A 288,358-nucleotide genomic window follows, 5' to 3' on the forward strand; every position below is an offset into this window, starting at 1 on the left:
CAGCACATTAAGTACTATGTCACCTTATATAATGTGCATATGTATAATGTATATGCATGTTATGTAACGCCAGTCTGGAGGCTCTTCCAGGTTCTGCCAAGTATTTCCTAATTTATTTGGCAATTTTAACGTATCTTTTCCATCTGTGGAAAGAACTCTCTTGAGAGGAGCTGGTCTCTGACCTGAATATAATCATCCTACTAGGTCTATCTCCACTCTCAACTCACTGGGGAAAACCCACAAAGACTAAGCCATAATGAGACACAATTCCTAGCCCATCAGTTTAGGGACAACACAATGTACTAGAGAGTTCCTGCTTTACAGTTTTTATTGCTGTTGGGGTAGAAGCATGGGGGGCAGGTGAGAACATGTTTGTAGCATGGCCAGAATCAGAATAAGATAAGAAATAAGGGATTAGGTTCTCCCCTGACTAACCATGTGGCTTTGAGAAGTCACTAAACCTCATTAAGCCTTGTTCTCCTCATTGAGATCGAGATAATAATACCTTCTCTGCTAACCTCAGAGGTTGCTATGAGGGTCACTATGATGAGGGACTCCACCACAAGAAACCACAGTCATAGTGTTTAAAGGATGATTTGCAAGGCACGATTAAACAACAACACAAGATTTACTAAGGTTACCAAACTGGAAGTGCAATTCCACTGAAGTTGTTATACTCCATGCCTCTAAGAAGGACTTGGGATATGTCTCTCAAGCAACATTGCAAGTCCTGTGCACTAGGGTGCAGCAGGTAAGGGCCATTTTCTGCACTGCCCCTTCATGAGACCTGTGAGTCTCTGAGAATCAATTTCACCTGTTGATAGTGCCATGTCTCAATAGCCTCAATCTTGGGGATCATGGCTGAAACACATGCACGAACTTCTGTAAATGTCTTAGAATCAGTGACCCCAAACCTGAACCTGCCTCAGTTTCAGAAACAAGTGGCTTCCAAGATAGTACCTGTAGTAATTCTGGAGCTTGTTGGTCCCATCACCAAGAATACCATCATTAAAGATATTCTTCAGGTGGCCTGGTTTTCCCCTTACTTAGCATTCTGCACTGTTAGGTTGAGCAGAATGGTCCAAGATCTTGCTCCTAGGTGGTCCTTCACAGTTAAGTGCCATTTGTACACACAATCTTAATATTCCCTTCTTTGTCCAAAGCTCCTGTCCAATGCAAGATTAGAGGCAGCTCAGTGGAACGATATCAAGTGGGTCCAAGTTTCCACTGATAAATCTCAGAGAGGGATGGAGGCCCAATGAAGCTCTGCATGGCCTTGCCCTTGGGAAAGGATGGTAATGCTGGCACTTGCTGAATGAAGCCCACTGAGCTCTGCTGAGACCCCTCTGTCCTGGCTGGCAGTATCTTGCAGAAGACGCCTCAGTCCTTCTTGTGACTCTCCACTGAGGTCATCCCTGCAGCCAAGGTTGTTTCCAAACTAAGAGACTATGATGACCATGATGAGGTGACATGTGGAGAGTTCAGTCTGATGATCTGTTTAGTACCTTCGATCTCAGACCAACTTCTTTTCCATTCAGGTCAGAGAGAACCTCTGGGAAGCAGCATGAGGCGCTCGTTTTCTTGTGTGGGGATATCCCATCCACGCATGTGCTGTACGTTTGTTCCTCCCTGGCAACCTGGATCCAAGTGGACTCACTTTTCAGTGACCAGAAATGACCCTACTCTGAGATGTGTGGGTTCTTTTCTCCATTAAATATCTTTGTAACGGCACCTACTCTCAAGCTGCATTAGCCAAGACACCATGGAAAAGTCTCTGAACTTTTCTGAGACTCAATTTTCTTATCTGACAAATGGGAGAGTAAATCCAGCCCAGCAGGTCTTTCATGCTTGTTTTGAGGATCCAGAATAGGAGTTCTCGGTCTCTTCGTTCATAATAGGGAGCTACTTTCATTCCCCTTAACCCTTGTGATCACCACAGGGAGATGCGTCCTGACAATGAAACGGTGGAGTGGGGGAGTGAGAACCTTCTTTTTCCTTACCACTTTCTGTCTCATACTACCTATGTTTTTTTTTTCCAATGAGGAAAAGTCCATCAGTAAATAAATATTTATATATATATATATATAAATATATAGGCTAAATATATATATATACACGCACACACACACACACACGCGCGCACACACGTTAAGACCATCAGAAGGTCCTTCAGGTCATACTCTGGGAGTGGTGAGTGCAAAGAAGCAGGAGGGAACCGTCTCCTGGTTTCCCCAGCAAAGTTCCTTCCTTCCCATCTTTTCTGCCTTCAGGAATAGTCTGCCACCAGGGCTTGGAACTCAAACAGGAAACACGCTTTGGCTTGAAAAAGAAAGAAGCTGGGGGTGGTTTTTTTTTTCCTTCCCTTTTTACACAATATTATGACACCAATTTGAAAAATAAATCCCAGTTTCTCCGCTCTCCCTCCCAGGTGTTCACAGAACTAAGAAAATAAATACCACATCTAAGGTGTGCTATGCAGGCAGCTCTGGGGGCTCTTGGAGCCGCCTCTAAGCAAACATGTAGACACCAGGAGAAGGTTCCTGGAAAATAACAAGTGCCCACCGACGGCGCAGAAACCCAAGAATGGAAATACAGCTTTCCACAGCCTTTCTGCCTCTTCAGCAGGTTCACGGAGAAGTTGTCACTCAAAGGACGACCAAGAAACCAACGTGCGCCTGCTGAGCCCTGCCAAGGATTATGCTCTGAGAGCCGGAGGCCGTTTTGTCTCTGTACAGAGGGAACTTTGTGCAAATTCTCTGGAACCAGAGCTCCTTCCCTTGGCCACATCTGATCTCACCATAGGCAGGAAACCTGCAGCCTGCTCCTCGCGAGCGTCCATGAGGAAACTTGCAGGGCTGGTAGAAAGAAAGGGGGATTTCCCTTCAGTCTCAGAAAATTCTGCTCAAGGCCTGTGGGAATGTGGAGGTTGCTGCCTAAGCCAGCCACAACCTCATGGGCCCTAAGTCCATTCAAAATGTTTTGTTGGCACTGGCTCTGTTAGGGGTGTACCCACTGTTGAAACAGAATGTATGGCAAGGTGACGTTTTCTTCCCGAAGGGTGGCTTTGCTTCCACTGGTTAGAGAAGAGTGTGTATGTGTGTGTGTGTGTGCATGTGTGAGTGTGCACATAAATTGTGTGTGAGTGTGCATTATAGTTTCTTGCTTTCTCTCTTGGTTTAGCTGGTGTTTGGCACACTGTTTAGTCTTTTGAACGGCTCTTCCTTCTCAACGAGAAGAAGCTGCTCTTCTGGGGAGGCCCCATCATCATGGGCGCTTGGTTCTTGTGAGTAATTTTAATCTAAAAGCAAAGAGGCAGAAATGAATTAGTGGCATGCAAATCTCAGTAGCCTAAGGGAGAGTGAGTCGCAGAGAAAGGAAAGGCCAGCTTCAGGATGGAAGGAGCCCCATGCAGAAGGACAACTGTCCTTGAACGGCTTCAAAATTGGCAACTTGACCCTGACTGGGCCTGGAGTTTGGCACGGCTGGAAGTGAGGGGCGGAAGCACTGGGGAGAGACAGGTGTGAGCTTCCCACGTGGTGATCAGCTCACACCTGTCTTGTGTTCTTGGTATTCACAGACTCTCAGAATGTCACAGCCAGAGGAGACCTCAGGGACTCAATCGACCCCTCTGCAGGAGCCCATTAGAGTAGCCTAAGTTCACAAACAGAGCAGCAGCACAATTAGAGCCCAGTTCTTCAGATTCCCAGCCTCCATTGCTCCTGGTCATTCCTGCCAAGGCAGTGCTGAGATGTCAATCAAGTGACCGAGGCTTTGGTCTGACCTCTGACCAAGCACCATTATGTGGAGAGTTCCCAATTGAGTGCCTTATGTATTTCCTCTTTTCTTGGCCTTCGAGGGAAGACCCCAAATTCTTTTTAAAACTTTTTTTTCTTTAAATTTTAGGGTTTATAAGTGTTTCCTCCTGTAAACTTTAAGTCAATCAGAAGTGAAAGACACTGATGTATTCTCATTTTTGCCTTTATTCCCAACCTTATCCTCAGGTCATGGCTTTGAAATAGTTAATTCCTACCTGAGTGTGGCCTTGCCACCTTAATAATCTACATTATCCATCCACAATATTTATTAAGTATGATAATGCTCAGAGTAGGACGATGAAGTGGGAACAGGAAGCAATTAGAATTCAAAGACCTGGGTTTGAGTCCAGACACTTCCACTTCTTTGCTGTGAACATTTAGATGAATCATTGACTCTTCAGAGCCAGTGCTTACTGAACTGTAAATGAGGAGGATAACATTTGTCTTATTTTCCTCACAAAGATCAAAGAATAGATTGTCAATGAAAGCCCACTGTAAACTGTAAAATGGAAAGTAACAGTTAGTAAAATCCTTGTCTTATGGAGAAAGAGAAGGAGAAAGATGGATGTCAAAAGAAACAGAACCTATGAACTCATTCTTGTGGTTTTTACCACATTATAGGAAATGACAGTGTGACCGCAGGGAACAACAGAACTCTTGAACACAGAACCATCAACGAGTTTAAATCAATGTCGGCTAAACCAAGTGGTGTCCAAAACAAGGTGGGCATGGAATGAGAAAAGTCTGATGGGAACAAGGAGGAAAGAATTTTAAAATCTGAAGGAAGGAAAGGAAATGTGTTGATGAAAAGGGAGTGGGTAGAGAAGTCACAGATGAGCAGGTTGAGTTCAGGGCAAACTATGAGAAATGTGGTCATGGACACAGGTGGGGCAGCTGGTGTGGGGTTTTAAAGGGAGGCAGAAAGACTGGGTTCACATGAAGAAATGAGGAAGCATGAGAGATGGCATTCTGTGCTGGAGAATAACATGACACAAAAGAAAAGAGTTTGAGGGAAATTATTTAACAGCTGTTGTCAAGGTGAGCTGGGGTAGTGAGTGCCTGGCTAAGAGGGCACTACTGTAAGCCAGGTTTACATTGAAAGGGCTCCAGGAACTGTAATCCCAGCACTTCGGGAGGCTGAGATGGGCGGATCACTTGAGCCCAGGAGTTTGAGACCAGCCTGGCCAACATGGTGAAACCCCGTTTGTACTAAAAATACAGAAATTAGTTGGAGGTGGTGGCAGGCACCTGTAATCCCAGCTACGTGGGAGGCTGAGGTAGGAGAATCACTTGAACCCGGGAGGCGGAGGTTGTGGTGAGCCAAGATTGCACCACTGCACTCCAGCCTGTGCGACAGAGAGAGACTCCATCTCAAAAAAATAAAATAAAAATAAAGGGCTCCAGGAAATGGAAGGGAAGGATAGAACCAGAAGACACTGTGGACAATTAGCATAACCTGGTGCTAAAAGCTGAAAATGATCCTTATGTTGGCTTCCACCAGCCCAGAGACCTAAAAGGGGAGAGAGTCTCTGTTTTTTGATAGTCACCAGAGGAGAAAACCGAGAATGCATCAACATCATTTTGTGCTGTGTGTCTTATTGTGGGCATTATGTTTATCCCAGGACGCACGGAAGCGAGGCATAGGCTGGAGACTGGAGACTCGGACAGCACTTATCTGTGGCATGCAATGTAGCATTCTTTGTTCCCCTGTGGAACACGTTTGTGGCATGTTCCCCTGTGGTCAGCCTTCTCTCACTCCTGATCTCCCATGCCCATGAGGGGAAGGACTTCAGCTTATTCACCACGGCACTCTCTGAGCCAGTGCAGTGCCTGTTCAGGGTACAACACACTGTGGAAGTACTGACTGATAAGCCCTACGTGCTGGCAGTGGAGATGGCTCTGTTGGAAGCAGAGGATGGTAGCTGGTGCCTACATTTCCCGCTGGTAGAGCCCCTCCCCCACATTTTTTTATTTTTGAGACAGAGTCTCGCTCTATCACCCAGGCTGGAGTGCAGTGATGCAATCTCGGCTCACTGCAACCTCCACCTCCCAGGTTCAAGCGATTCTTCTGCCTCAGCCTCCTGAGTAGCTGGGACTACAGGTGCTTATCACCATGCCTGGCTAATTTTTTTATTTTTAGTAGAGACGGGGTTTCACCATGTTGGCCAGGATGGTCTCGATCTCCTGACCTCATGATCCGCCCGTGTCGGCCTCCCAAAGTGCTGGGATTACAGGCACCAGCTGCCGCGCCCGGCCTTTTTTTTTTTTTTTTTTTTATTTAGATGACACAAGACCCTTGCTTCTCTTTTTTATCCCTTTAGCTGAGCTATTTATTTGCTAGTTAGTACCTCCAGGGCACGGAAGAGGAAGTAAAACTCAAATCTCTCCTGCTTGTTTTTCAGCGGTTCTGACAAAGGTCTTGACAGGGTAGGAGTCTGGGGCTCCTGGGTAACATAATATTTTGGTCAGCTTTGTGGATTCTATTACTATAGAACCGAAAGAAGTATGAAATCATATCCTCATTTCCAGTCAAAGAGATATCAGTCCCTTACCCTCAAATTAGGGGCTAGCAGGTAAAATAGTTATGATCCTATTTTAGGAGGTAGTTGGATGTGGCTAAGCCTGCCTTTTCAAACCCTGATAGAAAGAGGTCATCCCACGTTTCTGTAGTTAGCACCCAAGCTTCTTTGGTAATTGGGCGAGTCAGGCCATTAACTAAAGTCTCCATGATTTTCTTAAAAACTATTCACATCACTGACAGCACCTGGCCAAGTGCTAAGATCAGCAGCTTAGTGCATAGTTTTCTGTTTGATCACAGAGAGAATTGATACACTAGACTCTTGCATGATAGTTCGAAGTTCACAAAACTATTACAGCATGTAATTTCCCCTTTAAAATAGAATAAAAATGTGAACTTCACTAGTGCTGGGGATTGACTTTGTTGGGGGCTGTTTTCTGCAAACCAACACATTCTTATTACTTCAAGAGAAGCAAGAGATTGAGGGACTTCTTCCTGAATGTTGCCTTCTCAGGGTGTGTAATTCAGATAATGCCTAGTAAAATGGCCAATAACCTGAAGTGTGAACCCTTCCCAAACCATTTGAAAGGTGTCTGAGGGGCCAGGCGCGGTGGCTCACGCCTGTAATCCCAGCACTTTGAGAAGCCCAGAGGGGCAGATCGCATGAGCGCAGGAGTTCAAGACCAGCCTGGGGAACATGGTGAAACTTCGTCTCTACAAAAAATACAAAAATTAGCTAGACGTGGAGGCGCGCCCTTAGCTACTTGGAAGGCTGAGGTGAGAGGATCGCTTGAGCCTGGGAGGTCGAGGCGGCAGTGAGCCGTGTTCTCGCCACTGTACTCCAGCCTGGGTGACAAAGTGAGACCTTGTCTCAACAACAACAAAACAACAAAAAAGAAAAGTGTCTGAGGTCTGCTGTAATTTGAACTGGAGATGCATAGAAAGGCACAAATCTGGAAGGTCTCAAATAGTCTCTGCGATATTTTAAAAGTTAAAGAAATATGGTGAGCCTAAGGGAGGAGGAAGGTTTGCATGGCTTTCCGGTCTTAGTTGTTTCCGGGCTCTCCAAGATCCTAGAATGTGCTGCTTCCTGACAGTGTTTCCTGCCATCAGAGGCCTTCGAATGTAAATGGACAAGGCCAGGCGCAGTGGCTCACACCTGTAATCCTGGCACTTTGGGAGGCCGAGGTGGGGCAGATCACCTGAGGTCAGGAGTTTGAGACCAGCCTCGCCAACATGGTGAAATCCCGTCTCTACTAAAAAATACAAAAATTAGCCAGGTGTGGTAGTGGGCGCCTGGAATTCCAGCTACTTGGGAGGCCAAGGCAGGAGAATCACTTGAACCTGGGAGGCACAGGTTGCAGTGAGCCGAGATCGTGCCATTGCACTCCAGCCTAGACAACAGAGCGAGACTCTGTCTCAAAAAAAAAAAAAAAAAAAGAAAAGAAAAAGAAAAAAAAAAGAATGTAACTGGACAATCAGGTTTTGCAGAGGGTGGGGAAGAAGTGTGGGATTTATTGATGAGTTGGGAAGTTCAACTACGTCATTAGTTCTCAAAGTGTGGCTCATAGGCCAGCAGCATCAGCATCACCTTGGAACTTGTTAGAAATGAAAACTCTCTGGCATCCAGACTTACTGAACCAGAAAATCTGGGATGTGGCCCAGCAATCTGTGTTTCAGAACCCCTGTAGGTTATGTAGATGCATACTCAAGTCTGAGAATCACCAGACTAGATAAGTAGGATCATCTTTGACTTTGAGATTCTGCTATCGTCTAACTCTGGGAGAAGATTCTGAATTTTGAGGCTCAGATTATGCCACCTAACTGTGATGGTGAAGCACGAGAGATCATCTTACAGTGTAATAATAATGAGACAAGTTTCCCGAATAAATATATATATATGTTTGTATATACATATATAAACAAATATGGGCTTCTGTTTTTGTTTTATTTTGGTTTTGTTTTGTTTTTGTTTTTGTTTGGTTTTGAGATGGAGTCTCGCACTGTCGCCTGGGCTGGAGTGCAACGGCGTGATCTCGGCTCACTGCAACCTCCGCCTCCCGGGTTCAAGTGATTCTCCCGCCTCAGTCTCCTGAATAGCTGGGATTACAGGCACCCACCACCATGCTCGGCTAATTTTTTATATTTTCAGTACAGACGAGGTTTCACTATGTTGGCCAGGCTGGTCTTGAACTCCTGACCTCGTGATCTGCCTGCCTCAGCCTCCCAAAGTGCTGGGATTACAGGCATGAGCCACTGTGCCCAGCTGAAACCTTTCCCTAAATGTTGGGCATTTTAAGGAAATTTTTAGGAAATTTCCAACTTTTTGCAATGATAAGTAATGTAGACGTGACATTCTTATATATCAATCTCTCTGTATTTCTGGTAATCTGTATTTTACTTAGAATAAATTCCTAGAAGTATATGAACAATTTTTAAAAGTGAAAGTAAATGAACTAGATCAACGTATATTAATATTTATAACAGTTCTTGACACATGGGTCTACATGCTTTTCAGAATGGCTGTAACTGTTGATACTCTTGCCTCACTGTATGAGTGTCCTGGTCTCCCCATACCCTTGACAGCAATGAATATAAAGACAAAACAGCTGTGCTAATTGGTCAGTGAAACATGGCATGCCTTTCTCACTGTTTTAATTTGAAAATCTTTTCTTCCTTTTTTAAAAACTTGTGATATTAAATATTATTTCATAGATTTATTAGCCCATGACACTTCTTCTATGAATTCTCTGTTCACTATTGCATTGTTAGTATTTTTTTTTTCCGCTGGATTCTAATAGCTGGTTTCTTTATACCTTGTGAGAATTAACCTGATCTTTGGGATAGCGATTGCAAACATCTTGTCCTTAGTCTTTCGAAGATTCTATATTGATTTTTGACTTGTAGAAATTAAAATTGGTTAACAGTCAAATATGTCCCTTTTTCCTTAGAAAATCCCTGCCCCCAGTGTAATTATGATCATCTATTTTTTTTCTGGTAGCTAAGAACATTTAATACTGTAATTGAACTGGGGGGCTTTTTTTTGCTTTGGTTTTGTTTTTGGAATATAGTTTGAGGTGAGAGGTTCTATATAAAGACATTTTCTGAAACGCAATTTCTTGGATATCATATGCTAAACAGTTCATGCCTACCTAATTAGTTTATAATCTTTCTCTTTCCTTCATTAGTTTTTATGTATACTAGGGTTTCTCAAGGCTTGCTTCTGTACTATTGATTTATCTATCCATTATCATGCCAATAGCATGTTATTCAAATTATTGTGGCTTTATAATTATTTTAATATCTTGCGAGAAGTTATTTCTCAGCGTTCTTTTATAAAACATCCTAGAAATTGCATTGTTTGTAGAGTTAAAGAAACAATTGCATTGGGATTTTGGGATCCCTGTTCAGGAACATGGGATGTTCTGTGTTCAAATCCTTTTTTTTTTTCTTTATTGGTTAAATCTTATAGTCATCTTCATGCATTTTACACAGTTCAGTTTAGTATTTTATGTCTTTTATTGCTTATATAATGATATTTTAAGCTTTAATTATATCCTTTGAATTGATTATTGCTGGTATACTATTAATATTAATGCCGGAAAACTTAATATTTGTCCATTTTTTCTATAGGGTTTTATTGAAGTAATTTATCCTTTGAGGTTTTCAGTTTATTCTATTAGCTTTTTATGTTCATAATCATACCACCTACAAATAATGACAGTTTTGACTCTTTTCCAAATAATTATATTTCTTTTTCTAATTATATTTTCTAATTACATTTCTTTTCTGCTTCAAGTATATATTGCATTGGCTAAAATTTCCAATGTTAAAAATACATGTCTTGTTCATGATTTTAGTGAGAATTCCTCTAGTGTTTTACTATTAAGTAAAATATTGGTTATGGTTTAACATATATTTAACAAAGGTATTCATTAGTAGGGGAGAAGCTTTCTGATCTTAGTTTTCAGGAGTTTTTATCTTTAAAAATCAGAAATGTTGAATGTAATTGAATACTTTTGGGTCATCTATTTTATCATGTAGTTTTTCTATTTAAACTAATAGTAGAAGACTTTCCTTTGTTCCTTTAATATGCTCATAGGGGTGAATGATTCTTTTAATACATTGTTCAATTCTACCTACCAATACTTTTAACTAGAATTCTTATGTCATATTTATATATAGTCTATAGTCTATAGTCTTCTATTTTTAAATGTAATTTTTGTTAGGTTATTGCATGTCTTCATTTCATAAAATGGATTGAGTAGCCTTCCATCTTTGTCTGTACTATGAAACAGTTCACCTAAATACGTATTTCCTAGTAGTATGGAAGATCTCACCAATAAGGCCATCTGTTTTAAGATCATTTAGTATGTAATTCTTTGAAATAATTTAGTTTCATTAATGGTTACCAGGATTTTCATTCATCTTCTTAAGATGTTCAAGTTCATTAGAATCAAGATGATTGTATATTTTGTTTTACAATTTTTTTTCTTTTGAGACAGAGTCTCACTCCATCGCCCAGGCTGGAGTGCAGTAGTGTGATCTTGGCTCACTGCAACCTCTGCCTCTGAGTTCAAGCGATTCTCATGCCTCAGCCTCCCGAGGAGCTGGAATTACAGGCATGGGCCACCATGCCTGGCTAATTTTTGTATTTTTGGTACAGATGGGGTTTAGCCATGCTGGTCAGGCTGGTCTCAAACTCCTGACCTCAAGTAATCCTCGTGCCTCAGCCTCCCAAAGTGCTGGGATTATAAGCATGAGCCACCACGCCCGGCCTTGTTTTATATTTAAATAAAGCCACGGACACAGTTATATTTATATTTTTATATTACATTTATATTTTTTACCTTTTAATATGTTTGATTCCTTTCTCTTTTAAAAATTAGGTTTTCAAACATTTGACATATTTTAAGAACTAGTTCTAGAGTTTCCTGTTTTTAGTTATTTTCTTCTTTTATCTTTATTATTTTCTTCCTTCTGCTTCTCCTAAGATTGTTTTATTATTGCTCTTCTAATTTTAGTATTATTCATTACATTTTACTTCTTTTTTATATGATGGAAGATTATGAGGCTTTTAATTTACTTCCAAATATAGTTTAGGCTATATTCTATAATTTTTAAACTGGAGCCTTCTTATTTTTGTAATTTTTTGAGTAATCTACCATGGTGGCTTTGATCTCCTCATAAATCTCTTGTTGTTTAGGAGAATTTTTAAGTCTCCAAGTGACTAAATTTTGTTTATTCACTTAATCTTCTATTAGTAATTTCTAGCTTTATTACTTTGTGGTCAAAGAAAATGACCTTTATAATTTCTGCAACTGGATTTTATGGAGCTTTTTGCCTTGTAAACTAGTTTATGATCTAGTTTAATAAATATGAATGCCTGAACAAATATGATATTTAATTTCTTTATGAGTTATAGAGTTATTTCATCCAAGCATTTATTTTTTTGCTACTTAACCTCAAAGATGGAAACAAATATTTTCAAGCTTCTCAATATCTGTCTGTCAATTCTATATCAACCTTTTCTCAGAATATGTATTGATAGTTTTTTATATATTTTGATTCTGTTATTAAATATCTAACATTTTATGACCACTATATCTCATAATTGAATGTACTTTTTATCAAATAAAAAATGTGTTTACTTATTCTGCTTTATGCTTTAGGCACATGGAAAGGTTAGTTTGCCTAAAATTAGCATAATTAACATTACTATGTCTTCCTTTTAATTTCTTTATACCTGATAAAGGATAAAATAAGATATATATTATATATACGTATGTATAACCTTTCATTTTAGATGTATCTTTTGTAAGAAGCATATATTTGGATTTTCATTTTTAACTCAATATGAGAGTATTGATCTTTTAATAGGGAATTTTAACTCATCTATTTTTCTTTTATATATATATTATATATATACAGTCTTAACATCATTCAACTTGCTTCAAAAAATTTTTAAATGTTGGCTTATTTTTTGCTTTCTATCCTGTGCTACATTAATAGGGTTTATATATTTTAAATTCTTCCAGATTTGAAAGGTGTGCACCCTATTTTTAGTTTCGCTAGTGATTGTCTACCTATTAAAATTATCTTCTGATTTATACGTTTTGTCATCAAAGTGAAGAGAGACAATGAGAAACTTCACATATCTTTACTATTCCTTCAGCAGTGTCTCCTGCATGTTTTTGGCCTTTGTTAATATAATCTCAGGTTTGGGATACAGGTTATTAATATTTACATGATATGTCTTCTCTTTCAAAGAATGATTTTTTGCCATTTGCATTTATTGCATAAACATATTTAGCAGGTTTTTGGAAACTTCATTCTAATTTCACTGGTTTCCATTTTTACCAAAAGTTCTTTTGGGCTGTGATAGTCCATTCTTAAGGCTTTAATTTTGAATCACTTCTTAGTTGGTGTATACCTTCAAGAAGATGTTTCAACAAGGGGTACATGGGTTTTAACCCTTGCAAGTTTAAGAATGATTTTCTGTTACCTTCTGTTATGGAATAAATTGTGTCCCCCCCAAATTCATATGTTGAATTCCTAACCCCCAGTGTGACTATATTTGTAGGTAGGGCCTTTAAGGAGGTAATAACGGATAAATGAGGTCACAAGGGGCGGGGGGGCCATAATCCCTTAGAACTGGTGTCCTTATAAGAAGAGAAAAGAGTGTACAAACACAGAGGAAAAGCCATGTGAGGATACAACAAGAAGGCAGCCGTTGGAAGTTAGGAAGAGAGGCCTCCCCAGAAACCAGCCCTTCCGGCACCTTGGTCTTGTGTTGTCAGCCTCCAGAACTGTGAGAAAATAAATTTCTGTTGTTTAAGCTGTCAGTCTGTGGTATTCTATTATGGCACTCAAAGCAGACGAATATACCTTTACATACGGATTTCTGGGCCTCACACTATGAAATCATTGGTTCACAAATTTTTTCATAGTGAGTTGTAATCTCTAAAGGGTGGTATGGAGGAAGGGTGGGTGTGGGCATAGGGAGAAGCATTTGGCTATTTCAAAATCCAGTGCTTGAATTTATAGGAATAGCAATCCAGTTTTCAGCTAGGACTGAACCAGGTAGGAGAGGGTTTGATTTCTTCCACCTTTTTTTTTGTAGGGGGGTTGGAGATAAAAGGAACTTGGATAGATTCTTCTCAACTCAGTTCCATCAAATGATAAATAGTAGAAATTCCCTCTATGCGTCCTAACTCCAGCAAGGTGGAAAGCTATTATTTGATATAGTGTGTTTTCATTTTTTTCTTGGTCTTCATAAGATTGAGGTAAGATTTTTGCAGAGAAATTTCTGTTTTTGATAACCTTTATAGAAGATGCTACCTTTTCTCAGCAGGTTCATGGAAACCTTCCTTTAGTAGAAGACAATTTGATGTTCTGGAGGGCTCAAAATAGCAGGTGATCAAAGTATCTGAATACTCCACTAGAGTGAGGAAGCTTAGAAACTCCACTTTTGTCTTTTGAAATTTGCATAGCTGCAATCTTATTGAGGGTATTACGCATGTAGTATCCCAGCAGAGGCCCTGAAAACCAGGACGACGATTGCTCTTCACCACGAGATTCTAGCTGCATTTCTAACTGAGGACAAACTAAGAAGGAAGGATGCATGGCTCCTGTCCTAGTGCTAAAGGGAGAGCTAACGGATATGGTAAGTCTGGGAATGGAGATAGTCTATTTTTGTTAGTTCATTTGTTCAGTCTTTTATTCATCATTTGACATGTATTATTGTGCAACTATTACAAACCAGGCACTGTTCTACGTTCTGGGTGACAGTGCCATAAACAAAATAGATAACCTGCGTGGTGACTCATTCAGTGGAATTTTCAAGTAGGTTATCAGGGCTTTGGGTGCACCGACTGGGAGGCATGTCTGTGCTCTGCGAGGAATTTTCTCCCGGGAGCTCCAGCAGTCAAAGGCGCTACCCTACCAAATTCTAGGTAAGGTAAGTGTGTAGATTTGGCTTCCACGTAAGGAAGCAATTTGACTTGTTCATCAGCAGAACAGTCTTCCTTTTGAGGTAGTAAATTCCTTGCCATTGACATGATTCAAGCTGAGGCTGTCCAGGATACAGTAGATGAAGTCTCAGAATTCACTGACTAGAACTGTGAACTCCTCGAAGTTGGTTCTATGTCTCATTCAATTTTGTGACCGGCGCTTCACAGTGTCTGGCATATAGCAGGTTTTCATTAAGAGTTGCCAGGTAAATGAGTGGATGGATAATAAAGTGGAAGAGGGGTTGCACTAGATAATCTTCCACAGTCCCTGTGACTCTGAGATTCAGTGATTTCATATTAAGTCAGTGCCCAAAAGGGCTCAAAAATAAGGCTTCTCATCCCCATCTCAAAGATTGGCAAGACTCACCGTGCAACATGGCTGCATCCAGGGTTCTCCATCCACTTGCATTGGCAGCAGCTTGTTTGTCCTGGAACCCAGAACACCAAGAGAACACAGTGAGCTTTTTCAAGTGGGAGAATCAAGGTTATTCCCACCAGGAAAACAGAAGTAGGAAAACCTTATCTGCCTACCTAAGTGTGGTTCTCTAAGACTCTTTTGGAGAACTTGTTAAAAATAGATTTCTGAGACCACCTCAGGGAGTCTAACTTGGCAGGTCTGGGGGCCAGGCCCAGTGGTCTGTGTTTCTGTGTCTGTGTGTGTGTGTGTGTGTGTTTTGAGATGGAGTTCCGCTCTTGTTGCCCAGGCTGGAGTGCAATGGCATGATCTTGGCTCACTGCAACCTCTGCCTCCCGGATTCAAGCAATTCTCCTTCCTCAGCCTCCCGAGTAGATGGGATTACAGGCATGTGCCACCACACCCAGTTAATTTTTTGTATTTTTAGTAGAGACGGGGTTTCTCCATGTTGGTCAAGCTGGTCTCAAACTCCCGACCTCAGGTGATCCGCCTGCCTTGGCCTCCCAAAGTGCTGGGATTACAGGCATGAGCCACTGCGCTCGGCCGGGTCTGTGTTTTAATAAGCACTACAGGGGATTCTACTGCCTCGGTCCTCAGACCCCACTTTGAGAAATACTGCTGTGGATGAGCAGTGAAGTCCACAGAAGTCTGGGATACAGTGGCCAGTGAGCGTGGCAGCGCCACCACTGAGCAGGTGCTCCTCAAACAGTCAGCTAGAAGGCCCAGAGTACGTGCCAAAAACTCCACTCTGAAAGGGGAATTGGCCTGGTCTCTATGTTGAGTGAGAGGTTGCATCATGTCAATGAGGTAATGTCTCCAATTTATACAACATACAGCTCAGGTCTGAGTGTGTCTTGCCTTGCAATCTATTCTAACCTCAGTCCTGGTTTTTGTTTTGTTTTGTTTTTGAGACAGAGTCTTGCTCTGCGCCCAGGCTGGAGTGCAGTGGCACCATCTCGGCTCACTGCAAGCTCTGCCTCCTAGGTTCACACCATTCTCCTGCCTCAGCCTCCCGAGTAACTGGGACTATAGGTGCCTGCCACCATGTCCAGCTAATTTTTTTTTGTATTTTTAGTAGAGACAGGGTTTCACCATGTTGGCCAGGATGGTCTCGATCTCCTGACCTCGTGATCTGCCTGCCTTGGCCTCCCAAAGTGCTGGGATTACAGGCGTGAGCCACCGCGCCTGGCCCAACCTCAATCCTTTTTAAAAATCTCCTGAATAAGCACACTCTGGGGTTGCATGGACTGTGGGCCTGGCTTACCTGGGAAAGGGGGTCATCTAGGAATACTCTCCCCAGAGGAGAGGTGAAAGTGTTGCCTTCTTGCTTGAGGCAAGGCTTTTCTGACCTTGGCATATGAATTTTTTAAAAAGAGACAGGGTGTCACTCTGTTTCGCAGGCTGGAGTACAGTCACATGATTATAGCTCACTGCAGCCTCGACCTCCTGGGCTCAAGCGATCCTCCTACCTCAACCTCCTGAGTAGCTAGGACTACAGGTGCACATCACCACACCTGGCTAATTTTAAAATCTTTTGTAGAAGGGGGTCTTGCTATGTTGCCCCTACTGGTCTTGAACTCCTGGCCTCAAGCAATTTTCCCTCCTCAAGCTTCCCAAAGTGTTGGGATTACAGACGTGAGCCACCACAGCCCGCCATAGGTTTTAAAAGGAGAGAGATGAAGTCTTCTGACTTCCCTCTGCAGAAGAGTTATGAATTCATAATACATTGCTTTTGGAAGAAAAGGCAGGCTCTTTTGGAGGCCTCTGGTCTGGGTGAGCAGGGAACAGTTATCACCCATTGACATAGAAGCCCTCACCTGGGTATGGCAACTGTTCTGTTCTTGAAATTATAAAATGGGAGGGAAAAGCTATCTTCTGATGTGATGATTCTCTGATTGACCCTGAGGGTATTTAATAATAAAAACAATAAATCTACTAACAAAAACAAGAGTAAAGAGTGGCATTTTGGCTCTTGAGGCTGGGGATAGTATTCAGGAAATGGCCAGGAGGATGGGGCTCCTGGCTCACCCCCTCTGTTTCTATCTGGAAATAGAGCTACTGAATGTGAAGAAAAAGTCCTCCTCCTTATACATGGCTTTCAGATTCCTCAAGGATCAGGATGTTCTGTTCTCTGTGGTCTTCATAAGTTATGGCTTAGATGTGTTAACAGACTGGACCTCCTCAGTATTAGAGTCCTGGAGAATAGACAGGCCTCAAGAATTAATCTGGAAAACAGGGACCCCATCATGACAACAGCTCAGAAAGAAAGGAGAGCAAAGCTTTGGGGAATAGAAAAGACAGAAAACAAAGAGGGGAAATGAAGAAAAGGGGTCAGTGGAGCAGACCTTCAGCTAAGAGACCTCAGGGAATCCGCTCTGGGGACCTTTCTGAGGAATGCAGTGTGGTGCCAAGGGCAGAGTTTCTTCCAATGTGCTCTGATGACACTTGCCCAGGAGGTTCTGGGAGAAAAGAGTTCTGTGGTCAAATACCTTTGGGAAACCCAGTATCCTGTGGACTCCTCTCGGAGATCCCCAAGGCATGTTAATAGATTTGGTCCATAGTAATTCAGTGAAAAAGGAAAGGAATAAAGACTTCTGAAATAATCAGGTGGGAGAAGAATCTCAGACAAAATGTGATGAGCTGCATTGATTAATCAGAGGCAACTGAAATCAGAGGATCCTCTCGATTAGACTTCATCTCTTCCAGGAGCCTACAGTGGCTAACCTGTGTGGTCCATCCCCTAGAGTTGTCATCCTGTCTGTCAATTATGCCAGTTTTGCTGATGTTGATGGCTTAGCATACAAAGGTGTATAGGAAATAGTGTTTCTCAGGTCACTGTCTGAGAAGGAGTAGAGCAGAGAAGAGACATCTTTTTTTTATCAGAGTGTGCCCTCTGGCATCCCTCTGCCATCTATCTAACATTTTAATTTGCAAATATAAAAACACCAAGGAGTTGGACCTTTGGTTCTCTGGACCATTTAATCTTATACTCCTGTTTAGAGAACTTCACCAGCTCAGTTTAACAGAACAGCAAACTGGTTGTGGTGTGTCCTCCAGTTGATGTTTTAGATGGGCGCATTATATCCTGTTTGGGAAATGGTCTACAAAGACGTTCTTTACAAACATTATCAAGCTTTTGTGCTGCACTCTCCCTGCCCTAAAATCCAAAGATGGCTTCTCAGTTGTCTGCATGAATGTGTACGCAGGCGGGGAGATGCAGAGGCTGTTGGGTGACAAAGAGGCATACCTGATGGTGACAGAGGCGCACTGGGCCAGCCTCCTGCCTGCACTCTTCAGGCCGGTGTAGATCTGCCCCATCTCCATGGCTCCTTCTAGCCCCACCACTTCAAGGAGCTGGTCACTGAGGTCTGCAGAGCGAGACAGCAAAAGTAGTGCATACACATCTCTGTGTTCCTCAGACAAGTTCTGGCCAGAAAGTCTGGTCCCCAGATGGCCAATGTCTGTATCCCTTCATCTCCCACCAAACACCTTTTTCATATTCACTCTGAATAGGGTGTTTCCCCAAAGATCAATAAATGTACCTTTTCATGAGGAGATGGTCAGTTTTAGTGAAAAAAGATTTTGATTCAGACATCATATATATCCAATAAATAGGTTACCATATCAAGAAGTCTCTTCAAATGTAGAGTGACATAAATGATGAACCAGCTATTTCTGATTATTTTCAACCCCTATGCAGCTAAAGACATATTGGTTTGGAACTAGGATAGGAAGGAATGTTAATGAGGGCCATTACCCAAAGCTGGACCAAGTCTCTCTTCTCTGAATGTCTGAATAACATTTGGCCCCACTGACAATGACTGATGGTTAATTAACCTCAAATTTGGCCTGTGGTAAGCCACTGGTGAGCCAGCCTCCTTGGACGTCCTCAGGAAAACCAATGACCTCTTTCAGGACACCAGGTGCCTAATCCAAGCCAAGGAAAAGAACATTTCACCAACATCAGAGTCTGTGAGCCCACAGTAGAAAAGGAGGGGCAGGAAGTAGGAGGCTCAGGCTCAGAGTCACTCAGGACCAGTGGTCTCCCACAGTGGGATTTGCTTCTCATTCACAACCTAGATGAGGTCCTTTTCTTCAGCATTGCTGAGGCTTGGATGGTGCTTCCCCAGTTTCTTGTGAAAGCAGTAGCAGGATTAATGTTTGATGTTGGGCTCAAAACTCACTTTTCCAGCACAACTTTCATTTATTTAAAACAGAAGCAAAATAAAACGGCAGATTTTAAAAAAGCTTTCCATTCCTTTGCCTACCAAGGCAAGAGTAGCTTTCTCATAAGTTGTGGCTAATCACTAACATCCTCTTAATATCCACAAACTAGAAAACTGTGTCTATGTTAATGCTATTGCTTATATAACAGGTGGCTTCTGTCTTCTAAAGTGCCTCCTGGTATAGTATAACAGTGTTAAGATTGGCAAGGAGATATTTGAGTTTGTCTTTACTCTTGTTTAGAAGGCTAACTATTGTTTAAAAAACAATCTCTTGACGGATGTATTCCTAGTGAAGACAGTTAAACAAACCATTGGGCTGACCACAAATGTGTCAACATTGCTAGTCTAAATTACTGACGATCACTAATGGACATCACTAATGGACATCAGCTGCCAACAGATACACGGCTTGCATCAGTCTTTCTGTGACAGGCACATAGCTTTCCCCCTCTACATCTACTGACAATCACATTCTGCCCTAGTACTCCTTTCTTCATGTTTGTGAAAAGATACTGTCTCCTTAAACACTCCATCTCATTTGGACTTGGAAAAAGAAGCCAGGAAAGGGTAATGTTTGTTTAGGAGAATGCTCCAGGCTCTCTGAAGGAGTTTGGACCTAATAAACAATGAATGTCTAAACCTCTAGTCACTTAATTAGCCTCCTTCTTACCAAAGAGGGTTGAATAACGTTGGATGGTCTAGCTCACTGTGTCATTCCAATAGTGTCTGTGAAAACAACATGGGCTATAAATGTGTGTGTGTGTGTGTGTGTGTGTAAGATAAAGACAGAGAGAAGGAGGAGGGAGAGGAAAAGGGTGAGGAGGAGGAGAGAAAGGTATAGAGTATGTCTAGGGGTGAGGGGGTTTGAGGGTTGATGTTGGGATAGGAGAGAGGGGGAGAAAAGAGAAGCAGAACTTTGCAGAAGTCTCTTGAGTGGCAGAGACAGATGTCTTGGAAACTGTTGTTCTTTGTACCAGGCTTTGGTGTCTGATGGTGCTGTGATAGTCCAATGTTTTCCCTCCTTAAAACATTCCCTGGTAACAAAATGTTCTAAGAAGCAGGGGACTTAATAGACTCAAGTGTTTCAGCTTTACAATGTCTTGGTCTTTTAACAAATTTTCCCGTTGAATGGCTTTAACTCCGAAGTTGTTATCACTTCCCACACATTACCTTGCAGCTATCACTTCCCACACATTACCTTGCTTCCTGGCTCTAGAAGAGAAGTAATGAAGGCTGATCTCATCAGCATGGTGGGTGGGTGGGGGCAGGGGCTTACACAGATGTGGGACTGAGGAGATTTGTAGGGAAAGGGGCTAGGATCTTGGCATACTGTTTGCCATCCTGCCTTTGAGTTTTCCCTGGTGTAGAGAGGCTGAGATGACTACCACTGAGGCAGGACCTGGTTGCTCTTTTACTTCTCTACCATTGCCGAACTCATCTTTCCTTCTACTTCCTAGAATGCCTACAGAGGTCTTGAGGTAAAGAAATCTATGTAACATTGTTTCCCAAAGTTATAAGACCACAAGACCCTTTTCTTGTGTGTGATGCCTATAAACAACCCACCGCTTCCATTTTTTAGGAACGCATTTTGGGAAATTCTGGCATCACTTAATCCCCTTTACTTCCTCTATCACAGAGATACTCAGGTACAACTTAAATTTGGAGTTAAAATGAAAAAGAACAGAATGCAAGTCAGTGTCTAGGCACACAGAGGAATTAATGTTTAGATTGAGACATCTGGTATACCAGGTGTCTGTTTTACCTTAAGCATCAATGATTCAGGGTGTGATTTTGGCAATTCATGTCATCTCCATATTGTCTTTACACTCTTCAACTGACTAGTATTTAAGATGGAATGTGTATGCACCTTAGTAAAACAGGAATTCACTCACTCACTCACTCACTCACTCACTCACTCACTCACTCATTCAACAGTTACTGAGTAACAACTCAGTGCCAGACACTGTCTTGTAAGAGTTGGGATGCAAAATGTTCTATTCTTGAAGGGCTCTTAGCCAAGAGGGAGAAACCAAGTTAGGTGTAGAAAATGCTGCAATTGAACTGCAGGATCAAGGAAGCCTGAGTGACTGATTCTGCTGGGGCAAAGTACAGAAGGCAGGTGTCCCAGACCTCTAAAAGAGGTCTTCAAGGATGAATGAGCGCCAAGGTAATTTTTGGGTTGAAAAGAGGAAGGAAGAAGGACATTCCAGGCACAGGGATGATCATGTGTGGGGCTGGAAAGTCACAGGATGAAGAAAAAAATAATTAAGCAATAAACCTACTTGGCAATTTCATTGGAAAATATAAAAAGTATTTTTTCCTAAGGAGAATTACTGTCCAGAGACTCTTTTTGGCCAGAGCTAGAGGAAGAGGGTCTCTGGGCCAGCATGAGCTTGTCACATCCATAGAGCTAGGACTTTCAATACTGCTCTTATTTATTCCTTGGTAGCAAAGCCTTGTACAGTGTTTTGTGTGTAGTGAACATATAATATAAGCACTCCAAGAAAAGAGGATGATAACAAATGGGAAAATAGAAAAAGGAGAATGTGGAGGCAAGGGAGGAAAAGCAAGGACAACAGTGGGGGTTCCAATCTGGCCCATCCAGTTCAGCCTCCAGGAAATGCAAATCTGATTATGTCATCCCCATATGAAAAATCCTCAGTGGCACTCATCATAATACCAAGTGCTGGCCAGGCATGGTGGCTCACGCCTGTAATCCCAGCACTTTGGGAGGCTGAGGCAGGCGGATCATCTGAGATCAGGAGTTCAAGACCAGCCTGGCCAACACGGTGAAACCCCCTCTCTACCAAAAATACAAAAAACATTAGCCAGGTGTGGTGGTGGGTGCCTGTAATCCCAGCTATTTGGGAGGCTGAGACAGGACAATTGCTTGAACCCGGGAGGCAGAAATTGCAGTGAGCCAAGATTGTGCCACTGCACTCCAGCCTGGGTGACAGAGTGAGACTCTGTCTTAAAACAAACAAACAAACAAAACACCAAGTGCTGGGGAACGGAATATGCAGTGTGCATACTTTCACACTGAAAACGTAAACTGATAGGAAGGAAACAATTTGGCCAATTTTACTAAGTATAAAACTTCCTTGCTGCTTGATCCATTAATTTCTTTCTTGGTATTGATCATGAAAATCACTGATAGAAACTAAGTTCATACAAATATGTACATTGTGGCATCATTTGCAACAGGAAATCTCCCTACCCCCATTTCTTCCTGTATGGGAATAGTTAAATAAGTGAAATAAGTGATATGGTATCTATATGATGAAATTTTTTTGCTGACATTAAAATATTTACAAAGTTTCAATAACATTAAATATTGTTTATGTTAAAATGTTAAGTGTGAAGGCAGGATATAAACTTACTTGTATAGCATTCTCTCAACTAGGTAAGAATATGCATAAAAGAAAAGGACAAATCCCAACAAAATCTTAACAGTGGTGAGTTCTAGGTAATTAAATTAAAGGTAATTGTTATTTTCTTCTTTACGCTTTTTGGTATTTCTTATTTTTTATAAGTGTGCATTAATGTTATAACAAAAGTCATGTATAAAAACATATCAACTGCTCTTCACAGTTATAAAAATAATGCTCACATTCCCTGGTTTGATGCCCAAGGTCCAATTCCCATCTGGCAAGGGGCTGCCTCTGCAGTTTTACTTCCTGTCTTTGTGGGGCTAGATGCCTGCCGCAGACATACACAACATGTCATTCCCCAGGCAAACCCTACTGTTTCCTCCTCTGTGCTTTTACATGTACTCTACATATACTTTCTCCCACTTTCACTTGTCTATCAAAACTCAGGTCAAGTGTCATCAACTTCCACAAGTTCAAAATGAACTTCAAACTTCTGTGCCTGCAGTTTGACTTAGATGCTCCTCCTCAAACCCTCCCAGGTAGATATAGTCAAAGAAAGAACAAGGAAGATAAGGGCATTGATGATATTGGCTGTGGGCAGGAGATGGCTGCAGTAATTACTGTGCCACAGGGTCTGGGTTGAATAGGAAAGGAGATGGACTGAATGAAAAGGGAGAAGGTGAGTAAGAGACTTAAGGAGTTCTAGAAAAAGCTGTTCTGAGACAGTGAAAGAGAGGGTTGGGGAGAGGTGCTGTGAAAAGCACTAGCCGATGCACAAATTCCACCTGTAGTCCCAGTGGTGGGCAGCTGAAGTGGATGTTGGAGGGTGGGATTAGAGTCTAGGAGAAATGAGGCTAGGCCAGTGGTTCCTAAACTTTGCTGAGCGTTAGAATGACCTGGGGAGCTTTTAAAAACAACAATGCCAGGTTGCACCCTATACCAATTAAATCAGAATGTGTGAGCATAGGAGCTAGGCATCGGTCTTTGTTTTTAAAGATTTCCAGATGATGAAAAAATGAGCACAGTTTGGGAACCACTGGGCTAAGTTATTGGGTGGATCATTCCCATTGGTCAGTGGTTCTCAAAGTCTGGTCCTGGACCGGCAGCCTCAGCATCACCTGGGAACTTGTTAGAAATGCAAATTCTTAGGCCACACCCCAGACCTACCCAATCAGACAGTCTGGAGTTTGGGCCCAGCAGTCTGTGTTCTGACAAGCCCTCTGGAAGATTCTGAGGCGTACTTAAGTTTGAGAACTTGGGCCTTAGGCAAGAAAACTGCCCAAAATATATACAGAAGTTGGAGTGAAGAAGAATGTCAACAAGTTATTTCATGACTGCTTTGATCTATTGCTATTTCAATGGAAAATTTGAAATAATAATATTGACCTCAAAGTGGGGTTATGAGATTTAAATGGCAGACCTGAATGTGAAAGTGGCTGGCACAGAGTGGGCACCCAAAATACATTAGTTTCACTTTCCTTTTTCTCCACATTCACCCGGACAACTCCCAATGGTCAGTCTATCTACCTTCTTAGAGCTGTGTACAAGAGTCCCTAGGCCGTAATATTAAGGCTAAAACCATTTTCTTAAATCTTCAATATTCCTCATAGTTTTACACTTCCTGTAAAAGTCAGAACTCCAGATGAGCTTGACACTGATGAGTAAATGCTAGCAGAACACTCTGGGAAACATCTGACATGTCCAGTCTTTCTTTGGGAACATCTGGAAGCCAAAACAAACAAACAATAAAAACAAAAAACAAAAACAATGTTCAAGTTCCTTAGCTAGGTGTGCAAACATCCCTCTGCTTGGACAACTCCTGTTTAGCCTCCTGGGATGCCCCAAGCACCATGCTAGTTCCTTCTTCTGTGCTTAGATAGTGGATCTCACCCAACAACTGTCTCTGTACATATCACTCTCTCAACTCCATTGCGAGTTGAAGGCAGGACTGTGTTCTTGTTTTGTTTATCTTTGTATCTCTAGCAACTAGACCAGCCTTTGGCATATAAAAGGTTCTTGATATATGTTTGTTGAATAAACTGAATAATATAGATGCTTTAGAGCCAAAGACTTTGACAGGTTTGGCCAGAAGAAGGAAAGAGATAATAATCAATAATAATAATAATAACTATAGTTGTCTGCAGTTATCAATGGGGGATTGGTTTTAGGACCCCTGCAAATACCAAAACAGATGCTCAAGTCCCTGATATAAAATAGTGTGGAATTTGCATATAACCAGTGCACATGCTCCTGTTACTTTAAATCATCTCTAGCTTACTTATAATACCTAACACAATGCAAATGCTCTGTAAACAGCTGTTATGCTGTATTGTTTAAAGAATAGAGACAAGAAAAAATGTCTACATGTGTTCAGTACAGGCATAACCATCCATTTAGAAAAAAATCTTTGATCTGCTCTTGGTTGAAGCTACAAATGCAGAACCCATGAATATAGAAACCTGACTGTACTTGCCCAGATTGTACTGGGTAACAGGCTTTCCATGAATTCACTCATGTAATCTGCATATGACAGTCAATTTCTACCCAGCCTGGTTTTTGCCTCTCTCCTTTATTGCATAATTTTTCTGTCCATTCTCATCCCAGTTGCTTTTTTTTTTTCCCCCGATATTTGGAGTCTTGCTTTGTCTCCCAGGCTGGAGTGCAATCGCATGATCTTGGCTCACTGCAACCTCTGCCTCCCAGGTTCAAGAGATTCTCCCACCTCAGCCTCCCAATTTTCTGGGATTACAGGCACCCACCATCATGCCCAGTTAATTTTTGTAGAGATGGGGTTTCACCATGTTGGCCAGGCTGGTCTTGAACTCCTGATCTCAGGTGATCTGCCAGCCTTGGCTTCCCAAAGTGCTGGGATTACAGGTGTGAGCCACCGCGCCCAGTGCCCGCTTGCTTTTTTGCATTAGTGAAAATTCAATCAATCATTTAAGAGGCAGGGGAATCTCTGGGTGTCCTGATTTGGACTCGCCTTTTGCAATGCCTTTGGGAAGTGTGGGATATCCTTAGCTTAAGAGGATGCTTTGCTACCCTCAATCCCACCCCCACTCCACTTCCCCTTCCATCAGCACACCAGGGTTCAGGTCTTGGGGCTGCCATGGAGCAGCCCAGGGAATCAAACAACCCTGAATGGAGGGGCAGGGCCCCTGACTATGTATGGAGCCAACAGAATTTCTAAACCACACCACCATGGTGGCAAGGAAGCCTGCCCCATACCTTAGAGCATCTGTGTCATGTGATAAAACCTGTGGGCCCTGTCTGTTTACCTGGGTTACAGCAGCACTGGCGTGCTGAGATGTTAGGTGCTATTGTTTGGGCTGGAATCCTGTCAGTTCAGTGGGTAATGCTAGTTAGCCAATGCTCATGTTGAGCTCTTACCGGGAGGGGTATGCATCTGATTCATTAGAAATGCAAACAGGAATTTGTCACTACTTAATAAATAGCCACTGATAGAAAAACTGTAGTCACAGAGGTAAAGAAAAAAGCTGGGAAACTCTACACTAAGTTCTTGAGGATGGGACTAATATCTTAATTGCTGTGTCATTTAGGGTAGGTCATTTGTTCTCTCTGAGCCTGTTTTCACATCTTGAAAATAGGGGCTGTATTAGTCAGACCAGGCTTCCACAAACAAGCAGCCACAGGCTGGGGGCCTTAAACAACAGAAATGTATTTTCTCACGGTTCTGGAGGCTGGAAGTCCAAGGTCAAAGTGCCAGCAGGGTGGGTTTCCTCTGAGACCCCTCCCTTTGGCTGGCAGCTGGCTGCCCTCTGGCTGCCTCTTCACAGGGCCATTCCTCCATGCATATGGACCTTGGTGTTTCTCTGTGTTTCCAAATCTCTTCTTATAAGGACACCAGTTGGACTGGATTAGGGCCCACCCAAATAACCTCATTTTAACTTGATCACCTCATTAAGGCTCTGTCTCCAAATACAGTCACAGTCTGAGGTGCTGGGGGTTAGGGCTTCTTTGACGCACGAATTTTTGGGGGACACAATTCGGCCCATACAGGGATAATCATAAACCCTACTTCACTGTGTTATTTTGAGAACAAAAGAGATAAAGAATATGAAAGTGATCTGTAAAAAGCCATGTCCCTTATCATTGTGCTACTGAGAAGCTGACAAGCGCTGGGTGTGTGTGGGAACCTCTTAACCTCCTCAGAAAGAAAAGACACAAGCCCAGCTCTGCTTACAGTGGGGCCAGATTCAGTCCCCACAGTCTAGACAGGTGAGTGGGAGCTGTCAGGCCTCTTTGCAGACTTAGCCCACTAAGGCGCCGGCAGGCATGTCCTCGGGCTCCTCTCCTGCCTCCAAATTTCCATGGAGATGGGCATGTGTCCTTGGTGGCTTGGGCACTCAAAGCCCAACAAGGCTGGGCACTGCTCAGCTCCTCTGAGCCTCCCAGTTGGACTGGTCTGCACAGATGAAACACTGCTCCTGGCGAAAGAGCTTCAAAGTGCAGCTCAAAGGCAATGTAGCCTGAAAAAAGCCTAGGGGTGGGGAAACGGAAAGAATCCCTAAAGACTGTTTCCTGATCTTCCACAGGGCAAGGGGACTGGGGTTCCCCAGGAACAAACGAGTAAAGAAGGAAAGCTCTAACTGGTCCATCTTCATCCCCCATGTTCCTGCCTGGCCTCTCAAAGCACCAGGCCTTCAGGCATCCCAACCATAACTAAGCTGAAGAATACTCTGTGATTAATGCTTTCCCCAGAGAAACTGACCCTGTCATGAGGAGAGAGGCAGAGGGCTTATTCCTTGGTCTTCCATGAACCCAGCACAGAGAATGTACCCCTGTGACAGGTTGTGAAACAGCACGAGCTTCGGACAGAGTTGGGTCTGATCCTGTCACTTGGGAGAAGACTCTTAACTTTTCCGAGTCTGCCTTTTATCTGGAAAATGTATTAATAGATACAATAAGTCACTGGCAGGGTTGTCTCGAAGTTTAGAAGGGATGCCCTCAAGTACCTTGTATGAATAGGATGGGATCAGAGCAGCACACAGAGGGCCCTCAAGAAACACTTGCTCTTACTGCGATTTTATGTTTCTTTAAAAAGGGATGTACTCAAGAAGTTCCGACTTTGCTACACAGTAAGTGCATGGCCTTCTGTAGATGGTAATTAATGTAACTTAGAGAAGGTTATGGAGGAAGAGGAAGGCAATGAAAGGGAGGGAGGGGAAGGATAAGTGAAAAAAAGGAGAAGGTTGGGGGAGGATTCTGAAAAAGAGAAAGGCAGAGAGACGGTAAAGAGCAGAGAGATTATGACCTTGAGAATTTAGGGTGACTTGCCCCTCTGGCAAGTGAAGCATCTTTATTCCTTTTTTTTCTTTTTACTCCAAAACAGGGAGGAGCTCACCCTTTTATCTGAAAATGAACTCCCCTCCTTTCCCTGCGGCTGTGTGTGTGTGTGTGTGTGTGTGTGTGTGTGTGTGTGTGTGTGTGTTGCAATCCCACAACCATCCAGGTTGCCTTCTCTTGTTCCTGGGCTGAGCAAGGTGGGAGCAGAGCAGGTTCTAGACATCTTTAAGGCATGGGTTGGATACTCTTAGGCCAGTTGGGTACCCCGCTCCTTTGTGCCATGCCCTTGCCACACTGGCTTGTGGGTTTCTGCTACTCTCAGGGCTCTGTAAAGCCCCATCAAAGCATGTAAGTGGCCAGAGGGCATTGAGTGGCCTTTGAGTCTGGATAATCCCATTGGGAAGAGTTAGGAAGGAGAAGCAGGGAGAACCACTGCTTTTGGAGGAGGAGAGGCCTGCAGAGCCTGAGGGAGAAGCGACATGTGGGCCCAGCGGGCAGGACTGGAATTGTGGTGTCTGTTCTGGCTCTGTCTAATTGTGTGACCTGGAAAAATCATTTCCCTCCTCAGGGCCTCAGTTTCCTCCAGTTGAGGATGGAGGCATCCTATCCCTAAGGTCTATTTATGCTTTTCCAGCCAAGATGGAGGCTGGATTTCCTAATGGGCTGAGTCAAGGGCAGATGGGTAGGAGACCTCACCTGTTCTCACACTGTGCAGAAGACAGAACATTCAGTACAGCCCTACACTGAGGCAAGAGAAAGTGTGAGGCCCTGCACACAATGGCCATTGTTGTTGGTTCCTGAAAACCTGCTCGTGTGGTGGGTGGGACGGGAAAAATGTGTCCTCCATTCTGTGTGGCTTTATCTTCTGGGATTCTCCAGGGCTCCGATGAAGGCGCTGTATGTTGTGGGAGGTGGACTTTGAAAGCTCTGTGCATGAGGGTCAGGTGCTTCAGAGGGGGAGGCAGTGCCCCGGCAGAGCTGTGTGGTGGGGAATGTCCCAGTGGCTCTGAAGCAAGGGTCTGACAGGAGCCTGCCTCTAAGAGAAGCCAAGGGTGGGGATGTCCTTTAAGGCCTGGGAGCCAGCAGAGCTATGGAATCTTGATCTGGTGGTCCCGGTGAGGTCCAGTGCTGGGCACAGACTCCGCAGCCTAGAGCTTTACAAAGGACAGAAGCAAGAATCGACACATGGGATCTAATTAAACTAAAGAGCTTCTGCACAGCAAAAGAAATGATCAAGAGAGTTAACCGACAGCTTACAGAATGGGAGAAAAATGTTGGAAACTATGCATCCAACAAAGGTTTTTCTTTCAATCCTTGTGGCAACTCCATTAAAAACTACTATCCCAACTTAACAACAACAACAAACCCTTCAGGCTCAGAGGCTAAGAAACTTGCCTAATATCAGATAGCTGGCATACCCTAAAGCTGGAATTCAAACCAAGGCCCGATTCAAAAAATAAGCTCATTTGAAAGGACGCAAGGCAGAGACAAAGTACCTTGCAGTGACAGGGTACCCGAAGGCAGGGAGGTGAGCTTGGGTGGGGGTGAGCCTCTTCTCATCTCCTCTCAGGGAAGCCTTGGCTACATGATCTTATTAAATGGAATGCTGAATTCTTTGGCTCGAAGGTAAAATACTAGTTGGTATATTATCTGGCATTACTTTACCCACTGAGCTCAGGAATCTTATTCTGGGTACACTGTATGTAATAAAATAAATCAATTAGTGGTAAGATTTTCCACCTTAACTCAATCCTGATTCTCAGGCGTGGCATATACAAGGTACATTCCAGAGATCTGCACTGGCCAAACTTATCACAGCTCAACAGGCTGCCTACAGCACCTACTATTGAGAGATCATCTCAGAAAGATCTTATAAGGGAACTAATCACATTCACTAATATCATCTCAGATTCTCCAGAAAGACAAAGTTGGAGGAGAGTCACGACAGGGAGGGCCTTATTCTGGTGGTTGGGTCAGGGTTGGCCAGAATGGGGGAGGTGTGGGAGGGTGTTGGGTGTGTGTGGAAAGAATCCTATGTTTGGAATACTAGGATTTGGGCTCTAGTCCCAGATCCACCAGCTAACGCAGTCTTGGATAGGTCAATTAACCCTCCCTGGGCCTTGTTTTTCTAATCTATAAAATATTCCTCGGGGGTGCTGTAGAGGATTAAAATGAGACGATGAATGTAAAATATTTCTGGCATCTAGTGCTAGATCCAAGTAAGTGATTAACACATGCTGGATAAATAGACCTGAGGATGAAAAGAGATGGGCGCTGGCCTCATGCTGGAGGTGCAAAGGGGCAAAGGTCCCTGCTGATGCCTCTGCTCTGCTAACAGAAGCCCCTGGTGATGGGGAGAGGTTTGGGCGTGGAGGCAGGCAGGAAGAGGCTGAGCTTGTTGGGAGAAGGAGCAGGGGTCCTGCTGGGTGGTTTTTGGGGAGGGAGGAATCACCTGTGTGGCAGTGTCCTCTGTCCATCCCTTGCTTACTGTTGGCTTTGTCCATTCTTCCCCTTTGGGTTGTTGACTCTCAATTTGAGGCCTTGGAGCCATAAGCCCGCATTCTGCATTAGTCTCCTCACTGGCCTTGTTACTGCCAGGTTCTTCCCCTTCCTTCTCATCCAAACTGCACATGACTCTCAGATCCTATTGCTCCCGGCTGAAAAAGCTTCATCTCTTCTTATTATTCAAAGGATCATGTTCAAACTCCATGAACAGTCTCCATCTTCCGGTCTTTGCTTTGCTACTTCTGGGTTTCAGTGCCCAGCCCATGTTGCCTTTCTTTTACTCCCTGTCTTTTCAAATCTTTTTGAGCTCCCAGGACTAACACACATGCATTTCATCTTGTTCATTCATTTGTTCGTCAAACATTTGTTGATCACCTACTAGCTGCATTGCATGGTGCTGGGCAGCTGGGGCACATGTGCTGAAGGGAAGACCTCCTTGCCTCCCACACTCTTATAAACTCATCTCTTCCACTCCATGGTGCTTGCTCATTATGCCAATATTAACACGATTGTTCTAAAGATATTTCTTACATGTAGATAGTAGATTGCCAACTACTTGAGGCCTGGACCATATTGTTTTCTTGTCTCCTCCTCTGCAGACTTGGAGCACCTTAGATACTTGAAGACAGGTTTGAGTCCAGGCTCTATCGTGTGTTATCTGTGTGATTTTGGCCCAGTCACTTAATCCTACTGAGCTTCAGTGTCCTGAGACATAAAGTGGATTAAATAATTATGCAATGGTTTTGTCCCATAAGTAGGTATTCAATAAATAATAGCCCAACACATATTTGCTGATTAAGAAGATTAAACCCTGCTATGGACTGAATGTTTGTGTTCCCCTCCCCCCATATTCATATGTTGAAGCCCTAATTTCCAATATGATGGTATTTGGAGGTAGGCCCTTAGGAACATAATCATATTATGAGGGTGGAGTCCTTGTGAATGTGATTAGTTCCTTTATAAGAAGAGACCAAGAGAGATGATCTCTCCACATGAGGATACAGCAAGAAGCATCCATCCGCAAACCAGGAAGAAGACTCTCACCAGGAACCAAGAGTGCTTGTGGCTTGATCTTGGACTTCCCAGCCTCCAGAACTGTGAGAGATCGATTTCTGTTGTTTACGCCACACAGTCCATGGTATTCTGTTACGGAAGCCCAACTCACTAAGAAAAACACTTCTTGCACCAAATAGAAACAGATCACAGAGAATACCAACATTCAGGCTGTGCAGAGCATGTGGCCAGGACGGAGTTTTGCTGTGGGATGGAGCTTAGGTGGTGCCCAATATGAAATGGTCTATGAATTCTGCAGGGGAACAGAGACTAGTTTGGGGGTCAAGATGGGCAAGTGCAAGAGGGAAAAACTAAGGTGTCTAGTCCTGCCAAAGAGCCTAGCCTAGAATTTTCTTCTGTATGTGAAAAGTGAAAGGTTCCTTGGCTCTGTGGTTCTATTTTGAGCAGCAAACCTCCTGAGGCAGGAATTAAGTTGGAGTTCAACTCCAGCTCAAACCTGTGTGAGCAAGTTTTTCCTCTGCAGATGCTGAGCAGCCTCCTGAGGCACATTTCCACCTCGCCAGGCCCTCCCAGGTCTTGCAGAAGGGAGTGGGAGAGGGGAGGAGACACAGCTGGAGTCAGAGTCTTCTTCATTCAGACGTCAGCTGAGAAAGAGTGAATGATTGCTTCACTTGAATTTCCAGTGAATTTGAGTTGGGTCAGGACCAGCCAGAAACTGCGAAGCTGGGGTCGGGTTGGGGTGGTTACTCTGGGGTTTGTAGAAAGAATTGTACGTTTGGAATACTAGGACTTGGGTCCAGTACCAGATGCACCAATTAGTGTGACCTTTGATAGGTCAATTAACCTCCCTTGGCTTCCTTTTTCTAATTTATAAAATTTATTCTTGATATTCTTTGGAGGAGAAACCAGACCTACCAGTGCAGTTCTTCTCAAAAACTTCAGCGTATGTGCGATCACCAGCAGATCTTGTTGAAATACAGACTCTGCTTCAGTAGGCCTGCAGTGGGACTTGAGAGTCTGCACTTCTGACACACACCCATGCAAGGCCAAGGCTCCTGGTTCATGGACCACACGGCGTTCTAGTGCAGGGATTGACTAACCATGGTTTGAGGATCAAATCCAGCCTGCTGTTTGCTTTTGTAAATAAAGTTTTATCAGAACACAGCCGTGCCCGTTCATTTAAATATTGCCTATGGTGGTTTTCATGCTAAGTGGACAGAGCTGAGTCGTTGCATCAGAGACTGTATAATGCACCTAGCCTAATTATTTTAATAGTTACTACATGGCCCTTTGCAGAGAAGGTTTGCCAGCCCCTACTGTAAAGGACTGAGGATTGGTCTGTGTGAGCCAAAAGATCTGCATTTCTATCTGGGTTTGGCTAAGGGCAAGCCACTTCACCTTGCTGGTACTCACTTTCCTTATCCAGGGAACAAAATAATATCTACATTTCCTTATCCAGGGAACAAAATCATATCTACATTCCTAGGCAGCCTGTGATTCTGGGATTTCAGTATTATGTAGAAAACATCACAGTTTCTATAGAAATAGGCATCTGAGAACCACGTTGAATGGCCTGCATTTGGAAGCTGCAAAAACATACCTGCCCTAACCTGGCAGAGTCTAGCAAGTCAGATCCCGCCAGATGCCATGAGAGGTCTGCGGAAACAGACCACAGCTACTTTCTGATGTAGAGTCAGTTGGGAATAGAAAAGGGCTTGAGAGGAGAGAAGAGTGAGAATTGGAGGCCGACCTCCTGAGCTCCAGTACAGGTGGATGCTGGCAGAGGGGCCCTGGCACAGCGCACGCCAGCATCACTCACACAAATTCACTCTTGCTGAGAGACCAATTCAAAAACAATCCCCTAACTCACTGCTCCATGTGCCCCTGACTGGGTGCATTTGGTCAACCAATATTGACAAGCCCTTTTGAGGCCTCTGAGACTCTGCCAGGCACAGGGATACAGAAGGGATTATGACATCTGGGGCCTCCTGAGGGCCTCACAGTCTGATGGGAGAAACACCATGTAAATAAATAATTATATGAGAGTTCCTCAAGCCAGTCGTGAAGGGAAACATGTGACTCTGGGTCTCCAGCTTGGGCAACAGGTGAGACATCAATAAGGCAGGGAACATGGGTACGGGGAGGAGGCAGTGTTTTTAGGAGGGGGAAGGATGTGTAAAGATGGGGAAGATAATGACTAGTTTGGGGCATGTTGATTTCAACGTGGGCTGCTTGAAGGACTAAATGACAAAGCTGTGATTTCCTGTGAAAAGCAAAACAGCGTCTCCGTAGGCCTGCAAATGTTGAACGGGAATGACATGTATGTTGCCATGGTTACTCCCCAGAGCTAAGAAGAGTCCCAGTGCACACACCCATAGTACTTCTGGGGCTCCCTAGGGGTCACCTGTCTTGCTCTGTCTCAGCCCACAGGAGAGACCTGGGCCAGAGAGGATCTCTGTTAAATGCAAACTTTTTAGGAACATTTTTATTTTCTCTCAACTCGGAAGAGTGGTGGCTGATCATTTCTCACTATGACTGTCAAATCTCCACTGAATGGGAAAATTGGGAATCTACAGACCTGGACAGCTCCTGAACCCCTGAGGCCACATTCTGGTATGGCTTCATAAAGGTGAAAAGAAAGCCATGAGAAACAGTGAACTCGTGCTCACAATTATTTTGGCGTCTCAGCTGATCTCTAGTTCCTCACCTGGGAGTATGAATCTGAGATGGCTGAATGGCATCCCATTCCCTTGCTTTGGGATTCAGGGCATAGTCCATACAATTAGTGAGAATCCACATGGGCACAGTGCACAGACAGATTGAACCATACGTGCTTGCAAAGTAGCAGAGCCAAGGTATTGCCCTTCCCAGGTAAAGTGTTCACATCTAGGAGGGCAGATCTGATGACTACACGTATTTGCCTGAAGAGTGCTTGTGCCTGCTCTGCTCAGTTGGTTTGAGTGCTAGGCTAGTGAGGCCACGGGCATGCCTATGAGCTACACACTGGCTTGCTGGCCTTGCCTGGGCTCTGGGTAGCTAAGCAATTCTTAGTACTTAGCATAGTTCCTAATTATATGCCTGTCTGTGGGGTTATTTTATTGAGGCCTGGCTCCCCCACACCCAGTGGCTATAAAGACTATGTTTGTTTTTGGTTTTGTTCACCGTTGTACCATGGTGCCTGGCACGTGGTGGGGGCTTTGTAAGTATGTGTTAAATAAACTGACAGGAAGCCTGTCCCCACTGCTGGGAAAATGACTCAGAGTGAACACTACCGAGGGTATCTGTCTCCCTGTCTTTGTTTACCAAGAATTGCAAAAAGTATTATCTAGTGAGATCCTGGGGAGATTTTGTGCTACCCATTTATAACCTTCTCTAGTGGCTGGGTGTGGTGGCTCACACCTGTAATCCCAGCACTTTTGGAGGCCGAGGTGGGCGAATCACCTGAGGTCAGGAGTTCGAAGCTAGTCTGGCCAGCATGGCGAAACCTAGTCTTTACTAAAAATACAAAAATTAGCCAGGCACAGTGGCAGGCACCTGTAATCCCAGCTACCTCGGAGGCTGAGGCAGGAGAATCACTTGAACCTTGGAGGCAGAGGTTGCAGTGAGCCGAGACTGCACCATTGCACTCCAGCCTGGGCAAAAAGAGAGAAACTACATCTCAAAAAAATAAAATAAAACATTTTCTAGGACACACCATTTGCAGTTCAAATAGGATTGACCAAGAAATCACTGAGAGGAAAGTTGCTTTAATATCAGACAGCCAGAGGGGCCAGGTGTGGATAACACAGGCTCGAGACCACTGCTGGCTTGAGACTGAAGGCTGGATAGGAGCAGGCATGAGGATCAGTGAAGAGTCTGAGGAAATATGCAGGAAGCCTCTGCATTTATATTTTAGGCTGGGGCCAGAGAGAAACAATGGCATAGCTCCCCAGGACTTTGCTCCTCAACCCCAGGGGGACCGACCCAGCCTTGTGCCATGCCCTTGGTGCTTCCTCAGGATCCAAGACTGGGCACCCTCCCCCTCCCCTTGCTTCACTGGACAGCCAGCTCAGGTGGAACTCCACATGGGCAGCAATAGCCAAACATGTGTAGGCACAGAGCCAATACATAACCCTAGAATTACAGGTTGTTAGAGCCACAGGCAATTTAAAGATAATAGATGAAATCCTGAAGCCGTAGTCAAGAGAGTGAAATTCTAAATTTGGCCCCTTTCTTATATTATAAATACCTTCCCCCACACCTAACAATAATTCTGATTACTGCTGACCAAGGGCTCACCAGGTTCCAGGCACTCTGCTCAGTCCCTACATGGATGATCTCATTTAACCCTCAAAACAAGGCTGAGGGAGGGAGACCATACTTGTTTCCATCTTGTAAGTGTTGAAATGGAGGCTGGAGATGTCCAGGGACTCATCTAATCCATGACTGGTGCTGAGAAGCTCTGGGTCTTCTGAATTCTAGTTCAATGGTGAGTCCCTACTCTACCCTCTCTCAATTGCAAGTCCTCTAAGCTATATTTGAATTACCTATTTGAAAATGGCCAGCACATCTTACTTATCAAATGAGTTTATAATAGCTCCATGAAATTAAATTCTCAGCCTCACAAATACTCACATGTAACTCTAAGATTTTTTTTTTTCTAAAGATTTTTCACTAAGTACCTGTTCCTGTCCTACTCCAGAATCTACTGCCCACTGGCAAACTGGAGGCAAGATTCTTTCCCCTCTCTCCCCTCTTCCAACAAACGTTTCTGTAGAACACATGTGAGCCAGGCAGGGTGGGAGGCTTTGAAGGGGACACAAAGATAAAGAACATGTGATCCTCATTTTCCAGGTAATGGCAGGGAAAACATATGATGAGAACACACATGCCCGTGACACAGGCAGACTTCTGATCAGTGTACTGATGAGATAGAAGGCAAAATTAAGTGCTCAGGGAATTCACAGGCTGGGCTCGCTTCCAGCAGCCATTAGGTAGGCCTTGCAGAGGGAGCAGAATTTCAACAAGGAGTTGTGGAGCCTTTCCTCGGACTGGGTCTAAATACTTCCTATTTCCTGAGTGCGTGGCTGATGCAAGACACACAGTAGACTCCCTAACGCATTTTCTAAACACTAGCCACTTGGGCTAGGCTAGGAGTCATGGGCTTGAATCTTGGTTCTGATGCCACCACTGGACGTAAATTATATAAATCCTACCCTTTCTCTGGGCCTTGATTTTCCTCAACTATGAAATAGGGATATGGAGGAGGCTGGGTATAACCTTGCTCATGGGTTTCGGGTTAGGATTACACTAAGTTAATACATGCAAAATTATTTGCAAGCCAAAATGAAATAGAAATACAAGAGACTGTTTCTCACTATTCTTATTGTTGTTACAAAAACTAAAAAATAGCAAATTCCATATGCTTCTCATGTAGCTAAGAACCTTTCTTGGGGGGGGGCGGGGTAACTACTTGAGGCCAGGCACTGGGGATACAAAGATTAATAACAACCAGCCTCCATCCTTGGAATCTGAAAGGTCTAGGAAAGGAGATAGTAGGTACAATTGGTAATATAAGTTTAATGTGCTACGACAAAGGCTGGGCTAGAGTTTGGCAGGAGCTCTAGTCTTTCTTTTTTTTTCTTTCTTTCTTTCTTTTTTTTTTTCTTGAGATGAAGTTTCGCTCTTGTTGCCCAGGCTGGAGTGCAGTGGTGCAATCTCAGCTCACTGCAACCTCCGCCTTCCAGGTTCAAGCGATTGTCCTGCCTCAGCCTCCTGAGTAGCTGGGATTACTGGCATGCGCCACCACACCCGGCTAATTTTGTATTTTTAGTAGAGATGGGGTTTCTCCATGTTGGTCAGGCTGGTCTCGAACTCCCAACTTCAGGTGATCCACCTGCCTCGGCTTCCCAAAGTGCTGGGATTACAGGCGTGAGCCACCATGCCCGGCTGAGCTCTGCTCTTTCTTAGTGGTAGTGCAGGTGGATAGTAATGCTTAGGACAAGAACTTCAAATGTGAATCAACTGGCATTCTCCAACACAAAATAGAATTATAGGCGTAGGGACTTTTTTTTTTTTTAGGTTTGAGCTTATTATACTATGTTCCAGGCACTTTCACATCCATCATCTTCCTAATAAGCCATGTATTATTATGCCAGTTTTACAGATGAGGAAGCTGAGACTTAGGGTGGTTGGGTAATTTCCCAAGATCTATAAAACTAGAAGCATAAAGGCAAAATTTAAACCCAGATTATCTAACTGTAAGCATGGGGCTTTTCCCAATACCCCTTATTGCTTTCTTATCAGCCAATGTTTCTATAGAACCCATTCCATGCTAATCTTGAATGACCTTCTTACTCGGATTGTTTTTCCCAGGAGAAAGACTAATCTTTGATGGAGTGCAGTGGTGTGATCTCAGCTCACTGCAACCTCCGCCCCTTGGGTTCAAGCAATTCTCCTGCCTCAGCCTCCCTTGTAGCTGGGATTACAGGCATGTGCTACCATGCCTGGCTAATTTTTGTATTTTTAGTAGAGATGGGGTTTCATCATTTTGGCCAGGCTGGTCTCAAACTCCTGACCTCAAGTGATTCGCCTGCCTCGGCCTCCCAAAGTGCTGGGATTACAGGTGTGAGCCACTGCGCCCGGCCTGATGAGAGATTTGAGAGCAACCCCTCCCATCATCATTTCCTCTTCCATTTCCTATGATAAGCTCATTCCCTCCTACTGTGTCCTGATTTCTCCCTCTCCTCCAACTCCAATGAAACTGCCAAGGAGTTAAGAATCGCAACACATGAAGAGGCTGCAGAGAGAGCTCTCTGCCTCCTCAGCCAGTAGCCTATAAATCCCGGGACAAAATACACTGAGAGAAGGTAGAAATTTGAATATAATTCTGTCCAAGAAAGAGTCCACATAGACCAAAATCTGACTATGCCTTAATTTTGCGGAACTGTAAGGAATCTTAAAATATAATTGTCAGACTTGCTTATTTTACAGATACAGAAAACTGAGACCCAAGAAGGGGAAAGGACTTGCCTCAAGTCACACACTAGCGACAGGCAGAGTCTGGACTGGAACTCCAGTCTTCTGACTCCCAGGCGAATGCTTTTTCACTAAAATACGTTGCCTCTTTAGCTTTTCCCATTAACAACTCAACTTACATGAGATCATAGCCCTTTCAAGAAGAAAGCTCAGTGCTGGCATCTCTGCAAAGCCCAGAAGTCAGTGCCCCACTCTGATCAGCTGATGTCCTCATCTAAAGAACAGGAAGTGGTTTCACTTCTAGCTCTGAAAGCACATTGTAGGGGTGAGAAAGGGGGATTTGGGGAAGAGAGTTCCTGTACATGATAGTCAAAAGCAATCAGCAGACACTTTGGTCTTGCTTGAAGAAGGGGAAGATGTAAGGTCAGACATGTAAGAGGAAGATGAAGGTTGTCCTTGATCAGCACATGATCTCATCAAGAGCTTCCCCCAGCCCTAGGGTGGTGGAGAGTCGAAGTGGGGAGCAGGGAGGGTGGTGGTGGGGATTCAGCTCTGCTCATTCCCTTCTCTGCTCTGAGGGAGCTAGATACCAGAGCGGGGGTTGAGATAGGAGCACCAGGGTAGGAAAATTTGCAGGAACTTGATACAACCTTCAATGCTTCCCCTACCCTCTGTTAGCACCCACAACTTCCCCTGCCAAGGGAGGAAGGAGGAACACATTATTCAGCTTTATACACTGAAAAGTTTACTGTGTGAAATAAAGGGGACTTAAGGGGTCAACAGAGGCCGGGCATGGTTCTTCACACCTGTAATCCCAGCACTTTGGGAGGCTGAGGCGGGTGGATCACCTGAGGGCAGGAGTTTGAGACCAGCCTGGTCAACATGGAGAAACCCCATCTCTATTAAAAATAGAAAAAAGTAGCCGGGCGTGATGGTGCACGCCTGTAATCCCAGCTACTCGGGAGGCTGAGGCATGAGAATCACTTGAACCTGGGAGGAGGAGGTTGCAGTGAGCCAACATGTGCCACTGCACTCTAGCCTGGGTGACAGAGTGAGACTCTGCCTCAAAAAAAAAAAAAAAAAAAAAGAGGTCAACAATTCCTGAATCCTCTCTTAAAGGACAGAGGTGTGGAGATGATGTTTCCTGATGACCTGGCCTGGAATATAACAATCTGATTGTCAAATAGACGGGTGTGAAACAAGAGAATAACTTCCCCAACCCCCGCCTTGATGTCAGCGGAGTTTTGTTTTCTTCTAGTGGTGGGATCACATCCCACCTTAGCACTAACAGCCTGGAACATCAAAGCACACAGACGCAGAGCCATGGAATGCCAGGCATGGGAGAGACTGAGGGCATTTGCCTGTAGCAATGGTGTTCAAACCTGGCAGCCCATCAGAGTCATCTGGGGAGCTCATTAAAATTGAGATTCCCAGGAACCAGCACAGAGATTGATTAGGTAGATCTAGGCTGGGGTCCACAAATCTTCATTTTCAACAAGCAGCTGGTTTAAGAACCAAGGTTCTGGTTCAACCCCATCCATCCACCTATCAAAACTTTGATACAAGATATTGTTTTTACAGTAAAGAAAACTGGGGTGCCAAAAATAGGTTAGTAGCAGGTCTTGGACTAGAATTTTGTCTCCTGCCTGCTGGTATGGTGTTTCTGCCAGCGCTTTTACACCTGGCTTTCTCCTCCAGCTCACCTGTCCATTGAGGACCTGTGAGGACCCGTGAGCCCACAGGGGAATCAGCTGCCAGGAGCTTTGATTGAATCTCTCCATTTGGATCACTGGTGGAAAATGGCTACTTTTGGGGCTGGGGTAGAGGTGGTTTTAAGGACATTCTCAGAAAGCTGTGTTTGTATTCTGGTGAGTTAAAAGTGGAAGGCCCAGCTGGTGGCCTCTAAAGCATACTACCCAGTTGTTCCAGACAGAAAGAATAGTTGGTTCATGGGAGCAGCCTGCTGTGTTGGAGGAACCAGAGTGGAGGAGGCAGAGTGAGCGATGGAGAGAGTGGCAGAAGAGGAGGTCTGGGAGGTAATGAGAGGCCAAAACATACGGGGCCCTCTAGGCCACGTGATCTTTGGCTTTTTCTCCAAGCCACTGCAGGATTTTGAGAAGAGGAGTGTCATAACCTGACTGCTCTGATGTGGTGGTGAGAACAGGCTACCTAGGGCAGTGAGATAGAAGCAAGGAACCCAGTGAGGAAGCTTTGCAGTAATCCAGGGGACAGAGGATGGTGGCTCAGATCAAGATGGCAGGAATGCAGGTGGTGAGACGTGGTTGAATCCTGGATGTTTTTTAAAAGTAGCTAACAGATTTTCTGATGGACTGGCTGTGAGCCGTGAGATAAAAAGGGGAGTCAAGGATGATGCCAAGCGTTTTGGCTCTTGTGATGGGAAGGCTGGAGTTACCAATGGAGAGAAATAAGGCTGTGAGTGGAGAAGGTTTGGGGGAGGGACAGCAGAGCTCTGCATTGGACATACCAAGTTTGAGGTGTCTGCTAAACACATAAGGGAAGTATGACACAGGCTGCTGGACATAGGAGCCTGGAGCTCAGGGAAAGCTGGAGACAGGCTGGAGGCATCATGAGTAAGCACATGGTATTTAAATAAAGTCTTATGACTGGATGGGGTGATCAAGGGCTTAAGTACAGACAGTGAAGAGAAGAGGGTCAAGGACCCTGCCTGGGGATCCTCCAGCATCAAGAGGTCAGAGAGAAATGAGACCGAGAAGGAGTGACAAGTGAGCGGGGAGGAAAACCATGAGCAAATCAAGTCCTAGAAGCCAAGTGGACCAAGCGTTTCCAGGAAGAGGGAGTGATCAGCTGGGTCACATGCCACTGACAGCTGTGGCAAGATGAGGGTTAGGAACTGACTATTGGATTTAGCTATTGGAGAACCCTGGTAACCTTGACATTGGCAGCATTTGACTCTGAACCTCATGGAGCCCCACAGCTTGACAACTGACTGTCATTGAGGACACCCTTATTGTGAATTTTTGTCTTCTGGATTAAGTTGTAAACTTTGCAACATCGGATGACGAGTCAGCATATCCGCAGAGCATGGAGTCCTTGCTGGGCTGTGGGGCCTTACGAGGCCTGCTGACATCCACCTGAGGGCACCTACTACTGGGCATTGACCTAAAACAATTATCCTCATTCCTGGCTTACCTTGAACGCAGAATTTCAGTTCTTTGGGGTCAGTGACACCCTTCCTGCTTTCCCGGATCACAGCCCGGTTCTTCTTGTTTTCTCCCCAGAGATTGGTGCCTCCGTACATGCTGGGAATGTTGAGAATGGCAATGCCTTCCAGGAAGATGTTGCTCAGGTCCACCCCAACCCCATCACACTGGAGGACGGAGAGAAAAGGCCATCTGTTAGTGTCCTCAGTGTGTCACAACCCAAGGTGCTCTGTGTGTGTGCGTGCGTGTGTGTGTGTGTACTCTCTTAAAGGATGTGACAGGTCCTCAGCCACCACCCTGCCACTGTCAGAAGAGAAATCATGGGCAAAGTCGCTCAGACTTAATGCTTTGACTGCTGTGGTGAGATGACAGATCCAGTCCTGGTCAGCTCCGGGGAATACAGTACAGGCTCCAGGGTCATCTTTAGGTCTAGAAGTGCTTTAGGGCTGGTTCTTAAGTCAATTGTCAAACTGTTCTCCAGTCTAATCTCATTATCATCAATCTTGCCCCTTCCTAACCATTAGAAGATTTAGTGGAACTGAATTCAGAACCTAACAAATGACAGAAAATTCAGAACATAACAAATGACAGAAAATTTTCATATATATATATATTTTTTTGAGATGGAGTCTTGCTCTGTCACCCAGGCTGGAGTGCAGTGGCACAATCTCGGCTCACTGCAACCTCCACTTTCCGGTTTCAAGCGATTCTCCTGCCTCAGCCTCCCGAGTAGCTGGGATTACAGGCACCTGCCACCATGCCTGGCTAGTTTTTGTATTTTTAGTAGAGACGGGGTTTCACTACGTTGGCCAGGATGGTCTCGATCTCCTGACCTGTTGATCCGCCCGCCTCAGCCTCCCAAAGTGCTGGGATTACAGGAGTGAGCCACCACGCCTGGCCAGAAAATTTTCATTTTGCCCCCTCCTATTTTATCTCTCTGTGAGAAGCACAAGACTTTAAGCTTTGGAAGGCTTTCAGAATCTGCCTGTCTCCTGTATCTGTATCATAAATGCAATTTTGGCATATGTGTTTGCTGAAGGAGCAGAGTTTCTTTATCCAATCTCCACAACTTGCAGTCCCCACCAGGTACAAAAAGCCAGAAGGCTTGAATTTTCATCTCACATGTCTATAAAGTCAGCCCACTTTGGCATCGTGCTTACCAACACAGCAAGAAATATCAGCTCTGATCCTTGTTCCTCAGGATAGTAGGTAGTTTATTTCACTTACAGAAGCAAACACTGGACCCAGAGACTTGAGCTAAGTTATCCAAGCTTGCACAGCTAATAAATAACAGAGCAGGGATTCAAAGTTGGGGGATTTGAGTACAAAGTACATGGTCTTTATGTTGTTTATTGGGAGAAAGAAAAAATCAAAGGCATACAATAAAAACCCACTATCTCTGAGGTTACGTACAAACCCAAACTTCCAGAGACTTATCAACAGAGCAGGACTAGAAGACTTGTTGCCATTCATAGTGACTCACCTCCTGATTTCTTTGCAGTTCTTACATTATGTTATCTTGTTTCCCCAACTACAAGATGGCATACAGTGAGCAACTCTGGTAACTGCGAACTCATTTTTTCACTGGGAAGTTCTGATAATTTGAGAGGTCTCTTTATGTTGATCTGGATTCTCTCTCACTCTTGTTTCCACCAGTTGGTCCTGTTCTCCCTTCTGAACCCATACAGAATGACCCTCCTTCCTCCTCCATAGGCCACCCCCTAGATAGATGATGATGATGATGAAGATCACCATTGTGCACATGTATTCAGCACTGCCATCTACCACACACAATTTTATACACATCTCATTTATTATCTTCCTAATAATCCTATAAGTTAGTTACTATGACTATCCTCTTTTTACACTGGGGAAACTGAGGCACAGAGGAGGTTAAGTAACTTGCCCAAAGTTCACAACTTACAAGTGGAAGTACACAGATTTAAGGGCAGGTAGTCAGAGCCCAAGTTTTTTATTTCTCCTCCCTCTCACACTACTACCAGGTTGTGCCACCTCTGGACTGTCAACTCTCTTCATCTTCTCCCATGAGACTTGGTTTTCAGATCTTTTCCCATCCCGGCTTCCCTGTTTTGCACACACTCTAGTTTGTTACCCTGCTATTTGGCAAGACCCCCAACATTGAAAACTACATCAACGACGGGATCTAATGGGGGCAGGTGGCTACCACACCAGTACTTCTTGTGGCTGAAATTTTATGATACTATCATGCCCCAGAAATGAGATGACGTGCAAAGCTCATGTAAGAGTTCAGCACGTTATCCATTATCATTATCCTTATCCTTATTATCCAATTGATAAAGATTGCACTGGCCATTTTGTTAGTGGCTAGATGACAACATCACTTCAGCTTAAATGGGTGGTCATCTTCATTGCCCAGATCATCTCATGATCTATTTTTCATCCAGTTCTTCGCCATTCTGAACCTGTGTAGATTTTAAAAAATAACATAGACATAAAACTTTACATTTATGTTAATTAATTTCATCTGGCTCTCAGCCCGTGTTTCCTCTAGTCTACCCAGCTTACTTCCAATCTTCATTCTGTGACCTTTTGTCATCGCGTTCCCATCATTTGGGGATTAAGTCATTAATATGTGCGCATAAAAGGAAAAAACAGTGACCGAGCACTCTCCTTGGTCAGTTTAACACCAAACATTATGCGTTAACATCCTTTGGGGTATGGCTGCTCTATCGGAGCTGCATCTTCTGGACTGGACTGTCACCCAGCCTACTTTTTGTTATTAGACAGATGATGGAATTTAGAGATGAGAGGCACATAAGGGAAGATGCCTCTCATCTTTCATGCCTCATCTTTCATAAATGAGCCCCAGTGAGGTTAAGAAACTTCTCTGTGGTCATCTGACTTATTAGTGGTGGAGCTAGATATGTATCCAGGTCTCCAGACCTCAATCCTGCGTTCTTTCCATGAAAACATAAAACATTGTGCCGAGATCAAACAGCATTTCCTAAGTGACCACCCTACAACCTCTATTAGAAAAGCAATAAGATAACTCAACTAAGTCACCAATATCTGTGTGCAAAGCCTAAATACTTTGTTAATAATCTATTCTAGAATCTTGCCAGGGATCAGAATAAAGTGTATCAGTCTGTGGTTTCCAAAATGTACCCTATTCTTATTTTTTGAACACTGGAGCCATATTTGTCTGCCTCTTATTGGCTAGAACCTACTCTGTTTTCTGGATTTGTCAAAGTGGCCCCTGAATGACACCTACAGGCTTGTCCAGCAACTTGGATTCAAATGTGTGTGTGTGTTTCAAAGCCAGTTAGTTCTCCATTGATTTACCTTGGGTTCTAGTATCCACCTTTGGCATCTTTTCTTCCATTTTTAGTTTAAGGCCACTCTCTTTGGAAAAGATGAAAACTCTTCCAGAATGGCACAGTCCTGTTGAGCTATGCTTTCTATGTTCTTTTTCACTTCAAACGTTGTCTAGCATTCAGCTGGGCCTTCAGTTAGCCTGAAGCCAGGCTCACAGGTCTGAATTGCTTTTGTGTATTCCTACCTGGTTGCATGCCCAGGCTCTGCCTTTGCGTGTATGTGTACAGTTTCCTGAAAGCATAGGCTCAACCAACACTCTCTGTTGCTGTCACATTGATTGAAAAACAAAAACTGACTCCTTTTTCTTTTCTTTTCAGTGTGATTCATGACTTCTTAGAAACTTATTTTGGAATGTCTTCTACCCTCCTATCCTTCATACACATATTCCTAATTAGAGATTTAGGCTAGAGTCCCATTGGATCACACTTTCTTTTTTCTTCCTTTATTTATTTTTTGAGACAGAGTTTCGCTCTTGTCGCCCAGGCTGGAGTGCGGTAGTGTGATCTTGGCTCACTGCAACCTCTGCCTCCCGGGTTCAAGTCATTCTCCTGCCTTGGACTCCTGAAGTAGCTGGGATTACAGGTGCCTGTCACCACGCCCAGCTAATTTTTTTTCTATTTTTAGTTGAGATGGGGTTTTACCATGTTGGCCAGCCGGGTCTTGAACTGACCTCAGGTGATCCACCTGCCTTGACCTCCGGAAGTGCTGGGATCACAGGGGTGAGCCACCGGGCCTGGCCCACATTTTCTTTTATCCTTATCACCCTCTAGATGAAGCAGCCACTTCCCCATCTTGGCTGTAGTTGCTTCTACATCATCTCAATTTATTCACTGTTGGTCAAAACATCCCTTTCCCTTCTGAGCAGTAATAAGAATAATATTAGCAACTCATGCTTGGTGAGAGCTTTCTAGGGCACTGTGCTGGGATTCACCCATAGTATCTCTTGCGATCTTCACATGAACATGATGAGGGAGGCAGCATTGCTACCCCCAACTGACAGGGCCTCTTAGGGGTTAAGATGCTTGCTCAAGGCTCCACAGCTTCCTACTCTACAAGATGGCAGAGCCAGGATGCAAACCTAGGAAGGCAGATGCCAGATCCTACGCTGGAGATGAGTCAGTGAGGCAAATCGGGATTTTTGCTGATGCTAGGCTTATAGCAAAATTAAACTTCCAGCTGTTTGAATAATTGAGATCTCCCACTACTGCTCTATCTTATAGAGTGCTTAGAGCAATGCCTGGCACATCAATGTTGGATATTAATATTATTATATCTTGCCTCCGCACCAGGTTTGTTTTTTAAAAAAGTACATCACCAGCACAGTCCTTGACAAATAGTATTCCACAAAGTCACCTTTCTTCCGTACTACAGTTTTAACTGTACCCTGTCCCCTCCATCTCTATCCATAGCCAGCTAAGTGTGTTTGCTATTAACTTGGTAAACGTTTACCTCTTCCTGGAAGAGCAGGCAATCCTCACTCTGCTTTCTAGGTTGTCCCCTTCCCCTATTACCGCAGTGGGTCCCATGTAGATAGGGCAAGTAGAGGAGATGGGAGAAGCCTGGGGTCTGCTGGACGCTGATGTCCTCCCTCCCTCTTGGAATGCACCTACTTGGAAAGTGAGAGCCAATGTAGTGTCTTGGAAAGAACGTGCCTGCCTGGGCTTGAAGGCAGAGAGACATGGGTTTAAATCTTGGCTCTGTCACTTGCCAGCGGTGTGATTCCAGGTTGTTTCCTTACCCCTCTGAGGTTTAATTTGTCATCTGTAAAATGGAGGATAGGGGAATAACATCTGCCTTAAGGGGTGGGTTGATGGGTGTCTGGAATGCAGTAGCACTGTGTAACTGTCTGCGTTATCATCACAGGTTCCCCAACCTCTGTGCCATGAGGCATTTATCTTCCTGAATTCACTCCCCCTACCTGAGGCTTTGCTGGAGGCATCTTAACGGCCTCTTGGCCCGACCCAGGCTGGTAAGAGCCTTGGCAAGCGCACGCCTGCGTGCCCATTCTCCAGAGTTCCTGGCCTCGCGATCGTGCACTGATTTCCTTCAGAACCCCAGGCCCGCTCTGGACGTGGAAGGCAGCCGTGCCGTCTGGGAAAGTGGAGCCGAGCCCGGGACGCTGTCGGCCTAAATGGAACGCCGGCCCCGGGGCCCGCTCCCCGGCGGGTTCCCGAGCTAAATCCTCCAACTGTTCCATGACGTCATCGGGCCCCCTCCCCCTGCTCCGGCCCGCGCGGCCCCAGCGTGGCGCTAAGGAGTGTGGCGGTCCCCGCGCGCACCGTGGGCCATCCCTAACCCAGGACCTGGCTAGCAGGCTGCCCTCCGAGCCGAGGCTGCGCTGGGCGGAACCAGGGATTTATAGCCCGGAGTGGGGCTGAAACAGAGCTCCTGGCCCGAGCAGAGAGCGTGCACACGCATGAAATCGTGCTCCTGGGTGCGCCGGCGGCCAGGTGCCCGATGTCGGTCTTGGAAGCAGCGCCGGAGTCCGTCTGAACCCAGGCCCGGGAGGCCAGAGGCTGCCGGCCACGTTCAACTGTGTCCCCCTTGGGAAGACAATCCCCCCAGTTCTGGTTTCTTCCTGAGCCACGGGTGGTTGGTTGGTTTGGTGGAAGGCAGGTGCACAGGTAACAGAGACAAGGTTAGGAGGCAAAGCACATTTATGTGCAAATGAGACGCGCTAGGGAACTTGTAATCCTCTGCACCCCCGCCCTTGATGTCTCGATCCCTACAATCACAGAATTCTAGGCAGAGGCCGCCGACTTCTCCGCCCTCGCCAAGAGGGACCCGGAGCACCGAAGCTTCCCAGCCGGTGCCGGCGTTTCCGCGCCCTCCTTCTCTCCTGCGCCGTGACCTCAAAAGGGCGGCGGGCGGGGGCCCCTCCACTCCAGCCCTGTCGATCCTATTTCTGAAGGGCCTTAGGGAAGGAGATTCCACAATTTATTTGATGACCTGTTTCAGTTTTTAGCAACTAGGAAATTCCCCCTTCTTCTAACCTCGATTCACCGTGCCACAGATTTGGTTTGGACGCAGACGGTTCTGTTTATAGGCCTGCCACTCGGCTTTGTCTGCTCTCAGGAATGACCTCCACCAGGCCAGATCGGAGGTGGAAGCCAGGACTCGGTAGCTCCGGGAGGCATGTGTCCCCTTTCTGCTGGGAATTTTCTCTTTCTTGGGTACCCTGTCACTGAGTTATTGTCCCTCCCATCTTCCACGACTCTTTCTTGGTCTTTCTTTAAAAAAAAAAAAAAAAAAAGCCGGGCAAGGTGGCTCATGCCTGTAATCGCAGCATTTTGGGAGGCCGAGGCAGTTGGATTACCTGAGGTCAGGAGTTCGAAACCAGCCTGGCCAACATGGCGAAACCCTGTCTCTACTAAAAATACAAAAAATTAGCCGGGCGTGGTGGGGGACGCCTGTAATCTCAGCTACTCTGGAGGCTGAGGCAGGAGAATCGCTTGAACCCGGGAGGCGGAGGTTGCAGTGAGCTGAGATCGCGCCACTGGACTCCAGCCTGGGCGATAGAGCGAGACTCTGTATAAAAAAAAAATTATGGGTATTTTCAAACATATAGGGAAAGCAGAGAGTATAATAAACCCCCGTGTACCCCAAAACCCAGTCTGGGTAATTAGCACCTCTAGCAACAGGCAGCTAATCTTGTTTTAACTCTACCCCAGTTCACTTTATCACCACCAGACTGAACTAGTTTATAGCAAAACAAAAAAAAACAAAACAAAAAAACAAACAAAAAAAAGAATTACCTTAATACTATTGTTACTCTTTAAAAAATTCTTTAATAAGTATCCAGTAGTTGTTCAAATTTCCTTGATAGTATCATTTTTTTAAATTGTTAGCTTGCCTGAAAAGTCTTTACATTGCATTTGTTGATATATATCTGTTAGGTCTCTTTTGATCTATAGACTCCTGTTCTTTTTTCTCCTTGTCTTTTATTTATTGAAGAAATGGGTCATTTGTCCTTAGAGCAGTGCTTCTCAAACTTGAATGTGCATGCAGATCACTCCAGGGTCTTATTAAAATGCAGATTCTGATTCAAGAGGTCTGGGTGCGGCCCGAGACTGCATTTCTGACCCCCTTCTTGGTGATGCTGATGTTGCAGGTCCGTGGACCACACTTTGAGTAGTAAGGCTGTAGTGTTGCGCAGATTCTGGATTTTGCCAACTGCATCTCTGGGGTGTCTTTTAAACATAGTCTATCCCTTGTATTTTCACTAAATTGGTATTTTTAGATCTACAGGCTTGACTAGATTTAGGGTTGGCTTTTTGGCAAGATTACTTTATTAGTGGGGCTGTATATTTCCTATTGCATCTCATTAGGAAGCACATAATTTGGTTGTCTCTTTTTTGTGATTTTTAGACTGATCAGTGGATTCAGGTGTTATCAGCCTATACCTTCTATTATACAGTTCTTGTCTTGACCCATTAATATAGTCCCCTAATGGTAGGATACCCTAGCACCTTCCCTGTACCTTTCTTCTAAATCTCTACAGATGCTATTTTCTCCATAAATTATTTCTCGTATAGTCTCTTAAAAGGATCTCTCTCTCTTTTTCTTTCTTTTTTTTTTTTTTTTTTAAGACTGAGTCTCACTCTGTTGCCCAGGCTAGAGTGCAGTGGCGTGATCTTGGCTCACTGCAACCTCCACCTCCCAGGTTCAAGTGATTCTCCTGCCTCAGCCTCCCAAGTAGCTGGGACTACAGGTGCCCACCACCACGCCCAGCTAATTTTTTGTATTTTTAGTACAGACAGGGTTTCACCATGTTGGTCAGGCTGGTCTCGAACTCCTGACTGCAGGTGTTCCACCTGCCTTGGCCTCCCAAAGTTCTGGGATTACAGGCATGAGCCACTGCGCCCAGCCTTTTTCTCTTCTCTGCATCTGTAATCTCATGGAATCAAAGACCTGAAGGGCTTGAAAGGTGAACCAGTCCAAATATCTCATTTTATAGAAGAGAAAACTGAGGCTAAAGATGTTAAGGGAATGGCCCAATGTTACTTAGCTAATTAGAGTGAGCTGATCCAGAATTAGACCTGTGATTGTTTGGACCGACAACCAAGAAGCCATGAGTAACTTTATAAAGAGGAATTTTGGCTATTGGATAAGGGCTGAAGCACAGAATCTTAGAATGGGAAAGCAACATGGGACATTAGAGATCATTCCTAATTACCAAAATGAGAACAGTGAGGTCTAAAGTTGGTAAGTTGACCTTCCTAGATGACACAGCTCTCTCCTGGGAGAGATAGGGCTTAACCAGGGACTCTGGGGTGAGTCGGGTGGTGGTAGTGAGGGAACAGAGTCAGAGTCACCGTGTGGTTTGGTGGCACACAGGCTGGAGAGGGAAGATGGGATCTAAAAGGATAATGTGATTGAGGAAAAGGTTTTTTTGTGGATGTTTGAGGCAGAGAAGATACTCAATACATCTTGTTGGATGAATGGATGAGAAGAGGAAGTTGGGATGCCTAGGATGGGAAGTAGATAGAGGGAAAGAGAAGATGCTGAACAGAGTGCTGGGACATTGATCTGGGGACGATACCAGGGTCCTTCCTTTCTCAGCGAGTGAGAGAGTTGGCCGGGGGGTAGCTCTTTTGAAGATGGAAGTAGTAAATGCTGGGCCATGTCTGGGGAAAATAGCACTTCAGTTACAGTGAGAAGGAAGAGAGAGGGCTGAGGAAGAGGCGGACAATATCCTGACACACTTGAATAGGGGTTCTGATGGGCTGAGAGGGGCATGGGCAGGAGATGACGGTGGCCTCCTTTGATGCCTGGGCTCCAGATCAGAGCCGCAGATAGACCCTAAAAGGCAGAGGGGTGGCTGACCTAGACCTGAGTGAAATCCCCCACCACCCCGCACACTGCCTCTTTTTTGAGGGAACAGGACACTGGCAGGAAATAGGGAAAGAGAAAGCACCAATAAGCCACCCTGTGCAGCCCCCGGGGCCTGTGGGACTTAGGTAAGAACGAGGCAGTGGTGCTCATTTACAGCGAGAGCATTTCTGATACCGTGGGCGGGGAGCAGCCTCTCTCTGTGAATTAGCTTGGCAGGTTGGAATGTAAGTCAGACTACGGTGAAGGCTGGATGCCGTAGGGTCTCATTTGGTTTGGACATAGGAGAGTAGCTGAGGGAGAGGGTTAGCTGAGCCTTAGTAAATGTCAGTTATAGTAGCCTGAATTCTGCATAGAGGCCACAGAGTTGCGGACTACTTACATTGTTTTCTGCTGTACACGCTGCCTAAACTGCCCATCAACTCTTTTATGCCCGTTAACATACCCTTCCAGCTCAAAAGCTTTCTCCTCTATGAGGCTTTCCTCAATGCTCTTGCTAGAAATGAATCTTCCCCTTCTCTGAATTTTCACTGCCTTGTTTTCTCCTCTTAAAGGGAATGTATATTCTGCCATGCATTTTGCATAGTTGTCTGTCCCCTAGGAGACTTTAAACTCATAGAAGGCGGGGACCATATCTGACAGCTCTGTGTTCTTCACAGTTCCTGGCATGTCTTACCCATATCAGGTGTCCAATATAACTATTTGTGAGTTGAAAGAAATAATGTGTGCAAAAATCCTAAAATGGAAACCCAGGTGTTCTTTGAAGAAACGTGATAAGGTTTCTTTGCTTCCGTATGAGTTCCCCCAACCTCTCTGGATGAATATAGTGAACAAATAAAGTGGACCAAATTTCCAGGATAGGGAGAGACATGGAAGGTTAATCCAAGTCTCCATCAAGTGGTCCTCTGATCACAGCTGAAGGAAATCCATACCTGAACACCTGAATAGGTAACAAGAGTAGGGCACATGGGGCATGTTTTATATGAGAGAGACATTAAGAGGCAGAAGACAGGAGTACTCACTGATCTATCAAGAATGATGAGAACCTACTTATTCTGTGCTAGACTCTAGGGATGGAGCAGAAATGGGACACAGTCCCTGTCCTCAAGGTACTTCCAGTGGGTCAATACTAGAGGCAGTGGTGTGCTGTCAGTGCTTAACAGCAGACTCCCTTGGAGGAAAAAAAGCCTTTGTTATTGTGTTCCATGGTGGTGTCAATATTCCTACTATGGCCAATTTCAAGTGACCATGATGACATCACCAAAAGGCAAGTTGGGAAGAGATACACCAGCAAGCAAGCTTGCTCTAGCACACTGCTGGCTGGAGGCAACGGGGAAGAAAAGGAAGTAGTTACCTGCATGTCTGCAGGGCCTATGGCCATAATAGAGAAAGTACTGGGAGTCAAAGAAAAACAGGGCAAACAACAATATCTGTTTTCCGCAGAGAAAAACTAGAGAGAATGTTTCTAGTGTCAATAACCTGATGTGGCTCAGAAAGGAAGAAAAGGTGATGTATTGAGTGGCGACAACATTATTGGAAAGACAGTCCAGTATTTTTTTTTTTAAGACGGAGTTTTGCTCTTGTTACCCAGGCTGGAGTGCAATGGTGCGATCTTGGCTCACTACAACCTCTGCCTCCTGGGTTCAAGGGATTCTCCTGCCTCAGCCTCCCGAGTAGCTGGGACTACAGGCGCATGCCACCAAGCCCAGCTAATTTATGTATTTTTTTTAGTAGAGACAGGGTTTCACCATGTTGGCCAGGATTATCTGGATCTCTTGACCTCGTGATCTGCCCACCTCAGCCTCCCAAAGTGCTGGGATTACAGGCATGAGCCACCACGCCTGGCTTTCAGGACAGTCCAGTATTATCCACATACACAAACTGGCCTGGCCTGTAGCAACTCTTACAGAACAGTGGCTTCTCCTGCATTCAGAGGTGCTGGTTTATATCATTTTAGGAGCTGATGTCTATTGTGGGCAGTTAGATAATGATATTAATCCACACGTATGTTATATATTATTAATATATATCATTTATTGAGTAACTATTGTGAACCAGCACTTTATATATTTTATGTCTAATCTTCACAACCCTACAATGTCAGTATTTGTATTCCCATTTATTTTTTTGAGACAGAGTCTTGCTCTGTAGCCCAGGCTGGAGTGCAGTGGCATGATCTCGCCTCACTGCAACCTCCGCCTCCTGGGTTCAAGAGATTCTCCCGCCTCAGCCTCCTGAGTAGCTGTGATTACAGGTGCACACCACCACATCCGGCTAATTTTTGTATTCTTAGTAGGGATGGGGTTTCACCATTTTGGCCAGGCTGGTCTTGAACACCTGACCTCAGACAATCGGCCTGCCTCAGCCTCCCACAGTGCTGGAATTACAGGGTGTGAGCCACTGCGCCCGGCCTTGTATTTCCATTTTTACAGATGAGGAAACATTGACTCGGTGACACTAAGGAAGGAATGTCTTTCCAAATTTGTCAAGGTTCATGATAGTCCTCATGAACCTGCGGGTTTCATGCATGAGATGCAAGTGACGAGATCAAGAAGTCAGCCCAACTTACAGAGTGCATGCTCCCGATGCCTCTTACTCTTGTGCTTTGTTACCTATGAGATCGCATTTAGAGTATTATAGAACAGGAATTTGATTTTTCATTTTAAGGCGGACCATGAAAAAAATGGAGTGTATCAAGAGAAGAGTGGTCCAGGATATTTGTGGGTCTATAAATCAAGTCCTCTAAGGAACTGAGGCTGTTTAGCTCAGTGAAGATGAAAAGGAGACACCATGAAGATACATCTCCAGCCCTATGAAAGGCAGCCATGTGGAGGAGTGTGGAGGATGCTCTGTGTGCCCCTAGAGGGTGAAAATGGGCCCAGTGGATGAAGACTTCAGTCATGCACCCCGTAAACACTTATTGTGCACTGATTTTGTTCCAAGTATTGTTCTAAGTGCTGTCTAGGGAAGAAGATGACAAGGAATGGGACACACAATCCTTGTTCAACATCAGGAAGAACTTTCTGAAGATCAGAGCTGTCCAGTAACGCAGCAGGCTTCTTGAAAAGTAGTGAGCTTCCTATCTTTGGAGTATTCAGGAGGAGGCTGGGTGCCCACTTATCAGAATGTGCTAGGATGAGTCTTTTGTGGAGTGGTAAGTGGAACTAAATCCCCTTCCAGTTCCAAAATTCCACATCTACATTCAGCTTTGTTTTGGCAGGCTAGTGTGCGCTGTGCTGAAAGAGTGCCATCCTGACCCCCCACTTCCACCTAGCCTTGTCCGCCCTGGTGTGTGCTCCGAGTTCTCTGACAGTGAGCTGAGGTGGGCCAGTTAGACTGGAAAGTGGCTGCATCTGTGACAGGGATGATGGAGTTCTGGCGGGTTTGTGTGGGCTCAAGGAATGCGGCATTGAAGCCATGTACACACAACCTGCTTAAGAACATCCCATGGGCAGAAAATGTTTTCTTCCTCTTTAGCCCTCCTCTGTTGCTGTGCCAGGCGGGCACAATGGTGCCTTTGAGAGGGGCAGCTGGAAGGGGGTGTTGGCAGGCAGACTGGAAGTAGAATATTGCAGCTGGGGGTGGGGGTGCCCAAATTCATTTCCAGGAGTGAGCCGGCACTGGGTGCCAGTTTCCAAAACAAAACTGCTGTTTCTCAGAGTTCACAGTGATGGGTTGCTTCAGAGTTGGACAGAAGGCAAAGCTGTTTCCTATCCACTGCTCCACCCTCCCCAGGTGTTTTTTTCTCTTTCTTTCTTTTTTTTTTTTTAAACTAGTGTGTTAAGGGATTCTTGCTCTGGATGCAGATTAATAGGCTTTGCTGTCTGTCTGGGAAGCTGAGGCCAACCTGGAGTGGATGGGGCTTTTTGAGGGATCACACTTTCCTGCAGACAAAGCAGGGCCTGATGGCCTGGGGGCCAGCAGGGATCATGGGCAGGTAGGCTTCTGAGCCATGAGAGAGGGCTCAGAATGGAGACCCTTTCTGCCCTGCAGGGTGACTTCCACCCTACAGCCACCTGGCACCCTCACTGCCACATGAGCTCTGCCCACTCACTGTCTTAATTCTGTTGGGTGGGAAAGAGGTGGGAGAATGTTGGCATTTCCTGTCCTGGTTCACAGTTGTCCCGGACCCTCTGCTACTATCAAAGATACCACCAATAGCTTCCTAGAGATGGGCGTGGGAGGCCTTCTCACTCACTGCGCAGTTAGGAGAAGGCATGAGTGCCAGCCATCTTCCCCTTTGTGTTACAAATGCAGCAAGGTGGGCCCCTTTTTCTGGTAGCTTCCAAGAAAAAGGCGGGACTTGAGGCTGGCCAAGTGATCATTGCTAATGTTCACACCAATTGTGGAATTCCCTATACTTGGTTCAATTTTATAATCAACAAACAACTATTGAGGAATTAGTTCATTTTAGGCATTGTGCTAAGTCCAGGGGTATAGAATGAATAAGATAAAGTCCTTGCTTCAGAAAGCTGACTGCCTGATAGATATGCCAAGTCCTGAATGGGAGCCCCTTTATCAACTAAATGGACACATGACTTTTCTAAAAGCAGGAAGGTAATGCAGAGGTCATCTCCTACTGCAGGTCCCGTGGCATTGTGAAGGGCATATGGGCTGGGGATCACAGATTGAGGCTTGAAACTCATCTGATCTTGGGAGTACTTACTTGTTTTATGAGATGCAGTTTCCTTGGGTAAATAATGGGAATAATACACAACCATGCAGAGCTGTTATAAAGATGAAATAAGACAGAGCTTGCCACGTGGTAAGTACTCAGTAAGTTGCTGCTATTGTTATTCATTTGTTGAGCCTAATGGGCTTGAGATATAACACGTGTGTGTGCACAGTGGTATTTATCCAACCCCTTGTAGATTCTATGACCTTCTTTAAAGATTCAGTTCTTCTACCTTCTTAATTCCTCTTCTAGTGAAGACTAAGATTAGTAAGTTTATGACTTCACAGGATAAGTTAGAAAAACAAAGACATATCCACTATAGCCAACAAGACATATTTGTATATAATATTCTCTGTTTAATAACCTGTGATTGTAGAGGAAGAAAAGGATTGTAATGTTTCTCTTCCCTGAGGTTCCCAAATCTCCCATGTGTGGTGATGAAGATCATGAATTCCTCTGAATATTCTAAAAAGTCTAGGTCATTTCCCACTGATGGGGCCTCGCAGTTTATTATTACTTAAAAGATGCATTTGTTTGGTAGACATTGCTTGGGGAAAGTTATTCTTTTAGTAAGGGACCTTGGTGGTAGAAGACATATGCTTCCTGGGGCTGGGACAGAAGTTGGCTGAGAGGATCTTCCAGAAAGAAATGTATTGTGGGAGAGCATTCTGACCCAACATGCTGAATCACTTGACCCCCAACTTTGGTCTTCTGAGACTTTCTTGGGCCCCATCTATTAAACATGCTGCATATCCCTCAACAACTACTTTGTGAAAATGTAGGCATAAAACATAATCTTTAAAAGTTACTTCTAAGTCCACGGAAGACACAAAGTAGATAGAGCCAGGAGTCTGAAGACAAAAGAAAATCAAAGTAATTCACAAAGAACAAAAGAAATGGAAAAGAACCGGAAAATAAAAGCATATGAATGAATAGAGGCTTGAAGTGAACTACAGGGTGCACATTAGTAAGAAATAAAAAAGAGGGTCATTTAAGAAAAAGAAAAAGTTTTATGTGCCAGAAACTGCAAGCAAACAATGGAATTTTGTAAGGGAAAGTTGACAGAAACAGTTTTTCTTTAGTAAGCTGAACGATTCTAAGCATTAGTGAAGGAAACTCGTAGTCAGTGCACGACTGAAAGAGACAGAGATGGGGATGATGGAGCTGCATTTAAAAATGAATAAAGATTTAATAAGCCAAAGAATCACAGAGGTCCTCAGGAGGCCTGATGATAAAGAAACAAGGGCTAACATTACCCTAAGATTGAAACGAGGCCAATGTTGTAGCAGTGCTGATTCCTGGTTGGTGGGATTGGGGGTTATTTTCTTTTTTGCCCCTCTGTATTTTAAAATGTTCTGCCATGAATTTGGATTACCTTTGTAATCGGGAAAAGAGGTTAGCCCACATATTAGGAGTAGCGGAAAGAAACCGATTAGGAGGAAGCAGAAAGAAACCAAGTGGTGAGAACCGGTGAATGGGCAAGAAGAAGCAACCAGAAGTGGCAGGAGCTGCCTTGGATGGTCTCACAGTGAAGGTGATGCTGGAATGAGGGAGCTGCTGGACTGGATTGAGGAAGGGGAATAAACTAGAAGGAGGAGCTCTCTCAGGACCATTCTAGCCTTACTTTTGACTCCATGGTTTGATATGTAATCAGGTTGGCCCTCTTATTTTCCACGAACTCAAAATCCCTTCTAATGCTCTTCTCAACTTTCCCTTCCCCATGCGTGTTTCCATTTCTTCCACTGTGGCGGCATGGACAGGCTGTACGTCAGCCAATTCCTACTTTCCTTACTCCAGGGAAAGGCTCTACCTGTGGTAGCTGAGAAGAAGGTTCAGATCATATCAGGAGAGACCAAGACTTGAAGACCTCTTTCCCTCTAGTTTAAGAGTGTGCAGCACTGCAGGTGGATGCTAAGACAGAGTAGAGAATGCCCACAGCTGGAGCTTAAGAGCCGTGAGTTCTCTTCTGCACATACTGGTTTGGGTGAAGTTAGTCAAGGTACTTAACCTGTGAAGTCCTTGATGTCTCTTTTTTAAAAATAATAGCACTGGCCAGGTGTGGTGGCTGATGCCTGTAATCCCAGCACTTTGGGAGGCCAAGGCAGGTAGATCTATTGAGGTCAGGAGTTTGAGATCAGCCTGGCCAACATGGTGAAACCCCATCTCTACAAATACAAACATTAGCCAGGCATTGTGGTGTGTGCCTGTAATCCCAGCTACTTGGGAGGCTGAAGTAGGAGAGTCACTTGAACTTGGGAGGCAGAGGTTGCAGTAAGCTGAGATCGCGCCACTGCACTCCATCCTGGGTGACAGAGCGAGGCCCTGCTTCAAAATAATAATAATAATAATGGCGCTGGTTTAGATTGGAATAGCTAAAGGTATCTGCCCAATCTTAAAGGACAGTAATCTGACTCATTATTTGTGCTAAATGTTAGTTTTAGAATATGGATTCTCATAGGTGAGACCCATATCCTGATATGGTGATATGGATTAAATATCACCAGCATAGTACCCAGCACGTCCTTTTTTTTAAATTAAATTTTTTAAAATTTAACCATTTTAAAGTGTCAGTGGCATTTAGTCACACTGTCTTTTTAAAGTGTTAGAATAACATAGTCATTTGGGTTGGTTCCATTTTGTTGCAATAAAAAAATGTTGCATTGCACCTCTATGCTCATGTGCGAGAAACTCTCTAGATCGATGTTGAGAAGAACTTGCTGGGTCATATAGGCTATAAATGCATTTTCGGATTGGCGTGTATTGCTGAACCGCTCTCCAAAGTGGCTTACCACTGATGTTCCCACCAGCAGTGTCTGAGAGTTCCCATTTCTGCTCCTCGTCACGGATAGTGGCTGGGTTTTCATGGAACTCCATAGGGCAGTTAAAAGTGACGAACCAGGCCAGGTGCAGTGGCTCATGCATGTAATCCCAGCACTTTGGGAGGCCAAAGTGGGCTGATCACTTGAGGTCAGGAGTTCAAGACCAGCCTGGCCAACATGGCGAAACCCCGTCTCTACTAAAAATATAAAAATTAACTGGACATGGTGGTGGGTGCCTGTAATCGCAGCTACTTGGGAGACTGAGGCGGGAGAATCACTTGAACCTGGAAGGCAGAGGTTGCAGTGAGCCGAGATTGTGCCATTGCACTCCAGCCTGGGCGACAAGAGCAAAACTCCTTCTCAAAAAAAAAAAAAAAAAAAAAAAAGTGACCAACCTGCTCTATCAGCACTAACATGGAGTGATCTCAAGAACATAAAGGTGAGTGAAAAGGTAAGTTTGGAGCATAAAGAGGCTGGGGCCTTCAGCTTTATCTGTAATATTTTATTTCTTCTGTTGAAAAATAGTTGAAGGCGCCAGGCGCGGTGGCTCACGCCTGTAATCTCAGCACTTTGGGAGGCCAAGGTGGGTGGGTCACCTGAGGTTAGGAGTTCAATACCAGCCTGGCAAACATGGCAAAGCCCTGTGTCTACTAAAAATACAAAAATTAACTAGGTGTGGTGGCGGGCACCTATAATCCCAGCTACTCAGGAGGCTGAGGCAGGAGGATCACTTGAACCCAGGAGGAAGGGGTTTCAGTGGGCTGAGATTGCACCACCGCACTCCAGCCTGGGTGACAGCAAGAGCTCCATCTCAAAAAAAAACCAAAACAACAACCACAACAACAAAAAATGGAAAAATAGTTGAAGTAAATAAGACAAAATAATGACAATATCAATTCTGAGTGAGGGGGAGTTGGGAGTATTTGATATACTATTCTCAAGACTTTTCTGTATTAAAAAAATCCTCAAACACTCAAGAATGATCAATAAATACTAAAAAAAAAATTAAAAAAATCCTCAATTAAAAGGAGTAATTGATGTGCAGAGATTCCCAAAATATACTGGATAACCAGATATTTTTTTTGAGCAGCTTCCAGATTTGGACTTACTTCCCCTCCATCAAAGTTTATATTAGTTCATATTAGTGGAGCTGGCTGACCTTCCCTTGTGAATATGTTTTAAAGATTGGATTAAATATCAAGGAATTGGGCCAGGCACAGTGGCTTATGCCTGTAATCCCAGCACTTTGGGACGCCGAGGCAGGTGGATCATGAGGTCAGGAGTTCGAGACCATCCTGCCCTACGTGGTGAAATCCCGTCTCTACTAAAAATGCAAAAATTAGCTGGGCGTGGTGGTGCACGCCTGTAGTCTCAGGTACTTGGGAGGCTGAGGGAGGAGAATCACTTGAACCTGGGAGGCGGAGGTTGCAGTAAGCCAAGATCACACTACTGCACTCCAGCCTGGCAACAGAGCAAGACTCTGTCAAAAAAACAAAACAAAACAAAACAAAAAAACAAGGAATTTTGTAAGTTCTTATTTTTAGCCAGTGAAATGAAACATCTCTACAAAATGTAAAATAAGTGCTTGAGTTGAAGCCTGTCTGGTTTGCTCTACCTATGATCCCATCCAGAAACCTCTACAAGGTTATTCTGGGCCTGGGGTGGGGGAGGTGACTCACTGTGTGCCTCCCTCGCCCCACCCCCCACCTGCTTAATCAGGTGAAATCAGGTTAGAATGAATATTAAGAGCCTCTGGAAGGGAAGAGATGTCAGAGAGGAGTACCCTGAGAGACTGCCTTAGACCAGGGATGGTGAGGGTGAGGGTGGGGGTGTGGGGACATGCTGGCTTCTTTTTTGTTTTTTTGTTTTTTTTGAGAGAGTTTTGCTTTTGTCACCCAGGCTGTAATGCAATGGCCTGGTCTCCACTCACTGCAACCTCTGCCTCATGAGTTCAAGAGATTCTCCTGCCTCAGCCCCCCGAGTAGCTGGGATTGTAGGCATGTGCCACCACACCCAGCTAATTTTGTGTTTTTAGTAGAGATGAGGTTTTACCATGTTGGCCAGGCTGGTCTCGAACTCCTGACCTCAGGTGATCTGCTCACCTCAGCCTCCCAGAGTGCTGGGATTGTAGGCATGAGCCACCGCACCCAGCTGACATGCTGGCTTCTTAATTAGGGCCCACAATGATTTATGGAGCACCCAGTTTCCAGGTACAGCACTCACGTTCACAGGCCTTCCTTTGTGGTCTCATAGAAGAAGCATCTAGGGTGAACGTTTGCAATATTTTTTTATGCTCCCATTTTGACAAATGGAAAAAATTATTTCCTGCTTTTGACGTTATCTGAAATGTCAAAATAAAGACTGGGAATAAGGACATTGGATATGCCCAAACCTGGTTGAGAGTCTCTGCTCTAGACTGAGCTTCTCAAGTGCCAGTACTGCCCCGAAACTCTCGGGTGTCTGGCAAATCTGGATTTGAAGGCTGATCTGATCACTTGTAGGTTATGGACCTCAGGTGAGCTTCTTACCTTCTCTCAGCCTGTGTCCCCCTTCTCTGGAAAGGTGATTATGACACCTGCCACTTAGGGCTGCTTTGCAGATTCCATGAGGCACTTAGCACCACTGCCAGTTACATAAAAAAACAAAAACAAAAAGCCCTGAAAACTTCAATCCTAATAATGGCCTTGGGAGGTAGACTAACCCCTATGCCCCCCATTTTATAGATGAGAATACTGAGGCTCAGATATACAGTTCAATAAGTGGCTTAACCTAAGCACAGACCAGGGCTCACTGCCAGGCCTTGTGACTCCAAGTCAGGGCCCTGGCCATGTGTCTACAGGTGAGCAGGAGATTTAGAGTCACCTTCTCCCCTGCCTGAGTCACAGGCAGGGCCAGGAGTGATTTGACTCACGTGGCTCTGCAGGACTCCTTGCATCTAGTTTCCTTAGCGCTAGGTAAGCAAGCGCCATATTGAACAGCTTTTGTGTGTTCTGTGGACTCCCTTCAGTTTCTCTTTTGTCCAGTTGGCCCAGTTGGCCACAAGCTTCGTTTCAGAGATGAGACCAAGTCTCCTATTCCTTCTCAAACAGCCACTAGCCTCAGAGAAATCGCCTGTATATCGCCTGAATGGCTTTTTTTCTTTCTTTCTTTTTTTTCTTTTTTTTGAGACAGAGTCTTGCTCTGTTCCCCAGGCTGGAGTGCAGTGGTGCAATCTTGGCCCACTGCAACCTCTGCCTCCCAGGCTGAAGCCATCCTCCTGCCTCAGCCTCCCAAGTAGCTGGTATGACAGGCCTGCACCACCACACCCGGCTAATTTTTGTATTTTTAGTAGAGACGGGGTTCCACCATGTTGGCCAGGCTGGTCTCAAACTCCTGACCTCAGGTGATCCACCCACCTTGGCTTCTCAATGTGCTGGGATTACAAGCGTGAGCCACCGCGCCTCGCCACGCGAATGGCTTTTAATGGAAACCTTCCCTGCAGTCTCTCATTTGAGCTTTAAGTTTCACCATCCAACTTTTTACCAGATTGGCAAAAAAAAAAAAGAAGAAAAAAAAAAGGAAGAACCTAAATAGACTTCACTGTTTCCCTAAGTTCCTTACAGCTGTGCCCTTCCTCTGGTCACTGAACCTGTCAACCTAAGTTCCCTCAACCGTAAAGTGAGGACATTAATATTGGCCCTGCCTGTTCTGTGCATCAAAATAAATGAGATGCTGTGTGGGAAGACCTTTTGCAAACTTTAACGCAGTTTTCCTCCTCTCTGACTCTCTCTCCTATGATCCAGCCTGAATCTATTCCTTCCTCAAATGAGAAGTAGGACTGAGTCTTCTGTTCTTTGCAAAGCATTTCTCAGCACACCTGCCCAGCTGCATGAGCTGAGAGGAAATCAGCATATTAAGGAAGAAGAAACAGTGCCTCCTGCTGAAGACTTTACTGCTTCTAGCACCTGTTAGGTAAATCTCTGTTTATTGGGTTCCAAGCTAAATTCACTCTAAAAGACCTGGAATCTTCTCTCTTATCAGTTTTCAGCAATGAAGTTTTGGTTGAGACACTGAATGTACCTAAGCCTCATTTTTAAAATGTGATAATAGTTGCCTTGCTGCGTTGTCATAGCATATTAGGACATGTTATGGTCGGCAGTCAAAGCACGTGACTTTTTCCTGTCCCACTGGACTTTTCTCTCCCTTCAGTTTACTCTTCTTTTTTTTTTTTTTTTTTTTTTTAAGACGGCGTCTTTCTCTGTCTTGCGCAGGCTGGAGTGCAGTGGCACCATCTCAGCTCACTGCAGCCTCTGCCTCCTGGGTTCAAGCGATTCTCCTGTCTCAGCCTCCGGAGTAGCTGGGACTACAGGCGCCCACCACCCACACCTGGCTAATTTTTGTACTTTTAGTAGAAACAGTGTTTCACCATGTTGGCCAAGCTGGTCTCGAACTCCTGACCGCTGGTGATCCACCCGCCTCGGCTTCCCAAAGTGCTGGGATTACAAGTGTGAGCCACTGCACCTGGCCTAGTTTACCCTTCTAAATCTCTGTGCCTCAGCTTGCTTCCCCATAAAATGGGGATAATAATCTCTGGACTACTTAGCTCACAGGGTTGGTTGTGTGACTTTGAAATAAAGGCTATGGTGGGGAACTGAAGATGGCGAAATGTAGTAGCAATGCCTCAGTGGGGTTATTTGCTGGCCTGGGGCTGGTGGGTCGTGTGCTGGTTCTCAAAGGCCTGGCCTGTTGTCTGCAGCAACCACGTTTAGAAGGTCCCTTAGCATAGCTGCTCTTACCAGCTCTTCCTGAGGCCCCTGACACTCTCCCATCTCCCTGCAAGGCTCTGCGGTCTCCTTACACCTGTTACCCCCATGCCTCGCCCTGTCCGTCTCTCTTAGTCCCCCTCTAGATCACAAGGCACAGGACCATTCACCGCTATTCTCTGGATACAGAAATGGTGCCTGCCCCAATCCTGAGGGCTGTCAGAAGCTGCCCATCACATGACACGCTCAGCCCCACTCCCCCAGCTAATCCTCATGAATAAATACTAAAAAGACTCATTATGGAGAGATAAGGAAAACAGGAAGTGCTTCTGAAAGCTCCCAACAACACCCTCCCTCCAGACCAGTGAACAACCCCACCCCCTCCAGAGGCCACCAGTGTCTTTAGCAACGAGGCCCCCTCTGCGGTTGAGGAAGAGCCTCTGTCTCTCAAACCCAGAGGGGACTGTGGGGCCTGGAGCCGGGAGGGCAGGCCAGAGGCAGGGGAGCTGAGTTGCTGTATTCTGGGCACAATTTCAAGGCCAGCTGCAGGGAGAACAAGCAGTCGCTGTGCGCCTGCAGCTGGCTGTGGTTAGGCCAGGGCTGTCCCTCACTTGTGGTATATTTAAAGAGACCTCACCAGACGGCTGTGCCAAGGGGAAAAAATGCACACATATCCCTGTTAGCCACACTCGGTTCCCCTGCCAAGGCCTCTCCTCCTTCCTCAGCTCCCAGCACTGCGTTCACACGTCAAGAGAGGAGGACCGGCTTCTCAGACTCCCTGTGTGCCACCTGGGGACACACAACCTGGCGCCTGGCCTCTCTGCCCTCTTACCAAGCTGGCCAAAAGTTCAGGGGATTAGCCAGATCGGCGCCTCCCACCCTGGCGTTGGTAACCCAGCAACCGAAGAGGAGAGGCAGGCAGATGAGTCAAATGCAGCCGCACAGAACCTCTGGCTTCGTGTTTTGTTTGTGAAAACTCCCTGTGAGTGAGGAGCACAGGGGCCCTTCCGGCAGGGAGGGGCAGGGCTTTCCTACACCACTCCAGGCCACAGGTGCCTCCTCCAGGGAGGCCCAGGCCCCACTGGACTGCAGTGCGGGCTTAGAGGCCAAGCTGGTGGGCCAAGAGGAGCCCACCCTGGCTGAACTCTCTGGCTGCCTCTTCCACTTATTTTCCTCAAGTGAAAAGAAGACTACGGGCCTAAATCCCACGGGAAGGTAGGCCTGGTAGCAAGAACTCTGGGCAAGAGAACCAATGGGCGTAAAGTCCCACGGAGCAGGTGTGCATAGAAGTTTGGGCTTTCAGGTGGCCAGACACCAAGGAGCTGTCCTCATGGCAATCAATGAGAGGGCTTCCGGAGCGAAGCCCAGCCAACGTGGGGTGAGAGGGTGGGAAGTGGGCAGCTTATCAACCAGGGGAGGGGAGCCAGCAGGCAGACTGTCTGAGGCAGGCCCCTACAAGTGCCGGAAGAGTTAGTGAAACACAAGTGCACCAACAGGATTGGCTACATAATTTGCGGGGCCTAGTTCAAAATGAAAATGCCAGCTTCTTTGTTAGAAAATTATCAAGGATTTCAAGACAGTGACAGCATAGGATGAAATCAAGGGCCCTTCTAAGCACAAGGACATTTTGTGACCACACAGGTTGCACACCCACAAAACTGACCCTGGGTACCTGTGAGTCAGCTCGCTGAAGCAGATGTGAAAATCAAGGCAGGTCAGCTGGGGGATGTCTGGCTGCAGCCCCTATACTCCCCACCCCTGCTGCCCTGTAACACCAGTTCCCAGACTTTTACCAGGCTTGGGACATTGTCTCTCCAACAGCAGCCCCTCTCCCTGTGCTGACGGCAATGGAGACTTTATCTCTCAGAAAAGAGGGAATCGCAAGGCCACGGTGGAAGGAGGGCTGAGGGCTGGAATGAAGTGTGGCTCTGGGCTCTCGGGGCCTCTGAGTCCCAAAGCCCCCCAGGGATTCTCTAGACAGGCCACTGGAGCCTTCTGAGTGAGCGTATGGAGGTGTTTTGGAACAGGATGGAGAAACAACAGAGACTACGCTCTGGGTCACCTCTTAAGGTCCCAAGAGGATACATCCTGTGCATGTGTGACAGTCCAGGAGCAGAACCAAGATCCAGGAAGCCTTCTCCCCACTTGGGAACTTACCTCCAACTCAATGTGGTCGTGGAGTTTCTTGCAGGTCGCTGCAAAAGTCTCCGAGGTGCCAAATTCAAAGTACCACAGCTTGTTCTTCATCCTGGACCACAAAGCAGAGAGATGTCTCAATATTCCATACTTGAAATGCTCATGTAAAATAGCTATGTTCTTTGGATTGGGAGGCCCAAGCCTTCAGCAATTTCCCCAATCTTACATTTTCAGCACTTGTTAATCAGATGATCAAGGAATAGAAATTTTTTACCAACTGTTCTTGCTCGGAACTTAGAGAAAATCCACTTATTTCTTAGACATCACGGCAACCCTGGGTGAACTACCAACTGCTCCCCGAGTTTCCTGGTCAGAACAGGAAGAAGGTCTCTGTAGCTGCATTAAGGAAAGAGCTCTACGAGAAGTCAAGCCAGAGGTGGCAAATATCAATACAGTGCTCTGGCCACTGTCCTTTCCATTACTCAGGCAGAACTCTCTTTTGGGTATGTTTGGGGTGTAAAGGGAAGATCCTTCTAAGACTTGAGGGATGTGCAGTCTTAGGACAGAGGAGGGATAGCCCCACACTAACCCAGCTAAAATGTGTGCTGCATTGCCCAGGCTCTGACTGGGGGAAGCAGAGTGGCAAGAATTAGATACAGACTTGCAGGCAAGTTGGAAAAAAAGAAGAGTTGATTGGTAGCAATAATCACCTCCCCTCTTCCTCAAATGTATTTGCTTAGGCCATGGCAATCCTTCAGTTAAGGGCAAGACTTGTCATATTTGCTTCAAAGTAAGAGTTCACTACTTTGAGCTTTAAAAATTTTCAGCATTTTCCTTGAGAGAAAAAAAAAATCAATCAATGGGGTTCCCGTGTAGCTGGGGGCTTTGCAAAGTCAGATGGTGTGTCCTGACACTTGGTGCTTTTGATCAGATGGTCTCACTGGGAAGTGTTTCTGAAGGTATTCCATTCCTTCCACCCCAACTGTCACCCCATTATCAGGGGTTGGCTAAGAGAAGGGACACCTGTCCAGTTTACGAGCTGACAGATTTTGCTAAGGAAGGATTAAACAAAATCACATTCTTCTTGGCACTCAGAAGAGAGGATGCCACCTTGCATGGCGCTAATCCTCTCTCCTCAGGTTTGCAGATGAAGGGGAAAGGAGCAGTCTTCAGAGGGAAGAGGGCTCTTATTTTTTCCTCATGTTCCTTAGGTTGTAGCAGATGACTCTCCAGAATAATAGACACAACTCTTTTCTGCAGATTTCCCCAAGAGTCTACCTAGAACTTGAAGATGAAACTGTGTTCTTCCATTGTATGAAGACTTCTGAGATCTAGTTGGTTGGGAAATAGCTTCTCTGACTCTTAGTATGCATGAAAAGAACTAATAAATGATGAAGAAAGTAAGAGTAAGCAAGCTCTGGGAATTATGCCTCATGAACAAAATTAGAAGAGCTGGGTGTACTGTAAGCAGACCGGTGCTTCTCAACCCATGTGCTGTGGCACAGGCGTACCTGGGATGTCAGTCTCCTCAGCCTGCAGAGCAGCCAGGTGGGATCTGGGACAGGCTGAGCCCCAATGCCATGGCAAACATTCTCATTTGTATTCCCAGTGTGCCACACATAGATTTTCATTTTCTATGCATGCCATGATGATGTAAAATAATTGGGGGAAACATTGTTCTAGATGACTGGTTCTCTGCATGCACAGTCATGTGCATATCTAATCACTTGGGGATTTTATGAAGATGCACATTCTGATTCAGTGATTTAGGGTTAGGGCCCAAGATTCCTCATCTTCAGTGCTGCTGGTCCAGGGGATACTGTGAGTCATGTGGATCTGGAGACTATGCCTGTGGTTCTCAAACATTGGTATTTATAAGAATTACCTGGGGAATGTGATTAAAGTGCTGCTTCCAGGGCTCCAATCTGTAGAGATTCTATGAGAGAGTTGTGGAACGGGGCCCAGGATTGTGCATTTTTATGTGTGTCCAAGTGATCATTATGCAGATGGTCAGTGGACAGGACATTGCTGTAGATCCCAGTGAAATGAAAACATGGAAAAGGACAGAACCAGTTAAACCTGAAGGAGAGAATTCTCCAGGGAGGACAGAACGAGGGTCAGTGCCTTTCCACAGTCAATGATGGCAAAAGACTAAGTAACAGGAAAAACACAGATTGTCATAAATGTCAAAGCTGAGCATTCCTTTTTGGCAGCAAGAGCATCTTTGTAGCCAGGAGACTTGCTTGTGATTCCATTTTCAAATATCACTGCTGGCCTGAATCATGACTTTTGAAAGTTATTGCCAGGAGATTTAGAGTTTCAATAAAAGTTTCCGGAAGCCACAGCTATTTTTGCCCAGTAGTAGCTCTTCTGATGAGCTAATAAAGGTTAAGAGGTCACGGTTAGGTCAGCATCGCAGAATAACTGAGAAGATCAAACGGACTACTCATTCATTGCTGGCTGTGTAACCTTTGACAAGTGATTTAATGTTTTTAAGCCTCAGTTTCCTCATCTCTAAAATAGAGATAAGAAAAATATCTGCTTCAAGAGGTAGTTGAAAAGTTAAATGAGATAACAGCAAAGCACTTCACATAGGATTGCTGTATAGCAGGCTCATCAAGAATGCCAGCTACTTACTTATTAGCTATTATTATTTCAGTGTCTTGAGCTGGCATATTTGGATAATATAGTGAGGCAAAAATGACAGATAAGGATGTGTAGCTATAGATATTATATATTAATATTTTTCTGGGCAAGAAAAAATGTGATCATATTTATTAAATTATGTGTCTTGATTTTTGGTGAAAAAAATATGCTCCCCATATGTCCTTAATAGATTTTTCCAGAGTCATACCATGCCCTAATCCTTGATTAATTATCTTGACTGGTCACACAATTGGCCAAAGCGATGCTAATTGCTAATATACTTCGGAGAAAGTGCATGTTTGGTGTGAGACAAAGTATTCATCAATTCAACAGACATTCATTGTGCCAGGGACTAGAGAAGGTGTGCCTGGTACAACAAAGAACAAAATAGCATTCCTGGACATCTGGAAAAGACAGACAGGAAGCAGACCACAGTGTGGTTGGCCAAGAACCAGGCACCAGAGTTCATAGCTGGAGGGACACCCAATTCTTAGAAGGATGTAGAAGGCAAACAGGGAAGGTGGAGAAAGAGCATTTCAGGCAAAGAAAGAAGCTAGGCCATGGGACAGGCAAGAGAGAGAATAGTCTTGCTGGAGGGGACACAGAACTCAAGGTAGGGCTTGGCTAGGTAAGGCTGGAGGCAGACAGGAGCAAGACTGTGAAGGGTGGGCACGCCACACTCAGGGGTTTGTGCTTTATCTTAAAATCTGGTGGGGCGCGACGGCTCACGCCTGTCATCCCAGCGCTTTGGGAGGCAGAGGCAGGAGGATCACCTGAGGTCAGGAGTTCGAGACCCGCCTGGCCAACATGGTGAAACCCCATCTCTACTAAAAATGCAAAAATGAGCCAGGTATGGTGGCGGGCACTGGTAATCCCAGCGGCTTGGGAAGCTGAGGTGGGAGAATTGCTTGAACCCGGGAGGCGGAGGATGCAGTGAGCTGAGAATGCACCACTGCACTCCAGCCTGGGTGATAGAGTGAGACCCCCATCTCCAAAAAAAAAAAAAAAAAAAAATTCTATAGGGAGTCATGGACCATCCTCAAGTGGCTGGGGAGGGGGATGGGGTGATGGTAGTGACCTAATCAGACTTAGGTTTTTTAAAGATCATTCTGTTCCATGTGTGGAGAAGGGACTGGAAAGAGAGGTACAGACTGGAAGTTTGGAAAATAGATTGGAGGTGGTGTAGAAATCCAGGAGATAACTGGGAAGGGCCTGGACAAGGGTCATGACAATAGCATTAGAAGAGAAGAGTGGGGGAGACTCACAAGCTAAAATTTAGGAGTTATTTTAGCTTACGGAACAAAAAAGAGGGGTCACAGTGATAGCCAAGTTTTTGTCTTAGACAGCGTGATAGATGACAGGTGCCATTTCCTGAGAGAGGGGCACAGGATATTGATTTCCCAGTGGCAGTCGTCTTTGTAACTGAAAGACAGCACTTTTGTTTTTGGTTAATCTTTTCATTCATCCATCCATCCATCCATTAAACATTTATGGACCCCTACTATGGGCCAGGTGCTGTGTAGGGCTTGGAGATAAGTGATGAATAAGACAAGCAAGACCCCTGCCCCACCCCCCAAACCCCCATTATTTGGGGGGTGGGGCAGAGTCTCATTCTGCCTCCCAGGCTGGAGTACAGTGGTACAATCTTGGCTCACTGCAACCTCCGCCTCCCCGGTTCAAGCGATTCTCATGCCTCAGCCTCCTGAGTAGCTGGGATTACAGGCATGCGCCACCACTCCCGGCTAGTATTTTGTATTTTTAGTAGAGATGGGGTTTCACCATGTTGGCCGGGCTGGTCTTGAACTCCTGGCCTTATGTAATCCATCCACCTTGGCCTCTCAAAGTATTGGGATTGCAGGCCACCGCACCCGGCCGAGCTTATACACTTTTAATAGCATCACCAAGACCTAAGATTGAACCTCTGACCCACAAGGGACGTGGCTTTTAGATATGTTCAAAATGGAAATGCTTCTATTTCTCCTCTTTTAACTCAGGCACTTTTTGGCTAGAAGTGAATGCATTCTATTCCCATGGCCCTTTGGTTTTGCACTCTGCTAAACATTTTACACACACCATCTCCTTCAGTTCTCAGAAGAAGCTTACAGGTAGGTTACTCTAAGATTTCCTTATTGCTACAAATAAGGACATTCACAGATGGAAGTGAATTCTCCTCTGCCTCGTCTTCCTTTTCCTTTGTCAACACCAGCACACCACCACCACCACCCATTTCCAAAGCCTTCAGGAAAAGCCTATAGGCACGTGGTACCCTACAATTTGAGCTGGGAGATGCAGCCCCCACTCTCCCTGACTACCAGAGAGCCTGAGTGCAATGTTCCTTCTTCTCTTTTGAAGCTATCTCCCCTCCTACTTTACTCTTAGCCCTTGTTGGAGGACCGTTGCTGCAGAATGTGGCACTGAGCTTTTGTCTGTTTCATCTTCTATTGTACAAGAATATGGCATCTGAGAGCTGAGAGGCTAGGGTTCATGACTGGCTTTGCCACTCACTGGCTGGGCAAGTTATTTAAATTATTTGAACCTTCACTTCTTCTACAAAATGGGAACATTATTTTCTACTCACAAAGTTGTGAGGCTTATGTGGCAAATGCAAAGTACCAAGCAGGTGTTTAATGCATAGTAAGTGCTCAGTAGCTGTTCTTCCTTGTTGCTAGGAGACACAATCACTGGAAGAAGACGCATTCCCCACAGGCTGCAGGGGTAAGGGTGGGTCTACTGTGGGGAGTCTATCGTAGGTGGCCCATATTTTTTGAAGAAAATAAAACTAACGATGTTTTCATGGCTGCTGGAATGCTTTTTCTGCATCTCTCTTCCTGAGTAGTCTTTGGCCCACCATTTTTTTTTCCCCTCTTACAATCACCTTTCAGCTGGAGATGACTAATCCTTAACCAGCTGTTCTGAGGCTGATTTCCAGTTCCATGAAACTCCTAGGTTCATTGTCAGGCTCTGAACTATCCAGATGAACCCATTCTTGAGGCAGAAGATCCTCCTGTGTGCTCCAAGGGACTCTCAGCCACATGGAGAAATGGCAAATACAAACAGTGACACCATGGCTCAACTCTATTTCTGGGTTTTCTTAATTGCCCCCTGGCTTATAAGAAAATAACATCAATTGCACACTAGCTAGTTGAATCTTTTCATTAGACAGATGAGAGAAAAAATGAGACTAACTAAAAATGTTCTTTTATGTTTGTCAGCAATTTAGGGCTGAAATCCATCATCCTGACAGCTATGAATAGCCTGTTTTCAAGGATGTCCACAGTGAAACCCAGCTAGCTGCTGGCCATTCACTTTACCAGCAGAGGCTACGCACTCAGCTTCCTATGCCACCCTGAGCTTCTGGGGACCCTTTCCTGAGAATCAAGGAAGTTTTAAGGGCATTGGGCTTTTGAAGTTGTCAAAACATGAAAACATTTATTTGGGCTTAGAAGTCTACACAGAGAACACTACAGTTATTTCTAGAAATAGAAGCCCTTGAAGTGAAGGTATTCCTCTTTGTGGTTTGGACTTTGATAATCAGGTTCTCTGAGTGACTCATAACTCACATAGTTAGTTAGGCCTTGGGTGTCAGCATTAGATTGGGAGGCCTGGTGAAACAGATGCTACCCACAAGATGGTGTTCTGTATGGCATGGGGGGAGGGCAGAATGATTTAGTGGAGACTGTGCTGCACCAGCGGGCAGAGCTGCCTCCCAGACCCCATTATCAAACACACCAGCATGTGACTTCATGAGAGTCACTCAGCAACACCAGGCCTCAGATTCCTCATCTTAAAAATGAAGGGCTTGGGGCCGGGCACAGTGGCTCACACCTGTAATCCCAGCACTTTGGGAGGCTGAGGCGGGTGGATCATGAGGTCAGGAGATCGAGACCATCCTGGCTAACATGGTGAAACCCTGTCTCTACTAAAAATACAAAAAATTAGCTGGGCGTGGTGGTGCATGACTGTAATCCCAGCTACTCGGGAAGCTGAGGCAGGAGAATCTCTTGAACCAGGGAGTTGGAGGTTGCAATGAGCCGAGATCGCGCCACTGCACTCCAGCCTGGCGACAGAGCGAGACTCCGTCTGAAAAAAAAAAAAAAAAAAAAAAAATGAAAGACTCGGACCAACTGCTTTCCAAGGTTTCTCCAAGCTCCCCAGACAACTTGAGATGACACAATTCAGAACAGGATGGGAGGACTCACGTGTTCTACAACTGCTGCTGTGTAGGAGTGTGGGCCCAAGTATTGTCAGAACTGACATTTTTGAAAGAGAATCCAGAAATATATTTTCATGTAAAATCTCCTGATTATTGGAATTGGCAACTAATTCAAGTTTTTAAGAACCTAAGCCAAAAAACTACACATTTGGGAAAACTGTAGCTAGCCAACAGGACATTTCTGTATATGAATTATAAATTTTCATCAGGTTCATCTCAATTAAAATATAAAACAAATGATCTCAATCCCATTTGGGATTTGCTGGGTTATTAGCGGTGTTATTGCTACCACTACTGAAGATAATAGACTAGCATTGGATTACTAAGGTAAATAATAATTTAGCAAATCAGGTATAACAGAAATGCAGAACGGCCAAATGCAACAAGAGTTGAATTATAATTGATAAATATTAGTAATAATATTGACAGTACTTTACCTGTTAACATTTTACATTACTTGAATCTCAAATACCTTTGGAAGCTTAGTGATTATGTTAACCGAAGTTTACATCAAGAGTTAAAAAAAAAAAAAAAAAAAAGAAAAGCAAAGGCAGGTGGGGTCTGCTCTGAGGCCAGGATGTCAAGTCCTATAAGGGGCCCCTGACTGTTACCTCACAGGTGCTGCAGAGGCCATCTGTGTCACCCGCACACCCAGCTGCCTTGGCCCATCAGAGAGTGTGTCACCACATCTAATCCACGCTGCATGCTGTCCCCAGCTCTCACTGCTCATCAGAACAGGCACGCAGTGATCCTCAGGCACCGAGCTGTGCATGGAATCATCTTTTCCAAGAGGGGGCAGTGGCCCCTTTGGTTCAAGGGAAAGTGAACACCCAAAAATCAGGAAGGAGGCTTTATAAATAGCTGTTTTTGTACTCTGAATGTGACTCTTGTGCCTGCTGTTCCTGCCAACAGATTTGTGTTGGCTCGATGTGTTTCAGCTTCAAGGCGCGAGGTATTCCCTGGCTTGTTTCCATACTTGGGACAAGACTGGTGTTCATGGCACTCAGAAAAATCTAGGGTGGTGAATGATGGGAAGACTGGAGGCCAGAGACCAGGAAGAGTGGGCAGAAAGATGGAGAACAGGAAAGGGGAGATCTCAAGAAGGGGCTCAGAAAAAAAAAGGCTGAGGAAGGAGGGAGAAACTTGAGTAGGATGTATTTTATTGTATAACTATGGAATCCTCTTAATAACCTCTGAAGACACTTCTTGAGTCATTTCCATGTGTGAGAAATTAACTGTAAAATCACAGATGACATACTGTTTGCAACTAAGAGGTCTTCAGGGTTCAGGGACTTATTATAGCCAGGGGATCACAGGTTCCAAAGAGTTCTTCCAAAGTGTAAATGGAGTCCAGGAGCTGCTGTCAATATGTCTTAATGTAAAATAGTATTTGTGCATTTAATCATAATAAAGACAGCATAGGCTAACTAGTGGGTTAAACTATAATTTTTTTGATGTGCAATGGAATTAAATCAGTTATATCAGTTACTGCTTGGTAACCAGAGACACGGATTGAATGGCAATTGAATCCTGAATAATCAAAATGGGGAAACAAATGATTACTTAGAAGAGCTTTATGGCTGAAAAAAGTCTTACTCAATATGGCACCCATGGTGGGAGGCAGTGGGAGAATGAATAAAAATAGTGCACTATTCCATAGTAAAAGGGTACATGTAAAATTACTACTCTATACCAGGGCTCCATGGTGGTTCTCTTCTAAGCCATGGCAGCCTTCTCACGGTACAGCTTAGGAAACCGAGATCAGTTCTTGGTGATGCAGCTGGGAGGTATGGAGCTGGAATACAAACCCCGTCTTCCAGCCCATACTCCTTACTGGTTTACTCTCCCTGGCTCCTGTTGCTATGCCCCAGAGGCACCTGAGAGAAATGGAAAAGTCAACCGAAGTCACCAGAGCTAGTGACTGCAAAGCTGTGAGTCATTCTCATTCATGCCTGTGAGCTGGGTTTACTCACATCTACCACATGCGCCACCGGTATGGCTGTAGGATCCCAGCTTGAGGTTGGCTGGGACCCTGACACTCTTTAGCAGAGTCCATGATCTGGGCCTCCCCATTGGTCTCCAGTCTCCACTCTTGTCCCAGAGTAACAAAGGGCCAAACCCATAAGCCTCATATTTAGAGCAGCCTCTGTACCCCTTCAAGGGTAATTCTGGGCCCCTAAGAATCTACTGCCTCTGAACAGTGACCCTTCTCTTCCATATAAGACAGTGTGTTTCTGCGGACCAAGGACACATTCTCCATTGATAGGATCTCCGAATTCTGTCTGGCACCTGACAGTATCTCCTCCTAAGGGCAGGACTCCAAGCACGAAGATTGCCAAAGTCTGAAATCGGATCCTTTCCCAGTGCAGCACACAAGGACACACGTGTGCACGTGCGGGCACACACACAGGCCGCAACAAGAAGGCTTCCCTGAGACTCATGATCCACTGTTACCAAATGTGCTCGCAGACACTGCCCCTCTGAGGCCAGAGAGTCTCTCCAAAGGCCCAGCAGCCTGACTGGAGAATGGCCACTGTGCTGTGAAAGGCACCACTTTGGGGGTGGCCCTCAGGGGAGAATGCTGAGGGGCAGGCAAGGCCAGGACCATGTTGTCAGGGTTTTCCTTTCCTGATGGCCTGGGTCTCCAGGGTGTTTTTCCAGTTAGTATCTGTCCTTGCCAAGAGAAAATAGCTCCTTTCCCTCATCCAAAAAGAAAAAAGAAAGAAAGAAAAAACCCTCACAGTTTGGCTGCTTCTTAGCAATCCTTTCTCCCTTTGAAGAGTTATTCGTGGAAAGAAAATCCCCTTCAGGCTGATTTGGCGGAGGGTGGAGGGCATGGAATAAGCTTGCTCTTGGCAGTTAACGGAGAGCAAAGTCAAATACTGGGACAAAAAGAAATCCCTGCCTGGAGGGACGGGGAAAAGGCGGACAGGAATGCTCACTCCTGAGGTTCTGTAGTGATTCCTTAGCTGTGCTTTCCAGCATTTACACATCCATCAGCCCTGGGAACTGGTATCTGAAGGCGGTGGGGACAGTGAAGATACAGGTGGGTGAGGCCTCGTGTTAGAAACTGAGCCTTGAAGGCTTAGAGAAGGTGGCTGTCCTGCTGGAGCTGAGCCTCTCGCTGTGGAAGGTGACTTCCTGGGTCCTGATCAACCAAGACTAAAAGGTGGAACTGTCTGGAGGAGCAGAGGCAAACCCTGGAAGCAGGTCCACACCCTCACACTACCGTGACCGCCGGGTGGGTCCTGAGGGAGCCAGCTGAGCTCTGCCGGCCCCCAGCTGTTGAGAGGAATCTCACTTCCCACTTCATAAATGTTGACCGTGGGTCTGACCTGCACTGGCTGCTTTATGCACCCAAGGGTCGCGCTCTTTTGATCCTCACGTCTACCCCCTGCGGTAGGTACTATGGTGGCTATTTGTAGACGTGTGAGATGGTTGTTCCTTGGCAAACCTACAGCTAGACTGGAACGGGATCACAGAGTCTGAGGGGATGCAGGCTGGCTGATCCTGTTCTCCCCTCTCGCTCCCCAGCCAGTCTTTCTGAACACGAGGCAGTGCCTGCTTTATGATAGGTCGGGTTACAAAAGTTCCTTGGTTAAGCCAGTTGTTTGTCACTCTGAGCACATTTCCCCATAGAAACAATGTGATGTTGAGGTTGGGTTCCCAGGCTAACCCACAAGAGCCAATTAACCCATTAGGTACCCAAACTACAATGTCTCGTTTTAGAGAGAGCTTACTGGAGCTGAAGGAGTTCTGGTGGGAAGGCAGAAAGGCCTGGGTTCAAGCCACAGTTCAGTCACTTACCTGCCATGTGACCTTGGGCAAATCATTTAGTCTGTCTCTTAGTTTCTCTATTTTTGAATTGACACAATATGACCTACCTTGCAGGGGTTGCTGGCAATATTAATTAAGAATACACACACATGGTCGGGTGCGGTGGCTCACGCCTGTAATCCCAGCACTTTGGGAGACTGAGGCGGGCGGATCACTTGAGGTCAGGAGTTTGAGACCAGCCTGGCCAACATGGTGACACCCTGTCTCTACTAAAAATACAAAAATTAGGCCAGGCGCAGTGGGTCACGCCTGTAAACCCAGCAATTTGGGAGGCTGAGGCGGGCGGATCATGAGGTCTGGGAGTTCAAGACCAGCCTGGCCAATACGGTGACACCCCATCTCTACTAAAAATACAAAAATTAGCCAGGCGTGGTGGCGGGTGCATGTATTCTGAGCTGCTTGGGAGGCTGAGGCAGGAGAATTGCTTGAACCTGGGAGGCAGAGGTGGCCACTGCACTCCAGCCTGGGCGACAGAGTGAGACTCTGTCTCAGGAAAACAAACAAACAAACAAACAAAAGAATACACACACGTGTATGTATACTATATATATATATATATATATATGTCTCATGATATACACTCCAATAAAGGCACAGTAGAACTCCATTGTTGTATATAAAACTGGCTTCGTGGCCTCATGATTCTGAGTTCCAACTTAAAGTACAGGGAGCACATCTTTTCCGCTGAATTGGGATTGGGGATCTTTGCTTTCCTCAACTTCCTGGGAAAGAAACCTGGAGACTCCTCTACCCTACATCCCCGGCGGTGACCCTGAAGTCTGGGCTGGAGTTCTACTTAGGAGGGGAATGGAGACGCCAGAGGGAGAGTGAGAAGCAGCAGAAGTGGAAAGGGTAGCAGAGAGCACACACTGAAGTATGCATCCTGTGTCTTCCTTTTGCAATCCTAAAACTCTAGGATGGTCTGGTTATTTCTGCCTATGTTTCCTGTGCCTTCCCCACCATCGGCTGGTTAGAGGCATCTTGTCTAGAATTAAGTCCACGGTAAGTCGCTCCCTCCTTGTTTCCCTTACCTTTCCCATCATGAAATTGTTAGCAAGGCAAGTCAAAAATGCACTCGATAGGGCAGATGCCTGGATAAATACCCCCCTTCTCTTCCCTATTCCATCTTCTTCCTGTGCCAGTTTAAAAAATCTTAAATAGGAAAGCATGAGCCAGAGCCTCGCTCTGCCTGAGAAGACTGCGGTAGACCCTGCCAGCAAAATCCTTTCTATTTCATCCTTTTGAAAATCTCATCCATATGCTCTCTACTTTGCTTCCACTCTGACGTTTGTGACTTCTTATTCTTGTGTATACATCCCTGCCACCCATTTCAGAGACTGCAATTTATGTGAACTTGTCATCCTCACCTGGCCTGGTGGTGCAGCTGTGTGTCCTGCCCCACCATGTCTCTGACTGCAATCTCTAAGGTCGTGCTCCTCTCCCCTAAGGAATACGAATCATTCAGTTTGCCCCTCTCACTGTGTGGTTGGCAAACTTGTCCCAGCTGTAGGTGTGGCCCCAGTGGTCCTCCCAGCCAGTTCCTTGGGAGAGCTGCTTGGCACCACCTTAGCCACGCCTCTTATTTGTAGCTTGCACCTGCTGCCCTTCTGTGGGCTGTGATTTTAGAGTTTAATTTGAACACTCTACTTTATCCTACTTAAATCTCATTTTAAAGCTCTTCTGTTTGGTCCTCAAGTATCTGGCCAAAAATATTCCGCTTGGTTTATGTGATAAGCTCCCAATTCCTTGCCAGGGTCCTCTTATTCCAGCATCAAAATCCATGGTCCAGAAGAACAGTCGTTCTCAGATCAGCTACAGAGCAGCTCTGTGTTCCCCATATGTGCCTGTTTCTTCTAAAATTATGACTCACGGCTGAGGAAGAGACTAAAGCATTGCCTTTGCCCATGTCCCTTAGCTTGCTACCCAAGACATCAAAGGTCACTAGAGATACTAACCAGGATTCCTCCAAATGTGTCATTTGCCACCATGCCCGCAGGCAGACAGGAGAAAGAGTCTGTAAGTTATATGAGTATGTGCACTCGAATGCAGGGGCTTTCACCAATGAATTCGGTAAAATATTGGTCTCAAGAGGCTCTGGGGTAAGGGGATTCTGTGGTCAGGTAAATTTGGGAATGAAATACTTTCTCTTGCTTTTGCATGATCTCAGCAGGTTAGAATCTACATTAAAAGCTCTACAATATCAAACAGAAAAGAATTATGTTTGACTCAATTTTCCAAGTGTATTCAATGATTGACACCCCCCCGCCCCCCAATCTTCTTGTGAATTTCTTTTTAACATCCTGTGGAAGGCATTTTAACCAATGCTACATACTTTAATACATGCTGGAAGAAGACAATCTGGGTAGCTACCTCTGCAGGCTCATGAGGAGTTGAACCTCATGGTAAGTCTGTTAGCTGCTGTGTCTCCCTTCTCCAGAAGGTCCAAATTTATTCTCCTTGTGCAGAGACTATACTTTTAATTTTTTCTCCAAACAGGAATTGGGAATTTCCTCTTTATTTCCATATCTATTTATTAATCAGAGTGACTTCTCTTTATGTTCTCTTTGTCCCCCTGAGTCCCTTTTCTTTCTGAATCATTTCTTTCTTTTTTTTTTTAATGTATTTTATTTACTTATTTTTTTTGAGACAGGGTCTCACTCCATTGCCCAGGCTGGAGTGCAAGTGGTACGATTATATTAATAGTTCCCTGTAGCTCCAAAATCCTGGGCTGAAACAATTCTCCCCTCTCAGCTTCGCAAAGTGTAGGGATTACAGGCATGAGCCATTGCGCCTGGCCCTGAATCATTTTTTTTAATGACATCTAGGAACCCTTTGTCAATGCTTTAAAATTCTCCTCAAGCCCATTCATTCTCTCCTTTGGCAGGAGATCAGTTCACATTTATAGCACCAATAATTTGTGACCAAGGTCAAGCAAGAAAAATAAATAATTGGCCCCCATCACAACCCTAAGGTTATATTTCCTGGACATCAACGTGACAAGTTGGAGGGCCAAGGCTCTTATGGGGCCTGGCAATGTGTTTATTTGGCTTGCATGGTGGTGTTTAAAATTGGAAAATTTTACATACACACCTGAAGCCCAGCTTCTCTTGAGAAATCAGATCTGTTAATACTGGATTGCTTTCCAACCTGGCAATGATCGACGGCCACTGAGAACTGGCTGCTCCCTTTACACAGCACTCAGGCTAGAGTTCTCACCACTCCCTAAAGCCTCACATCTACCCACTTCTCTCATTTACATGAACTGCCTGCCTCTGCATGCGTTTGGATTTGTGACCCCTCATATAGACCGCTGTAGTTTTCCCCTGGGAATTTCCCTGGACGATGCTTCAAAAGTGTCTCCGCTACTTTCTTCCTCAGATCCTTCCTGTCTGAGCTGCTGGTGTCTTTGGTTATGAGTCCTAATACATGTCTGATTTCAAGGGCTGACCAGCTGCAGCAGGGTGAGAGATGAATCATATTGGCATTTGCAAAGATCACATGCACAGAAATAAAATATCATCCAAATCTACCTCTTCTGGGAAATAATATTGCAGTTGCTCTGTGTTTGGAAGTTAGGGCACAACCTGGTAGATAGATCAACTATTCCACAATCATGGAACACTGAGAAATGAACTTGACTCTAACTACTAGAAAAGTAGCCTAAGCTCACATTTACCTTTTCCCTGAACTCACCACTTTGTACAAACCATGATTATTGTGAATTTTAAGATTATACCACCAAGGCTTGATTATTAAGGGACAAATTCTTTAGTAAGTAGATAATCCAATCCTTCAAATTTCTTCTTTTCTAACCCATCAGCTGTTAACCATTTCATTTTTCTTTAGTGCAATTTTTACCAGTTGTGGAGATGGGGCCAGAGGGGGAAATGTGTACAAGGCATGAACCAGAACGTCAGCTCAAATCAGAGGGCATCCCGTGGTGTTATCTCCACCCCAACCCTGCATATACAGAAACCGTGATTATGAGCAGCCGCTTCCCCTCTCCCCACCCAAGTTCAGGGGCAAGGTGGTACAGAAGAGGAAAGGGGGAACCTGACTAATTACAACACTCTGTTGAGAGCTCCAATAAAAGTTTCACTGAGATCAACAGTTTGCAGTTTTCATTTACCCAGGACTTTCTCACTCCCTCTTACTCTGTGGTAACCCAAAACTGGAGATTACAGACCCGCTTTCAGCTTATTGAGTTCAAAGGCAAGGTAGGGTACTTGGCTTGATTGGCAGTTTGGAATGCTCTCCAAAAAGGCCCACTTTCAGGATTAAAGGGACACTCCATTTAACAGAATAGAAAACATCTTGTTACTAGAGAGTGAAGAATTTCAATCTAAGTGTAGGTTCAATAAACATGAATATTCAGCAATTACGTAATTCCCTGCTGTGTTAGTAATTTGAGGGTATAAGTACATTCTTGAAGTGAGAAGAGCCCCTCTTTCATTGAAGAGCATTAGAAGATTGGGAAAATGCCTTCTTAGTAAAATATGAAGTGGTAAGCACCTCCTAACCCCTTCAAATTTAAACACTCCTACAATCTTCATAATAGAGATCTACAGTCTTCAAAGTAGAGATTTGATGACCCCCTTTGGAGGAGCGTTTATAGAGGGGATGCTTACACTGAGAAGGGGGTTGAAATCTAAAGTCCCATCCAAAGCTAGGAGTCTATAAGTTACTATTACAGACAGGAATCATGACAGCATGCCTTTAAATTAGAGATTCTACAATGGATTCTCATATACTGCTGCATGTTCTCCTTACAAATCCCTGTAGTAATCAATACAGCATCATACCAATACCTGATAAACTTCAAATCCATTGATTTATCTACTCTAATTCTCACAGGCACCTTGTCAGGCAGTTGTAATTTCCATTTTACACATCAGAACATTAGGAATCAGAGAAGTGAGTAACTTTCCCAATGGCACACAGTAAGTAAGAGGCAGAGTAAGGGCTGAAACTCAGTTCTTTTGATGCTGAATGCAATGAAACTCAGGAATTTGTGTCTGTATTTCACATGAGGGTGACCACGACCTGGCATAGCAGAGTTGTAAAGCCATTTGTTCAGGGTTTCTGTGAAATAATTTACTGTGAAATAAGTAAATTATTTCACAGAAGAGAGTTACTGCGTTTCCTGATAAGTACAGTGAAAGCTTGCTTTTGAAATTTCCTTTGGCCCAATAATAAGTGCATTACAACGTTTTTTAGTAAATGTTGATTTAAGTGGGGAGTTAAAATTAATCACTTGAATCTTTTTTGAGAACATCTATTACCTTTTCACCTTGTTTTTCAATTTCTTCATAATAAAACGCATGCAATTATGAAAAGTTTAAAGAAAATATGGGCGACTGAATATGCTAATCACATCAGCCGTAAATACAGATACAGACTCTGTTGTATCACCAAAATACCCTTATGCAAAAGGGCAATAATTTTCCAAAAATACTCTTATGCAAAAGGGCAACAATTTTCTGAAGTTTTAATTAGTAAAGTACAATAGAAGGCCAACAAACTCTGACATTATTTTTTCTGGAGCTAAAAACAAACAAAGAGACATGTTAAACTAACTTTAAAAGCCACCTAAGTTGCCCTCTCCCTGAAGGCATCTGAAATTGTGGTGGTGAGGAAGAGAGAATGACATGCGGATTCTTTTTTTCAATATGGATTTCTACTTCACAACCAAATAGCATGCTTTAAAGCTCAAGGTTTATAAGAAAGCTCTGTCGTTGGTTTCCATAGTTTTTCCAGCCCTGATGTGTACTGACTCCTCCAGGGCAGCAGAGTTGGCTCCTTCTCCTCTCTCCTGATGCCCCTCTTCCTTCTCTCTCCCCCTGGGGATTGCCTCTTTTCTGGGTCTTTCTGACTAACACTCTGTCTGTACTATTCTAACACTTCAGCAAGGTTCAGTATTTTAAAGTCCCAGTGTTTCTAGGAGCCCTGAAATTTTTGCTCCACAAATACTTTGAAAGGTAAGCCATTCCTTCATTAATCTGTTCAAAAAGCACTTACTGATGGATACCCTCACTGTCCACTCACCCACTCCTAGGATAAGATGCAAACTCTGGTGCAGACCAGCGAGATCTGCTGCAACTGCTCCCCCCGCCTTTTCACTCCACCCGGGAACCTCCGGCCTCTCCGCTCATGTCCAGTGTCCTCTCACACTTCAGCCCTTCTCCCATACTGCTTCCCTCCTCCTAGCATTTCCCCGGTTGCTTCTCTCCTTGGCGAATTTCCATTTCTGTCTCCAGCGCTCATGCAAATGTTACCTTCCTCCTGAAGTTTCATCCTAGTCTCTCACAACACCCTCATTGTTCACGTCCCTTCGTGAAAACAAAGCTACCATATTACATTGTATTTCCTTCTTGTGTGAAGGTCTGGGGGAAGACTGATGCTGTGGGCTGAATTGTGTCCCCCCCAAAAATGATATGCTAAAGTCCTCACTCTCTATACCTGTGAATGTGACCTTATTTGGAAATAGGGTCTTCGCAGATGTCATCAAGTTAAAATGAGGTTATACCGGGTTAGGGTGGGTCCAATCCAGTGACTGACGTCCTTATAAGAAGAAGGAGATTTGAACAGAGACACAGATACAGAGGGAGAAGGCCGTGTGATGATGGAGGCAAAGATTTGCGTGACTGATACATCTACAAGCTAAGGATGTCAGACTGGCGGCAACCTCTAGAAGCAAGGAGAGAGGCACAGAAAATCATTCTCTCTCAGAGCCTGGGGAAGGAATCAACCCTGCTGACATCCTTCAGACTTGTAGCTTTTTTTTTTTTTTAGATGGAGTCTCATTCTGTCACCCAGGCTGGAGTGCAGTGGCATGATCTCGGCTCACTGCAACCTCCGCCTCCCGGGTTCAAGTGATTCGCATGCCTCAGCCTCCCAAGTAGCTGGGATTACAGGTGCCCACCCGCCACCATGCCCGGCTAATTTTTGTGTTTTTAGTAGAGACGGGGTTTCACCATGTTGGCCAGGCTGGTCTTGAACACCTGACCTCAAGTGATCCGCCTGCCTCTGCCTCCCAAAGTGCTGGGATTACAGGCATGAGCCACTGCGCCAGGCCAGACATGCAGCTTTTAGAGCTACGAGCGAATACATTTCTGCTGTTCTAAACCACCCAGCTGTGGTGCTTTGTTATGGCAGCCCAGGACACTGATATAGTTGGTATTAACTTCTGTATGTGCTCATCTTCCCAGTTATACCCACGAACTCCTGAAAAGCAGGGGCTGTGGTGCTCCATCGTTCCTCTCAGACCTAGCATGATGCTAACACAAATAGATGCTCAACTCATTTTGGCTGAATGAAGAAACATGCTTAGCATCACCCTTCTGGATTTAGTTCAGTGGATCCTGAAGAGAGTCAGACTCCTCTCCGAGTGAGAAAGCTTATGAACAAGTTGGAGACATAACAGTAGTTTAGCATCCCAAACAATGAATTATAGAAGACAAAGAGGGTGCAGCAAAGTGGGACAGAATGTGTCAAAAACACTGGAGATGGGCTGGGCGCGGTGGCTCACGCCTGTAATCTCAGCACTTTGGGAGGCCGAGGCGGGCGGATCACGAGGTCAGGAGATCAAGACCATCCTGGCCAACATGGTGAAATCCCGTCTCTACTAAAAATAAAAAAATTAGCCGGGTGTGGTGGCGGGCGCCTGTAGTCCCAGCTACTTGGGAGGCTGAGGCAGGAGCATTGCTTGAACCCAGGAGGTGGAGGCTGCAGTGAGCCGAGATCACGCCACTGCACTCCAGCCTGGGCAACAGAGCGAGACTCCGTCTCAAAAACAAACAAACAAACAAACAAACAAAACAACAACAACAACAAAACATTGGAGATGGAGTGTAAGAGAAAGTGGAGTACCAAATGGGTTGGTTAAGTAGGTTCGTTCAGAATATTCTGTGCTGCATTTTGAAACAAGTGATGACTAGGTCACAAGAGGAGATGTCATCTAGGTTGAGGGATTGAGGGAATGAGAGCAGCTGTGTGGGGAAGGTGAGAGTAACAGAGCAAGCAAGCAAGAAGGTGAGGCTGGTGTTTGAGGAGGAGAATGTTATAAAGGGCGCTAAATGCAAGCATGGGATGTAACGTGGGAGGGGGGTGGTGGAAGTAGGTGCTTGTGCAGCAGCAACAGGACCACAAACGTGTCCCAGGGAGACTAATGGGCAGCTCCAGGCAGGGTGGGCCTGAATGGGAAGGGCATCGAGATGGGCCAGAGGGTGGCTGAGGAAATCCTGAGGATGGAACATCTTGGGGACCAACTGGGAAGTGAGGAGCACAGGAGGCAAGCGGTCTCACAAGTAAATAAAATTGTGCAATTAAACTGTGCAGCTTGGTCAGTTGTGGAGTGGGAGGCAGAAAGCTCCCATCTGGGTGGGGACCTGGTGGGTGCAATGAGTACACTGCTGGGCTCAGAGAAGGTGGTGTGTTTATCATCCTGGATGAATGCAACTCTCTGTTTTTGGAAGCCTTTGCAAGAGATTCCAAAACTACTCTCAATAACTCATTTCAGTCTTTAATATGTCTCCAGGCCAGAAGATTCCTGCTCCCATCCAAAAGAGAATTCTTTACTTTTAGAGCACATTTTTTCCCTCTCTCATTCTTTCCTGAACTGAGATGAAGAGTAAGGAGGTGCAGTCACTATTTCCTGTTGTGAATCCTTCACACACTTGAGGCCCATTCCCAGTACGTTCTCTGTTTCTCTCCAGGAAAAGTGATTTTGGATAACTTGTGGTTTTCTCATGGGCCCTTTAATCATATCTATGGCTCTTTTCTAGTCTTTTTTTGGGTGCATCTTTGGTCATGGGGCACAAAACTGGGCACATGGAGAGGCAGGGAATTGTAGCAGGCTAAGAGGAGATGTGGAGTGGACAGGCCTAGGTGTGAATCGTAGCTTCTCTAGTAACTAGTGTGGTCTTGAGCAAGTTGCATCATCTCTATGAGCCTCACTTTTCTCATCTGTAAGATGGATCAATAATACTTACACTTGGTGAGTTGTGCCACTTAAAAATAATGTACATGAGATTCTTGAAAGCTCTCAATAAATGATGGCTACTATTGTTGGTATGGGTTGGAGCAGGACTGATTACATTGGGAAAACCACCTTTCTAAACACTTTAATAAATGAGCTCATGGTTATTCATGCTTTAAAAACTATACTAGGCCAGGTGTGGTCACTCACGCCTGTAATCCCAGCACTTTGGGAAGCCTAGGTGGTTGGATCAACTGAGGTCAGGAGTTTGAGACCAGCCTGGCCAACATGGTGAAACCCGCTCTCTACTAAAAATACAAAAAAATTAGCTGGGCATGGTGGCGCGCACCTGTAATCCCAGCTAATCAGGAGGCTGAGGCAGGAGAATTGCTTGAACCCTGAAGGCGGCCATGTCAGTGAGCCGAGATAGAGCCACTGACTCCAGCCTGGGTGACAGAGAGAGAGACTCCGTCTCAAAAAAACAAAAATAAAAACAAAAACTATACTACTGCATAGTTCAGACAGCAACTCTTGCTATCTCTGGTGGTCAAATAAAACACAAACTGGTTCTTTTGAGATACAGCAAAACTATAGACAGGACCCAGAATCGTGTTGAAAGGATAAAATATTTTTCATTTACCCTGCACGATAGTAGAGCTGCATAACATCTGAAATAGTTATTTCAATTGTGAAGGGACTTGGGTAATGGTATCTTTAAAACACTCAATGACTGAACAAAAGCGTTGGGACTTTTTAATTGGAAAAGGCCAATAAAACTCCTACAGCAGATGAACTCACTCCATTCAGCTCCTTTCTATCACCTTCCCTTCATAACCTATAAATGCTACTATGTTAATGTTTTAAACTAGTGTCTAGAGCATGATCTCAAGTCAATAAAATTGTGCAATTAAAATGCTGAAAGAAAATATGTTATAGCGCTGAGTGTTTATTTCTTGGAGGAGGGGATGCAAAATATGATTTTTTTTACAATGAGCCTGAATGACTTATATAAAGAAAAATTAGTTTAAAAATGATATGTATAGCTTTATAAAAACACATTATCACAAATATTTTAAGGTATATCTATCAAGTTAACTGCTGTAATGCACCAAAATGGCAATATTGTGTTTCTCCATGATGGGAATATGAGTGATTGGTTTTTTTTCTCTTACTTTAACTTTTCTGAACTTTCCAAATTATTTATAATGATATTGCAATGTGCTATATAATAACACTGTCTGATGTATTATTTAATTACATGATAAATGTATTGATATTTTATTGAAAAACGTTTAAACAAGATAAATGATGAGAAAAATAATTCCATATATTTCTACATTGATGACTTACACCCTATTTAATATTAAATAGATGTTTATCTGCCTATATTAGAGAATCACCAAAATTCAGAGTCTTAATGGCTTCTGAATCATCTAACATGGTTATTATCTGATGTAGGATCTGTCTTTGTAATAAGAATATTAATAACAATCATAATAGCTACCACTGATGTGCCCGACTCTGTAATAGACACTTTAAATGCATTGTTCCAATAGATCCTCGAAATAAGCCTATGAGGCTAGTAGGTGGAACAATGCCCTGAAGATGTCCACGTTCTGATCCCCAGAGCCTGTGAGTATGTTAGGTTACGTGGCAAAGGGGCGAAGGGGGAATTAAGGTTGCAGATAGAGTTTAAGTTGCCAGTCAATTGACCTTGAGATGGGGAGAGGATCCTGAATTTTCTGGGTGGGTTCAGTGCAATCAGCGTTCTCATAAGTGGAAGAGGGAGGCAGGAGAAAGAATGTCAGGGGGACGCCATATGAGAAGGACTCGACTGGCCACTGCTGGCTTCAACAATGGGAGGGGGCCAGGAGCCAAAGAGTGGTGACACCTGGAAAAGGCAAGGAAACAGCTTTTCCCCCAGACTCTCCAGAAAGGAATGTAGCCCTGATGGCACCTTGATTTTAGCCCGGTGACACCTATTTCAGACTTCCAACCTCCAGAACTGTAACACAGCAGTGCCGTTTTTGTCGTTGTTGTTGTTGTTTTTTGAGACGGAGTCTCGCTCTGTCGCCCAGGCTGGACTGCAGTGGCGCGATCTCGGCTCACTGCAAGCTCCGCCTCCCGGGTTCACGCCATTCTCCTGCCTCAGCCTCCCGAGTAGCTGGGACTACAGGCGCCCACCACCACGCCTGGCTAATTTTGTTTTCGTATTTTTAGTAGAGATGGGGTTTCACCGTGTCAGCCAGGATAGTCTCGATCTCCTGACCTCGTGATCCGCCTGCCTCGGCCTCCCAAAGTGCTGGGATTACAGGCGTGAGCCACCACGCCCAGCCAGTAGTGTTGTTTTAAGCCACTAAGTTTGTGGCAGTTCATGACAGCAACAACAGGAAACTCACATAATATTATACCTCAGTTTTACAGGTGAGCCGACTGAGGTTCAGGGAGAGTAACTTGGTCAAGGTCACACATAGTGGTTAATGAGAACTCCAGGATTTGAATCCAGGTTGTATGATAATGGAACCTTTCCTACTGGGCACTTGCTTCCAAAATCATTGCCAGCATGGGCTTGAACGTAAAATAGGAAAACTCATCACCTTCTCCAATAGCTCACTGCACTTGAGGATGGCTCTGACCAGTAGAATTAATGTCCTATTTGGGGCTTAACCCAGTCTTGCATTCCAGTCACCTTTTCATTGATTAATTGTGCAAAATAACACAATTCCTGCTTTATACGAAAAGCCTTTTAAATATTTGAGGCCAATGATCACTTCTCTCTAAGGCTTCTCTTCTTTGGGTGAAACAATTCCAGATTCAGCCTTTTGCTCGAAGACATCTAAAGTTCCAGCACCTTCTCAACCTCTCCCTTCTGGAAAGCATCCAGACTGTCAACACTCACGTTAGGATCCAGCCAGTTCCTACCTTACTTTGAATTTGTGTGCTTTGATTTTCTTCCATAAGGTTATCGTGCTAACCTCAACTCTTGTGAACTGATTACACATTACATCTTGAGTTCTTTGATGGAAATATTTCTAGAAATCAATCAGTCAGTAAATACTGATAACTTTGGGATTATCTGGCCTATAGTCTTGAAAACATAGCGTGCTTTCAAGTTCCTTCTGATATGATCACAAACCGATTCTACTCTTTGTTGACATGAATAAGACCTTTCCTGTTCTAGCCTAGCAGGGGCTACAAGAAAAAGCCCATTAAGCTACAGAAAGAAACGGTTCTGGCCAGTGGGTAACCTTGTAGGGAGGCTTGAGACGCCACAGGCTGCTGCTGTGTAACAGTCTGAGAGGTTGTGCTGTCTGTTCCCACGCGGACTAGGGACCCAGGAGGAAAATGAAAGGATTGTTAAGAGTCAGTGTGATTTCATCATATTATTTAAAATACTACGAATGTTAGGGCAGGGAGAACTGCATACAAATATTAATAACAGACTCCCAAAATCTTTGATCATCCACCACTGTAGATGATCCACGTGGTTGCTCCCTTTTTTCTGCGAATAATCAAGAGTTAACTATAAACAATCCAACAACAACAACAAAAAACCCTGGACTTCTGCATTTGTGTAACGTTGAGCACCTGATGAAAAAAACATGAACCCATATTTCATTCATTTTACTCTCTGCATCTCTCCCAAAGAGAGGTGGGGAGGGTGGGGGACAAAACATTTTTGTGGCTTAGTATATAAACATTCAAGTAATTAAGTCAGTTGCTCTGTCAGAATTGACTTGAAAATCAAAGGTTCTTGAGCACAAAACATAAGGTTTGTATTTCTTTATAAATACCTACAGGAATAAGAAAAAACACAGAAAATCCCACAATTAATTTCATTTGGGGCTTTTCTGAATCCCAGATATTTAAGAAAAATAGTTTGCTATATTGAGGGAAGCAGGTGCAGACAGTCTGGACCTCTGGCTACCTACAGCAGGTCTCTTTTGAGGTGCCAAATATTAGATGAAGAGAGGCAAAGCCTAATTCAGGGCACAGAATGAAGACTTTGATGGCAAGGATTTTTAACTTTGCTATATTTGCTGCTGTTGAACCTTTATGCCTTGAGAAAGTCACACATCTGGGTTGTAATAGTGGGCTACCTCACAGGGCGCCAGGAAAGAATAACTTAGAAGGGTTTCATTTTTAGATATAAGAAGAAAATCTTATGTAAATCATGATATATTTTATGCTTGTGACGGCAGAGCATACTGCAGGTATTCAAGAGAGGAAGCCCTTCCTTTCATTTTCAGAACTGTGTGACTTGAGCTTTGTCGGTTTCTATTTTGTTCCCCACAGAACATCTCTGTCTTTATCTGAGGTCAGGGTTGGGGAGAGGTACGTGGTGGGTGAGGGGAAAGAAGTATCCGTGAGGGAGGGTTAGTCACATCCCCAGCATCTGACCACAGGGCCACTTGCCTACCTGCCATGCAGTCCATGACCCCTGCTAGTAAGCCAGAAGCACCCAGGGAGCACATGGAATCTGTCCTGCCACTCTCCTTTACTCACTCCTGCCCTGTTCCTCCTGAGGCCATTTCACCTGGGGTCTATGACCCCCTCCCTTGATCCTGCTAGCCTGGATTTGGCACTGGACTTCGAATCTCTAGTGTCCAGATCCCCAACCTCTGCCTCTTGGACTTCCATGGAGCCAGTGAAGGGGATTTCCTCTAGAGCTTCTGTCCTGTAGAATCCAAACCAACCAAAGTGGTGCCATATTCCCACCCCCAGGAGAAGGATTTGGGCAGATTCAATGCATCACTGCTGGGGTCTCCTCCAACTTTTAGTTGTCCTCCAACTTTTCAGGTTAAAGGCCATGTCAATGGAGCATTGATTCTGTGATAACTGAATCCAATTTGTCACTCCATTAAAAACAACCCTTTTATTGTCAATACTTTATCGTCAATTTAAGGCAATGCTTGTTATTCAATGATATTCAACAACAAATGTTTATTGCGAACCTCCTGTGTACTATGAACTTAGGTATTATGTCACTAAATACTTATAGCAACATTGCAAGATTTTCAAAAGAGGCAGCAAAGGATTAAGAAGATTAACTTGCCCAAGGTCACATAGCTAATAAGCGGCAAAGCCAAGTTTTGATGCCAACTTACTCTATACCCTGCTGCCTTCTTCTATAAATAGTTACTAAGTGCTTAGTTATTTACAAGGTATATTTCCAACCTCTTAAAAACTCAAGCTACATTAGGGCTTCTGGGGAGCCCCTCATCAGTGACTCCATGGGACCTGCTCCAAGAAAGCTAATATTTCAGAACCTGTTAATTAGTCAAGGGCTTTTGAGAAAGGTGGTCAGCTTCTAGTAGGAATGAAGCACTGCTTCGGTCCCTCTGAAGGGCCTAACAGGAAATAACTTGCTTCAGCCTCAACTGCTGAGAGACGCGGTCAAGTGGATACACTCAACAGGTTTAGAATAACACATTCCGCAAGTACTCTGAGTTTCTAACCAACAATGAAAACATTCCACAGTTAGACTTCTCTTTCTAGACACTCACTGACAGTGACATTAGAATTAGGTGGCTTTTATGTATAGATTTCATATGCAAAACCCTTCATGGAGACTTAATCTGGAAACTTCATGGTGGGCTGGTTTTTGGCTATCTGGAAGACTTTGACGGGATTCTTGGCTCCTCTGCTAGTACTGATTGCTGCCTGTTTGTGGGACTGAGAGTCCCTCTCCTTCTCCCTAAGTTGAAACCCTCTTTCCTCCATTCTTTTGACTTTATTGCAAACACCCTACTCTGTGACTACTGGCAAAAGTGTCTTCTTTTTATTAATTCCTCTGTCCTTGCCAGGGCCACCTCATAGGTGTGAGATGTGGACTCCAGGGCCCCACACTTAAGAGGGCTCAGTGCTTAGTTTAATGCTTTGCTGTCCCATTTTTGAGGAAGGGGCCTCACATTTTTAATTTTGCACTGGGTCACACAGATCATACAGCCAGTCCTGCTCCTTGCTGTGGACGTGGAAACAGGGAGAATGCTCACACCATACAAGGTATGACTGGATGGTGTACCTGTTCTCCTCCCCTTTGGAACTCAGCAGGCATTTTCCCACAGAGACAATCCATAAAGGCAGATGATGCCAATGACAGCTCCATCCTCCTTAGCCTCAGTTCCTTCATTTCTAAAATGGGGACAGTAGCACTTACCCTTGCATGTTATTGTGAGCAATGAGTGGGATGATGTATAAAGTACTTATCAGAGTGTCTGGTATACATCAGTGCTTGCTCAATGAAATCTATGTGAGACAGCAGTTGCGGCAAACAGAGCTTGGACTCTGGAGTGAAGAGCTAGGTCAGAAATTAAATTAGCCCCACTGCCTAAAAAATACATGACTTTTGTTAGTTGACTTGGTTTCTTCCAGTGTCAGTTCCTTTATCTGTAAATGGGAATGCTAATATTTATCTTGAAAGGTTGTTTTGTGATTTAAATAATTTAATGTATTTAAAGACCCTAGTTCACCACTTGGCATCTAGGAGGAGCTAAAAAAATGAAAACAGTTCTTAGTCAGGTTCCCCTTTAACACTATTGCTACACCTAAAACAACCAATTTGGCCAGGAGTGGTGGCTCACACCTGTAATCCCAGCACTTTCGGAGGCCATGGCAGGCAAATCACTTGAGGTCAGGAGTTCAAGACCAGGCTTGCTGACATGGTGAAACCCCATCTCTACTAAAAATAGGAAGAAAAGTTAGCCAGGCGTGGTGGTGTGTGCCTTTAATCCCACCTACTCAGGAGGCTGTGTAGGAAAATCACCTGAACCTGAGAGGCAAAGGTTGCAGTGAGCCAAGATCACACCACTGCACTCCAGGCCAGGTGACAGAATGACTCTTTCTAAAAAAAAAAAAAAAAAAAAAAAGACCAAAAACATCCCCCAAAAAGAAAACAATCCATTTGCAAATGATGTTTGGGATATGACCATTAATAAGTTCTTACATATTATACGACTTCCTGTATACTATATCACCTATGAAATGTAACCACCTTGTATGTTAAAATAATTTTGTAAAGAATACTTGAGCACTATTTTTCCTTTTCTTTTGCTAGACGACGATTTCCTTGAAGGCAGGGGCCACATCTTATGTGCCCTTTATTCCAGATCACTTTCAAACACTTTAGAATCTCAGTTGAATCAAATTTCTCTTTTGTTCTTTATGCCAACAGTGAGACGATAATCTCCCTAACATTCCTCAATTAGCAATTAATGATTAGCCTATTGATAACTAGGAGGTAGACAGGGCCAAAAATAACCCCATCTCTGCCGTTAAAGGCCTTTTCTTTTTTGCCCATCATACATGGCTCGTATTCCTGCCTCCTCGGTTCTGGTTCTTGCTCCATTAATGAAACTATTCCATCAGAGAACATAACTTGGTTTTCTGGAACCCACTATCTTCCCTGGCAACAACCCATCTAGAGAGGCCATGGAGGAAGAATTTCCTGAAACCCCAACATTTGAGTCATAATTTGATGCCTCTTAGGATTCAAAGAGGCCTCAGACCTGTGACTTTTAAACATTTTGGGAGTATAGGTTCCTTTAAGAATCTTCTGATAGTTATGGACATTCTCTGCAGAAAAATACATTCAGTACCTTAGTACAATTTCAAGGTGTTCTCAAAACCCCTGAAGCCCTTGGATCCCAGGTTAAGAATTCTTGTTAGAATAGCCAAGAAAAGGGAATCAGCAACGTGAATGATTCCGGTTTCCTGGTAAGTGTTCCGGACCTGACTAGTCACTCTCCCTTGCTGAAAACAAAACAAAACAGAACAAAACACAGCAATGACAACTCCCAAGATTTAACCTCAAGATTATCCCTGAGAGTCCAAACCTGGGCAGTAATGGTAAAGGCTTCCGGCCAAGCAGTAACTACTCTTTGGAGAACCTCAGTTCAGCTGAGTAAAATAGGCCTTGTTTGATAATGCCGTTTACATTTCCAAATCCTGGGTATCAAGCTTTCTTCCTATGCCTTGCGGCCTTTCCTAAGTTTAGCCGCTGGTGTAATGGGGTAACCATGGCAACAACCACCTGCCTATTTAAAACCATCTCCAATGCTAAATAAGGAAGCCTGAAGAAAATGGCTGCTTGCCTGCCTCTCAGTGGACAAATTGGGCACTCCTGGGTATTTTAGACATGGGCGAATAGGCAGGGTAGAAGCAGTATGTATGCAAAGTTCTTCATAGGAAGCGTTCGGTGACCTTGTGAAATAGGTGCTACCTCAGCCCTTCTGTCTTCGTTTGTTAGGCGAGCACGCAGGTTTACGTGCAAATCCGTGGGCCTGTCACCATGTCATCCATGCTACCTTGACCTCAGTCAGGTGAAGAGTGAGCTGAGAACCTACCCTCAGAGAGAAGTATTGTTTATAGGATCTCGGAAGGGAGAAGGAAAAACAGTTCTACAGATCACAGTGAATTTGTTCATACTTTGCATTAAAATGCACGCTACAATCTTTTTTTTTTTTTTTTTCTGACGGATGTGTCTTTCTAATTGTACTTAATCATGTGGGTGATGGATGATTGCTCTATTTATGTCATATGTTGGCCTGCCTATTGATTTTTGGCATATGGAGAAATTTCTCCCTCCCTCTGCTTCCTTGCTTTCTGGGAATTACAGATGTTTGGTTTCTTTCCTCTGCCGAGACCATACAACTGATCACACTGAACATCTTGCTCTTCCACAAGTATACTGCACCCTCTCACTCCTTCGTATCTTTTCGTACATTTGCTTCCTTCTCCCTGTGTTGCCCTCCTCTTTTTCCGTGTCTTGGTTCAGGCGTCTCTGTCATTGGAAAACCCTCCATGCCACGTTTCGTGTCCTTGGTTTTTGCTCCCATAGGTCACCTCCAGTTACATCACTTAACACAAACCATTCTGCACATCTGCTTTCCAGCCTGTTTCCAGCACCAGGCTGTGAGTCCCCTACATGCGTCTGTCCAAAATGCCTGTAGAACAGTGTCTGGTGTGCATTACGTTTTCAAAAGATCTGCTGAATGAATGGATGAATGAATGAACAGAGCCCCGTGGCTTTCACAAGCATATGGCACATGTGCATGAGTACGTATAAGGATACTTGTGTGAGGCCGGGTGCAGTGGCTCAAGTCTGTAATCCCAGCACTTTGGGAGCCTGAGGTGGGTGGCTCACTTGAGGTCAGGAGTTCGAGACCAGCCTGGCCAACATGGTGAAACACTGTCTCTACTAAAAATACAAAAATCAGCTGGGTGTGGTAGTGGGTGCCTGTAATCCCAGCTACTTGGGAGGCTGAGACGGAAGAATTGTTTGAACCCAGGAGGTGGAAGTTGCAGTGAGCCAAGATCGCGCCACTGCACTCCAGGCTGAGCAACAGAGCGAAACTCCATGAAAAAAAAAAAAAAAAGATACTTGTGTGAAAAGAGGACCTTAAAAGCCTGAGGAATGGGTTGAAGAGGAGTACTTTTTAAAAAAGTGGTTTGTGTGTATCTGGGAGTGCAAAAGACCGTTAGAGGAGATCATCTGAACTGTAAGTTTGTGACTATAGTATCAGGGGCTGGAAGTACACGTGTTCCTAGTGTGCAGTGAGTGTGTATAGTCTGTGTGTGTGAGAGCAAGAAGATGCTGTGGCAGGATGCACTTCCTAAAAGGTTCGTTCAGCTGCTATCGGATCCCACAGATCGCTCTTTCTGAAGCTATAGTGTTCAGTTTCTGACCTCTAAAAAGACCTCCTTCTTCTTGGTTGACTTCTCAGGCTGTGGGGTCAGGACAAAGAGTAGGAATGAAAATGGCCAGTGATGAAAATGATGGGTCCTGGGCTTTAAATGAATGTCTTCAATGAACACTCTAACCTCTCTTTTAAGGACAATTCTTGCTTGTAATCCCAGCACTTTGGGAGGCCGAGGAGGACGGGTCACTTGAGGTCAGGAGTTTGAGACCAGCCTGGTGAACATAGTGAAACCCCATCTCTACTAAAAATACAAAAGTTAGCCAGGCATGATGGTGCACGCCTGTAGTCCCAGCTACTCAGGAGGCTGAGGCAGGAGAATCGCTTGAACCTGGGAGGAGGAGGTTGCAGTGAGACAAGATCACGCCACTGCACTCTGGCCTGGGTGACAGAGTGAGATTCCATCTCAAAAATAAATAAATAAATAAATAAATAAAAAGACAATTCTGTGGGCTAAATAAAAGTCAACACCTTTAGGCTCAAAAACAAAGTCCAAATCATTATCCATTCTTCTCCCAACCTACCTAGGGTTGGGGTGGGAACAGTGTCTGAAATAGTGGTCATCTTGAAATAGTACAACAAAGAAAAAGAAAGAAAGAATGAAAATTGACTAATGAGAAGATACAGACAAAGAAGGAAAGAGGGAGAAAGGGGTAGCTATACGTCAGTCACAACTAAGTTCTGGCAAATTTCATCCTACAAGGAAGAAGGGTTTGCTTTCTCTTGCAAATGATCTGGTTTCCTCTTTCCTTTCATTTTTGAACCTAACTTGGTGACTTCACAGAGTGCCCAGGCTGAGGCTGGGACTTAGTGGGTTCCGGGTCTCCAGCCTTTGCAGGTACCTCTCTGCTGCTGCCCTCTGCTGTCGGGGGAGGCAAAGGAGACACCCTTCTGGTCCTCCTGGTCCAAGTCCCGGAGCTGCCACCTCCTCCCATTTGAGACCGACAGAAGCTAGGGTCTCTTCCAGCCTCCCTGCTCTTCCCCAAAAGAATCATGAGGGGCTGGGGTTGGAGGCGCTGTACTTGGAAGCAGCAGAGACTCAGGACGGGGGTTCCAGTTAGACAAGGGCAGACGCCCTCCCACCTCCTCCCCTGCAAAAGCAGGCCCTTCATACCCACCTCCTGCCCTCCAGCCCTGCCCTCTGCACAGATCCTTTGGGAGAGGACAGGCAGTTAGCCTGCGCCAAGTTTCTGACACTTTTTTTTTTCTTGGAAATGGAAACCCTCCTTCCGGCAAGTGGCAGGAAGGCCAAGTCCCCAGCGGCCCTGGCTGGGAAAATTTCCAGAGAGCAGGTGAAAGGCCTCTGTTCCGCCAGGGCCACACTGGGTGGGTGGCAGCGCAGCCGGGCCTGCAGCTTACCTGCTGTTGAATTTTTCAGGATGTTTCTCTCTCATCACATGGAATCTGTGTGCAATGGAAGCGTCCTGAAAGTGAAAGAGACAAAGCAGATCCTTGGTGAGTGGTCATGACAGTGCAGTGCGGAGGGAAGGGACGCACGCATGCACTCGCTGAGTCATGCCAACCCTGGGACTCTATCTATCGCATGGTGGGGCTCCAGGTCACATCCGCGGAGCCAACAGAGGCTCAACACTGCCTCCAGGGGGATGAGCTAGCACCACCAATACTCTTACAGCCTATGCCAGTTGACTCTGGAGTCCTTGCTATTTCACTCTAGCCCGGACCCGCTGAGAACAGATAGATAGTTCAGGGGTGAGTGAAGGGGAAAGCCTTTGCCCTCTGGGGAGACTGAGAGTCTGTGAGCAGTTAGAGATCAGGAGCCTGTGTCTGGGGCTGAGCATGAGTCTCTGGAAATGACTTTCCATACTAGTTCTTTTTAAAATAGTTTTTATTTTGGAATATTTTGACTCACAATTAAGTTGCAAAAATAGCATAGAGTTCCTAGGTCCCGTTCACTCAGCTTCCCCCAATGATAACATTTTATATAACTATAGGATATTGTCAAAACCAGAAACCTGACATTGGTAGATGCTATTAGATATTAAGTCTTAACCATCCACACCAATAGAAATAATTAGTGGCACTGGATAACATGCTTACTAGATAATAAAACAAAATTAAACTCTGGCTTCTGCTTCTTGATCACTTCACTCGAAGGACTCCCTCCAAGGCCAATAAGAGTCATTATTACATCATGTGGACACTGCCCTCCTATTAGCACATCCCTTTGCCACACTAGCGGCCCCCTGCACTCCAGCACTCACAGTTAGGATGGCTGTCATGCACTGTGCTCCTGGGCTCTCCATCCTCTGACCACAACTCCCTAACCCTGGGTTCTACCTGCGGCCCCCACTCCACACCGTGGCCATCTCGTGAGTTCTCGTGGCTGTTACCAGCATCTGAATGATGATAGCTCCAAAGTGTCAATCTCTAGAGCCAACCCTAAGCCTCAAACCTGAAACGGAACTTGTCTTTCCTCCTCAAACTCGGTCTTCCACCCTCGACAATGGTCTCATTTTCCAGCAGAAGAATGTGTAACGCCCCTTCACCGCTCAGGCCCCATACTGGTACTTTGGGTGCAGGTGCTGGGCTTCAGAAATAAACAGGCTAATTGAGCCGGAGATGGGGGGTGACACAGAAACCAGGGAGTTGACTAGATTTGTTTTGCAATGAAAAATATACAAACCCATTTACTGGAATACATGGCTACAAAACACTTGAAATTCCATGCAGTGAATTTTGAATTTTCATCAAATGCATATTAATTCTATTTCTTATATGAAAATTTCTGTGTTTTTTTTTTTTTTTTTTGAGATGGAGTTTTGCTCTTGTCGCCCAGGCTGGAGTGCAGTGGCATGATCTCGTCTCACTGCAACCTCTGCCTCCCAGGTTCAGGCAATTCTTCTGGCTCAGCCTCCTGAGTAGCTGGGATTGCAGGTGCCTACCATCACACCGGGCTAATTTTTGTATTTTTAGTAGAGACGGGTCTTCGCCATGTTGGCCAGGCTGGTCTCGAACCTCAGGTGATCTGCCCGCCTCGGCCTCCCAAAGTACTGGGACTGTAAATGTGAGCCACTGCACCTGGCCTCTGTGTGTGTTTTTAAGCATCAAGAGGTATAGTTCTATGAAGAAGCTTTTTGAGCATGAACTCTGTGTGGTGAGGTGCACCTGGCATAGGAGTCCAGCAGCCCACATCTGAAAGGTGGCAGGGCAAGAGGAGAAGATGGGCTTATTTTGTGATTGGCAAACATTCTTTGCTAAAATGATGTTTTGAGAGTTTAAAATTTAAACTTTAGCTATTGATGTTTTTTTTTTTTTTTGAGATAGAGTCTCACTCTGTCACCCAAGCTGGAGTGCAGTGGCACAATCTTGTCTCACTGCAACCTTCACCTCCCAGGTTCCAGAGATTCTTCCGCTTCAGCCTCATGAGTAGCTGGGATTACAGGCATCCGCCACCATGTCGGGCTAATTTTTTGTATTTTTAGTAGAGACAGTGTTTCACCATGTTGGCCAGGCTGGTCTCAAAACTCCTGGCCTCAGGTGATCTGCCCAACTTGGCCTCCCAAAGTGCTGAGATTACAGGCATGAGCCACCAGGCCTGGCCAATTTATTTTTTAGCTTAAGATATATTAAGAGTTTAAGGTCTTGGAGAGGCACCCCCATGGGTGCACGGGTGAGATGTGCGGACCCCAGAGAGGCCTCTGTCCCTGAGGCCTATCCAGCCTGCACCGCTTCCCTGGGCAGCAGCACTTCATGCTCCCAGACTGTACCCACCTCCCACTCTCTGAGCAAATTTCAGTGAACACCCTCAATAAGATTCATGTGACATTTGTCAAATGCTTCTCTAAAATTCGAGAAAATATTCCATCTACTTCTATTCCTTTGAAGCACTAATTTTCGTCTGTCAGGAAAAAAAAAGTGGAGGGGGGCGGGGAAGAAAAAAGCAATCACATGTTGCCTGGCACAATTTGTACTTCGCTATCCCCTACCCCCAATACTGCTGATTGACTCCCAGCTTTTTTATTCTCCGGGATATGTGTACAGGCCCCCTCCTTCCATGCAGTTCTGATTGTCTTTGGTTTTTCCATAACTAGGTTTTGCAAAGATGCTTTTTACAAAGACCAGCCTTTAAAACATTATTAGTGAAGCACGTGGTCCCTAATTTGACAATGTAATCCCTTGGCAAATACACAAAGTAGCAAGGGAGAGTAGAGCAGCTCCTTTTCTAAGTCTTAAAAAGGCAATGAGGGTGAAGACTCTGACCACGTTTCTCTATCTGGGGATTAAAAAGAGAGTCGAGATTCACTTTCACTCTCTGGAGCTTCTATGTCAGGCAATGACCTGAGCATATTTACAATCAGTAGTGACTTCATTTAAATTTGGGAAACCAGGGCTACGATGGTTCAAACCCTTTCTTGGTTATTAAGGCGTAAACCCTTTCTTGATGATAATTAAGGCAAAGCGAGACTTCTGTTCTGAAGGCAGGAGATGGGAATTACAAATCCATGGAAGTGATGATAGCATTTCTCACAGCCTTACTCTCTGAGGTCTTTTCTTTCAGGTGTGGGGTGAAGAGGAGATGGTGGAAGGTATGGACATAGAGCCTCTTTCCTGAACTACAACTCCAAGCACATGGGTGGACAAAGAAATTTGGGCCCCTTCCAAGTACATGCATCAGTCATTTGGACTCTGAGATATTGGAGTATCTAGGCCAGTGCTATCCAATAGAAATACAGAGTAAGCTACACATGTAAATGTAACTTACCATTTTCTAGTAGCCACATAAAAAAGTAAAAACAAAAAACAAACAAACAAAAAAACAACAACAACAAAAAAAAACAGATGAAGTTAATATTTAAAACAATTTTTAAATTTTTTTATTTTTTTGAGATGGAGTCTCACTCCGTTGCCCAGCCTGGAGTGCAGTGCCATGATCTCAGCTCACTGCAAGCTCTGCCTCCTGGGTTCAAGTGATTCTCCTGCCTCAGCCTCCCAAGTAGCTGGGATTACTGGCACCTGCCACCACGTCTGGCTAATTTTTGTACTTTTAGTAGAGACGGGGTTTCACCACATTGGCCAGGCTGGTCTCAAACTCCTGACCTCAGGTGATCCACCCACCTCAGCCTCCCAAAGTGTTGGGATTACAGGTGTGAGCCCCCACGCCTGGCCTGAAATTAATTTTAATAATATATTTTCATTAACCCAATAAGCCTTGAATATTATCATCACATGGAATAGAATAATTATTGAGACATTAATTTTTTATATCACATTTTTGAAAAGTATTGTATATTTTATACTTACAGCTCACTCAACATCTTAATTAAGACAAGCCCCATTTCAAGCATGTCATACCACATGTGGCTGATGGCTATTACATTGGATAACACAGGTCTAAGTCACTTTGGCAATTTACGGAGATAAAAAGATGGAAAGGAGACCATAAGACAGATTATTTGAAATTGGGGTTGTTCTGAAAATTATGGGAGATTGGGGAATGGAAAAGGGTATAGACCCTTGTCCACGTCCCTCTGGGGAGTCCCACTGTATTAGTATCTTCATGGCTCTCACAGGTGACAAATAACCTGGTGCCAGCAGAATCCAAGAATCTGCAGGAAAAATTATGTCTTGTTGAGAAATTCCCTATGTGTAGGACGCTTATCATGGTGGGAAGCTTGTCTGGTGATAGCTAGGAACGATCTGCAAGGTGGAAAACGGTGCGTGGGTCAGTGCAACCACTGTGGCCTCTCCTTGGCCCTTGGGCTCCCCTAGCATCAGAAATAGATTTCACTGAATCAAGGGATTAGCTGTTCACCCGTCCTGTTAAGGCTCATGAAAGCAGAGCTTGTGAGGAGTTCAGAGTTACACATACCTTGGGAATTATTTTGTAGTCCCAAACTTCCTGTCACTGATACCTGGCCATCCTGACATTTTCTGCTAATCTAAAAATAAAGAACAGGGAGGAGCAGGCCAGAGAAGTCAGAGGAAGTGGCATCCTGAATGACTGTGTTTAAAATCTCCTGCCAGTAGATATTATCAGTTAGAAGGACTGATAAGGCCAACGATCTTAGCTTCTCACTGGTGAGAAACTGATGTGTGGATGGGGCTGTCGTAGCAATGAGGGCACAGTCACTCCCTGGAGAGGCCAGGAGACCCTGCCTTATTTATTCCCTCAGCTATTAAATGGGTTCTGTTGGCATCAAGGGGTCTCAGTAAACTCATCAGAGAAAATTCTACCCACAGCACCCAAGGGCACTGTCTCAGAGGTCATTGTCATCATCTTTATAAATACAAAGCAACAGATGTTTGCTATCATAAGATATTCTAGGTCCTTCAAAAGAGGCAAAGACCTTGGCAGGGCTCTCTTTGCCAGTGGAGTCCGCCTCTATTTGATCATCATAAGGAAGTAAAACTTCCTCGGTTTACATACCTACTTCTCTTACAAAGTTTGGGAAGTCAAATAGGGAGCAAGACCTTCTGCAAATGTCAGCCCCAGACTCTGTTAGGGTTGCGTGTTGGTTACTTGTTTTCTCAAGAATTTCTCTTTTCAACTTTTAAAGAGCGAGCATACAAACCCTGCAAACATTTTATTGAGAGAAAGCCAAGGGCACACCAATGAGATGAGAACAGCCCTGGTTTCTCATTCTTCTGCAACATAATATTAAACATGGATAAGCTAAAGGTGTATGAAAAAAATTACAAGAAAGATATTGTGAAGTTGTTCATAATTGGAAAGATGAATAGATTGGATTATTATAAGTCAGCCCAAGGTAGGTAAATTATCTTGACCACTGAGAGTGATGGAGAATCTGTTTATATGTGTTTCCTTGGGGACAATTAATTAGCCAGCCAGCAGGACTTCCTTCCTTCCTTCTTTCCTTCCTTCCTCCCTTCCTTCCTTCCTTCCTCCCTCCCTTCCTTCCTTTTTTCCTACTTTTTTTGCTAGAATAAATTAAAACTATGATTACTGAATAGTCTTGGCTCTTGGGTTTAGGGCCTGGCTATTTAGTTGAGGGAAGGCTGTCCATTCCTCTTTGTGTGTTCATCCATTTGGTCAGCAGATACTAAGGAGGGCCATCTTATACAGGGCACTGTGTTGAGACAGGGAGGTGTGGGGAACCATGTTTTTGTCAGCCAGAGCTGGGTGTGTTAGAAAGGGAAGAGGTGGGGCTGAAGCTTCTGCAGGCAGCTGCGCTGTAACCTGCTGTCTAGAAGTTCCCAGGCAGCTCTGCCAGTCTTGCTCCTCAGCTCTGGCTTCCAGCCCGTTGCTTAGAGGGCTAGTTCTCCCCTCCTTCCTTGCTTCCCTCTCCATTTATTTCAGTTCCGGCTTCCATGCCAGCGAAGAGCCACTTCCTTTGACCATTCTTCTCTGCTCTAGTAGGTTGTCTTCACTCCCTGAGAACTTGGTCAGGACCATCTGCATCAGAATGATCTCAGGGTCTTGTTAAAAATGCCAGTTCCCAGACCTTACCCAGACCTACTGAGTTGGAATATGAATCAGCATCTGTTGTGGGGGTGGAATTTACATTTCTGATAAGAGGTGGTGGTGAGCCACCACAACTAAATTTTGAGATTCCCCTCTTTCAAACCATGTTACATTTGGCAACATGAAGACGGAGGGGGCTTCAAGGAGGCACAAAGCTCAGTGGTCCACAGCTCAGTTGGCTCTAGAGTTCAAATATTATGATTCCAAGCTCTGCCACTCACCAGCCTGAACTTGTTTCTGTACCTCTCTAAGCTATGGTTCCTTCTTACAAAACACAAATGGATAATGCCTGCCTCCACTGGCAGGGAAACTATGTCTGGTGTGCAGTAGGTACTCAATAAATGTTAGCAAGTTATGTTCTGGTTACTATAGGAAAAAGACATATGAGTTTTTTTTAACTGTAATGATGGGAAGCCCACGCTCCAGAACCCCGGACCTGTCAGTCATGTCTAATTTGCAGGAGCTGAAGGCTGCACATGTTCCTGCTGGGGGAAGCGGAGCCTGAACAGCCGGTCCAAAAAGGAGAGGGGCCTTTGAGCACGAAGAGGAGGGAGGGCATCTGCGTGGGTCACTGGAGGGGGCACCTGGAAGAGGTCTAGGGAAACATTCCCCTCAGCTGAGGCCGGGGATCCAGTGGGATGAATCAGATTGGGACATAGGAACCCCTAAACTTGCTCCCAGTCTACCACCTCCACCCTCTCAGAACCCGATCATGGGCCCAGCAATGCTTCCCTCTTCTGCTTTAGTAATAGAAAAAGAGCACCGGATTAGGAGTCAGAGAATAAAGGCAAATCCCTTAATCTGAGTCTCTGTTTTCTTATTCATAAAATAGAGATAATAATGCCCTTCAGAATATATCTGTGAATTTGGTAAATTTTAAATCCTTCTGTAAATATAAGGTATTATTATTTTTAGTCCTTTCTTCTCCCATGGTTCTCTATTTAGCCTTCTTATTAAAAAAATAAAACCTAGGCTGGGCATGGTGGCTCACGCCGGTAATCCCAGCACTTTGGGAGGCTGAGGCAGGTGGATCGTTTGAGGTCAGGAGTTTGAGACCAGCCTGGCCAATGTGGTGAAACTCCATCTCTACTAAAAATACAAAAATTAGCTGGATGTGGTATTGCACGCTTGTAACCCCAACTTCTGAGGCAGGAGAATCGCTTGAACCTGGGAAGCGGAGGTTTCAGTGAGCTGAGATAATGCCATTGCACTCCAGCCTAAGTGACAGAGTGAGACTCGTCTCAAAAACAAAACAAAACAAAACAAAACAACACCCTTTACTTAAACTTGCTATCCCCTCAAGCCACCTATCATTTCTCCTTCTCTTTCCTTTAAAAAAAATTAAAATACCAAAATTTCAAAAGAAACACAGCTGAGGATGGTTGAGGAGTGCAGGTATCACAGAGTCTGGGGCAGAGGATTCGTCTGGAGGGTTTCATATGCATGTGAAACTGGGCAGCACAACTCCAAAGACAAGGGAACAGAGAGGAGAGAACCTGGCTCCAGAACAAGGCACCACCATGCGAGTCAAGGGTCTCGAAGCCTCATCTGTAGAGTGAGATGAGCAGGATAATGATACCTGCAGGACTACTGTGAGGGCTGGAATATGTACAGTCTAGCACTGTGGAGAGCACACAGGTACTCAATAAATGCTAGTGGCTGTTCTCACTTACAAGTGGGAGCTGAACGATGAGAACACATGGACACGAGGGGGAAACCAACACACACTGGGGCCTGTGGGGATGTTGGGGGAGGGAGAGCATCAGGAAGAAACAGCTAATGGATGCCGGGCTTAGTACCTAGGTGAAGGGATGATGTGTGCAGCAACTCACCATGGCACACACTTACCCACATAACAGACCTGCACATCCTGCACATGTACCCCTGAACTTAAAATAAAAGTTTAGGGAAAAAATTTGATAAATATTTGTTGAAAAAAAGAACAAATAGTTCAATAATTCTGTCATTCTTTTTTTTTTGAGACAGAGTCTCGCTCTGTTGTCCAGGTTGGAGTGCAATGGCGTGATCTCGGCTCATTGCAACCTCTTCCTCCCAGGTTCAAGCAATTCTCCTGCCTCAGCCTCCCGAGTAGCTGGGATTACAGGCACCCACCACCACGCTCGGCTAATTTTTATATTTTTAGTAGAGATGGGGTTTCACCATGTTGGCCAGGCTGGTCTCGAACTCCTGGCCTCAGGCAATCTGCCCGCCTCAGCCTCCCAAAGTGCTGGGATTGCAGGCGTGAGCTACCGTGCCTGACCAATTCTGTCATTCTTAAAAAAAGTAAATACTAGTGTCTTTGTTGCACTCCCACCCCCTCCCAACCCCCAGCTTCATTTATAGAAATGATTGATCTGTCCCCTCCTGTTCCGATCCTGTTCACAGCAGCCTGGGAAGCAGTGCCCACTCCAATCCTCTTTGGACCAGAAGCTGAGCTACACTAGATGTGCTGGGGCTAGTGGGTGAAAAAGGAACAGAGTGCTGTCCTTGCACTGAGGGAGTGTGTGTGTGTGCATGGCAGTGGGGGGCACCAGATAAGCACATTAAACCAATTCCTTCAACCTAATGCAGAGTGTGCATGAATGGGGTGAGCATAAGGGCTGTGGGAGCATCAAGGAGGCTCACAGCATTCAGCCTAAGGGGTCAGCTGGGAGGAGACTCCCCTAGAGGTTTATGATGCCCATGGAGTGAGTGGAATGGGGTTGAGAGAAGAGAGAATAGGAGAGAAGGAAATCTGAGGGCTAAGCCAGCCAGGGCAACTTGGGACCACATGGTCTTCCTTTGAAGATCAGAATTCCCAGTTCCTGAAGCTCATGTGAGAGTTTCCTACCAACCTTGTCCCCCGGTTATTTCTTGGTGTTGCTTTTCTACGACTGCTACAAATTGCAGAAGGAGAAAATATGTCTTTTGAAAATTTTTCTGTCTTTTCCTGTGTTAGTTAAAATGACAGAGGAGAGAATTTACTCCCTAAGCAAGAGATGGGGAATAAAGCGGGGGTGCAATCAGGGTGTCCACACTCAGGCCAAGTTTCAGAATGCTTGGACCCAACTCAGGGCTGGGGGGGCAGGTAAGACAGGTAGACACTAGGGACCCAGAGGGGACAACAGAAGGCTGGAACCCTTCCTGGGCGTTTCCCTTCCATACAGAAAGGTGATCTTTGACCAACTCACCACACCAATGGAGAAATAGTTGTTCATGATGCTGTATGGGACCTGGTCCCCGTTTTCCACTTCCTCTCTGGGGATGACTTCCAGATGCCAGCGGTCCAGCATCACCAAGGGGCTCTGCTCAATGTCTTTCAGGATTTTTGTCAAGCTGCCCCCTTCATAACCTGTGGAGGACAGCACTGCATTTGCCACCACAGCAGAAAGGCTGTATTCTTGCTAATGCACAGGTAGTTGTCAGGGCAGGTAAGCCCAGGGCATCTGTGACTATGGGACTCCCCACTGTGTCTGTGGGCTAGAGACACTTACGTTCCCCGAGCCACAGAGAAGGGCAGGATAACTGAAAGTAATCAGAGGCTGGGGGCAGGGGAGGGAGTGGGTGCTAGCTAAAGGTCACAGGCCTGTGTAGCTGAAGCGAAGCAAACCCTGGAGAAGCGGTGGGCTGGATGGCTGGGAGTCTCTGCATGGGAGAACAGCAGATCCTTCTGGGCTGTGTCATGTGGGAGATGGACAGTGTGGCAGGCAGAATTTTAAGATGGCCGCTAGGCCTAGGTCCTGCTTGCTTTGACACTGCCCACCAAGCATAGCTGATCATTGAACACTGACCATTGCACTGCCTGGTCTTGACTCATTCTCTGAATTAGCAGCCATCTGGAGTCCCCACCCCTTTTCTGGCCGGCAGCCTGATCTGTCTGCTCCATGTGTTGAGCTGAACTTCTCCATTTTCTGGCGCATGTCCAACGCCATGGGGGCTACTGCAGTTTGCAAAGTTCTCTGCCCCTTGTCTTATACACTGGTTACCACTCTGTGTTTCCTCTTAGGGAAATTTCAAAATGAGGGCCCATGGCTATGGGGCTTAGGATGATCTGAATGCTTCTAGTGACGGTAAGTAACTGGAGATGTAGCATTTTGGTCCTCAGTTTTAGTCCTAATTCAGAAGATCAGCCATTTGTGGGAGAGGGAATTTCACACAGAAAACATCTAAGTGAGCACCTTCTTGGATGGGACTCTGGGGATGGGACATATGAGACTTTGTCTTTACCCTACAGTTGATTGCTTTCTACTGGGGAAAGCAGGCTCTAAGTTGATGGTTTCAGGATGATAGTAAACTCGGGGCTGAGGGAGAAAAAGCTCCCAGAGCCCAGAAGAGGGGCTTCTATTCTAGATTCAGCATGGGATGGAGGGCAGAGAAAGGGTCATGGACTTGACATGACTGCAGAGTTGAGTATTATGCTGCGGAATGTGATCCATAAAAGGGTAAGTTCAGCCTAGCTCTGTAGAGCATCTCTGTAAACAGGAACACCTGTTCCCAGGGTACCACCATTAGCATGCAAACTCACCTCCTCCCCAGCGGAGACAACGGGCAAGGTCATTTCCTGTTCCAAGAGGCAGGACAGCCACTGGTGGATGCTTTGCAAAGTTGGCCTTATCTGCAAGACACACAGAGGAACAGAGAACCATATGCCATGGGACTGTAGAATGTTTGAGTTGTCTTTTTATCCCTGATCTGATGCTTGAACCCCTCCATAGCATTCTTTGTTTGAATACCACCCTGATGGGAAACACACTACTTCCTAAAGCCATCTATCCCATCTGCAGCGTGTTAACCACCACTAATTGAGTTAAATCTGTCCATTTGTATTTTATATTGAGCTAAATCTGTATCCCTGCAACTTGCATATGTTTATTCAAATTTCATCCTAAATCTGTCCTTTGGGGTGGCAGCATACACCCCAAAACATTAAGTTGCATGTTTTTAATCCTTAATGATAATCAGCACTTACTCCATTTATTCCTCAGCCTAACTTTGTAAGGGATTATCCTCCTTCAAGTAGCTGAAGAAACTGAGATTGACAGAGGGAAAGTAGTCTACAACCATTCTACCCTGAACACGCTCAATCTCATCTGACTGCAGCAGCTAGGCCTGGTCAATACTTGAATGGCAGACAGGGAAAGTAATTCCAGAGCCAGGATTCAAACCCAGATCTCTATGGCTCCAAGTCCATTCCCCTCCTCTCTTCAGGGGCCAGGCAGGTATACAGATTAGTAAAACAGGTGGGGCTAGGACACTAGGGAATAGTGGGACATTGGACAAGCTGAAGATGCTCACCTTCAACTGTTCACCACTCGAGTTTAAAAGTTTAAAAACTAACATTAGCTAAATGAACAAAACCTCCAGGTGTTATTTGGCCCCCACAACCAGTTTGTCACTTCCACCACCTCTCAGAATTGCAATGACACAGATTCCTAATTATTCCTCTTCTGACAGTTGTGAAGGACATCAGACAGAACCATCAGAGAAAGCACAATAGAACATGTTTTCATCTGGCCTCAGATCTACCGTGGCATATTGTCTAGGCTGGGAGAGCTGAAGAGGGCACAGGCATCCATCAGTCTTGGGGGTGGGTGGGTATTTCCATGAGACCTCAGCACGCATGGTGCCCCTGGATGTGAGCAATGTGATTGCGGCGTGAGGAGAGATGCAGGAATCAGCAGGGAAGGCTCAAGCTAGGGTTGTCCTGGCAAACTGGGAGCTCATAGGTCCTCCAGGTTGTCTGACCTATATCAGAAATGGCTGAGCGCAGGCAAGACCCAGGACTGAGATGGCCACTGGAAGGCTTGAGATAGAGAGCAAAACAATGCAATGGCCCCTCTCGTTGTCCTCAGAACATGTGTTCAGAGCACTGCCTCCCTGCCTTTGCACAGCCTGCTCCCTTTGCCTAGAAGGCTCTTGTTTCCTGTGTCTGCCCCTTCTTCTGTGTCCCCACCTCGGCAGGTCAACTGTTGTTATGGTGTTTAGGCTAGAAAGCTGTATGCCGCCCTAGGTTTTTCCTTTTCCCTCACACATCCATTCACATATCACATTCTATGTGTTGTCTCCTTACTAGATCTCCAAGCAATCTCTTCTCTCTATCCCCATGGTGATGCCTGAGTGCAGGTATGATTCCTTCCCACTGGTATCGCTGCAACAGCCTCCTCTCGGCTCTCTCCGCCTCCAGTTCCACCCTCCTAGTGTGTCACCCACACTTTCACCAAGAAGGGAAGTCCATGAACCACAGTCCCTCGCACTGGCTCACTGCTTTCACTTCTGGGATGGGGCTGTGTGGCTCCTCATGGCCCCATAGCCTACCACAGTAGGCCCAGGAAGCAGGCTCTGCCTTTCTCCCTAGCCTCATCCTTCTGCACATCCTGCCTCCCACGCAACATGTCAACCGTTCTCAAGTGTTTTCACTTCCTTAAAGCACAAAGCTCTCTGTGGCTCAGCTCAGAAGCTGCCTTTGGGAGACCCTCCCTAGTTGCCCCAGCCTGGACCTGGTGCCTCGTCAGAATATTTCCTTAGCACCAGAAATGATCTCTTTGTACTCTCTTGTAATTATCTCCTTGTTTGTTCCCTGAATGTATTGTAACCTCCCCGAGGGGGACTGGGTCTCATTCTCACAGCATCTTCATACATATCGACTGAAGCCTGCTATATGCAGATGCAGTGTTAGGTGCTCCGGCTCTGAGAGTGGGCAAAAAAGCCGTGGCTTGGGTTCTCATGGTGCTTACCGACTGTCCAGTGGGACAGACAGATAATAATGAGGAATCCATGGAGATAATGCATCATTTCACATTCACGTTGGAAAACAAACAGAGGAGCACTGTCGTATAAGAAGGTGACTGAGGCTGGTGGGTGTGTCAGGGGAGGCTCCCCTGAGTAAGCCACATGTCAGCTGAGATCTGGAGTGGAAGCTGACTGAGTGAAGGCTGGGGCAGCACTGCAGACAGGGTGGCCAACTTGTGTGAAGGCCCTGAGGTGCAAGGGAGACTGGAACGCCCAGGGGTCTGAGAGATGGGCCGGGACCTGAGTCCAGATGGAGAGGGATGGAGGTAGAAATAAGGCTGGAAGGGTGCGCAGCAGCTGGACCACCCAGGGCCCTGTAGATTACTTCAAGGGTTTTGTCTTTATCCCAAGAATAATGGAAGCCACTGGTGTGCTTTATGCACACCATGCACCCAGTGACATGCAGGAAAGATCGCTATGGGTGTAGGGAGAGAACAGATCAGAGAGGGGACCATGGGGGGGCGCTGCAGAGCACTGAACAAGTGCTGAAATGAGAGTGAACGGATGAATATCTTACGCAGTTATCCCTTTTGCTTCTGCTTTTTTCTCTTTGGGTCACTAACCTGTGAAAAAAACTAATGTTTCTTCCTCCTTCTGTGATCTTCCTTCTTTCTGTTTTGAGCAGCTTCTATCACCTGTGTCCTCTGCGGATGAACTGCATAAAGCTCTCCGCCAAAGCCTACTTCTCCCTCATGGTGGAGAGGGAGCCGTGTGAGTAGTCCGGTACCGCAGCCATCCACCCTCTGCAGATCAGCTTTTCCTTCCTTGGCTCCCGGAGGACTCCTCCCTCCTCCCACAAACAACTCCAGAGCCCAAGGTGACAGGAGAGCGTGGGTGGCTGCTTGGCAGGGCTGTGTCCATGGCAACCAAAGCGCCCGGGGGAGTGGCGGGCGGCAGGTGTACGGTCCTGCAGCCTTCTCGCCCAGCTAGGTGGTCTACTTACAGCCCCCGGAGGCACGGCTTTCTCTGCCCTGGTCACGGTCTAGTCCTGGCTTGTCCTTGACTTCCCTCGTCCTCTCATCTCCCACATACAGTCTGTCAGCAAATCGTATTGCCTTCACCTTCTAAAGATATCCAGAAGCTGGCCACTTCTCACCACCACTCTGTTTCTCCTGTGGTCCAAGCCCTGGACATCTCTCACTTGGACTGCTGCAGTGGCCTCCGAACTGATCTCCCCGCTTCTGCCCTCTTCTCTTAATCTGTCATGTTCCTCCTTTGCTCAAAACCATCCAATGTCATGGGACCCTCCCAGTATAAAAGCCATATTCCATAGAATGCCCTATATGTCCTAGTCACCTGGCCCCTCGTCACCTCTGCTTCATCCGCTGTAGCTTTTCTCGAATCCACTCTGCTTTGACCATGCTGGCCTGCCTCCAGCAGCCTGGCCTGCTCCCACTGCAGGGCCTTCGTCTTTGCTGTTCCTTCTGCCTGGACTGCCCTTCCTCAGGTATCCACTTGACTCACCCCTCCTCCAGATCTCCATGCCAATGTTGTCTTCTCTGTCAGGTGTTAGATTGCAGCCTTGAGCTCCCTGTGCCCCTTCCCTGCTGTACTTTAAACACTTCCTGACATACTATGTCTCACTTATTTAATTGTTCATTGCCTGTCTCTTTCCTCTACATGGTGTGCTCCATGAAAGTGGAATTTTTGTCCGTTCATTCCCTGCTGTATCTCCAGTGCCTTGGGGAGAGCTTGACACATCATGGAGCACAGGCAGCATTTTTGGGATGAAGAATGGAAAGCCCAGGGCTCATCGCTCAGGGCCCAGTCTCTGACTTTGATGACTGTCCTCCCCAGTGCTCCCCCGGCCGCTTTCTTGTCCTTATATTACACTTTGCAGTGTTTGTCTGGGTTCTGTAGGGTTAGATCTTGACTCTGCTTCCATCCCAGAATTTCAGTCAGTTTCCATCACTTACTGGGGCTGATGTGTCCGAGGACCCACAGATCCAGGTAGAGCTGGGTAGAACTCAGGCTACCAGCCTTCTGGCCTGGGCCTTTTTATCTAGATGTACTCTACTGGACACAGCTCAGTGTGGTCCTTCTTTGCTTGCACTGATCTGTACTTTCTAGATGCACTTTCTGGACTCAGGCTCCGGGTGTTCATCTCAAGGTGATTTGTCCCAGGCTATGATCTATGCTTAGTTCTCTGGCCTTTACCAACCCCAAAGGGTCTGCCCAGAATTCCACTCCTGTCCTCCCACCCCCCAAATCTGGCCTGTCCTGCCACTGCCCAAACCCCAGCCATGACAGATCTGCTTTACAGGAAAGGCCTGAAACTAAACTGTTACCTCCGTATTGGAGGGAATCATTCGATTGTCTTATTTCTTTTTTTTTTTTTTTTCCACCCAAAGCAAATATTTAGTCAAGTGTTGGTCCAGGGGAAGATACAAGGATGAACAGACATGGCTCCATGTCTCTTTCTTTTTTATTGCCTTCTGCTGATTGTAAATACGCTTACTATAAATAAGCAGCAAACGCCCTCTCAGCCCATGCTTACCAATGCAATCCAAAATCCAGCCAACTGTCCCATCTCCACCACAGGCCAAAACACGGAAGTCTGGAGTATCACGGAAAAAGTTCAACCTGGGAAGAAGAAGAAAGGCCAAAATGGGCTTGTTACTAGGTTGCAGCTGACATTGATACATGTTGAGTCAGAGTCTGCCCTGTTCCCCAGGAGTATGTTAAGACCTCGATTCCTTTTGTGGTTGAAAGGGTCACTCAATGTTCTGAAACCAGAAGTTACTATGCAGTGCCTTGAATATGGAGCCAAGGCCAAGGGGGCCATCCTTGTGCAAGGATAATCTGACTCAACATTCGACACAAATGGAAAATGGTTTTCTAGAAATTCTGTACTAGTTACGCAGAGGAGTCCAGAGTTTTGGCGTCAATACAAATAGCCCCCAGTGTTTTCACTCCTCTCGGGCTCTCCTGCCTGCTCTGTCCTGACACCCGCCCTGGTAAGCAAGATGCACCGAATTTGCTGGATCTTCTCTTCACTCTCCTGTGGGCCACAGTGAGTGGAGTGATGCCCTTCTCTTCTCAGGAGCCTTAACCCTGGAGAGCAGGGTGCTTATACCTGGGGTCCACCAACCTCCAAGGGTTCTATGGATTGGATTCAGAGGGCCATTAACTTGGAGGAGAAAATAATACATTCTTATTTTCCCTAAGCTCAAACTGAAATTAGTAGTATTTCCTTCAATTCAGCATGTAGGCAACAGACCACAGAGGTTGGAACCATACCCATGACTTTGTCAGCGGTCAAAATCACAGCCATGTTAGTGTTTCATTATGGTTGTGACAGATGCCTCATACCACTGCCATGCTCATCACTGCTTGGAATTTACGGTAGTTATTAGACCCACTTCTGGGTCTTCCTATTTGACGTATTGGTGAAGCTCATATATTCTCATATCACTAATTTGTTTTACTGTTTTAATAACTGTTTTTTGATATGGTTTCCCTGGTCACCTTTTATTATTAAATTTATGCATTAAGAAATATTCCAAGAGGGGGTTTCTATGCTTCACCAGACTGCCAAGGGGGTTCCTGGCACAAAAAAGTTAAGAACCTCTGCTTTAGAATGAATGTGCCCTGCGGACACCTTGGGGGTGGAACTTGGGAAGCCTAAGGTCAATATTTCCAATCTGCCCAGCCTGGTGGTCTGAGAAGAGCCCTGGAGCTTTCAGAATCACTGATGCATGTGTAGGCAAATTAACATTCCTTCTCTTGCAGAACTCTGCTCTCCGACGGGACTCTCCGACGGGAAGTGAATTCTGAACAGACGCTCCCTCCAGCTAGGCAGCTTGTCTGATTAGAGAGTGACATGCGCATGAGAGACCCTCAGGGCGTATCAGCCCGGGAAGTAGCCACCTGGCTCGTCGTCTCAGATGAAAACAATTTAGAATACACGAGGTGAAGCTGGAGGACTGTCTGCCAGTTTTGACAGTGGGCTGGTAAAGGTGTCTGTGGGGGGCTGCTCCGTCACAAGGCTGTACTGTTCAGCAGTGATGGCAATCACGGTGACTGTGATGGCAACTGCAGTGGTGTACAGAGGTGGGCTCTGTTCTGAAATTACTTTTACAGGTAAATCATGGCAGGTGTACTGAATCCGCACTTATGTTTCTTTCTCTTTTTAACTGGGCCTTGTACTACCGCTGCCATAAACAATAGCTTTGGTGTCAGCCAACCAAAGACAGGGTCAAATTCTCTTTTCAGAGTCCTTACTCCAACCTCTCTGAGGGGTCTAGCTGAACCCGGAGCAGAAATCCTGGTTTGGAGGTTGGGCAAATGGCTGCGTGCTGGGCAAGCCCAGCCCAGAGTATGCAGACAGCCCCGGGCCCGGGGCCGGCCAGTAGAGGGCTCTCGAGCACCGGCCCGGACTGGGAGGAAGCCCAGGCTTTCCTGGCCTTCTAGCCCAGGTGCTGTAGGGGCCGCATCACAGAGACCTGCAGCTCACCATTAGCCGCAGACACAGGGACCACGCCTCCCACCAGGCCTCTTTACAACCCCATGCTAACGAGAAGAGAATAGCCAATGAGTAAGTGGCAGGAGGAGCAAAACAACCTCAAAATCGAATGATTTAGAAAACAAAAGTGATTCCATTGAACAAGTAATTGTCTTGATCCTAAAATGACCCCACAACGGAACACCAAGGCAGAACTCTGAGTCACTGTCTAGATTTCCAAACTGCTGACTGACAATGATAAGAAAACTTTCTCTTCTCTGATGATTCAGTATGAAGACACCAGCTAACAGAGCCTTGCAAATAAGTTAAAATAATTTACCAGCCTGTTCCTCCTGTCAATCAAATGAAAGGTGTGTGCAGTTTTCCCCCTCTTATAAAATAACTTTTTCTAGGACAAGCTACAGGAGGCCACTTCTCAAACAGAGTTAGCCTTCCTGGGCATCCTGAGTATCTCCAGGAGTCAGAGTCAGACGTGAGAAAAAGCAGAGAAAGGGAGTAAAATGGCAGGAAGGAACAAGTTGAGAGACGAAAGAAAAAAAAGGTGACAAAAGAGGCATCTTCATTGGAGTTTAAAAGGGAGGGGGAGAAATAAGAGGTAAAGATTGTGATCTCCATACCCTGGAGTAGGCCCCCCATTGTCCAGGTTGAAAACTTGTTTGGGGTTGAGCAGATAGTGGAATTTCCGAAGAATTCTATGGAAAAAAAAAGAAAAGGAGGGAGAGAGAGAGACAGAGAAGGAATATGTCATCGTGAGAAGTCACATTAGGGCAAACACCTCTGGAGCCCACTGGTGGCAGGGATGAGGGTTCATTTAAACCCCGGAGGGGAGGGCACTGCCTGCTGACCCTGGCGTCCAGGTTCCACCTGGCATCACCCGTGTTATCACTCCCGGTTCAAGGCTGAACTACCAACCTAGACTCCAGCTCCTAAGCCCAGAAGCATCGCCCCTTACAAAGAGGACAGGGCAGAGAAACCCAGAGAACAGAACTTTCATTCTAAAGCTTTATCCTCCACAGAGACCTTCTCCCAAATGTTCTGTATGGTCTAGGCAGTGTGATTCTGCCCTCTGCAGACTGTACAAAAGCATCACAGGACCCCCTCCTCCCCAGGGAGAGGCCCCCTGCAGTCCTGGGATCAGGAGGAAACGCAGGAGGTGGTGTTGGGCTGTGGGGGAGGGAGGGCGCTGAGAGGCCGTGACTGCACCCAGGCCTGCTTTCCTGGCTCCAGCTTGGAATTGTCAGGTCAGTTCAGGAGGGGTGTCCTGCCCCTTGGACAGGGGTGGGGGTCCTCATAGTTCTTGCTTTAACTCTACTAATTATTATTTTTTAACCTGGATTCCAGATCACGGTGCCATCTGTTAATGATCCCGGAATTGGGAGGCAGAGCTGCTTTAACCATTCTCCCTGTCCACCTGTGCTGTTCAGCAATTTCTAGCCTCCGCTGAACTGGGCATTTCAGCAAACTGATGAGGTGGATGCACTGGCTTCTCACGGGTGACGGTAGCCCAGCAGGTCCTAATCAACGGGCTGCCCATCATCTCTTAAATCAAGAGATCTGAGAGGCTAGAAAGGCACAGGCATCTCAGAGCGTGGTCTAACTCTAGTGGTCTTAATAATGGCTCACGTGGCAGGCTGTGGGCTAAGCACCGTGTCTGTTCTCACCTGTGAGAGGAGGAATGATAATTATCTCCATTTTACAGAGGGAGAAACCGAGGCCCGGGGACATTAAGTCACTTGGGCCAGGTCATAAAGTGGCAGGTGGCAGTGCTGGGATTTGAGTCTGCCTGTCTCCACAGCCTGCTGTGTTCCTGCCAAGGGGAGGAAGGGCCTGAGTCGTGTCGCCCTAGTTGCTCCACTTTGAAACAGAAGAGAACGTACCTTTCTCCTTGTCTCCCTCCACTCTTGGGGTTCACCAAGACCAGCAGGGGGTGGGTACCCGGGGTGGGGATGATCTTATACTTGAAAGGTAAAAGAAAAAGAAATTAGCTCTGCTTCATCCAATAGGGGGCGTGAGATGAGAGTTGAAGCCAAGACAGCTTCGGAGAGGCAGATGAGAAGCAGGAGGGCAGGCAGTCAGGTGTTTTTCCACTGGCTGAATTTTCGGAGGGGCTAAGTAGCTAAGTGTCTCCAGTTTGAATGGCCTTTAAGTAGTGTTAACGGAAATGAGGGTTTGAGGTCAGGATCAGCGATGGGACAATGATGCTGTAGCTTCAAATCATTCAACGATGACGTGGTCTTGTACCTACAGCACAAGATGAAATTTTGTGGGAGACACAGCTGAATATGATCTTAGAAAGCACGGCCGTCTGATCATACGCGTAAGTGAAATAGCACTCGTGGAGTGAACCACCCGCTTCCACCCTGGCGCCTTCCAAATGCTCATTTCCGGCCCCAGTTTCCTCCTGAACCCTGGTCCCACATTTCTCACTGGCCAGTGGGTAGTACTGTCGACTGGACGTCTCACCATCAGTACAAGCTCAACATGCCTCATACATGACCCATCTTCTCTCCCTATGAAACTCGGCCTTTCTCTTGGTTCCCTGTTTCTGTTATTCATCCATCCATCCAAGGAAGGTCTTGTCCTGCCAAGTCTTTCCCTGAAATGTCCCTTTACCTCTGGTAGCTGCCACAGCCCCATGCTGCTTGTGCCTTTCCCACCCTAGGTAAGTCCTGCACACCATCCCCACACAGTTCCTTCCCAGGACACCAGGTCAGCCATACCACTCTTGCCCAAAAACTTGTAAAGACATCTCATTATTAAAGGAGGATTTGGATTTTGTGGATAAAATGTAAATTTCCTAACCTGGCATCAAAGGCCTTTTCAGTCTAGCCCTATTCTACTGTTATCTCCTAATTCCTGCTAACCCTCAGCTGCAGGTGCAGCCAAGTCCTGCTCTTGCTCCTCTAGTAAGTCTAGAGTGTGTCTCTTGCATTCCCACCCATGGGTCTGCTCGTGCTTGTTTCTTCTCCCATTCCATGTCCCGAAATGCCCACTTCCTTCTTTGCAGACTACTAAAAAAATTTTTGGCTGGGCATGATCACTCACGCCTATAATCCCAACACTTTGGGAGGCCGGGGCAGGAGCATCACAAGGTCAGAAGTTCGAGACCAGCCTGGCCAACATGATGAAACCCCGTCTCTACTAAAAATACAAAAATTAGCCGGGCGTGGTGGGAGGTGCCTGTAATCCCAGCTACTCGGGAGGCTGAGGCAGGAGAATCGCTTGAACCTGGGAGGTGGAGGTTGCAGTGAGCTGAGATCTCGCCACCGCACTCCAGCCTGGGCGACAGAGCAAGACTCCGTCTCGGAAAAGAAAAACAAACAAACAAACAAACAAACAAAAAACACCACCACCACCACCAACAAAAACCTGCTTATCCTCAGGGCTCAATTCAAGAGACATCTCTATGAAGTTTCCCTTCATCATTGCAACTAAAATGATTGCACTTAAAACATGTACTATTGGCTGGGCATGGTGGCTCATGCCTGTAATCCTAGCACTTTGGGAGGCTGAGGCAGGCGGATCACCTGAGGTCAGGAGTTCGAGACCAGCCTGGCCAATATGGTGAAACCCCATCTCTACTAAAAATACAAAAATTAGCCGGGTGTAGTGGCGCATGCCTGTAATCCCAGCTACTTGGGAGGCTGAGGCAGGAGAATCGCTTGAACCCGGGAGGCAAAGGTTGCAGTGAGCTGAGATCGCACCATTGCACTCCAGCCTGGGAGACAAGAGCGAAACCCCATCTCAAAAAACAAGCAAGCAAGCAAGCAAGCAAGCAAGCAAACAAACGCACCATGTACTATCTTCTGGAGTTTCTTTTGTTGTTCATTTGTATTTTTTTTTTTTTTTACTTTCTTAGATAAATGACTCAAAACATCAACTGGATTTAAAATGCATTGGGAGCAGAGTGGGGTGTGTGTAACCCTACTACCAAGGACCCTATAGCACCAGACACAAGAGTGGGTGCTCAGCAAATACTTGTGGGTTCAGTGGAAGGATACACCAATGTGGACGCACAGCTCTGCTCCATATTCAATATCTAATGCCTGCTTTTCCAGATCTCAAGCTAAAAGTCCAGCAAACACAGTGCCATGTTGTTTGAAAAGGATAGTAGCATTTCCGATGATCTAAAAAATTTGTCTCACCTGCCCAGGGTGACTATGTGATGCCCAGAAGCATCTTGGAGGCTGAGGAATAAACCCTCACCTCTGGAGATGATATTCAACGTATTTAACAGCCAGTCCTACAGTGGGGGCTCTGCCCCATCAGAACAGATGCAAGACAACCCGATGGCTGCCTGCCCTAAACAACTGGCATACATGTATCGGGTGTGGATATGCATGCGCCTGTGTGTGTTTCCCACCTTTCTGCCCTTCTAGGTGTCTAGAGCTTTCTCACATATTAAGATTCTCCCCTCATTCGGCCTTATGTTTCACTTTTCTTTTTCTTTTTTTTCTTTTGAGACATAATCTCCCTCTGTTGCCCAGGCTGGAGTGCAGTGGCAGAATCTCGGCTCACTGCAACCTCCACCTCCCAGGTTCAAGCGATTCTCCTGCCTCAGCCTCCCGAGTAGCTGGGATTACAGGCACCTCCCACCACGCCCGGCTAATTTTTGTATTTTTAGTAGAGATGGGGTTTCACCATGTTGGCCAGTCTGGTCTCGAACTTCTGACCTTAGGCGATTTGCCCGCCTCAGCATCCCAAACTGCTGCGATGACAGGCGTGAGCCACTGCGCCCGGCCTTTTACTTTTCACAACACGTGAATCTGTATATTCTCATTTAATCTTACAGCACCTCTGGGAGGTGGGCAGGGCAGGGATTACTGTGTCTCCTTTGAGCGGAGGAAACTTAAGGCTCAGAGGCAGAGCAGGAGGCCCCGGTTTTCTATTTCCTTTTCTAGTACTCTTTGTTCCTCACCAGGCTGCCTTCCCTGCATTCCTTGGAACTCTGTGGAAGACACAAAAAATGTTCATTGCTGAACCCAAGTAAAAAAAATGAGTTCTTAAGTATACATTTAAGGATTAAGAAGAACTTTTAGATCTGGTTAGCTTCATTTTGGCAGATCATGTTCTGGAGACAGCTTGGCAATCTTGAAAAACCCATTGTCTATTTTTAGGCCACATCTTTGTTATTATTTAGGACATCTGCATATTAAAGTTTTATGTAACTTTTTCCTAAAATAGTAATAAAGCCCAATAAGACCAGCAATGGGATCAGTCAACCTTTCCTCTCACCACTTGCTGACAGTGTGGCTGTCAAAGGTAACACCAGAGGCCACAAATAAATGCCCTCCTGGGTGGTATAATTAGTCAGATGAGAAGGCAAATGCTGAGATGCTTTTCTGTAGAACCCAAACCCCGTCTTGCCCGCCACAGCCCTGGAACAACTTAGAAGGTGCAATCGGATTTAGAGCTCATGAGGTACCTGCATGACAAGTTCGCCCTTGGCGGACACGCAGCCATCAGACTTCTCACCTGGCCTGTCCTGTGACAAGAAAGGAAAGACAAGCATCTTTTGGAAAAAGAAGCCTAACACAAAGAAAGAGATCAGATGAAAAACAAACGGCTGATATAAAGAAAGAGATCAGAAAGCTAGTGTAGTATGGAGACGAGGTTTTCAACATAGGGCTTCTGACCTAAATAAAGAAATGTACCCCTATGACTTTTTCTAGGATTCTTCAGGCCTCCAGTGATGACATCACGGGCTGACTTTACCTTTGAGGCAAGGGACATAGTGGGGAGCACTGAAAGTGGCAGAATTCCACTTGGTTGATTTAGAAGCTTGAGCTCTGAGAAGAAAATTCTTAGACTTGGCGACTTGGCTTTTCTTCCTTTCTTTTTTTTTTTTTTTTTTTTTTTTGAGACGGAGTCTCGCTCTATTGCCAGGCTGGAGTGCAGTGGTGTGATCTCGGCTCACTGCAAGCTCCGCCTCCTGGGTTCAAGTGATTCTCCTGTCTCGGCCTCCTTAGTAGCTGGGACTACAGGTGCGTGCCACCACGCCCAGCTAATTGCTAATTTTCTTGTATTTTTAGTAGAGATGGGGTTTCACCATGTTGGCCAGGATGGTCTCGATCCCTTGACCTCGTGATCCGCTGGCCTCAGCCTCCCAAAGTGCTGGGATTACAGGTGTAAGCCACTGCGCCTGGCCGTCGACTTGGCTTTTCGGCTGAGCACTATCTAATGATATGATATTGTCATTTTTCTTGGTTTTGTTTGTTTTTCTAATGTTTATTTTATTAAGGTTTTCTCACATATAGTAAAATGCTCAAATCTAAATTGTACAGCTTGATGAATTTTGTATATGGGGATGGCCTCGTAACTACTACCTCTTCAAGCATAACCCTGTTGTGACTCCTGATACCACATGGGTTTTGCCTGGCTTTTGAATTTCATATAATGGATTCATAGAGCATATCTTTTCGAGTCTAGCTTCTTTGGTTCAGCATTATGTTTTTGAGATTCTCCATGTTTTTACTCTATGCATAGTTTGTTCTTTTCCATTGCAATGTAGTTTCCCATTCTATGAATGCCAGATGCCGATATGCCTCAATTTATTCATCTATTCTCCTGTTAATGGTCATTTAACTTGTTTCCAGTTTTTAACTGTTATGAATAAAGCTGCTATGAGCATTCTTGTGCATGTCTTTTGGTGGAATAAATGCTTGTATTTTCCAGGTAGATGCACTGGAGGAGAATTTTTGAGTTATGGAGTTTGTATATTTCCAATACAGTAAATATTGCTAAATGATTTTCCAATGTGTTGGTATTTTTCAGGGTTTTTTATTTTTATTTTTGAGACAGAGTCTCACTCTGTCACCCAGGCTGGAGTGCAGTGGTGTGATCTTGGCTCACTGCAACCTCCACCTCCCAGGTTCAAGCAATTCTCCTGCCTCAGCCTCCCCAGTAGCTGGGATTACAGGTGCCCACTACCACGCCTGGCTAATTTTTGTATTTTTAGTAGAGATGGGGTTTCACCATGTGGCCAGGCTGATCTAAAACTCCTGACCTCAGGTGATCCGCCTGCCTCAGCCTCCCAAAGTGCCGGGATTACAGGCATGAGCCACCGTGGCTGGCCTTTTTCTCAGGTTTTTAATGACAAAGAAGTAGCTGGTCAAGTCCAGAGTGAGATGTGAGGAATGGGTGGGACTTGCAACATTTTTAAGATGGGAAGATGGCAAAATTAAGTGTTTGACGCTTGTTTGAAAGAGGAGTCTTCAACACAGGCGACAACGTGCCAGGTGGGGGTAAAGGAGCTTAATTTTGCTGCTTTCATTTCCAAATCAGGCTGAGACATCCAAGTGGAAACTCAGGAAGTAGAGGGAGATACTGTTTGGATGTGGCAGGGAGATTGACAGAGATGAGGGAGGTTGGGAGCCTGGCCATGCATAGGTGGTGACTGAGGTTCCTTGTGCTGTGCTCTGCCTGCAAAAGGCTTAGAACAAATGTGCTTTCCTTGCTGGGTCATTTCAGGGTACTCGGGGTGGTCAGCAATTGGCAACAGTTTAGTCAGAGAAGATTTCTCTCAAAATCTGATCTGTGCAGCGCTGACCTCTTTCAAGCACATACTGAAAGCACAAACCCAACAGAGAGGAGCAGAAAAGATTAACAACTGGGCACTGGGCTAAAAACCCAGGTGATAAGATAATCTGCACAACAAACTCCCGCAAGACGTGTCTGCCTGTGTAACAAACCCTCCCATGTACTCTCTAACCTAAAATAACAGTAAAAAAAGAAAGAAAAGAAAACACAAACCCAAAGAGTTGTCAGGGAAGCCCTGGGAAGGATGTGAATGTCTGAAAGCTGCCTACATCTGAAACCAGAACCCGGAGAAGCTACAGCCCTCGCCGGGGCAGGAGCACTTACCCGGGTGATGGGGCATATGGAGGTGGGCAGTAAGATGTGGTCTCTGAGTTCCCCACCGTCACACAACGTTGATAATTCACATTTGCGGTGAAACTGGGGGGAGAAATGAAAAAGAGAGTGAGTGAAAGTGAGCAAAGAAACATCAAACATGAAGGTGGAGAGGTTTGGGGGAGAGGTGAGCTGTCTAGTGCTCCCCCAAATCCTGATGCACTGCTGGCTTTGACAGTATTGCCGTGTGTGTGTGTGTGCACGTGTGTGTGTGTGGTTAAGGGTGCAAAGTCTGCTGTGGGCTGAGCAAAGAGGCCAAGAGCCGCTCATGGCTACTGAAGCGACACAGTCATGAGCCGGCCTGTGACCCTTCAGTGTGGCACCCCATGTTGATTCCAGAGCCCCCTTAGATATGTGCTCTCCAGGCCCTGAGACTCTGGGAGGAGGGAGATGTTGATGAACAAACTCATGGATGGCTGAGAGTAAACCTTGTGATTCAACCTTTGTATTTTGAGAGTTCTGCAGTCTGGTTTGGAGAAACCTACATTTTGAGGCTGATACCTGGGGAGAAGGACAAGAGCTGGCAGTGAGTTTTGACAGGCAGGTTGGCCAGCTCAGTGGCTGCCAGTGGCATTCTGGGTGTCTAGTGGGGCTGTGGACTCTAGCATGTGCTGTGGCTGGTGGCAGCAGGTCCAAACCTTTGGCCCAGGCAGTGGGGCTGCTCTGAGGAATGTGCCTTCAGGGCAGGCACCCCCTCCTATGATGCTCCTGTTGTCCAATTTTTCTCCCACTCTGTCAGTGTCCCCGGCCCTAGGTGATAGCCAGGTAAAAGAAGTTCATAGTCGGGGCTGCTGATCCCAGCTGCCAGGCCACACAGACAGTGGACTGGCCAGCTTCTTCTTCAGCAGTCCTCACTCCCCTGGTTCGGGGGTGCCCTCTCTCTGGGCAGCTTGGTAATTCACTGGAGCATCGTTAGGCTGAGGGCATTGAATAGGCGCTGTGGGGTCCTCCTAGCCTCGCTCCCCTGGCTTTGCTCATGCCCTCTGGCCGGATATTCACTGCTCCTGGGCTGCAGCTTGGGCAAAAAAACGTTGAAAAGAAGCAGGGCCGCCCTGGGCGCCAACCCACCGTCATCCGGCACCACACGCAGTGCCGCGCGGTGACACTCTGGTAGCACTTGATACTTTTGTGGCACCGGTCACACTTGACGGAGGAGTTCCCTTCCACCCATGCGTGCTGCATCACCTGCGGGAGGGAAGCGAACGATGCCAGGGAAAATGGCAGAACCATGTCCCCGGGGCCCTGGGCTGGAGGAGAAGGATCTGGGAGGGGACGCGGGGGAGCCAGAGGGACTGTTTCCTATTTAGAGGATGCTTATTGGATGTTGGGTGGCTTGCCTAATGGCACGATGTGGTTCCTCCCTGCCTAACCGCCATTATGCGAATCAAAGTAGATTAAAAGCTCGCTTTGCCACATTTTGAACAGCTCAATCGCCCTGGAAGGCAGGCCTCTGAGCAGCATCTTGTCTGGCAGTCCATCTGTTTGTCTTGCAGAACGCCTTGCAGAGTGATGTGTTTGTATGCGCCCTCTTCTGGAAGGCAGCATGGTGCAGAGGAACTCTGGAGGGCTTGGGTAGGCCACAGACAAAACTGGCTGGAGTCCCTTTGAAGTGGTGGCCTTTGGCCAGTTCTTAGACCTCTCTGAGTCTCAGGTCCCTGACCTGTGGGAATTGGTATAAGAAGTCCCACCTCTGGGGTTACTGGGGCAATGCAATGAGATAGCACATTTTGAAGGGCCTCCCTGGTGCAGTCCTGGCCCTTTGGGAGTACCCACAATTGGGTAATGCCCTTCTCCTTCCTCAGCTTTAGCTGCCCATTAGAAGTACCTGGGGGAGCTTTTAGACATCCTAATGCCCAGCCGACACTCCAGACCAAATAAATTAGAGTCTTTGAGGGTGGGGCACATGATTAATATGTTTTAAAGCACTCTGGGTAATTATAACGTGAAGCCGAGACTAAAAAGCACTCTAGAAGGAAGTTAGAGAAAAGTCCAAAGAAGTTAGTGAGGGTCCATTGGTGCTTTTCACACCTGTTTCCTGGGGAGCTGGTTGTATCTGCTCCGTGACCAGGAAAGACCACCAGGGCAGGCTAGGCACTTGGAAACAGGTGGGAATAGTGGGATTGTTTTTGTATGTGTGTGTCAGTGCGGCTAAAGCAAGAGCAGCTGGCTAGTAGCCCCACTGTCTGGGAGGCTGAACCCTCAGTTCCCTCCCCCTGGAATTCTCACCAAAATTCTCACTCAAAAATTTTCACTATGGTACCACAAATAACAGAAGGAAGTGGATATGGACTCTGGGAGAAGGTGGGGGACATACCCTGAAGTGCCTAGCCACAAGCACGGTATTAAAAACCCAGGAAATATCTGCGTGATTCTGTCCAGGTTTGTATTAAATAAGAATAAACGTGTTTTTTTTGAGACAGTCTCACTCTGTCGCCCAGGCTGGAGTGCAGTGGCATGATCACAACTCACTGCAGCCTCGATCCTCCAGGTTCAAGCAATCCTCCCAGCCCAGCCACCCAAGTAGCTGGGACTACAGGCACATGCCACCACACCAGGCTAATTTTTGTATCTTCTTTTTGTAAAGACAGGATCTCACCATGTTGCCCCGGCTGGTCTCAAACTCCTGGGCTCAAGCTATTGGCCCTTGTCAGCCTCCTAAAGTTCTGGGATTACAGGTGTGAGTGACTGCACTTGGTCCAAGAATAAATGTTTTAAATTACTTAGCAATTAAGTTGCTTAAGGCCTCCCCTAAGAATGTTTTTGGCAAAATTATTGCTTTGGAAGATGTGTCACGTTTGGTTGGTAGCTTATCACCTTGTGCCTTGCACTTCTGAGGGTGTAAAGAACTCAGTTTGCCAATTAATCTGTCATCTACATGGCCACAATTGAATTTGCTCTGAGATTATTATTTCCATTTTGCAGAGGAAAAAATGAAAGTTTCAGAGAGGTTAAGTGACTGGCCCTAGGTTCCAAGGCTGGTAAGCGGCCAAGTAGGGTTTCCTAGCCAGGTCTTCTGACCCCAAGTCCAGGGCTGTTTCCCCAACACCACATCGCCTTACCCATTCTCTTTGGGATCTGAGGAGATGGTGAAAGACTGGGTTGCTCCTGCAGGCTGAGAAGTTTGTGAGTGTGCCCTGCTGGCCCCTCATTGGCCTCACTCTGTTCTCTGTGTGACAGGTGGCCAGAGTGCAGGCTTAGGGCCTGCGTCCAGCAGGTACACCGTGTGTCCCGGTGAAAGGCATGGACATGGAGCAGGGTGTGCATGGGGTGGTGCAGAAGGCGTGGACGAGAGACCATGCAGTGTCCATGGGGCATGCACACAAATTCTAGGAGGTGCCTTTCTCTACCAGGAGTCCTTCTGCAGGAGGGCTGGGTACCACTCTCATGGCTAACTGTCTCCTGACTCACACTCCTCCATGTAATCTTCCCTTTTCAGGAAGGCTAAGTGCCCTTCCCCTGCTAATTTTAAGGTAAGTCTATTTCCAGACTTGGAGAATGGCGTCACCCAATGACCGAGTTAGAAACCTGGGAGCCATTCCCTACCTTTTCCCTTCTCTCATCCTCCGCATCCCCATCACCATGTCCTGGTCCTAGTGGTGGTACTTCCAAATTACCTCTCAAGCTCTCCCTTCATTTTCTCTCCTTTAGCCAGTGTGACAGTCAAAATACCCAATAACCAGCATGGCCTGGGGGACCCTCAGCACAGGACCATCCTAGAGCAGTGAGTGTGGATCCCACCCCAGTCGGGCCCTCAGCGCAGTACTGCCTTTTACCTCAAGTATTGGAAGAGTTTCCCTCCCCTGATTTCTCTCCCACATCACACTCAGAGCTATTAACCTAATTCACAAATTCGATCACATCTTTATGTGCTTGAAGCTCTTCAGTGGCCCCCGGCTGCACAGAAAACACCTTTCTCACTCAGCTGGCCTCATAAGACCTGCTTCAGGCCAGATCTCACCACTTTCTGAGTGCATCTCCTGCCACTTCCCTTTAAGCATCCTCTGCCCCAGCTATGCCAAACTAAGTATGAATCCCGGAATAAGCCGTGTCTCATGCCTTTACACATGAGGCTTCCTCTGCCTGGAGAGTCTGGTCCTCCTCGATGCCTCATGAAGTCCTCCCAATTTGTGTTCAAGACACAACTGCAATGCCAGCTCCTTTGTGCAACTTGCCCCGTGCTTCCACTGTACCTTCCACACAGCTGTGTTACTGTAGCACACATCTCACTATTCTGTTCTTTGCTTACATGCCCGTCTCTCCTTCTAGACAGCATAGTTCTTGAGCAGGCTGGGGAGCGTCTCTTACAACCTGTGTACCCCCTAGCATGGTGCCTGGCACATAGTGGGTACCAGGAAGGTGCTGAATGGATGGATGGATGAACGGGATGGTTTACAGGTGGTCCTCAAGGCAGAGAAGGGACTGGATGAAGCTCCCAGTGCCCCTTCCTGCCCAGGAATCCATGTTGATGGACATGTTTCCTGGATGAGGCATGCAGTAGAACAAGGCAGTAGATGTCACCAACCTCACCACTCCTTTTGGCTTTTGAGTACGTTTTGACACAACCAGGAATGTTTCTGGACACACAGCGTTCGTGGACAGTGTATTTACAGTCTGAAAAGAAAAAAAGTCAAGGCAGGTGCTTGTGAATAGCCACGTAGGAAAGGCCCAGCTGCCCTCCCACCCTAGCCAAGGTCTGTACCTCCCTTTGGGTGGCTGGCGAGGGGCAGGGGACACATGGGGCTGGTCTTGCCTAACGGAAATTCAAAACAGTCTCTAATTGTTCTTGGAGGACAGAGACCCTGCTTATCTGCTGCGGCTGCACCTCCACCTGCTTCACTGCCTTCCTCTGCAGGCAATGAACACAGCAGGAGCACATCCCCAGAAAGGCGCTTTTTCCTGAAGGGGAGTGTGCGGCATCATCCTCCTGGCTATGCCAGTGCCACTGTATTGCATGCCCGGGACATTGGAAAATGAATAGAAAGGCCAGGGCTTTTTTTTGTTTTGAGATGGTGTTTCGCTCTTGTTGCCCAAGCTGGAGTGCAATGGTGTGATCTCGGCTCACTGCAACCTCCGCCTCCCGGGTTCAAGCGATTCTCCTGCCTCAGCCTCCCGAGTTGCTGGGATTACAGGCGTTACAGGCGTGCACCACCACGCCCGGCTAATTTTTTGTATTTTTAGTAGAAATGGGGTTTCACCATGTTAGCCAGGCTGGTCTCGAACTCCTGACCTCAGGTGACCCACCCGCCTCAGCCTCCCTAAGTGCTGGTGTAAGCCACCGCACCTGGCCAAGGTCAGGGCTTTTGAAGGCTAGGCAGGCCCCCGTGACAATCCACATGACCTTGGGTAAATTGTTTTACCTCTCTGAAATTCAGGGTTTTCTGTAAAAAGGGAAGAAAACGGCCTCTCTTTCTCTTTCTCTTTGCAGGGATTGTTGCAGTAGTACATGAGATAGTTTGTGTAAAGCATCACGTGTCTGGGTCAGAGTAGCTATTCCACACATTATTGCTGTTGTTTTTACTACCATTATGTGAACAGCAGAGGCCCACGGGCCTAGAACTTAATGGGAATGAGATTGATCTATAAAATGTGGGTAAGAGCTGGGTTTGAACTGGCGCTGGGGAGACTGTTGTACCCCTTTTTTTTTTTTTTTTTTTTTTTTTTGAGATAGAATCTCACCCTTTCACCAGGCTGGAGTGCAGTGATGCAATCTCGGCTCACCGCAACCTCCGACTCCCTGGTTCAAGTGATTTTCCTGCCTCAGCCTCCCGAGTAGCTGGGATTACAAGCATGCGCCACCATGCCCAGCTAATTTTTGTATTTTTAGTAGGGACGGGGTTTCACCATGTTGGCCAAGATGATCTTGGTCTCCTGACCTCGTGATCCACCCGTCTTGGCCTCCCAAAGTGCTGGGATTACGGCGTGAATCACCGCGCCAGGCCTGGCGGACCCCTTCTTTAGCCCGTTGATGCTTGGTCTTTGTGGACAGCGGGCCCAGCTCTGCCAAGGCGACTTCTGTGGCTGAGGTCACTTGCTGCCTAATTCACACGTGCATGTTGGATAAAGCACTTCAGCCTGGAGCACAGCCAGCGGGCCTCCCTGCAGCAGCAGCTCCCCGGTGTCTGGTGGGTTCAGGCTGAGTGTTGCTGTCCACATCACGGGGCGGGCGGCAGGGCTCTGTGCACCCACATATTCTGGTGCCTGCCATGCCTTCTTGCTGCAGCCCCTCTGCCTTCTCCTCCTGCTCCCTGTGTCCCCTTCTTTCCTACTCCTTATCACTCTTTTCCCCCATCTCTTTTTGCTGTCTCCCTTTCCAGTCTTCCTCTCTGCTTTTTCCTCTACCACTTGTAGTTTTTTCCACCTTTCCACTCTGACTTTACTAAAGGAATTAAAAAGTGAAACAACTGTAGAGTTTTAATTCCTATTGCCTTTACAGAATGTAAAATGCTTTTTTTGTTTGTTTGTTTTTTGTTTTTGAGACAGGGTTTCACTCCGTCATCCAAGCTGGAGTGCAGTGGTGCAATCTCAGCTCACCGCAACCTCTGCCTCCTGGGCTCGAGTGATCCTCCCACCTCAGCCTCCTGAGTAGCTGGGATTACAGGCGCATGCCACCATGCCCAGCTAATTTTTTTTTAGTATTTTTATTTTTTATTTTTTTATTTTTATTTTTTATTATACATTAAGTTCTAGGGTACATGTGCACAATGTGCAGGTTTGTTACATGTGTATACATATGCCATGTTGGTGTGCTACACCCATTAACTCATCATTTACATTAGGTATATCTCCTAATGCTATCCCTCCCCCCTCCCCCCACCCCACGACAGGCCCCAGTGTGTGATGTTCCCCACTCTGTGTCCAAGTGTTCTCATTGTCCAATTCCCACCTATGAGTGAGAACATGCGGTGTTTGGTTTTATGATCTTGCGATAGTTTGCTCAGAATGATGGTTTCCAGCTTCATCCATGTCCCTACAAAGGACGTGAACTCATCCTTTTTTATGGCTGCATAGTATTCTATGGTATATATGTGCCACATTTTCTTAATCCAATCTATCATTGATGGACATTTGGGTTGGTTCTAAGTCTTTGCTGTTGTGAATAGTGCCACAATAAACATACGTGTGCATGTGTCTTTATAGCAGCATGATTTATAATCCTTTGGGTATATGCCCAGTAATGGGATGGCTGGGTCAAATGGTATTTCTAGTTCTAGATCCTTGAGGAATCGCCACACTGTCTTCCACAATGGTTGAACTAGTTTACAGTCCCACCAACAGTGTAAAAGTGTTCCTATTTCTCCACATCCTTTCCAGCACCTTAGTATTTTTAGTAGGGACAAGGTTTCTCCATGTTGGCAGGGCCGGTCTTAAACTACAGGCCTCAAGCAATCCACCTGCTTCTGCCTCCCAAAGTGCTGGGATTTCAGGTGTGAGCCACCGTACTTGGCCCCAAATGCTTATTAATTTTTAAAAAATAAGTTTCCTCTGAACATACCCAGAATAAATATTGACTAGAAAACCCAACTAAAAGTAGTATGAGAAATTTTAAATTATTTGTGGACTTTAATAATTTCTTCTAGGGGGTCAGTGGCTCATAAAAAGCCTCCAATAATAAATAGTCCAAGACCTGTCCATTGGACTTGGGTAGGGTAAAAACAGGACATGAAGGCCTCGCTTTATTCCTTCTGTTGGGACAATATGGGTGGTCCCTCAAGCTGGGAAGCAGAAATACCAACATTTTCTCTGCAATGGATCAACCAACCATGCGCAGAGCAAGATAGTGCCTGGGGGAAGAGGTTTGAAGGAAATTTACTCACAAGTGCAGCACAGGCCTTGCTTGCGGACGCCCATGAGCATGATATGGCAGAAGTTGCAGTAGGTTGGTTTCTTGAAGTGCTTCATGGTCCAGGCGTGCCGCCCATCCCCCTTGGAGCCCTGCAGGGGTAATAGGAGGTGAGACCCCAAGCTGGCTGCCCTGAGATGGAGGAAGCCAGGGGCTGCCTCTTGCATGTTCTTCCTTTTCATCTCATTTAGAAGATGAGTTATTGATATTTTTTACTGTTTTAAATACAAATAAAAACAAAATTTTTGTGTGTGTGTTTTAAAAATTAGCAAATATTAAAAGCAAGAAACATCTGAATGGAAGCATGTGTGTGTGGGATAAAATAAATCCTCTCCCGCATGGCTGGCAGAAGCATAAACTGAACAACAATCTGATCTATCTATCTATCTATCTATCTATCTATCTATCTATCTATCTATCTATTATCTATCATCTATCTATCTATCTCCTTTAAATGTTTACAACCTTTGACTTACCAATATCTCCTTTTCGACTTTATCCTAAATAAATAATTTTTAAAAGGCAGATGAGCCTTTTTGTGCCCTGCCAGATGCTTAACCCAGCATTATTTAAAATAATGAAAAGCTGGAAATATCCTAAAGGTCTCATAATTACCAAAAGGCTAATGATAGTACATCCGTCTGATGTAATGTTAGGTGGCAATCAAAAAGATATTTATAAGACTATCTAATGGCATGGGAATGTGCTCATGATACAATGTTAAGCGAAAAAACAGAATGCCATTTCGATGATATGTTATGATTTCAGTTTTATATAATAGATCTTTGATGGGAAGTAATTTCATTAACCTGTTAACAGAGGTTGGCTATAGCTGGCAGCAATATGGATTTATTGTATTCTCTGATTTCTACTTTCTGCTGTGTGTTCCAAATGTTTTACAGTGTGCATGTACTAGTGTGATAATCAAGATGAAAGAGTTTAGTAAAAACAATGTATTTCTCCTATCAACTTTCGGTACGCAGAAAAAATAGTGAAAAGACAGACAGAGAAAGGGTTAGACCATCACCTCCTGACTTTGTTCAGAAGTGAAATCATCTGCATCTACTAGGTACACCAAGCCTCACACAGTGACACCCACATCTCCCACATCCCATCCCAGGGGAACACAGCACAGCTTGAGGAATGTCCCTCCTGCATGTGCTATCCCTGAACTTTTCTCATAGGCTCCATTACAAGAGTAACACTCTTGGGCTGGTTTCATGATCAGTAAAAGCTACGGTAAGGTGATGAGGATCGATGGTCATGGATGTAGTGTCCAATATGCGGGACTCAAATGTAATTCTTACTTCTGGGGTGCGTATGCATTTGGGCTGGTCACTGCAACCAGACCTCAGCCTGTGCCCAGGCTTCTTTTATGATCTCCAGAGGAGCTCACATTCTTTTCCAAATGCTGGCTTTCTCCTCTGGGCCAGAGAAGCTATTTTCTTCTCATTACCTCAAACCCTGCTTCTTCCAGGACATGAGTTTTATAGAATTAAAACCCTCTTATCTAACGGTCTCCACTTTAGTAAATGCATTCACAAACTGATAATGATTCATCAAAAGATTGATTCATTCATTTATTCGTTTGACCAACATCTACCTCAAGGGCTTTTTGTAAGAATTAAATGACATCATGTAAGTAAAGCTTCTAGTTCAATGCCTGACATATTGTAAATTCAAACTTTCATTAAATTCTTATTCCATTCCAGATGCCGGAAGACACAAAATAAACTAAAAAGTGTTTGTTGACGTGGAAGGAGGTAGATTTGTTCCCATTCTAGAAATGAGAAACAGAGATTTGGAGAAGTTCGGTAACTAGCCCAAGCCCACATAGATAATGAGGGACTGAATGAGTAGTCAGACTTGGGTCTTTTGCTGGCCAGAGCCCATGCTCTTTCCATCCTGCTCCTCTACCTCACAAGCCAGGGTTTTCCTGTATGGGTAGAAGGAAAATGATAGCACTCTTCAGCAGACTTCTTCGTGGAGCCCAAAGGATTGTCAGTGTATCTGAAAACACCTCTAGTAGCTAAGTCAGTTAGCTCATCCCCCTTTCTCAGCTACTATTTTTATGGATATAAGAAGTGCATGGACCGTGACTTGGGATAAAGTAACGTTTCTGCTTGGGTTATAGCACCATCATGTGGCTCTTTCCTTTCCACATGATGGTGGCTGCAGAACGTGGGCGTAGCCTTCCTCGTGCTCACCAGGTTTTATGCTGCTGCTACGATTTTCCTGGGAGAGAGTCTGTTTTGCAAATATCTCATTCAGTGATTCCCCAGACTTTTCAGTGGTTGTATGTGGGTTTTGAAAAAGCCCAAGAAGCAATGGACTTTTAAGACATTGATGGGGGCTTTCTCCAAAACCCCAAATAGTAAGTGTTAAAAACTTTTAAAGTACATATTTAAAAATAAGTGCATAAAACTCTTGATTAATAAAACTAAACTTGCATTGGCCACTTTCCTGATATAAATGAGAGTTTTCTACAAGGCTGATCTGGCATTTAGGGGAGACATTTGGGAGAATGCTGAGGAAGTAGATGGGCTCTCCTTCCTCCTGCCACAAGACAGCGGGTCTTTTCCATGCAAAGAGTTGGTGGTATTTTGAACCTCAGCAAGTCCAAAGTAGAACAGAAAATGGAAATTGATTCCCTGTAACTAAAATGTCCCATCTTTATTCCCTAAATGAGAAAAAAAAAATGGTGTTTTGGAACAGAACTTCCATTTTGTCTTGAGTATAATCTTAAGTGAGTAAAGTCAGCAGAAAGCATATCTAACTTATCTGAGCCCTTCCAGTTCCTGGATCACATGGGTTCTTGTACATAAAGCTTCTTGGCAAGGGATCATTGGGTGAGAGGCGTGATGTGAGCGAGTAAGGGGGATGATCTCTGGTGCTAGTTCGGTGGATGTCCTTGGGCAAGTTCCTTCATTTCTCTGGGTCTCAGTTTGTAAAAGAAAGGGGATCAACCAGGGACCACAAAGATCTTTTCCAGCTTGACTTTCTAGGGTTCTAAGGAATAAGAAGGGGGTCATGTAGATCCTGGTTCCTTGATTTCTCCTTAGAGCTTGGAAAGCACTGGACATGCTATGAAATGATTGCAAGATTCATAGTTCTTGAGCTTCAGAAATGGGGGCTCAGCTTTAGTCCTGAATTGCAGAGCTATGAAATGAAGATATTATAGGCAACTTGGTCAGCTAGAGGCTCACCCAGCTGCACTTGCTGCCCTGTTCCTCTCTATGGAATAGTCTCAAAGAGGTGTAATCTTTGAGATCTGTAATCTCAAAGTAGTGTTGTCACACAACTGGTGTGACTAGTAAACGCTTAATGTCACCATTTGTGCTCCTACTAGTTTTAGTCTTCCCTACCTCATGCATGGAAGTGAGTTCACTTGGTAAATAGGTGGAGAATACAGTAACTGGGTCAGATGAAGGTATATATAACAATCAGTTTCACATTAAGCCTGTACACATATGCCCTACTCTGATCAAATGGGAGATTTGCCTAACACACCCAGAACTTTCTTTCATTTGTGTTTTTAATCAAGCTGTTCTCCAAGCCATAAACTCTCTCTAGGTCTTTAAGGCCACCTGCTCTTTATTCTCAAGAATGGGACATCAAAATCTCATGCATTCTTCAGGGACAAGTCAACACCTTCCAAGGTTTCTTCCCACTGGCCTAACTCTCATGTGTGGGATATTACAAAGTGCAACATCTTTGGTGTCAGAGACAAATCCTCACTCCTCCTTTTGCTCCTTAGGGTCAGAACCTCAGTTTTCCATCTGTATAAATTGGGATAAAAATATTTACCTTATCTGGTTGTTTTGATTATTAAATAAGATACCACTAATGGAAGCCACCCCCACAACAGATCCGTATTTTTTCCTCTCTCCCTTCGTTCTTTCCTCTCACCCTTCCTTCCCCAATTCTCTTAGCATTTTTAAACCTAATTTGTTGAAAAGACAGAATTCTTCTTTGAAGTTTGTGGCCCTTTGCCTGGTTGAGTATAAGGTTCTTGCAGGCAGATAATGTGTCTGTATTCCCTCACAGCATGCAGAACAGTATTTTTAAAGTAGTAATAATGTAGTAAATGTCTGTCAAATGAATATACTTCAGGCACTAATGGATACAAAATAATGTAAATAGAGAGGACTTTGGGGCTGGTCATGGCACGTCTGTTGGGCAGTCTGGAGCAGAAGCCAAAGTGATATGTTGATATTAACATGAAGCCCAATGTTCCTGAATGGCAAGAGATCTCTGAACTCCAGCTTGTTGACTTACAGAGTCATCCATCCCCAGGAGGACCAGCAATGGGATGGTGGTCATCCCTCCATGGACCCATTCCTGTAGAGACACAAAGCCGTCCCGGTCGTAGTCCATCCCTTGCAGCATCTCCTTCAATATCTGTGGAATCCAAAGAGCAATCATTGTCCATTTTCATCATCGACATGTCTACCTGCCTTCTGCCTCTGCTGTCTTGTTCATCTTGCATTATCTGGTTTGTGTTTTACCCCTTTCCCCTCCTGTTAAGTGTGAATAGAGCAGACTGGGAGTGAGGAGGCCAGGCTTCCAGGTCTGGCTCTGCCCTTGGGCCTTGGGCCAGTCACCCTGACTCTGTGGGCTCTGGTTTGCTTATCTGTAAAAATGGAAATAATATTGTTGTGTTTGTGGCACTGTAGCAGGGATTAGAGAAAATGAATGTAAAGTGAATAACAAAATACCTGACACATAGGAGCCCCCAAATGTAATTATTCTTATAATTCATATTATCTGGTGATTGAGGAAGATCTCTACAATTCTTTCTAATAGAAATCTCTACAGTTCTCTCTAAATTCTTTGACTGATGAATTTCTGCTATAACATTTTAGTTCTGGTGAAAAGATTAGCATGGTTATTTCAGTTATGTCTGCACGTTTTCCTGCTGCCTACATTTTTCCTATCAGAGAGGTAGGAGGTAAAGTGCAGGACTCCAAAGAAGCTGCCTATAAGAAGATGAGTCTGGGAGCACCTGCAGGGTTAACACTCATTCATGTCTTGAGTGTGTCCCCCTCCCGTCTTAGAAGCTCACTCCAAAGCCACCCCATCCTTATAGAAACTCACAGGCCTCAGCTCTGTGGGATCCCACTCCAGGTACTGGGCAATATGCAGCATTTGGTTGACAATGCAATCCATCTCCTAGAAAATAGCAAAGGGAGAAAATATCAAAAGGAGACAACCAGAGATGTGTCATTAAGAGCCGAACTCAAAATTAAGCCCAGTGGGAAGAGGGACAGGGCAGGGCAAGAGAAGAAGCTGGTGCAGTAACTGCCATTTTGTGAGGAGCTCAGTTTATTTCTGTCTCGACCACAAAGCTCACGAGAAGCACAGAGCATGCATAAGCTGGAGGTATGCAAAAAGCTCATAAACACTGACTTCCTCCTGGACCCACCTTCCTTCCCTTATTCTGTGCTTTAACTTGGAAAGCATAGAAAGCACTCCTATTTTTATCCCTCTTTGTGATTATAGCTTCCACAAATACTTACAAATCAAGGCAGATTTCTCCTGTCACTTCTTATCACTCATCCCCACAGCTGTAGCAACTTGGGATCCATCTCTCAGCTCGAGGCCAGTTTCTCTTGCATGGAGGGTTACTGTGTGTGTCTCAGCTCAGGTACCATGATTTTGATTCCTTTTGTTATCTCCTCTGTTTCCTTTTTACCATGGTCCAGCCCTTAGCCCAGCCCCCAGGAGTCCGTGAACAGGAAACTCATGAGGAATATGTTTACTTGATGACTGAGCCTTTTGGTACTGAGGCCAGGCTCCATCTAAAACCTCACAGAATTGTTGGCTGCCAATGAGTCAGTGTTCTGAGAGCCCCGCTGAAACACACCAGACTGAAGAGGCATTTGGTGTCAAAGTTAGCACCATTTAGGCACCAGTTAAGATGTTCACAGTAAGATTGCTTTGGGAGGACATGTTGGTAGACTGAAGCAAGGTTCAAAAGTGTTACCTCTGCCAGATAGAATGCCGGGTCCAAATAGCAAGCTAAAACCCAGCAGGGATTTTAAAAAATTGTATTTTATTTAAGTTAAAAAACAATCCATTGCAAAACTACAGGATAGGCCAGTAGATGAGGGTAAGAAAGTGGGCACAAAGGTGGGGAAAGGTTTTGGCAGAAGTTCCAAAAGAAAAGAGCTTGTGAATCTCTGGTTGGGTCCAAGATTTAAAGAGAAAACGTATTTCAGGAACCAAGAATTGGACTCAGTCTTGGGCTATGAAAATAGAAGCAGAGTTGGCAGATTTAAAAAAGAAAAAGTTCCCCTGAGGTCTTCCTGGTCAGGCCACATTTGGATACTTAAAGAATCATAGGGGACGGATTCTGTTCTGTGCCACATTCCAGGAATGGCATTTACAAACCAGAGCTTGTCCAAAGTGGATATTTAAGCCTGCCTTATGAGAACCAGTGTAGGAATAGAGAAATTTTAGCTTGGAGAAGATTTTAGGGGAGATGTGATAGCACCTTCAAATACTCGAAGGCCTATTGTATGGGATAGGTATTCCATTTGTCCTGGCCAGGTATGGGGGACAGAAGGAAGCAGAGAGGGATGCAGGGAAGGAAGGAGTTGAGGACTGGCTTATTTTGGCCTCCCTGTTGGATTGGGGGAGAAGGGGAGCAGAAGCAGGTTTTGAGTTGAAAACGATTCCCCACCACAAAGAGGAGTGCCTGTGTTCGAGAAGGAAGCCCTCTCCAGCAGTCACCCCCAGCAGTGGAATGGCTGTCTTAAGGTAGGAGTCCATATGACAGGGATTCCGGTGAAAGGTTGAATCAGATAACTCTTTTGAGATTTGCTTCAGTCTTCCAATATTACCTTTAAAACGTATCTGGAATTTAACAACTTCTTACTACCTGCAATGATTCTACCCTGTACAAGTCTACACCATTTCATGCCTTGATTATTTCAACGGCCTCCTAACCAGTATCCCTGCTTGCATTCCCTCTGTCACCCAGGCTGGAGTGCAGTGGCGCCATCTCGGCTCATGGCAACCTCCACCTCCTGGGTTCAAGTGATTCTCCCATCTCAGCCTCCCGAGTAGCTGGGACTACAGGCGCCCGCCACCACACCCGGATAATTTCTTTTGTATTTTTAGTAGAGACGGGGTTTTGCCATGTTGGCTAGGCTGGTCTCAAACTCCTGACCTCTGGTGATCCGCCCACCTCAGCTTCCCAAAGTACTGGGATTATAGGCTTGAACTACTGCACCCAGAGTACAGTGATTCTGTTAAAACATAAGTCAATCACATCACTCCTCTGCTCAAGATCGTCAATGGTTCTCCATTTCTCTGGAGTAAAAGATACACTTTTTTTTTTTAATTTTTTTGAGACGGAGTCTCCCTCTGTCGCCCAGGCTGGAGTAAGTGGCGTGATCTTGGCTCACTGCAACCTCCACCTCCAGGGTTCAAGCAATTCTCCTGCCTCAGCCTCCTGAGTAGCTGGGACTACAGGTGTGTGCCAACATGCCCGGCTAATTTTTGTATTTTTAGTAGAAACGGGGTTTCACCATATTGGCCAGGCTGGGCTCGAACTCCTGACCTCGTGATCTGCCCGCCTCCCAAAGTGCTGGGGTTACAGGCAAGAGTCACTCGCCTGGCCAAAGATAAACACTATTAATCACCTATAACGTTTAATAAGATTTGCAAACTCCCCACTCTCCTACCCCCATCCCATGACTTCTCTGATCTCATCCCCTATTACTTCCTCACTGTGATCTCATCTGTTTACTCATTCTGCTCCATTCACACTGGCCCGGAGTGAATCTTCTAACATCCTAGGGACCCTCAGGACCCTCGCACTCACTGTTCTTTCTCCTGGAAGGCTCTTCCCCTAGAATTACTCCCTCACCTTCTTCATGCCTCTGTTCAGATGCCCCCTCCTAGAGAGGCCTTCCTCGGCGACCCTCGCTAAAGCTTCAACTTCTTCCAACATTTCCTTTCCTTTATTTTTCTTCTCAGCACCCATCCCTACCTGACACATGTTTTTACTATGCTGCTTAGTGTCTGTGCTTGGACTAGAATGAAAGCTTCATGAGGGCATGGAACTTTGTCAGTTGGCTACACTGCCATACCCTCAGTGCTTAGAAGAGTGCCTGACATAATGCAGATACTCAGTAAATATGTGTTGACCAAATGCTTGAGAATCTGTGATTCTCTGGATGTTTCCTCAAATGACCCAACCCGCAGCATTGCAATGTAGCTGGAGGGATCCCATAGAGGCACCCTGGGGTTTAGAGGGAATTGGGATGATTCAGTTTGTCTAGTGGACTTCTTCCCTTCCTTCCTTCCTCTGGTCTGACTCAGCCCCATGCATCTCAACCTCAGGGCCTTCCTGTTAATGAGCCCTATCTCTGACATTGACAGTCAGGACAACAGGGCCTGTCTGACTCTGTTTGCCTTCTTCTCTTTCCATTCTTCCTTTTACTCCACGAGCCTTGATCGATCCTTGCCTGTTCCTGAAGGGGTGAGGGTGAGTCTCAGGCTTTCTCAGGTGCAATGGGATGGGAACATGTACTTAGAGCAGACAGAACCAGACTCCTAGGCTAGTGCCCTGGAGTAGGAGAGGCAGCCAAGGGTGACGGCAAAGCACATCAGCAGTGACCAGCAGCCTCCTTCCTCTGAAATCAGCAGTAACCAGCAGCCTCCTTCCTTGCACATCAACAGTAACCAGCAGCCTCCTTCCTCGTGCCCTTTTCCCTTGGTCTTGTTGCCTCCCCCGCCCTCTCCTCTTGGCCTCAGGACTCCTGCAGGAAATTGCAGGAGGCGCTTGTGAACTGAATGGGAAGTTAAACTAGGTGACATGCTAAAGCATCCCTCCATCCTGAGATTTGATGATCCCAGGCTTCTAGAGCGAAAAGGTAAGTTGGCATTCACGCTCTGCAAGGCCGGCCCTTTGGAAATAGCGGGTGGAGAGGTCCTAGTCGGATTTCCTCAGCCTGCATCGAGACATTGCTATTACTACAAAGACGGAACTGAACATTTTCAGATTCTTCCTCTGCTTGCTCCCTGCTCCCCCAGCCTTTCTCAGGTCCATGAGGGATATTTAGAGTGAGAACTTACCGCTTGGTCCAGGAGACCGTTCTCATCTGAATCATAGAGGCGAAACATGACTGTAAGAAACACAGAGGTAAGCCTTGAGGTGTCCTCTAAGAAGCGCGGATGGCTGAAGTTTTGATGCTGCCAGGTTTTTAGATTAGTTCTGTCACCACTGTGACGAAGGTTATGGCAGCCAGCTCTCCCTCCCTCTGAGCACAGAGTCTGACTTCCTTACAGAGAGGCTGGGCCAAGGGAGGAGAACCACCTGGCTTCTGGACCTGTCTAAGCAATACCTATGTGGCTGATGAAGTCCAGGTCATGAGTGTAATTCCCTGGGGAGCATGAACACATTTCAGCGTCACTAGAACACAACCTAAAGCAAATGCCCAGCTGGGGGTGGGGCAGAGGCACCAGAATTTTTCTTCTATTGAGCATAGAAAGTGTAGAGTTAGGCAGATTTAAATCCTAGGACTGCCCTGCCACTTCTGGGGGGTGCCCAACAAGTTACTTAACTTCTTTGAGCTCAGCTTCCTTATCTATAAAGTGGAGAGAATAATAGTTGGTTTCTCCTAGGATTATTATGAAGATTAATGTGTAACTGATAGGCCAAATCAACTGGGCTTAGAACATAGAAAGCACTCAACAGATGTTACTAATTTTTATTTTCCTTTTCAAATGAACATTTATATATGGCATTTAACATATACAAGGTACTGTCCTATAGACTTTCTCATTATTGCTTAATCCTCAATAATGCTATGGGGTAGTTATTACGGAAGCCATCTTTTCCTTTTTCTAAAGGTATTCGGAAATACGCTATTCAGAAACATCTTCAATCACGTTCTAACTGCTGGGAAGTGATGTAGGATAAGGAAGATCTGGGAGAAAAATCTGGACAAGGGACTACATGTTTACTTATGGGACCTGGAAACCTATGTTTTACTCAACCAAAAGGAAAAGATCCTGTCTGTGGTCTCATAAGTCAGCATGGCAGGAAGCAGAGATAAGCATTTCTTCATTTTCCTGCTATTCTTTCTTTCTTTCTTTTTTTTTTTTTTTTTGAGACAGAGTTTCACTCTTGTCGCCCAGGCTGGAGTGCAATGGCGCCATCTTGGCTCACTGCAACCTCCGCCTCCCGGGTTCAAGCGATTCTTCTGCCTCACCCTCCTGAGTCGCTGGGATTACAGGCATGCACCACCACACCCGGCTAATTTTTTATTTTTAGTAGAGACGGGGTTTCTCCATCTTGGTCAGGCTGGTCTCAAACTCCCGACCTCAGATGATCCGCCTGCCTCGGCCTGCCAAAGTGCTGGGATTACAGGCGTGAGCCTCTGCGCTCCCCGGCCTTTCCTGCTATTGTTTAAAACCCTTCATCATGCCTGCTTTCTCTGCGGAGCACCCGTTGACTGATGCGGTGCAACCACTTGGGGCACGTACCAGCCTGGTCCCCTTATTTCTGCTAAGTTGTCCTTGTGTCATCATTTCCTCCTAGATGTTTTAATGTCTCTGCACCTTGTGTTTTTTTCAGGGGTGCATCGCTGGTCAAAGTCAAAGTCCTTTAAAGGTAGGGTCATGGGCTTTCGATTCTTTGTGATTCCTCAGAAGGTCCCAGTCAGAGGCATGCATCGTATGCTGCTGACTCACCCAGCAGATGGTTGAATGACATAGAGGACAGACCTTTTCTGCTAGCATTATTCCAGGACTCTGGGCCTAGGCGACTCTCCAACGCTGACCTCTCTCTGGTCCTATTGTGCATGAACAATAGAACTAGAAAGGCCTGAGTAAGCATCCTTATTTTAGCAGTGTAACCTTGGGCAAGTCTTTTAACCTTCTTGTGCCTTCCTTCTAGGTTACAATGAGGTTAAAATGAGAATGCATTCAAAGTACTTAGCAAATAGAAGGTGTTTATCAATGATAGTTGTTATTATTGCATTGGCAATAGGTGTGGGATTTCAGGCTATTATTCCCAAAAAATACATGTTTGGTTTTTAAAAAGAAAAGTTTAATTTGTTTTCAGTCCTTAAAGTTAAGGAAGGATATAAATTGATATGGTTTAATAAAAAGCAAACCAAAATGAAAACTCTATATGACCAAGTTTCTGTAACAAAAAATTGCAGGCCGGGTGCCATGGCTCACACCTGTAATCCCAGCAATTTGGGAGGCCAAGGCGGGCGGATCACCTGAGGTCAGAAGTTCGAGACCAGCCTGGCCAACATGGTGAGACTCCGTATCTACCAAAAATACAAAAAGTAGCTGGGCGTAGCGGCGGGCACCTGTAATCCCAGCTACTTGGGAGACTGAGGCAGAAGAATCACTTGAACCTGGGAGGTGGAGGTTGCAGTGAGCAGAGATCACGCCACTGCACTCTAGCTTGGGCAACAAGAGCAAAACTCCATCTCAAAATAAATAAATAAATAAATAAATAAAGGAAAAAATTAGCAAAAGATGGAGAGGGATCCAAAAGATTAAAAGAGAGTAAAGAGACATAATAACCAGTGGTGATGTATGAATTTTACTCGGATCCTGATTCAAACAAACAATTAAAAATATCTAGGATAATTGGAAAAATGTGAATACTGACTATTTGATAATAGCAAAAGGAATCATTTTCTTTAGCTGTAATGATGGTATTGAGGTTATATTTAAGAAGAAGAGTCTGCGATTTTAGAGGTACATACTGAAATATTTACAGATTATATGATGCCTGGAATTTGCTTCAAGATACTCTGAGGCAGAGGGAATGGTGGGAAGTATAAACACAACAAGATTGACCATGAGTTGATAATTGTTGAAACTGGATGATGGGGCCACAGATGTTCACTGTACTCTCTACTTTTATCTTTGAAATTTTCTGTAATAAAAAGTTTTAACATTTCTTTGCATGGTCATTATAAGACTCAGTTGGAGAGTCATTAATATAAAAAAATCTGTCACCTTCTCTTTGGTAGTCACTAACAAATACAATGCCTGAAACTCAAAATCCAGCTAAATGCTGGAAATAATTTGATGTTTCACTTTTAACATTAGCTAGAAGAAAACAGAAATCTGCTACATTTGCCACCAAATTAGCACTTAAGACTTGCAATTGTTAACACTTCAAACCTATGGGAGAGATTTTAAGCTCAGCTAATGAGCAAACTGTTTCATTTTGTTTTTGGCAAGAATTAGCCTTTGGCAGACTTCCCTTGCTTATGTTTAAGTTTTGTTGACTAGTCTTATTATTAACTGGAATTTTGACTTTGGCTGTAACATGTACATTTTTTTCCCCTTACTGTCTACTTAAGTTCCCAAGAGAAGCAAAGACAATACAGATTTTTTAACAAGGTCCTGTCATCTCCTATTTTTTTAGAAGTATGTCTGTAGGCTCACAGAAGCCAGGGAAACCATCACTGGACTGAATCATCTACAAGACTGCAGGCTGTTTCAGCCACTGTGAACTTTCTGCTCCCAGCTCTTACTCTCCTCCTGAAGACATGTTTTTAAAACCTACTTTAGTAGCACCACGAAACTGAGCTCAACTCCTTTAATTAACTGGCCCCCTCGTTCTCTAGAGGCCAAGAATCTTGGGGTGGCGGGGGGGCATAGGTAGAGAAATGGACAAAGGCTTATCAAGACAGAGGTTGATGAGATCTCAAGAAAAGAATATTTCCTCATAGTTAAAGAGTTGCCTGGGCACAGAATAGGGGAAGGAGGACAGATGTTGAATATCTTTCTTTAAAAAATCTATTAAGAGGAGGTAGCAGTTTTCTGAGTAAAGGCTTTCAGGAAGTCCTGCCAGCAAAGCAAGGAAGTCTTGACCACTTGATGGGACCCCTTCCCTTTCCAGATTCTGGTTCTCAATACCTGGGTTTCAGATGCCCTTCCCATGTGATACACAACTGGCAATATGTCCCAGGGTGGATTCTAGGAGTTGTTCATATCACTTTTGGTAACAGGACAAAGAAACCTCCCCAAAGAGGCGGGACGCATATCCGTGATATCAACTCAATCTCCAGTGTGTTTAGGAATAATGGATAGAACCCCAGATCCTTCTCTAGGAAAAAGCTGAAGCCCCTTGACAGGGTGAGCACTTACACTCCAGCTTATCCTGAGGCCTCCCCGTCTCCAGCAGGGACAGGTAGCACACAACATCCTTCAGGTATACCACTGGGGATTCCGAGCTTGAAGACCGAGGGACGGGGGGTTCCAGGGGGGTCGCAGCCACTTGGTCTTCAGCTGGTGCTTGCTTCTCAGCCATATTTGATTCTGCGATGAACAAAAGGAAAACATCCAAGGACATTTTCTGTTTAGTAAATATTAACCCCTCTTTGTTACCCCATCCTTTTCATGGTAGAGGCAAGAATTTTGTAGAAGTGTCTTCAAAAGCTTTGGTTACATAGATGTGACCAAATTAGTGGCCCTAGAAATCCAACTTGTGGAGTTCATATTCTCTGAAGGGATCCCATGCTGACCCCTTTAAGAGTCTATTTCCTTGCAGGAAATTCATCTATACTCTGAATATTCAGAAAAGATGATAGTGATTATTGGTAATATCAATAATCAACAGGTAAATGTCATTTGGCCTACTTTTTTGGGAACATACCCAACTTATAGAAGTAATTTTGGCTGGGATTTCAAAATGGTAAATGGCCAACAGTCATTTCTCAATAGACCTTGCAATTTTCTTTTCAAACACATTTAAAGACACATAAAGGATGAATATTCAAAAGAGAAAACCGGGATTGATAATTAACGAATCTCCAGAAACTAGGAAGAACTCAAACTAACTGCAAGTCTAATTTGGATGAAGAAAATGCAGAAAGTGGATTATTGTACCACAAGAATGGGGTAAGTTTTCCCTTTAAAATTTCTCCTTTCTAAGGTAGGAAAACACTTTGTCTCTTCCACACTCTGTCCTGTGGTTCAGAAATATAAGCTCTATTACTAACAAGAAAACTGGGCACCCCTGTTTTCCTGTGTGAATTCTATTTTTTGAGACACTTTGAGTGCTGTCTTCCGTCTCTACCTCCATGCTCATCAGAAATGATCTCTTAATATCTACTAGGAGTGTACAACTCACAGAAAACAACTAGCCAGGGAACAAAGGGAAGATGGACAGTGGAAAATCCAATGTTTTAGGTGTTGTTATATTATACCACCAAGTAACAAAGTACTGAAGGTAGAGGCAGTGGGAGAGACAGCCTTGATCGTAATGTCTGTTGAGGAAGGCAATGTTACCTGTACACTCTTCATTCGGAGAAACAAATAACCAAGCAATGGGAGTGAATATTCCATTTTAGGCAAGCAGGGCTGTGCTAGATGAAAGCCTTCCAGGTTCCAGGGATTCAGTTGTGGGTCTGAGGAGGGAGTTAACCATCATCCAGATGGACAATAGGAGAAACCAAAGGTCACTGACACAATTTGTATATTACAGAGGGCCTCATGAAGAAACCAAGATGGAGCCTAGGAAACGTGGCTGCAAAGTAAGGAAAGAAAGCTTCATCCTGAGGTCTCAGAAGACCAGATTTTCAAAAGTAATTTTCTACTGGACAAGGCCCTTAGCGGGATGCAAGAAGATATCACCTCTATTATACAAAAGCAGAAAGCCTCAGGGTTTGGCAAGTAGAGATGAAAATACAATAGGATGAGATAAAGACAGGGATAGTGAGATAGGGGAGGTTGTAATAAAATTACATATTTAATGAAGTATTAAGATTGTCACTGGAGGAAAACATGGGAACAGGCCTTTGTACTGTGTAGTGCATTACACCCAAAGTTATTGCTAGGTCCTCATATTATTCATCAATTAAAACTCTATCAGTGACTTCTACCTTGACTAAAATGGGCTAACAGAGACCAGATTTACCCTCTCACCTAAAACAGTGACAAAACTGGACAAAATGTATGAAACAATGGTTCATAGGACATTATATTATCAGGGAGGACCAAACACTGATCTCTGAGAAGATGAGATGACTCCTACAACTGCCACATCAGACTGTTTGGAAAGAGCTTCTAGGCCGCAGCACAGAGAAGGGGAAGCCAGGCCAACCCTGGAAGTCTCTCTGAGTGGAGGTGAAGCTGGAATCTGGAGCCCACAGTGGCTAGGATTCACAGAGCAGGCACTGGAGAGGAGGGTATGCACAGAGAGCTAGCTCTGAATGTGTGTAGAAGGTCCCCTTTGAGTAACAGCAGAGAGTTCCCTTCAATTATTCAGCTGAGTAGTAATTAGCACACTTGTGGAAGGAAAACACCTAAGGCTAAGGCTGGGGAAAGAACTAGGATTAGAGCGAATAATCCCTGGAGAGAACCAGGAGTAATGCCTATTCCCACCAACCAGGGTAGAAACCCCCCATAATTCGTGAATCATTGATAGAGTATTCAGAAACATTTTTTCTCAGTAGTGAGTAAATGCCTTTCTGGTCCTGTCCAGTGAAGCTTAAAAGATAGATCCAAAAAGATCAGACTGTTTCCAAGTAACCTAACTGTACCTAAAAACAAAGCTCAGGACTTTGTAGGAATGTGAAAATCCAGTACTCAACATTTAGTGAAGAGGCACCATAAATTCTATACAAATTCTTCCAGAAAATTTAAGAGGAGGGAATCCTACGCAACCCTTTTGGTGAGGCCAGCATTACTCTAAAGCCAAAAACAGACAATGACATGATAAGACATGAACATGCAAATCAATATCCCTTATGAACACAGAGGCAAACGTTCTTAATATTTTAGCAAATTGAGGCTCATAATATGTAAAAAGAAATTAAATAAGACCAAATAAACAATTAAGTACATGAAAAGATACTCAACATCATTAAAGCACAAGAATATTTATAACATTTTTATTTATGATAATTATAAATTGGAAGCAATCTAGATGTCCATCAGTAGGTTAACAGACGAACAAATTGTGGAATATCTATGTATTAAAACACTAATCAGCAACTAAAATATGTGAACTATTGATATATACAAAATGGATAAATCTCAAAATTATTACATGGAGTGAAAAAAGGCAGACCCAAAAGAGTAGAGAGTGTATGATAACATTTATATAAAATCTAGACAATGTAATTTAATATATATGGCAGAAAGCAGATCAGTAGTTGTATGGGGATGAAGGGTGGGCGGGTAAGGAGGGTGGAGAAAAGGGATTACAAAGAAAACTTTTAGAGATGATGGGTATGTTCATCATATTAATTGTGGTACTAGTTTTACAGGTATATACGTGTGTCAAAACTTATTAATTATACACTTAAAACATGCAATTTTTTGCCAATTTACAACTCAATCCTTGGATCTTGAACCATTTCTCTAGTTTTCACTGAAGTCTACTGCTCACTCCTGTCATAGAGATGCAGGGGTCCAGGAAGGCTGAGAGGCACTGACACTGTCTCATTAGTGTCCTTCCTCTTCATTCTGCTTTATATGAAATAGCCCTGACCTATGGCCATCTGAGTACGACCCTCAGGTACCACCAGTAAAAAATGCCAACACCCTCTTCCGGATCACAGAGGTCCTGTCCTGGTGCCATGTCCTAAACCCTTTCATGTGACGGCTCTTGGGCAGACCTGACTTGTTCCACTTTCTCCCTTGGTATCTGTGTTACTTGTTCCCTTTCAGTGGGGCAGTGTGGCATAGTGGGAAGAGCACCAGACCAGGCAGCAGAAGACCGTGATTCCACCGCTGAGTTTGTGTTCAGTTGTGTGTGATTTAACACACAAAGTATGTGTGTGTGATTTAACACAAGCAGGCTTACTCCACCACACTCAACCTCAGTTTTCTCATCTGTTTAAAGAGGGGATTGCATTAAAACTGATGTTTACCCAAAGTCTTGAATTACAGAAATCATTCAAGTAAATGACTTAACTAAGTGAAGAACAAAACTGGGTCCCAAGGCCGGGCACGGTGGCTCATACCTGTAATCCCAGCACTTTGGGAGGCCGAGGTGGGTGGATCACCTGAGGTCAGGAGTTGGAGACCAGCCTGGCCAACATGGTGAAACACTGTCTCTACTAAAAATACAAAAATTAGCTGGGCGTGGTGGCGGGTGCCTGTAATCCCAGCTACCCAGGAGGCTGAGGCAGGAGAATCACTTGAACGCGGGAGGCAGAGGTCGGGAGGCAGAGGTTGCAGTGAACTGCGATCGTGCCACTGCACTCCAGCCTGGGCAACAGAGCGAGACTCCATCTCAAAAAAAAAAAGAAGAAACTCGGTCCCAGATTATCTATACAATACAGTCTGATCCCAATTCTGTAAAAAAATTATAGAAAAATCTACAAGGAGATTACACACACACACATGTAATTGCATTGGTAAAATTATGGATGATTTTATTGTGCTTTTTTAAAAACACATTTTTTAGAGCACTGTAAAATTCAGAGTAAAACTAGAAGAGGGTCCAGAGGTTTTTCACACACCCTGCTTCCCTACACATGCATAACCTACCATGCCTCACTCCCCCACCAGAGTGGTACATTTGTTACAGCTGATGAATACATCAACACATCATTATCTCCTGAAGTCTATAATTTGCATTAGGGTTCACTCTTGGTGTTCTACATTCTGTGGGTTTGGGCAAATGTACAATGACATGCATTCACCATTATAGTATACAGAGTAGTTTCGCTGCCCTAAAAATCCTCGGTGCTTTGCCTATTCATCCTTCCCTTCCCCTGACCCTTGACACCACTGATCTTTGTTGTTTCTTTATTTTTTTGTGTCCTTCAAATTTCTTACAATGTGAGTGTATTACTTTTATAATTTGGAAAAACTAACACAAAATACTGGGGGACTTTCCTTGAGATTTCAATATTCCAAGTCGCTGAAACATCTCGACAGCCTGAGAAACTAACGAAACACCAGGACACTGAAGTTCTCCTTGTTCATCCCAGTTAGTCCTGGGCCTTCATGAAGGGAAAGGTGGGCTCAGCCTTTCCTGAGCTGACACTCTGACAGTGATAGATTGCTCAGGCCTCCGAGCCGAAGTCTGGACCCTGAAAGCCCTGCTCTTCTGTCTTTATGGCTCTGGGAATGAAGTGGGCTTTGCTAGATCTGAGCTTGGAGACTGATCTGATAGGCCTAGACAGGCCACATGAAATAAGAATCTAAGCTCTTTCCCTGGCTTCCACCTGGGCAACAGGAAAAGGCTGGTCTTTTCAGCAGATGGCCTGATTGAAGGTGAGTCCAGGGCTTGGCTCTTCCTTGCCGGCAGAGGCCCCTCTCTGTGGTGACTGCCTGGTCCTATAATTCTTGTTTCTGGTGAACAGGGACATCTAATTAAGACATCTGTGGAAGAGGGCCTACCAGGAAAAGGTTTTTTTCCCTTAAATCTCAAGTGTCAAAAGAAGATAAAAAAATGCTGTATACCTCCTTGGGCCAAGAGTCAGATAATTGCCCTTTCATGATTTTACTATAGGGGGCTGATTTTTCCCATACACAAGGAAAATGGTACATGACAAAATCACTTCTCCAGGAGGAAATCTCTGGAAGTTTCTCTTTTAGTCCCAGAATGATACAACTATTGCAAATACGCATGGAGGTCTTAAATAAGTCAGCTAATTTCCGTTATCATCATTGATCATCTTTTCTCAAATATCACATAAAATGACATATCCCCAATAAGTTCTTCCTTGGTACCTCAGAAACATTAGCCACTAAAACACAACCTGCTCAGACAATTTGGAACCTCAGTGAATGAATTGTATCTTCTTCTAGGTTCCTCTTGAAGTTCCAGATAAAATAAACCCTGTCTCTACAAAAAAAGAAAAATTAGCCTGGCCATGATGGCATGCACCTGTAATCCCAGCTACTCAGGAGGCTGAGACAGGAGAATTGCTTGAACTCGGGAGGCAGAGGTTGTGGTGAGCTGAGATTGCACCATTGCACTCCAGCCTGGGCAACAAGAGTGAAACTCTGTCTCAAAAAAAAAAAAAAAAAAAAGTCTCTAGGTAAATAATTTGGGGCAGGATGCTTTTTACCACTGAGTTTCTTGCTGGGAGTTTAAAATCTCAGAGCTCCTAGTTTCACACTTTCCTCCCTAGTATGAGAATGATCTATGCCTGAATATGCCTCCTCTAGTCCATAGAAGATATAAGAGTTATCTGTGCCTTACACAGATGCCTGAATATGCCTCCTCTAGTCCATAGAAGATATAAGAGTTATCTGTGCCTTACGTCCATTTCACCAAGGGGCTATGGACTAGCATGGCTGAGTGGCGTGCTGGGCAGGGCATGGACGAGCCAGCAATTTTGTGGAGTCTTGGCCTGCTGCTGTCCCTGAAGCCTTCGGGAAGGCACAGCTGCTCCTCATCCTTGCTTTCTGGTGCTCTGTGCATGGAGTTTGCTGAGCTTATGATCCAGGGGTAACTGTTTTTCCCCAACCATGCTCTGCTTTCCATCTATCATGACCTGTTTATCTCACCAGTCCTCAGTTAAACACTGAAAACTCGATAATCCTTCCAGTTTCTCTTTTTGCTGTGACAGGAGAAAAGATTAGAACTACATTGAAGAAACTCTCTCTTCAAGGTCCCTGTTGCAATTAGTTCCCCTTCTCCTTCAGCTGTAGTACCTCTAATCTATCTTGTTTTATATACATTTAAAATATAGGCTGGGCGGGGTGGCTCACGCCTATAATCCCAGCACTTTGGGAGGCCGAGGTGGGCAGATCACGAGGTCAGGAGATCGAGATCATCCTGGCCAACATGGTGAAAGCCTGTTTCTACTAAAAATACCAAGAATTAGCCGGGTGTGGTGGCACGTGCCTGTAGTCCCAGCTACTCGAGAGACTGAGGCTCAAGAATCACTTGAACCAGGGAGGCGGAGGTCTCAGGGAGCTGAGATTGTGCCACTGCACTTCAGCCTGGTGACAGAGCGAGACTCCGTCTCAAAATAATAATAATAATAATAATAATAGTAATAATAATAATAATAATACTGCATTCTTTTTCCCCTGGGCATATCCTAAGAGCTGGAATTCACCTTTGGATATCCATAAAGCTTTTCAATAAAATGATAATGCACAGTAAAAAAAAAAAAAAAAAAAAAAGGTCTGACTCTCTGAGTCTTTGTATTGAAAGCTTCAGGAACAACCTGGGAGAAAGAAAGCCCATGAGAGACCTTTCATGGGAAGAGGATGCCCAGGTGACACACTTGGAGACTGAGGTTGCAGGCTGAAGGAGATAATGGCAGACCATACTGAGTTAAGAATAGAGTATACTTCTGTGCTGGGTGTGGTGGCTCATGCCTGTAATCCCAGCGCTTTTGGGTGGATCACTTGAGGTCAGGAGTTCGAGACCAGCCTGGCCAAGATGGCAAAACCCTGTCTGTACTAAAAAAGTACAAAAATTAGCCAGGCGTGGCAGCACACTCTTGTAATCCCAGCTACTCAGGAGGCTGACGCACAAGAATAGCTTGAACCTGGGAGCTCGAGGCTGCAGTAGGCTGAGATTGTACCACTGCACTCCAGCCTGGGGGACAGAGCAAGACCTTATCTCAGACAAAAAAAAAAAAAAGAAAAGAATAAAGTATACTTCTGGAAGGTGGCCTGAATAATAAATGCTAATATTTATCAAACATTTACTGTGTGCCAGGCACTGTTCTAAGCGTTAACATATCTAACTCACTTAACCTTCATAAGAACATTTGTTATCTCACTTAGGGACACTGAGGCACAGAGACGTTGTTCAAACATGCCCACGGTTACAGAGCTAGGTAGTGTTGGCTCTGGGAATCAAACCCAGGCATCCTGGCTCCTTAAGCAACATGCTCTGTTGCCTGATCCAACTTGAGTTGATAGTACTCAGGACATTTGTATTGAATATGAGAACAGAAATTAAGTATGGTAACCTTCACCTCTCATTTTTGTAGGAGCTTCTGGCCTTGGGCTGGCCAGCCAACAGCAGAGAGGAATGGCTTCCCATTGATAAATGTGTCAGGGAAGATTCCACATCTCTCACAGCCCAACAGTGGGCCTATGGGCAGCAGGCACCACTACAGCAGCTCCGCTGAGAGTGCAGCCTTGCTCATTCCACAGGAACCAACCACACCACCAGGACCACTGTGTCCTCTCTCTCTATAGGAAAGACTGCAGGAGTTTTGAGGTTGGATGATTCTGGATTGAATCCCTGGCTCCACAGGTCACACCAGTGGTATATAATCTCTTAAGGCCTCAGTTTCTCATGTGTAAAGTGGTGTGATTGTGAAGCTTAGATGAAATGTGTAATGAGCAGATGCCTGGCAAATATATCTTCAAGACCATTTGAGCTGGCTTCCTTTGCTAACTTATTAGCAACTCCTCAACTTATTCAAAATAGTGTATATATGTTGTTGGAAGTCAACAAGGGCACATTTTTACCCTCTTGCTCTGTTCCTCTCCAGACATCCACTGGTAGAGTCATCTGCACCTCAGCCTTACAGCCACAGCCACCTCTCTCTGTCTGTCTGTCTGTCTCTCTCACACACACACACACACACACACACACACACACACACTTCCCCTGAGAAGGCTCTCCACTTTTTCTGGGCAGGCAGACATATCAGAGATAAACATCTAGCAAGCTGTCCCAAGTCCTGACCTGCTCTGTTCTAGGGCAAGTGAAGCAAAAACCTTTACCCAGCCTCAGAATCCCAGAACATTCAAATGACAGGAGCCCCAGAGATGGAGGTTCTGAAGGCCACAGGAGGACCAGATCTGCATAAGATTGCACAATTATATGAAGACAGCACTGTTGGTTAGGTTTCCCCACTTCTCCCCAAGGATGAGGTATTCCCTACTTTTCCCACAAGTCTTATATTCCAAAGACTTACCAGTATCAGGGGCACAGGCCTCGTCTGCTTTGGTGGCATTATCTGCATTCTGTATATTAGTATCTGAGGAAAAAAAAGAAGATTTAAAGACCAACCCAGGCCCTCTAGCTTCTTGGAAGGGCAGGTACAGGACATCCCCATGGGACCTGGTTTGCCTTGATTGTGTCTGTGTCTCGGGGTTATGTGTCAGCTGGGTTCATGCTCGCTTATTGGGATTGGCTGTGTCTCCCCCATTATAGCCCAAGCTCCAGGAAGACAGGGATCATGGCTTCCCTCTCCTCTAACACTTCCAAGCTAGTCCCAGCCTGGACACAGAAGCTGAATGTGCTCCATCCGTGGACCGTCAGCCTTTGCTGAAGGCTCTCTTCCCCCACCATACATTATTTTGTGTCTCCTCTTTCCCCATCCTGCTCTTTGATCCATAGTGGCAGGAATTATGCCTCCTGTTTATTCCTCTTGCTGAGAGGTTCATCAGGGCTTCCCGTAAGGCACTATGAGGAAAGGCGTCCCTGTCCCTTGGTTCATGTTCGCACCGTTGGGGCAGTTACTATGTTCAGGGGACCCTCTAGGAATGCAGTCTGTGGCTGTGGCAGGGGATGAGAGCTGCGCAAGGTCTTCCCATCTTGGGGAAAGCTCTGTGTACCTGCGCTGTTGGCCTCACTGTTGCTGGCTCCCTCCGTCGGGTGGTCAGAGGTCTCGTGTCTGGGCTTCTGGCTGAAGGCCAGGAAGAGGTGAGTGCTCAGTGGCTGGGGAAGGTCCACCTCCAGGTACGCCCTCATGAACAGCTTGAAGACATCATAGCTAATCGGCTGAGAAGGGGCAAAAGGGCAAAGTCAGTGGAGAGAAGCAAAGGGACAGAGAGGAAGAGAGAAGGAAAAGGAATAGAAAAGCTGGCAGGTGAAAGGAATGGAAAGGGAGGCAGTAGGACATGGAGGAGCTGATGGGGACAGGAATGAAAAGGCCAGGGAAGTGATAGACAATGAGAGGCACAGGGTGCAGGGGATGGGTGTAAGAGAGAGAAAATGTTGCAGTTGCATATTGGGGCTTGGTGGGGCACAGAACCAGGGCAGGCTCCTGTAATAAGAAATGATATTATGTAAATTTAGATAAAAAGGGACATGTTGGAGAGTGAGCCTTGGGAGTGGAGGCCAAAGTGCAGGGCTCTGCCTTAGTCCAGGCCTGTGTGAGGGATGTGGCTCTAATGAGCAGGGACAAGATCTGTGCCCTAGAATCCTAGTTAAGATGAAGAAGGATGCAGTTGAAAATATGATGCAAAGAAATAGTTCTTCTGTGGTATCTTGGTTTCCCTCTTGTACCATGACGGATGTGATGCCTGAGTATTCAGGTCTCAGAAAGTAGGAAAGACCTGGAAGAGAAAAGAACAGGCTCCATCCTTCATGACTTTCATAGTCCTGATCTTCCCTGGAAAAACCCTCAAATAACAAGGGTGGGTGTGTGTTTCTGGCTCAGCTGCTTCTCAAAACATGTCCTTGTGAAGGTTTTAGGCACCAGGAGAAGAGCAGGAAGCCAAGGACAGAAGGTAGAACCAAGAGATGTGCCAAAAACTAGACCCTCTTCCTGCTGTGTCTCTCCCAGTACCGCCTGGCTTCTGGTCCCAGGCTGGGAGCAGCTATGCCAGAAAGGGCTGCTGCACTCAGCAAACACTCAACAACAACAGTTTGCAGTGAGTCATCACTGGCTTGTGCTTTGATGGCATCAGATTCTTCATCAAATCGGCAGATGCTCCTGGAAATCATTTGAGGAAGCACTACTCTGAGATCTGCTGTGCAGGCTTTTGTGAATAATAGCAGCCATGAGAATAAAATCCCTTTGCAGGAGCCTACTTGATGTACCCATCAAAATGTTGGTAGCATTTAACCCCTTGTCTGTTCTGGGAGATCTGGGAGACGTCCCAGAACCAGAGACTGGCTTACATGTGTATAAACAAGTTTGAGTTCAAAATCTTGGCCTTAAAAGCGAGTAATGGCCTCCCCACCCCACTGAGGGGCTCACAAATAAATTTCTGTTTAGCACCAGGCTTGGCTGTTCTATCCGTCTCCTTTGCAGAGTGAAGGAAGTCTGATTCAGCTGGACAGAGGCTCTTACCAGATTAGGGGAACTCCAAGCAAATGGTGGACTCACATTTCTTGTGACAGCTACCCATCTCTCTGTTCCTTTTCTGTCCCCGAGTCTCTGTGTCTCTTTATTTCACACTCTTTCTGTCTCTCTCTGCCTCTATAACTTCATTGCCTCAGAATGTCCCTTCCTCCCACATCCTCCTCCTTTTTCCTAATATACAATAACAAAATCTTTTCTTCCTCCTCTCTTTTCTTTTTTTCTTCTTTTCTCTTTCTTTCTTTCTTTCTTTCTTTCTTTCTTTCTTTCTTTCTTTCTTTCTTTCTTTCTTTCTTTCTTTCTTTTTTTTTTTTTTTGAGATAGAGCCTTGCTCTGTCACCCAGGCTGGAGTGTAGTGGCACGATCTCAGCTCACTGCAACATCTACCTCCTTAGTTCAAGTGATCCTCACGCCTCAGCCTCCTCCCAAGTAGCTGGGATTACAGGCACGTGCCACCATGCCCGGCTATTTTTGTATTTTTAGCAGAGATGGGGTTTCACCTTGTTGGCCAGGCTGGTCTTGAACTACTGACCTCAAGTGATCTGCCTGCCTTGGCTTCCCAAAGTGCTGGGATTACTGGCGTGAGGCACCATGCCCAGCCCCTCTTCTCCAATTGTAACCCACCCACCTTGATCCTTGATTCCATCCTCGCTGGCTCTGATTGCATCTCCAGCATTTTCTTTTCATTTACCTGCAAGTATGTTAAATGTCCACTATTCCAAAGAAATTGCTGTCTACCAGATCTACTGGCCCATCCTTCTCCCCTTTCCTTTCAAATTTCTCCAAACAGACCAGATTAGCCTCCTCATCTCCTTAATCCCATTCGGATTGGATCCTAGCCCATTACCTCTGAAACTGCTTTGTTGAAGGTCACAGACGTGATCATCTCTTTTTAGACTGTCTCATCTTTGGCCTCTCTGCAACATTTCATCTTCTCTTCTTTTTAAAACTCTCTATTTTCCATGGAATTGTTCTGTTTTGGTTCTCTTCATTCTCTACTTTGATTTGACTGAATAATATGGCACTGTTCTTCATTAATTTATTTCTAAAGCTCTTTTTTGCATTGTCTCTTTGTACCACTTTAATTGACAAGTAGTATTTTAAAAGGTAGTTTTCAGTTCCAAAGTGTACTATTAATCTCTTTCAGCTAGCATCAAATGAAAACTATCAGAATAAAATATTTCTGGAAAGCAGACTGTACTAAATGATCTAATAAAAAGAAAGTTTAGTTAAACAGTCTAACATAATGCTGTAAAAAACCAAAGCCAAAAGATCATGAAACAAGATCAGCATGAGATTCAGGAAACCTCGTGACTGGTCTCAGACCAAGCGCATTTCTCCCCTTTTTCCAATCTGTTTCTTCTTCAGCAAATTGTGAGTGTTGAACTAGAAGATTTCAAGTTCTAAACTTCAATTAGCTTGCTCCCTGAAAACCAGCTCCTCTTCCTGACTCCACAATTTCTGTTAATGCCAATGACACCATTATGCTCCCAACATTACAGGCTGAGCTTTGAACTGTCAGTTGGCTGAGACTAGTTCTTGTCCCTTCCTTCTGTCCACTGTTCTTCTGCAACATCTGTCACATCCAGACCTTTTCTATGTCCATTGTCCCTGCTGCCATCACCAAAATTCCTGGATTCTGACTTCTGTTCCATACATCTCACCTGGGCCATTGCAATACCTCTCCAAGGCTTCCTTAACCCCATGTCCATCTGTTGGTCCTCCCACCTATCTTGCCTATCCTTGCCCTATTGATCTTCCTAAAGCACAACTCTGATAAAATTGCTTCTCTTCTCAAAAACTTTCCATGTGACGGGTGCGGTGGCTCACACCTGTAATCCCAGCTCTTTGGGAGGCCGAGGCAGGCAGATCATGAGGTCAGGAGATCGAGACCATCCTGGCTAACATGGTGAAACCCCATCTCTACTAAAAATACAAACCATTAGCTGGGCGTGGTGGCGGGCGCCTGTAGTCCCAGCTACTCGGGAGGCTGAGGCAGGAGAATGGCATGAACCCGGGAGGCGGAGCTTGCAGTGAGCCGAGATGGCACCACTGCACCCCAGCCTGGGTGACAGAGCGAGACTCCGTCTCAAAGAAAAAAACTTTCCATGGTTTCTAATTGCCCATGGAACTGAATTGAGATTAACTGAGGTACTACTGTGTTCTTACACTATACATTATAAAATATTTGCAAAACTAAATTGGCAAGTGGAAATTAGATGAATGTAAATAGAAGGCCTAATATGCAGTGTTCTACAGTCCAGTGGACCATCCTGTGTACTCTCCTAGACCTTTGGTATTCATAGCCTCCAATAATCCCCTCCAACCTAGATTTGTAGTTACTTCAAGCTCTGAGATGATTCTCATATTCTCTCCTATTATTCCCCATGTGCGTGTATGCACTCTGTCCATGCTGACCTCTGTGTTCTTTCCTGAGCAACCCTCCATGCACTCTACCCTGCATGAACTGCTTCCATCTCTACATGTTCAAGTTCCAGTCATGCTTTAAGGCCCAACCCGGATTCCACTTTTTCCAGAAAGCCTTATGATCGTCTGTCCCTGAATTTCCCTACTTGGCACCTTGGTTCCTGCCTTGTGACACTCATATGTGCTGCTCTGCATTGATATATAGTTGTTTGTGACAGACCTTGGTTCCTCTACTCAATCCAGAGCTCCTGGAAGTAGTGAGAATGTCTCCTTTCATCTTTGAATCCCCCACACCACCTACCACAGGGTTCTTCATAGGTATTTGAATGGATGATGTGTCCTAATCAGTGCACCTGAGGAATAGCCTGGTGCCTGGTCCCTGGATGTCATCAACTACTATGGGATCCATTCAGTCTATGTATAGATTGAATGGATATATGTATCTCCACTCACAATTTGCTGAAGAAGACACAGATTGGAAAAAGGGGGGAAATGTGCTATATATATATATATATATATATATATATATATATATATATATATACATATGTGTATATATATATATATATACATATGTATATATATATATATATATACACATATGTATATATATATACCCACATACATATATTTATGTGTATATATGTGTGTGTATATACCTATATCTATATCTATATCTATATATCTATATATCTTGAGCCTCTTAAGTGCAGGGCACAGTACAGTGCTGGGCACCAATGAATTAGGCATGAGTCCGTATCTTCAAAGAGTCAGTGTTATATAAGAGGTAAAGATATTGAAATAATTGCAATGTGTGGTCATCAGTGGCGAGTGCCATAGGAAAAGAGCTGACAAACTGTTATGAGAACTTAGAAAATAATACTGATGGAACTCATCCAACCATGCATGTCCCCATCCTAGAGAACAGGATGCACAGAATAAACCCAGAAGCACAGAACATGCAAACCAGAAGAGTCTCAGAGGGGACTCAGTCTTCTGATGCCTCCGAGGCTCAGGAAATTCAGTGATGAGCCCCAGCGAGCTAGCAGCAGAGTGAAACCAGAAGCCAGACCTCCTGACTCCCTGTCCAGTGCTCCTGCTACTATATCTGTCACAGGGTCCAGAGCTGGCATAGTGCTCCCTGACACTCCCTCCCAGTATCCCATGTTCAGCAGGCAAAGACATGCAACGATGTGCCACACTCTCAAGGTGATATCTGGGTTATACAAAAGTTCTTTAAAAGCACAGCCCAGGAACAGAGTAGCTGCTTAGTAAATGCATGATGAGAGACTAACTAGGGAGTGGCTAGGGGTCATGCCCAAACCAGATGACCAACCACTATGAGGCATGCTGGCAATTCTCTGAGACCTGGACTAACATCCCAGGCACACTCATGGTTCAGGCCAAAGGAACTCTGTTTTTCCCCAGCAGCTTTTATGCAGGAATTAGCTGGGCAATTTGCTCCTGCTGCAACACACTTAAAGAGAGTGTGTTAATCCTTACACAGACCAAGAAGAGAGAACTAGATGGAGAGCTTAGCAGGCATCCGGCACTTTCATTCTCAAGACAGCAGTGTGGGGAAGAACTGTTACTGTCATTCTGGGGATAAAACAAATTTTGACAACATAAATAACTTGCTGAAGATCATAAAGCGTGTGGCAGAGCTGGGCTTTGTGATCAGGTGTCTGGGTCCAGGCTCACAGTGCCACCAAGCCACCTGCCTCTTTTGCTTTTCTGGGTTTTGCCCACTCTCTAGCTGTCTGCCACCACTCTATTCTCCAGAGAATCACTTGGTACTGATGGGCAAGCGCATGTTCATCACGGCCAGATGCAGCTCTGCCACTCTGCAAAGTTTTATTCCCATCCTACCTTTGCTAGCAATCTGCCCCTTCCCACAGCTAACTCGTTTCTCATTGAGACATTTTAGCAGCAGTAAGCCATCAAACTCAAGAGAAATTAAACCCTTCTTATTTCCCTAACCCTGTGCCATGACATTACACCTACTAGAAGTCAGCTGCACTGTGTGAGAGAACGAAATCAGAGTGACAGAGCTCCCTGGGACCCAGCAGTGCCTGGCATTACAAAAAGTGGGGGCCAGCCCCGACAGAGGCGAGGGCGGCTGCGTGCTCATAGCAGCCAAGCGACTCCCTGCTTCTGAAAGCTCCTGTGGCCTCCACACCTGCAGTGGCCCTGACCAAACTGTTCCTCTCCCACTCATCAGCCCCAGGGCGGACAAGCTGATTAGCAGCCGCCGCCAGGCTTTGTTCCCGTGTTTTTGGAGCTGGGGGTGGGGGGTGTGGGGCAGTGAGTTCTTTGCTGGCTCTGCTATCTTCTCTGCATGGTTTCTCCTCAGGAATGTTCTTTGAAATGGTGCATTCTCAGTCTCGCCCCTGTTCTGGCAACCTTCTTCCTGCTTCATTCTCTCTGCAACTGGTGTATTTTATCCAAAGCCCCTTTTAGGTGTACCTTGAGGGCACAGGCTCTGTTGATTCATTTCCAGTGTCCAACGGAGAAGGTGTTGACTCAGTTTTGTTCAATGGATGACAACGTGAATAAGAAAGTGGCCAGTCTCTCCCTAAGTGAATCCTGCAGATCAGTCACTTTTCTGTGGTTAGTCTTCATAAAAGGACTCAGGAGCAGGGAAAAGGGAATTGAGTTAAAAACATTCTGGGGAAAGGGGATGGAAGAGGGATAATAATAGGTACAGATTTTTAAGTGCTTGTAGAATGTTAGCCACTTTGCAAAGATCCTCTCATTTAATTCACTCATCCACAAACTTCGAGGCTTTTTTTGTTATGTACAGTTTATAGATGAGGAAAGTGAGGCTCAAAGATATGAAATATTATTCAAGACCACTTGTTGATGGCAGAGGTAGAAGTCTAACTTAAGACCATGTAATTCCAGGGTCATGGCTTTCAAACCTGACCCTGCCAGTAGGAAGTAAGTCCTGGAGGGCAGGAACTGTGCTTCTATATTTTTATGCCTTCTACAGTGCCCAGTACAGTGCATAGAAGCCCAAGAAATGTTAGAGTCATTGAATTTGAAAGTAGGGGGAGATCTTGCATTCATTTATTCAGTCCACAAATGTTTATTGAATGCCTGCTATAAGCCAGATACTTTTCCAGGCACTGAAGACACAGCAGTGAACAAAAATATGCTAGTGGGAGAGACAGACAATTAATTAAGTAAATTATATAGTGTGACAGGTGGTGAGAAGTACTTAGGAGGAAAATAATGCAGAGCAGGGGGATAGGAAATGTCAGAAAGAGGGCTTCAAGTTTTAGATGAAGAAGGTGATGATCACTGAGAAGGTGACTTGAGCATAGACTGGAAGGTGGTAAGATAATGGACAATGTGATGTGCTGAGGAGGAACATTTTAAGAAACAGTAACAGCAAGCACAATGGTGCTGAGGTTACGGTGACACTGGCTTATTTGATAGCATCAAGAAGGCTAATATGCTGAAAAGGAATGAAGATGGGGAGAGTAGCAAGAGATGAGGTCAGAGAGCTGGGGGAGGTGCAGCTTGTAATGACCTTCATGTTTACTCTGAGTAGGGATTGGGGGAACCATGGGAGATTGTGGAGTAGAGCAGTGACAAGCTCTGACATAAGTTTTAACGGATTGCTCAGGATGTGTGTGAAGAATAGACTGAAGCAGCAAGGGCAGAAGCAGGGAGATGAGTTAGGAGACTCTTGCAATAATCTGGGCAAAATATGGTGATGACTCAGGTCGGGATGCTAGCAGTGCAAGTGGCGAGATGTGTCTATATTTTGGATACATTTTGAAGGTAGATCTAACAGAATTTGCCAATGAATTGGATGTGGGATGTGAGAGGACAGAAGTTGATGATGACTGCATAGTTTCAGGTTGAATAACTTGAAGGGTAGAGTTGTCATTTACTGAAATGGAGTAGACTGCTGGAAAAACAGGCTTTATAGGGGAAGATTAAGGACACATCAGTTTAGCTCATGTTAAGTTTGAGATGCCCATTTGATTTTTAAGTGTAAATGTCAAGTAGAAGGATAAGAAGAAATCAGGAGAATGTAGAATGTAGTGAAGAAAATGGAGGATGACTTGACCAACCGTGTCCAGTGTTGTTGAGCAAAATTGCTATTGGATTTAGCCATAGGGAGGCCCTTGGCTATCTTGACTAGTGATTTGAGTGGAAGAGTGAAGGTTATAGACTGATGCAAGGCATTTCAAGAAAGTAGGAAAAAGAGAATTTGGAGGCAATGAGTATAGAGAAGTATTTTGTACAGTTTCGCTGTAAAACACAGGAGGGAAATGAGGTGGTACCTAGAGGAGGAAGTGGAGTCAGGAAAATGTTTTTAATATAGAAGAAATAACAGGATGTTTACATGTTGATGGAAAAATAAAATATACGAAGAAAGCTGATATGAAGGAGACAGAGGTAGAGATATAGAGAAAAGGAGGGACGAGGAGGGAGGGAAAGAGGGAGTCTGGGGAAGATATGTTGCTGAAGCAATGCCTGTAAGTAGGCCAAAAGAGGATGGGGTTGAGTGCACACGTGGGGGAGTTGGACGTAGATAGGAGCATGGAGAGGTCATCTCTGGTTATAGAAGAAAAGGTACAGATAGGTGGGCCTATGGGGTGAGGGAGCTTGTGAAAGATCTGTTCTGTTTGTTCTATTTTTTCAGTGAAGCAGAAAACTCAGTTGTTAACTGAGGATGAGGAGAGGAGGGGTGAGAGATGAGCAGAGGAGAAGTAGTGGTAGTCTTCTAGGACAGTGGAATGAGTGTATGGGCTTGGGAAACATATAATGCCAGGTAGCACAAATGGCTCACTTGAGACTTAAGAGGAAACATGCTGAGGAGCAAGTTCTTCAAGGCAAGCGGAGTCTCCAAGAGGGAAACAAATTATGGAAAGGCTAAAAAACACAGGGGTTTTTAAAGGCTTAAAATGGAAATGTTCTTACCTCATGTGGGTCATATTGTTTGAGGCTCCCACCCTCATTAAATTCAGTCAAGGCATCTTTTATCTTCTTGGAGGAATCTGAAGAGACACAATTCACATGTGAAACACTGGCAAATAGCTAATGGAAGCTGGGCCAAGTAAATTCTCCCTGTGTAACCATGTTTATGTTGGAGCTGCCCCTCAGTCCCAGAAAATCTGGAGAAATGTCACCCTCTTCTACCCTTTGTCCTCTCACTTCTTCTTTTCCATCTGACTTCCCCCCTGCATCTAAATTATCTTTCTGAAACACAAATCTGATCAGATCATATCCCTACTCAAAACCATTCAAGGGCTTTCTGTTCCCCCAGGATAAAGCTTACCATTCTTAGCTTAGAAGATAAGCCCTTAACTTGGAATACCAGCCCTTGGTGATTTTATTTATCCTATTCCTCATTTCCCTATTTACTCTACGTTTCAGCCATATCAAGTTACATTTCCAGACATCCCTGAACATATTGTGCACTCTCTCATGATGTTTCTTCTCTGTCTTGCAAATTTCACTCATTCTTCAAGATCCAGCTCAAATGTCAACTCCTTTGTAAAGTCTTCCTTTGCACCAGTCAGAGTTAAGCATTCCCTTCATTGGCTCCCACGTGACTTGTACACAACTATGTAATAGTGCTTGTCATATAGTGTTATAATTATTTATTAACTTGCCTATCTTGCTCATCTCCTGCTTCAGCTTTACCTTGAGAGCTGTTAACTGGCTGGTGAGTCTTTGTCTATCATACTAAGGTCTGACGTGTAACTAGGGCTCAGAAAAACAATATGTAGATGAGTATATAAACATCTGAGTGAAAATTTCAAAACATTAAAAATTCATTAAGTATGTAGGATGAGTGGGCATTAAACCCCATAAGGCTCTGTCCTTGGTGCTGAAACACTGTTGTACACTATGGCAAGATAGTTTCTTCTACTTCTGGAATCTTGACAACTCTGTCCCTTTTTTTTTTTTTTACCTGATTTTTATTTTTTATCTTGATGGATAAAATTGAGCTACTCATTCTGACACATAAAACATAACCTCAATTATGTCTCATAATTAGCATGGTTGATTTTATGTTCCCATGGTATTTCTCACATATTTCTGACAGCCAGAAGATTTTCCTCTGAAAGTTGAGGCCTCCACCCCCCGCCATGATTTCCCCTTAATGTTCCCTCTATGTTGCATTTACTTTGGAAGGGGATAAAGAAAGACTCAGATAATTCATCAAACATGGTGTTTTCGAAAATGCTGCTTTCCATAGGAAATCATTCAGAAGCAACTGGAGGCAAGACTGGCTGCTTCTTTTTGGAATTTTATAAAGGAATTGGGAATCCAGAAAAGAGACTCAATAATTGTTATTAAAAACACATTATGAATGCATCTTGTGCAGCTATCAGCACTCTAGACATCAAAGCAAACCAGGGTTTCTCTGACCTTGGCTATCCCTCTCTTCCAATATTGTGGGTAATTAAGAGCTTTCCAAGCTCCATTATTGTTGCTATTTAAACATCTGAGCCAAAGGACGATGTTATTAAAAGCTCACACAGTGTTTTTTGTTGCCCAGGCTCTTTGTACAGAGGGTTAATGTCTCTTAAGCCTAGGTAAAGTAGACATATTCGTGGGCTGGGCTGTTCTCCATGGCTTTGCTGACTTGGATTCAATCAAGCAGAAGTTCTAATCATTTCAGGATTGAGACATATTGAAATACAACAGGAAAATGCTTCTGTTGCCTAAAAATGGAAATTTCTTTCTGAAATTCAAAACAGATGTTGAAAAACTAATAGCTCAGTAAGAGCCAGGCAGCAGATGCTGTCAATTTGGGCTGCTTCCATTCAATTCAGAAAACACTAAGGAGGGTAAGATGCGGCAAGATACTGTTAATGGACTAGTGGGAAAGATGATCTAAATAACTGTGGTACTAATAGCTGTCCCTTACTGGAGACCTTCACCTGCATAGTCTCATAAACTCTCCTCTACTAATCCATGCAAGTATTTTCTTCAGTTTACAGATGAAGAAGCTGAAATTCAGAAAAATTAATTCGACTTGCTCAAGAGCCAGGGTTGTAACTCAGGTCTAGTCTGGCTCAAAAGTGTATGGTCTTTTCCCTTGAGCATTATTCACTATAGCTTCCTAAACATTTGTTAACATAAAGAAAGGTGTAATTAAGGGTGACACAATGATATGAAGTTCTATGAAACACCAAGTTGGGAAGAAGAAAAATTAAGATGAAAGTGGGGTAGGGGTGGGAACTGAGGCTGCCCTATAAAGGAGGTAGCATTTGAGCTGAGGCATAAAGAATTGGGTAAGGTTTATAAAGGCAGATATGAAGTGGAAAGGGTATTCTCGGAAGAGACCAAGGGAGCAACGGTGCAGAGATGGGCACCATAAAACGTTTAGGACAAGTCAGAACCAGAGAGTCATTTGTGGCTAGATTTGTGGGGGTCTTGAATGTAGAGTTAAGAACATTGATTTGAAATGGTTAAAGATTTTTTTGAGTGGTGAAATAATATAACCAGCTCTCTGTTTTCTAAAGACCACTCTGGAAACAGGATGAAAGAGAAGTTAGAATGAGACCAGAGCTCAGTTAACATCACACATATATGTTATTCCACAAGCAGCTTAATTATTTAGGAAAACAAATCCTACATTTTAGAATCTATTTTAATGGGAGGTTGTTAGCTCAGCCAAAATGGCTAAATAAAAAAAATAAAAATCTGAGAACATGAGTACCCCTGGTGTGACTTCTGCAAGAAGAGTGTAGAGTTAGCATTTTGATTGAGAACCAGTGGAGTAATTTCAATTGAATATATGATATTTTGATGTTCTCATCTCATTTTGGATATTCCACCATTCACTGTAGCAGAATTCCTTTGATTCTAAAGAGCTGCTGCTCTATTTTAAAAATCCTGCTTTATATTTAAATGTGTGATATATATACACACATAAATTCATCATATGTTCGCATAAAATAAACTGAGGTTTTAATAAGAAAAAAATAGAAAAGACATTTATTTTAAAATATCTGATTAATAGCCTGAAATTAAATGGAAAAAAAAAACACAGCCGGGCGCGGTGGCTCACGCCTGTAATCCCAGCACTTTGGGAGGCTGAGGCGGGCGGATCACGAGGTCAGGAGTTCAAGACCAGCCTGGCTAACATGGTGAAACCCCATCTCTACTAAAAATACAAAAATTAGCCGGGCGTGGTGGCACGTGCCTGTAATCCCAGCTACTTGGGAGGCTGAGGCAGGAGAATCACTTGAACCCAGGAGGCGGAGCTTGCAATGAGCCGAGACCGCACCACTGCACTCCAGCCTGGCAACAAAGCAAGACTCCGTCTCAAAAAAAAAAAAAAAAAAAAAAAACCACACACACACAACAAGAATCCAGGAGGTTTCTAACTAGCTTTCCGTGAGGTGGATTACTCATCACACATTTACTTCAATTTGCTTTATGGGCTTTCATAGGATTATAGTATCAATACCCTTTAAAAAAGGGAATCAACTTAATTCTCAAATTTGGGACACATTACTTTCTCCTTGGATGTCCTTATATACTTTATAACAGTTTTCTTCTTAATAGATGTCTGGGTTGGGTTTCTTTTTCCATGAGGAGTAAGTAGGTATTATGCATGACTAATCTGCTTCAGTGACAGCTGCTTTATTCTGTTTCATCTTAAGACAGAAAAGAACAACGAGGGAATAGCATCCCTTGGTCTTATTTTAGGTGTCATCTGTGGGTCCAATAGTATAACCTCACAGAAAATTCCTTTGTCAAAGCCTTTACCATAATACCAGCACTAGATTCAGAGGACACCTTGTTCCATTTCTGCCTGTAGAAAATAGGGCCATTTCCACAGCTCTTTGTAACAATTCCCATTTTGTAGAGTGCTTATTATATGCTAGACGCTGTCCTAGTCACCTTATATATTTTATTTAAATCCCCACAACTACCCTCTAATGTAATAATTATCCTTATTTTAGAGAAGAAACCGAGGCTTATGGAATTTAAGTGATTCTTTCAAGGAGACAGCTCGTAAGTCACACTTCTTAAACATTTCTAAATCATAGGCCATGGTTATTGGATTCACTGGATACTTGAACACTGGTAAGTTAGAAGCCAGGACTCTTCCTCTATGAAAGTGGCTCTCAAACCTGCCTGCATGTTGAAATCACCTGGGGAGCTCTATACACACTGTAACCCAGGTCTTACCCCAGGTGAATTAAGTCAGCATCTCTTGAGGAACCCAGGACACAGTATAATTTAAAAGCTTCCTGGAATTCAGATGTACAGTCAAGGTTGAGGACTGCCATTCTAGGACATGATTTTATTGTTGTAAATGAAGACTGTCCTAAAAAGCCCCTGAACTTGAATACTTATTGCCAAGGGAAAAAAAAGCTTATAACTTCTAAATTTAAAATTGCTGTGCTTGGCAGACATTATCCATTGTTTAAGTGGACAACACCAAAGAACTCTACCCAACAGGTCAACTTGTTCAGCTGCTTGGCAAGGTAGGAGCATGTTTTGCATTCACCCAGACTGTCAGGACTATCCACATACAGTTCTGTCCTAAATCGGGTGTTCAGAAAGTTTTTCTCTTTGATCAAGGTTACCAGTGCCCTAAGAAGTTTTCAGTCCAAAATTGTCTTCTATACTTTATGTGCCAAGAACTCTGGGACCTAAACCAAGCACTGTTCCTAGTGTTTGAGCAAATTCAAAGCCTTTTAAAGGGAAAAATTTGGCCCTACACACAGACACCTTTGTTGCCTTGTCAGTGTGGGACAGGGGTGCGTTCCATCTGAACAAGCAGACAAATCAGAGACTTCAGTGTTTACAGCAGAATATTAGTTGTGCTGCCAGGACTAGACCCCAAAGTTTATAGTCTGTTGTCTAGTTAAGAACACAGAGTAGGCCGGGCGCGGTGGCTCACGCCTGTAATCCCAGCACTTTGGGAGGCCGAGGCGGGTGGATCATGAGGTCAGGAGATCGAGACCATCCTGGCTAACAAGGTGAAACCCCGTCTCTACTAAAAATACAAAAAATTAGCCGGGCGCGGTGGCGGGCGCCTGTAGTCCCAGCTACTCGGGAGGCTGAGGCAGGAGAATGGCGTGAACCCGGGAAGCGGAGCTTGCAGTGAGCCGAGATTGCGCCACTGCAGTCCGCAGTCCGGCCTGGGCGACAGAGCGAGACTCCGTCTCAAAAAAAAAAAAAAAAAAAAAAAAAAAAAAAAAAAAGAACACAGAGTATTTGAGCATTAGACCATTAAACTGTTAAACTCCGAAAAAACTATAAATCAACATTTTCAAAAGTGAATCTGAAAATCCATATATGAGAGTGGAATTCTAAGGTACATGATAACTCTTCATTCCTCAAAGTTCTCTATGAGCTTCTCAAACTGTAATGTGCGTATGAGTCACATTGGGATCTGGTAAAAATGCAGATTCTGTAGGACTGGGCCACAGCCTGAGATTCTACATTCTGAATAAGATCCTAAGTGACACCAATTTTGCAGGTTCACGGACCTCACTTGATACGCAGGCTCTAAGCAATGTCCCTGTGGATCTGGGGCTGACTGCTGAGGCTTGCCTGTCACAACCCAGAAAAGACCACGATGCCGAGGACAAAGGAACATACTCAATGGAGTAGAAAGACCATAAGTGGTGGGCAGGGGGAGTCACTGAGACGAGGGGAAGGGAAAGTTGGCGCATGAGCAAAAAAATAAAATCTAGATTTTCCTTCTTCCAGTGAAGGCTGGGATGTAAGAATACATTTTCTAATTACTCTAGGAAGTTATACAGTGAGATGCACAAAAACAAGAGCAGAGTTTTGTGAGGGTCCTGAAAAATGTCAAAACAGAAGGGCCAGGGCCAAGAGCACTGCATCAAAAGGCCCACCTCTTCAGCCAGCTGGAGTCAGGCCTCAGAGCAGCACGTGGGAAGCACAGGGGAGAAGCCCAGCTTCATAAGCACGGATGTACTTGCTACACACATATTCTCCCATCTAAACTTTGTTTCTGCTCACTGTTCATCCCCAGCATGCAGCCCATTGCCTGGCAAAAAAAATAGATATTCAAGAAAGATCTATTGAATAAATGAAGGCTAGCAAAGGGATTGAGCTGGTCACACTTGTCCCACATGTCCTATATTCTCAGGGGTATGGAAAGAAAAGGTAGACTAGTGGTTATCAACCTTGGCTGCTTATTGAAATCACTTGCAGGGCTTTAAAAAATACTGATGCCCAGGCCCCTTGCCTACAAACTGTGATTAAATGATCTGGGAGGTGTGGGCAGAACATTGGAAGTATTCCAAGCCTTCCATGTGATTTGAACATGAGCCGAGGCTGAGGACCACTGACATGTGGAAGTGATGGCTCTGACACAGATGTTACATATGAAATAATAAGAAAAGACTTTATATAGAAGCAGAGGAAATTGGGGTCAATAGCAATAAAACGTTTTTTAAGACACAATTTTTTTGTCATAAATGATCTGAATCACTGGTATGACTTATTTGTGTAAGTAAAATTTGTATTGCTAGAACATTTTCTCACCTTTTCTCCAAATAATTTGGCTTCATCAGTCGTATTTCAAGTGAAGGTGGAGGAATGGATCAGACAACTTGGACCATCTTGCAACTAAAAGTGTGGTCCCTGGACCAGCAGCATCAGCATCACCTGGGAGCTTGTTAGAAAAGCAGATTCTCAGCAGTACCCCAGACCTACTGATTCACAGTCTGCATTTCAACAGCTCTCCAGGAGATTCATGTGTACATTAAACATTGAGAGCTATTGTTCCATAGAAATTCCTCCCTATCCGTAGATTCTGTGACTCCTGGTGGGCAGAGTCCTACTCATCGTTAAAAGAAAAAAAGGTCTGTGGTGCTGAAACACATGTAGGTGAGAAATAGTTATGGCTATCCTTCCAAGATAGAAGCAACTAGATATGACCCTTCATGGGCCCAGGACTTCATGAGCATTTGATCAAGTCTCACTCTACTGGCCAGCATAAATAGCAAGGTTTTAGTGACATTTACTTAGAGCCTTCTATGGTTCTACATATCAGCCCTAAATATGTTCTCTGACTCTGACAGTTTTGTATTTTGAACTGTAACTACATCTTAAAGTCAGAAACTTTGTCATAATCTGATTCGAAAGAAATATATTTCCTAATAGCACAATTTACTGATTGATTCTCTTTAATTACATCTTAAAATTTTGCTTTAATGTAATTTAATTGACATATACATATCTGCACACACACACACACACACACACACACACACACACACACACACACACACACATTAATGTATGTTTGAAGGTTGAGCTCCAGTGGGTACTTTTTGTTTAATTTGTTGTTGCTGAATTGAAGCAAATGAGTTTGTACTAGAATTGAGGGACTTTTGGTTCTAATTTCTATTTTACTATCGACCTTCTTTCTATATGACCTTGGGCAAGTCACTGAGCTCTTCTGGACGTAGTAGTCTCAGTTTTAAAATGTGTAATGCTTGGCATTGATATGGTTAAGATTTTTCCCAACTTAAAAATTCTGGCTGAGTGCGGTGGCTCACGCCTGTAGTCCCAGCACTTTGGGAGGTCGAGGCGGGTGGATCACCTGAGGTCAGGAGTTCGAGACCAGCCTGGCCAACATGGTGAAACCTTGTCTCTACTAAAAATACAAAATTAGCTGGGCATGGTGGTGGGAGCCTATAGTCCCAGCTACTTGGGAGACTGAGGCAGGAGAAACGCTTGAACCCGGGAGGCGGAGGTTGTGGTGAGCCGAGATCGCGCCGCTGCACTCCAGGCTAGGTGACAGAGTAAGACTCCGTCTCAAAAAAAAAAAAAAAAAAAAAGTTCTACACAGTCCAAGCAACTGCTGGCTGATGTAGGAAATGTTTGGTTTAATTTCTTAGAGAATTAAAAGTTTAATGGATGCTTCTTCAGTTGTTTTTCCTTTTTTCTCTTTCTGAATAAATGAATAGTTTCTGTCCTTGAGGCATCATGGAACTTTTAAGGAATTAACAAAAAATTGAAGAAAAAATGCCCACCCCCCAATGGCCACCAGCAATTATTGTTAGGAAGAGGGTCAGTAGGCGGCATCCCCACATGCACACACCCTCTGCGGTAGAAATCTATTTAAATATAGAAACCAAGTATTGGAGGAGCTAATGAAGGTCATTTAATCAACCAGATGACTAAAGCTGTTATCTCCCCTATAGTGTCCAAACAAACTCTCTGCCCAGACAGTTCCAGGGAAAGGAAACCCAGTCACTTTTAAGTCAATTCGATTCCATCTTGGGCAGATTTGACCACTAGTAATTAATGTATTCCACACTTTAAAGACTTCCTATAACTTCCTCCCATTAGTCCTAGGGCTACCTCTTGAAGCCATTCAAAATTAACTACACACCTCTTCCCACAACAGTACTGAGCTATTTTAATACAACGAGCTCTTCTTCACCTTTCCCTTCCCTTCTCCAACAAATATGCACAGTATCTTCATTTCTCCATAATGTGGTTGTGAGGCCCCTTACCAACTCTCAAACAAGTTCCAGGTTGTCCATGTCCATCGTAAACCATAGTGACCATAAATAAATTCAGTTCTCTAGAGAGGTCTGACGGTCTATCAGGGTAGGCTAGAATGTGGATATCAGTTTGCCTTACTAGGCACTGTGAGTCTATGAATACAGCCTAAGATTGCAATGACTGATTTGGTTAGATGAAATAGTACAAATGTAGTAAAAAAAAAAAAAAATCTCTGCAACCGCTAACAGCTATGCTTCTGAAGAGTACAGAATGATGTGGGAATGACTCATGATCGATATTGTGTGCTAGCCAGTTTCCAAAGATGGCTGCCATAAATTCTTTCCCTCCCTATGTGAGTCCCTCCTCCCTGAAATGTGGAGTCCGTTCCTCTACTTCACTGAATGTGAGCCAGGCCTGTGACTGCACTGACCAGTGGAATGTGGAGGGAGTTCCGTTCTAGGATCTCTGATCCCAGGTGCTAAAAAGATCTGACAGCAGCTTCTTCTGTGCTCTTGGAGCCCTGAGCTGACATGTTAGATTTCCAGGTTACCCTGCTGAAAAGAAAGGACATATGGAGAGGCCCTGGAAGACAAGAAAGTGCTGGAGAAAGAGGTTCCATGAAGGAACACTAAGGTCCCACCATGTGAGTGAATGAGCCATGACGGATGGTCTAAGTCCTCACTTGTTTGAGGCCTCCCCCTTGAAGGTCCAAACACTGTGGAGCAGAGATGAGTCATGCCCACCATGTCTGCCCAGGATCCTGACCCACAGACTCATGGGAAACCAAAATGGTGGTTGTTTCAGCACACAAGTTTTGAAGTTGTTTTGATGCTGCAATAGGTAACTGAAACATATTGTTAAGGGAAAGAAAACAGCATACAAAATAGCACAACATGCATATTCTCAAGTTTGTTTTACATGTGTATGTTGTATATGTGTATATATGTATATGTGCTTGCATATTTTGATATCTATATTTATACTTATATTTATACATAAACATGCTAGTGCTGGTTATCACTGGAAAATAGAATCATGAGTAGCTTTAAATTTCATCGTTTTATAATACAAATTTCTTAATATCACATTAGCTCTTTTGATAAGTACTTTACATTGTAGATTGATAACAAACTTACTGTCAGCTATATGTGTGTGTGTCTGTGTGTATATGTATGTACGTTTACATACAAAGTTAAGTTACTTGTCTCCAAGAGCAGTTTTAAGATGCCCCACCCTCACCCTATAGAAGGTCACCAGAGAAGGTGCCAACTTTACACTATATAAATGGAAAACAACAAGAGCCTCTCCTACCTGGTAACCCCACTGGAGAAAGTTCTCAATTCTCAGGCTGTACACTTCATTATTTTGTTATTGTAAAGCTCCTGTTTATGTGGTTACGGAAGAGTGGTTGCTATGGCAATGCAATCCGACTGAACACCAGAATGTGTCTAAAATTGGTGGGAATGACTTTTTCAGGGTTTCCTCTGAGGATTAATCATTTTGTAAGAATTGTATCTTTTTTTCCTCTCCTGTTCGAACAACAGTAGCAGAGTGCCTCATCCAGTCCCGCGACATGGACAACACGAGCAAGGGTCAGAGAAGGACAAAGGTAAATGTTTAAAGAAAAGGCCCAACCCCAACACAACCCTCTTCTACTGAATACTCTGGTTCCTTTTCATCCCTCCGCCTGCTCAGCGGCTTTGCTGCATTTGGAGCTCCTCCTTGCCTTTGCGCCCTCCATGCTGCACTCTTTTCCACCTACTTGCCTTTCTGGTTCTTCTCTCTGTGTCTTCTGCTGAATCCTGATAGAGGCATACCTTAAGCCTCATTCTCCAGCCTCTTCTTTTCTTTCCTAACATTCCTACTGTCTGAGTGCCTTCATTCATTTTCTTTCTCTCCTTGCCATCTCCTCGCATGATTCCCAAACCAGAGCTATGGACTGACCCCTCATTTCCACTCAAATCCCATCACACACCCTCCTGGGGCCTACAGGACATGTTTCTTAGAAAGCAGGATTCCCCAGGATGGGGTCCTACTTTCCTTTCTAGTTCTTCCCCCAACACTCCTGATGCCACCACCAACACATGCTCTGGGCTCCAGCCTGGGAGCTGCTTGCAGTTCTTGGAAGCTCCCATGATGTCCTCCACCCTGCCCTGCCCTTGCCCAAGCCACGTCCTCTACCCGGAATGCCCTTCTCCCTCCCTGCCCTACAGTTCCTGGAGTCTGGAAACAATGCGTGCATCAGGAGGCCTCCCACCAGGCTGAGCGGGGCCTTCTCCTCCCATGCTGCCCACTTCTGAGCACCGGCTATACTGCAGCACCCGTGCTTGAGTCCTGTTTGTCTTCCCCTGTGAGGCAGTGATCTCTTTGAGGGCAGGAACTGTGTCTCATTTATTGCTGGATCCCTGGAGCCTGGCACATAGGAAGGCGTAGTGGATGTGTTATCACCATCTCCAAATCAACAATCCCAAACATTCCCCATCAGCCCTGCATCCTGATGTCATTTTCTACAGATTCAGTCTGCAAGGTATCTTTGATGGCTTCCTTTTGTTGTACGTGCATTGATGATATTTCCACCACAGTTTCCCACGAATTAGCATTTGTTCATGGCCACACTCACCACCTTAGCTCTTTGGCTCAGACTAGGTTTCCTCCAAAGGATCCTGCCCAGTTCCCTGGCCTGGAAACTGCCTGATCCAAGGCACCCTGCACACAGTCTCCAGATTCCTGGCTCTAAATTTTGCCCACACTTTGACACACAAGGCCCAAGACCTCCTGCTATCCCCACGCCTCCTATGTCCTCCTCATTTTCTGTGCCTTCTCACCATCCAGCCCAGAAGCTCTCCTTACCCACCCCTGCACACCACAGGAATGCTTAGTGGGTGTGTTATCACCATCTCAAAATCAACATTCCCAAACATTCCTTTTGCTTCCATCGTTCCCCTTCCATCTGCTGCTCACATTTTAAACCTCTTTCCTCCATGGAGTTTATCCAGCTAAATCCTCTGTTATCGGTTCAACCGTGCCCTAAACCTCAAATTTATGTGTTGAAGTTCCATCCCTCAATAACTCAGGATGTAACCTTATTTGGGTTGTTGCAGATGTAATTAGTTAAGATGAAGTCATGACCGAATGGGGGGATCCAGGCCAATAAGGTTGTGCGCCTAGGAAAGGGGGAACTTTGGACACAGAGATATGCACACAGGGAGAATGTCACGTGAGGGCATGCAGGGAGAATACGGCCATCCGCAAGCCAAAAACACAGCCCTGGGATGGATCCCTTCTCCACAGCTCTCAGAAGGAGCCAGCGCCGCTGACTCCTTGATTGTGGACTTCTAGCTCCCAGAACTTTGAGACTATAAGGCTTAGAGACAATAAACCCACGCTGGATTGAACCAAATAGCAAACAACCCCCATACCAGTTTCCCTTGGTTTTTGATCCCCTTCTCGTTTCCACGCTTAGTTTATCCAGCTGTACCAGAGCTGTTTGCCTGCTGCCTTAAAGCAGTTCTCTGTGTCACGAGCACATTTCTGATGCCCTAACAAGATTCTGATTCCTCCAGGGTAGGCCTCTCCTTTGTGCTTCTTCTTCATCCCTGACAGGGCTTGGTGCTTTGCTGACCTACAGAGCTAGCTGAATTAAATTGAATTTACCCTGGAGGGTGATTTTTTGCTTCTTGTCAATATATTAGAGTTTTTCTAAACCCATGGGGGTCAGATGAGAGACCACAGGCTCTAGAGTACCAGGAGGGTGACAAACCATTAGCCCTATGGTCCCCTGTTGACCTCGGAGAGCATTCGGAGTCACAGGATGCTGGGCTGGAAGGGACCGCAGGGAGAGAACACTTAGTCCAACCCTCCCATTGTATAGAAGAGGTTGCTGAGACCCAGGGATGTTCAGGGATGTCACAGCATAGAGAGCAAGAGGCAGAGCTGGCACCTGAACTGGATTCCCTGACTCCTAGACCAGCGCTGGGGACAAGGACTGCCTACTGTGTGAGAAGGGGGACCTGTGCAAGAGCAATAGAGCAGGTCAACAGCTGCAGGCCTCATGATTTACAGAAGCATCAACACAGTTAATGTGAAGGGAGAGGCCATGGGACAAGGGCATGGAGCAGGCAGTGCAGCTGAGAGCTCTACAAGATGAAGGGCCTCCTGGAAAGTCAGTGCCATGCAGGGTAAGTGACGGTCACTCTGTGTGGGCAGCGTGCAGTGGTCAGGTGGTGTCCTGCCACAGTCCAGCAGGTTCCTCTCACCAATAAGGATTAGGAGTAACCTGAGGGGACAAGCCATGGGCCCATGTGTGGCTGTGCACCCTACCACCACTGTGTCTTGCACTGAATTGGTTCTGGGGCACAACTAATGGGAAACCAAGAGCCCCAAGTAAAAGCCCAAGCCTTCCCAAAACAAAGTCAAGAAAGAAACACACATTAGCATTCAGCATCTTACTGCAAGAAGGCTTTGGGTCCAAATGCAGGAATATACTACAGTAAACGATTGAGTAACATTGTAGCCATGCAGCATGCAGCCCTTCAAAATTATGCTCTGAAGAGCTTTAATGACCTGAGCAAATACATACGATATATTAGGCGGAAAATGCAGGCTTAACGCAGGGTGTATACAGTGTGAGCTCAACGGTGTAAAGCAATATGCACAGCAGGGAAGTGCTCTAAGATGTTTGCAGTGTTGTCAGTGATTTTTAACCTACTCTTTTTTTCTATGTATATTGCAAATTTCTATGGTGAGCACGTAGTATTTACTGAGCTTAAAGATAATTGCGTTTTTATGTTAAATACACTAATTCTGTGTTTATAAGGAAATATAAGCCGTCAGGCCTGACATCATTCTTTGTGGCTTTGCAATGATCATACTGCTATGCTTTCCAGAAATGATTTCTCCAGCCAAGAAGAAATCCCGTCCCAGGGCTGTCAATGCATTTACTCACATTCTGAATATTTCTGGAGTTGGTCAAATTCTTCTGGAGTGAGGGAGACCCACCGTTCTTCACCCATTTTTAAACTTTATGTGAGTGGCTAAAGGGCAGTGATGGAGTTTTGTTCACTAGGCTGAAGTGGAGGCCCAGCCCAGGGCCTGGCTCATTGCAGGTTTGCGATGTAAGCCTTTCAGGAGACTTCTGGGAGCACTCAAGTGTATACAGCAGCAGCAGGCACCTCTCAGAAGATGAGACAAGATCTCTGCTATTCCTTAGGCAACATCCTCCTGTCTGTATTCAAGGTAAATTCAGAAGTCCTGGCTCTTCCTAGATAGAAGCAGAAAAGACATTGTAAATGAGAATGTTAAAAAAAAAAGGCCCCAAATGTTCTTTGCTGAAAGATCTACAGGGGACAATTGTTCAATGGTTCTTAAGGATGGTTCTCCCCTTAGAGAGGTCTGAAGAGGGCACAACGACAGTTGTCTGGCTGGTGGTGAGAGTTGAGGGGCAAGCTGTGGCCTGTATGAATAGGTGGGCCATACTACTCAGCTCTGGGAAATGTTCCATGTGTCACATGAGAGGTGGTATTAGAGCTGCCTAAGAGCATCCTCAGGGCATAAAAATGCCTTAGGCTATTGGATGCTTCATGAGTAATTACAGGAACAGGAGCCTATGCAGCCGTTCTGTCCTGCACTGATTTCTAAATTCCACCGTGATAGCTCTGGTGAGCCATTCTGGAATAACCCCAAGGCTGGCTAACATCTAGTGACTGAAGCAGTTCTCTGTCCTCTTAGAGCCATAAAAAGGGAGTTAGAGGAATGGGCTGCTGGCCTCAATGAGGCCGGGAAATGGGGATGGATTCAAACAAACACTGAGCATCTTTTCCTTTGAGCCTCTCATACTGTGGGTCATTAAATCAGTTTTGTGGTTGTGAAATTGATGTAATGAGTCACAACAAGCATGTAAACACATGAAATGGAATAGGGTAGAATGAGATGGAGTCGAAAACACTAGAGTGCATCTACCACAGTAAGGGGATGTATTATGTCATAAGACTTTTCCTTCAGTTATACACCCATGGTTATACTGATCATATTGTGAAGTGTCTTTCTTATTCTCAGTTGAGGTTACAAGCATGGTTGGGAAGCCACCAACCTAAAAAGGTGAGAAATAAAGACCAACTGAAACACAGGCTCTACTGTTGCCAAAGAACAAGCACAGTTTTAACAAAACAGGATCCATCCTGAGGGCCAACTGCAAGGCAAGTCTGGGGTTCCTGGAGCATATGAGCAGTGCTGGATGAGACGACCAAGTTGGGAGGTATATATGGACCATTCTCTGGGGAAATGTGTAGACTGGTTGTTTTGGACCTGGAGAGTGAACTAGAGCTGAGGGAAGATGCTGGAGAGAGAGAGATTCTAGCTTTATAAAGAAAACCTTCCATTAACCAGAATGCATGGCAAGGAAATGAGAGACCCACATTCCTGGGGACATTAAGTTCTAGTCTCTCGCCCTGAGAAGTCCAACTCTCTCCTTAATCCAGCCAGCTCGACTCTGCTCCTTGGCACATGCTACTGTCAAGGTCATCAGTGACCTAGCTGCCAAATCCAGCAGGCACCTTTCAGTCCTTCCTCGGCTTGTTTCTCTCTCTGCAATCTTTCTTTGCCATGGCAGAAAACTTCCACCTAGAGACTCTCTTATGTTTCTGGGTGTTTCTTGTCAGTCTCCTTCAGCCTCTTCTTTTGCCATCTTTAAATATTGAAATGTTTCCACAGCAAAGATATAGAATCAGCCTAAATGCCTATCAGTGGAAGACTGGATAAAGCAAATGTAGTACATATACACCACGGAATACTACACAGCCATAAAAAAGAATGAGATCCTGTTCCTTGCAGCAACATGGATGGAGCTGGAGGACATTATCCTAAGTGAACTAATACAGGAACAGAAATCCAGATACAGCACATCTTCACTTATAAGTGAGAGCTGAACACTGAGAACACAGGGACACAAAGAAGGGAACAATAGGTACTGGGGCCTACTTGAAGGTGGAGGATGGGAGGAGGGAGAGAACTGAAAAACTACCTACTGGGTACTATGCTTATTACCTGAGTGACAAAATAATCTGTACAGCAAACCCCCGTGACATGTGATTTACCCATATAACAAACCTGCACAAGAACCCTTGAACCTAAAATAAAAGTTAAAGAAAAAATGGGCACTTCCAAAATCCTGTCCTCAGCCCTCTTCTCACTCTACATCCCTTCTCTGATGGACCTCATCCACCTCCAAGCTTTAATGACCCCCGGCATGCTGCGGCAGCCCTGAGCTCTCTCCTTGGTCTGAATCTGAATATTCAGATATTCAGATGCCTTAATCCAGATCTGTATATCCAACCATCTACTGTGACTCCCTTGTGTGTCCCAAACCACCCCTGATCTGCATCTTCCAGTGTCCCCAGCCGCTCGGGTTATGCCCAAGAGAAGCCAGTGCCCAGGTCAGAGGCAGGAGGCTCAGCTAAGCTCCTCCCCTTTTCTCTCCTGCCAAACCCAGGCACAGCTCCGGAGTTTGACTGTCCACTGTGTGCTCCCTCTTGTCCACCACACCAGCCCTGGCATTAACTCAGACCTTCCTTATCTCTTGCCTGGCCTTTGACAACAGCCTCCTGCTGCTCTCCCTGCCTTGCGCTTTGTTCTCCTCCCCTTGGTCTGCTCTTTAAATTGCCAACCAGATCACATCTCTCTCGGTAATAAAATTCTTCAGTAGTTTCTACTGCCTGTAGAATAAGATGTAATCTTCTTTTCATGATACACAAAGCTCTTTATGATCTGGCTCGTGATGATCAATTTAGTACGAAAGTGAGGAGTATCCTTTAGAAACCTTTGCCATCGTGCCAGGGAATCTAGCATTGCAACCACTGTCACCGCTGCTGCTGCTATCAATGAATGGACCTGTACTTTACTCTGTGCTATATGCTTTATATACATTATCTAATTTAGTCCTCTTAATAACATGTCAATTCAATATTGCTGTCCCTGTTTTGCGGATGAGAAAAAAATGAGGTTAGGTATTTAGTAAACATGGTGAGGAGAAAGAAGGAGCCACTAGTGCTTCTGTTTAAGAATGCCTCCTGCTGGGTGCGGTGGCTTATGCCTGTAATCCCATCACTTTAGGAGGCTAAGATGGGCGGATCATGAGGTCAGGAGATCGAGACCATCCTGGCCAACATGGTGAAACCTTGTCTCTACTAAAAATACAAAAATTAGCTGGGTGTGGCCAGGCGCAGTGGCTCACGCCTGTAATCCCACCACTTTGGGAGGCCGAGACGGGCGGATCACAAGGTCAGGAGATCGAGACCATCCTGGCTAACACAGTGAAACCCCGTCTCTACTAAAAACACAAAAAAATTAGCCAGGCGTGGTGGTGGGTGCCTGTAGTTCCAGCTACTCAGGAGGCTGAGGCAGAAGAATGGTTTGAACCCAGGATGCAGACCTTGCAGTGATCTGAGATTGCGCCACTGCACTCCAGCCTGGGCAACAGAGTGAGACTCCGTCTCAAAAAAAAAAAAAAAAAAAAAATTAGCTGGGTGTCGTGGTGCATGCTTGTAATCCCAGCTACTCGGGAGGCTGAGGCAGGAGAATCGCTTGAACCAGGGAGTCAGAGGTTGCAGTGAGCCAAGATCACACCACTGCACTCCAGCCTGGCGACAGAGTGAGAGTCTGTCAAAAAAAAAAAAAAAAAAAAAGAATGCCTCCATGGCCTGGGCATTCTGCACACCTTCAGAAGCACAGAGGGAGATCTAAGAGGACGCATAGGCACACTGCATGACAGAACAACACTGAACTAAAACCAGAAGGCAGAGAATTTGAATCTGGGCTCTGCCCTTCTGAGCTATTTCACCCTAGACATATTTTTCATCCCTTGAACTTTGGTTTCTTCATCTAAAACATGAAGATATTAATGAAAAAGCTTACTGGGTTGGTGTTAGGATTAAGTGGGTTAATATATGCAACAAACATAAAAACAAAATCCCCACCTGGTGCAATGCCTGCACATAGCAAACACTCAATAAATGATTGTTATTATCATCCAGTTGCAAATACAACATGTAGCAATGTGGCTTAAACGATCAGCTGAAAAAAAAAAAAAACCCAAAATAACCCCATTAAAAAGTGGGCAAAGGGCACAAACACACTCTTCTCAAAAGAAGACAATACAAGTGGCCAACAAACATGAAAAAATGCTCAACATTGCTAATCATCAGATACATGTACATCAAAACCATGACTATTATTAAAAAGACAAAAACAGATACTGGTGAGGCTTTGGAGAAAAGGGAATGCCTATACACTGCTGGTGGGAATGTAAATTAGTTCAGTCACTATGGAAAGCAGGTTGGAGATTTCTCGAAGAACTTAAAACAGACCTCCCATGCAATGCAGCAATCCCATTACTGGGTATACATCCAAAGGAAAATAAGTAGTTCCACAAAAAAGACACGTGCACTCATATGTTCATCACAGCACTATTCACAGTAGCAAAGGCATGGAATCAACCTGGATTTATCCAATTTATCCATTTATCCAATGATGGACTGGATGGATAAAGAAAATGTAATGCACATATACCATACAATACTACACAGCCGTAAAAAAGAATGAAATCATGTCCTTTGCAGCAACATGGATGCAGCTTGAGGCCATTATCCAAAATGAATTAACACAGGAATAGAAAATACCAAATACCAAATAGAAAATATGTGAAAACCAAATACTACATGTTCTTACTTATAAGTGGGAGCTAAACATTGGGAACATATGGACATAAATATGGAAGTAAAAGACACTGGGGATTACTAGAGGGGGCAGGGGGAAGGGGCAAAGGCTGAAAAACTGAAAAACTGAAAAATTGGGTACTATGCTCACTACCTGGGTGATGGGATCATTCATACTCCAAAGTCAACATCATGCAATATACTCAGGTAACAAACTTGCCCCTGTACCCCCTGAATAATAGTTGAAATTTTAAAAAATCAGCTGGCAGTAGTCAAGTAGAAAGTTTCTAGTATTGTGCCACAGGTTTCTGAACTTGATCTGATACTGCTCCAGGTTGTTGTAATTTTGTAATTGCTCATCAACCCTTATCCACTAGTTTTAGCGTCCACTAATGATTATTGCCTGGATTAATTATTACAATGATACTGATTTTCTAATTCCATCATTCCCTTTATATTTGTTAGTTAGGAGTCTATTGTAAGTAAGAGCTTTCCCTTCTGTTATTTATATCAATTTATATGTCTACTATAAATAAAGATAAATTATAAATATATAAAGAATATATATGTGTGTATAAAAACTGCATTTATATATAATATATATTTATTTTCACAGATTCTTATTTTATTCTGTGGGTTACAAATCTGTTGCTATCTTCGACTCTCAGATTATTCCAGATTTGATCAGTGGAAGCTCAGTCAAGGTGGCGATCTGTTCTTTAGATATATCTCAGTCATTTTTTCAGCACATCCTTATTTTCTAGCACTACAAAATGTTTCAGGCTCATCTCGTACTTCCTCAGCTCAAGTGCTAAAATCAGTCATTTCTCTAAGGAGTTCCTTTGGTGAAGAATGGCATTTGAAGCCAAAGCTTGGGTACCACGTATGCTCACTGCTGCTGGGGTGTCATTGCTTCTAGGCCCTATCAAGGACAGAGCTAGAAAATAGATGCGTGTGCTGGGCGTGGTGGCTCATGCCTGTGATCCCAGCACTTTTGGAGGCCGAGGCGGAAGGATCACTTGAGCCCAGGAGTTTGAGACCAGCCTGGCCAACATGGCGAAGCTCTGTCTCTATTAAAAATACAAAAATTAGCTGGGTGTGGTGGTACATGCCTGTAGTCCCAGCTACTCAGGAGGCTGAGGTAGGAGAATTGCTCGAACCTGGGAGGTGGGGGTTGGATGTTGCAGCGAGCCGAGATCCTGCCACTGCACTCCAGCCTGGGTGACAGAGTGAGACACTGTCTTAAAAAAAAAATAGATGTATGTACACAGATACACACACACACACCCCTCATCTCTCTCTCTCTCTCTCTCTCTCTCTGTTAAATACCTTGAGTTCATACTTACACCTCCAACTCCAGTCCGACATTGCAAAGTCAATTGTAGCCTTCCCTTCCTTCCATATTTTTTAACTATCTTCTCTAACAAGCTTTGTTTCCATCATCTACAACATACTTATTTGCTTAATACACAGAAAGTAGTTTCAGAATTGCCAGTCCACACCTCTGTGAAAAACAAAATAGACTTCAAGATTTGTTTACAGTTCTATTGTTTTCAGGCAACGGCAAATCCTCAAAATGCTACTCTCAAAAGTTACGTAGGTTAGTTCTTTCTCACTCCCATCAGTTTCTGTTTGTATTTCATTTTAGGATGTTTTCTTCATATCCACTGATTCTTTTTCAGTATGGTTCCAAAGTCAAAACTATATAGAAAGATATATTCAGCCAGGCGTTGGTGGCTCACACCTGTAATCCCAGCACTTTGGGAGGCTGAGCCAGGCAGATGCTTGAGCCCAGGAGTTCTAGACCAGCCTGAGCAATATGGCAAAACCCCGTCTTTACAAAAAATACAAACAAAAAAATTCACCAGGCATGGTGGTGTGCATCTGTGGTCCCAGATACCCAGGAGGCTGAGGTGGGAAGATCACCTGAGCCTGAGGGATCAAGGCTGCACTGAACTATAATTGCACCATTGCACTCCAGCCTGAGCAGCAGAGTGGGATCCCGTCTCAAAACAAAAACAAAAAGAAAAAGATATACTCAGAGAAGTATCCCTCATTCCTCTTACTCTTTTCCCATCTCCTCTTTTCTATCTTATTCTCACTTACCCTTATAGTATCTAGTTTATACTTCCTGTGTTTAGTTTTGCACATGTGAGAAGATATGTGAATATCTTATTTCCCCCTTTCCTCCTCCTTCTCCTCCTCCTCCTCCTCCTCCTTATTCTTTTTCTTCTTCTTTTTTTTTTTTTTGAGGCGTGGTTTCTCTCTGTCACCCATGCTGGAGAGCAGTAGTGGAATCACAGCCCACAGCAGCCTTGAACTCCTGGGTTAAGCAATCCTCCCACTTCAGCAGCCCCCTCCCAGCCCTCCCAGTAGAGTAGCTGGGACTAGAGGTGTATGCCACTATGACCTGCTAATTTTTTTTTTTTTTAACTTTTTGTAGAGACAGTGTCTCACTATGTTGCCCAGGCTGATCTCGAACTCCTGGGCTCAAGTGATCCACCTGCCTCGGTCTCCCAAAGTGCTGAGATTATATGTGAGCCTCTGTGCCTGGCTTCCCTTTCTTTCTAATACAAAAGGTAGCACATTATAGATCATCATCTGCATATTGTTTTTTCACCAATCAATACATCCTATGAATCACACCATACCTGTTCATAGAGATCTTTCTCATTTAGAATTAAATAGGACTCTGACACTTATCTCCTTAAAATCCTTCAGAAGCCTCCCTTGGCCTCCAGGAAAAAAAGAGCTGTCTCCTTAGCTAGTTCCACAAGGTTCTTTACCTGTGGTAATAACTCACCTCCCCATTCTCACCCCCATTACCTCCTGCCCCACACACTCCACCTTCCAGCCAAATCTACCTTCTGTCTACTCTTAGCACTAGCAAAGTGCCTGGATGTGGGAGGACCCCATAAGCATTATGGCCTGACAAACACACCATGCCTTTGATCTACTTGAAATGCCCTTTACTCCTTCCTTCCTAAAACAAATCTCTACTCATCTCTTTAGATCCAGATTAAAAGGTCACTTCTTTTCTATAGCTTTTTGGAACTCTTTGAGCAAATTTGCCTGTTCTCCCAGCTGTGTTCCACAGAATCCTATGTATTTCTCTATTGCGGTGGTTGATGATTCCCTGTGGGGGACAGACACCCAAACAGCTATTAATAATTAACATACAAGCTGGCAAGAGAAGTGGTGCAGATATGTCCAGAGATTTATGGGGTCATCTAATGTGTCTGAAGCAGGCACAAATAATCAGGAAAAGCTTCCTGAAGGAGCTGATGCTCCTGCTGAGGAGGGGTGACGAGGTGATGTGGTATACATTGCTATAACTCAACAAATATTCATATTATCATTATCATGGTTGTTCCATTGTAGCTCAGTGCTTGAATTCACAGTGGAAAAGGCTACACCATTCTTTTTTTTTTTTTTTCTTGAGATGGAGTTTTGCTCTGCCGCCCAGACTGGAGTGTTGTGGCATGATCTCAGCTCACTGCAACCTCCACCTCCTGGGTTCAAGTGATTCTCCTGCCTCAGCCTCCCGAGTAGCTGGGACTACAGGCACCTGCCACCACGCCCGGCTAATTTTTGTATTTTTTGTAGAGACAAGGTTTCACCACCATGTTGGCCAGGCTGGTCTCGAACTCCTGACCTCAGGTGATCTGCCTGCCTCAGCCTCCCACAGTGCTGAGATTACAGGTGTGAGCCACTGCGCCCGGCCTTACACCATTCTTTATTTCCTTCAAGAAAAGTTAGGGGCCTAAAACATTGCCTGACTCTCCAGATGGTATCCCACGTGACAGCCCGCCTCTGCCTTCTGCCCTTTGATGAAGGTGACAGCTGACAGCCAGGAGGGCTTTCTCTAGCTCACGAAGCTCGGCACTTCCCTCAGCAGCCTGCTCCATCACTCCCCTCTCAGAGGCTCTTTGTAGTATGAACAATCTTCTTATTACCACCCCAAGCATCTTTTCTGACAGAAAAAATTGAATAGGATTTTCTAAATAAAACTCAGATTGGATATTGTCTGACTTGGGTAGGAGAAGAGTATTTTATGTCTCTACAGCTATGTCACTCTGAGCAATTGCTTCAGCTCCTTTGGCCTCAGTTTCCTTGTCTATGAAATGAGGGGGTGGGAATAATGGTTTCTAATGCATTTTCTAGCTCTGCAATTTTATATACTGGATCAAATTCTATTTGTTCTGTACGGATGTCAGCATGGAAATCACAAGTCAGGAGGAAGAAGGCAAATTCAATGAGTATTGAATTGCACCCTGGGTCTCTCTATTCATTTGAATGAATCAGCCATACCCAATTATCCAGGAACAAACACCTCCTCATCTCCTCTTTGCTCTCCTAAAAACATTAATTCATGAATATGACATCAGATTGGAGAAGCCTATTTATGTGCATTTGAAGGTTTATTACAAAGCCATAATGAGTACATGTTCATAAGGGAAGAAAGACTAAAAGCTACAAAGATAAAAACCTCTTTCTCTTCTCAGACTTGTGGAAAGTCGCAACTTGACAAGTGCCCCATCTCTGGCTTTAACTCCTACTGTTCCTTCTTCAACTCTATAACTCTTATGCAGGCTTTGGAGTTTAGTTCAAATTGCACCTGAAGATGCCCTCTTTAATTGCCCAGACCTGGCTGGGCATATCTTGTCTGCTCTCCAGTAGCACTTTGGGTTTTTCTCCATTATGACATTTACTGCAGTGCATGTACTTACCAACTGTCTTCCCTACAGGACTTTGAACTCCTTCAGGGCAGAAAGAGTGTCCTGTCTGCTTTGCACCTCTAGCTACTACAAGATTTCTAAGAGTTCATTTTTTGACACTAGAAAAATGATTCTCAACCTTTTATTGACCAAGATCATTTTCATGGAGTCAAAGTTCCTACCACATCTATTTACATGTCCCTATAGAGGAGGAACTGGGTGATAAAAAGAATTCAAGAAGAACAGAAGATGCAAGTTGCAGTACAATTGTTGATAGTATCACTTACAAGTCACTTAATTTACCATAAAATATACATCAACACTCACATTTTATATTAAAATAATGACCTACACAAGTATAGGCTATCAGGGTTATAAAGTTATAACAGATATAGACTTATAATCAAGTTACTTTATTATGCTTAATCTGATAGTATTTTGTAAGTTACATAAGTTGCTTGAATTTATCAATGAACTGTCACTATTGTGGTCGTCATTTACATTGGTGGTCCCCCAAACCATGCTTCCTGATATTTATGCCCTTTCTAGTTTCTTCCCTTGAGTCCGGGCTGCACCTGTAACTTGCCCTAACCAAGAGAGTGCATTAGAAGTGGTGCTGTGCCTGTGTCAAGCATAAGCCTTGAGAAGGCCCACTTCTGAGTTCCTAAGGGCACTGAACTGCCATGTAAGAAGTTCAGCCATTTTGCTGGAGAGATCACATAGAGACCACATGGAGAGGCCACGTGGATGAAGGGAGATCTAACATTACAGAGAGGAGAACTGAGCAACCCATCTGATGACAAGAACTGAAGCCCAAGATGTAAGACCCCAGTCAAGCCATTCCAGCCAGCACCCAGTCATCTAAGTCATCCTAGCTGTGTTGTGAGACAAGAAGCCATTTGGGATTTCACAGCCTTGGCAGACATCACACGTGGAGCAGAGATAACCCATCCCCGCTCAGCCTGGTCTGGATTCCCAATGCACAGAAACACATAGACGAATAACATAATTGTGGAGCAACAAGATTTTGGGGCAGTTAGTTATGTAATCGTAGATAACCAAGACAACTACACAAGCACTTTTAGGGGCAGGTTATGCATGTGTCTATTTGGCAACAGAATCTGCATGATTCATGCTTGAACTGCAACTTATTCATGTCTTAAAATCTAGTAGTTGGAAAATTATAGGCTAAAAATACCTTCGATGCAAATATGTATCACTGCCTGCTGTAGGGTTAGCCAAATATCCTTCACAAACTAATATGATAATTATGAAGTCAAGTGAACTATAATTTCTAATTAATAAGCAAGAATAGCAGTAGCTGAAAACCACAACCAACTCAAAGCAAGACTGACATGCAATGACAACAACGGGGCCTTCCCCAGGTCACAGGATTCTAACCATCTACTTGAGTGTGGGGGCTGTAGCTGCTGAGCATTTAGAAGCAGCCTGATTTCACAGATAACTGAATTAAAGCCCTTGGGGAACTTTGCAATGATCTAATTTAAGTTTATGAGTGGTAAATATGAGTAATACCTAATAACTCATTTAGCATATTACTGGCATGTAGTCCTTAAATAAACATAAACACAAAAGTCTTGGGATTGCATTCTATCCATAAGAATTCAGAGAGGATTTTCATTTGAGAGGTACTTTGTACACCATTAGTGGCCTCAGAGTGAATGTGAGAATCTCTGCCGCAAGATAGTCATGAAAATGTCAGGCTGAACCAAATGCCCAGGTGGGGGAGCTGGGAGTGGCTGGTACCCAGAAAAAGCTTTTGGGCTCCAAGGAGAAGTTGAGGACTGCTACTTTGGGGGTCTGTCTTTGGCACAGGCAGGCAGTGTTGGTCTAAGAAGAGTGTTTGTAGCTCAGGGGCATCACAATCTGAGGATTGGTCATTCATTCATTTGTTCACTTGCTCAACAAATCACTGTAATAACAAGCAATAGCAGCAACCTCCATTTATAGATTGCAACACATCTTGCGCTTTGCAAACTTCATCTGTAATAGTCACCAAACCCTGTGAGGAACGTATGTTTTATGCCCATTTAACATCTGTAGAAGCAGGCCCAGAGTAATTCTCCCAAGTTATCCTACTAGTAAATGATGAGACTGTATAGGAATCTAAGTCTGTGTTGTTCAAAGCTCATGGTAACATCTTTGGATGAATGAGTGCTGAGTACCTAAGTGTTGAGCCTGTGCAGGTACAGATGCCATTAATAAGCCACCTGTGGAGATGCCACGCCCTGGTCCTCAACATGGAAGGGGAATGGAAGCCAGAATAAAAACCATGGCCTGTTCCTGAAAAGCCAACATTATTTGAGGGAGGAAAAGCTATATTATATTAAACATGAGCACAGAATGGAATAGAATGCAAAATATCCAGGAAATTTGTAGGCAAAACATGGGACTTCGAAAGAAAACCTTGCTCTTGCCCTGGGGCCACCTCTGTGAATCCTGGGAGAGTTCACTCAGCTTCACCACTTGGGGCCCTTAACAGTGGAAATTTAAGGAAGCAGGGTTGTGAATAGCAATGGAAAAGTCTGATTCTGAACTCCAGTGCTGAGGGGCTGATGTAGGGAAGGGATTGTGAGTAGAGGTCTCCTTTATGAAATTACTACCTGGGGAAGCGTCTGCCCTAGACTCATGCCCTGTGTCAGGGAGACTTCTGCCCAGAGCACCAAGCACAAGTCTGACTTTGGAATTAGAGACCAGAATTCAGATCTTGGCTCTATCCTATATAACTGTGTGACATTAGCAAGTTCTTCTTCATCTCTAAATGGGAATGGTGAAAATATTAACACATGCTTCCCAAGGTTATTATGAGATTATTTGTATAATGTTTATTATGGTTTGAATGTTTGTCCTCTCCAAAATTCATGTTGAAATTTAATCTCCAAAGTGGCAGTATTGAGAGGTGAGGCCTTTAAGAGGTAATTGGGTCCTGAGGACACTGCCCTAGTGAATGGATTAATCCATTCATGGATTAATGGTCTATCATGGGAGGGGAACTGGTGGCTTTATAAGAAGAGGAAGCGAGATCTGAACTAACACGTTCAGCCCCCTCACCATATGATGCCCTGTACCACCTTGGGACTCTATGTAGAATCACCACCAGTAAGAAGGGCCTCACCAGATGCAGTCCCTCAACCTTGGACTTCTCACCCTCCATAACCGTAAGAAATAAGTTCCTTTTCTCTGTAAGTTACCCAGCTTCAGGTATCCCGTTATAAGCAGCAGAAAATGGACTAAGTGTTTATGAGAGCATCACTAGTAAAACTTTCTGTCAGTGGCTTTGAAAGCGTGGTCCTCATCCCAGCAGCATCAGCACCACCGGGGGAACGTGTTAGGAAGGCAAATTCTTGGAACCCGCACCAGAGCTAGAGAAATTCAGGGAGGGTCAGCAACCTGCCTGTGTTTTGTAATCACTGCTTTACATTAATGTAAGGAACAGGACTAAGAAGAGAAACTTGGAGTATCTGGAGCTATTTCTTTTTCTTAATGGGGACCTTAAGCAGACAGATTTTGGGTCTGTCAAATCAGTTCCACTTTCCTGAGGCAGTAAAACATTATAGGGAAGCTGGAGGCCCATGACTGCCAGAAAACTGTCATCATGCCACACTCCTAAAATTGTCATGTTATGACTTATATTCCCTGCAGAATTTTCCTTTCTTTCCAATCTGGATGTGTTTTTCATACTCCTTCTATAACATTTTGTGCAAAATATTCATCTAGAGAAGGCATAGAACAGGTAAGATTTTCCATCATGAAGCAAATGGACAAGAAACAAACCAAAAATCCAAGAAGGTAAGAAAATGACAGCTCCATTAAGGCTAGCAGCTCATTCCCACACCAGAAATGGACCTGTCAGCGAAGAGACATTGCAGAGCCCTGGGCATGAGTATGGGGCTTGGGCAGGTCTAGAAAGACAGCTCTGTAAAAATGCCTAGGTATTGTGGTGATAGCGGCGTGGTATGTACGTGTGTGTGTGTTTTAACAGTAACCGCAACAAAACCCCACTAAAGAGAAAACACTCAAGTTTGGAACGGTGTGTAAAACCACGCTCAGCTTGGTAAGTTCCCATGGAGTAGAAGGAACTTGAGGTCAGCCATCCAGTCATCATTCTCCACTTCATGAAGCGCTTGTGTTCTCCCTCCCCTCTCTCTTCTGCCAACGCCTGATCTCCTATTCTCTAATTCTCCTTTCCTTTTCCTCATCCCCTTTTTGTTTCCCATAACAACATAAACAGCAGCAGCCGCTTACTGAGGGTCTACTATCTGTTCTATATTAATGCAATCCTTAAAATAATCTCTCAAGGTAAGTAATATTACACCTGGGACCAGGTTCCTTGCAGGAAACTGAGCAATCATTCAAACCCATGTCTGTCTGAATGCAAAGCCCATATTCCCCCACCCCACCCTGCATCTGTACTGCTTCTCAGACCTACAGAGATTATTAGTACCATCTCTAGATTGTAAACTGATGGAGGGTGGATTTACTGGTTCATTCCAGAAACCTAGGGCTGAGTTTATGGAAGGCTCTGGGTAGCCAGGTGCCTCTTCCTCCACCAACCAGCAGTGTCCTAATGGGCGATTATGTAGTAATGATTCGGCACTGTGGACAACAGCATCTAGAGGTGCATACACCTCATGCCTAGCCCAGACAATATGTCCCTGGATGGCCTCCTCTACCCCAGAGGTGTCTAGAACCCAGTTTGAAATAAATACTTCATTAATATTCAGTAACCTTTACAATGTGACAGATGGTCCTAAACAACTTGCACAAATTAGCTGGTTGACTCTTCATAACAACTCTGTTAGGTGGATACAAATATTATGCTCATTTTAAAGCTGAGGAAACTGAAACACGGAGGTTAAGTAACTTGTCCTAGGTCACAGAGCTATTAATTAATGAATCCAGGATTCCAATCCTGGATTGGAATTATGTTATATGACACAAAGTTAACGGGCATTGGCTTGTGGCAGTACTTGGCATAAGAAAGTCATCGAGAAAATGCAAATATATCTGTAATAATTTTAAACATTGTCATTTGAATAAAGTACAACATTGAAATCATTTCACAGGGCACTCATAAACCCCGGTTACAGAAACACCACAGCTTGATGGGGTTTGGAAACCAGAAAGGAAGAACAAATTAATTTTCTAAAGCAAATAAAAGGTGTTGTAAGACCTGGAGCCCTTGGGTCTAACCCAAGTCCTGGTATTTATTAGCTTGCCCAGGCTGGAGTGCAGTGGCGCGATCTCAGCTCACTGCAACCTTCGCCTCCTGGATTCAAGCGATTCTCCTGCCTCAGCCTCCCAAGTAACTGGGACAACAGGCGCCTACTACTGCACCTGGCTAATTTTTTTTTAATGTTTTTAGTAGAAATGGGGTTTCACCATATTGGTTAGGCTGGTCTCGAACTACTAACCTTGTGATCTGCCTGCCTTGGCCTAAGCAGTCAGTTCTACTCTCTATGCTTCAAGTTTCTCATTTGATAATTGTGGTGAGTGAAATAAGTAATATTTAAGCTCTTTTTAAACAGTAATTTCATTTTCCTTCCAGAAATGTTAGACATAAACCCTTTACTCTTGCCACATGGTATCTCGTGCCACCATTTTAGGCTGGGGAATGCCTTTTGTTTTCATATTCATTTAAAGTATACTCCATTGGATGGAAACAACAGTAAGATACTTTTGCCACCTACCAAATTGTTAACAACTTAAAAATAGTTAATATCCTTGTTGGTAGAAAGGAAGGAAACAGAAACTGTCCAATGCTGCTGGTGTGGAAGTAAATTAGCCAAGGTAACGCTATATGCCAATAGCCTTAAAATGTACATTTCCATGACATTTTAGTTCTATAAGTTTATCTTAAGAAAGCAACTATGGACAGTAATAACAGTATCACTTTCGCAACTACTACTATTATTTCCACAAGATTTCACCTCCCAGGACATTTGTGGCAGCACTGTTTAAAATAGCAAAAAATCGAAACGATTTAAATGCCACACAATATAGGATTAAATAGCTTTTAGTATGTACATCTAAAATATTAAACTATACATATTTGTAGTAGGTGCTGAACTGTGCCAATCAGATCTCCCAGATACTTGGGAGTGGTGCTGGCAGACAGCTCTCACCTGTCAATTCTTTTCAGGAATTGCCTTAACTCTAAAAAGCTGCCTTGTCCAAGGTCATGTCCCCTTCTTGGGCAGCCCACACCCAGTGACTGGATGATACACAGTGGTACGGTATAAAAGCCTGGTCATCTCACCCCAACTGGGAGCAACTCTGCAGGACCATCTCAGTCCAACTTCTCCCTTCACCAAGTTCCATTTCTGTCCTTTCCCTTCCACGAAGGGTGATCCCAAGCGTACTCCCTAATAAAACTCATTAACACTTCTGCATGACAATCTCCATCTCAGAATCTGTATCCCAGGAAATTTCATTGGCAGCAATATGAAAATTAAGAAAAAGATCCATGCATTCTTAAGTAACTCCATGTTTAAAAAAAATGTAAATATGAAGATTTTAAATATCAATGTAGTAGATTACAATTTGGTTAGAGCAATGCTTAAAGGACACTTTGCAGCCTTAAATAAATTTCTTAGAAAACAAGGTAGATGAAAACAAAAATGAATGAAGCCTCCAACTCAAGAAGCTAAAAAAGGGACACAAACGAAATCTAAGTGAAGCCAGAGAGGGCAGTAATAAAGATAAGGGCAGAGATTATCAACTAGCACTCAAAACAAAACAAAAAACTGGACAGTTTTGGTTAAAAGCAAAAGTCCTTTTGGTTGTTAATATTGTTGAAAAATCTAATAAAATAGGCAATCCTTTGGCAGAGTATGAGACAGAGAGAGAGAGAAGGGGAAGGAGGAGGAGGGAGAGGAAGAAGAAGAACCAGTAGCAATATTTGGAATGAAAAAGAAGACATAACTATAACGTAAGAGATTTTATTAAATTATGAGACACTACTATATTCAACTTTATAGCACCACTTTCAAGAACCTAGATAAAATGGGAAAATTCTGCAAAAGTATAAGTGATCAAAAGTGACTCAAGAATTAGAAAAGCCTGACTAGTTCAATAATAGATAAAACTGAACCAATATTAAAAGGTCTACTTGCCCCACCCTCCTGGCCCAGACAATATTACAGGCAGTTCTAAGAGTCATCAAAAAACAGATAATTCTTCTCTTACATAAACCATTCCAGAGCATAGAAAAATATGTTAAGTTACAATTTATTCTATGAGGCTAGCATAACCCGGTAACAAACTGAACAAGGAAAATACAAAAACAAATTATAGACCAACCTCATCTAAATAGAGTAAAACCCCACATAAAATAGTAAAATTCAGTATAGCATTAAAAGAACAATAAACAGTTTATTTCAGTAAGGCAAGACTGGGTCAATGTTATAAAACCTATCAATATACTATATTAATAGAATATAAGAGAAATTCATATGACCATCTCAATATATGTAGAAAAAAATTAACAAAATTCAACACTGAAATATAATAAAAAAACAAACAAAAAAACAAACAAAACCTTTAAGCACATCAGAAGGTAAATGAAACCTCCTTTAACTTCATGATGGCTATCCTCCAAAATCCCACAGCAAACTTCATATTTAAATGGTGAAATACTAGAAGCATTACCATTAAAATCAAGGACATGATAAGGATGCATGTTAGAAACTCTACTATTCAGCAGTCTCAGTCTATGAGAGATCCCAGTTAATGCAATTAAATAAGACAAAATTAGAGGTATATAAATTGGAATAGAAAAGGCAAATCTGTCATTATTTTTAAGTGATATGATAGCAAACCTAGAAAAACCAAGAGATCACATAAATATAAATTATTAAGGGATCTCAGCAAAGTGACTGACACAAAATCAATATTAAAAAATTGCTGCTTTCCTTTACACTAGCAACAGCCAATTAGGAAATATAGCATAATAGAAAAAGATCTTTTTCAAAATTTTAATAAAAAGTAGAATGGGCTGGGCACAGTGGCTCATGCCTGTAATCTCAGCACTTAGGGAGGCCGAGGTGAGCAGATTGCCTGAGCCCAGGAGTTCAAGACAAGCTGGGAAACAGGGCAAAACCCTGTCTCTACAAAAAATTTTAAAAATGAGCTGGGTGTGATGGTGTGTACCTGTAGTCCCAGCTACTCGGGAGACTGAGGTGGGAGGATCCCTTGAGCCCAGGAGACAGAGGTTGTAGTGAGCCAAGAACGAGCCACTGCACTCTAGCCCAGGCAACAGAGTGAGACCCTATCTCAAAAAAAAAAAAAAAAAAAGAAAGAAGGAAAAGTAGAATGTACATTGGAGTGAATCTAACAATTAATGTGCAAGACCTTCATGGAGAAAAATGGAGAAACCTATAGGCATTTGTAGCAGGACAATAGGGAAATCTAAATAAATGGATACATATTTTATTCACGGATAGGAAGGCTTACTTTAGTTCTGGTACTTACTAGCTACGTGACTGGTAAAATTTTTGAAATCTTTGTCTATCTAAGCCCTAGTTTATTCATGTGAGTGATAATGGAATCTCCCTTGTGGAGTTTTTTGTGACTATTAGAACTAGTAAACGTCATTTTAAAAACCTCTCAAAATTACATGCAATATTTGTAGTGGTACAAATATTCTTATGTAACTGAAAAAAGAGAGATGTGAAAGGATGTACATGAAATGTAATCATGGTTACTTCCAAGAAATACATAAAGTTTAGAAGTTGAGGTTTTGTTATCTGTAACTTTTTAATTCTTTTTTAAAAAGGGAATGTATTAATGTATTATTTATACTTTTTAAAAATTTGAAGGAAAGTCCTTATTTCTACTATCTAGGTCTGCTTCTTTCTATTTTTTTCTGGCACAACTCAATCTTTTCAAAGTTTACGTACATTGGTTAGAGATGGAGGCTTACGGAACATTGACTTGAAGGCAGATACCCAAGCAGTTACTGCATGGAACATATCAATGTATACTATGTATGAACATGTGTAATGTATGTGGGCTTATAGGATAAACAATATGTATTATGTCTTTTCATTCTTTATGAGTATTATTTATATACATGAGAATTTTAGTATCTGTGAACGATGCATGAATGTATACCATTGTTAAATAAATGAATCACCTTCACCTAAAGTTCCCCTACACCAGAAATTATAGAGGACTTATTCTACCTTGAAATCCTGTTCTATCTTCTAGTTAGTTTATCCTTTCCTATAAAGTTGGTTAAAATAATGATGTTCAATGGGCAATTATGCTTGTGCATTTATCAAGCTTTTAGTATGTTTAAAATACTCTGCTAGGAGCTATGGGGGAGGCAAAGATGAATTAGGATTACCTTAGCCATCAGTGAACTTAAAGCCCATTGGGGATATCACAGAGCTTCCATAAAAGCTATAGTACTGAGCTGTGTGTGCTAAGGGCTGTGGAGCTCAGAGAAAGAAGAGCTCAGACAGCGATGATGTTGACATGGTTGACTGAGAAGAAAGAGCAGAAAAGACTCCTGTTTACTAACTGTGTCTTACATGCCTCCACCGGAGAGAGGAACTACTAAAATCAAAACCTCAAGACTCCTAAATTGGATGTAACTTTAAAAGAGGTTTTTTCATGCTATGAGATTATGTTTTTGTATTTTCAATTTCAATAAAAAATACAGCTAATGGGTTCCTCAGTTCAAACTAATTAGGAATGTGCTATTTCATTTCCCCCAAATCTTCCAAAATAATGAGCCCAGCTTACTGAAGCATGTGTGTGGGTTGTGGGGGTGGGTGGTATGCCAAGAGGCCTGTACGCTGGGGCCTGTGAGATATTGAAGGTTTCTCTGCTGCTCCTTTGTACCACTGGCTTCTGATGTGGAGCACAAAGTGTCAGCAGTACCCGGAAATCTATATCTGCCAGGAAACAGAAAAGAGTATCACCCCAAGCTCCAACAAACCTGAGTCAGCATGTCCTCCATGACATTTCCTATATTTGTGGTCTTGAGCATACTATTTATTCTACCTAATCTCTTGAGCCCAAGTTTCCTCATCTGGAAAATGGGAATAGTGGTATCACCTTACACAGTAGGATTAAAGATAATGAATATAGGTTTCCCAGGGCCGTGCCTGGCACAGGTCTCCACAGATGTTAATTCCCTTCCCTTCCTCTTTATCAGACACAGGTAAATGTGCCAAGATTCCCTGACCCCTTGAGTGTCCTCATAAAATGGAGAAGTGGTTTAAAATGAGAGAAAGTATGAATTTAGAGATGAAAAATCTTCGAGGAAGAGGATGGGAGGGAAAGAAGATGCTTTTCAGTACCAGCTGTAGAAGACAAAACATTGTAAATTTTCACCTTCATCTCTAGAAGCTGTTAATGAATAAGTAAATTTAAAAAACTATAAACTTTATGGAAACATCTGCTTGCAGGGGTTAGGAGTGGCTGGATGTGTGGGCCAGACTAATAACACTGGAGGGGTTGGGAGAAGAGCACAGAGTTAGTCATTTGGCTGAATGTGTTTAATAAATTACAACCCAATTGGAGGGACTGGCTCCCTGGGTGAGTCACTTTGAACTAGGCAAAAATAGCCAACAGAAACCAGCCCCAACTAAAGAAAAATAAATCATTTTATTTGATTGACTGACATTGTTTTGATCAGAGTGTGAAATCACATGCTGAGTTTAGTTTGGTCAGAAAGCCACCCTGTTGCTGATGGAATCACATGCACATATTCATTCCTCTAACCACTTGCTAGATGTAACTTTTAAATATATAAATACTCTACTCTCAAACTTACCTTCCTCCCACGTCTATCTCCAAAACTAAACAACTAACTTTTTCAATGAAGAAGTCATTCTCCACATTTCCTGGGCTTGATACATTGGCTTTATTTACCTTTAGTCTCCTTCCCCTCTCTGAAATCTCAATACCAAATCAGACATCAATTCGCCAAGTTTTGTCTTTTATCTTTCAGCTCTGCCCCTTTCTCTCCATTAAATTCCTTGTAACAGCACCTCCAGTTTCTGGGTAGGGGCTTCTTAATGGCCCTAGCAGGTCTCTGGTCTCATAACTATCTTCTCACTCATTTTAGTCTGTTCTGCACATGAGACTACCGAAAACCACAAGCTTCAATTATTTTCCAGGTCAAGAACTAAACTATCAGTTTGTGTTCAGTGCCTTTTCCAAGTATTCAAGGTACTTTATCTCCTAGGCTAACTGGATCTCCCACTAGTTTGAGGGGCGAGACTGTGAAGGACTTGGGAATAGGGATAATGTTGTCATTGTTCTTTCTGCTGATCATTGGGATTCTGGGATAACAAAGAAGCAGATATCACTAAGTGGCTGTAGATTTCTGGACCATGATTTATCATATGCTGGAAGGGTAAGTTCATGTCTGGTCATGAAGGACTTGCATCTACTAAGCATGGGGGACATGTATTTAGTACAGGGTGATGAGTAAGAGGATCAAAGAGCTGGGATAGAGCCAGATGCAGTGGTACACAACTGTAGTCCTAGCTACTTGGGAGGCTGAGGAAGGAAGATGGCTTGAGCCAAGAAGTTCAAGACCAACCTGGGCAATATAGTGAAACCACCAACTCAGAAATAAAATAAAATATAAAAGAGTTGGGATGATACCATGATACCATGAATCTATCCAGGAACTGCTGGTAAAACAAAGACAAGAGAGGGAAGGTACCTGGTGACACGTACACATATGTATACATAATTATAAAGAATACTAGAGAAGTGTCTGTTCATGTCCTTCGCCCACTTTTTGATGGGGTTGTTTGTTTTTTTCTTGTAAATTTGTTTGATATAAAGACACATGCACACGTATGTTTACTGCAGCATTATTCACAATAGCAAAGACTTGGAACCAACCCAAATGTCCAACAATGATAGACTGGATTAAGAAAATGTGGCACATATACACCATGGAATACTATGCAGCCATAAAAAATGATGAGTTCATGTCCTTTGTAGGGACATGGATGAAATTGGAAAACATCATTCTCAGTAAACTATCGCAAGAACAAAAAACCAAACACCCCATATTCTCACTCATAGGTGGGAATTGAACAATGAGGACACATGGACACAGGAAGGGTAATATCACACTCTGGGGACTGTTGTGGGGTGGGAGGAGTGAGGAGGGATAGCACTGGGAGATATACCTAATGCTAGATGACGAGTTAGTGGGTGCAGTGCACCAGCATGGCACATGTATACGTATGTAACTAACCTGCACAATGTGCACATGTACCCTAAAACTTAAAGTATAATAAAAAAAAATACTAGAAACTACATTAATGGGCTGAATAGTCTAGACAGCAAGAGATTGATTTGTTACGGAAATTCACGACCCTAAGGATAGAGCACCTAGAGATATCATGAGTGAGCAGAATATGGTAAAGAACACATGTGAGTTCATTATGAGCATTTTCTACAGGCCGCTTGGCCACAGGAAGAAATGGAGGGTGGATTCTTAGCCACTGTTATTCTGTCATAAGGGAAGTTACAGCAGTGAAAGTGGTCTTGTGCTGACTGAACACTTGCAAAACGCCCTTTTCAGCTAAAAATAGCGCATCAGACAAGTCTCTTCATTTCCCTTGTTGACATGGAATAAAGAAGCTTAACTAGATACACTCCTCTGTCTCTCATTCTTTATTTTTTTATTTGATTTTTTGTTTTGTTTTATTTCTGTTTTTTTTCTCTCGGTCCCTCATTCTGACCAACAGAAAGACCCTGCTTGGTGAAGCAAGCAGAAGAGACATATTAGGAGAAACAAGCCACTCCAGCTCAGAAGACATGATTGTCAATGAGGAGAAGGCTGGCTGTAATAAGTAGCCAAGAAGTCTAGATTTAGGCAGTCTAAAAAGTTAAAAAGAAGATAGTTATGATTAGATGAGATTCTGGAATAGAGGCAGCCTGAAGTTTTCCAAAATGGGGAAGCGTTCAAAAATCATTCCAATAAAAAGGGAAAAGAAATGGTCCTTTTAAAAAATGTGCCTGCAGGCTCACCCACAGATTCCCATCTGAAAAAGACACTTAGAAAAAAAGGAAAAGAAAGGCACACAACCAAGGAACATATAGGAAGATGGCACAAACTTAAACGGAAAAATTATAATGTGAAAAAAATAGCTGAAAGTGATCTGAAATACTAAATGACAATAACAACAAAAAACCCCACTATGGGCCAAAAAAAGTTGGAGGAATTCTGGGAACTGGGCCAGTTCATTTTAGACCCATAAGAGCAAAGAACAGCTTAGTCTATCGCTTGTGAACGAGGATTACCAGAACCTCCATGGAGGCTACTGAACCACTTTCGTTGATCTTTGAAGAATTTTGGAGAAAAACAACAACAAGAAGCCAGAGGACCAGAAACAAGCAAATCTAATCTTCTTTCTTTCTTTTCTTTTTTTTTGGAGACAAAGTCTCACTCTGTCATCCAGGCTGGAGTGCAGTAGCGCAGTCTTGGCTCACTGCAACTTCTGCCTCACGGGGTGAAGTGATCCTCCCACCTCAGCCTCCTGAGTAGCCAGGACCACAGATGCGCACCACCATGCCTTGCTAATTTTTTTGTATTTTTGGTAGAGACGGGATTTCACCATGTTGCCCAGGCTGGTCTCAATTTCCTGACCTCAAGCAATCTGCCTGCCTCCCAAAGTGCTGGGATTATGTGTGAGCCACTGCACCTGGACTATCTTATTTTTATTATCAAAAAAGTGGAAGAAAATATATTCCACAAACTATCAACAGCGTGAGCATGATACTAGTCTTAGCTAAGAATCCAAATCATATTTTTAAATGATTTTAAAATAAAAATCACATATCATCTCATTATCCAACTATAATGACAATTAACATTTTGCTGTAAATTCTTTCTAGAATGTATCCATATATATGTAGGCATCTCTTTAAAAAAAAATTTCAAATTTGTTTTAGCTCTTTTTGTCTTTTTTTCACTTAGCAGTATATGGTGAGCATTATTTGGTGTTACTAAACATTCCTCAATACCAGCAAAACAATACTGTTTTCCCTGGTTACCTAGTATTTTATTGTGTAAATAGACATAATTTATTGACAGTTCCCTCTGCTGTTGTTTATCTTTAAAATCCATCTCTTGCAACTCAAAACCACAATGAGATGCCATCTCACACCAGTCAGAATGGTTATTATTAAAAAGTTCAAAAAAACCAAAACAGATGCTAGTAAGGTTGTGGAGAAAAGGGAATACTTAAACACTGTTGTTGGGAGTGTAAATTAGTTCAACCATTGTGGAAAGCAGTATGCAGATTCTTCAAAGAGCTAAAAGCAGAACTACCATTGGACCCAGCAATCCCATTACTGGGTATGTACCCAGAGGAATAGAATTCATTTGACCATAAAGACACATGTGTGCAAATGTTCACTGCAGCACTATTCACAATAGCAAAGACATGGAATGAGCATAAATGCTCATCAGTGACAGATTGGATAAAGAAAATGTGGTACATATACACCATGGAATATATACAGTGATAAAAAGAACGCGATATGTCTTTTGCAGGAACATGGATGCAGGAACATGGATGGATACTTAGCAAAGTAACGCAGGAACAGAAAACCAAATGCTACATGTTCTCACTTACAAGTGGGAGCTAAATGATAAGAACTTAAAGAACTTATGAACACAAAGAAGGAAACAACAGACACGGATTCTACTTGAGTGGGGAGGGTGGGAGGAAGGAGATGAGCAGGAAAGATAACTATTGGGTACTGGGCTTAATACCTGGGTGATGAAATAATCTGTACAACAACCCCCCATGACACAAGTTTACCTACCTAACAAACCTGCACATATATCCCTGAACCTAAAATAAAAGTTAAAAAATAAATAAGTCAATAAAATTCATTTCTAACAGAAACTATGACTTTTACTATTTTTGCTTTGAGGAACCTGCTGAGGTTTTATGTATAACCTGATGCAAAATTAATTTTTATAAATGTTCTACGAGCCCTAGAAAATAAATTTTATTATGTGCTTTGGATATTACGCAGCATATAATTTTTTCAGTAGTATTCATTATATTACACAATTCCTGTATTTATATTATGTTTTGTTTGTTTACTTGATATGTGAAAGCCTGAGAGTGGTGTTTTGATATCTTCCACCTCTACCGTGTTTCCATCAGTTTGGGGTGCAATATTAATTGATGTACATATTTCCATGGCCATTATATCTTCACTGTGAATTTGATTCTTCACTTATAGAAAACAATCCTCATTGTATTATTTAATGATATTTGTCATGAATTGCATTGTCTTATATCAATAAAATGACTTCTGCTTTAGTTTTTGTGGCATCTCCCTGCTATACCTTTTCTCAGTGTTTTAATTTTTGCACAACACTTTGTTTTAAGGGTTCCTATGGTAAACAACATAGAGCTGAATTTTCATTTTTGATCCAATATGAAGACTTTTATTAAAAATGAGTGATTTAGCTTACTTATGTTAATTGTTATAACTGAGTTGTTTGGTGTCTTCATTTTCATGCTCTATTTTATTATCATTTTAATGCTTCCTTACTGTCTCCTTTGTTTAATTAATATTTAGTTTGCTGCATAGAGTTTGTTTTCTTAGACCCCCTTGATTCAGAAGGTGGGTTATTGAAAACTCTGTAACTATTGTCTTCTAAATTTAAGTGTCAGGAATGAAATGACAGTCTCATAATTGAACCAAGGAATTCAGAATATTTTATTTTCACTGTCTTATCCTTTCAGACAAACACCAGTCTTTTCAGGCTTTGAAAATTATTATCTGGGGTTTTAGGCCCAAATTTTTCTCAGGATTTTTTGTATCAATGCATATCTACTGTTTGAATATATTTTACTTTTGCATATAGTTTTGTTTTGTTTTGTTTTTGAGACCGAGTCTCGCTCTGTCGCCCAGGCTGGAGTGCAGTGGCGCGATCTCAGCTCACTGCAACCTCCGCCTCATGAGTTCAAGCAATTCTCTGCCTCAGCCTCCTGAGTAGCTGGGATTACAGGTGCCCGCCACCACGCCTGGCTAATTTTTGTATTTTTAATAGCGATGGGGTTTCACCATCTTGGCCAGGCTAGTCTTGAACTCCTGACCTCATGATCCACCTGCCTCGGCCTCCCAAAGTGCTGGGATTACAGGCTGAGCCACTGCCCCTCACCTTGTATACAGTTTTAAAACTTGATGTACAAATTATTAGTTAGATGTCTTTTTTAATTTGCTTCAGTACTAGTTGCCTATCTTTTACACTGTCACTTCCTTCACATGCTTGGTTTGACTTTTGATAGAATACTCTGCTCATTAATTGCAGCTAGTGAATTTTAATTCTGCTGTTGTGCTTCAATTTCCTTGCAGTCCGTCCATATTTCATTCACATCTTTGAATACCATTTTTCATTTTCATCTCAGCTTTATTCTTATTGTCTTTTGATTTGTAAAGACCATGCCCTCTAGTGCCCTCTTATGAGGATTCTAGTCTACTAAAATATTCTTTTAGGCCCAGCTGGAGTAACTCATTTTCATTTCATATGCTATTATTTACTCCCTTATTTTACATTTCCTTTAATTCCTATATGTTTTACTCTTTATTCATTCTTAAAGAAGGAAGCATTCTATAAACTTGGTGCTTGTCAAACAACAGGTCTTTTTGGTCTTGTTCTCACTGAATGCTGAAATCAATAATGGTGAGTGGATGTACACAGGTCTTAGACCTACATCAAATTTCAAGAATAGATTATCCTAGAGTAACTATGCTATACTATACTATACTATACTATACTCAGTTTTATTTGCCTCTTACTGCCAGAACAAGTTCTACATTTTTTGAAATGTATCATAATTTTTTTACGATGGGATCAAAATATCTCAATATTTCATAAACATTTTAATAGATTTTTTCATTTCTTAAATGTAAAGTCCCATATATGTCCATTCCATCAAGCTCCTTATAGCCTTAAAACTTTTATACACTAATTTGTTTTTGGCACTCAATTTGTTGCAGATTGACAGATGTATGTTAGATTTTCCCTCTGCAATTGTGTTTTGACAATTTTATTGTATCATTTAATGATTTTTGTATTAAATTTTACTTTTAGCTATAGTTTAATACTAATATCACCCTCCTTTCTTTTTGTTTGCATTTTCCTGATATATCTATGTCCCTTCATTTTTTATCCCTTTCTCTCCCATTTTGTTTAAAACAGCATATATTTAGAATTGGGTTTTGACCAATGCGTGGTTCTTTGTCTTTTAATAGAAATGATTGGCCAGGCGGGGCGGCTCACCCCCGTAATCCTAGCACTTTGGGAGGCCGAGGCGGGCGGATCACGAGGTCAGGAGATCGAGACCACTCTGGCTAACACGGTGAAACCCTGTCTCTACTAAAAATACAAAAAATTAGCCAGGCATGGTGGCACGCGCCTGCAGTCCTAGCTACTTGGGAGGCTGAGGCAGGAGAATTGCTTGAACCCGGGAGGCAGAGGTTGCAGTGAGCCGAGACCACAGCCGCTGCACTCCAGCCTGGGCGACAGAGTGAGACTCAGTCTCAAAAAAAAAAAAAAAAAAAAAAGGAAATGATTAAACCATTCACACTTAATGTGGTATGTTTGACCTGGCTTCTATCATCTTATTTTATACTTTTTATATTAATGTTTCCTTGCTATTTCCTTTTTTACGTATTTTTTTTCTTTTCTTTTTTTGAGGCAGAGTCTCACCGTGTTGCTCAAGCTGGAAGTGCAGTGGCACAATCTTGGCTCACTGCAACATCTGCCTCCTGGGTTCAAGTGTTCTCCTGCCTCAGCCTCCTGAGTAGCTGGGATTATAGATGCCCACCACCACGCTAGGCTAATTTTTGTATTTTTAGTAGAGACCAGGTTTCACCATGTCAGCCAGGCTGGTCTCAAACTCCTGACCTCAAGTGATCCACCCACCTTGGCCTCCTGAAGCGCTGGGATTACAGGCATGAGCCTCCGCACCCAGCCCTTTTTTAGTTTTCATTCTTGGCTATAATGTTCCAAATCTTCCTCCTAATTTTGAAGTTAAGCATGGTATTTCTAGTTTTATATTCATCTACTGTCTTCTTATTTAAAAATGTATTTAAACCTGTATTTTTCTGTGTTCAGCAATGAAACAATATTCAATGTTTCCCACAGCACAAAATGAGACATTCAGCACATCAAGGTTTTTTGCCTTGAGTAATCTGAGTTTTTAGCCCCACATTATTATCATTAAGTTTCTTATGTATCTTCTTTGTTGAGAGTAATTTTGGCAGTTGCATTGTTTCCTGACTATATTAATAACATGTAAATACTAAGTCTATGTTTGTGTGGGTTTATTATTCACGCCACAGCTTTGATATCACATCTTTTCCATTCCCAAGCTTTAATGTTAATTTCTCTGTTGACCAGAATAGTTTGAGTAAATACATTTTTTAATAAAGGATTTTAGTGGCCTACTTGCTGGGTGCTTTTTTTTTTTTTTTTTTCCTTGTCTGAGAATAGCTTTTTTTTTTCTGTACAAATTACTGAATAGAGAATTCTGGCTCATAATCTTTTTTTTTTTTTTTTTTTTGAGATAGGGTCTCACTGTTGTTCAGGCTGGAGTGCAGTGCTGTGATCACGGCTCACTGCAGTCTGCACCTCTTGGGCTCAGGTGATCCTTCCACCTCAGCCTCCCAAGTAGCTGGGACTCCAGGTGAACATCACCATTCCTGGCTAATTTTTGTATTTTTAGTAGAGGTGGGGTTTTGCCATGTTGGCCAGGCTGGTCTCAAACTCCTGGGCTCAAGTGACTGCCTGCCTTGGCCTCCCCAAGTGCTTGATTTATAGGCATGAGCCACGGCACCGGTTGGTTCATTATCTTACTACCCCCAAATTCCACAGTCATACCTCAACTTATTTCTGATATTTAGTGTTGCACAATGTCTGACACTTGCTTATTTTTTCTCTGAAAATAAAACATTGTTTTTCTGTTTTCATACCAACAGATTTTTTCTTATAATTAATAATTTTCACCAGAATATACTTTTAATTTTTCCTGGTACACATTAACTATTTTGAAGTAATGTCAGGAAATTTTTTTTTATTTAAAAATTATTTAAATTTAAGTTCTGGGATACATGTGGAGAATAGGCAGGTTTGTTACATAGGTACACATGTGTCACGGTAAATTAAATTAAAAAAAAAAATTAGAGACAGGTCTCGCTCTGTCACTCAGGCTGGAGTGCCATGTCACGATCTTGGCTCACTACAGCCTTGACCTTCTGGGCTTAAGCAATCCTCCTGCCTCAGCTACCTATATTTTTATTATAACATCTTCTATTTTTTCTTTTCCTGAAAAATTCTGTATTTATATGTTTAATGTATTGAATAATAGCCTCCGTTTTCCCCTCATTATTTCACTTTCATGTTTTTTGTCAGAATTGTGAGAATTCATGCTCATCTTTAGCTTTCTGCATTGTTCCAATGTTTGTGCTTCCACTGCATGATTTTAATTCTGCAAAATATTTTTCATTTCAAAGCAGGCAAAGTTTCACAATCTCAGATTGCTCTCTTTCAGATTGCTCCATGTTGATAGTTCCTGCTATATCCTCTTAAATCTCTATAAATATAACTTGGAGATTTTTAAGTTTATGTTCTCTCTTTTTTTTAGCATCTATTTTAAAGAGTGACATTAGCTTTGCATTCTTAGATGTCTCCCTTCTTTGGAACTGCTAGATATTGTTTTCATGAGCTTCACAAAGAGTGAGTCCCATGGCCCCAGCACAAGGCACATCTGAGGGGCCATTGGATACGTTTGATTGAGATGTGTTTCCCATTGCCTGCCTACCTAGCATTCCTGTAGCTCTTGCCACTTTTTAAAGTTTTTTTACATGGTAAAATATGCATAACATAAAAGTTACCATTTAACCACTTTTAAGCGTACAGTTCAGTGTCATTAAGTACAGTTACATTGTTGTGCAACCATTGCCACCATCCATCCACAGAACCTTTTTTTTTTTTTGAGATAGGGTCTCACTCTCTTGCCCAGGCTAGAGTGCAGTGGCATAATCATGGCTCACTGCAACCTCTGTCATCCAGGTTCAAGCGATTCTCATGCCTCAGCCTCCCGAGTAGCTGGGATACCGATGTGTGCCACCATGCCTGGCTAATTTTTGTGTAGTTTTTTTAAGTAGAGATGGGACTTCATCATGTTGGCCAGGCTGGTCTCGAACTCCTGACCTCTGGTGATCCATCTGCATCGGCCTCCAAAAGTGCTGGGATTATAGGCATGAGCCACCATGCTCAGCCTTCCACAGAACTTTTTCATCTTGCAAAATGAACTGTGGCATTAAATGATAACTACCCATCTTTCCCACCACCACACCCTGGCAGCTATCATTTTACTTTCTATCTCAATGAATTTAACTACTATAAGTACCTCATATGAGTGGAATGTGCAGTATTTTTTCTTTTGTGACTGGATTATTTCATTTAGTGTAATGTTTTCAAGGTTGCATGTTGCAGTATGTGTCAGAATTTCATTCACATTTAAGGCTGAGTAATATTTCATTGTATACATTTACCACATTTTGTTTATCCAGTCATCCATAAGGGAACATTTGGGTTGCTTTTATCTCTTAGCTATTGTGAAGAATGCTGTTATAAACATGGATGTACAAGTACCTCTTCATGTTCCTGCTTTCAATTTTGGGGAGTATATACCCAGATGTGTGATTACTGGATCATACAGTGATTCTATTTTCAAGTTTTTGAGGACCCACTGTGCTGTTTTCCATAGTGGCTGTACCACTTCACATTCCCATCAGCAGTGTACAAGAGTTCCAATTGCTCTACATCCTTGCCAACACTTGTTATTTTCTGTTCTTTTAAAAAATATACATAATAGCTATCCTAATGGGTATGAAGTGGCATCTCATTGTGTTTTTGACTTACAGTTCCCTGATGATTCATGATGCTGAGCTTTTCATGTGCTTATTGCTATTCACATATCCTTTTTTGAGAAATGTCTTTCAAGTTCTTTATCAATTTTTGAATTGGGTTTTTTTGTTGCTGTTGTTTAGTTTTGGGAGTTCTCTATATATTCTGGACTTTAATTCTTTTTCAGATATGCGGTTTTCAAACATTTATTCCATTCTGTGCAGTCTCTGATGCTTTACCTTTGGAGATGTTAGTGGAATTCTTCTAGGAGTCCTTTTCATTTAATCTCCAGGCCAACTTTTCCTTCCATTCTGATGACTTACAGTTGGTTGGTCTTTCCCTCAATCACTGTTGTGAACACTCTTTATTATGGAATGTTTTCAGAACGTCTGACATGTGGATTATATTGGTGTCCTTTGCTAGTTGTCAGTACTATAACAAATATTCCCAAATATTTTTATATTAATTTGGTTATTTCAGTAAAAATCATGGAAGGTAAGAGTTAAATGTGTAGGCTTCATTTTCCATTTTTAAGGCCTTATTTTTTGAAAGTGGTATCCCTGCACCATAATTACCCTAACTACTGGTTAAAAATACTGGTTCGAGGCCCCCTTCCCACACCTCTGGCTCAGAGTCTCTGAGGAGAGAGCCTTAGGATCCACGTTTCATTACAAAAGAAATCTCTAGGAAGTTCTAATGCAAATGAAAATTAGAGAACTACTGGGTTCAGTGGTGACTCGTGAGCAGTTAAAAGAGAAGGGAATGATCCCTTGGAACTAACCAAGGTTCACCAAGAAGTCATGGCAGGTGATTCTTACATCTTCTTGACAGGTACATTAGTTATATAACTCAGGGAAATGTGGTAGACAGTGGATGTAAGTGCAGGAGACTTGACAAAGTTTTCATGAGCCTTGCAGGCATGATGGAGAAATACCCATTGAATACAAAAACAGGGACAACACGCAAGCAAGACCATGACTGGTGCAGATCCAGTTTCGGTTCTGACACCTTAAAGTAGTTTTAGAGAAACTGTAATGCACATGTAGGAGATTTACCAGAGGAGCTAAGGAATTAAAAGCTCTGTAATTTGAGAAATCGCTGAATGTTTTGTTTAGCAATGGTTCTTAACTCTTCTGAACATTGGCATAGTTGGTAGCACTGGGAGACGTAAAAAAGTACTGAGGCCCAAGCTTTGACCCCAGACCAATTAAGTAAGCATCTCTGGGAGTGGGACCCACAACTGGTGCTTTTTCAAGGCCCCTCCCCACTCCCCCCAGGCAATGTTAATGTTAAACAGACTTGAGAACCACTAGCTTAGAGAGAAAGACCATGCTTACAAATTTGTGAGCTCTAATATGGAAGATGGGCATAAGTGTTTCTGTAAGCCACCCCCCTGCTTGACCATTCACCTGGCAGAAGTGGACATTGGTCTGAGTCAATAGACGGCTACTGGGACAGCTCAGTTGCCAAGCCCAGACTCTCAATGCTGTGAGATGTTTCTTTCCCTTATTAGATAGGCATGGACCTCCTTGACATGGATCTTTCAGGTACTGGCAATACATTGATCTAGATACATGGAAATAGACTCTCCCCTGATCTCATGAGTTTTCACGTTTCACCCACCACTTGCACTGAGGACTTCGTTATCTGGGCCTCCAGCCACGGAGCTCATCTATCCAATTACATCTCCATCTGGATCTCTCACTGAAACCTCAAAGTTAACGTGCCCTGAACTGAACTTGTTACCTAACCCCACACCTGCTCCTGTTCCTCAATTCTCTTGGTCAATGAAACCACTATCTTCCCAGGTGTAGGAGCCTGGTGGCCACCTTTGGCTTCTCTGCCTCCCTCAGCCCCCTCACATACACTCAGTTACAAGTTCTTTCCTGGTTCTGTCCCTGACTCCACCTGTACTGCCATTGGTTTAGCCCTCATCTCCCTGGAACTCCCTCAAAAGCCTCTCAGGGGCAGCCTCACTTTCCATCTTCTCTCCTTCTAAGACAGCAGCCTGAGGGGTTGCTCTAATGTTAAAATGTGGCCACGTCAGTCCCCACTTATGAGTTCTCAGTGCCCCTCCCCTCATCACTAGCTACAAGAAAAAAAATGCACACTTTAATGTGACAAACGAGACCCTCCATGGCCCAGCTCCTGTCCACATTTCCAGACTCATCTCCCATAACTTTCTGACTCACAGTTTTTGCTCCAGCAACACTGAAGTGTAGACAACAAAAACTGGCTTTGCATACATGGTTCCCTTTACCTAGAATTTATTACCCTCATTCCTTCACTTAACTTCACGCATCCTTTAAATTTCAGTTCAAGCTCATCTACTCCAGAGCGTATTACCTGATTTCCTAGGTCCAATACCTTCCCAGGCCGAGGACGTGACCCTTTCCTGACTCTCATCTAAAGATTGACTCTGGCTGGGCATGGTGGCTCATTCCTGTAATCCCAGCCCTTTGAGAGGTTAGGAGGGTGGATCATCTGAGGTCAGGAGTTCGAGACCAGCCTGAACATGGTGAAACCCCATCTCTATTAAAAACACAAAAATTAGCCAGATGTGGTGGCATGCATCTGTAATCCCAGCTACTCGAGAGGTTGAGGCAGGAGAATTCCTTGAACCTGGGACGCAGAGGTTACAGTGAGCCAAGATCACAGCACTGCACTTCAGCCTGGGTGACAGAGTGAGATCCCATCTCAAAAAAAAAAGTATATATACACACTTTTATATATACTTTTATGTATGTATATATATATATATATATATATATACACACACACACATACACATATATATAGACTCTCTATCTATATCTATATCTATATCTATGTCTATGTCTATATCTATATCTATATCTATATCTATATCTATATCTATATCTATATAACAGTGGACTCTGTTCCACTCAGCTCCTGGAAACCCAGTTGATCCTATCCCAAGAAATGAGTCCTATGACTAGCATGAAGTGGGTGCTCAGCACATATTTACTGATTGAATATTGGTTAAACGATGGAGCATCCTCAGGAGAGCATTGCTATGGTTTGCATCATTTAGGGATTAAAGAATGGTGTGGTCTTTGGGGCACCATGGGACTTTTTCCCCTATAGGAACATATGGCTACTAGCTTCCTAATAGTTGAGAAAGATCACTTTGTGATCATCCAGGCCTGCTGGACATGCCGGCATGAGAAAAGGGAAGAGACTGACTTCCACCAGTGAATATCTTTATGTCAGGTTCTGGGGATCAGGAACATCCTTGTTGATGAGACTTTTGGATGGGGAGTTTGGGGGGCTAGATGAGAGTAACCATTTTGTGTGGCTTCCAAGGAAGGGACACCCTGGCCTTCTGGGAGCTGGAAAGAGCTTTCTCTAGCTTATTTACTTTAACTGCAAGTCAGGGGCACGACGGAGCTGGTGAAGTACTATGAGCCACTGTTCCCAGAGCAGAGGGGTGGAGAAATGCAGCAGGAAATGGAAACATTTAGGCCAAAAACATTTCAAGTATTTCAGCATCTAAGGATCAAAGTGGCCTCACTGACCTTTGGCTACTTGGAACTTTCACACCAGATCAGCCATCAGCAAAGTGAAAACTTGGTTTCTCTGCAGACGACACTGTTTATTCCCAAGGCGAGAAGAAAACTTCCAACGCAAAACACACAGAAAGGAGTGATGGACCCAAATGATTAACTGGGCAGGCAAGTCTGGGTTTTGTCAGCTGCTGTCTGGCCATTGAGTTTTTCTCTTCCATCCCTTTTCTTGCCACAGCAGACTTTTCTAGATGCCTCCATTTTTCACTTGGAAAATGAGAGCTCTTAAGCTCTTTCCTTCTTTTCTCTTACACATCATGATTCCAGGAAAGAATCTTTAACTTTCACTGAAGCATCAATGACTTAAGAAGCGAATTCCAAGAGGAGAAATAGATATTTTTGCAGGAAATAAAGCCTTAAGCTTCTTCAGAAAAGGAAGTGAAAAGAGGAGTTATGCCCTGGAGAAGGCACTGGTCAGAGTGGTGAGACCCTGGCTCCTATTCTGGCTGGGTAACCCCAGGCAGGGCACTTATTATGTTGGGGGTTTCCTTATTTCTCAGGATGAAGGCTTAGAACCAGATGTTCTCTTGGCTCCTTCTCTGATCTCATTTTCTATGACGCCAGAAATTCTTAGATCTGCCCCAAATTAATATATATCTCTAATCCTAATTGAATAACATCCCAGGGTGCTGAGACAGTGTGCAATTGAGGTAATTAGACCATGCTCCTTAATTTGTTCAGAATCATAGAGTTAAGGAAGCCACTACTATCTCCATCATCACCCTGCCCCCAACCACCATTATCATTATCACCACCATCACCCCCACAACTATCACCACCACCATCAATACCACCACCAACACCACTATCGTCAACTCCCCACACAACTACCATCACCGCTACCACCAACACCAACACCACTACCACCAGCACGATCATCATCACCACCATTATTGTCACCCCCCACCACCACTACCATCACCACTATCACCACCACCAACAACACTACTCCTACCACCATGATCATCACCACCACCACCACTACCATCACCACTATCACCACCACCACCACCACCATGAACACTACTCCCACCACTATGATCATCACCACCATTATCATAACCCCCACAACCACTACCATCACCACTATCACCACCACCACCATCACCTCCACTGCCACTACCACCATCACCACTATCACCACCACCACCACCTTACCACCATTACCCCCACCACCATCACCCCACCACTACCACCACCACAATAATCACCCCTACTACTGCCACCACTATCACCAGCACCACCACCAGCATCACTGTCCTACCACTACCATCATTACCCCATTATCACCATCACCAGCACCAGCACCAGCACCAGCATCACTGTCCTACCACCAGCATCACCACCACCATTACCACCATCATCACCACCACTACCATCACCTTCATGAGAAATAAAGTTCTACTTTTTAAAATGGGAAAATTTATAAAAATGTCTTAATTTGAGGGACTGATGTTAATTCCAGGGAACATTCTGGAATGGGATGTGGAATGAGCTTTTAGGATTGAAGCTGTGATTTCAAGGAACCAGCATGGAATCACTGAAATTAGTTTATGTCAGACCAACAAAATTGCTTCTTTGACAAGATTATTGGACGGAAGATCAAGGAAATACCAGTGATGAAGAATATTTGGAGTTTATCAGAGACCTTTGATAAGATTCTTCTAATAATGTTGAAAAAGATGAAGAAATATGGGCTCAGTTATAGTACAGAAAGCTGAATAAATTTTCTAAGTAAGTGCTGTTTAATTATTGAATTAATATCTATGTTTAGGGAACATACAGTGGAATGCCTCAGAATCCCATAGTGTTCATTATTTTTATTGATGACTTAGATGAAGAGGTCGTGCTCATCAGATTCAGAGATGGCAGGAAGCTGGCTGAGAGGGCCGGTAAATACACTGGATGCTAGAATCACAGCCAGAAATATCTGGGCAAGTTGGCGAGGCAGACTGAACTGAACAAGATAAAATGAGAAACAATGCACAGTCTCTAGAGTGGCTGTGAGGGGGTGTGGGCAAGTATCGGGTGAAGGCGAGCAGGTGGGCAATGCAGTTCAAGAGCAAGTTTAAAAGAGAATTGGGTTACTTCAGTTGATATTAAGCTCAACAGGTGTCAATGGTATAGATTCTTAATTAGACCTTAAAGAGTTTTAATAGAAATAGGAAATAGAATGAGGAGGTGGTAATTTCAGTCTTCTCCATGCTGATTAGGACTCCCTTGAAATTTTGCACTTTATTCTTTAAGAATAAAGAAATTAGAGAAAACTAGGACAAGAGTGATGATAATAATAGTGAGGGCACTGGAGCAAATGGCCCATGAGGTAGGGTGGAGCAGTGAAAAGGGCGTTGGCCAGGGATTTGAGAGCCAAGTTACCCCATTAATAGGTTGCGAGATCTTAAGAGCTGGTTCAGGACTCCCTGAGGAGAAGCACAGACTATGGTGGTTGACTGGTCTGCTCTTGTAGGTTTTTGGTTCCCCGCCCTTTTCCCCCTTCTCTTCCAGGGGAGGAGATGGGGCCAGCATCCACCAACTCCCATCAGTAGGAGAGGGGAGAGTTGCTGGCTTCTGGGTTCTTTCCTCGCAGAGGCTCATGCATGCACAGCCTGGGCCTCTGGGAGTGTCCAGGTTGGAGGGATCCTCGCCATCTGTTGATGGTGTTGTGTGGGGAGTTGGAGCAGTTGGGGGAGCTGGAACAGATGATCTTAGTAGTTACTCCCATCTCTGAGAGTCTAGATTTCAAGACACGCTGAAATCAGGTCAGGCCACACTATGGATGGGTTCCTTTCTCCCTCCTTCACCCATCCAGGGACAGGTTCTCTTAAGACCCTGAGCAAAATTTTGCACTCTTGATATGTGATTCAGAGTCATAAATTATACCCATTGTTTCTCTTGGAAAGCTTTCAAAAGTCCCCTTTCTGTGATTTCCCAGGAAGCCAAGATGGTGGCAATCCTAATCCACATCACAACACACAGCAGTTATTGAGGCAGTAAAGCAAAAGGTCCAAGAAAAAAAGAGAAGATAAATAAAGAGAAAAGGCTTTGAAATCATATAGACCTGAGTTTCAATCTCAGTCTCTCCTATCAGCTTTGTGACCATAGGCAAATTACTGAAACTTTCTGAGACTCAGTTTCCTTATCTGTGAGATGGGGTTAATACCAGGAGTGTAGTGATGTGAATATCAGGTGAAGCTATGCGTGCACAGAACATAGCCCAATGTGGGACTCAGAGTCGGTGCCCAGTAAGTGCTATTGCTAATATTACCACAACATTTACTACCACCATCCCTCCTTTATCTTTCTCTCCCTCATCTCTTCGGGGCTAGGCACTGTGCTAGTGCAGAGGATACAGTGGAAAACGAGACAGACATAGACACACACTTTGCTTGCACCAAGCTTACACTGTAGCACAGTCCAGTTAAACTTTTTGCAATGATGGAAATCTTTTAAATGTGCATTCTCCAATATGATAGCCAGAAATCACATGCTGCATGTAAGCACTAGCAATGTGACTGGTGTGACCGAGGAACTGAATTTTAAATTTCATTTAATTTTAATGAACTAAAGTTAAACAGGAAATAGTCACATGTGAAAACAGACAGCACAGCTCTAGACACCTTTCAGGTATATTTCTGGGACTGACTAGCCTGAGCAGAATAAAGGTATGCTGAAAGAGAAATGCACGTAAAGCATCCAGTACAGGACCTGGAAAATTCTCTTATTCGTTCATTCGTCACATTTAATTGTTGACTATGGATTGGCACTATCTCAGGTGCTGGGGATACAGAAAAGGATTAGACATGGTCTCTGCCTTCAGGGGGCTCATAGTTCAGTGGGAGATATGCAAATAGTGACTTCGCCATAGCGAGGTAAGCTTACGCACAGGTGCTGTGGATTCAGGACATCTCTAGGGTGGGCTTCCCTGAAGGATGTTTCCGGACCTGAGCTGAATCTTGCATAAATTGATCTCAGAGTGGGAGCAACAACAGATTATATTCCAGGGCTACTAAACCCACTGCTGGTGGCAGAGGTGGCTTGGAGATCAACGAGGCTCTAGGAACAACTCATAGCTAGGGCCAGTTTGTTTTCTTCTAACCCTTTGTGTGTGTGTGTGTGTGTTTTGTATTGCCTAATTCAATCTCTCTTCTGCCAGCCACATTTTGTTTCCACCTGAGGACATTTTTTTTAAATGATGGGTATAACTTTATTTTTAAATTGTTTTATTACTATTAATAGTTACTAGCCTTGATTTCTTTTTTTTTTTTAGTCAGACAAACTCTGTTACTTATAAAGTGACATCAGCTCTCACTATGGTTGGGTGTGGAATTCTGATACTTGGTACAAATAAACAACTCTTTGAATATGGCCAGTATGTGAGGAAGCTGTTGCTGATGGGTTAAGCTTGCTGAACCTGGCTGTGATCATGATGCACGTTCACAAGAGTGAATGTTGTTATAATGACTTGTATGGAGAAGTGGGACATTATACACATTTGTATATTTTACATGATGGTTTGATTTGTTCAAAGTTAGTATGTGACATTTAGCTAGAGAATTCTGCAGCTGATACTTGCTCACATAAAAATAGGTATAGCTTTATGTTGTATGGTTTCCATAATCCCTCCCGAGTGTATAAAGCAAGGTGATATGTGTGATTCCTTCTTCCATGAGACTGAAGAATGCTCGTGTGATGTGGCTTGGTCGTGTGAGGCCTTGGCCTATTTGGATTCCTAAAGGTCATCTGCTTGAACTATGGCCGAGTTGTTTCTGGTGAATGGAATCCTAAATTAGTGTACCCTTTTTGAAAAGTGGCTTCTCATATATACTGTGAGCCTTAAAACATTCATGCCCTTTGGCCTGGTGATCTATTTCTAGGCATCTATCCAAAGGAAGTAATGGGAAGTGTGTGCAGTAAAGACTTTGCCCAGAGTTATTTGTAGTTGCTAAAGACAGGAAGCAACTTAAATAACTAACAGTGTAATAATATGCAGCCAGGAAAACAATGTTCATGAAGGTCTTTTGCTACAACACTAATTCAGAAAAAAGCAGAGAACCAATAGCTACAGGGGCTCAGCAACCATACTTTTGAGTCAGACAGCCTGGGTTTGAATCTTGATTCTGCCACATACTAGCTATGTAACTTGGGCAAGTCACCTGAAGTCTTAGAACCCTAGAAAAATGCAACCCTAGAAAAATGGGATTGATAGTAATAACACCTCAGAGGGACTCCTGAGGATTAAAGGATATAATGAATATAAAATTTAACACCATGCAAAGTATACTTATTAGGCACCCAATAAATGCTGGCTCTCTATGGATTGTATAATTTCGAGGCATAAAAACAGATGGAAAGGAAATATGCCAGTATATTAACAGTGTGGGATGGGAGTGGTAGGATCATGGGTGATTGATTTGTTCTTTGCATACTTTTCAACTTCCCAATTTTTAGGCAATGAACATGAATTACTTTTATACTAAAAGAGTACATTATAATGATGTAATACAATAAGATATACATTTTAAAAGTTTTAAAGTTTTACCACAAAGAAAAGGTACTTCCCCGCCCTTTTCCCCCTTCTCTTCCAGGGGAGGAGATGGGGCCAGCATCCACCAACTCCCATCAGTAGGAGAGGGGAGAGTTGCTGGCTTCTGGGTTCTTTCCTCGCAGAGGCTCACACATGCACAGCCTGGGCCTCTGGGAGTGTCCGGGTTGGAGGGATCCTCACCATCTGTTGATGGTGTTGTGTGGGGAGTTGGAGCAGTTGGGGGAGCTGGAACAGATGATCTTAGTAGTTACTCCCATCTCTGAGAGTCTAGATTTCAAGACACGCTGATGTTTGTCGTTTTCTCCCCATGTCTCGGTTGATCTGAACCAACCACTCCATAAAATTCTAAGGTAGGAAAGACTCATCTACTAGCTTCCCACCCTAAAGCCCCTCCCAGAAAAATACCTGTAGTAATGCCTATAGTGCTGGGTGTAAACGTTAAGGGTGATTGGCAAAAAAGACATAGATCAGGAGTACGACCGGGAAGTTGGCTTAGTTGCAGCCGTTTTATTTAAGGAGTATAATTCATATTCGGAATGGAATCTCCAGCAAATGTAGTCTTTTAATATGACAAACAGTTAAGTACCTTCCCATGTTAGACACATGCCTGGAATGAGAGTGAGAGGGACATAAAATATAAAGGGGTGTGTGTCTGTGCCTGGGTTCATGACCAAACCTCGACATTTGCCCTCTATGATCTAATTTCCTTCATTGACAACCAGGGTGCCCTGTGTGCCAGCAAGTGGCTCTGCCAGCTGTATTTTACAGACAGAGAATCCCAAGCACCAAAATAACAAAGTTGATTCCCCCATCCAGACCAGAGGGGTCGTTTCCAGTCCTGTGTCCTGACCACTGTCTCTCATCATGACCCCTGGTGTTCACCTCCAGATCCAAAGTGTCGTCGCCAAGCCCCCAAAATAAAGGAATGACAAACAGCCCTCCCAGGCCCTCCTCCCCACAGAGAGGTCATCGTATGCTAATGAAGTCCGAGGAGGCAGCGGCGCAGCGCGGGAGAGCGCGCCCACGGGTTCACAGCGCTCCCGGGCACCACTGCGGCGCAGCCACAGATCGCTTCGCGCTGCAGCAGACGCTCCCGCCGCGGGGGGCGACTGGGGGAGGGGTCTCGACCGCCACCCTGAGTTCCGCAGCTCATCCCTCCCATCTGGGAGGTGGTTCTAGCTCTAGTCCCAAGCTTTCCACTGCAGTGATGGTGGGGATGGGGGCAGCACGTCAAATCACCTGTAGGGCTTTTTAGAACTCCACAGCCCCCTCCCCTAATTCTATTCCACTAGTTCAAACGAAGAAAATCTCAGACTAGGCAAGGGGAGGTGGACCGGTGGAGTCTGCGAAAGCACCACAGGTGACTCCGGGTACGCACTCCTCAGGACACAAGCACACACACGGACACATCTTGTGACTCTGAGACTACACAGATCAACCTCAGATTCGACCCTTCCCTCCTTTATTCTCTGAGGTGTCCGTGTTCGCTTCAGCTTCCCTTTAAGTCGCCCTGCGCAGGGGCTTTGTGGAGTGCCCCCAAAGTCCTAGAACCCCGCGGGACGGTCGGAGGCTTTGGCGGCCAGACATTAGGAAAAGCATCTCCTGCTTCTCGGACTGCCTGGAGCGCGAACTGGATATCAAGGAGCCAAGGTTAAGTCCAGAAGAAGAAGGAAATCCGACCAGTTGCTTTAGCAAACTGCCTGGAGCAAGGCCGCCTCCCACCCGCACAGCTTTGAGGCTTGAGGGGGCCTCTCAGTCGCAGAGAGAGCCGAGCCCCACCCTGTGCGTTCCCCAAGCCTGCACCCCTCGAGCGGGGCATCCCTTCCTGCAGGGCTTTGTGGCAGGTGGAACTGTCGGGGTGGGCGCCGTGGCTTTGGCTGCAGCCCCTTCCCTGGCCGCGGGACCGGCTCCCGCTTTGCCCTCCTTTACCAAGTTGCTGCACCGGGTGCTCCCTGAGCCGGGGACCCCCTCCGCCGCGCCGGCCGCCGTCTTACCTCACCAGGCAACACTTGGTTGCGCGGTGGCCCGGGGCGCTCCTTCTTCGCGGTTTATTCCCTTACTTGGGAGGAAAGAGGAACCGAGAGACAGAAGGGGGACCGAAGCTGGCCTCTGGGCGTCTTCCCGCCTGCGCAGCCCTCTCGGGGGAGGGGGATGCAGCCCCAGTGGGTGCCGCGGAGACCAGGCTGCCAGGCTGTGGTTGGTAGCGCCGGGGTCTTCACCCTGTGCTCGGAGTTCAGCAGCTCCAAAGCTGTCTATCTCCGTGGCCCGCTACTACGGCACTGCGGCTCTGTGCCCTGCCCCTCGCAGCCTGGCAAGTCCAGCTGCCACTCTCACTGCGGAGCCCTGCCCCCGGGCGCAGAGCCCGCCCCCGCCACACACACCGGCGCGCGCGCGTACACACACGGCACACACAGACACGCGCTTCCACACATGCACACGCGTGCGCACACACGAATGTGGATCCGCTCGATGGGAACCTGACCCCCTTTGGTGCAACTAGGGCGCGGGCATCATTAGGACGCTTTTTACTGACAGGGCTTCGGTTTGGGAGGAGGAGTTACAGGCTTAGGAGTGTGGAGAGGATGCAACAGTGGTGGGTACCAGAGGGCCCCTGACCCCGGAGGCAAAGGACAACTGTTTGACAAATAAATACCGACTGGGCGTTTCCTTTTCTCAACTCTGGTCAAGGCTACCGTAATATCCCGACCAAATCGAAGAAAAAATAAAAATACAAAATCAACAAGTTCTCTTTGTTTCCCAGGAACTCAGTATCTCTAGGATCCAAATCACTAGCCCTGTCCAGAGGGTCATTTCTGACAACCTTGACTTCGGTGGCAGTGGATTGGTGGCAGTTCAACTCGAAAAGGTTTTCCCCTCGTAGCCTGGTGGAGACTGGCACAGCCTGCCTGAGCTGGACTCTGTTGGATGGGTCGGGTCTCTGGGTGTGTTTAATTCCCATTCTCCTTTGCTTTTAGGTGACCTTGGACTGTATTCCTGCAGAATAAATAGATCTCTTCTTTTTTTAAAATGTAGAAGAGCACAGAAAAGACGCTGGGGTGAGGGGTCGGGGGGAATAGGGGAGCTACATTAGCCAAGGCACTATGACTTGTTGCTTCTCTTTCCATGACGTGCATGTCCACGTGAGGGGGTGATGGTGGTGGTGACACTATTTCAGGCATGTCACACAGCAAGATGACTGCTGTCCATTTCACACCACATTTAGAGTCATTAGGAGTTTAGACTGTCATCTTTAAAATATGTGGAGTTTACTCATTTCCACAGCCGAGAATTCTTTTCTGCCAGTGGGCAGTGAAGGTCCCCGGGCCAGCACTGCAGCCAAGAAAAGCTTTCCGCAGAGTGTGGAGGCGCCGAGGGGCTCTGGGTGTCTGTGCATTTGGGGAAGAAGCCTCAAACACGAATGTCAAACAGCCCTGAGGACCCTGTTGGGTGGTGTCCATACTAGGCTATCTGCAGGCAGGCTGGTGAGACAGATGAGAAACAGAGCTGAGAGATCTCCTTAAGATTCCACACAGTGATGAAGACAGAGCTGATACCAGAACCCCGTGTTTGCGACTCCTCTTATCCTCTGGGTCTTATCCATTCTATCACCCTGGGTGGCTTCTCAAAGTTTCCTTCAGCTAGGCTGAAATAATCTTGGTGAGGGTGCCTTCAAAGTTCTTCCTTGTCCTTTCTTTTTTTCCTCTTCAGTCACTGACTCATTCATTTTACAGCTATTTATTAAACTCCTACTCTGTCTTCAGGTGCTTCCCCGTAACTCCAGTCCTGGGCCTTACTTGGGAGGAAAGAAGAACTGAGAGACAGAAAGGGCTTAGAACTGTCCTCATCCCTGGAAGAGAGGAGCCCTGAGCACAGGTTTCTGGTATATATTTTCACTCTGCTAGGTTGCATGGATGTGGAAGACACAATCCTTGCTTTTTTTGACTGCATGCTCAATGGAGGAAAATGCACATACATGTCACAAGAAAAACATTCTGGCTGTCTATTCTTGACTCCTTCTAAAGAAGGCTAAACTGAAGGAGACCCTGTGTTTGGCTGAGCATCATAATGGACTTGGGGTACATGTTTGCAAATAGGTGTTAGGACAACATTGAGTTGCTCTGCCTATTAGGACAGGAAGGAAATAAATTGAATGGAACAAATGAAGAAGACATGCAGAGACTGAGTGTGGAGCCTTAGCTTCGTTGAGAGCACATTGGGGAAGGGTAACGAGAGGGGAGGAGCTCTGAGGACAGGGTTGCCAAGCAACTTGCCTGAGAACAGGCAACAGGGTTGCCAAGTTGTCCAGGGATTTGGACAGGGGAGATGCTTGCAAAGATTGGTAAGTAGTTTGCTGTGGGGTGGGCTATGAAAGCCCCCGGTCCTATGAAAGAAATCATTTGTAAAGTCAATATTGTTCATCGGTTTGCTTGCAAATGGATTCCTTTAGGATCAGGATGGAGCCAAATGATGCATCTGAGTTGCTGCAGAAGGAGTTCAGAGAAGGCTGTGTGGACTGAGTTACATGCTAATAACATGGAGGAAAAGGGTGGTAGTAGAGGCTGAAGCAATGTGGAAGGCAAAGAGGGATGGGGCGGGAAGAAGCACCAAGAACAATTAGTGCTAATGGAGGCATCATGGAGGAGGTAGGGTTTGCGATCGGATTTTAAAGGGGAATAGAGATCTCACTTAAAGATCAACAGGACAAGGGCAATCTAGGCTGGGAGAAAGCAAAAGCAGAGACGTAGGACAATTCATGGTGAGTTCTGGGTCTTCCCAGCACAAGAAAAGAAGGCTGGGACAGTATTGTGGGAGTCTCCAAATGCTCTTCTGGGAGCATAGACTTGGGTTCCACAGTGAGGAGCTATGGCAGGTGTGGATTTTTTGTTGTTTGTTTTTGATGGGAAATGAGCTGGGAAGCAAGCTGGGAAGTATCTGATGCCAGCTTTCCCAAGGTAGGCCTTCCCCATCAGAATGGAGCACTGTGGGGAGGGAGTCCTTGTTGCTGCTCTCACGAAGAGCCAGAGCCCAGGTGGCTTATGTGGCTTGCTGCAGAGGGCACCCAGCTAAGGGGCTGAAATCCAACTCATGCCCCACTTGCCCAGCCACACAACCTGTTAGGGTTATGTCTGCCTGGAGGGAGGGATGCCTTTTCTCTAATTTGCATGGGCTGACAGAGGCCCTGCAACTGAGCTCTTTATTTGAAAAGGCTGAAGCTACGGTGAAACAAGTGAGGATTTATTGGGCATTTGCTGTATGTGCAAACATAAGGTAAAGCAGAAAGAGTCTTGAGGTCAGGACTATCTGTGAGTCTGAGCATGTCTCTGCTCTGTGGTGACACCCTGAGACTTACTGTAGGGTACAGAGGAGGAAGCTTAGTGCCTCTCCTCAAAGATTTTGCAATCCATGTCAGTTATAAAACAAACGCTCCACTGGTTAAGAAACAGTGAACGACAGTATGGAATCAAGTGCCAAATTGCACAGGGCAGATTCTCAGGGCTTGAGAAAGGAGACCTCCTCTGGGCTGAAAGAGTCAAGGCAGGCTTCATGGAGGAGGAGGGCTGGGTTTGGCAGTGGAGCATGTGTATGTTGGTTCTCAGCCAGAGAAAAGACCTGCGAACAAAAAGCCAGAGGAAACGAAGCTGGGGGCTTCTAAGCATGGATTTTTAGCCGCCACAGCCACCCTAATGCCATTCCCAATTGTAGCCCAAGCGCTGTGATGAGTCACCCTTGTTTCTGAGAGACGGGGCATTTTTGGATGTTTAACTGGTTCAACACTTTACATTCCCTGAGACTTCAATGTTGGCAGCTCACACTCACCATGTTGCTCTGGGAACACATCATCCAAGCCAGCAGCTGATGCCTGATCTCCACTGCCAAGGCAAAGCGAGGGCTGAGTCAGGTACCTGTGTCTGGAAATTTTTAGTCCCACTGTCTCTGACAAGCTGAGCGAACAGCACTTGACAGTTGGAGCACAGCTGAGTTCAGGGTCACCAACCGCAAGGTGGGCCGGGGGGGTTCTGCTCGCCTTCTTAGGCCTCACTTTTCCCATGTACAGAACACAAAGGATTATACCAGATTATCTCCAAGCTGTCTTCCACCTAATATTTTATGATCTCATAATTAATGGAATCTTTCCATGTTATCAAGCAATGACAGGATGGGAACAGATACTAGCCAAGTCCGAACCTTAACTTTCCTCTTGGTTTTGACTGTGAAGGCTGTGGTGGAGTGAGACTGTGGGTTGGAAACAGGAGAACCAGGAGCTCCTGGTCACAGTTTTGCCATGAATGGGATTTGGGATCCAGCCCTGGGAATGTAGGCAGGAGATTCCCTCATTTTAGTTTTCTTAGAAAATAAGGAGGCTGGAAATGGTCCCTACAACCCTTTCTGGCACTGATACTCTGTTAAGTACTAGCAACTGAACAACTTTTAAGTACCGCCCCCTTGCCTGGGTGGGGCCCTCCACAAGGCAAGCTGGGAAAATTCTCACAATATCAACTGATAAGCTTGAAGGAAAGCACAAAGGAGAAGCCATGGGGTTCAGAATAATAAATAGATAATTTAGAATTAGATGGAGTCAAAAGAGCTAATCTGAGTCTCTAAGCTCCAATTTCCTCTTCTGCAAAGTGGGGATAGTAATACATGCATCTCAAGGTAATGATTAAATGAAGAAGCTTATTTGAAAGTGTTTTAGAAGTGCTATGCAAAAATGTAAAATACAGTTATTGAAGATAGTCTGTTCCCTTAAGGTAGTCTATTTTTTAAAGCCTAGTTATTATACTACTTGCTAATGTGTCTGCTTCCTAAGAAACAGCAATTCAGGTCAGCAACTCTTTATACACCACATTAAAATATAGTAATATTTTAACATGAAAGATGCTGGTGGACTTCAGGACTACCAGAGTGCACATCTGCCCCCTGCCTGGAATTCTACAGTGTCACTGGAGTTGCCCACAGTGGATTTCCCAGGAACTTTGATTGTGTTTACTTGACAGTGAAGGAGACACCTACCCATCCAAGATCCTGCTTTGATGCTTGCCTATCCGGAGACAGATGGTGGAAAGAGGGGAAGGAGGCGTGAGTGAGTAGGGAGAAAAAAGGAGGCTTTCTTCTTTCTGTTATATTTTGGGCAAAGGATGTTAAACTTTATGCTTTAATGAGCTTGTAAAAAGGCTAATTTGGGTTCACTACATTACTCCAGGTCTGTTTTCTGCTATGTCTGGTCAAGAGACACCGCCGTGGAACTCTTCACTGTTGTCCCTGGAGGGGAAGCTTTTCACAGGAAACGCTGGGAAGAGCCACAGAGGGGAAAAGGTTCTAACTCCCTAAATGACCATTTGCTTCAAAGCCTGCCCAGCCCGCAAAACTTTTGAAAAGATCAGTCTAGTTTTAGAAATCCTGGTCACTTCTTTATCTCCTGTTAACCAATTTGGGGGGACAAAATGTCACAACATGTTAGCAATTGAGGGAGCCCCAAGTGCCAGCACTTCTCTCATCTGTTCTTCTCATTTGCTGCTGCCAGAGTAACTTCTGAGAGTTTAGACCCCAAAGCCCCCTCTCTTTGTTCAAAAGCCTTCAAAGCCTCAGATCCCTCATCCTTAAAAGGGACATAATAATACTTAGGCATAGGCTTTTATGGAAGATAGAAGAAATATTTATGAACAGTCTACAATAGGATTGGTCACATAGTAGGTTCTGGATGAATGGAATTATTGTTATTACTGCCTTAAATAGAGAGAAATAGAGAGTCCCTAAAATGGCATTCAGGGCCCTCCACGAAGTGGTCCCAGGTCACTCATCCACTTGCACGTCCGGTAAGCTTTTCGAGGACATGGTGTGCACGCTGCCCGGCTTTGTCTTCCCAACACACCTTGCACCTGCCCCTCCCTGTCCTGCTCAGGCTACTCCCACGGCTGGGAGAACTGCCTTTTTTCTCTCTCTTGCTCCTTCTATAGTGCCTTTTAAATCCACTCAGCTGAAGTTAATTATTCTCTCTCCCGTACTTCCATTGAAACTTGTTTATAATTTATTCCAGTACTTACAACAGACTGCCTTGTATTATGATTACTTGTATATGCTTCATACCCGTTGTCCATCCCCAATCCATGGAACAGCAATTTATCCTCCTTAGACTACATCTTAATTGTTTTTCTATCACCCACAGAGTATTGCACATAGTAGGCGATCAATCATATGAAACTGAATATAAAGAAGACAACTACATGTCCCTGTTGTCTCTGAGATTCTACAATTACAGGAAGGCTTATTCTCATTTTCAAATCTTGCTAAAGAGCTTCCTCTCACTGAGCACCTATCATGAGCCAGGCACTATGCAGACTTGGAGGTTAACCCTCCCAAAAGCCCTGTGAGGAGAGAATCGTCATCCTCACTTTACACAGAGGCGGATGGCTGGGATCTCCCAGCCTGTACGTGGTGGAGGCAGCATTAGAAACCAGAAGCCACAGTGTGCTGTGAGCTTCCTCTAAGAGAGCTTCTCTCACAGTGAACTTGCCTTAATTTTCATTCTACAGCACTTGTCAACCAACTGAACTGTATTCTATAAAACTGGCTTATTGTTGCTTGGCTATATATTTTTTGTCTTTGTCTTGATTCTCCAAGTATATTTTAATATAGTTGTAGGGAAACATGATAATAGAAATAAATAAACATGTATTAAGCATTTATAATGTTTTTAGCACTTTATACACACACATCCTATGAAGACGTTATTAACCCCATCCCATGGGGAGTTTCACTGGGGTAGCTGCTGCTAGCAGGAAGTTACTACCTGGGAGAGCAGTACTCACGGAAGAGACTATTTTTCCACCCTACAAAAATTTTTCTTTCAACCACCAGCATGCCAGCTGCATCTCAGCTCAGCCCTCAATGTTTGCTGAATGAGTGATGGGATCTCTTTTATCTCTCACCTATGCTGTTTACCCTGAATCCCTGACTCTATACATAGCCTGTGGAGTGACAGGTCCTTACTTGCCCTCTCCTCCCACTGGAGAAGGAATCGGGAGAATGAGAGAGGAGGCATGGTTCTGTACCAAACAGACAGAGGCAGTCTCAGGAGATGAGCCTTCAGCCCACGTAGAAGTGATGTGGCATCTCTTCTGGGCTAGCAGTTCTCTAGACGTGGTCCTCTCATCAGTTGGGTCAGACTTTCCCAAGTGCTTGTTAAAATGCATATTCCTGGGCTCTACCCTGACCCACCGAATGTGCCTCCCTAGAGGGAGAGACTAGAAATCTACATTTTGAACAAGGCCTGCAGGTGATTCCTCCAGGCCCTGGAGTCTGAGCAGGACAGCCTGGTCTAAGCATCTCCTCAGCAGCTGCTGCAAAGACAACGTGCATTTTTTCTCAGGTATCAGCATTCATATAAATAAAAAAGAAACCATTTAAAATTTCATTTTATTGCTTCCAAGGATTGCCCGTTGTCCAAAGGTTACAGGGTAGTTTGACACATTCCATATGTCTATTTTATGATGTGTAAAAGAAAAGAGTGGTTCCATAGCATAGCTTTAGTGCTTCCTATTATTTTCCTTTGCAAATCTCTCGAGTTGGAGCTGTGTTGTCAGTTACTCTTCTGAACACAGTTCTATGAGAAAGTGTATTCTGAATTTCAAACAACAATTTCATAAATAGATTTTCAGAATACAGCATGTTCCTACGTAGGGAACTGCCTGTATTTTAAAGTTTTTGTGGTTATTTGTTCCTGAGAAAAAGATTTTTACAATTGGCCCTAGAAGGATGTAGACTGGGGGGGCTCTGAACTTTTCCAAATCACCGTCTCACAGATCTCTGGCTAGCGTCATCGCTTACTTTATTCCGTAAATAATTTCTAGGTGTTTCTGGGAGGTTTGCCAATTGGGGATATATAAATTAGAGGTATAGAAAGTACTCTTTTTTCCCCTCTCATTTGTGAATTTGTTCATTAACAAATGCTTCTTGGGCACTTCCAGGGAGTAGATGCTGTGCTAGACACGAGATTCAGACAGGGGTGTTGCTTTCTGTCTCTGAGAGGTTCATGGTGGAGCAAAAATTATAGACCACACAGGGGAGAAGTTGGTGGTAAGAAGATGCAGTGGGATTAAAGGCCTAAAGAAGAGAGAGTTGAACAGTCTGTGGAGGGAGAATAAAAGAGGAGTCTCAAACATCTACCAGGAATTCTGTTGATTAATTGTTTGAGATGGGGGTCTGGCTCTGTCTGCCAGGCTGGAGTGCAGTGGTGTGATCATAGTTCACTGCAGCCTTGACTGCCTCCAGCATCAGCCTTCCGAGTGGCTGGGACCACAGGTGTGCACCACCATGCCTGGTTATTATTTTTGTTTGTTTATTTTTATTTTTGTAGAGATGAGGTCTCGTTGTGTTGCCCAGGCTGGTCTTGAACTCTCGGGCTCAAGTGATCCTCCCGCCTTGGCCTTTCAAAGTGCTGAGATTACAGGCATGAACTATCGCACCTGGCTTTGCTTTGTATAATGAGAGAAAACAATGTGGACTGTAACCTCTACTACTTTGAATGTTCCCAACCTCTGCTGGGCTAGGGATTGCACAAGTGGAGTTCCCTCAATATTTGTGGCAGTAGCAAAAATTCCTTTCCCTGTGTTAGGGTGTAGAGGCAGGGGAAATAGACTAGGGTGATGTTTCAAGTGGGTGATGGGCAGAGGATGCTAACTGAAAAGTAGCAGACAGAGACGACCCTGATTTCTATAGACTTGTAGGAGGTAGGAACTCTATTTCTTCAGAGACTCTAAACCTACTTCCTTGCCACTTCCTCCTTTTGGTCCTGGTTTTGTCCACTGATATCCAGAAGAATAAATCCTATTCTTAAAAAATTTTTTTAGAGACAGGGTCTCATTCTGTCACCCAGGCTGGAGTGCAATGGTATGATCATAGCTCACTGGAACCTCAACTCCTGGGCTCTAGCAATCCTCCCACCTCAGCCTCCTGAGCAGCTGAGACTAGAGACGTGTGACACCACGCCTGGCTGATTAGAAAAACAAACAAACAATTTTTCTTTTTGTAGAGATGGAGTCTCATTATGATGCCAAGGCTGGTCCCGAACTCCTGGCCTCAAGTGTCAACTCTTTTTTTTGCAGGGGGTCTTTGCAGATGTGTGATGGCAGCTTCCGTGCTTCCCCCGCCCTCCCCTCCCACTGAACATTCACTCATTCATTCCAACATCCAGTCAATAAACATTTATTTATTTACATGCCTGCTTTTCCAGGAACTGCGTCAGGTGTGGGAGAATGGAAATGAAAACGGGGCCCTGTGTTTATATGGGAGGACTGGCATGTGGACACATGGTGACACCATGGCCTCACAAGTGATCTACAAGAGAGGAGCACAAGGGGTCCAAAAAGGTGGGTAGGGGGACTTCTCAGGGACAGATGATGGTGCCCCATCTGTGTCCTGAAGTCTATTCAAGGCCTTCCATCTGCCCTTGTGTGACATGGCGGCACCCACTGACAACCGCAGGCAGTGGAGGTCCCAGGGGCCTACCAAGTAGTGGGCTGGAGGCAGAGGTGCTCATCTCTTCCCAATTCTGCATCCAGTGACATCTGGTGCTAGTTTCAAGCCAGCCATGGTGGGAGTATTTAAGCCATAGCAATCTGCAAATGCTATAAATCAGGACTCTCTTTCTCCCACCCCCATCATACCTGATTGTCAAATATTTACTAGTACAGCATAGATCCTACCATACCATTCTACCCCAATGCCCTGTAGAAACTAACATAGGGATGAGAAAGAGATGCAACCTACCTTCTGGTTCTAACATGAATGGTCTGCCTGCTGTTCCTACCCCTACCTCCACCAAGGTTATGGTTGAACATTCCCTGGGGACTCTCAGAGTGACTCCTTTCCTTCACTGCATACCTCAATAGAAGCCCTAATGAGTTTCTGGGAGTGATGGTTTGTGGCACCATGTTGAGAATCACAGTAAGCTTGTTTCAGATGGTGGGTTTTCCTAAGGCTGATGCAGGTACAGAAACTAGAGACTACTGGCCACATGGCTCTTTTCAAATGTTTCCCACAGAAATATCACTGTCAGTGGAGGATAAACTTGTGTCTTCCTCCTCAGGTCTTGAGGCAAAACTTGAAGCACATCCCTGCATGCTTTAGTTTTGTTTGTTTGTTTGTTTGTTTTTTACTGGCATCATGTTTGTTCATTACAATTTATAGAAATGTGGGCTGCAACTCCATGATCTTTTCATGATTGCTTAATATAGAAATAAACAGTAGACAAAAAAAGAAAAAGAAAAAAATAAAAAAGGAATAAACAGTAGAAACATGCTGTTTATCCTTTTGTGTTTGGGTGGTGAATGGAGACGGAGAAGAGTCCCGAGTTGAACTCCCAAAGCTGAGTTGTGGATGAGCTCAAATTATCGTTGGGCTACTTTGTTCTAGATGACAGTCTGCCTTTCATAGTCGAAATGGATTAAACTAGAAAAACAAATACATTGAGACATTTGCTTTTGCGGCCTGGGTGTTGGTGTTACCTCATCTCTGCAGCATTAAAAAAAAAGGGAGGAATAGGAACTCAGCCAATTTGCCATCAGTCCACAGAGTGAGATTCAGCTCGTTTTGTTGGATTCTGGATGCATGTTTTTCGGCTCTCTTCTGCTGACAATTATATTTAATGGTAATTTAAGAAATTGATTGATGCCATTGAGTCCTATGCAGTTTTACAATTGATTTCTAATCTTCTCTGGAAACTTGAAGATACAGAGAAGAAAAGAAACGAAAGAATGAAGACACTCATCATGTGCCTACTGTGTGCCAGACACTCTCTCTTATGCCATTTCAGTCTCACAATCACCCTGTAAGGGAGAGAAGACCCTGAAGTCTGGGAAGTGAGATGGGCTGCCTAAGGTCACACACCTGGGGTAGCAGGAAGTAGACTCAGTCCTGTTGGGCGTCAGGACCCAGGCTCCTTCCACCTTGCTGCTTCTCCTCATAATCACCAGATGTTTTCAAAATCCAGAGAAGCTGGTGCCAAACTCAATTTTTCACAAACCAAGCAGAGACTAGAGCTCCTTGTGTGGGGAGATATGTCCAGGGGATGTCCTGCCATCAGTGTCCTCCTAGAGCTGGGGGCATTTGGCCAGAGTGCCCCAAAGGGGTGCAGGATCATTCCTGTGGTGGTGAAGCAGGGGGGACCAACCCATGAGCAGCTGCAAGAGGAGAAATGGAGGCAAAAAGAGCAGTAACAACTACTGAAATTAATCTATCCCCTCCTCTGCACTGGTCACCTTGCTGGGCCAGTTCTCATCCTGACCCTACAAGGAAGGTATCATTATAAGCATTTTACAGATGAAGAAGAAACTGAGCCTCAGAGAGTTGACACAACTTGGCCAAAGTCACACAACAAAGTTTTCTCCTGGAATTTGAACCAAAGACTATAGGGCTCTAAACTCTGTGCTTTTTTTTTTTTTTTTTTTTTTTTTTTGAGACTGAGTCTCGCTCTGTCACCAGGCAGGAGTGTAGTGGCGCAATCTCGGCTCACTGTGGCCTCTGCCTCCTGGGTTCAAGCGATTCTCCTGCCTCAGCCTGCAGAGTAGCTGGGACTATAGGTGCATGCCACCATGCCCAGCTATTTTTTTTGTATTTTTAGTAGAGATAGGGCTTGACCACATTGGCCAGGAAGGTCTCGATCTCTTGACCTCATGATCTGCCTGCCTCCGCCTCCCAAAGTACTGGCATTACAGGTGTGAGCTACCACACCCGGCCAGTTTGTGCTGTTTCTACTGTGCCAAGCCATCCTCTGGAGGTAACTTTGAGGTCCATTTTCTTTTTCTCTCCCATTGCAGACCACTTTGGGGACTGCTTTTTATGTAGGTTGCTTGTCATGTTTTCTTTTTCTATTTCATTGTCCCTGCATATTATTTACCCCTTTGCTTTTCCCTGACATTCTCCTCATCATTGTGGTTTTTCCTCCCCAAGTAGCAACCGTCATCTGGGGTCATCTTTGGCCTCTTTCTGCAGGTACACAAACCTGCTGCTGTTCCCTTCTGTTGGAGCTGCTGCACTCCCCCTTCCATACCCGAAACCAGTACAGAAAAAGCATATCTGCAACAGACATACCTGGAGGGTGAGGGCCAAATAAAAGAAATGGTAGGTTTTGGTGTTCTGTACAGTCAGTGAGATTTCTTGGTAGGAAACCTAGAAGGATTTCTAAACCCAGCCATCACTGCTATAGCCTCCAAAAGGACTTCCCAGGAAAAAAATGTCAAACTGGAGGGATAAACAAATATTGGTCTTGGCTACTTTGGCTGTTCATCTTTCCAGAAATAGGACCTGGGGAGGTGGTCTTCTCAGACAGGGTCTGTCCAGTTTTTCCCATCATATTGGGTTCCACTTTATTAAATGGAAAATTTGAAAATAGCACCTCAAACTCAACACGTCCCACATTCAACTTGTATCCTAGTACCCCACACATTTGCATCTTCCCTGTGTTTCTTTCCTTAGAGAATGGCTCCCACTCTCTGCAAATTCAGTCAAGCTAGGAACCTCAGGGTTAGCTGAGACTTCCCCTCTCCTGGACCCCCTTCCACCTTCAGTCCCTGAGCGATGACAATTCATTTTGCTTTCTTGTTGATTTCCAAATCTGCTGCGAAAGAGGAAGATTCCTCATTGCTGCACTTCCTGCCTGCGTTTAGGCTTGCATCCTCTCTCCCTGGACAGCTGTGCTGGCCTCCTGGTCATTTTCCCTGCCACAAGCATTGTTGTGCCAGTCCAATCTCCTAATCTATACCTTCTGTCCTGCAGCCAGAATGAGCTTCCCAAAGTACAGATCTAATCATGTCACTCTCCCGTGATTTCATCTTGTCACAGTCTCCCTGATACTTCCAATATAAAATCTTAAACTACTTTGGCCAGCCTGTAAGACCCTTTGTGATTTGGCCCCCTCTTACCTTGTTCTGAGTCATTTTTCACCTCTTCCCACTCCTTCCTGTGCTCCGCACATTTTGAACCACTTCATTTGGAAGTTTAAGTAGTTATCACTCCTTGTGGCTCCCTGAAACATATGTTTCCGTTTTGTTTTGCTTTTTAGACAGGGTCTTGCTCTGTCACCCAGGCTGAAGTGCAGTGGTGTGATCATGGCTCACTGCAGCCTCAACCTCACAGGCTCAAGTGATCCTCCTGCCTCAGCCTCCCACGTAGCTGAGATTACAGGCATGCACCACCATGCCCTGCTAATTTTTGCATTTTTTTGTAGAGATGGGGTTTCACCATGTTGCCCAGGCTGGTCTCGAACTCCTGGGCTCAAGCGATCCACCTGCCTTGGCCTCCCAAAGTGCTGAGATTACAGGCGTGAGCTACTGTGTCTGGCCAAAGTATGTGTTTTTATCCCCACTTTTAAGTGAAGAATCTGAGCCTCAAATCACAGAGCTGCTAAGTGGCAAAAGCTGATTTTAAAGACAAGCCTCGCTGACTCTGAAGATCAGGGTCTTTAAGACAGAATAGGGGAGCCTGGTGTACTTCGTGGAGTCCTCCAGGTCTGCAATGAGGAAGAGGAGGAGGTGGAAACATTGCGACTCAGAAAGCCCTGACATCATCTCACTGTAGCCCTATCCTTTTTCTCTGACCCAGATGGTGTTGCAGATGTGAGGGGTGACTGAGCCCCAAGATTAATAATCTTTGCAAAACTCACTGGGGCCAAGGAGAAAGCAAACCATTCATCATGTGAACTGTGCTCAGATTCCATTGCTTGAGTTTAATCAGACTAATGAACCAGCTGGCTTCCTTTCTAAAATGATTTCTGCTGTTTCCATAACTGAATAACAGCACAGCAGGATTTGAAAGGAAGAGAGAAGAAAATTCGACTGGGGAGAAAAGACATCCTCCAAGTTAGCCAGCTGACAAGTTGGCTGTGCTGGTAAATGCCGGGCAGAGTGGCTGGGGTATGAGGAGGAACTGTGTGGGACCTTGCTGATGTCCAGTCCAGGCCTATTATCTCCAAGCAAATGTTCTCAAGGAAGAGAGGAGACTTTTTAAAGGGTGGATAAGGACAGCTCCAGGGGACTTACAGGCCAGTGTGCTCAAAGAACAGCCAGGGTATTGAAGGAAGCTGAACCCAATGAATACATTCATTTATCTAACATTTATTGATTCTGCCGTGTGCTGCAATATTTTAAACACTGAAAATACAATGATGGGCTCTGCCTCAAATAGTTTAAAATCAAGGCAATTATTTTCAAATATCTTTAAACCACAAAATCATTTGTTCAAACAAAGCCTTTAAGATAAACCCAACAGTGAAACAAAGGCAAAGCTCTATGTGGCCCCAATGAGCCCCTTCTGAACACTACACAGAGTTAAGTGGACCATGCTGAGGAGCAGGACTCGTGGGCAGAGGACACAGAACTGTCTTCTAACATTTGATGGTGATCCTGGGGAAGAAGGGTCTGATGTATCCATTGTGGTTCCATGTTAGTCAAAACTCTATTAAGAAGAAACAACAGAAAGTGAACCCAAACCGCTGAATTATCAAGCTGCAGGAAGAACAGGGAAATGAATGGATCTCATGAACAACTGGAATCAGGGATGGAATGTCATCAGTTCTGTATCTTCCCCTCCCCTTTCCTCCTAAGCCCAATCTTATCTCTGCTTCTTTCTGAACTTCAGCCTCATCCTCTCACACTCCAGACCAACTTTCTCTAGATGGCAGAAAACAATGATATCTTGTCTTGGTTCTAACTTTTAAAATCCCAGGGAAGGAATTTGATTGACATGAGTGAAGTGCTCACTCTTGGACCAACCATCTGTGGCCTATGTGGAGGAGAAGATGATAGAAGCTCCAGCTGATTTCGTGGGGCTGGAAGGAAGTTCCACGGAACTCTCTTAAAGGACCCAAGGGATAGAATCAGAGACAACAAGCCAAAAGTTAGAGGGAAATACATCTTGGCTCAAGAAAAGAAAAAAGTCCTAATGGTCAGAGATGAGAAAGAGTTTCTCCTGCTGCTTCTAGCAGAATAGAATACATTTTTCATGTGATTCCCTCATGTGCTTTACTCAGAGTCAGCCAGGCTGCCTATTTATTTAGGAAAAGTTTTTTGCAGGTTTTGTTTTAGAGCGCACAGGATGTGATTGATAGGCTCTTCTTACAGAATGCCTAAGTATGTCATGTTGGGCTGAACCTCTCCTTGTTCAGTAGTAATAATAGTAATGATGGCTACTGAATGTCATGGCATTAATTTCACACTTTATCTTACTTAATCTTTGAATAAGTCCCTTAGGATGAGTTTTATCTCATTTTTCTTATAAGGAAACCAAGAGTGAGAAAAGTTAGGCAACTTGCTCAAAGTTACTCAGTGACTAAGTGGTGGAGCTGGGATTTGAACTGCAAAGTCTTGCTATTAATCGCTGCCCTATATTGCCTTCAAGACCCATCCTCCAACGCTAACCCCGTCTGTGTCTTTTTTGGCCAGGATAAGTGCCTGCTTGACATTCAATTGGCTCTGGGGCTTTTGAAATTATCATTTTAGCATGAAAAATGTCAGTGCTAGAGACAGAATGAGTGACCAGGAGAGATATTGAGGTAGGGATGGGAATGATTTAAAAGCAGAAGATTGGCTGGGTGCGGTGGCTCATGCTTGTAGTCCCAACACTTTGAGAGGCCAACGTGGGCTGATCACCTGAGGTCAGGAGTTCGAGACCAGCGTGACCAAAATGGAGAAACTCTGTCTCTACTAAAAATATAAAAATTGGCCAGCTATGGTGGTGCATGCCTGTAATCCCAGCTACTTGGGAGGCTGAGGCAGGAGAATTACTTGAACCCAGGAGGTGGAGGGCGCAGTGAACCAAAATCACACCACTGCACTCCAGCCTCGGTGACAGAGTGAGACTCCTTTAAAAAAAAAAAAGCAGAAGATTAAAATTCATTCATCCACTCATTCCACAGACATTTGCTGAATTCATAATACTCTAGAGATAACTCAAAGTACCTTCTAGTCTACTCCATACTCTACATTCTAAGGGAGTCCCCACCCAGAGGCCTTGCCTCAGTGAGTGGCCATGAACATTTGAGTACCCATGTCCTATGCCATATGGTAGCCCACACACTGACACCCTGACTGGGCCATTTGATCACCTGACATAAGGATGGCCAACTAACCTAGAGGTTGGCCAGTGGTTATAACTTGGGCTTGCCTTGAAAAGATGAGCTGGGACAAAAGGATCCTCCTGCTCTGAAAACCTAAGCCAAGAGACACAAAGAGAAATTGCCAGTTAGCTCTGGGAAGAGAGGGACAAACTTATGGGTTTGGGTGCTGGTATGGCCATATGGATTGGATGACCAAACATCCCAGTTTGCCATGGAGAATCTCAGTTTATCCCAGCATAATTATGACTAGGATCCCTTTCTCTCTCATAAGTATCCTAATTTGGAGGAAAAAACTATTCAATCACCCTAATTATGGACCATGATGGGATGCGGAGTGGGAAAGGAGAGGGAGGAGAGACGAGACTGGGGTCAGGCCTTGAAAAGCCCTGTGGGTTAGGTTAAGGAGTCTTGATTTTTGTGCTGAAGACAATGGGGATTTTAAGCATGAAAAGTATGAGTTCAGATTTTTTTTTGCTTTTAGAAAGAGTACTCTGATAAAGCGTGAACAGCAGATCAGAGATAGGTGGAAGTGGAGGCAAGGAGATCATCTGGGAGGCTCATTGAACAATCCAGAGAAAGGCTGGCTGGAACTAGACTAAGTGACTGCAGAGATGAGAAGGCAGATGTGCTCAAGGAATATCCAGGAGAAAGAGTTGAAAGAATTTTGGAGACTGATTAAATTTTGGGGGGATGAGGGAGAGAAAGGTGTTAGGAGGGAGAGCAAACTTCTTGTTTGGGCAGCTGGTGAACAATGCCACCTTTCACCTAGAAGGTGTTGCTGGTGGCCGGAAGATGGAGAGTATAGCTTTGAACATGTTGGTTTTGAAGGCCATTGCGTTAGTCAGAGTTCTCCAGAGAAACAGAGCCGACAGAAGGATGGATGGATAGATAGATTGATTGATATATTAAAGGAATTGGCTCACACCATTGTGGAGGTTGAGAAGTCCCACAATCTGCCATCCACAAGCTGGCAAACCAGGAAATCCATTGATACCTGCAGTTGGAGTCTGAAGGCTCAAGAGCTAGGAGCTTCAGTGTCAGGGGCAGGAGAAAATGGATATCCCAGGTTTTCTTCTAGGGTTTTTATGGTTTTAGGTAACATAAAAACCTTAGAAGAAAACCTAGGCATTACCATTCAGGACATAGGCATGGGCAAGGACTTCATGTCTAAAACACCAAAAGCAACGGCAACAAAAGCCAAAATTGACAAATGGGATCTAATTAAACTAAAGAGCTTCTGCACAGCAAAAGAAACTACCATCAGAGTGAACAGGCAACCTACAAAATGGGAGAAAATTTTCGCAACCTACTCATCTGACAAAGGGCTAATATCCAGAATCTACAATGAACTCAAACAAATTTACAAGAAAAAAACAAACAACCCTATCAAAAAGTGGGCAAAGGGTATGAACAGACACTTCTCAAAAGAAGACATTTATGCAGCCAAAAGACACATGAAAAAATGCTCATCATCACTGGCCATCAGAGAAATGCAAATCAAAACCACAATGAGATACCATCTCACACCAGTTAGAATGGCAATCATTAAAAAGTCAGGAAACAGGTGCTGGAGAGGATGTGGAGAAATAGGAACACTTTTACACTGTTGGTGGGACTGTAAACTAGTTCAATCATTGTGGAAGTCAGTGTGGTGATTCCTCAGGGATCTAGAACTAGAAATACCATTTGACCCAGCCATCCCATTACTGGGTATATACCCAAAGGACTATAAATCATGCTGCTATAAAGACACATGCACACGTATGTTTATTGTGGCACTATTCACAATAGCAAAGACTTGGAACCAACCCAAATGTCCAACAATGATAGACTGGATTAAGAAAATGTGGCACATATACACCATGGAATACTATGCAGCCATAAAAAATGATGAGTTCACGTCCTTTGTAGGGACATGGATGAAATTGGAAATCATCATTCTCAGTAAACTATCGCAAGGACAAAAAACCAAACACCACATGTTCTCACTCATAGATGGGAATTGAACAATGAGAACACATGGACACAGGAAGGGGAACATCACACTCTGGGGACTGTTGTGGGGTGGGGGGAGGGGGGAGGGATAGCATTAGGAGATATACGTAATGCTAAATGACGAGTTAATGGGTGCGGCACACCAGCATGGCACATGTATACATATGTAACTAACCTGCACATTGTGCACATGTACCCTAAAACTTAAAGTATAATAATAATAATAAAAAATAAAAAATTAAAAAAAAAAAGAAAATGGATATCCCAGCTCAGGAAAAGAGAGAGAGAATTTTCTCTTCCTCCTCCTGTTTGTTCTATACAGGCTGTCAACAAATTAGATGGCACCCACCCACATTGGTGAGGGTGATCTTCCATACTCAGTCTACTGATTCCAGTGCTAATCTCTTTGAGAAACACCCTCTCAGACACACCCAGAAGTAATGTTTTCCCTGCTATCTGGGCATCCCTCAGCCCTGTCAAGCTGACATGTGCAATTAACCTTTGCAGTTATCAAAGTGGCAGCTAAATGATTAGAACTCAATTAAGGAAGAGGGGTCTTGGCTGAAGATGCTAAATGGTGTGTGGTTGTCAGGGAGGTAGTTTCATTCATGGGAACGGAAACAGCACCCAGAAAAGATGAGTAGGGTGAGGAGAAGGCGGGTGAGAGAGATGAGTCGTGAGGACAACCCTCACAGCTGACTGTACTTCTGTGTTTCTTACTCTCCTTTGTATTCTAGTTATATTTTTTTCTTGCCATTCTCCGCCGTAGACTGCAATCTTTTTGAGGTCTGGCACCCTTGTAATCCGTGAGTCACTCAGCATAGTGCATTTACATAGCACATTGTTAGTATGTATTTGGCTGAATGATGGAAGTGTTTTAAAGGCCCATGAGATTGACCACCAAGAGGTCACTGATAACCTTGGGTGGGTATTTTTTCATGATGTGCTGGGGCAGATGCCAGGGTGCAATGTTACATGGAACAGAGGGTGATGGGAACACAAACCAGTAACTCAAGCTATAATCTGGGCTGCCTCCCTTTCCTCTAGCCCATTCTCTTGTTACAGTAGGTAGCTAGTCAGACATGAGCAGGGCAGGAGAGTGCCAAACCCCACCAGGAATGTCAGGCAACCATCAAGTGTGGTCAGGTGGCGTTAAGCTGTCTCTCTAAAATAATAATTGGTCACAGCCAGTGCCAGAGAAAAGCAGTCTCCCGATAGATGGAAAAAAACCTGAAACTGGTGATCAGCATCTTCCCAATAAGATTTCAAGATTTGGTTGAGTGGGCTCAAGCATGTACACTAAGAGGCAAAATGGTGGAGTTTAACTGGTGTGCGACCTTCTAGGAACATTGAACTGGTAAGGGAAGAACGCCTCAAGTGAGCATGCGTGCAACTCCAGTAAACACGCTGCACATGCAGCTCCTTCCAAGGGCTGGCAGGCCACTGTGCATGCAGAGAGCCCACCCTAAGGGAAGAATCAGGAGAGGAGAGATGCAAACTCTGGAAGCATGCCAACATTTAAAGCCCCAAGTCAAAGGTCAAACTGCGCACTTGATCTCTCAAGTCGCCTGCTTGGCTCTCTTCCAAGTGTACTTTACTCCCTTTTGTTCCTGCTCTAAAGCTTTTTAATAAACTTTCACTCCTGCTCTAAAACTTGCCTTGGTCTCTCACTCTGCCCTGTGCCCCTCGGTTGAATTCTTTCTTGTGAGGAAGCAAGAACTGAGGTTGCTGCAGACCCGTATGGATTCGCCGCTGCTAACATAATTTGGTACCTCATGACTCAGATATGTTCCCTAGTGGTAACTCTCTCACACCTCACATTTTGAAGGAGGTATTTTTAATTATTCTTGAATAAAGGAATTGAGTCATTTGGGAGGGACAATAGCAAAGGGAGGAGTCAGAATGTCTATTGACCTGTTTTGTTTTTCCCTTTAAGGGTAATGCCACTAGAAAACCAACAGTACCACAATGTAATAGGAAGCATTATACTACGTGAAACTCCAGCTCTGTACTTGGGAAGGGCACCATTCAGATAGCCCAGAATCATAGGAAGAACTTTGGAATTTGAAATCAGATCAACCTGGGGCCAGTATCCAGGTCTATGCTTTACTTACCTAATAGCTTTGTAAACTTTGTAAAGTTTCAATATCTCTGAATATTAAGTCACTTATCAGAAAAATGGGCATAATAGTGAGTACCTTTCAGTTTGCATAGCTAATCCATGGGTAACAGAAACTGAAACTTACAGAGGTTTTATTTACATACTCAAGGCACTTGGCTAGTAAGTGATAGAGCTGGGATTTCGACCCAGCTGTCCTCAGTTTTGGTGCTTTTGTACTTTCTAGGGCACACCGCTGCTTGGCACACCGATGACTTGTACATGCCCTCAACTCCTCTTTGGGAATGAAACAAGGCATAAATAACTAGAGAAATGCTCAGATCAAGAGTATATCAAATCCTCTTCCTTATCCTCATTTTCCTTGGGACCTTAGGAAAACCTCTATTATCACTGAGGTTTCTCATCTCAGGTTGGGAAATTATACGGCCCACTACACAGGCTAATTTTGAGGCTTAGAAGAGTTAATGTCAACAAAGGCACCCAGCAGTGTTTACACAGTAGGTGCTAATGAAATGGTAGCTAAGGGTGATTCTAACTTTGGGGTGTGGGGTTAGCTCTTCTAACAAGCTTTGCTGATAATGACAGTGATTGTTGCTGTGGTGGAGGTAGTTGTAGTAAGAAAAGCATTAGCTAACATTTGTAGAACACTGGAAAATCTTCACGTGCCAGGAAGTAAGTCTCATTTAAATTCACGACAACCCTGTTAAACAGGTGTCATTATTTATTCCCATCTTACAGATAAAGATAGCAAGGCATGAAGAAAGAGAATAAGTAACATGCCCAAAGTCATCTAGTTAGTAAGCAGTAGAACAGGGATCATATCCAGGGCTCAGTGTATCAGTGATGTTTCCACCTCCAGTGGATTCCAACACATGAACCCCAGGGTTTGGTCATAATTTATTCCCTTTGTGGGGTCTTTTGTGCTAAAAAGGAAATAGGAAGGCTCCTCACAAGCAGACCCGGCTGGTTTCCTTACCGTAATTCTGGGAGCTGATTCTGGGCTTTCGAGGACAGTGCTAACAGCTAGGCTAGAGGGGAGGCCATTGTCATGAAGTCATTGTCTCTAAATGGCTCCTTAACCCCAGCCTGTACTTCTGTGGCCCTGTGGCCTGCCAGTTCCCACTGAGAGACCCTGCCAGCCTTGCTGAGGCCACCGGGAGGGAGAGACGCGTGGGCTAAAGGCTGGAGAGACCCTCACATAGAGACTGGGAGAGAAGCAGAGTGAGAAAACCTGCTGAGTGAACTGAGTGGATGGGCAGCAGGGAGTCTGCCAGTCCGCTCATCTGTATGCTCTGAGGCTGAGAGCTGTGCGGAAGCCACTGCCCGGGCAGCGTCATTCGAATGTGGGTCATGAACCAATCGAGGCTCAGAGGCACCGTTCTGAGCTTCTGGGGGTTCTGATCCCATTCCCTGCTTGCCCCTGTCCTCTGTCCAACAATGAGATCGGCCTGTGGGTGTGGTATGTACATTCCCATACCAGAGAAGCAGAAAAAAACGAAAGTCCTGGGATCCATCCCCATCCCAGAATCCAGTCCCAGGACTGTGTCCTCTCACTCTCCCTGAAGCCGCTCTGGAGTCCTCTCCCCCAGATTGTTGGCAAAGCTGCAGAGCTTCTGATTCAGTGACATTTTACAGGATCACTGTGTTCTTTCTTTAGAGCCATTTCAGATAGAACTGAGAACAGGAAGCCCACTGTCTCAGAGGATTAGATCGAGAATGGTGTTCCCCCAGCAGCTGAAGGCTGCAGGGTCTCAGAGCAGTGGGAGAGAAGAGGGAAGGAACCAACACCCCTTGTGTTCCAAGACTTGCATCACGTATTTTCACATATTGTCTTTTCTTTTAATCCTCTCAGGAATACTAGAAAGCGGGCAAAACTGTCCCCATTTACAGGTAGAGAACTGAGGCTGAGAGGGATAAAAGTGGCTTGCCTAAGATAATTCAGCAAAGTAAGTAGCCTGAAAGGCTTTAACACCAGTTTTCTCTAATTCTCCATGATGACTGTTCCTGCATGTCATGCATCCCCCAAGTTTTGCCACAAGCCAGGATTCCTGGGACACATTGCTGGGTTATAAGTCAATGCTGAATGTTGTGAGTTGGAGGTGCTTGCTTGTGCAGAGGGGGTCATTGTGCCTTATCCCCTTCTACAGAGTCTTAATCTAAGTCTGTCAGAAATTCTCATGGAAAGGCCAAAAATTCTGGAGCAGGAGGAAAATGTGTGGGTCATTTAATTCAAATTCCCAATTCATGAATTAAAGTTACAGTACCTAAAATAAACAGTTTGCTAGTTTGTGCTTGGAGATTTATAGATTGTAAAGGACTTTTATAAAGGGAGGAATTTTTATAAGAAATAGTAACAAGTGGCCGGGCGCGGCGCGTCATGCCTGTAATCCCAGCACTTTGGGAGGCCGAGGCGGGCAGATCACCTGAGGTCAAGAGTTCGAGACCAGCCTGGCTAACATGGTGAAACCCCGTCTCTACCAAAAATACAAAAAATTAGCTGGGCATGGTGGCAGGTACCAGTAATCTCAGCTAGTGGGTAGGCTGAGGCAGGAGAATTGCTTGAACTAGGAGGCGGAGGTTGCAGTGAGCTGAGATCGCGCCATTGCACTCCAGCCTGGGCAACAAGAGAGAAACTCTGTCTCAAAAAATCAAAAAAAAAAAAAAAAAAAAAGAAAGAAACAAGCGAGATTTGACCCCCACAAAGCACAGACTTACACATCAAACACCCAGAATTATGTGGTGGCAGTGGTCATGATGAAGGTGGTGTGGGATTGGTAACAGTAGTGATGGTGGCAGTGATGATGGTCATGATGGAGGTGGAGGTGATGATGGAGATGAGAATGACAATAATTACAACAATGAGGGGAGAGTGGCCATGATGGTGTTGGTGGTTATAGTGGTAGAACTGGCAGTGATGGTGGTAAGGGAGGACAATGGGGGGTGGTAGTGGAGGTAGAGGTGGCAATGATGGTGGCAGTGTAAGTAGTAAGGCCAGTGGTGGAAGCAATGTTGGCAGAGGAGGTGATGGTGGCCAATGATGAAGGTAGTGGTGATAATGGTGGTTGGAGATGAAGGTAGAGATGAAGGAGGAGGTGCAAGGGTGGTAATGGTGGTTAGAGATGGAGAGGGAGGAAATACTAGAGGAGGAGGAAAGGATAAAGGTGGAAATGGGGGTAGGGGTGATCTTGGGGAAGAAAGCGTGTCTCACTCTCTAAGATTTCTTGCGAGTTGGAGTCCCCAAAGCCTGAGGCACCAGTGCACATGCGGAAAGCCCCAGGCCCAGTAATGACAGAGCGTGATTTCCTTCCCAGGTGCTACAGTTGGGTTTGTTTGTCCCCTGCAAATCTCATGCTGAAATCTGATTCCCAATGCTGAGGTGGACTTCATGGGAGGCATTTGGGTCATGAGGTGGTTGGGTCATGGATGGACCCCTCATGAATAGCTAATGCCCTCCCTGAGTCAGAGGGTGGGGAGGTTGTTGGCTGAGTTCTCACTGTATTAGCTCCCATGAGAGCTGGTTGTTAAAAAGAACCTGGCACCACATCCCCTCTTGCTTCCTGTCTTACCACTCTATCTCTGCATATGCCAGCTCTACTTTGCCTTGTGCCATGAATGAAAGCAGCCTGAGGCCCCCACCGGAAGTAGATGCTGGTGCCATGCTCCTTGTATGGCCTGTAGAACCATGAGCCAAATAAATCTCTTTTCTTTATAAATTATGCAGCCTCAGGTTTTCCTTTATATCAATAGCAACATAAATGGACTAAGACACCAGGACACTAAACAATTGTCCAGATTGCCCCAGGGTAACTCATCCCTGTGAGGAGAATGAATAAATCCATGGATGTCTCCTGGCCTGTATCGCTAAGGGTGCTGCTTTGTTCTGGTGTCTGCCTAGGCTGGAATCCTGCATGCCAAAGCCATTGGCCTTCATTCCCATGTGGCCAGGGGATAGGGCCCTCAGGCTTGATAGAGTTATCTAAGCTGCGTGGGAATGCTTATGATGGAAACAATCAGGTCCACACACTCTAACACATTTCCTCTGATAGGCACATATATACTCACACACTCTGACACATCCACACACACATATCTGCACACACAGAGAGAGTTTCTGCAGAAGCTCATGCTCTTTGTCTTTAGAGCCAGTAGACAGAGGATGGAGTGTGTGCTCAATATGCAACATGTCCACCTCCACCATCCTGATCTGGAGTGGTTATGTAGTGCTGGCAGCTTTGCCACTGACTCAGCCACTGAGACACCACCAGTGAAGAAAAATGAGGTTGTTTGCCTCTCTGAAGTGAGAGCACACCAGATGAAGACTCACAAAGGGTGGCCTTGACAGCAGCTATTGATGGCCCCACGCTTGCCTCCAGGTTTGCCTTCTATTTCATTCTAGCGACCCTCTCATCTGTCAGGAGTAATATACGGGATATTTGATGAAAACATCCTCCATTCTGTGTTATCTGTATTGATTTGTATGGCTCATTGGCTTCCCTTCAGAAGTGGCTAGTTGCAAGGCTGGCTTAGTACAGCCTTGACCCGTAAGACTCCTGCTGTTTATTATGCTCCACAGTACTCCTTCCCCACAAAAACACGTGTGGTTCATACTCCATGCAACCCTCTATCCACCACCTCAAGCACTCCTAGTGGTACCACCCAAATCATAGATTCACTGAAGTGCCTTCCTTTAATACGATTTCTTAATTCCTTACATGGAGTAAGTAATAATCTCTAGAGCAAGAAGGCAGAAGAGCATGTGAATGTCATTCCTTCTTTGGTGCCTGGTGCTTAGGCGGCATTTAGAACATGTGTGTTCCAGGAAAGGCATGGGGGCTGGGGGATACAGGTGTAGAAGCTCTGCGTGTTTTCAAGGCCACATTAACCATGGTGCAGGGAAAGAGTCAACCCAAAACTTGGACGGTCTCCAGGAACAGAGGCCCCAGCTCAACACAACCACACCATATATATGGTTTCCTAGGTCTACAGGCTGTAAAGACAGCCACCAGGCAGTCCCTGCCTGGATGGCTTTGCACAAGACAATGGCACATGTTGGTACCTAGCAGTTCTCCAGAGACCCAATTTTAATGGTTTCTTTTATATCATAATTGCCTCCATGAAGACAAGTTGGCCCATGACAACTATAGCCTTTTGAAATTCTGGACAGTGACTCAGAGATTAGCCAGAAACCACACCGTGTCATCTGCAGGCACAAGACTTAGGCACTGTATGTACCTGGCAAGAATGTCTTTGCCATCCTGCCTAAATTCCACCCTAGATACAAGGAGAGGCCCTCAAATTCCAGTGAACAAAAGAAGAAAAGGCCAGTTTTAAGGAAATTGCCATTTACTTGAAAAAATAATACCCAGACTCTCTGTAGCAAATTCTGCTGGTTGCCAAGTGAATTTACCAACTGAATCCTCATTTTATTCAAGGATCCATCCATTACCAACTTGGGGCATTGCACTGGCATCTGTTTCTGATCCAGATGTGGGAATATGTATTTGATGCCTTCATTGATACCCAGATTGCATCATGCCTGGGCCTCCAGTTATGTCAGATAATACATTTCCTTATTGTTTCCGTCAGTTCGGTTCCATATGTTCTGTTCCTTACAGCCACAAAGATACTAAGTGAGATGCTTTGCAACACTAGCTGGAGAGGAAGATTCTCCATGTCTCCATGTGAAGAGAGGCAGAGAACAACACAGCCCCGCTCTTCTTTCCAGAAGGTCATCTCCCATGGTGACCTCAGAGGGCACTGCTCCTCTTTAATTCCCCAACCACAATCCTTTTATAAGCTCCACCCATAGAGCAGAGGGCAGGCTGGAGTATTTAAACAACCCTATCCCAGTGCTCTGGGATATCAATAGGAAAATAAGCATGGAGAACAATTTGTAATGAGATAATCTGGTTTTCAACATGTGATTTGGTTTTCTTCAGATTGTGGCATTGGTTTTCATTCAGTCTTTATATGATGGGCTCCACCTAGCATCATAGAGTCATGCCTTAGAGATCTATGCTCTTTGACATCTAGTCTGTGAGTGTGTGTGTGAGAAAGAGAGATACAGGGAATTCTCTCTCCCACTTCTCCGTTTCCTGTCTCAGGTCCTGCCTCTTCCTACACGATGATTGACTCAGGAAAGTCCACATTTCCCAGTCATAGGAAGAAGTCCTACTTAAGGCCACAACAGTTGCCTACCTGCAATGAATATTTATTGAATAATGAATGAGAAGAAAACTCCATCCCAGTTCAAGACATGACTCCAGCACTGATACAAGAGCCAGAAATAGGCTATAAGGGGGATAAGAGGATTAGTATAAGACATCTAGTGAGCCACACCTTTCCACCTACTGTGGATCCCCAGATCAGCTGGGCCCATGCCTGTACAGCCCCTGTTGAGCACAACATGAAGAGGCATTACAGCACATCTCCTCCAACCCATATTGGCAGTGGAGTGTGGTAGGAGTGGAATATGGGCCCATTGCCTGGCCTTGATCCCTTTTCTGCCATCTGCTTGTTGTGTGAACTTAAGCAAGTTATTTAGTTCTGTGGGCCTCAGTTTCTTCTTGTTCAAGCCTACTATATATGTAGCCATGATGATTAAAAAGATAAAATATATACCTGTGCCTGGTGCACTAGCAGTTTCCTAGTATGTGGTAGTTTTAGTTATTAGTAACCACTTAGCCAGTTTCCCACTTCTTCCCTTGACCTATTTCAGACACTCCTAGCTATCTCTTTGTAGCTCATTCTTCTGTTGATCTTCAATGTTATCTTCAGATTTGGCATACAAATTATTCCTTCCCAAGTTCCAATATTGGTGTTGACAATGTCCGACAGACATTCTTGGAGAATGACCACTGGCACTTCCAGACCCTAGAACTCTTCTTGTTTAGATGTGATCCCGGGTGCACTTCTACCCATCACATCTAGACAGGACTCTGGTGGCAGCCAGAAAAGACTGTCCCCAGGTTGAAAAAAGAGCCCAGAAGGCAGCCCCCGTGGAAATGTTGGAGAGGCGCATGGATCTCACTTGAGCTTTTGTCATCTCAACAATACGACTGCATCGAATGGCGTACCCCCATGCCAGCTTGGAGAGGAAGCAATCTGGGCATGGCCAGCTTGCTAAAGGGTTTGACCTCTCTCAATAAGGCCTGTCTGCCTGGGGTGGACCAGAGCCAACAGAATCTTCTGGGGCTACTACAGCCAGATACCTTTCAATGGGTTTTGCCGTTGATCTTAATCAATATAAGGAGGCAGAAACTGGATTGATAAATAAAAAGCAATCCTGGCCTGAAAGGCTTATGTTCAGAAATTCTCACCATTTCAAATAAATTTACCCAGTATTTGCGGGACATCTCCCATGAACCAGTCACTAACTATACTTGGCCATGTGATTACAAAGATGAGTAAAAGGCACTTCTCTTCTGGAGAGGCTCAGAGCCTCTAGAGAGAGGCAGGGGTGTGAGCAGATGGGGGTAGAGTAGGGTAATAATGATTATAGATTCCAAGACAGGGGCATAAATGAGGTGCAAAGGGTGCACTAAGGAAACAGAGGTCAGTTCGCCTGGGAGTAGGAGGTCAGAAATGGCTTCACAGAAAAAGTGACTCACGTATCATGAGTTCCATGATATTTATTAACTGACAAAACAGCACTAATTTCTGTGCTAAGGCATTTCACAGGCATTATCCCGTTTATACTTCACAAAAATCATGTGAAGTAGATATTATTCCTGATTTTCAAAGATGTGAAAAGGTAAGTCCAAAAGTTGCATGGCTAATCACGATGTTGGAGCTTTGACAGGATTTTAACTCTCAGTCTGACCACTCAAGTGCCCTAACTTTGGGGCCTTGTTTTGCCCATGCACACAAGCCTTAGTTATATAAGGGGATGCCTAGATGTCTACTCGTCATTCTGGTGACAGTAAAATACATGCAAATAAAACTCACAGACAGAGTAGCTAAGGTAAGCCTCCCTCCCTCATATCCCTATACTCTCTCAGTTTTGAAGGCATTGAACTTGACAAAACAAACAAACAAACAGACAAAAACTCTTCGCCCTCCAAAGCCACTATTCTTCTCTGTTCCATTACATTGGCCTTGAAATTGACAAAGGAAGGCCTATTGCCAAGGAAGTCAGAATAGAATGCTGGGGAGGGAGTGGGAGAGGAAGGGAGAGTAGGGAGAGGAGAGAGTCCTACTTGGGCTGTGAGGACTGAGGGCTGGGGGAAGTAAGGAGAGAGTGAGAGTGGAGGCAGTGGCACAATCAAAGGGAGAGAGTGAAGAGAAGATAGACCAGAGAATCAGGGAGAATGAGCAGAAAGAGCCATAGCCAGGCTCAAAAAGGATACGCAAGGAGGGACCACACAGCTGGGTTCTCTCTCCTGAGATAATTTCTATAGATTCAGTCAATCCTGGTTACTCCTGCCTTGATCTTTGTGTCCCAGACCTGAAGGCCTCATTAGGGGATGCTGTGCTGGTTCTTTAAAAATACAGACTCAAGTAATGGAAGTACTGGTTTCTGGGGGAAGGGGACTCAGTAAACCTAATTTCACTAAGCCCCAGTCTCTTCATCAGTGGAGGAGGGGATAGACCAAGTTGATCTCTAGGGACCTTTTCAACTTTGGTTTTCCAGGATTGTTCAGCCTGCACATTTTCCCTGGACTTGGTTGGAAAGAAAGGAGACTAAGAGCCTGGGAACTTGAGCCAACTCTGCAGGTGCATAGGAAGAAGCATCAGATTTAAGACAGAATCAATACATTGGCTTGGGGCTACAATTACCAAACATGTTATTTAAGGAAGCCTGTCTTAGTCTTACTCTCATTTACGTGGCTTTCCCAAAATTCTTTTGTCACTATATTTCCTTTTCCTCAAATATAGTAATCTCTAACTGAACATTTATCCAGAGGCAGAAGAAGCTGCTGTAGTGTGCAAGCCCCTAGCCCAGCAGTACAGGCTGAGTAGTGTCCCTCAAAGTGATCAGATCCAAATCGTGGTACCCATAAAGGCCACCTTACTTGGAAAAAGAGTTTTTGCAGATGTGATTAAGTGAAATTTTTAAATTCAATTTTCTTGTATTATTTTATTTTTTAGTAGAGATGGAGTCTCGCTATTGCCCAGGCTGATCTTGAAATTCTGGCTTCAAGTGATCCACCCACCTCAGCCTCTCAAAGTGCTGGGATTACAGACATGAACCACTGTGCCTGGTGATGGAGTTAAACATTCTGAGATGAGGAGATTATTCTGGATTGTCCAGGTGGGCCCTAAATGCAATCACATCTGTCCTTATAAGTGGGAGACAGATGGAGATTTGACACACACGGAGGAGAAGGCCATTTGTGGATGCTGGCCTTGAAGGCTGGAATGAGTGATGCAGGCACAAGCCAAGGAATTCCAGCAGCCACCAGAAGCTGGAAGGGGCAAGGAATAAATGCTCTCCTAGAGCCTTCAGCGGGATTGTGGCCCTGTGGATACTTTGATTTCCACACAGTAATACTGATTTTGGACTTCTGGTCTCCACCACTATGAGACAATAAACTTGTTTTTAGGACACTAAGTTTGTTACAATTTGTTACAGCAGCCATAGGAAACTAATACACTCAGCCTCATCCCACCCCCACCACCTATGTGTTCTTCTGCATCCATACCCTGCATTCTGAACACGCCATGGGCCTGCCATTTCCCTTGGAGGTGTGGGGTATCATCTTGACCCTCTGGATGAGCTGTAATTAAAAAAAAAAAAAAGCCATAGACCTGGAGGTAGAATGAAGACCTGAATTGGAAATCCAGTTTGTCACTTATTGGTGACGGGCAGAGGACTTAACCTCTCCAAGCCTGTCTTCTCATCTGTAAAACAGGAATGACAATCCCTGACTAGCTTGTTGTTGTCATGTTAGGAATACATGATATAATGGACTTAAAGACTGTTTGTGACCTTTAAAGCTCGACATATTCATGCCAGGAATCATTTACTGATTTCATTAAATTGTGTTTCCTGGACATAATCCTGGGCAGATTCCTACTGATATCAGCACACAATCCTGAGGAAATGCAATTCAGGGTCAGGTTGGGAAAAACTTTTGTGGCCCTTGCTAGGCTTGACATTTCCCAATGCTTGTTTTCTCTAATTCTGTGTGACACGAAGCCGTGGGACAAGGTGTGAATGATCTAAAGGAGGGTTGATGGATGTAAACCCTTTCCCAGGCCCCATACACAGGAGGCATTGAACTTGACAAAAATGACAAGTAACTGACACTACACTGGAGTAACTGACATGCTTTATCCACAAACTTGGTCAGACCATAAAAATCCTCAGTGTACTCTACTCATGACCTTAGCACCACCAAGGTGAAAGGATGTGGCATAAATCCAATAACTTGTGGACAATCTCTTATTTGCTTTGTATCTCTAGTATCTAGGTTGGAGGGCCCAATAAATGTTTGTTGGATGAATGAAGGAATAGGTAGATGCATCAATAAATTATTAAAGAAAGGGAATGAGTCCCGAATATCCACATAATCTCCAAACCACAACCTTCTCATATCCTCCGATGTTTCTTTTGACTATATGTTGAGGTTTTAGCCTCTGTTCCCCTGTCTTGCACTGTCTCCCTGGATCTCTGTTCTGAGCTTGGCTGAGACAAACTTTCACGAGTCTCCATCAAGAGTCACTGCCAGATCAAAGACACAATGAGAAAAGAAAACTACAGGCCAGTAGTCCTGATGAATATAGATGCAAACTCCTCAACAAAATACTAGCAGACCAAATCTAGCAACACATCAAAAAGTTAATTCACCATGGTTAAGTAGGTTCTATTCATGGGATGCAAGGTTGGTTCAACATAAGCAAATCAATAAATGTGATTCACCACATAAAAAGAATTAAAAACAAAAACCATATGATCATCTCAGTAGCTGTGGAAGAAGTTTTGTATAAAATCCAAAATTCCTTCATGATAAAAACCCTCAACAAACTAGGCATCGAAGGGACATACCTCAAAATAATAAGAGCCCTCTATGACAAACCCACAGCCAACACCATACTGAACAGGCAAAAGCTGAAAGCATTCCTCTTAAGAACAGGAACAAGACAAGGATGCCCACTCTCACCCCTCCTATTCAACATAGTACTGGAATTCCAAGCCAGAGCAATCAGGCAAGAGAAAGAAATAAAAGCATCCAAATAGGAAAAGAAGAAGTTGAATTATCTCTCCTCACTGATGATATAATTCTATACCTAGAAAACCCTAAAGACTCCATCTAACGGCTTGTAAAACTAGTAAACGACTTCAGTAAAGTTTCAGGATACAACAACAATGTACAGAAAATTAGTAGCATTTTTTCAGGAATGCTCTGGGGGATTTTAAAAAAATACAAATCAGTAGCATTTCTATACACAAATAATGTTCAAGCTGAGAGCCAAATCAAGAACACATTTCCATTTTCAAAAACTATAAAAAGAGAAAAAGACCTAGGAATACATCTAACCAAGGAGGTGAAAGATTTCTACAAGCAGAACTACAAAGCTGAAAGAAATCATACACAATACGAACAAATGGAAAAATATTCCATGCTCATAAGCTGGAAGAATCAATATTGTTAAAATGGCCATACTGCCCAAAGCAATCTACAGATTCAATACTATTCCTATCAAACTACCAATGTCATTTTTTACAGAACAAGAAAATACTATTCTAAAATTCATGTGGAACCAAAGAAGAGCCTGAATACCCAAAGCAATCCTAAGCAAAAAGAACAAAGCGGGAAGTATCACATTACCCAACTTCAGACTACAGTATAAGACCACAGTAACCAAAATATCATGGTACTGGTACAAAAGCAGACCCATAGACCAATGGAACAGAATAGAGAACCCAGAAATAAAGCTGCTCACCTACAGCCATCTGATCTTTGACAGAGTCAACAAAAATAAGCAATGCTGAAAGATATCCCTATTCGATAAATAATGCTGGGATAACTAGTTAGGCATATGCAGAAGATTAACACTGAACCCCTTCCTTATAAGTTATACAAAAATTAACTCAAGATGTATTAAAGATTTAAATGTAAGACTTTGAACTGTAAGAATCTTAGAAGAAAACCTAGGAAATAGCATTTTGGACATAGGCCTTGGGAAAGAATTTATGACTAAGTTCTCAGGAGCTATTATAACAAAAACAAAAATTGACAAGTGTGACCTAGTTAAACTAAAGAGCTCCTGCACAGCAAAGGAAACTCTCAACAGAGTTAACAGACAACCTACAGAATGGGAGAAAATATTTGCAAACATGCATCCAATAAAGGTCTAATATCCAGAATCTGTAAGGAACTTAAACAATTGAACAAGCAAAAGACAACCCTATTAAAAAGTGAGCAAAAGACATGAACAGACACTTCTCAAAAGAAGACATATAGGTGGCCAACAAACATGAAAAACTGTTCCACATTATTAATCATCGGAGAAATGCAAATCAAAACCACAATGAGATACCATTCCACAACAGTCAGGATGTCTATTATTCAAAAGTCAAAAAATAAAAGATGCTGGCAAAGCTTCAGAGAAAAGGGAATGGTTATACACTATTGATGGAAATATAAATTAGTTCAGCCACTGTGGAAAACAGTTTGAAGATTTCTCAAAGAACTGAAACAGAACTACCATTCAACACAGGAATCTCATTACTGGGTGTATATCCAGAAGAACATAAATCATTCTACCAAAATGACACATACACTCATATGTTCATCACAGTACTATTCACAATTGCAAAGATATGGAATCCACCTACATGTCCATGAATGGTGGACTGAATAAAGAAAATGTGCTACATATACACCACAGAATATTATGCAGCCATGAAAAAGAACCAAATCATGTCCTTTGAAGCAACATGGATGAGCTGGACGCCATTATCCGATGTAAATTAACCCAGGAACAAAAAGCCAAATACTGCATATTATCACTTGTAAGCGGGAGCTAAACATTGAGTACATATGGACATAAAGATGGGAAAAATAGACTCTAGGGACTACTAGAGGGGATGAGAGGGAGGGGATAAGGGCTAAAAAACTAACTCTTGGCCAAGATGCGGGGGCTTATGTCTGTAATCACAGCACTTTGGGAGGCTGAGGTGGGCAGATCACTTGAGTTCAGGAGTTTGAGACCAGCCTGGCCAACATGGTGAAACCCCGTCTCTAACAAAAATACAAAAATCAGCTGGGTATGGTGTCATCTGCCTGTAATCCCAGCTACTCAGGAGGCTGAGGCAGGAAAATCAGCTTGAACTCAGGAGGCGGAGGTTGCAGTGAGCTGAGATTGCGCCACTGCACTCCGGCCTGGGTGACAGAGCAAGACTCTGTCTCAAAAAAACCCGAAAAAACAAAAAACAAAAACCCCCAAAAATTAACTCTTGGGTACTATACTCACTAGCTGGAATCAATTATACCTCAAACCTGAGCATCACTCAATATAACTATGTAGCAAGCCTGCAGATGTGCCACCTGAATCTAAAATAAAAGTTGAAATTATACCAAATAAAATTACTTTTTCAAATGGGGAAGAAAACCGTCACTGCTAAGACCTATAAGCACTGTCCATGGTCTTACCCTGCATCTACTGGTTACCTGTAATCACCATCCTTGTGAGTTTCCAACCACTCACTGTACTGGGTCCCACAGGTGCACAGCCAGCCCTAGTTATCTGAGGGCAGTACCCTCTCTGTCTTATATGAACAGTCCATTTGCACCTTAGAACCATCAGCTCCAGCAGAATTAGGGTTTCTCAACCTCTGTCTCACCCTTTCTTTCCCCCCGGGCCACTGTGGTTCCCTCAGATTTCATTAGAGACACGATTGAGAGTGAAAATAGGACCAAACATTTCTATAGATCAAATGGGATTTTTGAGAAACCTGATTTTCAAGTAAGATATGTTCGTTGTATAGAGCTTGGAAAGTACATAAAAGCATAAAGCATTAGAAAAAGGTAATCGTAATTCCACCATCTTGAGTCAATCACTGTGAACATTCTTGTACATTTCTTTCTAGTTGTTTCTCTAATTTTTACATAATTAAAATCATAGAATATGTACAATTTAAACCTTGTTCTTTAAATTTATTTCGTACAAATCATTTCTCATGTTGTTAAAAATTCTCCAAAAATGTAATTTTTAACAGCTGCATAAAATTCCTCAACCTCATATTGATTGCAATTTATAGGTATAATCCACATGCTGACTTTCCCTTATTCCTCTGGCTCTGTCCTATTTTCTTTGTTCCCTGTAGAATCCATTTGCAGAATTCAGCATTTCTTGGTGTCCCGTAAGAAGAAATAGTTCATTCCAAAGTACTGAGAGTAATACAGACTTGTACTGAAGATCCCACAGGGAAGATGTAAGAAAGATTTTACATGGTATATCTTACGCAAACAACTTTAGTAAATACATCTCTTAACCACTTCTGATTTGTATTAAATCAGAAGCCTCTATGTGGCTGGAGGAGTTTTTCCTCCGGGTTCTTCTTTCCTTCTTCCTAGATACCACCTTCACCCCATCATATTTTTTACGTACTCTTATAAGGAAGAGCTCCTAGTTTCACACACTTACCTTCATCTTGAGACTAAGGAAAACAGATAAAATCTGACCACCTAGACCCACCCACCTTTCTAAAAAGGAAATAGAGGCCGGGTGCAGTGGCTCACGCCTGTAATCCCAGCACTTTGGGAGGCCGAGGCGGGCGGATCACGAGGTCAGGACATCGAGACCATTCTGGCTAACACGGTGAAACCCCATCTCTACTAAAAATACAAAAAAATTATCCAGGCGTGGTGGTGGGCGCCTGTAATCCCAGCTACTTGGGAGGCTGAGGCAGGAGAATGGTGTGAACCTGGGAGCGGAGCTTGCAGTGAGCCGAGATCGCACCACTGCACTCCACCCTGGGCAACAGCATGAGACTCTGTCTCAAAAAAAAAAAAAAAAAAAAAGGCACTAGAGTGACAGTCATCTGATATTTGAATAGGCCTTCCAACCCCCCGCCCCCGTTCCAACTGACCTCACTTATCATCATCAAAATATTTCTTCCAGACACATAAAATGCTTTCCTAAGAGTAAATGGCTTTCTCAATTTTATTAAATTGGTGTGTAATAAAATCTCCTTGATTTGTTTTTCATGGAATCAATTCTTTTTAATTTAGGTCTGAATAGAAAATTTTTGTTTTAAGAAGGAAACAGAAAACTGTTCGTGAAATTTGGAACCTGTGTATATGAATTCCATGGATACCCCAACGACAGTTGTATGCATCGACTCTAACCCAAGGAATTTGATTGGAAGTGGGGGAACAGAGATTACTTACATAAAACAACTCCAGTCCATAGACACTTGGTGAAAGAAGGAGTTGTACCTCACTGGCTGGTAGTCTAGAGAAATTCAGGTTACATTAAGCAAATACAATCACATTTCAAAATATCCTAACGTGATATTTTGAGAGTGCATTATACAAATTGCTTTCATGTACATATTTTGCAAACCTCACAACTCTACAAGGTAGGCAGGATCTCTATGTTTCAGGAAGTGAAGGTTGTGAAGGGAAGAAAATAGGCATCAAATGGCATGGCCAAGGCCATATGACCAGAAAACAGCAGAGCCAGTATTCAAACCCAAGTCTTTAAAAAAAAAAATTTAACTTTTTAAGTTTAGTGGTACATGTGCAGGTTTGTTATATAGGTAAACTCATGTCTTGGCGGTTTGTGGTACAGATTATTTTATCACCCAGGCATTAAGCCTAGTACCCACTAGTCTAGTTATTTTTTCTGATCCTTTCCCTCCTCCTACCCTTCACCCTCCAATAGGCCCAAGTATATGTCATTCCCCATGTGTTCTCATCATTTATCTCCCACTTATAAGTGAGAACATACAATATTTGTTTTTCTGTTCCTGAGTTTGTTTGCGAAGGATAATGGCCTCCAGCTCCATCCATGTTCTTGCAAATGACATGATCTTGTTCTTTTTTATGGCTCCATAGTATTCCATGGTGTATATGTATCACATTTTCTTTATCCGGTCTACCATTAATGGGCATTTAGGTTGATTCCATGTCTTTGCTATTGTCAATAGTGCTGCAATAAATGCATGTGCCTTTATAATAGAATGATTTCTATTCCTTTGGTTATATACCCAGTAATGGGATTGCTGTGTTGAATGGTGTTTCTGTTTTTAGGTCTTTGAGGAGTCACCATATTGTCTTCCTCAATGGTTGAAATAATTTACATCCCCACCAATAGTGTATAAGCATTCTTTTTTCTTTGCAACCTGGCCAGCGTCTGTTATTATTTGACTTTTTAATCACAGCCATAATGACTGTTGTGAGTTGGTATCTTATTATGGTTTTGATTTGCATTTCTCTAATGATCAGTGATGTTGAACTTTTTTCATGTGATTGTTGGCCACATGTATGTCTTCTTTTACGAAGTGTCTGTTTATGTTCTTTGCCCACTTTTTAATGGGGTTGTTTGGTTTTTCTCTTGTAAATTTGTTTAAGTTCCTTATAGATGCTGGATATTAGACCTTTGTCAGATGCATAGTTTGCAAAAGTTTTCTTCCATTCTATTCACTCTATTGATAATTTCCTTTGCTGTGCAAAAGCTCTTCAGTTTAATTAGATCCCATTTGTCAATGTTTGCTTTCATTGCGATTGCTTTTGGTGTCTTCGTCATGAAATCTTTGCCAGTTCCCATGTCCAGAATGGTGTTGCCTAGGTTGTCTCCCAGAGTTTTTATAGTTTTTGTTTTTACATTTAAGTCTTTAATCTATCCTGAGTTAATTTTTTGTATGGTGTAAGGAAAGGGTCCAGTTTCAATCTTCTGCATATGGCTAGCCAGTTATCCCAGCCTCATTTCTTGAATAGAAAGTCCTTTCCTCGTTGCTTGTTTTTGTTAGTTGTGTTGAAGATCAGATAGTTGTAGGTGTGTGACCTTATTTCTGTGTTCTCTATTCTGTTCCATTGGTCTATGTGTCTGTTTTTATACCAGTACCATGCTGTTTTGCTTACCGTAGCCCTGTAGTATAGCTTGAAGTCAGGTAGCATGATGCCTTCAGTTTTGTTCTTTTTGCTTAAGATTGTCTTGGCTATTCGCAAGCCCAAGTCTTCAGACTGCTTTATTCTGTTCTTTCTACCATGCAGGTTCCCATGGCAACCCCATTAAATTGCCCAAACGCAGTGGTGAGCAGGAGGCAAGTAAAACCAAGATGGAGCAAGGTGAGCATCAATCCCTCCAACCCTCTGCTGTCCCCCAGAAGCCTCATGGTCTTTGGGCAGTGAGTCATCAAGCATTGCTCTCCCACTTCTTAAACCCCTGCTTGGTGCCCTACAATCCCTCTTCAAAACGGATTGCAGAAGCTGGAATTTGTGGGTGCCTCCCCTGGGGGCTGGGAGGGTGGGATGAAGAAGGTTGCTGGTAGCTGTCCTCCCTCATCGCCCCTTCCTGAGATCATCCACCCAGCAGTTGACTTTAGGCACTAGATCCTCCAAAACACAACTCAGAGGGCAGCTTCCATGACTCCACTTCCCTTTGAAAGGCTGATGGCACCCAAGAAAAACTGCTCTCAGGCTGCTAGAGAGAATAGGGATAAAAACTGCAATGTCTTCACCACTTAGGTGCTAGGCATCGTGTTGGCACTTTATATGCATTCTCATATTTGATGCATTTTCATGCCATTTCTACTAAGTGAGCATGACTATCTTATTTTACAGATGAGGAAGTTAACTTGCCCACTGTTGCACAGATTGTAAGAAGCAAAGCCCAAACCAGGGCCAGAGGTCTTGTCTCTCCATCTGGGCACCTTTCAACCACACCATATTGCTTTAGAGGCTCATTTTGCTTACTCTGGATGAAAAGGGCATGGGCGTGTGGGAAATGAAGCAATGATAACTGCTCAATAGAATTCCTGCAGATGAACAAACTCACCTGTTCCCACCTGGTGTGCAGCAGATACACACTGAGGCTGAACTGACTGCTAAAATGTTGTCTGATTGGTAAATTGCCACCCAAGTGCTTCCTCAGCACCCCATTCTTCCTGGCCAGTACCCCAGGACCTCCTCACTATCCAGCAACTAAAGGGCTATCACTTGGGCACTGAGGTTGCAGGGTCCTGCCCAGTGCTATGGTCATTGTTTCCTCTGACTGGTTCCTTGCTGTACCAGTATTATATGTGTTGGCATCATTCCTACCTGACTGAATGAAAGCTGTGTAATGGGGACTGTTGGAAGTTAAGTAATATCTGGCATAAAAAAATCCTGCTTTCAGAGGTAACTTGTGGGTGACGAGGTGCGTCCCCAGAAGGAGGGAGAGTGAGCACCAGTGAAGGTTTGCTCAAGAGGATCTCATGGGAGAGAAAGGATGTGTGCCTGCAAAAGTGGCCATAGGGTGAAATTCTTCAAATAAACCCTGTTGTCTTATTGATTCTTATGATAAAAATCAGAATTACACTGGAATGGTCAGTTTATTATTGAAGAATAGGGGGACACATTTCTGATCAGGCAGGGAATGAGGTGGCATGTGCCTGAAGCATGCTGGCTTTTGCAATATAGAATTGCTTTTGCAGAACTTTGCAGACTTGAAACACTTTATTAACCTTAGAGTCTCCTGACTGCTGCAACCTCTCAGCCCTTTTCAGGACATAGGAAGCTCACTAATTTCTGAGAGTATGACTCAGAGCTTCTGGAACTGGGCTCCCTTCTGTCCATTTCTCCTGAGAAATGGTCATAATAACTCTTATTTAATGAACAGCTCAGATCTGCCAGGCACTATGCTAGATGGTTAACATATTTTATCTCATTTACTACTTATTGCAATTTAGTCATATAAATTTTATTATATTATATAAAATTTATAATTTTATTTGTTCACTTTATAGACAAGGAAACTGAGGGAGACATTTTTAAAAGTTAGCTATGGTAACTCAGCTGGTAAAAAAGCAAATTGTCTAACTCAAGTACAGCAGACTTCAAATCCCACGTTCCCCCCTCTCTAGTACACCACTTGGTGGTCTGGGTAGTCAGGGCACCTCGCCGAGCTCTAAGGCCCTGACATGGTCGGGCTGCTGCCTCCCACTGTGACCTCGTCCTGGACTCTACTCTCCCCTTCACTATGCTCCAGCCACACAGACCTTCTTTCTGCTTCTCAAATGCACTCAGTTTGTTTCTGTCACTGTGCTTTCACTCTTGTGACCTGCAATGCCAGGAATCTAGAAACTTTTCAAGTTCTGAGGGTGTAAAGACATATGAGACAAAGTTCTTGCCTTCAAGAAATGTATAATCTAGTGAGGGGAGGCAGATCCACAGATCAATAATTACAATGCAATTTACTAAATTTGAGAGTAGAGTTTTGTATTAGTCTGTTCTCACACTGCTAATAAAGACACACCTGAGACTAGATAATTTATAAAGGAAAGAGTTTTAATGGACTCACAGTTCCACATGGCTCAGGAGACCTCATAATCATGGTGGAAAGCAAAGGCACGTCTCACATGGCAGCAGGCAAGAGTGCGTGTGCAGGGGAACTCCCATTTATAAAACCGTCAGACCTCATGGGACTTATTCACTATCATGAGAACAGCACAGGAAAGGCCCGCCCCCATGATTCAATTATCTCCCACCCAGTCTCTCCCATGACACGTGGGAATTACAGGAGCTATAGATTCAAGATGAGATTTGGGTGCTGACACAGCCAAACATATCGAGTTTGCTAAATACATAACAGAAATGTAGAGATGGGAAACTACCTAAAGAACAGTCTGGAAGACTCTCTGGAAGAGTGAAGCTGAGCTGAATCTTAAAGGGCAAGATGGAGTGTAAGTGAACAAGGCACAGTGTGAGGGAGGGGGAAGGTCCTCTCACATCCAGGCAGAGGAGACAATCAGAGGAAAAGTGCAATGATTAGAAACCATGGCATATATGGAAGTGGCATATCCGCAATCTGGCATTCTGGAACACCAAGTGTTAGGAGATAAAGCTGTAGAAGCAGGCAACGGTCAAATTGTGGAAGACCCTAGGGCTAGGGAGACCAAATAATTTGCTGTCCAAATCAGGATACTTTGATGTGAGAGAGGATGCTAGTTAGTGGGACCTCAAGACAACAGGGATAAACTGGAACTGTCCTGGGGTCACTGGGATGCACAGTCGCTCTCACCTAGAGTCCACACTAAGGAACTTGGACCTCGCCTATGCACAATGAGGAGACATTATAAGGTTGCAATTGAGAGGTGGCAAAATTAGACTTATTTTTTAAGGGTCATTTGGGATGAACTAGAGGGATGGGCTTGACAGGCTGGGGACAGGAAGACCACTTAGGAAGCCCTTATAATAGCACGAGAGAGGTGGAAAGGGATGGAGGTGATGGTGGTTATAATAGGATAAAAAAGAAGAAGAAGGGAATTTATCAATATGTAAAGGAATACTAAGGAGGTAAGATTTTGGGGATATTGTGATTGATGGGGAGAGGGAAGAAAGAAGAATAATTGGCATGCCCTCCAGCTTCCTAAGTAGGGAACTGGGTAGATGGCAGTGCCACCTAAAGTAATGGAGAGCAGGCTTTGGAGAAGTGTGCTGAGTTTAGCTTTAGACAGGTTGAGTTTGAGGGGCCTGAGAGATATCTGGGGAGAGATGTCCAGTAGACTGTTATGAGTCTGAAATATGGAGAAAGGGCTGGAGACTTACCTGGAACTCATCAGAATGTAGAAGAATTCCAAGAAGGTTAAAAAAAAAATTCTCATAGAGAATATGTTCACTGAGAAGAATGGTGGGCTAACACTATTTCTTATTCTCTCTTGGCAATTTTCTTTCAAAAAATAAAATTTATTTCATTAACAGGATATTTAATTAACACTCTAATCACTTGTGAAAATTAATGAGCTTATGATTTTCTCTTGCAAAAACTTGCCTCAGGTTCTCCAAATTTTTAATTATGTTATTATTTTCTGCAAACTTAACTTATCTCTGTTAGTTACGTATGGCATGGTTCAGCATCCATTGTTGGTAAAGGTCAGCATTGTGTTCACTAGGTTGCCACTGGAGCCTGGCAGTGATGACCAGGTTGCGAGAATAAAGCTGGGCTGGGCCTTCTGTTCTTTTTGACTTTTTTTTTTTTTGAAATGGAGTTTCACTCTTGTCTCCAAGGCTGGAGTGCAATGGTGCGATCTCGGCTCACTGCAATCTCTGCTCCTTGATTCAAGTGGTTCTCCTGTCTCCTGCCTCAGCCTCCCAAGTAGCTGGGATTACAGGCATGCGCCACCACACCCAGCTAATTTTTGTATTTTTAGTAGAGAGAGAGATTTGCCATGTTGGCCAGGCTGGTCTCCAACTTCTGACCTTAGGTGAACCACATGCCTTGGCCTCCCAAAATGCTGGGATTACAGGCATGGGCCACCGCGCCTGACCCGACTTCATTTACTTCTTTTTTTCCTTTTATTTATGAGTATGTAATGTAGGCACATGGTTTATAAATTTAATGTATTTACATATATGTAGCAAAAAGTCTCCCTCCCACCCCTAGTCCTCATTCACACAATCTCATCCCTGCCTCAGGTAACCATTGTTATCAATTTCTTGTATAGTCTTCCAGAATTTCCTTAACATATATGAGAACATATAAACATATATTCTATTTCTCCTGTCCCATTTTTACGCAAAAGGTTTTAGAGTATACTTACAGTTCTGACCTTATTGTTTTCACCTAACATATCTTGAGTACTTTTCCAGGTTAAAACATAGAGACTCACCATTCTCTGTAAATCACAAATTATTTAGCTAGCCCTCTATTAATGGACATTTGGGTTATTTCCGTATACTTAACAATTACAAACACCAGTGCCATGAACCTTGTGCATGTGTTATTTTACATTTGTGCAAATGTGTTCTTTTACATTTGTGTAAATGTGTCCATAAGGTATATTCCTAGATGTGGAATTGCTGGGTTCAACATTGTATCTTGATAGATAGTGCCAAATTGCCCTTCATAGTGGTCCTACCAACTTCCGTTTCTATCATCAATGCGTGAGAGTTACTCTTTCTCTGCAGCCTTAGCTACAGTAGTACCAAACAGATTATGTGAAAAATGGTATCTCACGGTAGTTTTCGTTTGCATTTCACTTAGCTTGAGTAAATTTGAGCATGTTTTTATTTCCTCGTTTTATGTAACGATTTGTTAAGAATTTTTTACAGTCTGAATGCTTGCGTCCCTCCACATTGCATATATTTGAACTTAGTCACCCATGTGATGGTATTAGGTGGTGGGGCCTTTGGGAAGTGATGAAGTCCTTAGGGTTGAATGGGTTCGTGCCCGTATGAAGGGGACCCCAGAAACATCCCTTGCCCTTTCACCATGTGAGGACATAGGGAGAAGGCTCCATCTTTGAACCAAGAAGTGGCCCTTACCAGACACCAAATCTGCTGGTGTCTTCGTCTTGGACTTCTGATCCAATTGATAATCTCATCCAGAAACACCCTCACAGACACACCAGACACAATGTTTAATCTGGGCATCCCATTCCCTCCTTAAATTGACACAGAAAATTAACCGTCACAAACCATACTGTTTGTCACTGCTGAGGCAGCTAGAATAACACAGTGATTAGGGGCTTGGGCTCTGGAGTCGTGTGGATGTGGACTTGGGGTTACTTCTCCCCCAGCTGTGTGACTTTGGGTAAGGCATTTAACCTTTCTGGGCCTTAGTTTCTTAGCTGTAAAATGAGGATAATACAACCTCATAGGATTGTTATGAGCACTAAATGAGATACTGTAAAAGTAAAGTAAGTAGTTAACAAATGTTAACTATTATCATTATTGGATAACCCAAGGTCAGAGGATGGCTCAGAGAAATAAACACCAGGCCCTTGAGAGAGCACAGTTCTGCCTGCAGTCCTTTCCCACTCCATTGCTAGGGGCACTAGAGTAAGTGGTAAAGCAGGGTCTTTAAATCATGGCCACTGCGGTCCCCGGGTGCATTAGCTTTGAAGCCGCTGGTCCCCTCCCGGCCAGTTCCGGAGTGGCATCCATCTTGCAGCATCTGAGTAAGGGAGAGGGTCCTAGCCACCACTGGAAAAGGTTAAATACAAGTACCCCCTGCCACCCAGTTCAAGAGCAGGGTCTCATCTGATGCAGAACTAAGGGAGGCCTGAATCGGGATCAGTGTGTTTCCAAAAGAAAGCAGCTCCCTCTAGATAAACAGGCCACTTTCCCCATGATTGCACCGTGATAGACGGTGTTAAGGAAAACAAATTTGTCCCCCTGCCCCTTGCTGGCAATCTAGGCCTCTCTATCTATCTTATTTAGTTGAAGCAGATAGTAGTTTTCCCACAATAAAAGCACAGCCATCCCCGAAGAATTCTGTGAACCTGTTTAGGGACAGTTGTAGACGTGTGTATCTAAGCGCATGTCTCGATGTTCCTCCCCACAACAGTAACTGTGATTATTTTTGGGTGGTGAGGTTTGGGATGACTTACACTCTCTTCACAATGCGCGTAAATTATTTTTATACTCAGAGCAAAAAGCCATTTCCATTTTATTTATTTAGTTTTTGAAACAGGGTCTTGCTCTTTCACCCAGGCTGGTGCAGTGGTGTAATTATAGCTCACTGCAGCCTCAAACTCCTGGGCTCAAGCAATGCTCCTGCCTCAGCCTCCTGAGTAGTGGGGACTACAGGCGCATGCCACCATATCTGGCTTTTTTGTTTTATTTATTTTGTCTTGTTTAGATACGGGGTGAGTCTTGCTATGTTGCCTAGGCTGGTCTTGAGCTCCTGGCCTCAAGTGATCATCCTGCCTCAGCCTCCCAAAGTGCTGGGATTACAGGCATAAGCCACCAGGCCCAGCCTACTTCCATTTTAGAAAAGAAAAACTGCCCGTGTATCCCAAGAAATATTGCCCTCTTTAGTCAAATATTCAGCATTTCTGAGTACTCTATCTGCTACCCCTCAAATTGATGAGCAAGATCTGATTCTCAGAAATCTCATCTAACTCTGTTGGCTTCTAAACTAAATATTGGGAAGCAGCACTTCATCATTCTTGATGGCTCTTTCTGGGAGTAAGTGGGACCAGCAGATATCGGGTCTGTCCATGGTCCATTTTGTCAGGACCCTGTGTCATTCCTGACTGCCCCCCAACACCAAATCTCACCCCTGCCAGTGCTGGGCCTCCCTGACCTGAACTCAGCTCTCCTCAGTCCGGTTCTTGGCCTGGATTTCAATTCCATTGATTTACGTTTGTTTTTCCCCCCAATTTTCATGGTGACACATCTCAAAGCCAAAGTTGCCTCTTCTGGTTGAATGAAAAAATGTGCATGACTTTCTGGGTTCGTATGTGGGACCAAGGATCCCGGATCAGGCGACATTTCACATGATTTTAGTTCTGAGGTTAACCAGGATTCTTAGGATAGCGAACAATGAACGATGCTTTCTAACAACATGTGACCTGGGTACAAACTCATTAATTTACTAAAAGTTGCTCTTTCTGATGTGTCTGAAGCCTGTAGAGGCAGGACAGTCGTTCCGACTGCAAAGTGCTTTGCAAAGTATGAAAGATACTGAGTTGCCGGAGGCCTGCAAGCAGGAAGCCAGAACTGACGGCAGGCTGTCACTAACTGCTCTCCAAAAAAACAGTGAGGAGGACCAGGAGCCTTTGCCATACGCCAGGGGATTACTCTCTGGAAAAAACACAAGGTTGGCTGCCCACCAAGACACAAGGTTCCCAAATAGAGCCTGAGTCCTTGAGGGAGAGGAGATCTAGCTAAAAATAGCTATGACGTCCCAAAGTTGATTTTCTTCTCCCCCTCGCCTTTTCATTTTTTCAGTGAGTTCACCTAAAATAGCCTGGCAAAAGATTTTTTGCCCTTTAAGTGGAAAAAGAAAACAGCTAGAGAGGTCAAGAGCTGAAGTTAAGGTTCTAAGAAGCCTGAAGTTTCCGCCCAAAAGACAAGGGGGTGATGGCCCTGTCCCGGGTGAAGGTCGCCTCCCTGAAGAGAAGGGCCGAGGCCTGAGGCTTTTCAGGGAATGACATGAGCTCCTGTGGCCCAGTGGACACATACAGGGGGTGACCAGAGCCTGGACAGGCATCCAGGTCACTGAAGGGCAAATTGGCCTTCAGCTTGAGGGAGGATGCCAGGCTCTGAGGTCCAGCCCCAAGGCTGGCATTTCAGGAAACCTAAGGATAATTTGTGTTTGGGAGGCAGCATCCCAGGCCGTCTTACTCAGCCGGGAACCCCAGTGGGCGGGTCAGAGGCAAGATGTTTCATTATCACCTGCAGAAAGAGCTCCAACATGAGGAAGTAGGGTTTACCTAGAGATAGGGCCAGGTAAGGGAGATGCTCCCCATCCCAGGGGCAGTCAACTACTTACAAATACCTAGGGGATTCCCTTCTCTGGGAGGGTTTTCCATTTTTCCACCCTTGCCTCAGAAGTGGAATGAATGCCTCCTTCCTCTTTGCCTCCCTGTCTCTGGCCTGCGGTCCTCACCTCCTTGGGGTAGCCTGACTCGGACTCCTCCTGGAGTCCTCGTTGAGACAGAGCCACTACCTTAGGGACTCCTTTGAAAGAAAAATCCCAAGTCAGGGCTCAGCGCAGAAGGAAAAAGAGGCAGTGCTGTTCTCTTAAAACCAAAGCAATCACAATAGCAACTTGAGGCTGTATAATTATAATCCCTCAAATACAAGCAATGTTTTGTATTATGCAAAGTGTTGCCATCTACACTATCTGATTTCTTTAACAACTGCAAAAGGGATGAGGTAGAGGATTCACTCATTCATTGAGCAAATATTGCCACCTCTATTTTACAACTAAATAAACTGAGGCTCAAAAAGCTGACTGACTTGTTGCTCAAAGCTGTACAACTAGTAAAGCTACACAGTCAACAAATTTTAGACAGAAAAGTCAAATCCAGGTGCTTGTCTCCCAGTCCAGGGCTTCTTCACTACCTTGCAAAAGATTTTAGTGGGGGAGGCACATACTCCAGAGGGGGTGTCCCCAGGTGAAATTCACTACAGACAGTGAGGAGAAGCATGACTGATGTTTGAAGGTCCAGGTGTGTCCCACGGCCAGTGTTCAAATGCTACCACTTAAGAGCACGTGAACTTAGGCAAGAACTTCACCCCTCTGATGGTGTCACTGCACACGATGGTCAGGATTAAGTCAGAGAGTATATGTTAGAAGTCTGTAATACAATGACTGGCATAGAATAAACACTCAATAATTTTAGCAGTTTTATTAGCATTATTTTCATAATGTTCATGTTACAGAGCCTAGTATCAATTTGGCAGACTCAGAAGCCTAGTTTTGCCAAAGTACTGAGAATGAATTAGTCTCCAAGACTGATATTTCAAGCTGGAAAAGAGATGTGCACTTTCCAAGGTGCTATGTTCCCTGCAGAGTGAAATCTGTGTTCTGCCCAATGCAGGCTTCTCTCCTTAGACAGGTGGATCGAAAGGGTCTTGAGAGCTTGGCAGCTGACCAGATGCTTGTCAGAATCCAAAGGTTAATGACATTGGGCTAAGCCTGACTCTGCCATCTTCACCATATGGGTAACGGCCACCTTTTGCCCACCCACTGAGGCACTCATTCATTCAACAAGTGTCTTTTGAGCTCCTGCTGTGTGTTAAGCACTGTGCTGGCACAGGAGAGATGGTGGGAAATAGAACAGCTCCTGTCCTCATGGACATTCTAGGACCAAACAAGTTAGGTCCTTCTCCCTGTCCCCCATCGATGGTGCTGGGAGTGGGCAGGGCTGACATTTGCTTCCCTGCTCCTTGTACTCTCTTTTGTCTACACTCAGCAGCCCTCCTTCTGATGATACAGATGTTTCTTGGGATATGCTAATGTCATACGTCCCTAAGGATGAAATGCAGCCCCCAACATATCCTCTCTCTCCCTGGCTGCTGGCAGTACCACCTCGCTCCGGGCCAGACCCAGGAAGACAAGCCCCACAGCCCAGTGTTGTGGGAGCACACATCCTGCATCTGCTCCCCAACTCTCTTCACCTGCCCACACTGCCCTGCTGTGGCCCCTCCTCAGCGCCCAGCCTGTGCTTTTTCTGGCCTTGGCTGTCCTGCAGCTCTCTCCCGGCTCCCCATACTTGCAGCCCACACTCTCAGCGCCCAGGGCTCTCTCCCCAGACAGGCCTTTAGGACCCCTTTTTGTCTTCCTCTGCACCCTCCCAGCTGGCTTTCCCTCCTGGTGAGAGTTCTTCCTTTCTCTCCAGGCTGCCCCCCTGCCCCTTACCTGTTCTCTCTCCTCCACCTGCTGCAGGCCCTCCAAACTTCTGGTCTTTTTGACCCCTGCCCTCTCACTCTTGGCGGCATCACTTTCTTTCTGAGTCCGGGATCTTTCCTAATTTTCATACACATATTTTCCGTCTTGTACAAGAGCTTCCTTTTCAATATTAAAAAAATTAAAAAGTATGTGTGTAGGGGGGTGTCCATTTAATGGGAAATGTTAAGCCAATAATGGTATAGGGGGAAGGCAGATATTTCAAGATTTGAGAAGATGGGACAAAGACGGAAGCTTGGGCAGCAGAGAACTCATACACCCAACTGGGTTCTGGTCAAGTCTGCCAGACCCAAGTCCTGGGCTGCCTCTTTGAGGTGGATTTTCCTGCCACTCCTGAGATCATCTATCATGAGCTGCTTTTAGGGTGACCACTCAGAGGACCCTCTTATTTGCCTTATTTCAGGTTCTTGAGACACACCTCACATTGCATCCAGGTACCAACATATATACCTTCTCTGCCTGTGTGGATAATTTCTCCTTAAGACTGACTTTAATCTCCAGGTGAGCTTGTAATTAAACTGGAGCTCATTTTCCTATAGAAACACATGAACACGTGGTAATTAAATTCCAGACCAGTACATACACTGGATACCATATCACTCATAAAGTCGTTGCCGAGAATCCGAATGGTTGTCTAAAGGGCCCCATGAGCTCTGCCTGTGGGTTCTGACTGCCACCCCAGGCTTGCTGGCAAGACACAGAGAACTTAGGCTCAGAGGTGGCATTAGAGAGGAGTTTGTCCAAGTGTCTGATCTGTGTGTGAGCCATGTTCCTCAAGATCATGGAAAAGGCTTATTTAAAACATAGGTATCTGGACCTCACACACAACTTGATCAGTTAGAACATGGGGAAAGGGGAGCCCTGGAAATCTGTTGTATAACAGGGTCCTCAGGTAATTTTTATGTATGTTGAGGATGAGAGAATGTTTTTCAAAATTGATGAATATGTAAATCAACCATTATGCAGCATTTGAACAAAAGGTTAGTTAAGGTGACACCAGCTCCAGTAAGAAGTAAACAGATAGGCTGGGTGCGGTGGCTCAAGCCTGTCATCCCAGCACTTTGGGAGGCCAAGGCGGGCGGATCACGAGGTCAGGAGATCGAGACGATCCTGGCCAACATGGTGAAATCCTGTGTCTACAAAAATACAAAAAATTAGCCAGGCGTGGTGGCGTGTGCCTGTGGTCCCAGCTACTTGGGAGGCTGAGGCAGGGGAATTGCTTGAACCCGGGAGGTGAAGGTTGCAGTGAGCCGAGATCTCACAACTGCACTCCAGCCTGGTGACAGAGCAAGACTCCATCAAAAATAAACAAATAAAACAAACAAACAAATAAATAAAACAAACAAACAAACAGATAAATTCAGAGGCTTAACACAATAAAATTTTACTTCTCTCTCACATAACAATTCGATATTGGGTGGGGTGGGAGGAGTCTGTTCCACACAATCATCTGTGACCCAGGCTGCCAGGGGCTCTGCTGTCTTCGACATGTGGCCCCAAGGTTGCTTTGGACAAGCTGATGTGGAAAGAGTGCACACGGGAGGTTTTTATGAGCAGGCCTGGGGGTGATCCTTACCACTTCACTCATTCTAATTTTCCATTAGCGAGAACTCAGTCATATGATCACACCTAACTGCGAGGGATGTTGGGAAATGTTCTTTAGCTGTATGCACAAGTAAAAGTCATAACAGTCTGGTTAGGAGCAACTTGGAGTTTTCCCATAGATTCTTAGTTCAAAGTTGGGGGAGAAATCTGAGGAGGCTTCTTGGAGGAGGTGACCCTGGCATGAGACAGTCTGGCATACTGGTTCAGAACAGCAGCTCTCCAGTTAAATAGAGCTGGGTTTTGCTAGCTGTGTGACTGTGAATAAATTACTTAACCTCTTGGAACCTTGATTTCTCATCTGTAAAATGGGTATCAATAGGATATTATAGGCTGTTGTGAGAATTAATAGATGTAATGAGGTAAAATGGAGTTACGTAGATAATCTGGCTCATAGTAGGTTCTCAATAAATGTTAGATAAATGTGAACTCAAGTTGGACAAAGAAGAGGGAAAAGTGAGTTCTAGGCCAAGAGAATAGCAAGGAGGGGAGGAGTGGCTCTGAGATGTTGAGGATGAGGAAGCCAAAAGGCCAGACCATGGGGGTGGGCTAGGGGAAGGGCTCTGGGGTTGAGCTGACGACCATGTCTATGTCCTCCCTCTGCAGAACTTCCATCAGACCCGTGACCACATTTCCCCAGACTTGGAGGAATCTGGGGAATGGTGCACCTGGGAGACTCCTGGCCTCTGTAATAACCCTCATGTAGCACAGAAGGCAGAGAAACAGCAACCCCACCAGGCTTCCCAGGCCTGAGGAACAAAGAGGGCCTGGACAGGGAGCATCTCAGCAGGAACTGAGACGAACGGTGGCTTGAAGGGTTGGGGACGCCTTCCTGCATCTTTTTCTCTGGTGGAGAAGACAGAGAGGCCTTTGCTCTCTTTCCTGGAGCTGAGGTTTGGACAGTGAGGAGAAGCTCCAAAAGAAACTGAGAGTGAATTACTGTACCCATCAGAATCAAGTCTCCAAGTAAGATTTAACTTAATTTAGAAGAAAGGTAACCTTACTTTCCCATTGTTATGGACTAAGCTTCGTACCGTGTACATATGTATAGAAAAATACTAGGTACTTGTATTAATCATGGCTTTTACTTTCTGTATTCTGATGCTTTGGCACCTGGGGCCTTGCTGACTCTGGAGGGACTGCCCCTCCCTGGATGAGTCAATTCCTAGAGACAGCGAACAACTTGTCCATGAGTATGTCTTGGAAATGCAAACCAATCAATCCAGAGCCCAAGCTCCAGCCACCTCCATGATAAGGCTCTGGGTCACTACTCACCTGCCCTAATCATCCCAGGGCCAGGACCAGACAACAGAGACAGCCCCTATGCACCAGAGCCACTGGAATTATTTAAACCAGTCAATCTGAAGCCCCCTTACCCTGCCTGACCTGTTCCTTCCCATGAAACCACAATAAGAGCTCTTGCCCACAGTTTACCCCTCCTTCCGCCTCCTGATGTTTCCCTGTGGCCCTCTCCCCCCATGGCATGGCATACACCCTCCTTTTGGGAACTGTAATAAACTATCTCTTAATGGCAATTGTCAACTGGTCTGTTTGCCTTACTGTACCTCAAGTGTTCTATTAATACTATATATATATATATTATATTTTTGAGACGCAATCTTTCTTTGTCGCCCAGGCTGGAGTGCAGTGGAGCAATCTCGGTTCACTGCAACCTCCGCCTCCTGGGTTCCAGTGATTCTCCTGCTTCAGCCTCCCAAACAGCTGGGATTACAGACAAGCACCACCACACCTGGCTAATTTTTTGTATTTTTAGTAGAGGCAGGGTTTCACCACACTGGCCGGGCTGGTCTCGAACTCCTGACCTCTGGTGATCCCCCCGCCTTGGCCTCCCAAAGTGCTGGGATTACAAGCATAAGCCACCGTGCCCAGCCAATACACTATATTTTAAAATAATGCCATTTATTGTTTACCCTGTGCCAGGCAAGAGAACAAGTGATTTAGACACACAGTCTCATTGCATCCTCACAATCACCTTATCAGGAAGGTTCTATCATTAACCCTGTTTTAAAGATGAAGAAACGTACTCCTAGAGAAGTTGGGTCACCTGCAAGCGGCATAAGGCAGGCTGTGAACCCAGGTCTGCCTGATTCCAAAAACCACGTGCTCTTAACCACTGTACTCCATTACCATGTGTGGAGTGCCTACTGGGTGCCAAAATATAGCATAAGACAGAAGCAGCCAAGGCCATTCCCGGGGACCCCAGACCCCAAGGGAAATGCCTTCCTTCCCCCCAGCCCCTGGAGATGTCCTTGGCTGCCTCCTTCTCACTGTGCTCTTGACCTTGGCTACTCTTGGGCAGTACCCAAAAGACCCAGGGAACACACTTCCCCTATTCCATGTCTCTCAGGACAAATGAGGAATTACAAATAAACCGTATTAATTCATCTGTGAACTCCAAGCCTCTGGCACAGTACCCGGCAATATTTTACATGGTATATAGCACCTAACAGGCTATATTCAAAAAATATCAGAAGATAGACGGGAGGAGACGGTCACCATGCCAGGCAGGGAATGTTTCCAGGGAGAACTGTAGCTGCAGGGAGTGGGACTTATCCTGACTGCCCTGGGAGATCGCTAATTTAGAGCACACCAGTGTGACAGTACATTTCTTTTGAAATGCAACTCAAAATCCGCTTCCTCCAGGAGGAATGCCAAGTGGCGTCCCGGAACAGGACAAGTTGTACTTCACAGGAGATGGGAAGCTAGAGGGGGGAAATGCCATCATTAATCCACCAAGCAGCAGGGGGTGGGGGCGCTTGCCTCCAACAGGCATGGCTGGAAAAATAAGCAGCTCTGGCTTGTGCTCCTCCCTGTGTCCCTGCCACGACTGTGAAGGGCTAAGAACACAGCAGAAAAGGTTCCAGTTCATTTACAAGCCTCGGCTATTTTTAGTTCATCGATCCCTGGGCGCGGTGTGTGTGTGTTGAGGGGGGCCGGGGGACGGGGCTTGCAGAGCTCACGGTTTGAGGTGGAAGCTGGGGAAAGCTTTAGAATTCTTTTCATAGAACAGGTACTCTGTTCACTACGCACCATCCAGCCTCTGGAGACCTAACCGCTTTTCTTGGGGCAGGAAGAAGGAGCAGTGTCAGGGGAGGGAGGAGACTGAAATGAGAAAGGGAACGAGGCAAGAGGCGGTGACGCCCTTGTGCCAATGACCAAATTGGGTCAGAAAGAACAACCTTTTGAATGCAAGTCAGGAAATGTGAATCGCTGCCTCAGCAGGGCCAGGTGCATGCCTAGTGGGTGCCGGCCCAGCCTGACCAGGGAACTGTGACTGTACCTCCTGCCGCTCTAGAGAACCAGACCGATGACCATCTAGAAGTGCACTGATCTTTATTCCTTGCCTGGTGCCCTGTGGCCAGTTCAATTCCTATTATCAACCCCTCCTTAAAGCTGTCAGGGAAAAGGAAGGAGAAGTTCACATTTAAAGATGGATCTAAATGGTGAAAGAGGTGAAAATCATTGCCTTAAAAGAGATCACCTGTGGATTTTGTGAGTTATTAATTCTATGATCCCTACCGTGTCTGATTCTGATTGGCTATATATAAATTAAAAAACGGCTCTTTTTTCATATCACCTCTACAGCCCCTGCAAGTTAAAAATATCATTACCCGGCTTTTCTCCTTCTAAGTGTAGGCTGCTTGATTTAAGACATTTTGCAAACTTGTCTTTGTTCCAAGGATTTTTAAGCAAAAAAGGTGAGTCATAGTAGCAACTCAATAGATGTTGAGCTGATTTGTGTTACTAAGAAGTTGTGGGTAAATTGCAGTTTTGAATTTTTGGAAACGGAATCATATTGTAAATGTCCTGGACAGTTCAACAGTTGTGGGACTCCTCTGGCGAGTCCTATGCAGAAACCTCCTCTTACTTGAGTCACTCAGCAGCATTCGATGCAATCACCCATGGCTTCCTTCTTGAAACGGGTGTGATTCCTTGACCCTCACACTCACTTGGCTTGTCCCCAGGTTGCTGACTGTTCCTTCTCAGGCTCCTCTGCTGTCCTCCCTGCCTCTACCACACCTCAGTGTACTGGAAGGACCTGCATTCTACCTTTGTTCCTCCTGGCTTCATTTCCTCCTTCCTAGAGAAAACTGGAGGATGCCCATCCTGGCACTCTGATGACTCTCAAATTTCTGCCTGCCTTTTCTTTTCTTTTCTTTTCTTTTCTTTTCTTTTCTTTTCTTTTCTTTTCTTTTCTTTTCTTTCTTCCTTCCTTCCTTCCTTCCTTCCTTCCTTCCTTCCTTCCTTCCTTCCCTTGTTTCTTTCTTTCTCTCTCTCCTTTTTTTTTGTCTTGCTCTATCACTCAGGCTGGAGTGCAGTGTCATGATCTCAACTCACTGCAGCCTCTGCCTCCCGGGTTCAAGCAATTCTAGTGCCTCAGCCTCCTGAGTAGCTGGGATTACAGGCGCCAGCCACCACTCCTGGATAATTGTTTTGTATTTTTAGTAGAGATGGGGTTTCACTATGTTGGCCAGCCTTGTCTTAAACCTCTGACCTCAGGTGATCTGCCCACCTCGGCCTCCCAAAGTGCTGGGATTAGAGGCTTGAGCCACCGCACCTGGTCGACTGCCAAATTTCTATCTCTAGCTGGATCTCTCGCTGAGTTCTAGATGTGCAAACACCACTGCCTGCTGGCCATCATCACCTGCCTGTCCGTTAGGCAGCTCGAACTTAGCAAGGACAAAATTGATAGATTGCTTTTTATCCCTTAAAATATACCTCTCCCCTAGTGTTCCCCATTTCAGTATATGTGGCATCATCAACCCAGCTGCTAGAGCCAAAAAACCAGCAATCATTCTTGATTCCTCTCTTTCGTTCATCCCCTACACTCAATTCATTTGTAATCCTGCTGGTTCTAATGCAGTGTATAATCAGGATCTGGTCACTTCTCAGCACCTCTGCTGTTCTGCCATCCCTCCCTGGACTATTTCACCAGCCTCTTTCCCAGGTCCCTGCTTCCTCCCTTGCCTTCCAGTCCATCCTCCATAGAACAGAGCAATCCTTTTAAAAATATAAATCAGACTCTATCACTCCTCTGCTTAAAACCCACACTGATAATAACATCCAGCTTCCTCATCGAGGCCTTCACCAGTCTAAATCAAGGGTTAACAAATTATGGCCCTTTGTTTCTCTCTCCCACCACTTTTTGTAAATAAAGTTTTATTGGAGCATGCACACCCCCATCACCCCCATCTATAGATGACTTATCTATGGCTGCATCTAAAGATGAATTATCTATGGCTGCTTTGGTACCACAAGGGCAGAGTTGAGTAGCTGTGACAGAGTCGGTGTGACAAAGCCTAAAATACGAGCTATCTGGCCCTTTACAGAGAGTGTTTGCCATCCTCTGTCCTACATAGTCTGGCTCCTGCCTCTTCAGTCATGGCTGTCTTTATTCCCATCCTGGCTCATAAGGTTCTAATCACATCACTGCTTTCTTTCATATATATATATATTTATTATACTTTAAGTTCTAGGGTACATGTGCACAACGTGCAGGTTTGTTACATATGTATACATGTGCCATGTTGGTGCACTGCACCCATTAACTCGTCATTTACATTAGGTCTATCACCTAATACTATCCCTCCCCCCTCCCCCCACTCCACAACAGGCCCTGGTGTGTGATGTTCCCCTTCCTGTGTCCAAGTGTTCTCCTTGTTCAGTTCCCACCTATGAGTGAGAACATGCGGTGTTTGTTTTTTTTGTCCTTGCGATAGTTTGCTGAGAATGATGGTTTCCAGCTTCATCCATGTCCCTACAAAGGACAAGAACTCATCCTTTTTATGGCTGCATAGTATTTCATGACACACCACTGCTTTCTCCTCCTCACCTATGCTAAGCTTGTTCTAGCTGGCGCATCTTTGCACTTGGAGTTCTTGCTCGCTTTGTCCTCCCCACGGATCTCCACACAGCTGCTTTCTCACCACTTAGGTCTGAGCTCAGACGTTACCCCCACAATTACTGTTCTGGCTAAAACATCCCACGCCAGTTATTCTCTATCAGAGTATCCTGCTTCATCTTCTTCACAGTGCCTATCGCCAAGGAAAAAAATGTCCATGTCTATGTCTGCAACTATGCCTGTGTCTTCATGTCTCAATACGTGTAACTGCAAATATGAAAGTATGAGTTAATTATCTGTCTTCCCCACTAAAAAATGAGGTGCTTGAGAGCAGAGACTGCTTTACACACCTCTAAGTACCCAAGATCTTCTACTGTGCCTGGCACATAGTAGAAACTCGTGTATATTTGTTTACTGACTGACTGCATCTTTGTAAAGCAAATTATTCTAGATGGCATGACCAATCAGACCTTACTTTGTTATGCAAATTCAGATATTCGTATATCAAATTTTCTTGATGTGGTTTGTACCTACGTATTTCACTGCTGGCCAAATATGAATTTCAAAAGGTATGTGTTGTTATTTTTATTGTTTTAGACTTAATATCTACCACTTATTGAGTGCTCAGCACTGACTAGATGCTTTACCTATAGAATCTTGTTTTAGTTCTTATGACAACCCTGTGAGGGAGGTGTTACTATCTCCATTTACAGGTGAGGAAACTAGGGCATGAAGCTGCTAAGCAACTTGCCCTGGGTCACACAGCTAGAAATTGACAGAGCCAGAATTTTAACCCACGGCTGTGTGACTCCGAATCCCATGTTGTTACTGTTACTCCAGGCTGTGGGTGAGTCCTTCCTCAATGCTTCCCCCCATAATCAACAAATCTTTCATGCATTTGTGGATTCACTTATACCATCCTGTCAGGCTCTAGGGAACATTCAGACATCTCTGCATCACACACCAAAGGCCCAGGGTGTTCCCGTTTTCTTCAGATTCCTACTTCACCAGAGAGTTGACAGAGTAGAAACGTCTCTCCACTCTCATATTCTGCCATTAGTCACCAATGACTAATTTGGGGAGTATGAAGATGATCTGCTTTTAAGAGTTTCTTGCAAAAGGCAAACAGCCTTGGAAAGGGTAGCACTTTATCAGAGATGAGTTGGCAGCTGTCTGAGCCTGGAGTCCTGGGGAGGAGGACCCTGACAGACAGAGAAGAGAGGAAGAGCTGAAGGCAACATTCATTCATTTTGTCCATTTAATGACAGAGAAAGATGTTCTCTCTATAATTAGGCAAATAACAGTGGGTTATAGCATGGTGTGTACAGTATCATCCATTTTCCATATACATAGGAAGAAGACCAGAAGATTCCATACCTATTAACAATGTTAAGTCTGAGCAGTAGAGTTATGGCTGATTTTTTTCTTCCATTTTTGCTTTTGTTCTTTTCTTCCACTGGAAAAGACATCTCTCTCAGTAGTGCTCTCTTTTCCTCCCCAGGCCACCACTGTGGTCATTCTAGAACCAGACTGTTCTGGTGCCTGCCAAAGGGTCTCCTCCCTCAAAGCCCTCTTGGCTCCAAGATGTCCTGCACACAGCTGCCAGGTTAAAACATAGCTCAGACTATGGAAATGCTCAAGACAGCCCCTTCCCAAGCAGTCACTCTCAAGGGTCACAAGTCTAGGCACACTTCTCAGGTGGGAGAGGTCAGGAATTGCAAAGAGCAGGAGCAGGTGTGTGAGTGCCGGCTGGTTTCCATGGTCACTGAGTTGTAGCCGGGACAGAGCGAGCTGGCTCTTAGGACTCAGGGAATCTGTAGCCTGGGTTATCTTTCCCAGGTGGCAGCTTTATGAATTGCTCCTTTTGGCCTGCAGTCAACTGAGCCAAGCAGATTATCTCAAGGCCCCAGAAGTGAGTTATGGGTCTAGGTGAGAACAGCCTTCTGAGCAAGTAATGACAGTGAGCTTCCCCAGGTGGTTCCCAAATGCCTTGAACCCTTTCAGCACCTCGGTTTCCACAGAAGCAAAACAGCAACAGCAGAGGTAAGGCAGAGGCTGCAGAGAGGAAAGACCACCCCCCACCCCCACGACCGCATGCCTATAAACAAGCCTCTGGGGACTTGGATGGCACTCTGGGAAAACACCAGGGGCATTTATCTCAATTACACATTTTTCCTGCATTAGCCTAGAAAACTTTCACTGGAAAAAGACAGTCTGCTTAACTTGCAGGCTACTTATCAAATCAGGCTGCAGCAGTAAACATTAGTCTCTCACAGCTGGGTTCATTTCAGGGGGTGCAGACTGAGAGGAATCTGGGATAATGAAATATCATTAAATGGAAACAGCTTGTTATGAAGTAGGATGAGTCCAGGTTTGTAAAAGAATGTGAAAAATATGGATATACATTCATTTAAAAAAAGAGTGGGACTCATGCAGCAAATAAAGATATATTTATTTGTGTATGTTTACATGAACTTTTCAGTATTTTCAAATTTTTTTTATGACCAGGGTATATTATTTTTGAAAATATATGAGAATATTTATGCTTTTAGAAATTAAGAGTAATACAAGGCACCAAAACAGCCAGGCGTCATGGTGGTGGCATGTGGCTGTAGTCTCAGCTACTCAGGAGGCTAAGGTAGGAGGATCACTTGAGCCCAGGAGTTTAAGGCCAGCCTGGGCAATAGAGCAAGACTCCAACTCTTAAAAAAAAAGGGGTGGGGGAATCCCAAAACCTGTGATCTTGCAGTGTTAATGAATTCATTATATAATTTTCTTTTCATGTAAACATTATTAACATTTAAATATTGCTTATTTTCCTACCCCTATATTGACATCAATTCATACTATATTCAAAAAGCTTCCTAGGCAAATATGGGATATCTTTATCTTTGCTACACTTTTTGTTCACAACCAGTAGCAGTAGCTTTAATGGGTTTGTCTTTGTAAGCCAAGTATGATATTTGGCATGAAATTGTTTTAGGGTCTTGTACACTCAAAGTATACACGTTTTTTAAAATTGTATATTCTTGGTAAAGATTATATTACCTGGCCTTATCCAAACCATAGACATGCTCCAGGTGTTAATTATTTAACAGCTATTTGAATAATCATAAATGTGGAACGCAATGAAGGTTCTTGCCAAGGTCTGAGGATACGTGGTCAGGTGCGGTGTGGAGGGGCATCCAGTCAGTTCTGGTGTTCCGATTTTAATAACACCTAAATGAATTTCTCAAAATTTAGGAACCTAGAAACACCAAAAACACTTTAAAAAACGATCCAGAACACTTTATTTTAGAAAGATTGGTATTCAAATTTTTTTAATCAATCAAAGGAGAAAAAACACTATTTTAAAAAGTCAGGTTTATTGAATATAATTATATGGAGTAAAATTTACCTTTCTAGTGTACAGTACTGTAGATTTTGACAAATGCATACAGTTATATAACTGCTACAACAATCGAGACACATAATACTTTTATCACCCCCGAAAATACCTTTGTGTCTCTTTGTGGTAAGCCCTTATTCAATTCTCAGTCCTTGTCAACTCCCGATCAGTTTTCTCTGTTATGTTTTGCCTTTTCCTTAATGCCATATATTACCCACTGTGTAGCCTTTTGGATCTGCCTGCTTTCGCTTACCATAATTCAACTCGAGATTCGTCTACTTTGTTGTGTGTGTCAATACTTTTTTAAAAGTTTCTGATTAGTATTGTATTGTGTGGATGAACTAGAGTTTGTTTATCCATTCACTGGTTGAAGAACATTGTTTCCAGTTTTTGATGATTGTGAATAAAGCTACTATAAACATCCTATTCCAGGTTACTGTATAAACATAAAGTTTCCTTCTCTTTCTTGACGCTTATGAGTAGGATTGCTGCATTGTGTGGTAAGTGTCTGTTGAACTTTGTAAAACTGTCAAATGGTTTTCAAAAGTGGCTATACCATTTTGCATTCCCACCAGGAATGGATGAGAGTCACAGTTGCTCAACATCTTTGCCAGCATTTATTGTTGTTTTTAGTCATTCTAATAGACCTACACACCCGGCTCATGGTTTTTCAAATGCATTTCACTTGCATTTCCCTCATAACTAATGATGTTGACATATTTTCATGTACTTACTTCCCACCAACATATCTTCTTTTCTGAAGAGTCTCCTGAAATTGGCCAATTTGAAAAATTGGATTGTTTGCTTTATTATTATTGTTTGGAGAGTTCTTTGTATTAAGGACTTATCAGATATGTGTTTTATAAATATTTTCCTCTGTTGTGTGCTTGTCTTTTCTTGTTGTTTTGTCATTTTGTGTGTGTGTGTGTGTGTGTGTGTGTGTGTTTGAGATGAAGTCTCACTCTGTTACCCAGTCTGGAGTGCAGTGGCCCCATCTTGGCTCACTGCAACAACCTCTGCTTCCCAGGTTCAAGCAATTCTCCTGCCTTAGTCTCCTGAGTAGCTGGGACTACAGGTGCCCACCACCATGCCTGGCTAATTCTTGTATTTTTAGTAGAGATGGGGTTTCACCACATTGGCCAGGCTTGTCTCAAACTCCTGACCTCAGATGATCTGCCTGTCTCAGCCTCCCAAAGTGCTGGGATTACAGGCATGAGCCACCATGCCCGACCTTGTTTTTTCATTCTCTTGACAGTATCTTTTGAAGAGCAGATGTTTCAACTTTGAAAAGGTTTAATTTATTATTTTTTCTATACTTTTGGTGTTATAGCTAAGAAATCTTCATCTCACCTATAGCCATAAAGATTTTCTCCTATGTTTTCTTTTAAAAATTTTGTTGTTTTAAGTTTTACACTTAGATCTGATTCATTTTGAGTTGAGTTTTGTATATAATACCAGGCATGGATCACATTTCTCTTTTTTACATTTGGATGTCAGTTGCCAAAACCATTTGAATGACCTGTACTTGGGTTTACTGGACAGTTAAATGTACATATAGTTCATTACAATGTGGTTACCAATGTGTCCCTGGTGGGTCTTTCATTCATTCAGTTATTCAAAGATTTCTCAAGTACCTGCTACAATCTAAGATACTAATCATGAAGAATCACTGCCTTAAGGTGTTTACTGTCTAGTGTAGGAGAAATACATGTCAATAGTATATAACTATACTATGATGCAGAGAGTAACAAGCTGCATATGTTCTGCCCAAGAATAGAATCTGAATCATTTCATGATTCATGTCAAGAACCTACTAGACTATTTAGGAAGAAGCTATATGGTAGGCTAAAAATGGAGGTAACTGAGTAACTGGCCCAACCCTTTGGACAACTGGCCTCTGAGGGATTTGGCAGAAATGCCAAGTCAGAATGTTTGAATGCTTACTTATAAATGACAGGCACCTGAAAATCTAAATGGTCATATTGAAATGCTGGAGAGTTGGTGAGAAACTTGGTCTTGGAGACAACTCAGTCTGCAGCTTCAATCAAGTCACTTCAGCATTCTGGGCCTCAGTTATCACATCTATAAAGTGAAAAACTTGGACCAGGTAATCTATGTGTTTCTTTCAGGAATAAAAAATGCAAGAATGTGGAAGTTTGGTGCTATGCTACTGAAACATAGGAAGCTACAGTCATATTAGGTGAGTTGATGGATGCTAGACAGAAAGATATAATTATTGAGTGCTTAGGCAAATCTATGGGTGTTAAAGGAATGAAAGGATATTGCTCATAAGTTAAAATTAAAACCAGACTTACACACTATATACATATATATATATATATATATATATATATATATATATATATACATGTATGTGTGTATATATATATATATACACACATACATACATACATACATATACTTGAAACAGGGTCTTGCTCTGTCACCCAGGCTGGAGTGCAATGGTGCGTTCACAGCTCACTGCAGCCTTGACCTCCTGGGCTCAATTAATCCTCCCACCTTAGCCTCCCGGGTAGCTAGGACCACAGATGCACCACCACACCTGGCAAACTTTTTGTATTTTTTTTGTAGAGAAAAAGTTTCACCATGTTGTCCAGGCTGGTCACGAACTCCTGAGCTCAAGTGATCCACCTGCCTTGGCTTCCCAAAGTACTGGGATTATAGGCGTGAGCCACCATTCCTGGCCACACACCATATTTTTTTGAGGGGTAAGGAGCACTCATGAGAAAATGAATTATTAGACATTACTGATATTTTCAAAACCCTGTAACAAGATCTGTGAAAAGTCTGTCACAGTGTTTCCCTTATATTAATGATAACTCAGTTTTCCTCCATTATGGCCAGGGACATGCCTAAGAAACAGGAAATAAAAGGCATGAAAATAAAAGGGTAATTTTTCTGAATGAGGAGGTAAAAAGAACAGAGATTGGCCTCAGAATATTTTGTCATGCAGAAACAAATAAAACTGATACTAAATATCTCTAGTTTGTGAATGTCAATTCAGTGGGAACAAGCTCTTGTATAATCTTATAAAGCTGAGTGTTTTAGGTAAACCAAATTATGTTTATAGGGTGATAGGCAACTAAAGGACCAGTTAAGACAAAGGGCAGTGACTTGAGAGTCACCATATTCACAAAAGATGTTGCCTCTAGACTCTAGAGAGTGTGATAGCCAAAAACAGTAAAACAGGCTGGGCAACATCAATTACCCCTAATGGGATGTGGGTTACTTTGAATGAAATATGAATCAGAAACACTATCCTCTCATTATAAAAACCATGGGGGCCTCCAGACTAGGAAGCTGTGAGCCAAATCCTGGCTGCTGAATGTTAAGGAAGACACAATTGAGTTAAAGGATTTATGTCAGAGGGTAGAAATGCTGCCACATGATTCCAGGGTTTAAAAAAATGGGCCCAGTCTAGAAATTGAAAGGCTTGACATGGAATATGATCAGCTATAAAAGTGTTAACCTTCAGAAGAGAACAAACTGATGTTTGCAAAATGCCAGAAAATAAAGAAAGACCAGTGAAGCTTAAAAACACAATACTTTCTACAGCTATGAATTTCATTACCTCAAGAAGAGACCAAGAATGATAACTTGAACAATTTTCTATAAGAATTAGCTAATAACCTTTTGGGTTCGATTATCCACTGACTGAAAGGAATCAAATGTTTTCAGGGTAATATCATGGGAGGGCTGTTTGTCATCTTGGTCTCGAAACCAATAGCCAAACAAATTTTCTTTCACATTCAACAGATCATAAAAGGTAGTAAGTTTTATGCTGAGTTCTGGGGAATCTCATACTGTTGGAGCAGCTATCTAATGTCAAGTTTAGAATTTACATTAGGAGGAAACAGCTTTCTGCAGATTTACTTTTCCCAGGCCAACCATCTGACAAAAAGAACAATCAGCTCCCAAGGTGGTGCCTCCCCTTCCAACAGTGGTTCTGACTGTCTGTCCAGAGAAAGGAAATCCTAAATGACCTGTTCATCAGCTGGACATTCCTGTGCCAATCAGCCTTTTTACTCCACTGAAATATTTAGATAGTTACAACAAGCATATAAGTGAACGTTACAATCTCACGCAGAATCTAAAATAACGTCCTACGTCAGGCAACTAACAATAAAAGTAAAATTAGACTGATATGACCACACGAACAACAGAAGACACTGGATGCAAAGTTTGGTGGCATGATCACTTGAAACGTACAACAGAGGTAACCCAGTGCATATTTAGGTTCTTGTGAAGTAACTGTGATTAGCGGAATTAGGCTTAAGGAATGAGTGGCCAAAAACCAAGTGTTAAAATGAGTTATTTTGGGAATCCCTTTGAGAAAGCTCTGAGGGTCCCAGACGGGCATAAATATCCGGTGGTTGGGCCGGGCGTGGTGGCTCATGCCTGTAATCCCAGCACTCTGGGAGGCCGAGGTGGGTGGATCACCTGAGGTCAGGAGTTCAAGACAAGCCTGGCCAACATGGTGAAACCTCGCCTCTACTAAAAATACAAAAAAAAAAAAAAAAAAAAAAAATTAGCCGGGTGTGGTGGCACGAGCCTGTAGTCCCAACTATTCGGGAGGCTGAGGCAGGGGAATCGCTTGAACCCAGGATGCGGTGAGCCGAGATCGCGCCACTGCACTCCAGCCTGGGCAACAAGAGCGAAACTCCATCTCAAAACAAACAAAGATCAGGTGTTGGGCAGTGCTCGGTCAGTGGTGGCCATGGCTGCGCAGGAGGAGGCAGAGCTCAGTCTTTGGTGGGTCACGCCTCTGTGGTTCTGCTTGGCTGGTTTTCTGTAGTGCTATACCTGCATATACAGCTACAGCTGTCTTGAGAGCTGACTCCGTCTACTTTTTTTTCTCTGAAAAATGAAGTTACTGAAAGCAAAGTGTGTTTCTTGAGTGTGTTTTTATCCTTGACAAGTGTTAAGGATACGGAGTACATACAAAATAACAAACTGAGAGCTGCTATTACTGTCTATTTTAAGCCTCGGTAAGCTGCTTGAACTCCTAGAAAAGAGAAGGAAGAGACAGGGGGTTGGGGGAGGGGGGCATGATACAACCAGGTGCAACCTGGGGTCAACTAAAGAAGACACAAGGAGAATAGGCATGACTTTTAGGGCGAACTTCAGAGAGAAGAGAAAGGCTGCTCTCAACCTCTTTGAAGGAAAATTTATGCAAGACTCCCAACTTGCTCACAATCTGCATAAAGGCAGCAAACGAATTGAGTAAATTACCTTTGTCCTCACTCAAGGGATATCTAATAATAATCCCAAGCTTTATTCTTTGGTAGGGCAATACACACAGCCAAAACTGCCCCAGTTGTTAAAAATGATTAAGTATTTCTGTATTCCTTGGAAAAGAACTGCTATCTGAACCACCGGAATGCTACCAGCTATCCCATTTGCCCCAGCTCCTCAACTGGGACTCCCCAGACCTCTGCCCACTCCCGCCAGGGTGAATGCCTGGCCCCGAAGGTCACTGCTGCAGCTCTAGAATGTTCATTCTGACTGATTGGTGCCTGGACTACACTGATTGTGAAAGTATCCTATCTGTTCTCAGGCAATGGTCGTAAGCGACACTGCTGACTAAGCCAGAGAGTTATTAAAGTAACTTAGTGCAGGATGGCAAGGAAGTTGGGTAGAGATGGAAGAAGAGACTAGCTCAAGGTTGCCTGGGGATGGGGAGTGAGGGGCTGTTAGTGCTGAAGCCTCCTGGACTCACTACATGAAGAAGGATCCTCCTTGGTCCTGAATGGCATGGCAATACCCATTTACTGCCTCTAGGAGAAGCTGGGAGGAACAGATCACAGCTAAGAAGCAACAGGAACCCCAGAGGGGAAAAGTCTTACGTAAATATGCAAGAGGATTAAAAACAGAAAAAGAGAATATTAATCCAAACCACAAGTGTATTTTCAGACTGCCAAGGTCCTGAACTCCTGCGTCTTACGCACCTCAGTGTGAATGGTGCTTTTACCAAAGTAAGAGAGAATTTAACTCAACTGAGGGACTTATAAGGGAGGTTAAGGGAAAAGTTCCAGATGGGGTAGTATAAAAATGCAGAAAGAGCAAATAATTCCTTTAAAGAGTAAATGCCACCAAAGGCCCCAATTTAGCAAATGCCTGTGTATCCTCGGAACTCACTGCACTTACAAAATATCCCTTCGGGGCATGGCATGAAATTTGACCATGCAATAAGATTTCCTTCATTTGGCATATGTTTATTGTGTTTACATATTTGGTCTCAGAGCCAAAAATACGCACAGATAGGTCCCAGGCCAAACTTGTAAGCAAATGAAAATTTTTTGTGACTACTTCTTCCATCTTCCTTTCACCTCCCTTTGCCCTCCAGTGGTCAATCTAACCCCCTCTGAGGGATGAGTGCTTTTGGCTCAAGTGGTAATTCCTTTTGGAGAGGAATTATGAAGGACACATTCCATTCAGGACCTGGAGGAGTGAATCTCTGTGAGTAGGCTTATCACGAGGGGTGGGAGAAGGCCTTTTGGGGGCCAGTTCACAGTAATTCACTTTTTTCTGGGCTTGGAAGGAAGAGTTCCTCAAACAGTAGACACTTTGCATTTCAGGTGCATGGTTGCAATTGTCCATGCAGCCAGGGAGGTCTCTGTTTCTAATAGTCAAGCTCCAGCACAAAGGACTGGATAGAAGTGATTGAGCTGAGGAATGTCTTAGCTTCCCAGCAGGATAGCCACCAAAGCAGCAGGCACACAGGGAGGGGACCATAGAGGAGTATTGATCACTGACAAAGGAACTGCTGCCCCATGATGTAGGAAAGAGTAAGTCCGCTTTAAGTCAGTTTCATTATTGATTTTAAACTCTCTAGGCCAGGCGTGGTGGCTCACGCCTGTAATCCCAGCATTTTGGGAGGCTGAAGTGGACAGATCACTTGAGGTCAGAAGTTCGAGACCAGCCTGGCCAACATGGTGAAACCCCGTCTCTACTAAAAATACAACAATTAACTCGGCATGGTGGCGGGCGCCTGTAGTCCCAACTACTCTGGAGGCTGAGGCAGGAGAATCGCTTGATCCAGGGAGGCAGAGGTTGCAGTGAGCCGAGATGGCACCACTGCCCTCCAGCCTGGGCATTAGGGTGAGACTCCATCTAAAACAAAACAAAACAAAAAATTCTCTAGAGACTATGTATGCTTTTATTTACTGCACTGGGGGTGGGCCACTTCTACCACCAGCCCTGCCTGCAACCTGCCCAGCACAGAAGTACCTCAGAGGTTTCTCAGCCCACACAGTTTTCCCTGGGAGCTAAAGTCTGAGAAGTCATCTCAGTACAAACTGACAATGGCAAGGTTAGGAACAAAGGCAGAGGTGAGGTGAGGAACTTGGGTCTGTATGTACTATGAGGACGCCTTTCTGCCAGGCGAAAGAGAAGCAGACTGCGGTTCCTGGCAGGGCAGCCACACTCTCCCAGCACCCTCCTGCTCAGTCTCTGGTGACTGAAGCATCACAGGAGGCCTCGCCTGTGTCCTCCAGTTGCTAGGGTGATTTAAAAATAGCTTCTGCAGCTGGGGAAGGGGGCAGGGGAAGAATGAAGATAAGTGGCCTTTTGCAGGAAAACCAAAGTCAGTGAATCCTCAAAGGCAATGACCCTCCCTTGCAGGAAGGTGTCCTGTGTTTACTGTGCTTCTTACCTGAAAGACAATCTTTTTGTCCTGGGTCTGCTGTGGACTCTTTCTGGTAAGGACCCGGCTGCCTCTGGAGAAGGCCCTGTTCACTCTGTGGACCTGCAGCCAGGAGGACACCGGCAGTCTCTACACAGAAACAAACAGTCGGTGTTCAGGATCAGGTTCAGAATGATTGTTCTGCCAATATCAAGATGAGGCTTTGCAAAGCACGCCTGTCGACAGGAGTTCTATTGGGAGAGGCCGTGTGCAAGGGAAGAGTGGCACAGGGCCAGCAACATCCTCTTCAACTTTTTGCATTAGGAATTCCCATTTTTTAGTGTCAGTGTCAATGGGTTGGTGTGCTGTGTTGGGTAATGGCAGCCAGAGTCCCAGCCACGTCACCCTAACTTTAGGCTATTTTCTCGGTTCAGTGTGAGTGTTTCAGGCCAAGTATCCCAGTGAGGGGACCAACCGATTTTTGAAAATTACTTAGTGAGTATCCCAGGAAGGTGTTGTGGTTTAAATCTGTGTCCATCTCTCCTCTCTCCACTTAAGAGACTCTACCTCACTATTACCAGGCTTTGGGAGATAGCAAAAGCAGTTATTTTATTTATTTTTTTTTTCAGGAAAAGATTCAGGACTCTGGCATTAAATTTTATGAGAAACTTCCTAGTTAAGCAGTCTTTGATCCCCTCAAAGGAACCACCAAAATAAAGTCTGATATTCAATGTTTTGGGATGTTGTAAAGCTATAAAAAAAGAATAATAATTAAAATGTATAAAAATACTCACAATAAAGTAGAAAACAGTTTACCAAACAGTATAAATAAAATCTTAATGTTTAAAATTATAAAGTATATGTATATAAATATTACATCTTGCCACATGTTACATGTATATAATTGTATATGTACATCCAATATAAATATGGACCAAGTGTGCTGGCTCACACTGTAATCTCAGCACTTTGGGAGGCCGAGGCAAGAGGATCACCTGAGGTCAGGAGTTTGAGACCAGCCTGGCCAACATGGTGAAACCTCGTCTCTACTAAAAATAAAAAAATTAGCCAGGCATGGTGGTGGGTGCCTGTAATCCCCAGCTACTCAGGAGCCTGAGGCAGGAGAATTGCTTGGACCAGGAGGCAGAGGTTGCAGTGAGCAGAGATTGTGCCGTTGGACTTCAGCCTGGACGACAAGAGTGAGACTCCATCTCAAAAAATAAAAATAAATAAATAAATATGATACCAGATTGTTTCTGGATTGTTCAATTATAGTTATTTTTCCTTCTATATGCTTTTATTTATATTTCAGATTTTTCTACATGGAGTATTTCATTACTTTACAACTTCCTAATGCAATTTAAAAAATATATCCACATTACGAAGCTGAAAGTTGTTCTTCTCTTAGGCATGGCCAAACAAAGGCAGACTAGTGGTCTGGTGGCAGAAGTGGCCTTTTCTTGCCTTCAGAAACTCCCAGGGGATGGAAAGTAAAGACAAGTCTCCTTGGAGGTAGAGGGAGACCTCCCTAGCTCTTAAATCACTGTTGAATGCTAATTTGCTCAAAAACCTGGAGGGAGCTATTCAGACCCTTTATAACCCCCTCTCTGGACTGGTCTCATTTTGTCATGAATCAAAATGTTATCCTCACATTTAACCCAACCCCGCCCCCCAACCCCACCGACCCCCCCCACCCCACCGACCCCCCCAACCCACCGACACCCCCAACCCCACTGTCCCCGACAGGGCTGTAAAACATTTCTAGTGGGCTCAGGGGCAAACAAGGTTCTCAGGCCCAGGGCACCCACCTAGAAACAGCCTAGGCACAAAAGCTGCATTCCAGGAGCCTGAGGCGTGGCCTCACTAGCATGTGGCAAGAAAGAGGGTGGCCAGTTAAATGCCTTTACTGCCTCACTTGTTTTCCAAATATATATGGTGGCTCTCAGCAGGCTGACAAAAACCTCGCCTTGAGCAGGGCCTTAATTACCTTTTTTACTGCCTCTGGACTTCAGTTTCCACTTTTGTAAAATGAGAAACTTAAACTTAAAAGTTAAACTTGAACTCTAAGTTTCCTCCTGGCTCTGGGAGTTGTTTGGAGGTAAACAGTTGCTCTTCAATTTTATGGATGTTCCAAAACCCAATTTGCCCCCTGAAATCTTTGGAGTAGTGTGAACTACAAGTCTAGGATCCAGGTGCATGCCGGAAGCCGGAAGCCCAAGGACTGAGTCCAGCCCACAGAGATGTCTTTTTTGGCTCACAGAGTTAGAAGGGCACAGAATTTGGAAAAAATAGTCACTTACCAATCTTTAAAAATAGGGCCTTTTTGGCCAGGTGTGGTGGCTCACACCTGTAATCCCAGCACTTTGGGAGGCCAAGGCGGGAGGATCACTTGAAGCCAGTAGTTCGAGACGAGCCTGGCTAACATGGTGAAACCCCGTCTCTACTAAAAATACAAAAAATTAGCCAGGCGTGGTGGCATGCGCCTGTAGTCCCAGCTACTCAGGAGGCCGAGGCAGGAGAATTGCTTGAACCTGGGAGGCGGAGGTTGCAGTGAGCCGAGATGACACCACTGCACTCCAGCCTGGGTGACAGAGTGAGACTCTGTGACAAAAAAAAAAAAAAAGGGCCATTTTGAATAAAAACCTACATTTCTGGATTTTCTTCACAAATCGTAACATCTGGCAATACTGGGCCTTCATGGAAATAACCTTCTGGATCTGAGTGGTGGCTGCACCTTTTGAAAGAGACGTGGGGTCTCCAGGTGCCCAGCTGCTTCAGTTGCTGCTGTCTCCTGGACTCTGAGGCTGAATGGCAGTGGCCATTCTCAGGTTTCTTATAACGGATCTGGTCTCTTCACTCAGTCATGTTACCTCTCTGACTCTTGCAAGCATCTGAGTTTGCGATGTCTGATTTCTTGGGAACAGAGGTCACCTTTGTATCTTCCACAAAGCTTTGCTCGGTAAGAATGCATAAAGGTACTCAATTTATACTGTTCCTAGCCACCCAAAATGAAGGGTTTGGTAGACAAAGTGAATCAATCCTTGTGTTCAGAGTTTTACAGTGTTTTTAGGTGAATCGCTTTCCTTCCCCACGAAGGCAAAGGATTTGCTCCTGAGTAAGCCCCTGGCTCCTGCAGGTCCTCCTCTCGGGCAGCCTTAATTCTGGCCCTGGTATTTCCTTGGAGTGTGCCTAGGGAGGTTTGGCTTAAGTTTGGCTTCTCACTTAGGAGAGGACTTGCCACATACCTCCATGGAGACAGAAAAGGGACTCCGGGCTCCCCTCGTATATCACTTTTGACACTCACTTTAAAACACAAGAGCATATTTTTCATTTGCCAGCCATCCAAAGACGGAATCCTCATCCTGTTTATTGACACTGGGGATTTGGATAAGCTGCTAGTAATACAGAGATGGCAGTTTCTAGAGATATGCTGAGGAATAAGAAACTGGTTTCTACTTCTCTCCTTATCTCTGCTCTCAGCAGTACCTATTTTATTGTTGAGACTTCTGTGACCTTAATATGTCTATTCCCCTAATGATTTTATTTTTGGTCAAAGTGAAAACATGCTGTAGAGTAAAATAGGTGGTTCAAATGGTAAGTGAAGAGCAGTCAATTAGCTTAAACAACTTGAGGAAGATAATATACATATTTTATTTTAAAATAAAGTAGCCATATAACTTATTAATTTATGTTTTTTGAGGCAGGATCTCACTATGTTGCCCAGGCTTGTCTCAGACTCCTGGCCTCAAATGATCCTCCCACCACAGTCTCCTGAATAGCTGCGGTTATAGGCATGAGGCACCACACCGAGCAGCAAAAGCTGTTGTAGTGGGGAAAAAGGTGGCAGGCTGTGAGCAGAAATTTCCAAGTGACTACAGGAAGTCCCTAAATTTTATTGTTGTACATTTATCTGTTCATTTGAAGCTTTGTAAAAATTGTCTCTATCTTGGCTCTCACATTTTTTGTGCCCTCATTTTGAACTCTCTGTCCCTAAGTAATATCAAACAGGTTTAAGCAGTCAAAGTATCTGAGATGCTGGTACTTGGCAGTATCTTAAACAGAAGGAGGCAGCAGGTTGGAGAGAAGGAGGAGCTCTCCTGAAAACTGTAATCACAATTATGTGAGCACCTACTATGTGCTAGACCCTATTCAAAGGCAGAGGAAACTGACCCATGGGATGGATACGCTGTAAAGAATTCCAACACCAGCCCTGCAAGGTAAGTTAATAGTTATGCTAACTGCTGTAACAAATCCAAAGTCTCAGTGACTTCACAAAACTTAATTCTAGTTCATGTCACAGTCCACTGAGTCAAGCAGCTCTCCCGAGCAGCTGTCTTCCAGGCAGTAGCCCAGAGATCCAGGCTCCTTCTATCACGTGGCTCTGCCATCTCAGAAGCTTTCACTTCCAGCCATGGCCTCGGGGAGAGAAAGAACATGATTAGTCAAACTGGGGTTTTATGACCAAGTCTGAAATTGGTATTTGTCACATCACTTGATTACATTAGCCGGAATTAATCATATGGCCCCAAACTAACTGTAAGAGAGACTGGGAAATGTGGCTTTCCTTGATGCCAGGAAGAGATCAGTGAGCCTCTGGCCAGAATCTGCCAGTATTGCTGTAGTCACTCCTTTACTGATAAAGAAATGGAGGCTCAGAAGACAGCAACTTACCCAAGGGTCAAGCAGCTGAAGTGGCAGCATTGGGACTCAGCTTAGGTATGCTTGGCCCTAAAGCCCATGTTCTTTCCATTATACATCTACCTCTGCAATCAGCTCATAGGCATCCCCCATAAGCCACACAGAAGGGAAGAACATGTCAGCCTAAGCTCACTGCCCAAGCCTTTGTCTGCATACTTCTTCTGATTTATAACTGACGGACTGTAGTTCAGATCTGACCATCTGAGCAAGCCCCATTGAGGCTGGGACACTCTACCAAAGAACCAGACTCCCCTCCTCCTGTGGGGGTTCTCTCATTTATGCAGGTTTTCTTTAATGTCTCCCAATAGTGTTTTGTGGCTTTCTGGGTATGGATCCTGCACATCTTTCGTCAAATCTACTCCTAAGTGCTTCAAATATTTTGAGACATTGTAAACAGTATTTTTAAATTTTAATTTCTATAATATAGAAATAAAGTAGATTTGTGTATATTAATTGTGTATTGTGCAACACTGTTAAACTCATGTATTAGTTATAGCAGCTGTTTGTAGATTGCATTCTTTCTACATGAATGATCATGTCGCCTGCAAATAAGAACAGTTTTATTTCTCCTTTTCCAATATGGATAACCTTATTTCTCTGTCTTGCCTGATGGCCCCAGATAAAACCTCCCATATGTTGTTGAATAGGGATGGGGAGAGCCAACATCCTTGTTTTGTTCCTGGTACTAGGGAAAAAGCATTTAATACGATGTTAGTTTTAGGTATTTTGTACACAGCCTCTATCAGGTGGAGGGAGTTCCTTTCTATTCCTAGTTTTCTAAGAGGTTTTTTTTTTAAAATCAGGAATGTGTTTAGATTTTGTCAAATGGCTTTTCTGCATCCATTGAGATGATCACACGTCGCTGTTGTTGTAATCTGTTACTATGGCAAATTACATTGTTGATTCTTGAGTGTTCAACCAACCCAGTACTATTCAACTTGCGTAAATCCCACTTGGTCATAATGTATTGTCCTTTTTATATATTGTTGGTTATTTGGTAAAATTTTGTTTCAAATTGTTGCATCAATTTTCATGAAGGATATTGGTCTATAGTTTTCTTACAGTGTCTTTGTCTAGTTTTGGTTTCAGGGCGATGCTGGCTTTAATGAGAATGAGTGGGGGACTATTTTCCTCTCCACAATATTGTAGAAGAATTAATGTAGAATTGGCATTATTTCTACATTAAATGTTTAGTACAGTCCTATCTTGAATGCTCTTCTATATATTCTGTGGGCTCTGAAACTTGGGGCAACACACGCCTGCTGGGGTTTTGCCTGTCTTTCTCTTTGAAGGCAGAATACTGTTTCCATCCTTCAGCCCTGGAAGGATAAAGGAAATGTGGAAATGGTTAAAGATGAGGGACAGGAGTGGGGGCATGATATCTCAATGCATCCTTTAAAAACAAAAGGTGAAATTCATGTAACATACAATTAACCGTTTTAAAGTGTTTCATTCAGTGGCATTTATTACATTCACAATGCTATACAACCACTACCACTAGCTAGTTGTAAACATTTTCATTATCCCAGAAGAAAATCTCATACTCGCTACGCAGCCACTCCCTATTCTCTCCTCCCGCTAGCTCCTGGCAACTCCTAATCTGCTTTCTGACTCTGTGGCTTTACCCATTCTGGATATTTCGTATCACTGGAATCACACAATATGTGACCTTTTGTGTCTGGCTTTTTTCACTTAGCATGATATTTTAAAATTTCACATATAGTGTAGCATGTATCAGTACTTCATTCCTTTCTATGGCTGAGTAATAATCCATGGTACTTAGATACCACGTTTTGCTTGTTCATTCATCACTTGATGAACATTTGCATTGTGTCCACCTTTTGGCTATCAAGAAGGGTGCTGCTATGAACACTCATGTGTAAGTATGTGTTTCAGCACCTGTTTGCAGCTCTTTGGGGTACACATCTAGGAGTGGAATTGCTGGATTGCATGGCAATTCTGTTTAGCTTTTTGAGGAATCACCAAATTGTCTTCCACAGTGGATGCACCATTTGATATTCCCATCAGTAATGTGTGAGGGTTCCAATTTCTCCATATTCTTGCCAACACATTTTTTAAATTAGAAATTTTTTTATTGTGACTATCCTAGTGGGTGTTTTTTTGTTGTTGTTTTTTGTTTTTTTTTTTAGGATAATAAGTCCTTTATTCTTTTCTTTTTCTTTCTTTTTTTTAAAATTTTTTTAGTATTTATTGATCATTCTTGGGTGTTTCTCGGAGAGGGGGATTTGGCAGGGTCATAGGACAATAGTGGAGGGAAGGTCAGCAGATAAACATGTGAACAAACGTCTCTGGTTTTCCTAGGCAGAGGACCCTGCCGCCTTCCGCAGTGTTTGTGTCCCTGGGTACTTGAGATTAGGGAGTGGTGCCTTCAAGCATCTGTTTAACAAAGCACATCTTGCACCACTCTTAATCCATTTAACCCTTAGTGGACACAGCACATGTTTCAGAGAGCACGGGGTTGGGGGTAAGGTTATAGATTAACAGCATCCCAAGGCAGAAGAATTTTTCTTAGTACAGAACAAAATGGAGTCTCCTATGTCTACTTCTTTCTACACAGACA

General features: G+C 44.3%; 1 protein-coding gene across 3 annotated transcripts, besides 18 other annotated features; it reads right to left on the reverse strand.

Moving 5' to 3' along the window:
• Window positions 1-310: 310 nt before the first annotated feature.
• Window positions 311-215,344, reverse strand: DGKG (diacylglycerol kinase gamma). 3 transcript variants are annotated; one of them, NM_001346.3, is made up of 25 exons: window positions 215,056-215,344; window positions 173,503-173,817; window positions 160,011-160,087; window positions 151,174-151,339; window positions 150,531-150,593; window positions 141,820-141,990; window positions 137,770-137,819; window positions 133,780-133,854; window positions 132,961-133,083; window positions 128,657-128,774; window positions 125,365-125,453; window positions 121,911-122,027; window positions 120,795-120,887; window positions 118,357-118,416; window positions 114,809-114,888; window positions 113,549-113,623; window positions 110,964-111,049; window positions 106,203-106,292; window positions 104,869-105,029; window positions 95,614-95,678; window positions 64,905-64,995; window positions 41,312-41,489; window positions 18,008-18,128; window positions 14,713-14,773; window positions 311-3,298 (listed from the first exon to the last, which is right to left on the reverse strand). In NM_001346.3, the coding sequence occupies exons 2-25, from the start codon at window positions 173,567-173,569 to the stop codon at window positions 3,200-3,202; spliced, it is 2,376 nt and encodes a 791-aa protein (NP_001337.2). In that variant the 5' UTR covers window positions 173,570-173,817; window positions 215,056-215,344; the 3' UTR covers window positions 311-3,199. The 3 variants fall into 3 exon arrangements, with proteins under 3 accessions (NP_001337.2, NP_001074214.1, NP_001074213.1); NM_001080745.2 differs by lacking the exon at window positions 121,911-122,027; NM_001080744.2 differs by lacking the exon at window positions 113,549-113,623.
• Window positions 47,220-48,017: an enhancer, noted in NCBI's record as "NANOG-H3K27ac-H3K4me1 hESC enhancer chr3:185911899-185912696 (GRCh37/hg19 assembly coordinates)". NCBI's record gives its function as "activates a minimal SCP1, AML or CMV promoter by ChIP-STARR-seq in naive and primed H9 embryonic stem cells {active_cell/tissue: H9 hESC(naive and primed)}" and the evidence as "EXISTENCE:reporter gene assay evidence [ECO:0000049][PMID:30033119]".
• Window positions 63,038-63,665: an enhancer, noted in NCBI's record as "H3K4me1 hESC enhancer chr3:185927717-185928344 (GRCh37/hg19 assembly coordinates)". NCBI's record gives its function as "activates a minimal SCP1, AML or CMV promoter by ChIP-STARR-seq in primed H9 embryonic stem cells {active_cell/tissue: H9 hESC(primed)}" and the evidence as "EXISTENCE:reporter gene assay evidence [ECO:0000049][PMID:30033119]".
• Window positions 68,516-69,232: an enhancer, noted in NCBI's record as "NANOG-H3K4me1 hESC enhancer chr3:185933195-185933911 (GRCh37/hg19 assembly coordinates)". NCBI's record gives its function as "activates a minimal SCP1, AML or CMV promoter by ChIP-STARR-seq in naive H9 embryonic stem cells {active_cell/tissue: H9 hESC(naive)}" and the evidence as "EXISTENCE:reporter gene assay evidence [ECO:0000049][PMID:30033119]".
• Window positions 73,768-73,837: an enhancer, noted in NCBI's record as "active region_20932". NCBI's record gives its function as "activates an Ori minimal core promoter by ATAC-STARR-seq in GM12878 lymphoblastoid cells {active_cell/tissue: GM12878}" and the evidence as "EXISTENCE:reporter gene assay evidence [ECO:0000049][PMID:35858748]".
• Window positions 74,596-75,509: an enhancer, noted in NCBI's record as "H3K4me1 hESC enhancer chr3:185939275-185940188 (GRCh37/hg19 assembly coordinates)". NCBI's record gives its function as "activates a minimal SCP1, AML or CMV promoter by ChIP-STARR-seq in primed H9 embryonic stem cells {active_cell/tissue: H9 hESC(primed)}" and the evidence as "EXISTENCE:reporter gene assay evidence [ECO:0000049][PMID:30033119]".
• Window positions 78,771-78,820: a silencer, noted in NCBI's record as "silent region_14981". NCBI's record gives its function as "represses an Ori minimal core promoter by ATAC-STARR-seq in GM12878 lymphoblastoid cells {active_cell/tissue: GM12878}" and the evidence as "EXISTENCE:reporter gene assay evidence [ECO:0000049][PMID:35858748]".
• Window positions 95,364-95,413: an enhancer, noted in NCBI's record as "active region_20933". NCBI's record gives its function as "activates an Ori minimal core promoter by ATAC-STARR-seq in GM12878 lymphoblastoid cells {active_cell/tissue: GM12878}" and the evidence as "EXISTENCE:reporter gene assay evidence [ECO:0000049][PMID:35858748]".
• Window positions 101,264-101,313: an enhancer, noted in NCBI's record as "active region_20934". NCBI's record gives its function as "activates an Ori minimal core promoter by ATAC-STARR-seq in GM12878 lymphoblastoid cells {active_cell/tissue: GM12878}" and the evidence as "EXISTENCE:reporter gene assay evidence [ECO:0000049][PMID:35858748]".
• Window positions 108,157-108,216: an enhancer, noted in NCBI's record as "active region_20935". NCBI's record gives its function as "activates an Ori minimal core promoter by ATAC-STARR-seq in GM12878 lymphoblastoid cells {active_cell/tissue: GM12878}" and the evidence as "EXISTENCE:reporter gene assay evidence [ECO:0000049][PMID:35858748]".
• Window positions 108,317-108,606: an enhancer, noted in NCBI's record as "active region_20936". NCBI's record gives its function as "activates an Ori minimal core promoter by ATAC-STARR-seq in GM12878 lymphoblastoid cells {active_cell/tissue: GM12878}" and the evidence as "EXISTENCE:reporter gene assay evidence [ECO:0000049][PMID:35858748]".
• Window positions 108,637-108,686: an enhancer, noted in NCBI's record as "active region_20937". NCBI's record gives its function as "activates an Ori minimal core promoter by ATAC-STARR-seq in GM12878 lymphoblastoid cells {active_cell/tissue: GM12878}" and the evidence as "EXISTENCE:reporter gene assay evidence [ECO:0000049][PMID:35858748]".
• Window positions 109,267-109,346: a silencer, noted in NCBI's record as "silent region_14982". NCBI's record gives its function as "represses an Ori minimal core promoter by ATAC-STARR-seq in GM12878 lymphoblastoid cells {active_cell/tissue: GM12878}" and the evidence as "EXISTENCE:reporter gene assay evidence [ECO:0000049][PMID:35858748]".
• Window positions 121,960-122,132: a silencer, noted in NCBI's record as "fragment chr3:185986639-185986811 (GRCh37/hg19 assembly coordinates)". NCBI's record gives its function as "represses an EF-1alpha promoter that drives an FKBP-Casp9 reporter gene in an ReSE screen in HepG2 liver carcinoma cells {active_cell/tissue: HepG2}" and the evidence as "EXISTENCE:reporter gene assay evidence [ECO:0000049][PMID:32094911]".
• Window positions 214,112-214,629: an enhancer, noted in NCBI's record as "H3K4me1 hESC enhancer chr3:186078791-186079308 (GRCh37/hg19 assembly coordinates)". NCBI's record gives its function as "activates a minimal SCP1, AML or CMV promoter by ChIP-STARR-seq in naive H9 embryonic stem cells {active_cell/tissue: H9 hESC(naive)}" and the evidence as "EXISTENCE:reporter gene assay evidence [ECO:0000049][PMID:30033119]".
• Window positions 215,414-215,503: a silencer, noted in NCBI's record as "silent region_14983". NCBI's record gives its function as "represses an Ori minimal core promoter by ATAC-STARR-seq in GM12878 lymphoblastoid cells {active_cell/tissue: GM12878}" and the evidence as "EXISTENCE:reporter gene assay evidence [ECO:0000049][PMID:35858748]".
• Window positions 235,526-236,027: an enhancer, noted in NCBI's record as "NANOG hESC enhancer chr3:186100205-186100706 (GRCh37/hg19 assembly coordinates)". NCBI's record gives its function as "activates a minimal SCP1, AML or CMV promoter by ChIP-STARR-seq in naive H9 embryonic stem cells {active_cell/tissue: H9 hESC(naive)}" and the evidence as "EXISTENCE:reporter gene assay evidence [ECO:0000049][PMID:30033119]".
• Window positions 267,246-267,965: an enhancer, noted in NCBI's record as "H3K27ac-H3K4me1 hESC enhancer chr3:186131925-186132644 (GRCh37/hg19 assembly coordinates)". NCBI's record gives its function as "activates a minimal SCP1, AML or CMV promoter by ChIP-STARR-seq in primed H9 embryonic stem cells {active_cell/tissue: H9 hESC(primed)}" and the evidence as "EXISTENCE:reporter gene assay evidence [ECO:0000049][PMID:30033119]".
• Window positions 278,040-278,129: a silencer, noted in NCBI's record as "silent region_14984". NCBI's record gives its function as "represses an Ori minimal core promoter by ATAC-STARR-seq in GM12878 lymphoblastoid cells {active_cell/tissue: GM12878}" and the evidence as "EXISTENCE:reporter gene assay evidence [ECO:0000049][PMID:35858748]".

Source organism: Homo sapiens, chromosome 3 (genome assembly GCF_000001405.40).
Source record: "Homo sapiens chromosome 3, GRCh38.p14 Primary Assembly".
NCBI lineage: Eukaryota > Metazoa > Chordata > Mammalia > Primates > Hominidae > Homo > Homo sapiens.

Coding starts and splice junctions, on each gene's coding strand:
- DGKG (NM_001346.3), bottom strand. CDS start 173,569: ATGGGTGAAGAACGGTGGGTCTCCCTCACTCCAGAAGAATTTGACCAA. Junction 133,084..133,779: donor ATCCCACAGAGCTGAGGCCT/GTGAGTTTCTAT, acceptor TGGATTCCACAG/ATATTGAAGGAGATGCTGCA. Junction 95,679..104,868: donor ACTATTTCTCCATTGGTGTG/GTGAGTTGGTCA, acceptor TTTCACTTTCAG/GACGCTTCCATTGCACACAG.